Source organism: Pseudopipra pipra, chromosome 8 (genome assembly GCF_036250125.1).
Source record: "Pseudopipra pipra isolate bDixPip1 chromosome 8, bDixPip1.hap1, whole genome shotgun sequence".
Classification (NCBI taxonomy): Eukaryota; Metazoa; Chordata; class Aves; order Passeriformes; family Pipridae; genus Pseudopipra; species Pseudopipra pipra.
The window spans coordinates 18,740,472-19,028,829 of NC_087556.1; the positions used below are offsets into that span (position 1 = coordinate 18,740,472).

The 288,358-nt window shown below is 40.6% G+C and overlaps 3 protein-coding genes across 9 annotated transcripts in view; 1 reads left to right on the plus strand and 2 right to left on the minus strand.

Moving 5' to 3' along the window:
* Window positions 1–1,585: 1,585 nt before the first annotated feature.
* Window positions 1,586–152,406, minus strand: ARHGAP22 (Rho GTPase activating protein 22). 7 transcript variants are annotated; one of them, XR_010432296.1, is made up of 11 exons: window positions 151,869–152,406; window positions 132,521–132,720; window positions 123,804–123,891; window positions 44,196–44,372; window positions 25,213–25,420; window positions 21,314–21,446; window positions 16,568–16,641; window positions 15,476–15,597; window positions 11,850–12,753; window positions 7,200–8,352; window positions 1,586–6,336 (listed from the first exon to the last, which is right to left on the minus strand). XR_010432296.1 is itself a non-coding variant. In XM_064662812.1 (10 exons), the coding sequence occupies exons 1-10, from the start codon at window positions 151,900–151,902 to the stop codon at window positions 8,124–8,126; spliced, it is 2,121 nt and encodes a 706-aa protein (XP_064518882.1). In that variant the 5' UTR covers window positions 151,903–152,401; the 3' UTR covers window positions 7,456–8,123. The 7 variants fall into 7 exon arrangements, 6 of the variants coding, with proteins under 6 accessions (XP_064518882.1, XP_064518883.1, XP_064518884.1 ...); XM_064662812.1 differs by lacking the exon at window positions 1,586–6,336 and having other exon boundaries at window positions 7,456–8,352; window positions 44,244–44,372; window positions 151,869–152,401; XM_064662813.1 differs by lacking the exons at window positions 1,586–6,336; window positions 151,869–152,406 and adding an exon at window positions 99,942–100,053 and having other exon boundaries at window positions 7,456–8,352; window positions 132,521–132,631.
* Window positions 152,407–165,993: 13,587 nt separating this feature from the next.
* Window positions 165,994–288,358, plus strand: part of WDFY4 (WDFY family member 4) — a 130,382-nt gene continuing 8,017 nt past the window's right edge. Inside the window, exons 1-58 of the mRNA XM_064662793.1 lie at window positions 165,994–168,131; window positions 173,005–173,266; window positions 178,244–178,358; window positions 178,936–179,039; window positions 180,413–180,559; window positions 180,938–181,127; window positions 182,276–182,465; window positions 184,409–184,569; window positions 184,950–185,402; window positions 186,437–186,541; window positions 187,404–187,594; window positions 190,108–190,730; window positions 194,685–194,778; window positions 200,861–201,075; window positions 201,567–201,667; window positions 202,324–202,531; window positions 202,780–202,856; window positions 203,551–203,769; window positions 204,786–204,970; window positions 207,360–207,591; window positions 208,944–209,089; window positions 209,620–209,731; window positions 209,845–210,035; window positions 211,597–211,749; window positions 212,134–212,207; window positions 213,034–213,195; window positions 214,879–214,970; window positions 215,836–215,935; window positions 216,743–216,948; window positions 217,535–217,704; window positions 218,048–218,173; window positions 218,589–218,750; window positions 218,865–219,062; window positions 219,807–219,924; window positions 220,459–220,616; window positions 221,074–221,312; window positions 222,652–222,761; window positions 223,664–223,855; window positions 224,415–224,554; window positions 236,967–237,044; window positions 237,990–238,193; window positions 239,052–239,103; window positions 240,396–240,562; window positions 249,265–249,413; window positions 250,518–250,638; window positions 253,182–253,267; window positions 254,680–254,742; window positions 267,318–267,360; window positions 268,181–268,300; window positions 268,801–268,918; window positions 269,587–269,696; window positions 274,906–275,059; window positions 276,639–276,730; window positions 280,662–280,874; window positions 281,405–281,552; window positions 282,368–282,525; window positions 284,203–284,361; window positions 288,190–288,358. The exon at window positions 288,190–288,358 is cut by the window's right edge and continues 11 nt beyond it. Of these exons, the coding sequence (XP_064518863.1) occupies window positions 173,006–173,266; window positions 178,244–178,358; window positions 178,936–179,039; window positions 180,413–180,559; window positions 180,938–181,127; window positions 182,276–182,465; window positions 184,409–184,569; window positions 184,950–185,402; window positions 186,437–186,541; window positions 187,404–187,594; window positions 190,108–190,730; window positions 194,685–194,778; window positions 200,861–201,075; window positions 201,567–201,667; window positions 202,324–202,531; window positions 202,780–202,856; window positions 203,551–203,769; window positions 204,786–204,970; window positions 207,360–207,591; window positions 208,944–209,089; window positions 209,620–209,731; window positions 209,845–210,035; window positions 211,597–211,749; window positions 212,134–212,207; window positions 213,034–213,195; window positions 214,879–214,970; window positions 215,836–215,935; window positions 216,743–216,948; window positions 217,535–217,704; window positions 218,048–218,173; window positions 218,589–218,750; window positions 218,865–219,062; window positions 219,807–219,924; window positions 220,459–220,616; window positions 221,074–221,312; window positions 222,652–222,761; window positions 223,664–223,855; window positions 224,415–224,554; window positions 236,967–237,044; window positions 237,990–238,193; window positions 239,052–239,103; window positions 240,396–240,562; window positions 249,265–249,413; window positions 250,518–250,638; window positions 253,182–253,267; window positions 254,680–254,742; window positions 267,318–267,360; window positions 268,181–268,300; window positions 268,801–268,918; window positions 269,587–269,696; window positions 274,906–275,059; window positions 276,639–276,730; window positions 280,662–280,874; window positions 281,405–281,552; window positions 282,368–282,525; window positions 284,203–284,361; window positions 288,190–288,358 (9,124 nt within the window). The 5' untranslated portion in view covers window positions 165,994–168,131; window position 173,005. The remainder of the gene's footprint in view (window positions 168,132–173,004; window positions 173,267–178,243; window positions 178,359–178,935; window positions 179,040–180,412; window positions 180,560–180,937; window positions 181,128–182,275; window positions 182,466–184,408; window positions 184,570–184,949; window positions 185,403–186,436; window positions 186,542–187,403; window positions 187,595–190,107; window positions 190,731–194,684; window positions 194,779–200,860; window positions 201,076–201,566; window positions 201,668–202,323; window positions 202,532–202,779; window positions 202,857–203,550; window positions 203,770–204,785; window positions 204,971–207,359; window positions 207,592–208,943; window positions 209,090–209,619; window positions 209,732–209,844; window positions 210,036–211,596; window positions 211,750–212,133; window positions 212,208–213,033; window positions 213,196–214,878; window positions 214,971–215,835; window positions 215,936–216,742; window positions 216,949–217,534; window positions 217,705–218,047; window positions 218,174–218,588; window positions 218,751–218,864; window positions 219,063–219,806; window positions 219,925–220,458; window positions 220,617–221,073; window positions 221,313–222,651; window positions 222,762–223,663; window positions 223,856–224,414; window positions 224,555–236,966; window positions 237,045–237,989; window positions 238,194–239,051; window positions 239,104–240,395; window positions 240,563–249,264; window positions 249,414–250,517; window positions 250,639–253,181; window positions 253,268–254,679; window positions 254,743–267,317; window positions 267,361–268,180; window positions 268,301–268,800; window positions 268,919–269,586; window positions 269,697–274,905; window positions 275,060–276,638; window positions 276,731–280,661; window positions 280,875–281,404; window positions 281,553–282,367; window positions 282,526–284,202; window positions 284,362–288,189) is intronic.
* On the minus strand, window positions 257,479–262,395 carry LRRC18 (leucine rich repeat containing 18). The gene is made up of 2 exons (XM_064662829.1): window positions 261,941–262,395; window positions 257,479–258,390 (listed from the first exon to the last, which is right to left on the minus strand). Exon 2 carries the CDS (start codon window positions 258,354–258,356, stop codon window positions 257,565–257,567), a length of 792 nt encoding a protein of 263 aa, XP_064518899.1. The 5' UTR covers window positions 258,357–258,390; window positions 261,941–262,395; the 3' UTR covers window positions 257,479–257,564.

The window sequence follows — 288,358 nt, forward strand, 5'->3', positions numbered from 1 at the left end:
GTAGCTAATGCATTAATGAGCAATATATGCCATCCAAAGGAGGGAGAAGTAGTGCTGTATAAATTAATATTTATCTCTTTCATTTCACCATGAGATCAGTGTAGCAGAAATCTTAACAATGGTTCATTTTAAGTCATAAATATTCAGTAGTTTTCATCACCGAAGCTCCAGGCTTCAATACACTTTTTAAACAAAAGATATATTGAGATATATAGAACATTTACTAAATAGTCATGTAAGATGGTGCTGCTCATCACAGAAGTATTTTAACTGTTTACATTTTATATTTACAGAATGATTTATGTATAACTGACTTAAGTTTGAGTTAAACAATCATTCAGAATTTATTCCTTTGGAAAATGCAGATTTTTAGTGAAGCTAGGTTATATAATTGATTGCCTCGTGTAGATGCATATTTTGTGTAGTGAATTAGAATGCGAAGAGCAATTTAAATTAGTAATGCTCACAAAAATGGACATAAATACAGAAGTCTTGCCAGGCGCCGAGCATAAGCAATGTAACTGGCTACAGAGGTCATCCAGGAATGACTGATAGTCTTCAGTGTGGTTCCTTCTGCCTTTTGGGTTAAATAAGTATCTTTTTGAAGTTCTAACTGAAAGAGGAAAATATGTCTTTACAGTAAGTTTCAGAAAAATAGAAGTGATAGTAATGCTTTTGATATCTAACATGTCTTTTTAAAAAACATGCAGGGTTTACAAGAAATGGTAATGTCTCAAAGATGACTAAATTGATAAACTGCACAATTGTTTTCCTGGCCTGGCTAGACTGCTGGTAAGTGCTTTGTGCATGTAATTTTGCTTTCCTCGCTTGTATCTAATATTTCAATATTGCCTTCCTAAACCACATTTGTTAAGGCAATTATTTTTGCAGGATCTTGCCAAATTGTGTATTACCTCGGAATAGGCAGGACATGTTTGGATTCATCTAGCACTGGAATGTAGAAAATCTGCTCAAGTTGAACGGAGACCAACAGAACAGTCTATTTTGTAATTTTTTTATCAAAGTTTAAGCTGTGAATTAAGCCAAAATTTTTGGTCATATGACAGTTCTCTGTTGTTATATAGGGTCAAATGATAGTGTGGTCAACAGTGTAATGAAGTTAAGACTGACAAAAGCAACTTCTGATGCCTCTAAGTGCTGTTAAAAACAGAATTTGATAAATATCATTCGTATTCAAATTTATTTAAACCCCTCTGGATTACAGTGATGATTGAAATATTTTGAAACTTAAGAATACTTTTTGCTATCACTTTCCAGTGTCCTAAATAAAATAGCCACTGAAATGAGTTTATAAGCTCTAAGGAGAATTGAGCTTTTCTTCTTTCACGGTAGGTTTAATGAATAGACTGTCCCCTGCAGCCCATTGCAGTGTGAGTGAGCAGTTTTTAAAGGGATTGTTTTGGTTAGGTCAGAGCTGCCTGTGGAAACCTAGAGCTCACTTCTGGCACTATCTTCATAGTAGTGTTGCGTTTCCTTTTTTTTTTTTTTTTTAGGCAAATTAGTGGTGGCAAATTTCAAAGAAAAGAAAGTCAGATTCAGTCACCAAAGTATCACAACAACATCCTAGTCTTAACTTTCCTTTTTATTTGCTGAAATATAAAATTACTTAAGCGATAGTTGTACACCACCACAGATAGCAAACAAATAGGTAACTGGAGTTGAGCTGTCTTTGTCTATTGTTTGTTAGATTATATGTTGTCCAGTACACTGTACAGTTTTATTCCTAAAGTACAGTTAAGCTTTATTTTAGACTGTTTCAAAATCTTCTCATGACAATGGGCTTCACTAGAGTGCATGCAACTTCCTAGGGCTGTTCTAATCCGTTGGAGAATTGGTAGGGATTGAATTACAATGAGCTGTCTGATCTCTTATGTCAGGTGAGATTAAATGTTGGGCAATAATAGTGAGATTGATTTCCACCTCCTTTGGTCAGAGCTGTGGCATGCATCAAGGATAAAACAGCACTCTCCTTTTGTAGAACTAGGTTCTTCAAGAATTTGAAATAGAAGTGTGGGGGGGCAGGTGGGAATGAGTACCATGATGGTGTGCTGCAGTACTGCGTTGTAAGGCCTTTTCTGATGCAAGACAATGGGGTCAGAACTGATGTTTCACTGTGTGTTGGTGTGTGTGAGCAGCTGGGCTGGCAGATCAAAACTCTCAGCCCAGCCTGACTGTCCAGGGCAGCCCCGGTTCATTCTGCTCTGCTCAACAGACACAGCACTTGCCCTGCGTGAGCTGCACTGCTCGGGATTTTAGCTTTGAAGAACCTTGCTGTGCTGGGTGCAGTGGTATGTTTTTGGATAGGAATTCCAGCTAGATACAGAGTATCATAAATTGTTTGTTCGGGGGGTGTATGGGTATGTGTGGGGGGGAGTGTCTGTGTATGACTGCGTCTGTGTGTCTGTGTGTGTAGTCCCCACATCCCCACCACAGGGTGGGTGCTGAGGGGGTGCCAGGCCACAGCAGTAGCACCCCTTGCTGTCTGAGGGTCCCACGGGGACGGTCCGTGCAATCCTCTTGGAATGGTCAGTGGAGCCAACACTGAGCACCTGGCCAGGGGCCCTGCAGGGAGGGAGGGATGATGTGGCATTCAGCTCAACAGTGCATGAAGAAAAATGGTCAAAAAGCTCCTACAGGAGGATGGTTCTACCCAGCCAATAATCCAAAGTGTGTGATAAAGTTTCTCAATTAAGATTATGGGGGAAAGGGGGGAAGAAGGTTCAGCTTACACTCAGTCTTACTCTTTCAGGTCACTAAATGGCATGAATTATGGTTTCTAGAAATGGTTTTGTTTGCTGTTGGCAGCAGCTTCTCCATGCTGTTATATTTTATTTTCCTATCAGTGGTTTGGTTCTTACATATTTAGGTTGAGGACTGGAGTTGAAGGAGAGCCTGTCTGCATTTTTCAGTAGGATTAGAAAGAGTTCTAATGAAGAAATGTGATGAGACTGTACCGCCTACTCAAATTTTCAATTAATTTAATTTATTCCTAGTTTAGGGCACTGGATAAAAGTGGTATTTTAAGTGGTCTCTTTCACTCCTTCCTCCTCTTTAGATATGTCTGCATTATAGAAATGTGTTATGAATCAGGTCACATTGTGTTTCTAATTCTGCAGTTAAAAAATTTAAGCTAGGTTTTCTTGAACTACCTCACACAAACTTTCTACGTTTCTTAAGTAAGCAAAGCTAACCCTTGCTATTGGAACTACACTGAATGTGAATAGAAAAATACACCTCCTTTAGAAAAACAAACCTATTGGCCAATGTTGAGACAATATCAGTAAGTATGTTTCTTATATATTTCACGTAAGATGTTCATGTGTAATATATAGCTTGTGTACAGTAATGTACATCTAGAATATTGTGTTAGCTGTAAATTGGTGATTTTATTATTGTAGTCTGGTTTTGTAGGGTAAAAATAGCTTACTAGTAATGTCAACTCATCCTTTACATTTTACAAAAGGAATAATTCTTGGTAAGCTTTGCATACAGATGAATTACTTTTGTAGGCCCAATATCTAGTCTATTTTTGAGAGTTCTTTAACTTTTATTACTAAAGTTGAGAAAAAAAAATCCCACCCCAATTATTGTGATCATTCCTTCTGCCCCTTTTGAAGTATATTCTTAATTTTATTATGTCCCAAGAAATATGAAGATACACCATTAAAAATACTGGGGAAAACTGTAATTCTTTTTTCTTCCCCACATTTGATACTTTTTCCTGCTTTCCCTCTTCCTTTATTCCCTCCAAATAAGCTGTTGGTGGGGCATTACTGAGAACATTGTGGGTTTTTTTACTCATTCATGCCATAGGTCATTACATGTGCACCACTGGAATGTATACATTGTTATCTAGTATGTCAATTGGTTATAATGATATTTTAAATAAAAAAGAAAAAAAAAAAGTTTGACCACTATGCATTTAGTGTTTCTTCATTGCTAGGCTAGAACGGTTTCATATGGATTGCATAAAAAGGCTGCACTTGAAATCTTATTATTGTCAGTACTTCTTGAGAATTCATCTGGTTTTTAATGGTACTTCAAGTCCTGTCTTGTGTGTGAGCTCACTCATGGGCAAAGTGACATGTTTTTTCCGTCTCTCCATTCCCACTGACTTTGGATGTGCCACAGACTGTTAACAGCCACGTGTCTTTGCAGCCACTGGGAATGTGTTCTTGCCTCCTTGCTGCTAGCTCTAGCCACTTTATTTCCTGGAAATACATCTGCCAAGACCCTGTGCTGCAGAAAGAGGTAAGCCATGGGTTGTCTAGTGTATGGGACTAGAACTGAGTCTCAGAGAAGCCTGAAGGATCTGACTTCTGGAGAGCTGACTTGTGTGCCCAGACCACTTGCTGGCCCCTCTGCTGTGGGTAAATCCTAACACAAAATGCGTTTGATTGCCTTCACTTCCAGCAGGGTGTGGGTGTTTCCTTGAACAAAGACTGCAGATGCCCTTGAGCTGTGCTGTTGGCGTCCGTGTACAGTTTCAAGGGAGAGGGACTGTGACTCCTGCAGTACATTGTAGCCAGCTTTGTTTCTCTGGGCCAGCTGTTTGTGAGATGTTCTTCTAGGAATGTGGTGGGACTCACAAGTGCTTTTCTTTATTTGCATGTCAGCATAAAGGGCAGCCAATTTCAAATGATATGCCAATAACAGAGCAAGGCTGGAGAGACAATCTTAGCTCTGCCCAGGATTTGTGTGTGGGTGACTCAGGACTGAAACACTGCTTAGTGCTGCTGGCTTCAATGGAACTCGCTGGTGAATGTAGATGATTCAATGAGCTACCTTCGTTCATTTTCCTTTTTGTGTTAGAAATTACATGGAGACCTTCAGAAGGGTTTTTTTGTTATTCTGAAGCATTGCTGTTTTGATTTTTTTTTAAAGTATATGCTTGTGTTGTTTTTTTTTCACTGAAAAGTTTTTATGCTTTTTTGCCTGCAAAATACTGGAAGATTGCACAGGTGAAGCTATGGTAAAAACATTTCTACCTGATTCCAGGAACCTTTTGTCATGTTAAGTAATATTACCAACCTGTATTTTGTAAACACTTGCTAAGAAAGCTGACATTTAAATCAGGGGCTGTAATGAGCGAAAGGTCTGCAAAATAAGGATGCTTGATATGGGGAAATGAAGTGGTGGGAAAAGAGTATGGAAACAGCAGTTAAAACTAGGAAAGAGTGTATCATCTTCCTCAAATAAGGGCATAGTGTTCCATGAGGTGTGTACAACAGCACAGGTGGATTCCCATTTCTTGTATAATTGCCCATGTCTGGAAATGAACATTATACTCCTGTTGCCGCACTTAAGAGTTAACATCCTACCATCGTGAATTTTAGTGTGAACTGGGTAGTTTGCAGCTTCTTGCAGGCTTTGTTTACTGCAGCGTCTCATCTTCAAAAGGAGCTGGAATTTATTCCTCATGAACAAGAGGCATAGATGGTGCTGGAGCACAACAGTCAACCTACAACTGTTTAGTTTCACTAATCAGTTTGAGTGTATACTGTTTCATTTGTGACATTGAAAAGAAGAATTAATTTTATCCTGAATGCCAGAGTAATTTTACTCCTGCAGATCTGACAGATTGTCCTGTCCTGGAGCTGAAGGTTTGGGATAGGTAGGTTTGTTCCCCAGTTCTGCTGTATGTAGTAGTTACCTAAGGTTAAATACTTACAGAGTTGGCCAGCAGTCCTGTTCACTGCTTGTCTTGCATATTTGGTGTTTAGTCTCCCAGTCATCATGGCTCAGTTCCCAAGTTTGTAGTGTCCCCAAACTAAAGGGAGCAGTCTGCACTTGATAGATATAGGAGATAATGCAGTATAGTCTAAGGGATGTGTGAGCCATCAGGATGGCTACAGTGAAAGGTTTCCACTTTTGGGATAGCAGTAAGAGAGGGCATTGAAATACCCTGGTTGTTACTACTAGTTGTATTGAATGTTATCAGTAGAAACTTCCTTTTTATCAGTCCTGATTTTCTACTTACACCCTGAGTCAGGCCACCCTCCAATATTTAGGTTTATTTTGTGATAACTGGCCTGGTATTGCAGCTCCATGCCACACTGTGCTCTTCCAGCTCAGTCATTGTTACAACAACTGCTTCTCTCTCACATTATTATGGATCTTAATGCTGCTGTTTTAAATGGCCATCCTATTCCATGCAAGATCACTTGTGACCATCAGTAATAACCTAAGGCAGAGATGGAGAAGGAAGGTGGGGGTGATGCTTGTGCCTGCAGGTGGCAGGCGGGTGCTGCTGAACAGACGGGTACCTGCTGCCTCACTCCACGGGCAGGAAGGAATCCAGTGCTGCTGGAGAGCCTGGGAAGGAGGAAAAAAACTTTGAAGTAACAGAATTGACCTGTCCACAGCTTACTGTACCACCTTGCTTGACTTGTCTTATCCAGAAAAGATTAGGTTAAAATGCTGGGGTTGGCTCCCATTCAATGGCTTACATTTTTATAGGAAGAAGTGTTACAGTGCAGCAGAAACAAGTAAACATCCAGATGTTTAAATACTGAAATACCTGGATGTGAGTTGATGATGAGAAAGTTGCTACTGAAAGGTGTACTATCTGCTGCTATGTAAAAAAGCCCATTCTTATGGGCATTTTTTTAAAATACTTAAAATAAAGCAAGCTCTTCATTGCTCCTTCTGTACTTTCCCTTTAGCCAGTTCATGTTGTCATGACACTTTTCTGTTAAAAAACTTTCTTCTTAGAGACTCCCAAGCTGCCTCAGCTGTCAAAGATAAAGTGCCAAGAAAACATGAACAGTGCTGTGAGTGCTGGGCTGGCAGGTGAGAGTTCAAGCTGAATCTGGTGAAACAATTTTCTGTGTGCAGGCTCCACATGGCTCAGGGTGCTACAAATGCTATGCAGAGCTTCTCAAAATCCCTTGGGAGGGAAGTCAGCCCTGGCAGGTATTTACCAGAAATTACAGCTTCATTCTAATGGATTTTTTCTTAGTAGAAATAATGAACTTGGGCTGACAGGTTGTTTGCAATATTCCTCCTGTCCCCTCATCTCCCTGTGAGAACCACCAACAAAAAAATATAATTATGTAATGAGAAGTGATACAAGGCAGCCAAGTGTAAATTGTCCAGGGAAGGTTAAAGATAGATCCCCACCCTTCTCCCTTTACCACCCCAATGCCCGCCACCCTGACTGCACTAATTTCTCTTACCATAGGTTTTGCTATTAGAGTTTTATAGATTAAAAACCCTCAGCAGCTGGATCAGTTGGATGTCTTTTGATGATAAGAATCTTCCATATTCTACCTTGATGACTGATATTCCATATTCTATCTTTATGACATAAATCAACTCATGAAATGTTTTTTTCTTGCAGCTAATACTGGTCTATTTTTGGCTCAAAAATCCCCCAGATACCTAGGGCAAAATGTGCATATTTAAAGTTCCATGGAGTTTGTGTAGCCAATCTGATTATTAATCACATACAGTTTAATAAGTTGCATTTTTATGAAACACTGAAACTGTTTGGCAGGTAAGGGACCATTTTAGTGAACTGTCAAGATTTTGGTATCTTCAGCTTTTTTGTAGATTTTGTTTTCACAGTATCTTCATAAAATAATGCCACTTTAGGAATGAGAAATTTGAACAAACTTTATGTATGGAGTGAGGAGAAAACCACCTCATTAGAATCCATCTGGTATACAACCCCACTGGCTGTGGTGCCAGACTGGAACTGCCATCTCCCCAGGCACAAGTGCAGGAGGCCCTCATCTCCTGGCTCAGCCTGTCCATCGGTTCTGGCCATCCACCCCTGCTGCAGGACTTCCCACTGTTCTTGAGCCAGCGAAACGATGGTGCATTTGAATCCAAAGATGGCAGGACAACTCTGGAGAAGAGTGTCTTTTGTTCTGTGGATATTAAAGGGGGCCCCTTTCCTGGCCATCTGACATCTAAACTTTCAAGCATTATGGTCACACTTTCCCAGCTTGCCCAAATACTATAGCACATGTAAAGACAACAGAGCAAGTGTCACCAATAGCGCAATCACTGTAGAATTACTCATGATACATGAGTACACTGGAACAAAGTGTGCATTTTCACTCATTTTGCCAGAAGTAGAAATTTCTGTGCTTGTTCTACTTGGGGACTTTAGCACTTTGACTCCCAAGAGTTAAACATCCTAATGTTGAAAAAAACTCCTCCATTTCCTTCTGCAGGAGGTAATTTCTCTTCTCAGCATCTTCACGAGCACGTTCAGAATTCCTCAGCTTGATCTCCAGCATCGTGTATTTCTTTCGTTCTTGGTCCAGTTCTTCTTCTAACCTAACCACTTGTTTCCTCAGGTCTGCACTTGTTTCTTCAATTCTTAAAACCAATGGGGAGAGAGAAAAAAAAAAAGCTTTTTAAGTGGGTGGATAAATACAGCTGGTAACTATAATAAATTTAAGTTGTTTCACTTAGTTCTCTCCTTTAAAACTTTCTCTTAGTTTCTAACTGCCATTTCATTAATGTTGAATTTAAGGGCACTTAAATCACTAGGATATGATTTAAAAAATTAGGCTTTTCCTAGGAAAAGTGTACCCCCTTTAAAATAGAATAAATTTTTAAAAAATAATTAAAAAAACCCAAAACACCAAAAAAAAACCCCAAACATGAAACCACTCCCTGCTCTCACTGATACCCAGCTGTGAAGCTTACCTTTCTGTGAAACTGCGAACAGGTTATTTTTAGAAAGAGTAAATTACACTCAACAAGGGCATGCTACTGACTCCATACTAAAACAAACAAACAAAAAACAAATAGGGGCTTTGGCAGTGCCAGAAGGGTCTGAATTCCATTTTGTGACTGGCCAAGATGCAATTATGCAGGCAGTCCCCTTGAGCTGTTCCTTTACATTGTTTTACACGCAGGTAAAGATGGCTATGGGATCCTTGTTGCAGTTTCCACAATGAATCAGAAAGTCACACACAGGTGCACTGACCTGCACCAAGTTCTGCAAAAAAGGCCCATCTTGGTGAAGGCAGACCTTTATCACCAGCCAGCTGTGGCTTCTTGCCTAATAGGACTCTTCTGAAGCTGGGTTGCTTCCCCACACACACACTTTAAAACATTTTTGTTACATTCTACAGCTCTGAGCTGCCAATTACATTTTTCTACCACTAAATTTAGGGGTTAGCTACAGCAGCCTAGATTAGCTGTCTATGTTCTCAATTACAGAGGGTAACAATACCTACTGCATTTCTACATACACAATATAGCAGTCCTCTCCAACATACTTCCATTTTCTTAAAGAGTCCAGGTGGTAAACATGAATTACTAAAACTCAACAGAGAATGTCTGATAATTATATTAACCTTGAGGGAGAAATGCTCTGGAACAGGCTGGTTACAGGCAGGCCATAAAACTTGCCTCCCTCTGACTAAGAGAGAAAATAGGCAGTTGATGATGAGAAATAACAGCTTTTCCATCAGCAAGTGTTCCTTACATCTGCCAAAGGCAGGTAGTGACTCTGCTTTCCCTCCACTTATGTATGAGCCAACAAAAAGCTCATGTTCTTTCATTAAAACTTGTCCTGCTACACACACAGAGTTCTGCAAACCACACAAGCACATGTACAACTGTAAAGCAATAAATTATTATTTTTGGGGACTAAATTATCTTCAATAAAATAAAGACAGTGAGGCAGCCTAAATTTTTCCTGCTAAGCAGCCTCCCTTCTTTGCTAGTTAGCTCTTTCCACAGAAACAGACTTTCATGCAGTCTCAAAAGGAACATATTTTTTCACATGTAAATTGCTGCAGATGTAGTAAAAACATTGCAAAATTTTTGAGAGCTGAAAAACTTGGCTTGAAATTCTTAGACTTGACAGCACAATCCTTCAGGCTGTAATCCTGAACAGCTGGAGTCATCCTGTTTGATACATAAAGGCTGTGATTGCATCTTGCCTGGTTTTATGAAACTATTCGTTCATTACGCATTTTCCTCTCAGTTACTTTGCCCTGTGAGACCTGGGCAATTTATAGCCCTCCCTTCCAGCCACAGTGCTCTCTGCCCTGTCCAGCTGAAGGGGAAAGGCAGGTGTTAGAGCTGAAGCAGCTGGAACTGCTCAACAGCTGGAATGAAGAACAGGTCTTCCTGGATGCCCCTGATGTTCACAGCTTAAGGCCCTGTTGGAGCAATTTTAGTAATAAGAGGTGGAAAGCCATCTCTTCCCCCAGGCAGCAGGTAAGAATGTGCAGCCTGGTGTTTCTGTTTATTACTTTCTTTCCCTGCATCAAGGCTTGCCAGAGCAGCTCTGCAGAATTAAATGCAAGGCACATACCTTCATCTCCTCCCATTCTGCATCAGTAGGGCATCTAAAAAATCCAAATAAGCCATGAACTACCACACTCATTCAGAGACCTTTTCCAACACCCCATGCTAGCAACTGGTGATGTTCTCATCAGCTCCTGTACCTGGAACACAACAAGGTGAGGGTAGGCTTTTCTCCCACTCTGTGATGGAACTGAAACTGCTACACAGCCTCTTTTTCTTTTCAGCTTCACACGCCAAGGCAGGACAGTGCACGAGGCAGAAATGCTGCAGAGGCTGGCAGGTCACCACCATAGGAAATCATAAAATAAAGCAGGAAGGTAGCAAGTAGAATTCCTGCCTTAACAGCTGGCCCACAGGAAGACATCAAAGTTCAGATACATTTCTGAGAAATTAATTAATTAACAAGAAAAAAAGTGGCAACTAATGCAGCCTGAAGCTGTGCTATACTATGCCAACTGTCATATGTGCTTTTGGTACCAGATTTGGGAGACTGTAAACTGAGGTATGGAAATGCTACCAGAGTTTTAGTAATTGAAGGAGTATAACATCAACACCTGAACACAAAAAAAACCCAACAAACCCTGAGAACTAAACTATTAGTAAAAAAATGGGACTACAGCCCTTCTTCAGTGCTTTCATGTGAATATTTCCCTGAGTGCTTGCCTGAAAGTCATTCTATTAAGCACATACACTCATAAAACCTAATATACCAACTCCCACAAATGAATAAATATGACTTCCTAGTTCTTAATATTTTCTACTTCCTACAACAGCCCCTGTCCTCACACACAGCTCTCCTGAAAACTAGAGGAATTTTTCTGAGCTCAGCTCTTAAGTATAACACCAGCAGTTGTGCAAGGAAACACCAGTGGGCAAATAATGACACAGTTTGCTGTCTGCTGCACAAGCTGCAGCTCGCTGCTACTCCAAGCCAGTGGCTGCCATGGGAGCCAAAGACCACTTTTTACATAAAAAAACAAAAGCAAGGTTTCTAGAAGTTTAACACAAAAGGGCTGCAGAAAAAGTTGTAGCTGAGATGCAGTCCCAACACCACAAAAAAAATCCACTGCAGAATAGTCAAGAGCAGTTTCCTCAAGAATGTTCCAGTTGGGAAAAACAACAAGAAGCCCTCAATTTCAGACTGATTTGGTACAAATACTAGCACCTGCACAGACCAACAGAGTTCTTTGTTGAAGCCTGACCACGCTGGGTCCCAATTCCTGCCTCTAAGATTTGCTGTTTCTCTGAGGACAGTAAGAGGAGACTTTGGCATTACCTGTGCCGTTCTCATTTCCACTGAAAACACAGAATGTGAAATACTGGATTTCCCTGTATGGCAGAAATCCTCTTTTTTTTTTTTTTAATGACCTCTTAGATCAGAGAAAGAAAAGCTGGATTCAGAGAGCAGTGAGGAAAAAGCAGGACCAGATCTGCTGTCATCTAAACCCAAACTTCAGGTCTGAGATCCTGATACCCTTCAGAGCTCATGCTCGGACAGGGCTAATGTTGGCAGACAACTTCCTCGTCCCCCCAGCAGATGACATTACCTTTTGATACTAGTCTCATACTCAGTCCTCTGTTTGCTCAGTTCTGTCTTTAGCTCCACCACCAAGCTCTGTAAGGCCCTGGAGCATTGGACAGAGTCTCGGGAAGCTGCAGCTGGGTCGCTCTGTTCGCTGCTGCTGCTGCTGCATGCATCAAACCTGTCCATGCTGTTTTCCAGGTCTGCAGTCTTGCCCTCGCTCTGAGACAGCGAGCCCTGAGTTATCCACTCGGTTTTGAGAGAGCTTAAAGCAGAAGAGTCACTGGCCCGGCAGGCTGGGCAGCTGCTGACTGAGTCCATCACGGAAATCTCACATGACGACGTTGACCATGTAGTGCTGGCCATGCTGTGTGTGCTGAGGGACAGGCTGGACAAGGGGACGTTGTCATAAGTGGAGAGTCTCTGGGAGGAACATGAGTCTTTAACTCGCTCCCCAGATGCTGTCCGGCGGTGGCCTCGGAGTGAGTACAGTCCGTTCATCAACCAGTTCCCACTGGAGGAGAGATTGGGGATATCTAATGATGAGCTGCCGAGCTTTGGACTCACAGACCGTGCTCCCTGCTGGCGGAAGGAGTATTTCCATGGAGGCAGTGTCTGCACTCTTTTACTGGGGCTGGTGGCAGGCTGAGTTAATTTGCCACTATGCTCTGGAGGAGTGTTTTTCACTGCAGGTCCTGGGGTGGCCTCTAGTGCCACAGCATTGCTAGAAGGCAAATCAGCGGGGCTGGGAGCACTGTTCTCCGACCTGCTGTCCTCCCCGTCCTCCTCAGAGATCCACTCCACAGTACTGCGCTGCCGCACGGGCCTGATTTCCAGCTGGCTCCCTGGCACGTCTGCCTGAGGAACAGCAAAGATTCGCCCCTGTTCACTTATCAGCACTGTCATCAGGTGTTGAACTAGTGAGGTGCCTGTGGGTGGAAAACAAAGGCAAGCAGTTGAGGAGAGGTGAAAAGCCCTCCCAGACTCGTCCCCAGCCTGTGGGATGTCCCGTGAGCTCCTTTGAGGCCTGTGGCTGCCATGCCTTTCAATGGGTCTGCACAAGGAGCTACTCTGGGCCTTTCTATACAGGACTTCAAAGGAACAGGAGTCATTGCTTTTGCTGGAAAGTGGGACTGTGAAGGATGTTGGTCTCAGTTCAGTTCATGAATGTAGCTGACTAGCAGAGCACAAATTATCACTAGCAATGATTAAAAAACTGACCTGCTTAAGCAGGCTGGAAGCTTAACTGACCTTGGAGGATGACAGAGGTGGAGGACACCTGGAAAACAGGGCAGGTGTGTACCACACCAGGCATGGTCTTAAGAGCCAGCATCAATCTCAGTGTTTGCATCCACGCAGGATAGTGCAGCCCTGTGCAGGGATGCATGGCAAGATCCTGAACACACTAACCTATTTGCTGAGATGAAGCACCTCTCCATCCAGCTTCCAAAACCAGCAGGTTTACACAGCTAAGTTGCAGTCAGTTTTACAGGCCCAGAGCTACTGCTTATTGAAGAATCAGAAATTTCAGCTCAGGCCTTCTGCTGCACTCAGTGTGCAGAGAAACTTGCTGAAAGTATGACATTTGCATGATACTCACAGAAGGTGTACAGCAAGTGCAGAAAGTACTTGCAATTATTTAAATCCTCAGAAATGAGCTATCATTGTTTTCCAGTAGTGGAGCCAACTGTTATGAACTAATAGAGAACACCACACTTACCAAACCTAATACAAAGCACTTCCTACAAAAGAGAAAAACCCTTAAAAGAGTGAATATGCCATTCTATCTTTAAGTATTACGTAAAATAGAGAATAAGACCAACATACTCAGGCATTCAAGACAAAAGCCTGATTTTAATGATGACATTTTGGTCTGACAGCAAGAGGTACTGAACTCACCTACCACTTCTATTTTATGTGTATGAACGCAGGAAGAGAAATAAATGTCTTGAAGATAAGGGCATTCCTAACAATTTAGCTGTCAAACTTCAGATATTTCTATTTGAAATTCATGGTTTAAATTTGAAGAGAGACACAACTAGAGTGCTTTTGTTAAGATCTGGGTGCAGTATTTTACTTTATCAGTTTATTTAGCAGATTAAAATTACCCTGAAGCTAAAAAAAATTGAGTCTGTACACTTCTCTGTTATTTCTATCTAATCAACCTTCTATCCTCAACTAAAAATTAAACAAAACATTGCTATTGCTGTTGTTATTAGTATAATGATTAAGTAAAAAAATCCAGCCTACGTATCCCAATTTTTCTACAGTTCAGATCTACATCAATACAGAATTCCAGGTCAGATCACTGTAGTGTTTTTAGATGATGATTAGGAGAGACCAGGAGACCACAGCATCTGTGCCACCCGTGCACCTTCACACAATACAAGCACCTCTGCCATCAGATGAATGGCATAATGAAATGCCTGAGGTGAACTGAACCCAGACTTGTCACCTGTGCCAGCTGAACAAAGGGTATGCTGTTGGCCCAGGCTGTGAGAGCCGTACCAGCGCTGGCCCAGTGGCCACTAGGGGAAGTTACAGCATCACACACAGGCTGATTTCCGCTGTCCCCACATCTCTAATACTGAATAATCAGCATGTGCTCCCACACTCCCTTCTCCTCCCCGGACTTTTGTACCTTCCACACTTTGAGGAAGTCTCAAATCTACCCTTAATAATATGGTCCACATCTCTGTGGTAGGTTTTGAATCCCTGAGCAACTAGAATATGTCAGGTCATGCTCTGAAGTTGTCCTTACAGTGACTTGCCATTATGGGCAACATCTGCACATCACCTGTGCAGACCTAAAGGCACTGCTGCTACTACAGCATAACAATATTGGTGTTCTGTGAAGGATTTCCATCATGCAGAACACCACATCAGCTGTCCCCTACAGCTCAGGAGCAGCACCAGAGCCAAGTTCAAACATCCTGGGCACAGCATCTCTATCTGTGCCTGCTACTGCACATCTGTGCAGGCTTGCCAAGAGCCCACAGAACTCAATGCAAAGACCCTAGTAAAGCCTGCACCACAGTAGTTGTTTCCAGTGCCAGCTGGGAGAGGAGCTGCTTCCCAGCCCTAGTGTCAGCCTACTCGACCCATACAGAGGCAGATGATTTTAAAGTTTCAAATTTTTACATCCAAAATTAATGACTTTACATCCAAAATTAATGATTTTCAACTCATTTCTTGGATTCTGTGAAGTTCTGACCCATATACAGTCTGCTTAGAAAACTACACTTCTAAGACACCTAGTTATAGCTACTGTGGCACAGCAAAAATTACAGTCCTCTCATTGTGGCCTGGATGTTCTCTACAGGTTGCTGTATAACCACTGAAATGCACCATTGCTAAATGACAGCAGTTTGGTACTTAAGCATGGTCCTTCTGAAAAACATGTGAGCTTTCATTTTAGCAGTAGGTTCAAAAACAGTTTCCAGGTGGCAGAGGCATCTCCACATAGTGGAGAGACACTCCCAGACCAGCAGCAAATGGAGCAAGAGAGGCCAACCAATACACCCCCTTCATAGGCACTGATGGATGGCTTGACTTGTTCTGACTGTGCAGCTACTGATCAGCTACCAACAAATGCATGACCTACAGCTCCAAAGCACAGCTGTTGTGCTGTCTCTCAAGAGCAGTACCTACCTTCCATCATGGTCACTGGATCTTCCATTTTGGGACGTAATATATTTGGTCCAAATACTGTAGCCAGGTTCTGGACACTCATCTTGTTAATGCTGGAGTGAGCCTGAACTTCATCGAGGAACCTTGAAAAGCCCCCCCAGAAAAATCAAAGGAGGAGGGGAATAATAAGTCACTTCTTAAGACTATAGGCATTCTGGGGCAGGGACAGTTTAGTCTTACTTTCATACAACCCTGACACCTGAAATGATTCTGGGGACTAACGCAGCCTAAATACTCAGTAATTACCCCAGATCCCTTTTAGTGTATGAACTAGAGAAGACAGGATGGTTTCTGTCAGAAGTACCCATCTAGCAGGGATCCAGCCTTCTACTGAGTCTGAAAGGACAGCTTTTTGCATTTTTATAGGAATTCTCCAATTACACAGATTGACTTTACGTAGTTTTCACTTACAGACATAACAGAATTAAAAAGACATTTCACTCTTCTCCTTGTCCTAGAACTAGCAGCCTGTGAAAAAGGCTTGAATTTAACAAAATACAGATCACAGAATCATAGAATGGTTTGGGTTGGAAGGGACCTTTAAAGATTTCTCATTCCAACTTCTGGATAAAAAGGCAGCCCAAAAACTGGGAGAATCAGCACAGAGATGAGGGGAGACAAGGCTGTGGAGTCCCTGGAATCCAAGAGGAAGCTACTCCTAACCACACTTCCAAACCAGAGCAGATGCCAGAATGGCTGTTCTGACTGCATCTGCTACTCAGCTTGTGTCATAAATTTTCCAAGTGTGCAATATGTAGAAATACTGTCTTTCTTTAGTGGTCTGTAAGTACTTCTGCAATAAACAATATAATACATTGGTATCATTCATGCCTGCTGCCAAGGCTGTGGGTGACAGCAATTTGCTTGGCTGATGCTCTTGGATAAACCAAGAGCTTCCTTCAGGCAGGCTGTTCGTTCACCTCTGAATGTTTTATAGGAGCAGTAACTTACAGGTAAGTGATGTCTGAATATTCATACATTCAGAGTATATTATTTGCATGTAAGCCTCACAAAACTTAAAGACTTTTCCAAGTGTTAATTAATTTCACTTACTTGCATATGTATTTGAGGAGGTTGTAGTTGGCTTGGGGCAAATTCTTCACCTGTTTAACCAGTTCCTGGGTTCCCTGAGGGACAGGAAAAACAAGAAGGAGAGATATTAATGTAAATGCTGCAAAGCAGACGTGACTTTCCTTCAGTACTACAAAGTCCTCTTTCCATGGCCAAATGCTGCACAACAGATGACAACACAAGGACGCTTTGCTTTAAAAGAGGTGTCATCTAATGCACTGTGCATTACCAAAAGAAACCACAATGTCCGGAACTTGACTCCGTTCTCAGTGGAAATCCTCCAGTCAACTTTAATGGTTGATGTAGAAGCCTTCAATTAGTAAGGCCTGCCAGCCTTCAAAGCCTGCCCACTGGCATCAGTGGCAATGTACCAGCAGATGTGCCTTTGCAGGACGTGGCCTATTTGAAACTTTGAGGCACTGAGTGCAGTACAAACACATTGCAGTAATGCTCAACTGGAGCAGAGGAGAGTTTTTCTTGAAAAAGCTAAATGACACTCCAACTACCTCCCGTTTCATTACATACTTCTACTTGCAGTCATTCTGACCGGGAACATACTTCCTCACAAAATTTCTGTTTTCACATTAAAACGTAAGATGAGACATCAGCTGAATGAATGACTTAAAACCTGAAGCTATTTAAATCATATAGTGCAAACCTCTGACTCAGAAGGCTATTGTCCTGCTACAGTCCTAAGTATCATTTGCTTCTTCCTGTCAATGCTGCAGTTGCCCTGGATATTTGCTTATTTTTGGGGACAATTAAACCTTTTGTAGAAAAATAGATTCCGAAGCACAACTATGAAGAGTGATAGCTGCTAATGAATGACAGAGGGCTGCAAACTAATGATGGAGACATTCCAGAAGCAACTGGTTTGGGGCCAAAGAAGTGCAGTTGGACATTCATTTCAAACTCTCCTCAATTTATTAAGGACTGTTAGGGAGGGAATTCTGTTGGCCAGACTCTTGCAAGATCTTCCTGATTTCTCTGGTCCAGATAAGTCAGAAAGATCCAGAGAGCAGTCTCTATCCTACCTTTCTCCTTAATGTCCTAAATGTATAGGTACTTCTTTATTCTGTATGTCCCATCACAAAAAAAAAAAAAAAAAAAAAAAAACCAAAAAACTTCTCTAGTAAAAACCTAAAACATAAAACACAATTCTTAAAAGCAGCAGACCTTTTCTAATTCCTTGGCTTAAACACCATGCTGTTTTAACAGTGACAACAATGGAGACAGCAATAAAAGGCCAGTCGCTTTTGAAAATCACAATCTTCTTTTTTAACTTCTGAAAATTTTTGAATCAAGAACAGCTGCTACTGACATGAAGGTTAAGGTCAGTTGTTCAGGTCAACCAGCTTTCAAGTGACAAGTTTGAACTAGAAATGGGTGAGCTGACAGACCTAATTCCCTCTTGAATTTTGCTCTGTAACCCAATTTATTTCAAATAAGGAAATCAAGATGGTATTTGGCACTATATTTCAAGTACTCTGAATTAAAATACCATAGCTCCACTGGAAGCAAGAGGAGGCTTTAGAAAGAAAACTTCAGGCAGCTGTGAACAGCAGGGAACATGACCTAAAGATACAAGATGCTACCTGAAAGAAGAAAAGCTTCTAAAAATTTATCATTCATGCTCTGTCACAAGGAATCTCAAACATGGTATTATACAGAAAGTATCTTCATATTTATCAAGGTAGAAACACCTGCCAGGTTAAAAAAAGCTTTCTCTCCTACTGCAGCATTTATAAGCTGTGCCACAGATTTGTACCCACCAACCACTTGAACTGCAAGAGGGCAGAAGGCTGAGCCTGGTAACACCACAGAGAAAGTGTAAAGGAAAACACAAGCTCGAAACCGCTGAATTAACAAATAGCACTGACTATGCTATGGCTGCAGCCCAGCAAGCAACACAAGCACTGCACTGTTATTCATCGTGGGATTTTGCAGTGATAACTCTTACCTCCTTGAAAATGCTGCTTTCCAACGAATTATCCCAAACCCAAGGGTTTTGCACTGTGTGTAACAGATCAGCACCAATTTGGAGCTTCTAATTTGGCTGGAAAACTAGTAACACTTTAGATGCTCGTCCAAATTCAGATCCCTCTTTAAAAACTCAAAGCCATGTGTTCAATCCACTGAACTGCTGTGCAACTCTACAGTACAGGTAGCAGTGAAGGCTGAATATTACCATGTCAAGTCAGCTCAGACTCAAATGAGTTTTTGGAAATTTGAAGATCTCTCTTTCTCTAAAATTGTTTTTAATTTTTGATCCCTTCTCCAAATCAGTCAGGATCAGAATCAAATCTTTTTTAATGCTGCAGTCCTGCTGAGATACCTGGAGACCTCAGCACAATCTAAGGTCTCTGTTACGTTTCTGTTTGCATTTGAATACCAGAGATGAGTTGGATACAGAAAGAAGAGATGAAAAGCAATTTGAATGAAAAATGGAAAGCTTAGCGCAGTGCTGGAGTTAGGCCAAGCTAAAATCATAGCAATTTCTATCCACAATCACAATGTAGCAGCACAAGGTGCCAAAAGTTTTATTCGAATGGCTAATTTGCCTTGAGCAATTCTGGTTTTATTGGGTGAGGGGGGAGAGTGGGCGTGTAAAATAAAGAAACTGATATTTCAAGTTCCAAGTAAAAAATGAAAACAAAATAGTACTTCAAACTAAACACCATGCTGTTCTAACAGTGACAACAATGGAGATAATTGTTTTAAATAATGTTTTATTCTTTAATAAATATGTTTTGATTTTTAAATTCCCTGCTTATCATTATGTGTTACAAATTATGGTTTCAATGAAACCGCAGTTTCTAGGCAGGGGGATTTTCCATGTGGGAGGTGGCGAGTCAGGCCCCACAGGCTAGGTATGACTTTGTGCTACATTCTGCTCCACATGCTACTGTGCACGTACAGCATCTCCACCCTTGGTGTGGGCACTCCACCTTCCTTTCTGAAAAAGTAAACAGTCCTTGCTAAGGTTCCAGATTTTGTTGAAAAATAAAATTGCTTATGTTTACAACAGCAGCTTAACAAAACAACTCTGTGCTAGGACCAGTGCTGTATTTTGTAAGCTTTCATTTTGTCTATCTTGTGCTCCCCATCACCTTTCTCATCCAAAGAGAATTCTGCACTACAAGTCATTGAGTCTGACCTTGCTCCCACAGAAGCAACACAGATGTTGCTTCCCAATCTGCTGCAGCCTGTGCAGGCAAAATCAGGCAAACAACGTAGTTAATAAGCTGAGCAGTGATATACAATTATGTTTGCCCAATTTGGCAGTGTCTCTACTCTTGTGCAACAGTGCTTAATGGATCCAAAAATTCTCAGTCTGCACATCTTATGACCAAAATGAAACCAGCTCCACCGCCTCAGAAGTACTGCTGTTTCTTGTGAAATAACTGCTGTGTGGTCTGTAACACAGCACCCTGCAGAGATGCCTGAGTTCACTGAGGGTAAGGCAGAAAATGAGCAAGTTTTGGAGCTAGTAGACACATACCTCTACCTATGAAAAGACAACACTAGTGCACTGACACACTGATGTGGCTGTGTCCAGGATGCAAATGCATATTCACCTGTGGTAATATACTGTGACATGCACAGAAATTTGCTTTCTTGGAGCTGATTGGAGGTTACATCATTTGAGTGTTGAGAGCAGTAAACTTGCCTTTTAACCATAAAATCTTATATTACCACATATGCTACATTTGAGGCACGCAAACAAGCTTCTTCATATGGGCATCATGAAGGACAATCTCCCCAGATCCTTCTGCCACTTGAACTGAAGGTGAACTCCAGGCTCGCAGTGAAGAACAGAATCCCACCAAAGACAAAGATGAGCATGCTCTTGAGACCACACACAGAAAACAGAACTGTGGACTGCAGCTTACAAGCCCTCAGGCCTTTGCCTCTTCAGCAAAGACACCAGTAACAGCCCTTACAGCTTCTTTAAATTGCTGTTTTAGAAAGTGGCACAGTTCCACCGCATCAGACCAGATCCAACGTGCCTCTGCAGACAGCAAAGGACTAAGGTAAGAAGAACAATATGGATGAAACCAATCAATCAATCATATTGTAAATTATCCTGCTCCTCTCAAGCAGTGAATCAAAATTTCCATGATTGCCACAGACTTGATGATTTTTGTCAGCCCCTTCCCTTGCCTGGAAACCAAAGAGAAGAATATCATAAGAAGGTTCTGGCAAAGTATTCATAGTATTATTTCCCCCCCCCATTTGGGGATAATAGCACAGTCTGCTCTTTTGTAGTGCCTTTCCTCTAAGAAATACAAAGGCCATTGCACTGATCGCTGTCTCATCCACCAAAAACTTTGGGAAGCAGAATATGTTGTTCTGATATTTAAAATGGAAAACACAGGAAAAGGGAGTGACTTTATACAGACTGCTAATGAGTTAACAGCAAGGCTGGGAAAGGAACCCATACCTCCTTCCTACCTTGCATCTCTTGCTGATTATGCTACAGAACAGCTTTGTTTAGAAAAAAGAAGCACCAGGCTACAAGACTGACTTCAAAAAAAGCTCCTGCTTCAAGCAATAGCCTGTGACAATAGCACCTAATTCACGGCTTCAGGAAAATTCAGAGGAAGGTTCCCAGGGACTTCACTGATTTAAATCAAGATTGAAGAATGATGAGAAAAAAAATTATACTACACTGATCTGGGGAACAACCTCTGATGTAGAAGGAGACAGATTAGAAGGATCACTGACCTCTCCTTCATCTTTTGAGAGTAGCTGTCCACAAGAAAGAAAGTCTTCATATTTGGCAAAGGGGATGACAGGCTCTGGCAGCTCTCGAAGGTAAAGCTTCAGGAGGGACGCCACAGTGTGAACATCTGTGTTGCTGCAACAGAGAAGAGGGAAGGAAATTTAGAAACCCGCATTACTGTAAAGTTTGATGCCTTTCACTTGGGGTGCATCAAGGTCCCTCTTAGGGACAGGGACAAAGTAGGCACATGGAAGGAAGCTCTTCCACCACATGTGTGTACTAGACAGGAGGGTCTACCTGGAAACAAGGGAAATCTCCCATTTTGTCAAGATATAAATGCACCTGAGGCAACACAGGCAGTGGAAGGGATATGCCCATGATACTGCTTCGGGTAGGGTGGCACTGCGGTTCCTCAGCCAATGTGGATCGGGAATGCGAGCAATGCAGTCCAGGCAAGTGCACAGTGAGCACACAGCATTGATAATAGAGCTCAGCTCCTGATTCCATGAAACATAAGCTCTTAGCCTCCCACTGATCCTTCCTGATACTCTCCCCAGCCAGCACACACATACATGTGATGGGCCCAGGCTCCCAAGTGTCCTAGTCAATCGTTAGGAAAAAAATGGAGGAAGCTGTATTTCCTCCAGGTCCTCTACTGCCATTTGGCATGGCTGCCCGGCTTGTGGGTCACATCCCCTCCCCCAGACTGGGGGTATCTGGCATTTCCTAGCACATCTGTTATGATAGGATATCGGCTTTTATTTTCTCTCCCAACCCCAGAACTTCTTTTTCCTCTTTTCTCTCCTTTGCTTTAAGTTGGGTTTGAGGTGTTAGATAGCATGATGAAGATGCATCTGTTCTTCCTTTTCCAGCTATCCAGCTTTTGGTGTATGGCAATACCTCTCCCTCATTTCAAGTTTCCTGTTTTACAACTTTGTTAATCATTGCAGGTGACCTCCTCAAAGGTTTTTGAGTGTTGGAGGTCTAAACAGGTTTTGTCACCAGCTCCTCCCTACCCACCATTATTCTGGCGGTCTTTAAGGAAGAGAAAAACACATCATAAACATTGGGCAAGGGAACTTCAAATCTCTCTGCTATCCAAAATCTGAATATCTTCTACTTAGTACACTTTTAAGCATTTTTGGAACACACGGCTAAAACAAAACTGGAAAAATTACAACAGGAAGCTGTCAGCAGATACCACTTGCTTCTAATCCTGCTAAAGCTATTCCTATTAAACAGCTCCATCATATTTGAGAATACCACAGTTTCACATAGTGGTTTTCTTCAGTTGATTATAAACATTCTACAAATGAGATCAGTACCATTATTCATTATTCTTTTTTTTCTTCAGTGCAGACTTTCAGGCATGGATGGTGGATATGACTATCACTGAGCAGCAGAGCCCAGACTACAGCTTCAGGGCTGCTGGCTGCAGTAACTGTTTCATCCATGATGCCATGTGAAATCCAGCCAAACTTTCAGTGGCATGAAAGTGCAATAGGAGCAGACTGCTGTAGGTGCTTCCAAAACAGCAACACCTGGCCTTTCATAAGAACATGCATATGCATTAAAAACCCAAATTGGAAAAGCAAGCCTTTTAAAAATAAATATTTTAATTATCAGTCATCACAGAGATCTGATCCACCATGGGGCAGGCAGGCCCTGTCTGTCTGGAAGATCACTGTAGTTACAAAAGACACCTACAAGTGCTGACTGCAACTAGGAAATAAGAAAGGATATTCCTTTCACTACACCTGATTTGGAAAGAAGCATAAAGATTTCACACTTCTGTTGCCTAAGCATCCCAGGCCATACCTAGATAGTTTTAGTTACACACAGAGAAAATTACGTTAGCTAGGAGGAGGAACATTTCACTTAGCCAGAGTGTAACTGCCTCTCCCTTGTTGCTATCTGTGACTATACATATACATAAGATAGATTATATATATACAAGACCAGAGAGAGCTGGGCCTGCAAGTTGCAGTGGACATGGTGGAAAAAGCAAAAGGCAATAACTGGGAGACTCTCAACTATCACACCAGCCAGGTACTCCAGGCTTGCTTCCTTTAATTCTGTACTGAACATTCAGTTATCATATCACACATCGACTACCTGAAAGGCAGGCATTCCTTTGTGGAGATCTCTAGTTAAAGGGGAGACTTAGATGCTGATAGCACCTTTATTTTCATAGGCATTTGCACTGGCTAAGTAGATCAGTGCCGAGGGTGGTGAGGCACTGGAACAGGTTGCCCAGAGAAGCTGTGGATGTCATCCCTGGAAGAGTTCAAAGCCAGGCTGTATGGGCTCTGAGCAACTTGTTTTAGTGAAAGGTGTCCCTGCCAATGGGAGGGGGTTGAAACAAGATCATCTTTAGGGTTCTATTCTGCTTTAAAAATGCTGGGTGGAGGCTTGGCTTATCTTTGTAGCAATGAAATTAGTATAGATAACACTAAAGTAAAACATGAAATTGAAACTGTCATTCCTAATTAACTCCTTCCATAGATACTCCTGTTCCACAGGAGTATAATTGAATGTGTATAAGCATTCAATTAAGATAATTCTAATTCTGAACAAGAACACCCAGACATTCAATTAAAAATACAAAGATTTTTTTTAAGAAAAGATTGAGACAATTTAATGATTTCAAACTTATTTTTTCATGAAAATATTTCTCAATGTTTGACACATCCATTTAGGGAGCAAATACTGTCTGTGGTTAAGAATCAAAGAAATGAGGATGGGTGGTCTGGGAAGCTGAGGGAAGGGAAGAATTAGAAGAATGTTCCAAATAAACTCCAAAGATATTCTTCCCAAGATGAGACCAAATACTGTTTCTGCCCACGCAGGAGAGTTCTAGCTCTTCCTGGATAGCAGGCAGAGAAGTTATTGGCAATGTTGAAACCGGTTGCAGGTCCAAGGGAAGTGATCCCCTAAGGTTAATGTGCTGGTAATATATCAGATGCCACCTGCATCACCTGGAAAAATGGTGCTAGTGAGTTCCAGCAAGAAATGATGCCAGGTCTCCAAGACAAGATCCCAGATCTGATCTCACTTATGGATCTGCGAGACAGGGATCAGGCCAGATCTACAAAATGGCCTTGGATCCAAATATGCCTGAATGGTCTCTGCTAGGGTCCAGCCCTATTTCACAAAGCATTATTAAGGTTAGCACAATGCTGACCTTCACTCTGGGCAGCATGTACATGTGACAGAGTAGAGGAAATGTTAGTTACAGGGTATGGACAGGATTTGACTGGAAGGGCCCTGAGAGCATTCACCTTTCTGATCATTTGACTGCCTGAGCTCAGGGCCAACATAGAGATAGCAGAGCTGAGAGCTGCCCCTTCCCTGGCTGCCCTGGGATGGAGCGCTCAGAGACAGGTCTGACATTTCCCGTGGGAACAGATACTAAGCTGAGCATAACAGGGAAGATGTGTGAGATGGTGGTGACTATTCTGAAACCTGGTGACAAAGGAAGAGTCGAAGTATTGCCCCAGGCAGATCTGCTGTGTTTGTGACAAGGGAGAATGAAACATCTGAAAGCAATGAAATACCTAGTTCACTCCTGTCATACCCCTTTCTATGAGGGAATCCCACCAACTGCACAGTATGCTGCACCCAAATCTAGCAATGTTTTTCATTCAACACATGCTGAAGCTGAAACACTGGAGTAGCCCCATATAGATTAATGAGCCCATTTTTCCCTTTGCTCAAGCACTGAGCTGAGTAAAGGCCTCCACACCCAACACCATGCACGAGAAAGCTCCATCAGCATTTTAAATAAAGAGAATGGTGGTGTGGAAAGAACACGTAAGCCAGGATAGCCACTGCAAGGACATTCCTGGCAGATTTTACATGTCAGAAATACACTAGCCTGAATTTGGTGATGTCAACTCACCTGTCAAAAAGGGGTTTCTCTCCACAATCAAAAGAATCCTGCAGATCTTTGACAAGGTTGGCTTGTCCAGGCATCCGAAAGAGCCCCTCCTCTGTAAGACCTCGCTCCCGAATAAAATCCACACACTGTTCCACCAGCAGCGGGGCCAAGCGCTGGCCATACTTCCGCTCGTACTGTACGGTGTCCTCCAACCGCTGTCCAAAGATCCCTGACAGCAGAGAGCAAGAAAGACATCTGGGTGTCAGCTTAAACTCCTCTTGAGCTACCGCTCGGGGCTTACAAGGGGGGGAAACTTTCACGTGGAGGGGGTAGCCTCTGTGAAGGCCCAGTTTCTAACAGACTCTGAAGAATAAAATTATTTTTAAAAGCAAGAATTATATGATGAATGATTTTTTTTCCTCTTCTTAAGAGTGCTTCAAACTATCCTCTGCCCTAAGCTAGTTCATATCTCATACACAAGGAAGGTGGGTTTAAGATTATGCTTATGGTAATCCACATCTGTGCTGAGTTTGAATTAAGTAATTATACTTTTATTGCATCTTCTGTCCTAAGAAGACCAAAACAAAGGCTACACTGACTTTATGGGACTCATTTCCTTTCTGCATGCACTCTCCTCTTAGGCTCTTCTCACACAGCTGCCCGCCAGTAGTTTGCAGCTAGCCAGCCCTACAAGCAGCAACCCCACTAGGAAGGGATTGCTAACACTGCAGAGTACAGCTGTCAACATTAGAACTGGCTATTGTGAGAATCTCCCACCATCTTGGGAGACCCTTTCTATATCTTTTTTTAATTAAACTTGCTGAATGAAAATAAATAAAAAAAAAAAAGAGAAAAAAACCAAAAAAACAAATAACAGTAAAACGCATGCAAAATCCATTGCCCTTTCTACTAAAAAGTGTGTGCTATATTTCTTGCAGCTTGGAAATATCAAAAGCACCAGATACCCTAAAACGAGACCGGCCTAGGTTAATTCTTAAGTCAGATCTACTGTAGACACACATCATCAGGTATGAAGCATTGTCTCTTTCTTTGGGGAACATGAAGTTCCTGGCCAACACCAGCTGCTGAATGCCACTACTGGCACCAGATCTTTTGACAACAAGGGGCTCAGGCTGTAAGAGCCAGAGGCCTTAGTTCAATTCCTGCCACTAGGAAACTGCTCCATGTAAAAGGACAGCCACTGAGTTGTGTTCTGAAATTCTAATTCTAACACTCCACAGTGTGTGGTGGAGTCATGGAGGACAGCATCCAAGTTAATCACGTTTTGGTCATAAAAATTCAGTAAGTGAGGGAATCCCAGAATTTACTGAATTTCAGATGACAAGAGACCATAGCAGATAGGAAATTCTATTTAAAGATTTCTCAAAGCAAGAGGAAGCTTTCTACAGATATCAAGATCTTCAGATTGTTCATTCAGTAGTTAAACCTGCAGCTCTAAAAAAAAAAAAAAAGCAGCGTGCAATGTTGGACTTACACTGTTCCACAACCAATAGCCAGATGCAGTGTTTAATGGCTGCACTTATGTGCTTATACCAGGCCAGGGAATTTGGTCATTTCTTAAGGCTCTACTTACCTTCCCGCTAGTGACCACGTGTTCCATTTTTACTTTAGTGCTATATTCATGAGAGGCTGTTAACTTCTGGCAGGAAGCTTCCTAATGCCTGTTCACTGTTCTTCATAGGAGATACCATGTCAAACCATACCTGCTTTCTATTTTCAGTCCAACCCTGCTGAATCCTCAGTGAAACAAACCTTTTGTTATCAGTTTCAACTCCCAGAATGAAAGCTTCAAGAAGGATCCTGAATTCCAATTTCCTTTCCCTGCCTGTTTGTTATACATTAGAAGACAGAAACCTTCCTTACACCACAGCCTACACAACTGCATTACAGTATCAAAGCCGAAGGGCCATGAAAAGTCTCAAAGGAAATTCCCTCATCCTGGCAGGAGGGCATGCCCCGGAGCATGGGAGCGACTTATCTTTATCACTGTATATACTGGATTTATTGCAGAGTAAAGGTTTTACTAGTTCTCATTTCTAATCTGTTTGAATTTTCACTGAGTTGGGTGTCTCTGAAGTTACGTTCTAGGATAGGGAATGTCTTTCTGCTTTTGCACAGGTTGCTTGGTAATCTCATCACATAATCCCTGCTGTCATGATGGGGCATATCCATTTCCTTTAAATGATACATGTTGTTCACTCTTCTAGATGCAAGACATATAGGTTCAGGGAGGTCAGCCCGTGGTAGACAGCAGCAGGGCAATAGCAGCCCTACTTTCTCAGATCTCTACTTGTTGAATCACAGCCCTGTTTTCTAATGTGTCTGTTTAGAGAAGAGTGTGGGAAAGAAGTAAATGCTCTGCATTCCCCAGGCATAAAATATATATAATGTTTTTCTAAAAGCTCACGTTCTGGTGTTCTAGACTTAACTCAGATCAAGGACAAAGGCAGTGTCAGACACACACGTAAGCGAGCACACACAGAACAACTGCAGGCATAATCTCCACTGAGGCTTTGTCTACTTTTCCCGAGCCTTGGCTGGTCTGTGGTCAGCAACATGCTCTAATACATTTCAGGCAACATAAGTCCTTGCCTTCAACTTGGAGCACAACAGCTGTAGCTTTCTGTAGGTACAATCAACCTGTGAGTGACTTCCGAATAACAAGTGGACTACAGTCAAACAGAGACCACTGACACAGAGATTAAGGAACGTGATGCCAATGAAACAGAGATAGAAAGGGGACCTGCTTTGAGACTCAGATGGAGCAGCAGGTGGACGCTTCACAAGCACAGCATCACCATTACTGTCTGCTGCACATCCAGATGTTGGGGATCCCATCTTTCCCCCTTCTCGCACATTGAGGTCAGTAACACCTTTTTCTCCTGGATAAAAACAACGATCTTTGGAGGAAACAAAGGCACTGAAATACTCTTACACTGCAATACTGCTCCACCTCCCTCCAGACCATTTCAAATAGGTAACAAAAAAAAAACCAGGCATGAGACCAAAACTGACACGACTGAGGATGAAGTTGACCTATCTATCACATGATGAGTGAAAGGAATTGGCACAAGTGTGGGTTTCTTCTTGTGTGACAGTGGGGGCTGAAGGGCTGTGCAAGTGGGATCACACAATCCGCACAGGTCATTTTTTGTGGGAAGATGACTCTGAAGCCATTGCCAGGCTGAAAGACTTCTCCCAGCCCAGCTCTCTTAGGTGCCTCCCACCTCGGTTTGGCAGCCCCACTCCAGCTCAACCCCAATTGCAGATCCATGCATTTTCTTTACCTTGAATCCTAATTTTTCCAGGAAAGCACTAGAGAAGATCACCAAGCATTGCACAGACCAAATATTTCACCCAAGCTAAGTCGGTTGCTAACTGCAACTTTTCCTCTGTTACATTTTTCCAGTTACACTGCATCTCTGTTTTTTCTTTATCCTACTTTTTTTTGCTGAGCCACAGACAAGGACCACCACAGATACTGCTCAGAAGAAAGACTGTTCTCAGGCCAAGTCTTTTGGCAGTAAGAGCATTATGGTTGGTGTTTAGAGAGAAAAAGCACAGAGCTGCAGCAAGAGTGGGACTGGAAAGTTGGTCTTGGAGAAATTGTTCATCTGTGCAGTGGCTGCAGAACTTGTCCATGGCTTAGAAAGGGAAAGTGGTGCTAAGGTTCATAAAAGAGGAAGCTAAGAGCTATCTTTGGAGTGGGGCTGGAAAGGGACTGCCAAAGGCAAGCTGGAGATGCTGACAGTTCCAGGCTTGCAGAAATCTTTCATGTGGGCATCTGCTGGGGGACCTTGATGAAGCCTGCCCCTCAGGAGAATTATCACCAGGGCTCTCACAACCACACTGCTAACAGATGTAACAGATGTGCCTACTTCAGCCTCCCAGGGCTAAACAGGGCACACTGAGGAAGCGGTGTCCTGCTAGCCCTGTAGTGTTCGTCTCACCTCAGTCAGGTCTCAGAAGAGCTTGTCAAACTATGTACTAAAATGTCCGTGAAACTACCAGGTTATGACAGCATCTCCGGGTCGGACAGGGACTGCCCTGCCTTGCAAGGAAAAGCTAATGTGGAGCCAGTCACACACAGCCTCATCTGCTGGTTCCTCGAGGCACAGGCCTGTTTTTAATCACTGGGGCCTGCAGCTGAGACTGAACTTGGCAGCGCTTCACTCCATTTGATGATCCCGCTGGAAGACATTAAAGTCTTTTTCTTCATTCAGAAGAAGGGGAGCCAGTGCCATCCAGTCACACTCCAGACAGAATTAGGCTGGAAATAAAGCCAAAAGATTGCTAGCAACCTAAGGGTTAACTTTCCTTGTCATACCCTTATCTATAGTTAGGCCCTTTTGTTTGGTTTCAAAGCAGAAAAAAACTCCAGCATGCCTGGAACCACATCCTTAATCTCAGAAAGATTCAAGAGATACAAAAAAAAATGGGCTAGCAGAGCTACAGAATTTCTTTCCTCCACTCCAACAAGCTGCCTCTGTTCTTTAAAGATTTAGGTGACTCTTTGTGGAAAAAGCGAGCCAGGAATGATGTACTGACTAAGACACAGACAGGCTTTCTGTCCTGGCCTGAATAGCTCACCCACCAGCTCCAGGCATACAAAGCCTATACATTCAGCTATGCTGTCCAGACATGCAGTGGGCAGGAAAATATATGCTCTCTGCTACATTTTTCCTCTTCAGAGCTCTGATTTCAACCAAAATAAACTAAAGACAGAGATAAAGTCAGGTTTTGAGTAGATTTTTTTCATGGGGAGGACTGAGGACTCCGTATGTGCTTAAAGGGGGAAAAGTCCAGACACACCTACGTCAGCTGTATGTACAGCTTATTACACACACGTTAAAAGATGTGTGGGAAGATAATCAGGCTTACACCTGGATGCTGCTGTACAACAGAACATACACCCGCGCACGCATGTGGTGCCTCACAGACAGGCAGTTTACGGATATAAAGATTGTGTACGTGCTCACCTGCACAGGTAAGTGCCTGCTTTTACCTTCCCACTTTCATTCTTAGTTTCCCATTTATCTGTCCCTCTCACACATGAAAGCACTGAGAAAAAATCACGGGCAGATATTCAGAAATGCATTTGCTTCTACAGCACAAAACACACACAAACCTATAACTTGTTTCCCCTCCCCTAGCCCACCCAAGCACACACTATGTGAATTACTGCAGCAGCAACAGAAAAAAGAATTGCATGGAAGGAGCCATATGTACCTAAGAAAAAGATAGTCCTGAAAAACTAAGCATTCTAGTCAGCCAAAGAATTCAAGAATGAGGGAAAAGAAAGGAAGCAACAGATAATTAAGAATCAAGAAAAAATTATGAAATAACTTGCTCATGGTCACAAAAATGGGTCTGTGGTAGAACTGTGTGTCTTCTGACACTCCACACAAGGACTAGTTTCCATATACTAGGAGCTGATTGTTCTCAATCACATACATCCATTTAAATATTCTATCTAAAAGCAAAGAGAAACACTCCTCCCCAGAACTATCTTCAAATGCTAGCTTGGTCTCCACTAGTATTTTTGGCCATGGGACAATGACTCTGTCCTTCCCACTCTCTCCCCCTTTGTTAAGTCAGCTCCTATTTTAGATTCTTAGTTGCTGTCTAAGGCTAAACTCAAATATCTGCTTTTCCTCTAGAAGGAAAACCATAACAAATCTAAAGTCTGGAAAATCATCTCATACCTCTCGTTCTTGTGCAGCTCTCTGCTACATGACAGGCGCTGAGCTTCAAGCAGAAACCAGGCAGTGTCAGACAGCAGGAGCGGCAGAGAAAGAAAGTCCTGACTTCAGGCATCAGACACATTCTGGGTCCCAGCACTGGCAGCTTTCCATTCACCCAGCGCTTCAGAGCGGAGAGCAGCCGATCTGCCCTGGGAGATAATCTCGGCAGCACATCTGGTCTTAGCTCCACAACTCGGCATTAATTATGACTTGTGCAGAAAGCATTTGAAATATCCAATGAGATGCAGAGCTCCCCGGCTCGTTCCGCACAGAGAAGGAGAGAGGAGAAAGACAGGCAGGTAGGGTCTTGCCCACCCTCGAAGCGGCCGCCAATGTAAACAGCAGCTAAGTATGGGTCACAAGTTTTAACAAAGGCATCCCCCATCGGCTCTGTAATATATTCATGCTCTAATTGCTTGTCAGATCTATTCTAGATAGCTGGAAAAGCTGAGCAACAGTTGCCGTCTGCATGCCACACTCTGGATCCCTTCCTGATACAGGCAATATTAGCTGTGCTGCAGGCAACCTGGTGCCCTGGTCTGGCCCCTGATCTGCTCGCAAAGCACCAGAACCAGAAACCTCATTTTGGAGGGGAACATTTCCCCAGAGTAGCCTTAGCATGCTCCAAGAGTACCTCTACAGCTCCGGGACATGTTAGAAAGTTTTACAAAGCTTAGGAAAAGCTACAGTCCTTGACCTGTGCAGGTTTTTTGGTACTTATAGCCTCTGTTTTAGCTTTTTACAGAGAAATTGCCTGACAATTAATATCTCAGCTAAATAACTGGTATGGGAATGAACTAAAAGCTCCTTATATGTGAACCAGTACCCAGTCACTTTGCTTGCAGGAAAATATTCACCCCTCTCAGCTCCTCCTCTCAGAGAAAGAAGCCTGTAGTTAAGAAAAAGGCTTATCACACAATGCCCCGTGCAGTTATACAGAGGTCAGCTCCCCATCCCATTCACAAAATGCACTCATGTGACTACAAATCTGCAACAGCCACTACCCAAAACCTTTTTCACGAAGCTTCTGGGTAATTTTATCAAGTTTAGCTAACTACTTCTCCCTCTGCAGGGAAAAAACAAAAAAAACAACAAAGTTATCCCTGTCCACAGCTGCTCATCTGCTTCAACTATTAAAATATGTCTGTGGTCACTGTATAGAGCACATTCATCTGAACTTAGTGGTCCAGCACTTTCTTAGCTACACTGTGGCCCGGCTTGAACACACGTGTCAAAGAAGACACTGACCCAGTAGTCAACCCTTGAGATTCCAGTCAGTGAGACAGTGTTGTTCCACAACAAACTTCTCTACATTCTCTGTTCTGACCAAAAAGCTCCTGAAGAAAAGAGTACCCCTCACTACAGGTGAAGGCAGTACCAGGATCAAAAGCTCCAGTTCTTGAAAATGGTATGATTCTTGGGGCTGTCCTGCGCAGCGCCAGAACTTAGATTTGGATGATACTAGTGGATCCCTTCCAACTCAAAATATTCTATGATTGGCAAGGTAGTAAGGCATTCCTCAGCTATTCAAGGTATACCCTGAGTAGCATGGCATTGCACACCTAGACTCAGAAGCTCAGACAATACACTAGACACTATTTAAAGCACACTACAGAATATTTGGAAAGTGATGGAAATCCTTAAACAAAAGGTACAGATGAGATCCTGGGTATTCCTCACCCTTTAATTATCCTCTCTTCCCTTGTTGTGAACACAGAAAGCTGCAGGTTAGGGAGAGCCTGCCTACAGTGCTAACTCTTCTAAATGGCAGAGACACCACCAGGATTTTTGGCACTATTCCCTGGAATAATATCTCAAAATGTGTCCCATCTGTTAATAACATTATAGCGCCTAAGACTCAGTGTTTGGGATAGGAGCCCAGGAGATAGCAAATGCAGACTTTTATTCTTCCATTCACTGCTCCATTTCTGTTTCCCATCTCTCAAAACACAGAAACAAGGAGGTATCCAATGAAATAGAAAGTCGTGCTGTTTAACGTGGATGTTGTTATATCCAAAGTATAATTAACCTGTGAAATTCACAGCGTCTCTGTGGCCAAGGACACAGCATGACTCAAAGCATGATTAGACTTCTCCAGAGCCTATAATGCTATGAGTTGTAAGAAAGATGATGAAACTGATGCAAGCTCAGATTTCTGAGTTTTCCAAACAGCAAACACAGATCTCTGGTGAGAGAAAAAAGCTGGAGCACACGCTTGCTCACATAAGCATCATAACTAAAGCAGAAAATGGCAGCTGCCTCAATTTGTTCCCTGCACAAGGTAACTGTGCAGCTATAGGTGTCCTGTGACAGCAACATTGTGCTACACTCTCCAGTTACCACTTATCTTCTTACATGAAACAACCCTCAGTCCCTTTAAAAATGTGTTAAAAATTTGTGACTTAGTCTATAGAATATGATGAGACTGGAATAAACACAATATAGATATAGATATAAATATAAATTTTTTCTTCTTGTTGGATTTCCAGGTCATACTTGGATCCTGCTTTCTCTGTTAACCCCATTTTCAACAATGAAATCCAAGACTCACACATAATCACTGGATTGCAGGGGCTGAAGACTCCAAAAGTATACTTGACACTGCAAGAATTGCAATAAAATCCAAAGAGTTGTCCACATTGCATATAAACTACCATCTGGTAGTTTTCACCTGGAGATCTCCTCACACACATGTGCCAAGGAGAAAAGGGGTAATGGAGATTGAACTCCCTCTTTCCCCACTTGTATGAAGTTTTTTAACTGTAGAAAAGTTTACCACTTGGCAGATCTTATTTTCTAAAGAAGAACTTAGGTTTATTAGACAGTGAATCTCACATGAACTTGCTGCTGGGAAACTGGAGGCATTTTCTTTCCCAGTGTCATTGTAGGGACAGAATCCTAGCAATGCTCTCATGACCTAGCACCACTGCAGTTACTCTGTTGCAGGTACTGGAACATAGAGAAAGCATCCTGCCTATATATGTCACTACAAGCCTCAAGACTGGCTGGGAAGTTCACTACAGCTCACACAACCTCTGAAAATCCAAGCATGTTTTAGGCTTGGCATCTAACTCAGGTGAAATTCAGTCTTGAATCTGGTTGCAACAGACAGGATTGGTGAACCTGCATGAACTCATAAAATATTCCTCCTCGTCTCTGATTGTGAGCAAACTTGTTGGCTTCTACAGCTCTAGCAAGTGCCCATAGGGTGTGGGTATTTTTAGATACAGGCTTAGCGTATTAGCTAATATACTCAAGCGGATCTGAGGGAGTTCAGAGCTAGGAAATTGCTCTATTTGTACAGAAAGGGCCTAGTATCAAAGTTAGAACCAGAGCTGAAGTTCCCTTATTTTCAAGAAGGTTGAGCCTTATACAGGCTCATTTTTTAATCCAGGTAAGCACAGGCACTTGAACATCTTATATCTGCTGAAAGCTGGCAGTGAATTGGCTCCAGATCATCAGTCCCAAAGCTGAACTCAGCTGGAAAGACTTTAGCAGTATGTCCTCTGTACAGAAAATTTCCCTTCCACTTTCCTCCCTCCCCAGACTCTTTGGTCAGAACCTTCTCCAAAAAAAATTATGACCCCACCCCCCTCACCTGCTGGGGTCTCCACCTTTACTGGTGAAATTAAATCTTCTGAGAATAAACAGCCTTCTGCTTACTGACTGATAAAACAGTTCACTCTGGGTTAAAGATTAGCAAATAGCTATACTCACCCTTCCATGACAGCAGATTCTGCCTAACCTGTGTGAGGTGTCTTCCCAGCTCTCCAAAATATGTCAGAAAAGGAACTGTCTAAGGAGCACAGTAAATTACCCTGCCATGGACTCTGACCAGTTTATGCTCTAAAATTGAGATTTTAACTGTGTGCTCAATGAGAAAAGATGATAAACAAACCTAAACATCACTTAACCACGGATTCTGAATCCAGAGCCCTGTGTTTATTGCTCTGTTTCTCTCTAAACAAAGGCAAGAGTATTTAGAGAACAAAACATCAAGAGCAACAAAAAAATGCCTTTTAGCAAGCAGTGATCTGGACAAACGTGCCCTGGAAAACTTCTTTCTTCCCACAACCTAAGATCATATTTTACAAAACCTTTTTGTTTACTGACTCTTGCATATGTCTCTCTATGTTTAAAAAAGAGCATACCATTTTCATAAGCTATGTCTGTAGAAAGCACCTGACCAGCAGATCATCTCTTTGAAGTGTGCTGCATGTTGATGCCCCCAATGCACAGAAAACTTTACAAAAATTCTGGGTATAAGTAAGTTAAAAAATAGTTATGACATAGTATAATTTTTGCCACCAGTGTCTCATCACCAGAGATAGATGAGAATTCCAGCTGTGGGTTCAAATGCAAGGATCATGGAGTCTGAAATCTGTTGCTGATCCTCATCTCTAGTACAGAAAGAAATTATTTACCTGGATTTCTGGCCATCTAGAAACCTGGCAGGGCCTGTGATCTAGACTCACAACCAAAATTTAGCACACCAGGCACTTTTACCCATTCAGAAAACCAAACAGGTTTATGTCTGGCAGCTTTTGCACATCCCAAGACTTCCCATATCCCAAGGTTGAAAACGCAAGCACAGTCAGTCACTGAGATGCAGACAGGATCAACACTGAACACACCAGATGATTATCCAGCTCAAACTTCATCAGAAATACCTCTGTCAGTCTCTAACTTGCAATTGTAAAACTCACTGCCAGGTAAATTGTGTATGGTTTCACTTTTTTGTATCCTCAAACTCAACCAGTGGTGAAAATCTGTTACCTAATTCCCATATATTTTTCTTTATCCTCCACCGACCAACTTAAATCCTCAATCAATAAAAAGCACAACTTAACTTACAGCTTCACCACCCAAGCAATAACATCATCTCAGTTCCAGCAACAGCTGAACTTGACTGGCTCTGCTTGGGGAAGCGATGTCATTTAGTTTCAATTTGTAAAGTGGATAAATATTTCACTAAATTTGCTAGGCTATAAAGAACACTTCTAGACGAGGTAAACAGCTGAATGTTCCCTTCTCTCACCTGCAACTCAGAAGGCATGAAGGGGAAATTGCAAGTCCAATTACATGATGATGAAAGAGGAAAAAAAAAGGAGCAACTGTGGAGGGTAGAAGAATAACATTAGAAAGAAAATAGGAAAAGAGAGACAGGGTGGATTTATTTGTTCTTGTCTCCTAAATGGTTAAAATTGCAACTTGCAAGGAGCAGGTTACCATTCAGTAATCACATATCCTCATAACATTCATCAAAGGACTAATACACAGAAATTAAAATACTTGCCTGCAAGCTGAGAAACACCACAATAACATGTTTGTCCCATTAATACACAGTCAGGATGTGCAGTGAGAACCATCAGTGTTTTAAGGACTGTCAGCTTTCGGACATGAAGCACAAATCTAATGATTACAGGAGTGGTCTCACTGAGAAACCACCAGTGTAGGGGGTGGTGTTGGTCAGACCAAGTGCTACAGGCAGTAGGCACCAACAACGTGACAAATGCACTGTCACCTCTCCATGGCTGAAGAGAAGAGGAAAGCAATCCATTATTGAAGCAAACACAAGCCTCATCATATTTTATCTAAAGCTGAACTGCTCCTCACAACACAAGGCATATGAAGTTAATGACTGCCTCCAGAAATCTTTCTTCGATTGCCCAGGTAGACTTATCTTCTATGAACACAAATAATTTTATTTTTAATCCATATGTTATTTTTATTGTGACAATGAATTTCACATTTCAATTGTGCTCTACAGGAAATTCAATTTTTTTTGGTTCAGACCTCGTCACTGTGCACTGTTCAAATTCTCCTTAGATGTGTCATTTTATCCATCAGCCCTTCCTGCAATTTTCTCTTTTCCAAGAACATTTCCAAAGTAATTTTTTTGAGGAAATGGATTCAGATGGATACATTTTACATCTTAATTGCTTATACAACCTCTGGAATACAAGACCAATTCAGGGCAGAGCTTGTATTAAAAATTCTACCCTGAGCTCAAAAAACCTTTCCTAGCACAAGTTTCATTCAAATGAAAACATACCCATATGATGTTTCATTTTATCAAATCAGCATTTCCCAACCAAAAGAAGTTCCATCAAGCGAATCCCATGAAAAGCTTTACTCTGTTCACCTGCAAATGTTACAAAGTCATTTCTGTTTGTAGTTTTTCTCTACCTGCTACCTGGTTGAGCAGAGGCACCAAGAAGCTGCCTGCCATTCCCCAGCTCGGGGTGCCTGCTCTTTGGTGCCCCAGACTGCCCACAGTAACAGACAAAGCACTGCAAATTCATTCTCCTGATGCCAAACTGCATTATCCTTCAGAAGCCACTGGGACTAAGCTGGCTAATGACAGCTGGAGATGGTGCTGCAGTGCAGAACTCGTGCTGCTGCCTGGGGCTTTTGAAACCAGTAGCAGGTGACTTTCTCCCTGTCAAGCCCTGACACAGTACTCCAAGAAAATTAATTTTTGCTCTGTGTTGACCAGGCTACTGCATGGTCTCCACTCAGAAGCCAGACCAGCTTAGGCTCTAATACTGAATGGCACTGAAAGCTTTGACCCAGCAGCTTTAAAGGTGAAATACATGCAAGGAGCAGGGGAGCAGGATGTGACTTCTAAAGGTAAGATCTTCCAAAGTCAGTAAGGAACACCTTTTGCCCTTGACACGCTTCACTTTTGCTTTTAGTTTTAGACCCTTTCATCAAATATTTATACACACTGATAGGAACCATTCTGCACCTTCTCTTCTTCAGGTTAAACAATCCCAGCCTCCTCAGCTTCTCTTAGTATTTTACTTGCCACAATCCTTTAATCATTTGAGTGGTCTTTCACTTGACTCACTCCTACAAGCCCATGTTCTTGTCCAGGGACACCAGAACTGGACAAAGAACTCCAGATGTGGTCTTACCAGCGCTGAGGGGAAGGCTTACCTCCCTGAACCTGCGGGCAATGCTCTTCCTAATGCAGCCCAGGAACCTGTTGGCCACAAGGGTGCATTGCTGGCTCATGTTCAACTTGTCCAAGAGCATCTCAGGTGCTTCTCTGTAAAGATGCTTTCCAGTCAGTCAGCTCCCAACATACACTGTTGACTATGTTTATTCATCAACCTCAGGTGCAGGACTTTGCATTACTCTCTGTTGAACCTCATGGAGTTCCTGTTCACTAATTTCTTCAGCCTGCTGAGACCCCTCTAAATGATGACACAATCATCTGATACACCAATCATTCTTCCCAATATCATCTGCAAGCTTACTTGAGAGTGTACTCTGTCCCATTTTCCAGGTCATTAACAAAGCTGTTAAACAGTACTGGCCCCAGTGTTACCCTTCACATCCCTAACCAAATTTAACTACAGGCGTCCTTTTCCTAAGTCTGTTCCTGCATGCTCAGTTTCTCTGTATTTCCCCTCTTAGGTCACCGGTCCCTGCTTCCACTTCTGTGCTTCCTTTGTAGGTAATGAGCTCTGTCAGGAGCTCCTTATTCATCCATGCCACCTTTGCTTAGTTACCTGCACAAGGAGGAGTGCTGTTCGAGCTTGAAGGAAGTAATCCTTAAAAATCAACATGGTCTCCTGGCCCCCTCCTCTCTCCAGGACCACATCCCATGGGATTCTTCCAAACATATCTCTGAGAAGGTCAAGGTCCAGAGTTCCAGACAATTTTTCTATCTGCATTCAGAGTGGCTCTTTTACAGACAGTCATTGTCACCTCAGGCAAGTTAGCTGATTGCTCAATACTTCAGATTCTTCCTTTACAGAAAATGAGGACAATCGCCTTTCCCTGCCTCAAGGCAGTAGAATATGACAGTAAAATATTCTGGTCATAAAGCATTAATAGAAGACCCAGATGTATCTGACAGAGATAAATTTAAAAAAAGAACTTTATCAGATCTTAGATCTTAAAACTTTCTTTGTTGTAAACAGTTGCAGCAGCAAAATCCGCTCCCAACTCACTTTAGTTACATGCTGTATCTCAGTTTCTATATCCAAAAGTGTACCATCTGCTTGTGATACCTTTGCCTGGGGCAAGGCTAACCAGCACCTCCTTACAGATGATTCATGCATCCCCTAGTCCTGGGCAAATATCTGAACTCATAACCCCCATCATCTTTGTCTTCCTCTTCCCTTGGCTGGGCCCATCTCCCAGCATTAGACAACAGCAAAGAGCAAACAGTGATAAGCTGCATCAGGCGCCAGCTATCTCTGTGCAGAGATAACAGCACCTATCAGGCACAACAAACACCACACACCTGCGGGAGCCTGCACAAGGGAAGCCCACCCTCACACCTAGTGAAGGGGCACCTCTTGACCCAGTCAGGAATCCTACTTGAGACTGTCAGTCAGGGGTAGCCTGCTAGCAACAAAGGGAGCAGAAACCTCTTCTGTCTTCACAATGGGGAAATAACAGAAGCCACCTCCCTGCTCTTCATTACTGTGGTATCTTAGCATCTTAAATTCACTGATATGGCTTTATACTTTTGATGCTCTTACTGGAAAATTCCCATCTTGCAGGTGGAAAAATTAAACTCAAGACTCCGAAAACTTAATCCTAGCTTCTAAACAGTCTGGCATCCAGGGGGACATGCATCTAATACAAAACCTGACCCTTCACAACAGATCATGTTTGCTCTCATGCAGGTGTTATCTGAAAGACATTTACTCATCCAAAGCAGGATTCCTAATTAGGCCTATGTAGGTCTAGTCTTCCATTTACTCATAGGGACATTGACCCAGGAACTAAATTACACCTCAGAGACTTGTACCCTAGTTTGTAGCTCTCCCCTGGTTGCCAAAAAAAAAAACCCCAAAACATTTTCTGCGCTGTTTGCTGGCAGAAGAAGAAAGAATCCACACATCATGGTTTATCTATATGGGAAAGATGTCTGGAATTAACGATAGTAGAGTGGCTTCCTCAGTGGACAGTTCCTCAGACCCCACCAGTTAAAAGCTGACTATTCCTCCTGAGCAGAGAAACTTCCTGAAGTTCTTGCAACGCAATTCCTTTGTCACAGGGTAAAGCTCTCCATGCTTGCCTAAGGGAAACACATCCCTTCCAACTACTTCACCTCCCCTGCATCACAAGTAACTGATGAAAGCTTGGGATGAGGAGGAGGAGAAATTAGGATAAAGTAATGGAGAAAGAAAGCGGCTGAGACGTGTATTTCTGGCAGAGGAGCAAGGAACTGCTCACGGCAAGACAGAATATGTAAACAGAAGAAAACAAACACAAACACAAATCAAGATTAACAGAAAATTATTCTGTCCCCATGGATTTTGGCTGTGTGCTGAGCTGTGATAGAGTTATGCCACTTGGCTTTCAACTCAGGCACCAAAAAGCCCAGGCTTTGTATCTCATGGCCAAAAATTCAGTCCTAGACACATTCTGCTCTACAGCTGATGGAAACAAAAATAAGGAAGGCATGTCAACTGAGAGGTGCGTAGAAGAAAAGGGATTTCCTTTTAGTGGCTGTACCTCTTCAGACTATAAGTACAGTACCCTACATGTACAGAGCTAGGAATGACCTCCTCTCTCCCCCAACTACACCAAATGCATCCACCTTTGGAAGACACTAGCAAGGTCATTCTCACCCAAGCCTATGGCCACAAACCCTTTGCATTTAGCACTACAGCACTGCTACAAGCACTTCACATGAAAGAGCAGCTGCTGAACAGCATGACTGTAGGACACAGAGGGACTCTCCAGATAAGCTTTTAGTGGTGTAAACTTGGAACAAAATTTGTCACAGAAGTAAAAAGGACCATAGGAAACAGTTTTAATCACCCTCTGTCAGAATGTGCTCCAAAACTTACTTCTATCAAGTCACTGTGACAAACTTTTTTCTTTAAGACAATCAAAACATACAGAATACTCTCAAATCACAGTTTACAAAATCTTCTGGTCTGAATGAGATGGGCTAGACTCAAGAATTAAGGAGCCTGAAACTCAAGGAAACTTGTTAGAAATTATTTCCCTGTAAACAAGACAGCTCTTCTTCAAAAGACTCAGGAACTCTCGGATTTGTTTTTAAAGCCACATTTGAAGTGTATTTCAAAGAACACATTCCATATGGCTTTTAAATCTGAATGTGTCTCCTATTATTAATTTGGGATCCTCAGCAGCTTTGGGGAGTTTTCTGTTTTATTTTAAGAAGCCTTTGCTGTTGACCTTTAAGCACAGTTCATGTGCTTGCAGCAACATATAAGAAGGTACCCTCAACCCTTTTTATTTACCTTTCTTCAGTACATCAGCAAAGATTACAGTGCGGTTAAGCCCCCCCCCTTTTATCTTTGCATAATTCTTTTTACACCATATCAGCCTTCTCCAGGGCTGGATATTTGCATATTAATAATGAAGCCTGCTTTTTAATTCCTCCCTTTAGCTTAATATATTAAATAGTGTTGATAGATAAGACTTGGCTCTCAAATTAGTGGTGGTAGCAAAGCAGAGTTTAAATTATTCAATTAAAACAGAGACAGCTATGTTTATTGTCTTCCCACATTTGAATTAAGCTGCAATCTCACTCAGAGAAATTGCCCTGCTCTGATTCTGATGGAGAAGGTGCAAGCTTGATCATTTCCCCAGACTGCCTAAAAATCATTTGGAAAAATTGGTTTGAACATCTTCACTGTTTCATAGTTATTGACATTCCTATAAATTCTTTGCAAAGTGCAAAGAAACTGAGGATGCAGCTCCACAGTTCTTTAAGCCAATTTAAGTGTGGGTTGCAGTCAGAATGAACAAGCTCGCTCTCTTCTACCCCATCATCTCTCCCCCATGTCCTCATTGTGTTGGAACTACTAGTCCTGCAGCTGCATGGTTAGCAGGACCAAGGAATCAATCTACTTTCAAACTAATCCTCCACCCTTTTATTTTCCTGCCAGGTCATTTCCTACTGCACAGCTGTGTAACCACTAGTGTGAGCAGGATGAAACCTGGTGGGAAGCCATGGTTGCAGTGGGAGAAAAAACCCACCCCTGACAGTGTTTAGTACTTCTGTTAGCTCAGAGAAGTGACCACAGCATAAGAATCTGCCCATGCAGCTTGGACTACAAAGCAGGCATAGCCAAGCTAGCCTCAGTCTGCTGCATTTCAGTAGTAAGGCAGAGAGCTCAGGTCAGACTGATTGCCCAGGGTGTACCCATATTCTTGTGTAGTTTTAATCCACAGATAGGAAAAATCAATACATAATTGCACTTATTTCCAACTCTGCAAACTCTCTTCCACAGGGCTTAAGCCAGCTCTCACTGACATCTGAAACAGCCTTTACACTGACATTGATGGAACAAGATCAAATCTGCAGCATGTGAAAAGAGCAACAAACAGAAGCTGCTGTATTCCCCCTTGCACTGCTGTAGTGCCCCCGCCCACTTCCACATCCTCATGATTTCATTTTATGGTTCTATGGTATCTCATAAAGTCCCAGTTCCTGGAATCAATGTAAGAGTAACAGTATCTGCCTCAGTTAAAGGAAAACCAAAATGTCATCTGATAGTTTTGCAGAGAAGTTTAGAGGTACAGAAGAATAGCCTATTAATTAGGACAATACTACCCCTTAAACAGACAAATAAAAAAAAAAGGAAGTCCATCCCTACTTTTATGCCATTCTGATGTTTTTGTTTTTAAAATACTGGGATTTTTAATTATTTATTATTTTAATACTTAAAGATGTCTGCTCTGAAACTACTTCAAGAGACTGTTCAAAACATGAGCAAAAAAGGAAGCCAAATTTGCACTGATACCCACAGTGCTGACAAAACATGCCCTAAAGATGGCTGTTGCTAGAACATGTAGCGTTTGTCATGACTGCTTCCTTTTTCCTCACAGTATTTCTTGGATGCACATTGCAAAGCTGTAAAATACACACTATAAGGTACACTACAAATGGCCACAGAAATACCAGCTCAGATTCTGAGACTTCTGATGGAAGACTTGCACTGAGCTCAGAGACTAAAAGACCCTTCATTGTGGACTGGAATTCAGAGTGAAAGCGAAACAAGCACATATTCATGTTTGAGGAGAAATCATGGTAGACCCATTTCTACTAATGAAGAGGGCTTGTTCTGCCCACAGCACAACAGCATCACACACAAGCTCTCATATCAGATACAAGCTAACTTTTTTACATACGCCCTTTCTGCTAAGTGAAAGAAGGATCTAGGAAAAAAATTGCATCAGTAGAGATTTTATCTCCTCCAGACAAAGCAAATGCTGCTACACAGAAACTCCAAATTTCAAGAGTCACTTAAAAGAAAAAGGAAAAAAAACAAACCAAAAACCAACAAGATAAAAGTTACTAACAAACACAAGGTCTTCTTGGTGACCTTGTGGTATTTGAGCCTCCCTCAATTGCATCAAGGTCACTTTTCTCACCCCTACATCCAGGAAAACTAATAACTTCATTTCTGCAAAAGTAATTGTATTACCTAACCCTTATCTGGTGCTTTTTTATCTGTACCCCTCAAAAGATGTCGACAGCACTATCTGCATATGATAACACTATTTGCATGAACTCCATCAGTAGCATGGAAGTCACTTCAAAGCCCAGTGTCCAGTACCAAGCCAGCAGCTGCTGTCACCAACATGAACTCAGAAGAAAACAACTGTGAACCCTTGTTCTATGCTAAAACTACATAAACAACTCCTATCTAATCTACTGACTTGAGAATTCTAAGACTATGGTACAATATCAATAGCAAGAGTCTGGATTTTTTGTTCATTTTAACTACAGGAATTGTCAGCAGCTGTATTACCTTACAGGTGTTCACTCAGCCTGACCCTGGTCTTCTTCAGGCTACACCCCCCACTAAAGCCAGTGGAAGCTTTGCCTTCTCAACTGGGCCCTACATTAACTAGATTAAAAGTTTTGCTGCCTCTGGCTGGTATGGATGTTCAAGGTGGGCATCTGCCCTTATGGAAGAAAACTGAGATAACTGGATAGACTCCTTCATGTCCATAAGGATACAAAAGGTCCACAGAATAATTTGCTGTAAAGAACTGAGTAGTGACAACAGCAATATGTTTGTTATCACCACCCATTTCTGAGTCAGTTATACAGTCTGCATGTGCCCTTCCCTTCCATTCATGTCCATCCCCTGGCAGGAGGGGTGTGGGGGGAAATCAACCCAATCTCCTTGCTTCAAAACACTCCAGACAATCAAGAGCTTATCTAGACATCTCAGTGATTTTACAGTGTTACACATATCCTAGTATCACAAGAATATGTTTTACCTTGAGGCAAATGTTTTAATTTATGTGCATGTGAGCTATTTGCAATACCTCCACCAAATGGAGCCCATATAACCCGTCGGATGGCTTTTACCCAATCTTCCATTTCGTTCTGGGAATTAGCCATGAGCAGGAAAGCCTCATGATTGACAGGCATCTTTTCCCGGTCCCCTGCGCCACCTGAAAGACAGAATACAAATCTCTTTTAGTACCTAGTTCAGAGGAGAGCAACCAATGCTTAAAACCACTAAAAATCTGGGCCCAAATGATCAAATTATTATTTTAATTGAGCAGTTTTACACACAATTCCTACACATGTGCTGCAGCACCTACAAAGCACAGGTTAATAGAAGATCAAAGCAGAAGTGTAAAATGGGCATTTCCAGTGTGGGAACCTGGAGATGTTATATCTGCTGTCTCAGCAATAAGAAAGTGAAAGCACAGGCTGTAAGATCCCAGAGGAAAAGTATGTAATTAATTCCACATACCTGAGCTGAGATATTGAGAGATTATTACCCAGAAAGGGGATCAAGAGAACTGTAAGACATTTTAATGCTTCAGATGCAGAAGTCACAAGATTATCCACTTTACCCAAGTCCTAGGGAATTTCTAGTCTCAATATAAAGAAAGAGACCCATTCTGATTTTGAATCCTATTCAGAAGAAAGTTAAGACCGGGAATATGAATCTGACACTTCCACTTGACACAAGAACTTCAGGAGCTACTAACGTTGGCACACAACATCTCAGAAAAGTACTGGCCAGAATATCAAATCCACTCAAGCTGTCACATGCATGTGTCACCTGTGGATACTTCAAGACTTGAAACATTTTCACCCCTCTTTTCCTGTTTCCTTTTTAGGTCAGCACTCACTTCAGTCAATTTAAATCTTCCCCTCACCCCTCATTTTACGTTCCAGAGCTGGATACAACCTATGAGTGAGTACCACATAAATGCACAAAAGCTTTACAAGAGCAGCCTCTGTATGAAAAGGCTACTGATCCCATCCAACACAGCAGCTGCATCACTGGGGGCTCCAGGCTTCTCCATCACCATGGAAACTGCTTTGGCTTTGCTAAGGAGATAACATCTGAGCTGCTGTGTCACTATCATTTCTACACTTACATGGATTTCAGCACCTACTGGCAAGCTAAAGCTGCCAGCCCGTGCTGAGCAGCTGAGATTGCCTGTCCATGGAATTCAGAGATAAGAGCAGGATGACGGTATGCTGTGGTTTCTGCAGAGCTGGTTTAGCTTACACAGAATGTGTGCTTCTTAAATCCTCTCTAATCTGGGCAGAGGAGCAATCTGGGAGCTGCCTGCAAGCCAAGGAAGCACTTTTTCTTGCTATTAATTGTTTTCTGGCCTCAACACACTCAGCAGCATATGCTGATTTGCAAAGCAAAAGTGGTAAAATGAGATATGTTGGGAAGTATTTTGTGGCTCTCTAAGAAGCTATTCACTGAACTGGGAAATTGAGGCAATCTTTCAGTAAAGAGGAGAAACAATGGCCACCTGGGACTAGGCATTCAGCTTAAGAAACAAAAGCCACGATGTTTTATCCCCCGTGTATCCAGATTCTGCTTTTTTTCCTCATAGCATGCTCTTGGACAGTCTCCCATTTTGAATTTACTGAATTATTCATATTCTTTAAGATATATGAAGCAGAACAGCTCTCTAGCTCAAGGTTAGGATGCAGGCATCTGAACAGATCAATGTTCCACCTTACTCTGCTACAAGGATGACATACTTCATCCTTTGCATACAGAACAGTCAGAGCAGGAAATTACAGTCTGGGAAACTCTTGTCACCGCCTAAATCTTTTACCAACATACTCAGCCTCATGATGAAAGCAGAGCTACCTTACCCAGTAGACCCATTACTGTGCCCTTTTTCACAATCACATATTTTATAGGAGATACGATAGCAACAAAGAGGCTTTCCACAGCCCTCAATGCACATAAGAAACTGGGTTCAGGATGTGGCATCTGGCAGATAGGTGGCCTGAGCTCAAGCTAGCTCTTCAGTGGAATGAAACAGTCTCAAAAAAACAATTACTGTATGGGTCATACCATCAGCAAACAACTGAGCTTGGTCAAGGTAAAACAAACATCTTGTCCTTAAGTTCAAAGGGACCAGCTGAGATCTTGCCTACTCACACCACAAAGGGCAAAAAGAGACCAGAATTAAATCACAGATTGCAAATTTAGTTGGAACAGCTGAACTAACCCATAAAAAGATTGCCATAGGAAGTACAATAAGCAGACAGGGAAGACTTTTTACTGTACTTTTGCAGAAGTGGTGTCAGCATCTTCCCAAAGAATCACTGTACCAGAGGGACCTGACTACAGCTCCCCTTCCCCAAGATGTTATTTGGACAAGCCAGCTGCTTTCTAAACCTTCGTAGACATTTTTCATGAAAGCATTTAGGAAAAAAAACAACATTTATACTTCTATTTGAGTCTCTAAAAACTAAAAACTGGATGGGAAAAAAAAGATTCCTGTACACACAAGACCTGAGATTCTGCCAAAAACTACATACAGCTCCTCCATGTCTGGCTTTCCCCACTGAAACTTTAAATAGGAGCAAGGTCATGACCCTACAATTTGCCTGTGGGAGAGTCAGCAGTGACTAGACATGTAACTACAAGCAAATGAAGGCAACTCTACACACGGAGGCCAGCTTAGAAACAAGAATGCACTTCAGAACTACTTCTTCAAGAAAGCATCATGTGTTAGCATGATGTGAATATGCAGTGACAGAGCTTGTAGACCCACCCAGAAACGTTTTTCTTTTTTAGTAACATTTTACTCGTACTCCTTTGCATACATGGCTGGTTCCTTTCACTACATCGTTGAAGCAACAAGCAGAACTAGAGATGCCCAAAAGGCAGAGTTCAGACATATCTCTCTACATTGTGGTAATATTCAACATATTTTGAGTCTTAGAAGTCAAAAGAATAAGAAATTACTGAATTCAAACACCTAGATCTTCTTTAAAAAAAACATAAACCAAAACCAACAAAAAACCCCCAAGAAAACAATGAACAATGTCACATGCACCTTCTTCAGAAGTCCAGAATTGTACCTGAAATTCATAGATGCTTTCTTTTCTGGGCTCAGGAAAGGATCTCATTATGGATTTCAGGTTTGAGTTGGCGACACAACACTGTATCAGTTCAAACACCCTAGACTTCAGAAATTGTTTTAGGAAATCAATTTCAAAGCTTTCTGCCTAGAAACACTTGGGGATGGAATTTTAATTTTGCCCCCCACAGCAGGATGAAGTTCATATTCAGCTACTGCATTCACACATCCTCTCTGTCACTAACAGAGCTTCAGCTCTTATTATGGTTGCCGTTAAACTCTAACCCTGAAGCGCACGAGCACTGCTTCTACTCTGTGAACCAAAAACGGACTCTAGCTGCTCAGCACCATGACAGGGACAACAATTTTAAACACAGACAAGGGTTTTTCATACCCTTGAACTTCTTGCTCGTCTTTAATCAAGCTTCCATACAAACAAGACTGGGTCTCAGAGACCAGCCCTGCATAGCTCAGGGTTGCCATAGGTAGACATTCCAGTCCTTTTGCTCAAAGCTTCTTCCATCTCCAGACCAGAGTTTGCAAACACAGTGCAAGCATCTCGACAGATGTGGCAGAAACAGGGGGCTTAACTTTGGGGATGAATAGTCCATCTGCTTCAGCATTAGCCTATGACCAGGGCATCCTGCATTCAGTTGCCTGCTTTGCTGCAGACTTGCAGTGCATGTTGTGCAAGATGCACTAGATTCCATCCTTAAGCAAGCTGGCAGTGTGGTTTGCCTCCCATCTGGGTGTATAGAAACTGGGAAAGGTGATGGCAACCCTGTAAGCATATACAGTAAACGTAAGAGCCTAGAAAGATTAAGGGACTTGTTTTGTTACTGCTCACCATCAAAAGGGCTGCAGGTCCCAGCTGACTTCAATGCTTTGCCACCCCTGTCTTAAGGTATCTTTGTCAACGTGCTTTACATACCCTGGTAGGTATCTTTGCCTGGAGGGAACAGTATAGCTCTAGGCCCCCAGTTGCACTGCACAAGTTCTCTCTTCCAGGCTCAGACTACCTAAAGCTGGCAGAACTGCTCTCCTTTGCATCTGCTTATGTTGTTTCTGCAGTTGCATTTCATATGGCCTGAGAGCCATCTCCTGCTAATGTTAGCCATATAGCATTCACCTCAGAGTAATGTGCCACCTCCTAATCCTTAGAAACAGTCCTCCTTTCAGCTCTCCCTCGCGCCCCACAACAGGGAAGGTTAAATACTGAAAGACTGGGACTAAGCGACTTGCTGAAGGTCAGATGCAGAAGCAGGAATCACAATCTACACTTCAAAGCTCTGTTTACTGAAAATTCTTCTTTTTTTGACTATCCTTAGTCTGGTATGCATTCACTGGAAAGTGCAAAGCATAAGGCTGCCATTATGTTATATTTACGTGTCCTGCCTTGTATTCCTGTTCAAAGAACCTGCAACAAACATTCAGTTGCATCTCTCCCTTTATATAGCTGTTGCAATGAGGAAGAGTTGGAATTTTTTGTTTGCCTTGAACCTCATTTACTCAAGCTTAACCTTCTTAAGATCATTTGTGAGGCCAAGCCTTAGATCCCCTTTGTCTGAGGAAAAAGTTCAGGAGGAACAGGACTAGACTTCCATGTAGAAGATGTTCCTGCTCCATTGCATGTAAAAGGAGGAACTTTTATACTCTCAAGTAAAGATGCTCTTGCGTTCTGCTGAAGTTGGCAGCTTCTTTTTTTTTGCTTAGATAATTTCTCTTCCTTTTACCCCCCATCTGGTTTGCTTTTCACCCATTTCTTATGTCATTCTGCTTACTGATGTGTTTCTATATTGCCATTACATCAACACTGTTGAAAAGTTACACAATTACAATAACTTGTGTATGTATATATATATTTGCATGTTTGTATTATGTATTACGCGCTTGATTATATGTTTGTATTGCTTTGGCATGGATAGTAACTCTACTATTTTCAGTAAGGGTGACATTTAGTTGGCTGTGTGCTGCTGCAGCGCACAGGGAGGCAAATGGCAGTTCAAGGCTGAACTGTGAAAGGGGTGGCTGGTGGGTAACACAAGGCCCAGCTGACGTGTTTGCCCTCAGTACTAAAGCAGGTAGTGACAGGAAGCCTTTGATTGCAGACAAGCAGCAACAAAGATCTTGACAAATGGACAAAAACTAGCACCCATAGCTGAACAGAACAATTGCAGTGATTCATCTTCCCTGACTTGCTCTTTACAATTGACTTAAAGGTGAGTATCAGTATTCAGGGCTCAAAGATCTCCCCGATAATGAAAGAAGGTGAAAAATGAGATGAATTATGTCAAGATTAAGGGCAGCTCTATTAGGGGGAATCTTCCTGAGCACAGCAGGGAAAAAAAAAACAACCCCAAACCAGTCTTGATCTTTGGATTATGAGAAGAGACAAAAGAAATATCAGTGAGTAAGCAAAAGTTCATTAAGATTGCTTGGAATAGACACTTGAAGACTAATTCCATTTCTTCAGTCTTTTTGCCTTTGATTCCAGCTAATGCTGAACCACAACTGAATCTTGGGTAAACCTGCCATCAGCATCGGTTTAAACTTCACTACAACCAATAACAACTCTACTATTTTGTTGTTGTTTTTTTCTGGATGATTCTTTAATTGAATGAAAAACTTGCTGTGCATACAAAACTCATCTTGAAATGCTCCATTTAGGCTACTTGAGAACAGAAAAAAACAGCAAGAAAAATCTGAAGTAGCCAAGGAGGCAGAGATAAAAATAAGGAAAACTGGAGTTTTCTCAGTATGGGTAATATTTGTGAAGCATTAAGCTGTACAGTAAACAGTGCTGTGTGCTTGCCATGATTTTTTTATATCTATCTATGTAACCCCACCCACCCATATATCTATATATGGAATATATGCGTTGGAAGTTGATTTGGAGTTGAAAGAGTAAATGCATGATCATATTTTAAAAAGTGTACAAAACTAAGAAAATACAAGGCGTGGGGATTTAGTATCACGTGCAGTGCAAATAAACAAGCTTTGAATCAAAATAAATTCACTGTGTCACAGTTCCAATGGAAAACTTTTCCTAAAGTTGGTGGCAATTTTTCCTAAGGAGAAATGCACCTTTGTAGGTGAAAGGTGTTTTATTTCCACAGTATGGAAGGAGTTTGAGAGATTCTAACATTTAACATTCATTTGGTTGTGTCAATCAGGAAAGGGAAATCTTTAAAACCTTTTATTGTACTGAGGAAGTTCAGCTCATAAACTGACATGGTTCAGATTTTCTAAGGACAGGATTTACAAGCATACACTAACATCTCATTGACTTCTCAGTCAAATATAAATGCCTAATTTCCTTAAACATTTTTCAATTTAACAGGTTTAATGATCGCTACAAGTAGAAGATGATCAAATTTTCAACTAAAAATCATTGTAGAGGATTTTCATGAGTCCATAAATGATTTTTAGATCCCAGATCTTAGACCTCATCCCAGAGAATAAAGCAAAAGCAGGCAAAGGCACTGCCATCTATCATCTATAAACTAATCCAAAGGCCCTGTGATCTCCCCTCCCATGCCTTCTGTGGTTTCAGAAGCCATTAGGCTGCTTTAAAAAAGCACCAACAAAGAGATCAGACCTCAGAACTGTGGTTTCTTATGCAAAAGTTTGACAAGATTTAACATGAATAGAGTCACTAATAAAGTTTCTCTGTACAGGTACATGGACTACAGAAAATCCTTACAAACCTAAGGCTAGTGATCTGTTTCAGTTGTCAGGATCAAGTGTATGATTACTAAAACTACACTCAAGAAACGAGGATTTAGTTTAATCTCTGGCTTATTATTCATAAAACCGTACCTGCTAGCTTGACTCTCCTGCCTGGAGATGCCTTTCTTGATAATGTGTGTGGCCTTATTAGTCTAGACTTATCTATTTATTAAACTGAAGAACTGTTTAAGAGTACCAATCACTTCAAATAAACCAATGCCTTGAAAATAAACCAAGCGATGTTCCAGCTAGGCTAAACACTCGTAAGTGATGTCACACCCCAGGAACTATGGCAAGCAGAAAAAAAAAAAGATGCAATATAAGAGGAAGAGAGAAAAATAATTTCAAGTACTCTTAAAGAGAAAGTAAGTAGCACTGCACACAAACTTCACCTTGAACCCTTGCTTGTAAAACCTGCTTACATGAGTTCAGTGCTTTGTTTGAGTCTACTTGAGCTGAGTTTTTCTTAATGTGCTTTGTTTGGCCTCAGCTGAACTGTGAGAAGTTTCAGTAAAAAAGCTTCAGTTATTTTTAAGTTATACTTCTGGCATTAAAACATATTTATTGTAATAGTACACCAATGGTCTCAGATCTCCTTGTTTTCAGTGATTTGTAATGTCAGAGAAGAGACTACTATGTTGCCTGGAATGTGCTGCTCGCTGTGGCCCAAAAGTACAGTTTATCTTGGCTAAAGTGAATTCACAATGAGGGAAAGCCACCTCTACTGCAGCAGCCCAATATTTAGGGTTCAGATGAGCCCAGGCACAACACGCAACTGTTAAGTACATTTTTTTCCAAGGACAAAGCATTTCACTTGTACCAACACAGCTCAGGCAGTATTCCTCCCAGCTTCTGCCCACAACTACTTTGCTCCTTAAAAGAAACAGATACTAACAACGACCATGCTGCCTCCCTAACTAGAGAGGTTTCTGTGAAATGTGCTCCCAATTCCATGCAATAATCCTATAAGCAAGCTGTATTATTATTGCTTTGTTATCAGCTCCTACTAGCTAGCAGCAAGAGATGAAAACTCTCCAATATGGTCACAGATAGTTTAGGAGGACAGCAAGGAGGATGCCAAAGAGGAACTGATCAACCATAATTAACATGAGGAGCAAGTACTACACCAGCAGTTTCTAGGAGCTGCATGACACCATTTCACCTCTGTTGCTGCTTGTTTGTTTCATCCTGAGTGGGAATTCTAGAGTATCAATGTTCTAATTACATCCAACGACACCTCAGGGGTTAGACTGTCAAACAAGTGACAATTAAACTGTTCTGGCTCTTGACTCAAATAATTTTTCCTGATAGGTTACTGCGGAGACTGAGCATGTCCACTTCCAAACCTTGATCATAACAGAGACAGCAGCTTCTTAGGAGGAGCTCTCACTGTGCAATGGCCTCTTACAGCCATATCTACTGACAAAGCAGAATATTTAGGGTATAGTGTTGCCTATACTGCCTTTGCCCGATGAAGTTCCTACTGGAAAAGAATCTGAAAGCACTGAGAGCTTAAGCATAGGTGCAGTTCAGCTTCTTCCACTTGCTCGAACTTGAACTCTAGAAACTCATAAACCCTTCCCTCAGAATCTGTCTGACATGCCATCAGCTCTTAGGGAGCTGTTCGCCTGTGAAGGGTCTTAGAATGACAAAAGGACTTCTGTCCCTCTCTCCAGGTGTGCTAGGGGGGAAAAAAAACCCAAAACAAAAAAAAAAAAAAACAAACCACTATTTCTTCCTCTTGTGGAAAAAGACCTGGTGATGGCAAGTGGGGATGACAAGGGGGAACAAGAAAGGGTTGCACAGCTTTTTCACCACCATGTTCCATAGACAGCCTTGTACCAACTCCTTTCCCCTACCCTTCTTTCTTCCACTCCAGAAAACTAACCCTTGCAGTCTTTCCTCAATGTATTTGAGATCTAGAAGGTTACAATGAGCCCAGTGTGGAATTGCCTGCACTACGTGCCTACAGTCATTTCAGTGACCTTCAATTTGGATGGAAGGGAAATGAATTTTTCTCAGGCCAGCAGAAGCTACACACACAGGGAAGCAATTTAGGCCAGCCAGTTGTCAGAAGCTGTGTGTCTGTCCCTACAAGGCACATTGCAGAAGACATCTGAATTAAGGCAACTGTGAATTTGAGGGTTCAAAAAAAAGTTACAAATATATGTATGAAAGACTCAGAAAACAGTAGCACATCTAGGCATAACAGGCCACGTTGTTCCATGTGGTTCTCCAAAGCAGCAAGTGCTCAATGCTTCTGAAGAATGTATCAAATTATGTATTCCAACTGTGGTTATGTTTACACGTTATTATAAGGGAGGAAATTCCTTCCTGACCAAAGATGATGATACTTCATGCTTTGAAAAATCTGAATGAAAATTACTGGATAATTTTTATGCATTACCATGCAACCACAAGCAATTTGCTAATTCTCATAAATTTCTTTAAATCTTTAGCACTGAAGACAAAACTTGAGGAAAATTTTAAGTCCTGACAATTAATTACTTACTATATAACATCAGAATGGTGAAGCCGGATCTATTTTTCTTTAACAATTTCATATTGGAGAGATAATACGCAACTTCTGCATTCTTTTGGAACTGCTGAGCTCACATTTTCCAGGTCTGCTCAATGACAGGAATGAAGTGGTTCTCATGCCTTTTAAATAAGTCTCTCTACAACCACCTACTCCTCTTCCTCACCCCTCAAAAGCCTATCAAAGACATCCTCACTGTATCTTTAAAGGATTGCATGTCTCCCATCTTAGCCAATGCTCTGGATTTTGAACTAAGAAGAATGGAAAGGAAGCCATCAGCTGGTACAGCTTAGTTTGCAGATGCCAGAGCTTCTGGCTGAGCCTGTAAAGATGCTGATTCTCTGTAGAATGAATACAGAGTACTGCAGAAATTCAAGCCAACCAATTACAAACGTTATTATCTTCTTTAGTAAAGTGACTGAAGCTTTACAAGCATAGTTTTGGCAGCAGCAAATTAATGGACGATCATTAAGGACTCAACAGTTGCAGACTTTGTTTTTACAAAAAACAAAGCTATTTGTCACATTAATGCAGAAAAAGGATTGAAATGCAAAGGCATATATACTGTAGGCCTTTGGCAAAACATTGGCAAATTTGAAAAAACCCTGGCCAATACTAATGATGAGACAATGCAGATGAAGTACTACTGTTCTACATCCAAACTTTAAGAGCTCAGGGATATTCTGATCCAAGTCTGCAGTCTTGTTATAGTTTGCACAGACTAACAATTTTAGAGCAGTCTCCTCCTATATCTGGCTATGCATGGAGTAGCCAAGGAATCTTCTAAACATGACTGTCTAACACATAGAATTCTTCACTGTCACAACAGTGCTCATTGGAAGAAAGGAGAATTACATGCTCGCCACTTGGGCTCAGCACTGCAGCCACTCAGAACATCCACAAGTGTGGATGGCTAAAGGACTCCAGGACTTGCATTACTCCAGGTAATGCAAAAAGCAAGGGCCTATATTCTTTGTGCTTTAGGACAACTGTCAGTGAACTGTGAGCAGAACAATCCTTTGAAGAGTCAACTCTAATTCTGTACACTCGCTGGCAATGAACAGTCTCCTCCCAGTTAACAGCATTATCAAAATGTCCATAAAAGTTCCTTTGAAATAGTTAATCACTAGCCAATATAACCTCACTTTCCAGAAACGTGCTGTTTTAGATCAGACTTAAACAAGAGAAGAAAAGAGCCTGTTAGGTAAACAACTCATCCTAAGAGAGGTCTTCAGCTGGTGGACTTGCTCCCACTGAAATTCAAGGGAGTGTTGCACAGAATGCCTTCCTCTGTGAATCTGGATTTCCCAATGCAAGTCCTGTCTTGCAGCATTCACTGCCACTATTGTATACAGATGTACCCTTCCATTGCATCCCATCTTGATGCTTGTATGTCTCCTCCATCATAGGCCAAAGGTCTGCACACAAATGTCTCAGCTGACAAGCTAAGACAGTCACCTTTACATTTTAGAGGTGGAGAGTAAAGCCCGGGGCATAACATTAGAGACCATGTTTCAGGATGACTGCTTGAAGAAGACTATTTATGATTTGGGACTATTCAGAGTTTTCATCAAATACAGCAGAACTGCCTCAAGCATTACTGTGCAAGCTTCCATGCCCACAGTGCAGAAAGCTCATCAGCACCAAACCAATCAGCCACTGAGCTGTTGCTGTCCAGCTCCTCCAAACAACAGCTTCTGAGCTGGTACAGCCCAGTCCTGTCTGTACGTCTCACTACTCATGGACTGGGGAAAACTCCAGTAAAGTGACATCATTCCTGCAGAAATCCTTGAACTTCTGCTGTCTTCCTAGATCTGCAATGCACTGTAGTCTACATGTTCTGTCCAGACAGTCTTCCTCCAGAATGGTTAGCTGCCAGAAGGGAAATCCTTGTATTTGAAAACCTGGATCAGCAGCCTCTTCTCCACTCTAAGAGCATGCAGAGTTCCTTAGCAAAGCACAGTCACCTACTGAGGGCTCTGTTACACTGCCAGAAGGTCCTTCAAACCATCTTATGTTATTTGACAGTTTACAGGTCTGTTGTTCTTCAAGCAAAGGCTGCTGACCAAATCCAGGTCACAGTCCTAGCAAGGTAGAGTCTCTTTACTAACAAGGGAAACTAAGAATTTCCACAAAGGAGCACAGAAAGGAGACAAACGCTCAGCATTACAACTCACATGAACATACCCCAAAAGTCCTGAAGACTGACATTGGTATGTACAGCAACCAAGTGTGATGGTGCAACTTTCTCCTGGTGTGAGTGCATATTTGCAGCATGGATGTTAACACTGGCTAGCCAAACTCTGTAAATACACTTCAGTTACCTCTAGAGCAAGAAATGTTACCTTCAGGAAAACCTCCACTTTCCCTAAGCCTAGAATCAAGTAACAGGTAAGGGGACAGAAGAGGTTTACCACATGCAGTTTACACATGGTCCTTTGAAGACACACATACTCTGGGGGAACCTAGCCATCAACATATTTTATCATGTTCAAGTACAAAAGATCAAGTTCTTACTCCAAGAAATAAAAAAGCCTTGCACCATGCATCTTGTGATATATTACTTAAACAGAAATGTTAGCATTGCCAGTTGAGCTGCTTTTGCCAGAGTGGTATTAACTACATAAATCAAACGTAAATACACAGATTTAGGCCACAAAGAACTAGAACTTGGGTGAGACTAGAAGAATATCACCCTCACTGTTTGGAATGCTCTCTATTGGCAGTATATTTGAGTATTTTTATGCTTATAGAAGCAGAAAGCCCATTCTAACAGTGCTGGCATAAGTGGGGCTGCTGCACAGATATACTGAGCCCAGTTGGTCCACTAAGAAAAATGTGAGCAGGAAATAGGGCACATGTATCTGCCTTGTGAGCCTCCCCTCTCTCCTCACCCTGCTCCTTCCTTGAGAAGGCAGAAGTCTGTGCAGCCATTGCAGGCAGCATGTGTTATAAGGATTTTTGTCTTTGTAGTCAAATGCAGAGGAACAGCCAGCAACTAGGATCTGCTCAGCCAATGACAGGGTATATTAAAAAGCCTTCCAGCTTCTGTTTCAAAACAAAGAAATCTTGATAAGCCTGAAGGCAGCAGCTGCTGCCAGCAGCATGTTGCCTTCCTTACCTTGGGGACACCTGCTGAGCTGCTGGCTGTTTAATTTTACATTAAAACAGCAGCTTTCCAGATAATGAATTATGTATCTATGGTGAAGCTGTGGTACGCAGAGGGTGTGAGGACATGGTTTGGAAATCGAAGAACCATTTGGGTTAATGGTCTGCAAGGCTGGGGGGAAAAAAAAAACTGATGGCTTCATGATTTGTCAGAGCCCCAGTCATGTAACAGAGGGAATGAGGGAAGCATGGTGAGTGCCCCTCCTCTTCCCTTTCACTTTTTTTTTTGAGAGCAATCAGGTGAGTTTGAAAGTCCCTAAAAGGAGATACGAATCTAAAATGAGGGGGAAAATAACAGAGCTGTAAGCTTGTATAGCTTGTGACTGCAGCCAGTTTCACTGCTCTAGCATTAAAGACACAGTTACATTTTATCACTTGTTTTTTTATTTAAATGGTCCATAACGTGAAGGCAGAAATCGAAGACAGTAGTAAATTATTGTCTTCAAAATCTGGTCCCTGCCAGTTATCTGTCTTTAACAGAGAACTCTATCTATGGTCTCCGAAGCAAATCTGCAAGCACTTGTCAAACAGACACAGCTCCTCCAGCCTTCCAGAGAGAAGTTTTAATTCTCTTGCTTTTTTTAATTTAAGTTAGGTGATCTGGGTACCTAATTATGAAAACATTACATGTATGTAGTGATCATAACGAATGAGCACATATGTAAATGCATTATTAAACACCTGTAACCCTTAAGTGTTCCTGTTTGCAGATATTCTAGTCCTGTCCATGTTAGAGTCTAAATATGAGTAAGGCTGATTCTCATAATTTACTGTTGGCTCAGGAGGCTGACAGTAAAAAGTACTCTTTATATCATACACCTTATCCTAAATCAGCTTCATTCTGTCCAGTTCTATTACTTCTCTGTCCAATTAAAAATATCTAACACAGCCTGGACTGCCTTTTTCAGATAAGGAATAGCCACACAACAGTAACTGCAAGCCAATCTTATGACAAGGATATGAAGGCAGAAGTGATTTCAGTGTATGCTTTAGCTAGTAACAAATAAATCAAATGAAATAAAGAAATAAACCCCATTACTGGAGTATGCTTTTCAGACAGAATTAAATCTTAGTGTTTTGGGAGAACAGGCACAGAGAGGCTGAAATTACTTTCCAAGGTTATATTGTGCATTAGTGGGAAAATGCCTTCTCTGTATTAAAAAAAAAAAATAAAGAAAAAAGCCTTCGAATTCCACAGTGCAAAATTCCTACATACCAGTAGAGAACAGAGAGATACAGAGACACTAACTGATTTCCAGTATGATACTGGCTAGTGAATGAAAAACACAACTACCACATCCAGGTCCCCTGGATCATCATCAATCCTCATAAAGGAAGGAACACTCTTTAGGAGGTGGTTGTGTGCAACTGCAAAGGCAGTGCCAGCCCTAGAAAGCAGAAAGCAAAGAATAAGAGAAGACAAGCTGAACAGCAAAAAGATTGTTCCCCTAGCACTGGCTGGAACGCTGGCCACTTTCTCATCAAAGCACTGCTCTCAAAATGGGAAATCAGAGCAGAAATTAGGAGTGTACTGTGTCTCTAAAAGCCACTCCTTTGCTCGGCAGCTCCAGAGGTTGCCTGGCACCTCCTCTATTTGGAGAGCTTTAACTGGTGAGCTGAAGTCACCACTCTCTCAGCAGTGTGCACATGGGTCATTGAGAGGCACAGCAGTGTGTTGGCCAACTCTGCCTCTTGAGCACTATGATTCTTGGCAGCGCTGGCCTCTCTGGCTGCTGAATCCCAGAGCCCTGTGGAGAGAGTGGCCCAGATCCCACAAAAGCCTAGATACTGATTGGATAAAGCCCCAATTCCACTCAGATTTTAATACTGATGAGGGAGAATTGCACCAGAGCCACATGGCTCTGCAAGTCATTTACTGAACAACAGGCACGTCTCTGTGGTGCCCTGCCAGCTCCTTTCATATCCCCAGGCCCGTGGAGTCCAGCACACTGTTTCCCGAAGACTCCAACCGCCCGAAATGGTAAAGTGTGCAGCCAGGATCCAGATTGTCTGTGGACTCATCTTCTACCCAAGTGCCTTGCCGTGATCCCAAGTATCTCACCTCATGTTCGGACCTTGCTGCATTCCAAACCTGCAGAATGAATTTTTTTTTAGGGATTTTTAAGACTGATTTCTACTCAAGAAAACAGTCCTTGTAAATAACACCCTCACCAGTTCAAGAGGTAACAGTTATCCAGCCCATTTTCTGCCTCATCGTGAGGCTTTTGTTCTACTTTCTGAACCGGATAAGTAGATAAGGAGTTTAAGAAAACACAAAGGATTATGTCACATTGCCTGGGCTTCAGAGTTGAAAGCACAGCCACACACCACCACACTTCCCAGGTCCACCGAATGATGAAGCTATCTAGCTCCTCTTTCCTCCCCACTAGCCCTGCTATATTGAACTGGTGACACATGGTTGATTGGACAAAGTATTAATATAAGAGCAAAATCAGAATGGCCCCTTTTCAACATGACTGCCATAGATGAAGAGCATCCTCATCTCCAGTCCTGGATCTTACACCCCTCAAACCACAGTGCTGCATGGATCAAATGCTTCCTTTCACCAAGATAGCCTCTCTCAATTTCCCTAATCTGTATAAAACCACCCATGCTGTGAGTGCATCAGAGGAGGAAAACAATCAGGCACAGGAAGAATAAAGCAGGAGAGGCAATAGAGCTCAGCCCCAAATCCTGCCTTTAGCATGACCATCCCCAGAGGTCCACAGAGAGAGAAGCTCTAAGCATACTAAAAGCAAACACTGAAAGTCTTACAGGTCAACATCATGCAAAAATGACCTAATCATCAGCCATCAAATATCCTGAGGTTGCTGGGTGCGGGCTGCTCTTCTCAGGCAGCAGCTAACAGACTCCCTCCCAGGAGTGGCAGCCACATCACTTGTCTGCCGCACATGGCATTTTCCCCAGCAGCTCCGTTTGCTGAGCACAAAGAGCGAGCCCACAACATTAAAGAACACTCCCCTCCTTTGAAGTTGAGATTGTTTGGTTTGCCTGGATACAAACTAAAACTGCACCTTAATCATCCAGCTTTGAAGTCCTGTAAATCTACAGCTGCAGAAAAGTAAGGACCACTTGGCAATAAAACATTCATTATTAATTTCTTTTGAATTAAAGTGGAAAAGACTTGGCTGAAGCTGAAATATTCTTTTTCGCCCACTAGAAATGAAGAGATATGTGAAAAACCAACGGTGACTTGCCAGATCAGAGACAATTATGACTATATGACATTTTATAACCCAAATTTGAGCAGTATTGAGCCAGTGCTCAGGGCATGGCCAAAGAAAACAAAAAAATTTTATGGGAGAAAGTCATATGAGAAAACAATGGGGTTTAACAACAGGCTGCAGAGGTTAATAAATAGTTTAATTGTTTTGATGCCTTATTTAAAGTGTGTATGGGGATGTAACTGATAGGAGTTTGATAGTAATTAAAACTGGTAACAGGAAAAATAAAGGAACCCTTACTTGTATTTTTCCAGAATCTGTCACTGCTGTATGTTTACCAGAGGGTATGAGTAGGCTAAGGATACATCACCAAATGAGACCTGTGGGAAATCTCCATGGGCACAACTGTCTGCAAAGCAAAGGATGTATAGCAAGAGAGAACATTCTACTTTGGCTTCGCTTTTTCACTTCAGGCATATCTGGAAACTCAGCCCCCACAAAAACAAATAGAGAATTAATCCAAAACACAGAAGCTCTGGCCTGGAATGTTAGCGAGGAGATGACATGGTGCATCATGAGAATAAAGCTCACTTAGAGAGAAACAGGCTTCAGCTACAACCGGGTACAAAGGAGCTAAGACACAAAAGCATGAACTCCCAGGCTACAAAACTTTGGAGAATCAGGTTTCAGTTCCCATCTCTGCTGGCCACTTCCTGTAGTAATCTGGGCAAGTTCCCTTTCAAGGCTGAACAAGGAGTGTTTACCCGGGAGTTTTGTTTCCCATGCAATCAATATTTCTAGCTGTGAATTTGTCCACAGCCCAGTTCTTGTCCCCAGGTCATTTGAACCTGTGGGAAAGAGATCACAGATCATGCATAAACCTCACTGCTCTTGATGGCTTGCTCCTTCCCTGTTCAGAGACACAGAGAATAGCAAGGTCAGATCATTTGGAGCCTGTGGCTACTATAGTTTTTATGCAACCGCACTTTTGATGCCATGCCTTGAGTACCCTAATCATTGAATGCCTTTGAATGACCACACTTACTTATTGGAAGGATATCTTTACTCAGATGATAGTAAACCCCTCTGCAAATGAAGTGCTTTCTGAAAAAGTGCTAAAGGGGATTGCCTTAAGCAACTGGATGGAAAGTGGCTCAAAAGCTGTCAGGAGTTCAGCTTCTTCAAAGCAACATCAGCGATAGACTGATATTAAACAGCTCATGGAAAAGCTCAGCTATCTCAGCACTTCCCACTCAGACAGGGAACTCAGCTCAGAACACTCAGGTTCTCCCTTCATGCTTTGGCACTTCCCTTCCTAGACTGTCCTGGAAGCAAGAGGAAAAAAAGCCAGCACAGAGCAGAGTGGCAGCAGAAGGAATCAGGATCCTTACCCTGCCAGAGTGCCTGAACCAAGTGGTGTTCTGGACAGGTGGATTTCACAGATCAAGTAGATTTGGGCAGAAACAGGCTCAGATTGACAACACCCTCAGTTCAGTTAGCTGACAATTTTCACATTGGTAGTGGCTCAGAGTACAACTGGTTGCTGTTCCCTGAACTTACCTCAGTCACCTCCTCAAGTCCCAGCCTTACCTTTCCCGGCTGTACCATTAGCCCTGTCCTGCAATGCCTTCTGTATACACAGGTAAGGCAGCCACCTTCCCTCAGCCCCTGTCTAGAGTCACATTCCTACTATGGCACATGCTATATGGGAAAGAAGCACTTGTCAGCTGAGTGCCCCCAGCAGATGAGCAAAAAGAGGGAGCCAAAAATTGTCCTATGTCCCCATTGTAAAGTGGCATTTATATGTGCACACATTCAACAAAACTCTAAAAAAGAACTTAGAACAATCAAATTCAATTATAATATTTTTCCTTATTTCTAATAAAAACTTTTCTGACATGACTCTATCCTTAAGAATTTCTGAATTATTGTGTAAATTTGTGTACAAGTGCATACATTTCACTCAAAAAAATACCAAATAGTTGGTACCAGTGGCTACAGGTCAGCTTAACTCAATTCTCACACCTAAACTGCTAGTTCTGATTGTGCAATCCCCTTAAAATAGGAACCCATTAGTAAATACAAAGATAGGTTAAAGAAAGCAAATTCGCATTTCTTAAAAACATTTTCCTCAAGTTTACACATGTAATGAAAACCTATATAATTCCCACTTGTATGTATACCTTGGAAACAATTTATATTCAAACTAGGAATTAGGGAAATGCACATATTAAAAACATATATATAAATTCCAGGTTATAAAACTAGCCAGGTAAGCAAGTCAGATTCCTCAGATCCTCTGGAACTACTGCATGTCCCAGCTATAAGAAATCACAGATATTTGCCTTTATGCAACCCCCACATCTGGACTGCTGGCTAAACAACAAACATCACAATAAAGACACATGCAAAAGAACAATCAACGTGTTTTTCTGTTAGGAGTTTAGTACATTGTCAATTTTTAAAAATGCTAGAAGCAGACTGTTCTCATGAAGAGAGAAAAAACCAATTACATTGTATCTGGAGAAAAAAAACAATTTTATTTCCTGAAAAAGCCCACACAGCAATTCACAAAAAGAACCTCACAACAGCAAGCTGAAAATCTATGTGGAATCATGCACTCAGGTAGCCCGACATGGGAAAGATGCTAAGAGGAAATATGCTTTTCCTTCACTTAGGAATATTATTTATTATTTCAGTGTAGATTTTAAAAAAATGCTCCTTTTGGAGAAAAAGAAGAAATACTAGAGCATTACTCAGCTGCCTAACTAAACTTATCTGTAAAAACAAATACATATTCTCTTTTTCTGTTTTGTTCTACATTAGGGATTCCATCCCTATGCAAAACACATGCTCCATGTTTAAAGGGTTAAACATCCTCTCGCTTAGTCGGCTTTTCTGAATGTAAAATGCAAGATAATAACATACACTGTATCTTGAACCAAAAATGCACACAGCATAATAAAACCCCCAGTGCTAAACGACCAGCAGTATGAATAGATCCATTTCCACCGCTTGTTAATTCAAAATAAATCCTGTACTGTGATTTAAAGCAAAACAGACAACACTAAACACACCAAAACATCATGACTTACCCTTTCGGAGACACTTGCTTTTCTTAAGATATTTGGCAGTAAAAAACGGCATGGCTGCAACACTAAGGTTTCAGCCAAAGCTGACCTCTTATTACCAAGTGCTAAGACCAAAATGAACGGACCAAAGAGAGAAAGGAAATTATTATACCAGATCTTTAAAATGCTCAGAGATGAGCAAAGGGAATTCAGAGTGGGATAAAGTATGTCAAGTTGCACGGTGGGGATTGCAGATATCTTTCTGCTCATTAGCACTGCTGTTCGAGTTATTTAAAGTGTGCTCGGGGGAAATGAGGACAATTTCCATGACAATATGTACAGTATCATATAAGGAGGAAGCATTTTTTCAGGCAGAACTTCTGCATTACTCAGCTGTTAGAGCAACCAGCAATATAGTGAGAAGGAAAGAAAAAAAAACACAACAGGTTTGGATAATGAAAAAAAAAAAAAAAAAAGAAAAAAACCCCCATATCAAAACTGATTCTATTAACCAATTCTTGTCTAGAGTGGAAAATGCATCACTGTAAATCTCCTGTCATGTCACTGGGCTATCTCCTCATTTTCTTCTTAGGCACTACTGGAAAAAAAAAGGAGCCTTGCTTCAGGAGGTTTTGATTCCAGACAGTCATCCCACTACCCTATGCTTCAGTTTCCCTCTCTTTCAAATTGGGCCACAGTATGACACTGCTTATGTTTTAAAAAAAATCTTTGAGACTCTTGGGCAGTAGGTAATAAGAGAAGAACCAGAGCTTAATCCCATTTCTTTGCCCTAGATGATTACAGCTATTTATTTCCCCTTACTCCACCACACTGCTTTTAAGTTTCCTAAAAATCTTTTGGTTTTATTCAACCAAGATCACCCGATCATGAAATTCAGTCTTATATCTGTTGCATCTGCTGCCTCTCTGAAGAGTTTAAGGCAGTTTGGTACTGACTTCGTATCCTTTCTAATTCCATAAGGTTGGGACAGTACATTTAATGACAATGAACATTTATCTGTGTTTGCCTCCTCCTAGTCACTTACCTCTAAGTCACTCAACCACAGCCTACTGCTTGGGCAGGCAACACCTCATTCCCTGGCATATAAAGGACAATGCCAGAAATTTGACTACACAGTCTTGGGCACATTAGTGTTTCTATGCCTCAAGTCTTCCTATGTGTAACGATTAGAAGATGGGAAAATGCATAAAAGAAAAGATCCAAACTTCCACAGGTGCTTCAGCTCTTGGTTTTTACTGATTCCAGCCTTTGGGATACTGCCAAGTCATAACTGCACTGAGATACAAGTAAGCAGTTATTTGTAAGAGAAAACATTTATAATCTATAACCATCTACCGACTGGATTTAAAGCCAGCTTTCTATACTAGCAAAGCAACTGATCTGAATAAAAGCAGTGCTATTCTTATAAAGTAAAAGAATATACAGTGTTATAATGAAGACTGTAAAAACTAGGGGTGCACTCCAAAAGGTAGAAAGCCAATAGCAGTGGCTTTTCTTGAACTATTTGTTGTCGGCACAGAAATAAATACTATGCTTTTTTCAGGAAAGCCAAGTTTCATGCTTGAGGAAAAACTTCACCATAGTTTAGTATTCATAAATCCTGTGATATTCAATAGGATTCCATTGCTCTTGTATCTGTACCATCATACAGAAAAAGCTCAAACCAAACAAATCAACAACGGTCTGCTCTTTCTAACTATCAGATAGTTTGGAAATCAGCTGACAAGCTTTCAGACACATAAACAAATCTTCTGAATCACACTTCAAGCTACGGTCAGGTTAACATCATTATATTAAAAACTGTTTTGTATGTAACTGTGTATAGAGCAGAAAGGAGCAGCAGAAAGGAAAGAGGTGAGAAGAGGGTCCCTTTAAGTCAGTGACACGAGCAACTGCCACCTGTGAAACACTGCAGGCTGTGGGTTGGACTTGGGAAATCACATGACCTTGGAATGGGGGGCCAAGCTTGCTACTGCTCTCCCGTGGACATGGCCCAATACCATCTGCTTCAGAAGCTGGAAGGCTTGCACACATTAATGTGCATGTCCCACATCCATTCCCTCCATGATCTGATTGGCACACATCTCTCCCCCAAAGACTAGGGGGCACCAAAATGTGTGAGTACGGAAGGAACTGGTCTGGTTAAACCAATCTACAACATATTTAATCTGGAAACAATGCCTGAACCTAATCTTGTGCCAAAGAAACTCAGACTTTCTCCCAGATTAAACACAATTTACAATCTCACAAATCTTTCCATAGATATCTGGAAATGTTTGGGTGGGTGGGACCTTTCCATCACTCCTAATTCCTTACAGAAGACCTAAACAAAAATTTACACTAGAATCTGGTTATTTTGAAGGAGAAATTTGGCAGTCAGGATAAACTCAGCATTCATCCCTGAACCTCATGATACTTCCTCTTGCTATCATTGTGTGGTACATGGGAAAAGATGTAATGCCCAAACAGCCCTCAAAACACCAGCTTCCTGTTTGCCAGCAGACATGTCCCACACTCAGCAGCACACCAGGCTGGAGTTCCTGATGCAGTAAGTCTGCCTCTCTGCACTCAGTAAATTAAAGGGAAAAAAAAAGAATGAAAAAAATACGCAGTAAAACCACAGCACGACCACAAGGGAACTCCCTTCTCTGCCAGTTTAGCACAGGGTCAAATATAGACTAATGCAGTAATCCCTCCCAGATGCCTAAGAATGGCCCTTTAATGACCTTGCACAAAACCTTACTGCTTTTAACTCCAGTACCCCATATTCTGTCTCATTTCCAACTCACTCTGCCCTTGGAGCTGAAAGCAGAGGTTGTCTTCCTGTTAGACTTGTAATTTCTAGGGAGAACTTTGAACTTATATAAACAAACATTTGTAGCTCTCATTTGTATCCAGGGCAATGAAACCTAGGCTCTTTCTCTTCTACTCATCTCCTACCACCACAGCCTACTTTGAGGAACCATCTTTTTATCTTCATGATGGGAGAACTGTTTATTCTTTATTCTCTAGTAACTCTTCTGTTGCTGAGGCACAGCTTTCATTTTTCAGCTCTCCAAACAGATTGAAATCAGGTAAAAATTTCTACCCTGACAAAAATCTGCAGACATCAATAGACTGAATTGGATCCAAACCCTTAAATGTTATCATTCACCCACCTTTGTCTGCTTCCTTTAGCAATGCTTTTAGAAAGGACTAGATACAACTAGGACTGCAAGAAATCTAAATATTTTTCTGTTATGTATCATCTCACCAAAACCACATTAATATACATTCAGCAGGTTTCCCCTCTTTTATTTGTCCTCCTTTCCCAGCTTCAGATCTCAACTCCCAGCGACTGACTGTGGAGTGCACAGAGCACAACCTTTACTGTAAGCAGCAGGCTGTGGACAAAAGCACCCACAACTCTTCATACTGCATTTTCTGTTACAAATTTCAGCATCGTGCTTCAAAACACTTTACTAAGAAAGAGAACATCATCTTCCCCACCTTACAGATGGGAACTGGGGAAAGATATTATGACTTCTGTACAATCACCACGAGATTAAAAAAGGGAATAAGAAGGAGAGTTCTCTAATACATAAGTGAGCAGCACACAGATTTTTGGTTCCTCTTCTCTCTCCTGTGGCCCAAGAGGATTTCACCATCTCAGATGAACAACAGAATCACTGACAACAAACATGAAAACTCCTGCTTTCTCTTAAAGGTCATTAGTTGTGGACATATGGAATTTTCCACTGAATTACAGCCTTGGGTGATTTTCTGCTGTTATTTCCCACCTGGGCCCAGTTAGCATGAAACTCTGAGAGAAAGACTCTACCTTATTGTTAAAGCACCTGATCATAGACTATGTGATAAGACTATATCTCTCTCATAGCCCTTGAATGCCAGAATGTCAGTGACTGAAGGGAAAGGAGGAGGAGCAGAGGTGACCTCCATCACAACATGATGCTCTAGAACGGCAGGCAATAGCAAAGCAGGTGCTCCCTCCCTGACTCCACCACCATGTCTGGCCTGGAAAGGGACCAAGGCTCTGCAGCCCAACATGGTAAATGAGCAGGCAGGTGGCTGTCAGAGGATGGCATGGCCACGTGCCAGGTAAAAGCTGCTGTGCTATGCAAGCCCAGACACACGAAGGATACCAGATGACTGCAGTAATACTCACCTCAGCGTGCTTCCATACCCCCAACTCCTATTTTATCAGATGAAAAGAGCATGCACTCAGGGTACCAATTTAAAAGACTTCTCCTCCCTACAAAGTGACCAAGAGAGATTTCTATCTGTTGCTGATTGGGCTGATAAAGGCAGTCTTTTTTTCCTTTTAGCAATTTAGAACTCAGCCTGCCCTAGAACAAGTAGGGTCATTTTAGTCTGTGACCACATACATAAATTGTATCTACAGAACAAAGGAATCTCAGGTCAATTAAAAAGATCCTGTGGCTATAATATTCTTCTGGGAAGATGCCATCTACATATGCTTATTACAGTCACATAAATCCCACCCCCTCACTTGCCTCAAGCAAGTAATTGTCTTTAAAAGCAAGCAAAATAATTATTTTTCCAACATACTTGTCATCATTAATTATGGCCAGAATAGCCAAGTAGGAGCTCATGCCCAGGCTTTTAAATGCTTGTAGCTAGTTAGCATGGCTGCCTGTAACTTTACAGCTTTTTTTGCAGTGTTAACATTAACATACTATGGCTTCATTAAATCAAGGCACCCACTGATGAGCTAAGTATGATTCATCTGAGAACACTGAGACCCTTCATGCTTATCAGTCCCCTAGCAAGACTGGGGTTTAATTTATGCCTATGCTGTGAGTATATTCGAGCAGTGCTGGCTGTATTCCAAACATCGCATTCAAGTAAACATGTTCCAATGAAGAAAAGATTTTTTCAAAACACAAAGACTGGAGGTTGCAGGAATTAAATGCCAGAGGTCCACTGAGATAGAGACATTTCACTGGCCACTTTTGCAAAGCTCTGTGGCTTTAGTCTACAAACATCTGATACTAACTTCGTAAAAACCAGAATGCAAACTTTGGCCTGGCTCCTGTACTTCTCTCTGAGCCAAGTCTCCCACTGAAGTTGATGGGACTTTCCCTGCATAAAGGCTACAGAGTTTGCCCTACTTTTCTTTTTTTTTTTTTTCCCTAGTTTAACAGGGCAGGCAAGGGTAGGGGAAGAGATACTATTTCCTTAGTACACAGAGGGTAAATATGTGATGCGTAGATGTGATGTAGAGAGTGGGTGGTGTAATGAAAACCCACTTGATTCAGAAGATTACAATATAGTGGGAAGTCCACTGACAGCTTCTAGGAGGCATTTTTTTAAAAATTTATTTTTAAATGACATGTTTCTAAAGTAATAGTGATTTTATTGGTCAACCAGCCTGAACACAATCTGGCTTCTGAATTGTTGCCACTCCAGACATTCATAAATTTCAGATCAGCTCACCAAAATCAGGAGACTAGCTTCCAACCAATGGGAATTTTTCATTACTACCTATCTTCTGTTTTGAGACTACAGATCCTATTTGGTATCTTAATTTTAAATCCACAAGCAGTAAGAGACTTGTTCTTTATCAATGAAAGCTGCAAGTTTTATGATCATAGTATTCAGAATTAGGGTTTTCAAGGGAAAACACATACCTAATGAGACACAGCATATGAATTCAGGCCTATATACAGCCTTGCTACATTTTTTTTAATTCACTTTGAAAATTAAACAAATTAAATTAAATTATGCAGGTACCTAAATCAAATGAGGACAGAAATATATCTATAGCACTTACAAAGCAGAACAGGACAAAGTAGTAAGTCTATAGTGCTTAGTTAAGAGACACTGATACACCAGACTGATTCAGTAACACATTTTTACTGCTGAAATGGAGTCCAAAGTATGGCTTTTAGTAACACAGCAGGTAAAATAGAACAGAATAAATCACTAAACCAGTAAGTGTTGTGAGAGCGAGGAAGAAGCCTTTGCTTACAGCTTCAACACAGGGAACAGGTGCCATTTTGTTCCTAGTCCTACTAGCAAGAAGTTTAGCACAGATACATGTACTCTCCACTCTATACAGGATAATGAAATAAAGGACAGAGAGATGGGCGCTGAAAAGAAAGACTGTATGTGCAATATATGGTAGCAGCACATCTTCTGTGGGGTGTTCTCATCCTGCAGCTGCAGAGCCATTGGTTATAAGCCCCTGACAACCCCCCCCAGCATCACACAGTCCTTCACCAAATCCTCCAGTACAGCTAAGAGAGTCACAACCTTGCCCCATGTGCACAACCAAGAGGATAACCCCCCCCCACTCCAGGCACCAGTTAAGGGAAAAGTTTTTCTCTCCAAAAGCTCTGATTTTCATCCTCATTACACAATTGCCATTCCATAGTCCCTCGAGCATCCATAATGCAACACAGCAATGCCAGTCTCACCATGCAAACCTCCCCAGGCTTTTACAGGGGCAAGGGGAAAGAGGAATAAAATGGTAAAATGCAAATCAGTCACATACTGAATTTCAAAGCTGCCTTTAATTACAATTTCTTCCTGTTTCCCTGGGTGTTTGGAGCACTGCTCTAAGCAAGCCACACTGGTAAACAGAGTCCTGATCATCTCATTAAACTCATTCAAGCATAACATCTGCCTTGGCAAGTCACTGGCTTCGAACAGGATCTGAATTCTAGGCTACAGTCAGGCAGAAGAATCAAGGTACTATACTTCAATATTTCTATTTTCACATCCCTACTTTGGGCAGAGAATGAGACAGAACTTCTCTTTCATGCACAGATGTGAGGAAACAGGGACAGGACAGGTTCCTGTAAGACTCCTAAACAAGGATGCACCTTCTTTAAGGGTTATACCACTGCTAGCCTGGGATCTGCACACCCCTTTAATCCTGCACTCAGTCCACGATCCCTTATGTTTGGATGACTCCTCCTCAGGGAAGCAACTTGACAGTTAACTTTGTTTTCCCTTTTCCTATACCAGAGCTGACAGCAGGCAAAAAACCTTCTCTTGAGAACTGGTAATTACAACAGTAATTGCTAGAAAACAAGCCTATTCAATCAAGCAAAAGCTGGTTGTATTTCAAGGTGCAGCAGGGGAAATAAATACAGCCATAACACTGGGCCAAATTCTCAGTCAGCAATAATGATGTCAGCAAAGCCTGATTTATCCTCAGCTGAGGATCTGACACCACTTCTTTCCAGCAAAGCCACAGTTGGGACCTTTAGGCCTGTTCACTGAACTCCAGGGCTGGATTGGTACTCGGAGCTTTTCCAGTGATGCCAGAGGGGAGTCAGTATGCAGACTGAAGCATCATGCTTAGTACACCTTCTGTTTAGACTAAGGGAGCTGCAGATCTGCTACCATAATGCATCCTGTAGTCCACACTGAACAAAACCATCACGTGAAGAGAGGTAATGGATACTTAAGTGCATTGGCAGTGTCTGCTAAGGCAGCTGTGTTCAGCAGAGAAGACATCTATTTTCACCCTTGACCAGTAAAGAGTATAATGTACATTCAGCTTCAGACTGGTACAACTAGAGTAATTTAACTACACTGTTATCCACAGAAGTATCTTAACAACAGAACAGAGCCAGAAGAAATGAAAGATGTATTTCGAGGAGATTTAAACAGTTTTTTAATTCAATGCAAATTGCTTTGGCCTAAATTAAAACCTATCAAATACTGCATTTTGCATAATGTATTTCAATATCTTTACTGATAAATATGAGGGGTTTTATCTAAAAGCTGATCTGCAGCAGAAGAAAAACTAAGGCAAAAGCAATCAGTATAAAAATAATCTAAAAACATATGAAAGATAGCAAACTGTCTTGGGATGAACCAAAATGAATTTTTTGTTGTTACTTTGCTGAAAAGTAATTTCAACATCTCTGCCTGATTTTCCCCAGGAAGCCTAAACTGATATTTTCCCCCAGATTTCTTCCCCTTAGATCACTGCTTTCCTAGTAAAAAAATGTAGCCAAGTAATAAAAAAAAAAAAAAAAAAAGAAAAATAGAACCCCCACAAACAACAATAACAGAAAGATATTTTATTTTTCTCCAATGGTACCTAGATTAGGCCCTAAGAGCTTTGTTCAGAAAAGGCCCTGAAGCTGACAGTCTTACAGTGACTCAGACTCAGACAGCTCCTCTCCCAGTACCAGGTGGAGAGCAGGAGACATTTGCACATTCTGTGCTTGAACTGCTTTGATCCATCAACACGCACCAGCTAAACATTTCACACCACTGGCCTCATTGATAAGGACTGTCAGCATCTTCATCACTCTTCTACTGCACACGGGTCCACAGTCCATAGGTGTGACTTCTCAGAATGCATTACTTTGCTTTACTCATTTGTCCCTAGGAAGTAAAACAGTCTCTCCACCTTTCATGTTGAATATGGTGGATGTGAGGATGATGTACTATGCAAATTCATCACCGTTTTGCTTTAAATTGCAAACTGGCTCCTCCAACTTTCTTTCCCCTATTGCATGGCCAAAACCCAATTCGGTGCTAATAATGCCAAGGCAGTGGGTTCAATCCCCATATGAGTCATTCACTTAAGAGTTGGACTTGATTATCTTTGTGGGTCCCTTCCTACTCAGAATATTCTGTGAATATCTAATAGTGATGCAAATATTCTCATATAACAGGTTAATATGATTTGTTGCTAATTACTCAGACCCAGGTAACTTAGCCCCAGCTGCACAATGACAACCTCCATTTCAGAGGAGGGGACAACTGCTCCCTACAGATGACAAAAAAATCATGTTTTTCTATCATGATACTCCTTCAAAGACTGAGAATTAAATATTTAGACAAAGAAATCATTATTGATTAAATCTGGTATCAGTGCATCAATTACTTATGTCAAATACAACCCCTTGATGAGGAGGGAGAGGGATGAGATCTCAGGATGGAGGAAGGACCAGAGCAGGAGTATTCAAAACCTTCTCATATTTCAGGCTCAAACGGGTTGGATCCTATGAGTTTATCTAATGCTCTGGAAAATGAACCAGCCTGGAACACCTTGATGCACAAGTCCAACCCCCAGTATCAGCAATAAATAAATTGTTCAGTTCAGGGTATATGCTATATATATCATGTATTCCTCAATGCTGCAAGCTACAAGAAGTTTTAGAACATCACACAGACTCGAGACTTTAGTTAAAACAAAGAAACTAAAGTAAGCAGAAGAAAGCCATATTCAGTCAGATCAGAGTTAGATGTATAGGGAGGAGGCACAGTAAAAGTACAAGTAGAGAATGTGGGGGGTTTTGTTGTTGTTTAATACATATACATATGTATGTTACAGCTCTACGTAACAGCTACTAACAAACTTGTTATCCCATGAGGGTCTACTCCCATTCTGAAGCCATTTAAGTTTTAGGTCCCACAATGAACTGTGGAAGGAGAGCTGCAATCTCATTGTAAACAATCAAGTAAAAAAAATACTTTTTTGTTAATTTTTAAAAACATTTAAGTGATCATAGCTGCTGTGTTGTGAGTAGTCCTGAATATCTAATTATTTCCTTCTTGTTTTGCCCATCCTGTTCAGTTATATACAGTTCTATTGTACCCACCTCTCAATCATATCTTCTCATGACCTAGGCAGTTTCTTCCTGCATGGAAACCATACAATTGAAACTATTCCTGTTGCTTTTACATTTGGTATGTACCTTTTAGAAACTGTTATAAAAGAGTAGGGGATATCAGAATATGATCAAGGTCCTTAATCTATTTTACAGGACAGCATATATGTGTAGAGTAAAAATGGACAGATGACCCCCAGGAAGTGAGTGAAAGTGAAATCAAAACGATCCCAATGTGCACAATGAATGTAGGAAAAACTTCTGATATTCAATACCAACATGACAGTGATGATGACTAATGCACTCCTACCAGAGAAGCTACATTTGTACCACCTTATTCTTGCAATTCAGACTCTGGAACTGCCTATCAGAGTTAGATGGTCTTCCCCTGGATACCAGCATCTTGCTGGTGGTGTGGTGGTGAAGGGAAATACGATGTTTCCTCATAAATTTTTTTTGCTTTGCTGTTTCTTCCCCATTCATGCAATGTATGTGTACAATGTGGTTTCAGAATACAGCACTAGGATGTCTACATTTTAAGTCATAGGGCTCATGGCTTTGAACTATGGGTGGCTATATTTAGGACCTCAGGCTGCTGCAACCAGTGTGGGAACACTTTTGGGAGTCATCTTGTCTGTTTAGATCTTTTCTAACATGGTAATTAGGGCAACAGCAAGCAGTACCTTCGCTGAGAATGCTTCAGAATTTTCCTATTTTGATACACATTGAAGAGATGCCTCACTGTACAGCAGCTGCCAGCACACAGCTCGCTATGCATGGACAAGGAGCTTTTTTTGAAACTACTGCTCAGCTACAGCCACCTTTCCTGAAACTGCATCCACAGCACTGCCACAAAAAGAGCAGGCAACAATATTGCTCTGGGTCAGACCAGCTAGCCTAAGCAACCATGTCACAATAATCCACTGAGCAAGATAAGTGGGGTTAAAAACTCACACTGCCCAACTTCTCTGTGTTCAGCTCTTGCTCAAATGCAGCATTTTGCACTATTGCCCAGCATTATACATTGTAAGACTTCTTCAGTCGCCTACAACACAAATGTTTTCCACAGGGTTGCCCATGTCTCACAGGCTGGCCAGCTCACCCTGGGTAATAAGGGCTGCATTGTCTGGGATGGATCTGCCACCCCAACCTGGTGCTGACAGCTGTCTAAATCTTTCTGTTCTGGTGGAAAGGAGTCAAGCGAATTCTGCTAAGGGTCTGACTGGGTCACCTAGAGAGGGGAGCTGGGGAAGGAAGATCATCTCTGCAACACATCCCTCTGAGATGGTAATGTGATCAGGAGACAGAGCCTTCTCACCTGCCACTCCATATGAATTAGCTTTTAGGTCTTTCCTGCTGTCCTCTAAAGCACTACCTTTTTCCTCAGCACTTTCCTCTGCAGTTCTTCCCCCAGACTGATTTCCTGAAGGCCAGTGGGTAATTCCCAGTCTGGCAACTCTGGAAAACTATCTAGTACTTGGTCCACTTCATCCAGGACCTCGCAAAACAGAGCTAAGACTGCTGGTTGGACCTGCAGGGTCACACAATATTTCTATTAGGCATCCTCATTTTGCTCTAACGACCTTCTACACATGACAGTGTGTTTGTTGGGTAGACACTGAATTGTGTTCTATACCTGTCAAAATTCCACCATAAAGGAACCAGGGGTTCACAGTCTGTTTGAACACTAGGATCAAGTTTACATTTCTGTGAAGTACAAAATTTCCAGCTACCTATAAAACTTAATGTTATCGTGACCTATATTTTACAAGCAGACATAAAGAGTAATAATCCATGTAATTACTGGCCTGAGCCAGATCACTCCTCCAAGAAAGAATATAAGTACTAGGAAGATAACTAATCACTAATCAACTGGAAGATTGTAAATGATGGATTTCAGAGACAGTGTTGGTTTATAAAGGGCAAAATATTCCAGACAAAATGGGCTGGATTGCCACAAGGAGGTTGTAAAACAAGCACAGAAGTACAGGAGGGGCAACGTGTTTGGATTTTGATAAAGTACAAAATTCCTGAATTCCTTAGTACTGTAACTCAAGTTGTCTGGAATATGAACACTGTCAGAGGTACTCAAAACTCAGAAGGGCTTCTCAAAAAGGCATTGTCATAGCAATCAGTGGATTAAAATTGAGAAAAAATAAGCAATAGCCGGCAGCAGAGCACACAGCTCAGAGAGAAGAGGCCAGTTCTGCTCTGAACTGGAACGTGTTTTTGATCCCTTTGCCACAGTTCCTTGTATGCAAAATGGTGAAGAGGACAACATATTTCTGTCTCGTGCAACATGGCAGAGGCTCCACAACAATTAATGCTGGCTCTAAGCTACCAAATCACTTAAGGCATGACTGAGCTAGATCAGGCACAGACACAATCACATTTCTGTCATGTTAGGGAAAGCACACAATAGAGCATTTACATCACCTTTATGTCAACTGCAGAAGAAAAGATACCTAATCCAACACAAAAATGGAATGATATAAGCAGACCATATCTATATAAGCAGGCCATATCCGAGTCAAAATAAAGCCTGCTAGTTTACAGCCTGAGGGGAGGATGTCTTTTTCTTTTTTTTAAATTTGAAACATCAAAAAGAATTTATATCAGAGCAGTACTTTGGGTCACATGGCTACATCTTTGGTACTAACAGCTCCAAAATCTTGTTAAATTTTTGCACAGCCTTAGACTGTCAACTCTTCAGTACCCGTTAAACCTCTCATCAAATACACACAGTATGAGGCTCTAGTCCCAGCTGTTACTCAGGTCTTGTAACCAGATTTTTGTTTGCATCTCCATTTTGACGCTTCTAAGATTCTCTCTCCCTAGAGAACACATCTTTTAATGTTTTATTTAGTGTTCAAATAATATCTTCATAAAGATCTATAAGCAGAAGAGTGTGAGAGCATAGTAGATAGTAGAAGTGTTGCAAACTGCAGGGACAAAAGTAGAACAAAGAATCCTAGATAGGTTAGAAAGACAAAAATAACCACAGGAGATGAAAAACAATGTATTATGTGAAAACAATGCATATGTTATGGAAAAATGAATCCTAGCAACCATGAGAGTTGACAGGGAATGGTTAATTATAAAGGAATTTGTATGTGATAAAAGCAGCAAAGAAAGCACTGTCTGGGCTGCAAAGTAAGAGATCAATCCTCTTCCAACATGGCTCTATGAATTTAGATCTTGCTATACACTTACCTGCTGTATGCCCAGCTGAACACCTTTCCCAGCCTCACAGCCAGGATTCTTTCCCTGCTACTGTTGTCTGAATTAAGTGATTTTACTAAAACTGTAAAAAGCCTAACTTCTGTGAAAAAAAATCAGACTTTTGTGAAAGCTTTCATTTTTAACAAAATTATTAGGTGACCTATCCATGAAAAAGCAAGGTTAAATAGAATGGTTACTGTCTGTTCTGTTACTATACAGCCTATATGCAGCTAACATGAACAGTTTGGCAAGGCTATCACAACTACTTATGTGATTCAGAACTAATTCTACCCCTTCTCCCTGCACATGTACCATACATGTCTTTTTTAATGAACTACTGCTACGGAGTGTGCCGAGTTGCAACCAGGCAGGCAGTTCTGTAGGTGTCACCAGTAGGTATAAACCTTACTGTCCTGCACTGACACACACTTCGTAATCTGTTTCACATTTCTCTGAGATTTTCTGTAAAGCTATCTATTTATATTTTAAGACTGCATGTTCTGAAATGGGATCTGATAAGTGAACTTCAGCATTAACATCTACAATACCATCCAGAGATAAGCCAGAGAACATTATGCAAACCTCAAACCATGGAGAATATACACAAGGAATAATTCAAGCTGACCCTCATCTTGAACAGGCAATCATGGCTGCCTGAAGCATTTGCCCTCCTGTACTCCATGGCTTCAAGACATGAAAGTGAGCAGAAAAAAAAAGATGATGCAGAACTTATTACGAGGGATGTGAAAGCATCACTGGGCTATGCTACTAACAGTAAATCAGAAAAAAATTCCGAAGTGGTTGGAAAGACAACAACCTGGAGCAACAAAGGCCAAAGTGGTAGGGAGAGAGGGCTAGCTGGCTCTTTCACAAGCCTGCTAGGACCTTTACAGTTCCTGCAAGATTTCTCCCATCATAAGCAACTGGGGTGGCATTTTGGGCTTACACGGGAGAACAACTGAACAATAATGATACAATGTGGAATCCATCCTTCCCTGCTTTCCCTCACCTCCCACCTGCTCCCTGCCTGCAGGGAACCCTTGCTAGAAGCCACAGCAACAGTTCTCTATCCCCTCTAGCTGGATTGGTGTTAATAGCAGTGAGGCACACACATTTCCTGATTGACTTATTTAAAACTCTTCATTACAATATATACGCACCACTTGCCCATTTATGACAAATGTGAACTTCAAAGGCTCAATTCCTACAATATTAAAAAATCAATGTGGTGCAACAACCAAAACTGGTTTTCCTAGTAAAGGCAAGACTGTGTTTTGAGTCACAGTTAAAGAGACTGACTCACCTTCTCATTGCTGGTTTAAGATTAAATCTACTCTGATCTCATATTCTAGCAGTCTTATTTGATCTATTACACCTCATTGCTTGTGAGTGGATTCTGCTCTCCCAATATCCTTGTATGGTAGGGAACACAATGTAAATAAAATAATTGACTACTGATGTCTACAGAGTCATTGAATAAAGGTTTTTTAAATTCCCTGTCCCTCAAAATTTTCTGTGTTTACCCCCAAACTTATTTGGCTGCTATTATATCTAATTTCAGTCAAATACCCTTACAAGTCAATTCCTTTCATCCTTCTCACTTACATGTTTATATAAAAATATAGATGTGTATTTTTAACTCTATATAGAAATATATTTTGGTTTTAAGAACTGTGTTGAATGCTGTACTCCTGAGGCAGGAAGGAGTGGTCCTTCTAAGAGATGATAATTAATATGTTTATAGCTAAGTGGTACTACATGCTACCTATTGTCTGGATGGATTGTGGCCCACAGGCCAACACCTTCACAGAAGCTAAGAGGCAGTTAACATTTCTGCCCAAATCACACTAAAACCAAATCTGTCATCACGTTACAAATAGCAGGGAGTTTCTGGATCTTTTTAGAATCTATTTAAAATATAGGTGGATGAATGTTAGTATTTGTTGGGAAGTAAACAGATTCTTTTACCCTAATATCTCCTTATGCTCAGATACTTTTCAGAGGAGCTCACAGAACACCTTGCCCATTTTGTGATTCTGTGAAAAATCACCCATACGATTTCCACCCACTCAAAGAGATGAGAAAAATAACATTTTTAAATAAAGTTTAAACTGTCTCCCCCATTTTTTAACACAAAAAAAAAAAATCTCTAAACATGCAGCAGATACAACTTTATCACTTTATCTAACTCTGATGATAACGTTCTTTTTGATGACAAGCTAAACCTAGAAAGTATTTGGATGCACAGAGCGTAATCTTAGCAGTGAGATTTCACATGCCTTGGATATCCCCCTTCTCCCAGCTCCAACACCCAAAGGGATACCTGTACTGAAAAGAACAGCAGGTATATGGGCTGAGCATTTCAAACTGATACCTAAGGAAGGGCAGCTTGAGTCATCTCATTCACTAACCACAGCTATTGCGAGAAAGTCCCTAAAATCTCTCCAAAGAGGTGGGGGCAGGATTGTATTATAACCAAGCAAGTAAACATCTTTTAGAGACAGCAACCTCTCTATCCACTCCAGCTTTCTCACTTCCATCTCAGCTGTCTGAAGTTCCTCAAACACTGAAAGTGTAGTGGGAACAGCTGAAAGAGAATGAAAAATTAACTGATCTCTATTAATAACAGCTGAGTGGAATCAATCAGACAGACTGAGAGAGTGAGACTCCCAGGAGAGTGAGACAGGACAGACTGGACCTCAGCATGCCAATGAGGGCTTTATGTTCTGAGAAACTTGAAATTAAGTGCACTTTAAAAATAAACCCAAGTCATTTCTGAATCTCTCTCATGGCTAGAGTTGCAATTCTGAATTTGTGCTCACAATGTTTCTGGCTTTCAGCCAAAGATTTGAAAGTCACTGTGATCTTTTTTTCCCCTCCTCCCCAGCCGTCCATAATTTTTAAGCATTCCCACAGCTGTGAAAGAAATGATAGCTGGGAGGGGGCAGTGCTTGGGTACCCAGAGGCTGCTCTCTCACATTTGCTCACAGCTGGAATTCTTCATGGTCTTTGGCACAAACCCTTGCTACTGCCTTGGCTGCTGGGCTGCTTTTTGAATGGGTGCAGCTATCTGAACAGTTTCAGAACTACTTCTAATTCAAGAAATACTGGATTTTCCCATAAGCTCACAAAAAAATGGGCAGCCGTTACCACAATAAAAAAAAAGAAAAGAAAAAAGCAGTAAGTCTATTTGGAGTAGAGGTTAATAATTCAAACAGATGAATATTACAGACTTCAGCGTATGAAGCACAGGCTGCATCTCAAGCACCTCGAGGACACGACACCATTTTCCTTGTTCACATGCCCCTTACCTTGCAAAACTAACTTACCTGTGAAGTTCAGTTTGCAGCACTAGAGCTGCTGAGCACGTGAGTGAGCTCCTGGAGAGAGGGCAGCAGCCAGGAGTCAAAGGATCTCCTGTTGACCCAGCTCTTCAGCATAGGAGCTACTCAAGGTTCACAGTCTCCTCCATTAATGTCTGTCATTACTCAAGTGTAAACAGGAAATACATAGGGTATGGAATTAGGGTCAGGTCACTTGGAATGAATACAGAGATATTATCAGAGTAAGTAGAAATGAGACCAGGAAGGCTGAGGCCCATCTAGAATTAAATTTGGCCAAGGATGTCACAGACAGCAAGAAGGGCTTTTTCGAATACATCAACAGCAAAAGGGAAACAAAGGATAATGTTCATAAATGGAGGGGGGACCCTGGAACAGAGGATGCAGAGAAAGCAGAGTTACCGAATGCCTTCTTGCATTGGTCTCCACTGACAAGATCAGCCCTCGGGAACCTCTGACCCAATGGAGGAGAGTAAAGGAATGTTAGAAAGAAGACTTCCCCTTAGTCAAGGAGGATTGGGTTAGAGAACACCCGGGCAATCCTGACATCTATGAGTCCATGGGCCCTGACCGGATGCATCCATGAGTGCTCAGACACCAGAGCTAGGCTGCTCACAATCACCTTTGAAAGGCTGTGGCAATGAGGAGAGATACCTGAGGACTGGAAGAAAGCAAATGTCACTCCTATCTTCAAAAAAGGCCAGAAGGAAGGCGATGGGAACTACCAGCCAGTCAGCCTCACCTCAATCCCTGGAAAGGTGATGGAGTGTCTGGTTCTGGAGGCCACCTCTATCCACATGGATGACAAGAAGGTGATCAGGAGAAGTCAATTTGAATTCACTAAAGGTAAATCATGCTTTACCAACCTCAATGAAACAACCAGTTGAATGGACAAGGGAAGAGCAGTGGATATTGCCTACCTAGACTTCAGCAAGGCTTTCCACACTGTCACAACACCCTCACAGGCAAGCTCAGTAAGTGTGGACTGGATAGGTAGACAGTCAGGTGGATTGAGAACTGGCTGAACAGCAGATCCCAGTGGTACAAGGTCTAGTTGAAGGCCTGTCATTAGTGGTGTCCCCCAAGGTTCAGTAATGTCCCCAGATAATGGGGTAAATCACCCCTTCTAGAGGCCCTTAAGCATTGTACCCCACCCATCATGTCATTAGAAATCTATCACATGACAGGTGTCACGCAACAGGAACATGTGACATCTCATAATGGGATGTGCACATACAGAGTCAAATGCAGGTGTTCCCAGCACTTTCCAACACATCACCAGACGTGTCCTCATGGCATGCATAGGAGCTGTTAGAATTTCATTCACCTGAAAGATTTACCTTGTTCATAAGCTAGGAAAAATCTAAGGAGCCTCTGGGTAGGAGCATAGCAGGGACAGGACTAAAAGAATAATCCCTCCAGTCCTCGGCCCACTTCCTGCCCACATCTGAAGAACCACCAACAAACAGGATGGGAGGGGAATGTTCTGGCCTGTGCAGTGTATGCTTGGCATCCTTGGATTAATCTTTTTGAAACCTCAGGCTGTCCTGACAGTTTAAAAAAGCTGTAAATACAGGATGAAGTGTCCTAAATTAATATGCCTGCCTAAACTGTGAAGATTTTACTTTGGCTAAAGAAAGTTGATTTTTTTCCCCCCCTCAGTCTTCAGGAAATTGAATTTAACATGCTCATTTACATACCACTGCAACTATGCAATTTGTCCCCTCAGTTTACGTCTCAAAACTTCGCCTCTCTCAACTTAAGTTTATGAACTTGATGCCTGAAATGCACTGAAGTATGGCTGATGATACCACCACTGAAACAGCTGACAGAAATGCCACAGTTAAAATCTGGATGGTATCAGAACTCCATTGTGTCATAGCACTCTAAAATGCAGAATGGTGGAAGGTGAGTGACAGTAGGGACCAAAGATGCTCACCAAGCCTGGGCTGCCAAGTGCTAGGTGCTGTCTAAACATGCAGCTGGCAGTCTCTGCTGTCTGCAAGATAGAAGTAACAACTGGTTGAGACAAACAAGGACTAAAAATAGTCTAAGGAGGGAGCAGTATCTAATGAGGATTGGCATGGCTTTTTTAGACCACAACAAGCGTTGGTCCACGCCCTGCAGAGTTTATCATCATAACAGACTAGAGAACAGGCAGGCAGAGAATTGCAGACAAAGAGAGCAGTGTGCGTTCACAGCCTCACAACAGGCATCAGCAGAGACAGGAGAAGGAGCTCGTTGCTCCATTCTGTGTCATGCCTAATCCACTATCCACAACCTGAACCTGTCACACACAAATACACACATTCCCAGGACATCTGCTTTCTACTTTATATTCCACTCACCTCAGAGGAGCTGAGCAGTGTGTGCAATTAACTTTTGCAGATGCCTTTCACGGACTCTGAAAGTTAATCACAATATCATGAGATCAGAAAATCTCTGTTAAACTTACTATCAAAGGAGAAAGAAAAAAGAATGCCATGAGACAAAATAACTGGGATGTCTATTATTACAGCACATCTCCAGAAAGGAAATTAAAGCAAAACAAAAGTAAGATTTAGGCTATTCCTTGACTTGGAAGTGCTGATTCTTGGAGTGTTAATATTCAATCACTTGTGCTGGATTTTATAAAACAAAAGATAAACCTGGAAAATGTTATCACCAAAGACCAAATGAAAAACTGAAGATGGGGTAAAACCTGACCTGGTAAGAGAAGGAATTTACAATACAAAATCCCATTACAAAACACTTAGCGCTTGTCAATACTCACTTTTATACATATTTAACTAAACTGACACAAAATCCAACACAGTTAAACAGATGCAGCCCTTCAGCATAACTAAAGTCAGAGTACATTAAAAGTATATCAGCATGACTTGGTTGGATAGTGAATTAACTAAAAATCAATATCCATTTAGTTAAATGGGTTCAGTAATGGATTCAGAGTGCCAACCAGACACAAGCAATGATGAATTCTAACCATAGATGTTATTTCTTCCCTGGATTCCAAGCCCCAGCTCCAGCACTAGGGCTGACTTGCTGAATAAATTAGTCTGATTCATAAAATCTTAGTGATATGCATCTCAAGCTGAGACATAATCACAATTCATGCAAGAACCACTAGGCAATACTTCGCTAGATTTTGACCATCTCTAGCATCTTTGCTTTCCAGTAAGCATAGGCATAAGGATGAAGGAGTTCAGCTCCAAAACCTCCCTATCCCTTTGTGGGGCCTAAAATGAAGACATGAGCAGAAGTGTCACGTGTAGTTTCCTCTCTGGCGTTTCTCATGCTCTCCCTCTTGTGGCAAAAGAGACTCACTTTTTTTCCTTCAAAAAAGCAAAATCTTCAATACATTCAATGAACAACTTTACGCATGAGCCAGTACACGTTGCTGAGTCAACACAAGAAAAAAAAACAAAGGCTGTTATGAAACAAAACAGAGACTTCTCTCCTACCTCATCTTTTCATTTCTAATAGTGGCACTTGCACCAGGCAAAATGCTGATACCAGAAATCTCAAATCCTATCACACTGCCTCCTTTCTTTATAGCTGTGGTTTTAAACAACTCCTTTGATACTCATATTTGCCCCTCTGTGACTGTGTTGCAAACAATACTCACTACCCTCTGAAGCTCATTCCCTTGTAAGCTTTCATCTTTAGCAGGAGTGAGATTTACTTATGTGGAAAAACAAGCAGATGAGTAAAGAGTTAGGAAGGTGGGAAAGAGAAGGATCAAAGGCCCTTCTCTGTATGCAGATGTAGAGAACAGATTAAAGGACAACCATCAATCCTGCTCAATCTGTTGCCAAGTAATTGAAAATAAGGATCCATGAATTGAATCCAGGTTTAGTATCCATGAAATCTCAGAGAACGGGATATTAAAAATCATAGTATAGCAACACCTGTAGTAATGGTCTTTCATGACACACATTTCAAAAGAAAAATTAGTATGTCCTCTCAAAGGTTACACTATACCCACTCTGTTTCCAATCCTATTTTGTTTAGCTACATCCAATGTCCACTCCCCTCAATTAGATACATGTATTATTCAAGCTAATCCAACATGTCCTTGAGAACTGGGATAGAAAACAACAGTATCACTGCAGGGACAGACATATCTTTAAATGACTGCAGCTTTAAACAGTCTACAGATGGTGGAGTCAGGTCAAAAGACAGAAAATAAAATTTCTTCCCCAGATACAGAGTAATCTTAGTGTATCACATTTTTAGGCTCAAGAATACACTAACAACGTATTACTTCAAATTACAACAATTTTATTCTGCTGTCCACAGTTCACAAGCTTCATTCTATGTGTGACCTTTTTATTCTAAAAAGTTGTAGCAGTCAATTTCCTTAAAATGTTTTTCAAATGCATGTCAAAGTGAAAGCAAGCAAGCCAATGTAAGTCGCCAAGTGAAGACCATTACCTGAATACTGAATTTTGATTGTAAGAATTAAATAAAGCAGACAAAGTTAAATACCAGAGGTATAACTGCTTCATGCTCTCCTTCCCTTATTTAATGTTTAATAATTAAATATTAAAATTGTTAATCTAGAAGTCTTCCCATAAGACTGGAATGTCATTACAACCATAGACCTTATAATCTAACACAGAGCGTAGGAAAGCTTCAGTACAAGCAAGCAGCTTGAGAACCATACGAAAACTGAATACTTTGATGCTACTCTACTTTAAGGTCAGAAATTGCAAGCCCAGGCAGTCATGACAGATACCCAGAAAGATCTAGATCCGACATAAGGGTAAGAACTGTTCTTAAGGATGTGGAAAACAAGTCCAGCATAACACTAGGAAGAGCTGTTCTGCTGCAGCTGCTGCCTCCACATAGTGAGCAAGCAACACGTGAACGTTTGCATGTGTCCTGTCTAACATGCATATAAACTAAGAGGCAACTAGTCTGTTCGAAATAACAATTGAAGCCTAGGAAGATTTTAAACCAGTGCAGGAGGGAACCTCAGTGGAAACAGGAATTTAACACCACAGGAATCGTAATCAGGGCAAAGCCCTTCTTCCGTTATATAAAGACTTCCTGATTTGCCACTCTGGATTTAATAAGTCTAGCCTCTAGCATAATTTTTTTATTCTTTGATTAGCTTAAAAAGTTTGATCTAGAGCTTCTAGTCAGTTTGGATACTGAGGTGAAAGGTTCATTGCTATTTACAAAATATTTATTCTTTCCCATGTGTCTTTTATTCAACACTTTTTTCTTAACTTGAGCTAAAAGCTTTGACTCCTGAGCAGAGTTTATTAACTATTTTAGGGTCTGAAGAATCATTCCTCCATTTTTCTCCAACATTTGAAGATTTTTATTTATTTACACAGTCATGTTTCCTTGGCATCTTTGCTGAGCATACTGGGGCTGTAGGTAATGACTAGGGCCCTTAAGTACTGCTATATCTACCTTCTAGGAGAGTCCTTCTGATGAAGGTTCACTGGATTTGAAGCAAATCTGGAAAGTCATTCTTTTCAAGTGGTGCATGGTGTGCTGGTCTAATCCACCCACAAACCCACTATCAACTCCACAGCAGGAGAATGCATATGCATTGACATGTATTGCTAACACAGTTTGCCTGCTATAGTGGCTCCAGATAGAGCTTCAACTTGTGCTTCAACCATTAATACTTGCAATAAATTCCATTCGACCCAACTTGATCATAACACTGTGACAGACTTCAATTGATTGAACTTTTTCTAGACAATAACAAGAACTAGGGTTTCAACACCAAAGTTTCACCTCCTCAACATGGATACTAAAATAAAGAAAACAGAAGAATCACTACCAGAAATCAGTAGCCTCCTCCCTATGATTATGAAGCGCTAGCAGTCTTGTTCAATTAATCATGACAACTATTTGCATGTACACAATTCAGCTAGTCCATTAGGATAACATCACTAAAATGACTTAGCACTCACGTGGAACTTTAAATTACCCAGATGCAGTAACTGACTAAGGAATTGGAGAAACTATAAAGTGAGAGCAGTTCATACATTTTAGGTGGCCAGACAGTAGGAACTGAGAATTTGCTGGGTTTGGTTCTTCCCCTCCCAAAATCAACTATGAAGGCAAAGTGGATTAGCAGTGTGCAGCAGAAAGCAACACACCTCCTCCCTAATGGGACAGTGTGAAAACTACCTACTTTAGCACACTGTGAGCAGGCTGACACACAATGCCAAGCATCACCTCACAGCACCAGTCTGACTTTGCTCTCAAAGTCCTTTACAACACTGTCAGTATTGCCAAGGGCTGAAAATGCTTTACATGCAAAAGTAACTTGTCTTGCCCCTTCAACTATCCCCATCCTGAGGGGACACTTTGGATGACAGCATTTTTGTACCCTCCTGAAACAGTGCCTCACTTCAATAAGCTGCAGTTCTAGAGGAGCCATCATCATTGTTGACCCTGGCTTCCCTGGAAACAAGGCAGTAAAAGGATAAAAAACCTTAAACAAACAGGCTAACCCTAGTCAAAGCAATCCAAACAGGCTCCCTACTCGAAAATTAATTTTGAAAAAAACAGAATAACACAGATTAGCACTAAGGATAATAAATATATTCAAAAGCAGTGTCTGATTTTTGGAATACCTTCTGCATGTTTAGATTAGTCTGAAAAATGTATATCATTATTTTCATCTCTATTGGGGTAATCTCTCTGTTCCTTCATATCACTGAGCAATTACTATAAAACCAAAGCAAAGGTCTTTGCCTCAAAGGAACAGACAAGAACAGAGGCAGCTCTTGCAGTGCACACACAATGAGTAAGTGAAAATGCTGAAATCATGGTCAGACCATCTACTCAGCACATCTCCATGATTTACCAACCTTATATCTAGAAGTCTTCATTTTTAAGGGAGATGCATAAACACACCATTGCATATTCTTCAGTGAATGCATTTTACTTTGCAGTTCCACCAGACAGAGGTACACCCATAAGTTATCCTGCTTCTGAGGATGATGGAAGTATAAGATGCATTAACCTGCTAGCTTAATACTAAAGAGCAGCTAGCAATACTTGATAGCTTGATCCTAATACTAAGTGCAGAACAATAAGTTTACATGAAAAGAGAATAATAGATTTTGTGATGATTATAACAGAAGAGAACTGAGGAGGGTTTATAGTCAATCACCTCACTTTCTTCTTATTTTTAAGAGAGCTCATTATATCAAGATAAGGAAGCAGAGGTTCTGAAAGCTTTGACAAAAGAGCTTGAATTATGCATAAAGAATAAAGAAGCAGAAACTTGCATCTGATTCACTGAAGAAAGAAAGCAAAGTGGAGAACAGAAGTGACCAAGCAGTAAAAGACACGACCTTATAGGTCCAAGAGCAAGGACTCATGAGTAAGTTTTGGATTCCATCCTCCAACAAACACACCATCTTCCTCATTACATTGCCCTGCAGTAAAGACTCCTCCATAGGAGGATAACATCAGACTCCACAATGTGGTTTTATACACCCTCTGTTAGTGCTCAGGGAGGTTACATGAGGAAGGTTTTTCCCTTGTTTTGGACAAACCAATGGATAAAAACAGAGATGCTCTCTAATATTAAGCAAACACATCCACTTGTAGACACAGAATGGCTGCTTTGAAGCTGCCACCCATGTATTGCAGTAGGTAGAAAAACACCAGTAGTAGGAGGAGGAAAAGACATTTGCATGGCTTATTTAAGATACGAACTGGTTCTATGCCATTCTTTTGCTGCACAAAATGAACCAGAGTATTAAATATAAACCTGACACAGATGATGATGTGGTGTTAATGTCTGTCTGTAACACTCAGTGTAGATTAAATAGCTATGTCTCAGGGGAATTTCATAGGTATGGATATATTTCAGGACTGCAATGGGCCAAATTAATACACAAAATTACGCCTCCTCCCTGTAACATATTCTAAACTGGACCTTAAATACTGTGTGTATCAGGCTTTCTAGTTCATTTGCATGGCTTTGAATTCCTGATCAAACCTACATAACCTTTTCTAGACCCACAAGCAGAAGTTGCCTCCCCTGCATTTTCTGAGGCTCCTCTTGTTTCAGTGATGCAGAAATCACAGAGACGCACACAAGGAAAAAATTTATTTTAATGCGTTATTTAGCCATTTCTGACAATTCTCATGGCAGCTGAATTCTGTATGGCAACCAGGACTAGCTCTGCACACAACTCACAAAACAAGTCCACTCATATGGTAGTAATTATTAAACTCCCAGAGGAGCAGACCTTGATGGATGCTTCAGCTGAAAGCTATTAGCTTGTTCACATTGATTCTAATTGGCATTTAGATTTTAGAACACAACAACAAAACCACCACAAGAGAAAACTACTGGGACTATTACTCTTACAGATCAGACTAGACACAACATCCTGGCACTGGATGAGGATGTCAGAACTGACTGATTCCCCCCAAGGAGAAACCTATACAAGAAAATCATCCCTTTCCTCATCCCCCTGCACAAGCATACATTAAAGGAGGTTCTCCTTTCTATGATTATTTTTGACCCAGATTATCAGGCCCCATACCCCTGACTTTAGTGACCATGACATTTATTCACATGAAGACTATTCACTATAGAATCAGTCTTGGACACTAAAGGGCGTATCTTTTATGAAATTGCCACTAAAATATCAACTCTGGTTGCTGAGACTGGCATGCCTCCCCAACCCATCATCAAGCCACATTTGGACCCAAGCAGTAATAGCTGGCTACTGCTGCCCTAAAGATGGCTTTCACTTAAGACTGACAGAAGACAGATCTCACCTATTGTACTACTGAATGGCACAGGTTTGGACCATCAAACTTTTCCTCCTGGGATGATGAATATGGCATCCCAGCATTCTATGGCTTACCTGGACTGCTAACAGCAGCAGAGGTTTTGCCAAAAGGCCACATGCACAGATCATTTTGTGCCCTACACACAAGGTCCTCTCAGTTCCAGACCTGGACTGATGCAATTAAATTAAAAGAAGCTTCAGTTTTACTTAAATGTCTTATGGAGCTCACTCAGTGGCATTAGTTTCAGGGATTGCCACCTACCCTGATGGTATTAAACCATCATTCCTAAGAGCCGTGTTACGCCTTAACCCAGAAAGGGTTTTTGTGCACAATATGAAGGAAAAACAAAACAAAACCAAATTTTTTCAGGAGGTTTTCACTTCAATGCAAAACTTTCCCAGTGTCCAGGACAAAAGGACACCAAGACCCCTGAAGCACTGCTGCTATTTAAGGAGAATTGCCTCAGTATATTTCATTTAATAAAAATTATCCCACACATTCACCCCGTGAAAGAATGTGCACCTTGTGATTCTTGAAGACAGCGAAGGAACTTGTTTAGATTAGTCTACATAAGTATTCATTGATTCCTCTCTCCTCTGGGGGCTCTGCATTCCTTCCACAACTGAACAGACAGAAACAAACCTGCATTGTCATTCAGCAAAGCATAAGGTTAAGACATCTATCAACATTGCATTTAAGAATATATTTTTCTGGACAGACTACTGAATGTTAATCTATGCTGGGAGACAGGAATCCCAGGTTTTCTCCTGCAGTCTGCCAAGGGCATGACACACAACTTTGAGTGTGTCCATTGGGTCATGCTTTTCAGAGCTGCCATGTCCTCCTGTCTCCCACTGACTTCAGTGGGTGTTCTGAACTGCGTTTCTGAAGGTCAGTCCCTTAACTGCTCAGTGTCTCAGCAATCTCATCTGTAAAATAGGAATAGATTAGATCTGTACTCAGTTGAATTACTCCTGAACTCTAGTAATGTGCAGCATCATTTATTTTCTGCCTTCGTAGTGCTCTGAATCAATGGAGCACTCAACAACTGCAGATTTACAGCTGCTGCAGGAGGTCTCTTCAAGCAATACAGCTCTGAAAATTCAAGCTGTTGTTCTAGCTGCAGAATGCCACAAAATTTATGATGCAAAAATATTGTATATTCCTAGTGCTAGCAAGACTATCCAGAACGATCACTTCACTATAACAACAGGCAATTAGGAGAAATATTAAAACATCTTTTCCAGAGCTTAAGTTATCACTAGCTGTTAAAGACACGACAAAACCTAGTGTAGGGTAGATTAACTCCCACCTGCTATTCCAGAGCTCAATCACTTTAGAGACATCTGGTGCTAGCCACTGTCAGAGACAGAACACCAGACCTTGGGTTAGATCCAGTCTAGCAACTGCTGCATTCTCAGAAAAAGAAAACAACAGACTTGATAATTTGATAATGACAGCACAGTAAGGGTTCTGTCCAGGGAAACTGAGCTGTCAGTGAAAACAGACCTTGATCATGCTTTGTTTTAGCCATTAGCAGAGAAAGGATACTGCTGCAGAGACTTCTTCAAGTATGGTGTTACTCCTGTTTAATATAGTTCAGAAAGGAGTGTTGAGAACAGATGAGAGGTGCATAAAACAGCTTCAAAAATCATGAAATCGGAGTATACTTTACTTCTGTTCAGCAGAAACCACAAACTTCCAAAGATACTTGTGTTCTTTGACTCACATGTTTGTCACTCAGTAATACACTACCAACCACTCACCTACAACACCAGAGAAACAAAACAGGATGATTCTTCTGCCCTCCCTGGACTAGACAAATCTGCCAGTAACACCAGCTTGGGTCTCTAACAGGTTGCAAAACTCAGTATGGATAAATTATTGGGATGTTGTGAGTGAGAGGATGATCTGGTTAATTAAGACCACCACGAATTCATGAGGGGATGCTTAGTAGTGTATAGTCAAGAAAATACAGCATTGTGAGAGACTGGAGTGGGCGATGCCAACATGCTACTGTCCCGTGAGGCAGTAAAACAAGTTTTAGGGCAGTTTCCATTATATCAGAAAACACTCCAAGCTGCACAGTACAAAACGAGGGTGCAAAATCTGTCTGCCACGTTCAGATGTACTAAAATGTTGTCAAAGGATAAACTGCCTTATGTTGGATCAGACACAGTCTACTTCCAGAGGCATAAAGTGGCAGCATGTGCTCTACCTGTGTGTTTATATGGAATCCCATATAAACATGAATTGACTACATGGATCAGAATCAGATTTATACTGCCAGGTGATCTAGCAATACACATTGTGCATTAATAAGCATGGAACCAGGATGCTTAAAAGCAGTAATTCACAAAGCATCTCACCATCAGTGTGCTCAGGGACCCTTTCCAGCCCTCTAAACAGCTGCCTAAGAAGCCTCTCAACCAGTCTAGTCCCCTTTTCTTCAAAAGATTATTTAAGTCCCAAACTCCCTTGTGTGTTTCTCCAATACTAAAGTCTCTCTCTACCATATACATGTCAATACTGGATCTTCAGAATCAACACCAGAAGAAAATTACAATATAAAACAGAAACATACAGTAAGCCTCTAAGTCACTGGCACCATCAGCAGGTACAAAACTGCCCAAGTCTGTCTCTGGCTCAGATTGTTAAACCCCTGACAGTAAAGTCTAAGAGCCCCTTCACATTGCTGCTGCTCCCCTCATTTCCTTGGAATCTCTTTCTTCTCCCTATAGCGATGGCTGAACTATATTTTGCCTCCCAAGGGAGAGCTGGATGCCTGTCACTTGAATTGCTTACAGCCAAGCTAGTCAAAGCACATGAGAATATGCCGAGAGGAACAATACTGCATATGGTTTCTCAGCATTCCTGAGAGCTACAGACAGAAAGGGATTGATGGAGTCAAAGCCCTCCCTCCCACCGTCCTTCAGTCCGACTCTGCTCTGGAGGGGTGTCTGACCCACTGGGCTAATCAGCAGGGCACACACATTGGCACACACAGATTTTCCCACACAGAAAGCCAAAACACTGATTTTTCAAAGCATTACTTCAAGAGCTAGACACAAAAGGCCTACATGTTTTGGGCAATGGGAGTGAAGTCCCTGATTCCACCTTTTTAAAGGTGCTTAAGTGATTTAACTTCAGCAAGATGCTGCCCTCCATATGGAAAGGGAAGTAGTCCTCAGAGTATGAGGATACAGTGGTAAAGTGAATGGTTCATCCAAGGGTTTTCCTTAAAGGATTCCTTTCTTCTCTATTTCTGATCCTAGTACCTTCCTTTGCACCCAGAGCTGCTCTAAGCAAAAGCATCTTGGGCAACAGACTCAGGTGGGAAACAAACTGGACAATCCCTGCTCCCTCCTTAGTTCCTAATGGTGCCCTGGAGTACCTTGCTGAGTATCACTGGGGGCAGTCTGGTTTATGTGGGACAGCAGCTGCCACAGGACAAGGAAGGCTTCATTCCAAAAGCAAGTACAGTTAGTGCTGGCAGTACAGGTGACAAGTGTAAGGGTTCAAGATACAAAAAAAAGACTACTTTCCTTAAAGTTGGGGACAAACATCAGAGAATCCAATGGTTACATTTAAATAACCTCACCCAAAAAAAACGCAAGGACATAATATAAAGCTAAATAGGCAGACCTTAGTTTAGGAGTATGATATAAGGGTTTTCACCAAGTATACAGGTGGGGTGCTAGATGTTGGCTGCTGGCTGCATACACTGGAAGCTAAAGGAATGGGGTTTAAGAGCATGAGCTCAGAGACAGCTTCTTGGGCATGTAACATCCTAGTGCTAGACATGTAGAACACTCCAAGGCACACGAATGCGATTACTTAAACAACACATCCAATTTACATAACCAAAACCACCTTACTAAGTCTTGGCTTTTGGTAGATCACTCCAAAACAGGAGTAAAAGCCAAAAATTAGTAAAAACATCCTTATATTATTTCTTAAGTTTCATATCCTTTGCCTAAAACTTAGAAGCAGGTTTGTGGTTCCCCCCATTTCCAATTATGTACATTAAAACCATTGTGTCAAACACATCTGAAACCCCCCTAAGGAGTTTGTGTTGAGGCAGCTATAACCAACTCATCATGCCTCCAACAGTGTTTTCAAATGCTTAACATATCTAAGAATAAAATTCCATGAAATTTTATATGGGCAGATCTCTGAACCTGACTTTAAACTCATGTTCTCAGCTCTTGCTATATATAAGCACACATAGATGGTGCCTTCCCAAAAGTGACTGGACAGAATCATTTATTATGTTGCCACTCTGGAGAGGAGGGGTAGGAGGCAAGGAAGAACTGACTTTATGAACCATTTTCACGAGTCATTATTATCAAATCTTACCAATACCTAATCAGAGAAGTGAAAGAAACTTCTCTAGACTAAGGAATAATTTCCTGCCATTACCAGATATTCAAAAAATTCACAAAACTATTGGTAATGAGGAAAATAAAGCTTTCATTCTTATTTTGCTCTCCAGTGTTTAGTCTGATTTTTTTTCAAAACTTTCCATACTTAATACAAATTTCCCTTGGAAAAGTCAGGAGTGTAGAAAGGTTTCATCTCCACAGTGAACTTCACAGAGAATCATAAATGGTTAAAGATGGGGAACAAAATAGTGTGATAATATTTAAAACCACAACACTTTGCAGCAAAGAGAGAGTAAAAAAATAAATATACTAGATTACCCACCACTGCTAAAATGATCAGTTACTGGTTTGTTACTATATTTCTTCATGTGTTACTGGACTGTCATCCCAGGTCCTGGTTTCATCTGGGATGGAGTTCATTTTCTTCTCAGTAGCTTGTACAGTGCTCTGTTTATTTGATTTAGCGTGAGAATAATGTTGATAACAAACTGATGTTTTGGCTCTTCTAAGTAGTGTTTACCCTAAGTCAAGGACATTTCAGTGTCTTGTGCTCTGCAAGTGACGAGCTGCACAGAAAGCTGGGAGGGAGCATAGGCAGGACAGCGACCCAAACTGGCCAAAGGGATATTCCACACCATGAACATCATGCTCAAGTACACTGTGCAAGTTACCCAGAAGGGGCCAACTGCTGCTCTGGGATGGGGGGTACCAGTCAGTGGGTGGTGAGAATTGTATTGAGCATCACCTGTTTCTCTTGAGTTCAGGTACTCTCTCTCCCTTATTATTACAGTTAATACTAATATTATTATCATTTTTAGTATTATTATGATAGTATTTTGTTATGATTATTAAATTGTTCTTATCTCAACCCATGAAGTTTACCTTGTCTTTCCAATTCTCCCATAACACATTAATTCTGACAACATACAATCTCACAGACTTGTGACAATAATGTAGCTCTCGTTATGACAGTATCTGAGCATATCACAATCTTTAGTGTTCAGTCTTAAGCCCAGGTACCATTAAATGTCTTTCACAAATAAGAAGTGAGGCCTTACAGGACTAAGCAACTGTTTTGGGGTCACAGCAATGACTGAGGCAGAGCCAGGTACTACACTCAGGTCTCCCAAACTAGTGCTCTAATCACTGGGCTTCCTTAGATTCTCTTACCCCTCTACTAGCCTTCATCCACAGCATCTCAGTGGCAAGAACATAGGTGGAAACACCATGGTGACACATGGTCTCATTCTGATGGCAGTAGTTCACTGCATATCCCAGAAACCTCATGAAAACATGATGCTTAGTAGAAAAGATGTTACAGTGTATGAAGATAATGACTTCCCCCACCAACTGCACTTCTGATTTATATTTTTATAATCAAAAGGTCCTGGGAGACAAGGCTATCCCATCAAAGTAGTGGTGGGATACTGCTGTAACCATCAAACTGGAGAAGTGTCTGCTGCTCATCCAACATTAAACAAGATTGGGGGGGAGGAATCTTTCATATAGGATTTTTTTTCCCTCTCATAGTCATACCAGTAGCAGAGCCCAATTCACTTGGTTGGTAATGGCCAACTCACAGTAAGTGACTGAGCCATAGTTGGTGCTGCCATGACATGGCCAAGAGGAACCATATCTGAAATTACTGGAAGCAATGATTTTACCTCATACGCCCAGCTGCAGCAGAGGCCTGAATTACTAGCTCAGTGTCACAGGTTATTAATGAACTGGCACATACATTATACTTCTCTGCTGAAATGTAATGGCCTTTTTATGGATTTGTTAGAACTGAGTTAGTTTAAAAGGAGAATTTGAAACAGTTCATCTGATTAATTTTCCAACTCCCCACCAGCTTCACTTGCTCAGTTTGTTAAACCTGGCAACATAGCATAACTGAATATTCATTTCTAGTCAGAGATGTTACTGCACTTTGAAAATCCAGAGGTAATGTTTTTGCTGCAAAGGCTGTAGGAGGAGAGAGCCTCTCCTGCAACCCCAGCTGCTTCTAAAGCAATACTGAAATTCCTTGGTTTTGCTCTTTCAGGAACCAGTCTGCAAATCACTTACAGATATTGTCAAAGACTCTGCCAGAGAGAGTACGTTGTGAACTCTCTCTCCTTATTACCAGCTTTTTATGACAGGAATTCCTGTTAAGTGCAAAAGGACCATCCTGTCTATGAGGTTAAGCCATGGTAAATTCCATTCCATTTTTTCATGTAGCATCTACCAACTGTAGAATAGAAAATGCAGCCATGAGATCACCCACAGAGCACACACCTGCTCTAATGTTTTATATTACATGCCCTCATCTTGGTTAAAACCCTAGTTTTAATTACTTATTCCTTGCAAAAATGCACTAATTTCATCAGAGTGCAAAACTTACCTTTCAGGCAGCTGTTTCACTGCCTACACTGAGGAAACTGCTGAAATTACAGTCTCTAGTAAAATAGCAAAAGAGTTAACTGCTAAAGTAGTAAATGAAGAGCCTATCTGCTATGACAAAGTATCCTGAACAAAGATCAGAACAGTTCCTTTACTTTTTTCTGTGACACTTAAAAAAAGGCAAAATAATTATTAGACTTCTACTATAACACTGCCCATTGTTCTTCATTCTCCCCTTGTGCGCTCTTTAATTGTTTGCTTTATGCTTTAAAATGTAGATTTGCTGGAACACAGACTATCATCTTATTTGAAAGTGCCAATTCCCATATCACAGGCCCAAAATACTTCACATGTGATTTGTATTTGTCTTTGCACTTAGTCCAAATTTCTTTGACAACCTAAATATTAATGATGGAAAAAGGATTGACTTAAGTCCTGTTCTGTTCAAAGACACTAAAAGCCTATTTTATGGAAATTCTTTAGAGAGCAGTGAGAGGAGTATCCCATTGTAAAGCAACATGCCTTCTTACATGGAATGAATTGCCAGATTATACCATGAGGCTTTCTGGAAGTCAAAAAAAGGTGCTCAAAGCCTTAGACAACATCATTCCTTAAAAATGTCACTACCTGCTTTTGTTGCTAGATTTATACTTGCTAATAGTGTTAACATTATACTTCTTGAGAATAAACAAAAATAAACAAAATAGCACTATTATTCCAAAAACATTCAATAGAGGGTTTGTTTGGGTTTTTTTGTCAAATGAGTCACATCCCTAAACACAGTCAGAAACTCATCTGAAAAACTCCTTCATTTATAGCAGCTGCTCACAGCAATGTGATCACCTAAAACAGATGCAAGACACCCAGTGCTGACATTTGAACAAAGCATCAAATATTAATTACGGTAAAACCAATTGATGCACAGCTGTTTCCAGCATATGAAACGGAAGCATTAACTCCTTCAAGTCTGCGAGCATGTCCAAGATGTTTCAACAAGGTTGTAATTCACAGGCTGCATTGTACAATCCCCTCAGATAACTGATACCTGCAGCAGTCAGTGGACTACAGCAAGCCTGGAGGTTATATCCCGGGATGTCTTGAGAGAAGCAGCAGGGGAGACACCAGCAACACTCCTTCAGCAACATTTTGAGTTGCATAGGTGAGATTTATGCTGTTTCCAGAAATACTCAGGGTTTTCTTGTTTGACAAAGAGAGATTGGGTTTTTCAGGCTCCCCAGAAGGCAGCAGGGGATTGATCCAGTGGTGCTGAACCTTGCTCAGCACAGCCCACAACTGCTCCACAGGCACGCTGGGGTACTCAGACACAGGCTCCATTACTGTCATTTCAGTCTGAGTTCTGTGCCTAGAATACAGATTATAGTTTGTGGTATTATTATTTAGGAAAAATAAAGAAAGGAAAAAGAAAGACTGCCATGCCAGCTTCTAACTACCGTGCTTCTCCAAATACCACCTCTTTGCTCAGTTCTCACATACCTCAGTAGAGGGTTCTTCTCTACATCATCCACTGGTTAAAAACCCCAGAAGCCTCATTTGCTTCATTTATATGAACTGAACAAGTTCTGGATCATCCCAGTCAGCAATAGCTAATTATTTACCTGTATGTGCTTTCAAGAACACTACTACTCATCAACATAGCAACATAAATGCTCAGAGCAAACTGGATGTGTGGCTAGAAAAGAGAATGGATATCAAATATCTAACCTGCTTTTACCTCCAGTTACACAGTCATTTTTAAGAGAGTGTGCAGGGTAGTGAGCATTTATGCAGCAGGAAAAACGGCGGAACTGCTGTGCTCACCACACCTCCACCCTTTGTTTCCAATGACACTTTAGACCTCAAAAGTACTGTCTGGCACACTTTTCTTCCAATTAAAAAAAAAAAAAAAAAAAGAGACCCTGCATGACAAATGCTTTCTTTACTGTTTCAGACTTTTGCAAATTCAGGACAAAATTACAAGTGACAGAACTAAATAAAAAATTTCACCATGTTTTTAATTAAGTGCCTTGTGTTACAGAAGAGTAAGACAGGATACTCAAACACTGGTTTTTCAAATCCAAATGAAATAAATGAGGGTTTTTAATTAAAAAAAGTTTAGACTAGGTAATGCTTTTGAATTTTTCTTTAAAAAGTTAACTGTATCTAACATGAAGTAAAATATTGCCATGTATATTAAATATTTGATTCCATATCTCCAATGAAAATGTGTATTTTTCAGTCACTGAAAGTTTTACCGCGTCATATCAGGCTGACTCAAAACAGCTTTTAAAAAAATCAGGAATGCAACAGTAAACAAAAAATTATTCTGAACTTTCATCAGGAAACAAGAACTCATTTTTCCTTCTCCTGAGTATTTGCTAGGTAGCTTTTGTTGACTCACTTTCCTTCCCTGTACCATAAAATAAAGACAATAGAGAAAAAAAGTAAAGCTTGCCTTGTTACCTTTTCACTAAGGTGAAATACAAACAAAAAGAAATCAAATTTAACTGTTGAAGAAAAGCAAGTCATTCTGAAATTTATTACCAGAATCAGCATATTTTGTGCTGTCTTCTCTGCCCTAAGGAGGTCTCACCTAGAATGGCAAGCTAGGTTTGGAGACCAGACAGAGCCATGGGCAGACGTACCACAGAGAACCATAGAAGAACTGTAAGAATAAGAGATTTAGAATAAATCTCATAGAACAGCTGGAAAACAGTGTGTTCACTTCAGTCTCTTTTGACTACGTAAAGATTTCTGATAGTCTCTGTCACTGAGAAATAAACCTTAATATTTAAGATTCACATAAGCCTTGGGAGAGAGTTTCTGATTGTCTCATGCTGGGCACATTATTATTGTATGTCAGGCATGTGATTATCATTTGATAGGTGTGTAATTAGCACGATGGTCGCATCAGGTGTGTGCCAGGAGCAGGACTGGTGCGTCAGGCACACAATCAGCGCGTGCCCAGGTGCTTGACTGCACATGTTGGGTGCGTGAATGTCACAGGAATGACATGCTGCTGCCACCTGAACTTTTATGGATGTTTAGGTAGATGCCACAATCAGGACAAAAGTCAGCTTTCCATAAAACCTCAATTCCTGCCATAGTAAGTGTAAGTTCTGCAAAAGGCATAGCTCAGACTGTTACACAAAACACAAACAACCTAAAAGACTGATTCTACTGCACATGGAAACTAATCAATTGAGCTCTGTATGAAATATTCTAGATAAAAAGTAGATGAGGTCAGAGAAGATCACAAATCCTTGGACAGGGAGCAGAATAAACTCCCCATAATGCAGGTAGAAATATTTAAAAGATGCTGTGCCACTTAGACACAATTTATGGGACCTGATGGTATTTGCCCTAGGGTACTACTAAGAGAACTGTAGGAAGCTTTCCAGGTCACTCTCCCTCATTTATCAGCAGTCCTGGTAAACTGGGGAGGTCCCAGTTGACTGGACGTTGGCAAATGTGATGTCCATTTACAAGAAGGGTTGGAAGGAGGATCCTGGAAACTACAGGTCTGTCAGTCTGACCTCTATGCCAGGGAAGGTTATGGAATAGATTAATTTGAGTGAAATTACACAGCACATGCAGGACAACCAGAGGATCAGTAGCCAGCCAACAGGGGTTTAGGAAAAGCAGGTCCTACTTGACCAACCTCATCTCTTTTTATGACCAGAGGGTTGGTTTAATGCTTGAGGGAAGAGTCATGGATGTTGTCTACCCGGACATCAGTAAAGCCTTTGATACTGTCTCCCACACTGTTCTCCTGGAAAAGCTGCCAGCCCATGGTTTGGGCAGGTGCACTCTTTGCTGGGTTAAAAACTGGCTGGATGGGGCCCAGAGAGTGGTGGGGAATGGTGCTACATGCAGCTGGGGGGCAGTCGCTTGCTGGGTTCCCAGGGCTCAGTTTTGGGGGCCAGTCCTGTTTAATATCTTTATCAGTGATCTAGACAAGGGGATCAAGTGCACCCTCAGTATGTTTGCAGATGACAGGCACTAATTTGGGGGGCAGTGTTGATCAGTTGGAGGATAGGAAGGCTCTGCAGAAGACCTGGACAGACTGGATCGATGGGCCAAGGCCAACAAGATGAGATTCCACAAGGCTGAGTTCTAAGTCCTGCTCTTGGGTCACAACAATCCCATGCAGCACTAGAGGCTGTGGGAAGAGTGGCTGGAAAGGGGCCCAGCAGAAGAGGCCCTGGGGGTGCTGGTTATCAGCTGTTTGAACATGAGCCAGCAGTGTGCCCAGGTGGCTGAAAGGACAATGGCATCCTGGCTTGGATCAGCAATACTGTGGCCAGAGGGACCAGGGCAGTGATTGTCCCTCTGTACTCAGCACTGGTGAGGCCACAGTTCAAGTCCTGTGTTCAGTTCCGGGCCCCTCAACATAAGAATGACATTAAGGTGCTGGAGTGTGTCCAGAGAAGGGCAACAGAGCTGGTGAAGTGTCTGGAACTTAAGTCCTATGAGGAGCAGCTGAGGGAGCCGGGTATGTTCAGCCTGCAGAACTGGGGGCTCAAGGGAGACCATATTGCTCTATTGAAAAGAGTCTGTAGCAAGGCAGGGCTTGGCCTCTTCTCCCCAGCACCACAGGATAAGAAGAAGAGGCCTCGTCAGGTGAGGGTCATAGTGGATATTATGAAAAATTTCTTCACTAAAAGAGTAGTTAAGCTTTGGAACAGACTCCCCAGGGAAGCAGTAGAGTCACCATACCTGGGAGATGTCCCCAAGAACAATGAATGCAAGTTCTACCTGTGGTAGGACACCAGGTTGAAAGCCCTTATGTATAGTAGAACAGTGTATTTAGGAAAATAGGTACGACAGGCTATAAAAGAAGTTGGTGAAGAGATAGCACACAATCTCATTTCATGCAGTTTAGAAAACTTTCCTGTTATGAGTGAGTGATGGGGTAACAGAAAGCAGAAGCAGCGTCACTGCAGGGGTTCATGCAGCATTTATGAGCTGTCTCACTATGAACGCCTGAAATTAGATCAAGAAGTAACAAGACTGTTGACAGTAAATACAAGCCAGAGGTTGTATATACAGCAGATGTTATCAAATCTTCAGGTGTTAGTTCAGTTGTGTGCAGATTAAACACAGCAGGCAATTTAACCCACAAAAGACAGTTCATTGAAGGGGCACAGACACTGTTCCCTAAGGAAAGACTTGCTTAAGCATCTCAGCTTATGCAGTTGTTACACACTGAAAAACACTGTGCACCTACCTTCCACATAGCTGTATTCCATAGTTCTCCTGTTTTTACATACAGGCAGTGATCCACTGCTTTGCTGAATCTCAGCAGCACCATTTCTGGGTTTGAAACCACATTTCCTGTCCTGCAAGGTTATATCCCACTCAAATTAATATGCCATGTTGCTCATTTTTGAAGGACATGGTCCAGCACTGCACAAAATAACACTTAATTCCTTGGACAAAAATGACAACAGAAAATATCTAGCACTTCTGCTAAAGTATTAATTTTACAGGAAGAAATAAACTTCTCTTTTTTTAATTGAAACTGATGTTTCCAAGTTACAGTAATCAGAAACTGTAGAAATATGACTTTTGTTAGAAAGTCTTTTTAATGCAGTGTCTCAACAAAATGATTGCAACTAATTCTGCTTAGCAACCAGCCAATATCAAACAGAGATGGTGAATCGGACAAATGACAGAATATATCATCAAGCCTTTGAAATGCTATCAGTTAATTCCTTTTCTCTTCAGAGCATAAGTAGTAGACATCATAAAGGTGAACAGTACTTTTCCATCAACTAACACAGGAACAGCTCTGCTGTGTTAGGCCAAAGGTTACTCTTTGCTTTCATTGACAAAATCAGTCACAGAGAAATTTTCTAGATGAGTAATAATTAGCCATTGACCAGATAACTTCAGGATAATATTTTCCTAAAATGAATCTCTCAACTTTTCAAATTTCAAGTTAATTTTTTAATTTCAGCAAATATAAGTAAAGTGCCCCACATGCCTCAAGACACACCTTTGAAATTCCACCCATCATGGCTACAGGCACATGGAAAAAGGAAGAGTAAGCACATTTGGGTGCACACCAAGGAACATCATCTGGAGAACCATGCAGGTGACATACTCTGCTGTACTCACTGAGAGAATCCATTCACTTTTTCTTACATCTTGGAAGAGACTGTGAGTTCTTTCCTTATCTCCTTTGTTTATCTTGGGTTTTCAAAAAGGATACGGAATGTTCAGAAGACTCTGAAGTTCTTTTTGCTATAGTGGTTATAATGCAAACTGACCACCTTGTTGAAATGAGGAATGAGTTCACACACTAACTTAATATACATTCCCAGCCAACACAGGCTGTTCTCACAGTGCTTAGGTCACATCACAGAGAACTGTTTCTCACAGAAAGGAAAGCATGCAAAATAAGAGCACACAAGTCTATTCACACACATGCTTTCTCATTTGAAGACTGCATAACTCTAAAATACTGCAGCTGTGCCACTGTGTGCTTCAAATGACTGCACATCCAATCAAAACTATCTGCAGGAGAGCACAATGTATAAGATTGTGGTCAAAACCTACTCAATAGTTCTAGTGAGAATTCATTCTGGACTTCTGTTAGAAGGTATCTTTAGTAATGGTGGAAGCTCAAGAAGCATCCAGAAAAAACAAACAAACCACTAAACAAAAACCAAACAAAACCCCTCCCCCTCAAAAAAACAACCAACCAAAAAAAAAAACCAAACCAAAAAAAAACAACCCCCCCCAACAACCTGAATAAAACCCAAAAAAACCCAACAACAACAAAAAATAAACAAAACAAAACAAAAAGCAAACAACCAAACACCCCCCCCCCCCCCGAAAAAAAAAACAAACAGGAAAATTAGTTCCTTGACTTTGAGATAGTATCATGAACCCTAAGAACACATTCCCAAAGCACTTCAATATGACAGACTGGAAAATACCAAAAACATCTTATTTGCATTAAGAATTACAGACTTCTCAAGTATGGTATTCTCCTAAATCATTAAGGTTACCCAATAGATACAACTGTCTTTTTCAAGACTTCTTTTTCTATTCCTTTTACACAAAGCACAACCGTCATTAAAATCCTTTTGGTATCTTAGGTAAGCTCCATTATCCCAGTGTTCCCAGTCTTACAAGCCCTATACATATTGCACCTTCTTAAGCACAAAACTGTAACAGGACACACACCTTGGCAGCTGGCATCAGACAAGACAGAAAGGGCAAATCCTGTTTGGCTGAAAATGAGAGTTCTCCATCCTTGCACCAATTTGAAACTTTTTACCATAATGAACACCATGGGGGTCTCCCTAGGATAACTAAATTGAGCGGGCCCAATTGACGACCTGATTAAAGAAGGTAAAGGAAGAACTCACCATCTTGATTATATTGCATCACTGGAAAGTCACCAGAAATCTTTGTAACACTAGAGTGCAAGACTTGTTTGGATCATCTGATTGGGAACAACTGTCATTGTGAAAAACACCAAGAAATACAATCACATTGAAACAACCAAGCTCGGGAAATAGTAAAGTGTAAATAATCAACCACAGCACATGGAAAACACTCTCCCGCAAGCTTCGGGTTCCAGCTTGGTCCAGGTTAGTAGGAGCGAACAGTACTAGAGGGTGAGGTAGGAGGACTTTATTTCTAGTTACCTTCCAATTCCTACAAGCAATCATGTCATTCTCCCACATTGTGATTTCAGCTCATAGCACTTGACTGAATCTAAAGACAGGGTAAAAAGACAATTCAGTATTCCTGCCTAGGAATCTGTTACTTGCCAGTAGGGTAATTCTACTAAAAGGACAGATGGAGAGAAGTGAGAAAGGATAAAAACACTCCATATCCATTCTGGCCTTAAACAAATGCAAATATTCCTAAACTCCCACCCCTTTATTGAGCTTGTCTCTGCTATCTGCAGATAACCAGCTGCATTCAGGGAGACACTTCAGCTGGCAACTTCTAAGAAATCCAAATCTAGTCATCAGTTAGCCCTATCTGTGCCTGATGTGCTAAAAGGCAATCAAGAGAAAAAGACAATATGGCAAATGCAGTAACACAAAACATATTATTATCAGTACCATGGTCCCCAGCCACACCCCTTGTCCCACACTTGCCAAAAGTATTCTCACAGCAGAGAAGGACTAGTTGAAGCTCATGGTCAAAAGGCCAGTGCAGCAGTAGCCTAAACCATTCCTTAATGCCAGAAAAGCAAAGCAGCATGGGCAATCCAAATTATTGGCTTCTCTACAGATCTTATAAACTTAGAGGTATCTGAAAAGCCCTAGAAAATAAGCTTACTGCTTTAAAGGGGCCCATGCCAAGCACCAAGGAACAAATGAATTTCAGCAGCTTCATACAAAGCCAAATTTGGTCCCAATTAAGAATACAAATAACAGCTAAGCACTTCAGGTCTTTCCTCACAGTGACTGACCAGCAAGACAGGGCATAGACTTTTTACCTCACTGATCATATTAGTACCAACAGCAAAGTTGTATTAAACTTGAGCCTTATTGAGTTTCATGCAGACAGAGCCACACAACCTTCGTACAACAAGCTTCAGCCTTCTACACAGCTAAGAGAGTCAACCAGGAGATAGATTCTGTTACACAGGACTGACTTAGAGAATATATTTTCCAAATAAGACCAAAAAACCATGGCAGGACCTTTAACAGGCTACCCTTGAAAGAAATGCTCAAAAAGTTAATTAATATTACATACTCAGTAGGGCTTCACAGGCAAAGTACAGCTTAACACAAATATCCATCTCAACCATACCAAGTCTCAGAAAATGGTGTGGTTTCACCACCGTCTGCAGGTTTACCCAAATGTGCAAAGCTGACACAAACATACTGTGTTCTTTCATGCCTGAATGCAATATGCTAGCTGAAATACCCATTGTTTGTAGAAGCTCTCCCCGAAGAAGATAAATACAATTTCACTCAAGTGAATGAGGTGGCTGGATTTATGCCAGGAACTAGGACAAATGTGTTTTGATAATACCCAATCTAAGCTCCCCCTTCCTCAACAGATTAAAAACAGAAGCAGATGAAAAATCCCATTCTCAATCCAAAATTCAGGGGTATTTTGCCTAAAGTTTTTTTCCTGATCCTGTCTTTAGGAGGAAATTCAGATCCATTCACACAGAGAATCTGGACATAGTCAACTCAATAATAACTGAAATACTACATACACCTTTACCTGGCCTTCTCTACTCCTGACAGGGAAAATTTATTTCAGTGTTTATCCTTCTTTCTAATATAACTCTAATTGATATTACTTCAGATCAGCACACTTTTCCTTTAGCTTTATTTTTATACTGCATTCTTTAACTTTGTGAAGCTTATGTGTATTTATAAACTTTACCCTGAGACAGCTGTGATGCATCCACATACTCACCAAATTTCCACTAATGTATTTATTTTTCCCTTTGTCTCAAAACCAGTGTGTTAAATAGCTACCATTTTTTGAATCATATTTTCAGTGTAGTGACTATAAGGGTGCATCTCCCAAAGCTTAGTACTAGAAACAATTTTTTCTCTATTTTCTCAAGAATACAACTTCAGAGGATTCTGATTTCTAAAAGAGAATTATATTCAGTTGTCAAAAATTTAAAACCATTAAGAGTTCATTCTACTAACTCCAAGCATATTTTTGAACACTGTTCTTATAAGGAGACTGCTTTCTACTGAGTAAAGCATCACCTCTCTTTAGGCTCACACATTACCTATTCTTAGAGCTCCTGAATCCAAACTACAAACTTTCCCCAAAGCAGACAGGATGTCAGAGGCTGGTCCCAACATGTAAATCCATCCAGGAGCCACCTTGGAAGTAATCAAAAATTCTTAAAGATAGGAGAAATACAGTAGCTTTAAGTGGGTTGGAGTCAGTGTCTCTCAGCTTCCTAAAGCAGCTTCTTCTAGACTAAGGGGAGCTCGACCCTTCAGAAAGTATTCAAGTCCATCAGGACATAAGAATAGATGAGGAAAGACTGTTGCCACATTGACAGCCTTTCTGAAAAGGAAACAACCAACCAACCAGTCCCCCTCCCACCAGATTTCACTTGTTAGTGAAGAAAAAGAAGAAATGAGGAATTGTGTTTAAAGCATAAGATCACACCGAGATAGTTTCGTTTAGTTTGTTCACGGTTGTTTGTTATTCTTTTTTTTTTAATGAACCACAAAAGAAGTCAGCGCACCTCCCGAAGGACTAGAAACCGAGTGCTGCACAGAGGGGGCAAACAGCCTCGTTTCCCACTCCTCCCTGTCCCTTTCCCGCAGAAGGCAGCGGATCCCGGCGCCGCGCCCGGCGGTTCCCGAGCCGCGTTCTCTCCCCCGGGGCTGCCCGCACCCCCGCCGGGACACACGGGCAAAGAGTCTCCGTGTCACCTCTGAGGGGGCAGTTAGTTACCTCTGGGCTCCTCACGGCAGCCTTTGCAGGAACATAGCCCCATGGCAGGTGACAGCGTCCCTCGCAGCCCCAGCCAGCCCGCTCCCTGCCAGGCGGGGCCGCCTCCAGCATCCCTGGCAGCGGGGCGGGCAGCAGGGCCCGGGCTCCTAACAGGCTACGCAAGGGCAGGTTGGTGCCCTGGAACTCCCCGCCTTTGTCGCCCGTATTTCCAGCCGGCCTCGAGGCAGAATTCAGCGCTTCGTGGCTCCCTGCCCGTTAAACGGCACCAGCTTATTAATTACGGTCGCCCTTTTGAAGGGGTGAGAGCCACCGGAGCCTGCTTTATGCGAGTGACAGATGCTTGCTCTCAGATAGCCAGAGGGCAACAGACACCAAATGTAAACCTTCAGTGTGCATAAAGAGATACTAGAAAGACCATTTCACCTCTTGCAAAATTATGTCAGCACAGGACAGGGTCATATCACATCCCCCCACCACACTCCCCCTCAAGAGTAAATACTTCTCCATGTATCTCAGTCTCCACAGAGATACTGAGAGTTACAGGGACCTTGCATTCTTGCGAAGGTCAGCACTACTCTAGCAATATTCAGAAGGCTTGTTTAAACACTTACTTTTAATTGCATTAACCTAACTAAATCATCAGCCACAAAGACAAGATAAGAGTTTTGTTTTGGGATAAAGAAAGAACAACATCCCTAGAACAGATGTTCACTGATTCTCTAATCATTCAGTGCTTGTTTTCTAGACCCCACAGCACTTCACTTAACCCAGCAGGGACCCTGCTTATTGAAGACCCAGTGCCCAGGCACAGCAATGCCCTAAGCACTGCAGCATAGTTGCACAGTTTGTTTTATACATCAACTCACAGGCAAAGCAGGTGCCTTTGCAAAGCTTGGATCAAGTGTTAAGAGTTAGATGTCACAAGCAAGAGACTGACAAGCAAGTCTTCTCCAGGCTGAACACTGCAGAAGAGTACATTCTTTGATTGCAGTGTACAATGCACAAAAATTAGAGTGTGGGTGGGAGGGGAGAAAGCTACACAACTAAAAGTTTGGGGGCTGAGCAAAGTAACAAGGACCTACACCTTTGAATACAATTAAAATACCAGAAACAGCCTGAACCCAAGACCTGATGACAATCCGCAGCTCCTGCTCGCAATATATATCCCAGCCTCAAGACTGAACCAGTTCTTCAGAAGGGACTTCCATGAGAGAAACTGAATAACCTAAAGGACAGATGTCTATCGGGTCTCCCACCATCTAAAATAACAACAACAGCAAAAGACTATGATAATGTTCTACAGAGAGGTCCTCCTGCAGAGTATTCTGCTGTTAACTGCACACTTGAGCAATCCCAGATCATGAGCATTCATTAGTTAGCACAAAAAACCTAACCAAAACCCAATCCCACACAGGATGGAAGATGGACAGGGCAGGAAAACCTTCCCATCACCGCCAAACATTTTAGAGGAAATTCAAGATATTCTTGCAGAAGAGCTGAAAGAAATATATTACTCTGGCTTTGCTGGTACCAACTTGTTCCTCTTGGAAAGATGTGTGAAAACTCAGTTGTTTTGTTGAGCCTCTAAACTTGTCAGGTAATGCCAATAGCTGACAGCTGCTTGGAAATCTACCTCTTGTGCAAAGCACTACCTTCCCCTTGTAAAGCAGCAGATACTCTTTCTTCTTGGCTAGAGGGTGATCTGATCTCAGAGAAGAGGTATGTAAACCACCTGCTTGAGAGGCTGGACACTCTCCTGGCAACACTCCTGCATTTCATTTTAAAACAAACTCCAGGCAGCCCCCAGCAGGGGTAAGTTTTCCAAGTTCAGAATACCCGAAGTATTTACTAATGGCACTGCCAGATCAGCGGTAGATAAAACGTATGGAGATAGCACCCTGCTCTGCAGCTGTTCCAGCCTGGCAGTCAAGCCTGCTCCATGGGGAAAGTTACTAGATGTTATATCTCAGAGAAACCCCTGGAATACCTAGAAGTTACTGAAATTTGAGTATTTAAGAAGTTTTAGGACTACTATGTACATCACCTCACATAGACAGACAGAGGCTGATGTGGGGTTAAACACACATGCATGTTTTTAGACAAGGCTTCAATAAAGCATATCAAGAATTTTTGTGTTTTTATTACTGGAACATTATAATTCTAAACTCTCCTTATTTTCACAAAGTATTTGAAAAACTGACAAAAAATGTGTCTTCCATTAGATTATGTGACATTACTTGAAGGAATTAAAAGGTCCCAGATGAAAACAGATGAGATTTATTTACTGCAATAACCATCATCATGTATTTAAAACAACAATCTTCAGGTGCATTCATTGCAAGAGGAAGGCAGAACCTGTGATGTGACACTATGTCCACATGGTAAGGATATTACCCAAGAGCATCACTATATAAAATGGAGTTAAAGAACACTTAGTTCTTCCCTCAGTTTTGCTCTGGATGGCAATACTAATTACAGTAAGTTCGGCAATAAAACAAGCCAATACTGACAGCTTTCAGGAAACCATCCAAAGCTTGCATATATTTATATGCAACTATCTACACTTTCAATTTCACAGCAAAATACAAATTTCATCCAAAACAAGGCAGTTCTTCAACACTGGTTCATTCAAAAACAATTTTTAAAGAAGTATTCATTTAAGAAAAATCTTCATTGCACTGGTGACTTATTGATATGTTTGTGTCAGTCTTGAGTGTGAAAAAATACACTCAGGAACCACAAAACTCGGGGGGGGGGGGGGGGGGGGAGGGAGGGGAAATCAGAGCTAAAGAGTTGTTCATTGAAAATTCAACCAAAGAAGTGGAAGTGAAAATGTGATTAAGTCAGAGCTGTAGTCTCTAATAAAGTAAAATACTATAACCACTATCTCTTTTATAAAACCTCTTTTCTAATCTCAAAAATCCATATAAATAATATAAACTAGGACATTCATGCTCTGCTTACCTTCAGTGCACTTTGCAGATCATTTGTGCTCTCTAAAGCTAAAATGACAAAAGTTTCCTAAAACTTAACCCAGTATGTGTCTGTTGTCAAACTCACTGCCAGTCCAAATCTTGCCAGACAGAAGTAGCAGGGGATCAGGCTAGCAGAGTGTAGCCATACAAACCAGACACCTTTTTTTTTTTTTTTGGGGGGGGGAGGGAGAGGGCACAGTCAAGATTATAAAAAGGGGCATTTTGAGATAACTGGTTTGTGAGATGGAGGAGTCCTATCTCTAGATCTATCATCCCATGGGAAATTGAAGATTCTTCAATGGCTAAAGCACACTTAGTTTCTCTTTTGAATGCTGTCAGGTACAGGCAGATCATCTCAGCAGTCAGCTAATGAAGTGCAGAACTGACACCCAAATCTCTTGGATAAATATAAAGGCAACCCTAGAAACTCTCATCCTAGACCCTAACGTGTTGTTTGATAGAGGTACAAGGTCTGATATATAACCTGAAGGGTTTAAAGACTCAACACAAGATAATATCAGAGAGAGCCAAACCTGTATGGGTTAAACAGAATTGAGATTTATATAAAACTTTTAATATTATATAAAATGTATTTATATTTACATACAGAAAACTTCAAGTAGGTACCTGCAATAAGAAAGGTGGATATGCTTGCACTTTTCCAACAACAAACCCCCTTACTCTGCAGTAAGATTCTTGAGGCTCATTTCTGTTAATATACGTAACTCAGTCTATACAGCAGGAGCTATTCAGGGTGGGATATCCGTAGTTCTTAACAATTTGACCTTCTAGATGCATGGTTAACTATGACTGTTTTCTCCTTAAACTGCACACACCAACTTTAGACTAGGGTTTACAAAATCAGGAGCTCAGAATTCAATGTCTAAATCTAGATTTCAAGTACTAAATCATTAGACTGATCTTTCAAAAACACCAAGTACTTAACAAATCCCTGTAAAATGAACAATGAACTGGTGCAGACTGAGCGTTCTAAGATTTTCTGAATAACTGATACACTTTGCACGTTTTTTTCTCCAGCCATAGCTCTCAGCTTCACCATCTGAAATTCTTGATTTAAAGTTTACATCCTCTCCCATTTCTTAAGAAATAAAATAGTGTATTGGGTGCCACTGAAAAGGAAAGCTGACTGCTAAACACTGCTGTGTGAATATTGAACTTTCCTATTTCTGAACCAAGCTAAGGATCCGGAAACCAGAGGTAAAGACTTCAGTTTAGGTAAGTCAACCACTTATGTTGGGAGGGAAAAAAACCCAACCAATGAAATTTAAAAAAAATACAGGATGGCAGAGGAACATGTTATTCTAGGTCAACTCCAGATGTGACAGATCACTGGTGGCTGATGGTAATTAGCATTCCTTACGAGAAGATAAATGTTTTCTGTGATTCCCAAATGTGTCAGAGTTGCATCTCTAGAGCTGGGCAAACATTCATTTTCAAAGCTTTTTAGACACAAGGACAAGATTATAAAGTTTAGGGTTTTTTCTCACCATCCCCTCCTCCTCAAAAGGCACAAACTGGTCTGAAGAACACAAATGTTAACACCACCTTGAATAGTTACAATTAAACAGGTGAACTGGGCTACGTAGAGAATGGATCAGAGCCAGCCAGTATGAAACATGCATTTGTGAAAAGCTCACAATTTATACTAATACCCATGCTCAAAATTCAGAATAATGTGTTAAAATTTTCAAGTTTGGCCAATATAAGCTTGTTTTGTCTGATCTGCAAAACTTTTTATACTATAAGCTTCCCCATATCAATCAAAAAAAAAAAATCTACAAATCAAGGCAAACTTCCTGTTCACCAGTTAGAGCCTTCCTAAAATGAAAAATAAAAAGTTTACTTTTTATTAAAAGTCAGATTCAACATGGATTATTCCCATGATTTCCAAAATACATGGTGAAGCTCAAGTAGAATTGGCTGCGGGGCAACACTGGCAACACCCCGTGACTCTCCACTGAATTCCTAACAGCCATTGAACTCAGAAGGAAAAAGACTGTTTTGACACAGGTAGAAGAGTACATTACGAAACTCCCTTAAAGACCTACTACATCTCTTACAAGAGCCTAAAACTAGAAAGTGAGTTTTCTAGACTACTGTTTATTAATAAAGTGACATACTACCTCCCCAAAGGCTTGTTTTCCTGTGAGAGCAGAAAAATATAAGCCATTCTCCCCTTTCAAGCCCCAGTCTCCACCATTCCCTGCGTCCAAAATCTCAACCCTCCAAAAACACACTTCTAGTACGTTTATTATAAATGGCAAAGAAAATGTTTTTGAAAACTCCAGTTCTCTGGGCTGCTAAGACTGTGAAAAATAACCTGCTGAGAGAAGAATCATACCTTCATGGCTTAAAGGGAAAATTTATAGTTCATCTATTCTTCACAGAACACATTGGCACAGAAAACATGCGTTGGATGTAGATATATCACCAGACTGTAAGACAGGTGGGTACAGTATTAAAGTACACATTTTATACTCACACACCACCTTTTTCCAAGTGATATAACAATGCATTTCTGTTAGCCAGGCTAGGTTGGTTCGTAATAGGGCACAGTTCTGTTAAGAAAAGGCTTAAAGAAGAAAAAAAAACAAAAGGATCGAAAGTCACCTGGTTCTGTCAGGAATAATATATCAAAATATATGACTATGTCCTGTTGAAGAGTTTCTAATCCAGAAAGAGTAAAAAGATACTGAGTCTATAAAAAGTTCTTCTGAATTGACTAAGTCCATTAGCTCAGTTGGTTAGAGCATGGTGCTAATAATGCCAAGGCTGTATGGGCTGTTCACTTAAAGAGTTGGATTGAACTCCAAATATTCTGTCATTCTTCTCCCTCCAACCACTGTAATTCCAAGAGAAGTTCAGCCATACCCTCTGACACTCCTATGACAATAATTTGCACTGGCATGTTGACATTTTTTCCATACCACTGGCCATACTTTAAGAGATACCCAGGTGTCCACTTTCTTTGTTCCTTCCCTTCAAATAATGACTCTGCAGCCTAACACACTTGTGAACTGAAAAAGGAATCCCACGAATTCTGATGGACCATCTGTTGTATGCGAAAAGCTCACAGCTTCCCATACAAATTCAAACCAGAAGAATTTTAGGTGCAAGCATCAACAAAAAAACAAAGCTTGGTTGTAAATTCCAATAGAGCTTTAGCCACACTGTGCTAGAGACTATATCCTCAGGTTTTCGCTTTGCAGGTATTATCAGGCTCTTTAGGGTTCTGGAATTGAAGTACCAAGGAAGCATGAAAAAAATCTCTGAATAGTCAAGCCTTACACATGGACAAAGTCCCTTCATAATGAATCTTTTGCAACTGGTCCCAGCAAAGCTGACGTCCTTACTGTTCCATTTTTGTCAATAGAAAGGCAGTGTTGATTAGAGTGCTGGGGCAGTTCTTAGTGCTGTGCTTTCATTTCTTTCAGCAACAGGTAAACACACTGGCTGACATCAGCAACTCTTACCTGGCACTGCCATGGATCCATAGCTGCTCGTGCACAGTTCACACTGACTTAAAGCCCAAAGGGGAAGATCAGTGAAGAACACAGATTATAAGAAGCACACTCTTAGCACAAATACCTGAATGAATCTTGCTCCCCAAGAGCACTTTAAACTGCTGTAAAAAGAACCATTTCCTAACAGATCCCAGTGTACACAAAGAGCTGACAGCCTACCACTAACATATATGTAAGCTTTTGCACTTACTAACTGCAAAGAACCCTTGCCTCTAGAAAAAAAGGGAGGATCTGCTTTGGCTCACAAAGACATATAACTCTTGCAGAATTTTAAGCTAATGGTAAGAAAGTCTGACCTTGATACAAAGTATCTGGATTCCTAAAGCCTGGGATGCCTTGCTGGAGGTGTTTAAGAAATAACCACCTTATTTAATCATGTTTTTATCAAAAACCACAGCAGAATCCTGTGATGATGATGGCATTACAACTGAAAGCAAAAGAGGAAACAACTGTGACCTCAAAGCACTACTAAGGGAGGACACTGAATTCCTTCTCACCGGTCCTCCCCAATCCCTGTGTATTCCTGTTAGTAAGATAGTCACCCTACAAATCCACAGCCATAATTATGACATTTTCCACAGATTTCCACCAGCTTCAGAACAAAGGCTAAGGTGATTAAAATTTCTCTTACCGAGCATGATTATAAGCGTAAGATTTTAATTCGTGTTAACTTTCTCTATTCCTTGCTCTGATGTGTTTGGGTCACAGAGCTAACTAAAGATATATCTCCTTGCATGTTCTCCAGTATGAGCAACACATGGCACTTATGATCCGTGTCCAAGACCTATAAGGACACAGGGGCAGAAATAAGTCACTGAACCCGGGCCTATCTACTCAAAATGGACCACAGATGGACTACAGGAAACTTAGTCTGGAAAACATCTTCTGTTGACAAACCTCCCCCTCCACCCCCTTCGAAGGCATCATTTTGACTCTCTGATTAACATACAAACCACATGCTGTAAAAGCAGAGTCTTGAAGGCCTCTGTGGAGCAGAAGGATGCTCAGACCATACTGATCTTTGTAGACACTTTTATCTGTGTTATTAAAAGTAATCTTTCTCCTCATTACACTAATATGCCAGTACAGGCTTTCTTTTGATGTAATTATATTGGGACAGCATTCCTAATGTAGACGAGGCTCTTCATCTCTCAAGTGAGCAGCTGCCAGTGTGCTGATAAATCCCTGTATTAAAATCCATAACCCCAAATCCAGGGAAGCACCACATTTTGTACAGTTATCCTTCAATGCAAATAATATATGGTTAGGTATAACAGGCTTTCCTAATTGCCTTACAGACATTCCCTTTTAACACTACATTCTTTTGACTTCACAGCTCTTCTTTGTTATATTAAACTCCTCCTGCCCCTTCCCCCAGGTTTTCATGACTGTCTGACAGTTGGTGATTAAAAGCAAACCCCAGAACTAATAACAATGTTTCATAAATCAAAGATTACACAGACCATCTTTGATACCACATGGAAGCATGGATATCAGCATCTTTTTAAGTGGACTTCGCTCAGATGAGCAACGGTGTCTGGCTGAGATTCAAAGACAGACTTCGAAAGAATGTGTGTGCACTGCTCTGAGCACCTACTAGAACAGAGACAGAAGACACAAACTTGACCAAGTGAACACAGAGTCTGTTAAAAGAAAAAGCTCTATAATTATGGATGAACTGTGGCCTCCTAATGGAAGAAATAACTCATTTCAATTAGAGAGCTTGAAGAAAGTTGGGAAGATTAAGCTCATCAGAATGTGCTACACTAAATAAATCAGTCCTGATTCCAGCTGTCCCACTACCTTTAGACAACAGTACCTTGAGCAGAGCCCCTGTGATGGGTGCTGAAGAGATGCCGCGAAGCTTATAATGAACTTTACAGAATAAAGTTGTTGTAATGCCAATAAATCCAACACAGATTAGCCACACTGCCATAAGGTACTCAGCACGCATGCACTCCCTATAGTGAAACTATACCTGGATAACAAGCACAGAGAGTTAAAACTATTCCCGGTAGAAAACAAACACACAAAAAAAACCAAAACAAAAAAACAACCAAACAAAAAACCCCAAAGCCCGTCAACAACAGAAAAATAAAACACTGACATGCTGGTTAGTAACTACGTCTCTATCAAAACTGTCACGATACCTCTCTTTAAGCCCCAAAAGTTTAACCACATCAACAGGCTATGATCAAGTTACTCAAATTCAGTGGAAGTAACTTCTCTACAGAGCATAAAGCTATCAGGAAGGAGGAATTGCTCCCAGTGTCCTGAAATGCATGTAAATCCAGTATCCAAGCATCTACAGGATCCTACCTGTCAGAAGTGCTTGTATTACAAAAAAAATACTGTATCTAGACATGCCAAAGATTCCACCTCCATCCCTTAATTAACAATTTCTTTGAACAACAGTAATTGATGGAGAAAGACACTAATTTATAATTGATTAATTTTCAAACACAAAATTAATTCCTGTGAAGTAATATTCTGAAGACAAGCTGAAGTAATAACATTGCATATGGTTCATTCTTTAATGTGATTAGTGTCAGTATTTCTCTTGGCTATACCAGGGAAACTAAACTGTTCTGCTTGTTTCATGTTATACCATTTTTCGTGACACAGTAGTTCTTCAGAGCCTGAATTTTCAACAATTCAGGTGTCAGACCAATTTGTTTCCCCTGTGGTAACTTGCATCTTTTAAATTTTATTCAAAAATGTCAAGACCAAGAGGGACCTATGAGATGACCTGCGTAACACAGGAGAATCTTACGAGCAGCTTCAGAGTCAGGCAAATATTTTGTGAGCAACCAAGCAGATAGGACCCTAACCAGGGGTAAGGCTAAGTAGAGGCATGTGCACAGGATAATCTGAAAATCATTAAAAAGAAGTATAAAAGTTACTTCAACACCCCACTCTCACACCTAATCAGTACGTCAGATATACTCAAAGTAGCAGACTAAAGAAAGCTTTTACAGTAACATTAGGTTCTTGTTACTTTACAGCATGATGATTTATTTAACAAAGTCTAAGTCTTATGTTATGGCATAGGCAATACATCTCCGTCATATTTCCTCCTCCTCCTCCCTATGAAGTTCAGAAAGCCCAGTGCAAGCTGGTTCTCACTGATAGCACACTAGTTATCCCTAAAGCCATAAAAAACACAGAGGGGGATTTTGCCTGTGAACCCTCCCTCACAGGTGTTTGACAGTGGGCCAGCTGCCACTTCCAAGTGGCATTAGTGCACCAATTACAAACACTCCAGATAGTTTCCCAATTATATTTTCTTCTAGGTGCTGGATCAGCATATTATCAGCTTTGCAGCCACTCTTCCCACAGCCTCTAGTGCTGCATGGGATTGTTGTGACTCAAGAGCAGGACTTAGAACTCAGCCTTGTGGAATCTCATCCTGTTGGCCTCAGCCCATTGATCCAGTCTGTCCAGGTCTTCTGCAGAGCCTTCCTATCCTCCAGCTGATCAACACTGCCACCCAAATTAGTGCCTGTCATCTGCAAACATACTGAGGGTGCACTTGATCCCCTTGTCCAGAACATTGATAAAGATATTAAACAGGACTGGCCCCCAAAACTGAGCCCTGGGAACCCAGCAAGCGACTGCCCCCCAGCTGCATGTAGCACCATTCCCCATCACTCTCTGGGCCCCATCCAGCCAGTTTTTAACCCAGCAAAGAGTGCACCTGCCCAAGCCATGGGCTGGCAGCTTTTCCAGGAGAACAGTGTGGGAGACACTATCAAAGGTTTTACTGAAGCCCAGGTAGACAACCTCATCTACTAGGCAGGTCACTTGGTCTGTAGGTACTGTAGGGACACACAAGGTAAAGATTATGAAGTTCAAATAAAAGGCCCGATCCCACAAGACTTACAAGGTCAACTCACCTCAGTAAGATTATTAAGCTGGTAAAATATTTGTGGGGCAGGCACCTAAGCAGTAAACTTACTTTTAGCTTGATGTTTTGTTTTCTTTATGCTAAGGTTGACTTCTAATACTTATTTCATTACCACTAGAACTTGGTGTGTGCTGTGAACTAGCACATTGGCATATATCATGTGCCTTATTTTATTTTACTTTATCATGCTAGCCTACGAGACTACCTTATTAGCCTCAGGGACCCGAGACATTGCATAAATCTTGTGAAGAATTCATCCTAGGAACACAGCTGCTTCTGATGCTGAAAAAAGCTTAACCTATAACAGCAGCACCAGAGCACACAAGCTGCAAGGTGGCACTGAAAATCTGATTTTTGACAAACTAGCAAGAAATATAGAGATGGCATTACATAACTGATCGTGTTGACAGTTTTATAAGCATATCTTATGGAACAAAGCTGTTTCTTGCACCAAAATACTTAAAAAAACCATCTACTAACTACACATGCCTTAGGACTTAATATATTATCCTCAAGGCAGAATATTCAATAGCAGAGCTCACTCTGGAAGGTCTCAGCAGGAAGTATTCAAAATCTTACCTAATTTGCACTAAAAGGACAACCTGGGGGGATCAAATTGTGCCTTGTAGATTCCAGTAGCAACATGCCATCATGCTACAAAGCCACATTTCTATACCCAAAGGGCAGCCTACACAAAATGCTATGCTGTATTTGTCTTTCAGGAATACAAAGCGTTAAGGAAAACTGCTCAAGAATGGTCAGAGGTTATGTTTTAATGATCTGCACTAGCAGAAAGCCCTATTCATGAAACTTCTTAAGCCTCATGATCCTTTCCCAGCAGGACTTATGCTATTGCAATTGAAGTTGTGAAAACCATCATTCTTGTTGAAAGTCAGCACGTGCATTAAAGACAGCTAGATGCTACTGTTCAGGGATCAGATGCAGAACTTCTCCTGGAACGCAAATTCCAGGACAGCAGAACAAATGTATGCTGTCACAGCCCATTTCCAGTTCTGCTTTCAACTGCCCAGGGCCTGAGAGTACTGAGGGATCAAACACAATAAAACAAAAGCAGGATCTTGTTTATTTCACGAAGCAGGATCATTGTTTGCCAAATGCAAACATAAGCCTTGGGCACTGCATACACTAGGAAAAAAAAAAAAACAAAGCAAAAAGCAATTTACAGACTGCAGGTGCCTTCTGATGCCCTTCAAGATGTTTTAAGTTGATAAGGTAAGGTAAGCCAAAACATCCTTAACTATCAGAGAGTCTCACAACCCTCAGGGGAAAAGAGCTGTGAGGGAGCCTAATAACCTTTCTGTACAAAAGCCTGGATGAAGTCTGAAGACCTTCACCTGCAATGAGTCATCACCATAAGTAGGCAGAAGTGTATTGGTCAAGCTGCAGGGATACACCACTGGACTGAACACAACACTGTTGAAATCAGTAACGTTACATGAATTGAGAGCAGAGTTCAGCCTTTTTTTTTTCATGTTCTCAGAAGAATTCAGTGACATGGCAGAGAGAAAGTACAGATCAGGGAATCAGTAAGAGATGCCTTGCTTGCAGAAGACTTCAGTTGTTAGTGTATAGTATCTGCATGAGGGAAATGAGGGCCTCCACTAACTTATTCAAATAATAGTTGTTCAACTGGAATGCATTTGTAAAACAAGCCTAGAAATATTGACAGCTGATTGAGACTTCTTCTGATGCTAAATGAAGTTATCAAATTCTGGACAGGCCACAAAAGCTGTTTTTTTCAGCTGGATAAAATAGTTTCAGTATAATTAGGAAAGGAATAGCCCTAAGGAAAACAATTAGTGTCTTTTGGCAAACACCAATTCTTTAAAGTAGGAAAAGTCTCAAGATAACTTATTTTTCAAAATATGCATCAAGCTCAGAATGAGGGAAGGAGAGAACAGTCAGATAGATGCCACTAAATAGCCAGTAACCCCCAGATCAGTATGTTAATCTGAAACAATGGAAATCTAGGTTCAAGTGGCTTTCCCACATAGTCATTACTGAGCATAGTTTGGTTTGACAGGCTGGGCAAAAACAATTTGAGGGAACTCTTGCTTGCTGACTTCTTCTGAGGAGACATCAGTGAATGAAAAAGAGGAGCTAATTTCCTCTAGGAGAATCAACTCACACTCCAGTGATTCAAGACACGCCATAACCGGCAGCAAGTGTCCAAGCAGAAGCTGGAAAGAACCAGCACCATCTAGTGCTCAGGAGAGACAGAGCAAGCAGAACATATAGAAAGAGGAATGCACCAACAACTTTCAGGCAGAGAAGTGCAGGATACACTTTCAAAGAGACTCAAACTGCACTTGAACATAAAAAGAGACTCTGCAGCTGGCAAAAGACAAGGAGATGGACCTGGCACTATCTTAGTGCTAAGACTTTATTACCTTAAAGGTCTTTAACCCAAGCTATAAGGCAACAATGAACAACATTTTATAGACTGTAACTGCAAAGAAGGCATGCAATTTTGTCATTCTGGGCACTCCTTTGGAAAGACAGTTTAGAAAAGACATTCAATGTTTCTCCCTTCTTAATTAATGGAAAAATCTATCTCTTTTTAAATTGAAAAATTGAAAAAGTTATCTCTTTTGGTGACATAGAGATAATTGCATGCCCTCAGCTGCACTCCAGACATCTACACTACTAAACACAGATTAGACAGGGCCTTCCACTGCAAAACCAATACCACCAGTGTTCTTGTCCAGATCAATGCAATGCCATGGACATTGTGGTGTCCGCAGCTCTCACTTGCTAAGTGTTTCCATAGTGCACTGCTGCAACTACATTGTCTTAGTCTTTCTAGTAGGACCTAGAACTACTTTATTTGGCTCCCATTTCCCTAGTCAATATCCTGAGTGCCAAATCACAGAAATCTAAATATAACTCTCAAATATCAACATCATCACATATTCAGATATGCACAGTCAGTTTTCAGCTGTAGACTTCAGGAGAAAATTACCAGCAGCAAACTCAGTTTCCTGCTGTTAGTTAGAATTACAATTTACACTGAATAATAGAGAACATAGAATGATTTTTAATGTATGAATTTCTAATTTCCCCTCCAGGTATTTTAATTACACACCATCTCAACAGGAACAGAGATAAAAAGGCAACAAACATAACTTAGTTGGTGTCAATCACCTGAGACACAGAAGATTACCACAGAGCAGACAGCTTTGTAGGCATCATTCAACCTACTGGCACAAGACAAACAAGCTGCCACTCCAACTTCTCTGTAAGACACTGTCAACAACACTAACAGACCTCTACAGAACAAATAGAAAACAATTACTGTCCCTATAAGAGTTAGGACTCCCACCTTCTGATTCTGCCTTTCTTGATTTCCTTCTTGTTATTTAGCACAATGAAGGCAGTGAAGTAGCTTCTACATAAACCCTGCAGCAAGTTCCTGGATGAGGCATTTTACTTTGCTGCAGCCTAACTTCTGGCATAATGCAACCACTGGTCCATCTTTAAAAGAGTCAGTATTAAATGCAAATCCTTTTTGTAGGGCAAGTTGCCTATACTGAGCTCAGCCTTTATAACTAACTGAAGACCATGTCATAGAGATCTGACTTGTCAAGTTTTGAAAATAACCTTCTATATGTGAATCAAGTATAGGCAATCATTTGTGCTCTGGCTGAGTCTGCAAAAAGACCAAGATAATTATGAAGAGGACTGAACTGCCTCCCTAAAAAGAGAGTTTGTGGTATAACTCAACTGGAGCACAAAATGCAACCACTTTTTCTCAGGCTTAGTTGGATTGACCTGAAGTCCAGCTGGTCTGAAAACTCTTTACAGTCATAAGAGCTGAAGTGAGAGATATGATTAGACATTTGGAAGAACCCAAGAAGAAAGGAAGAAAGCAAGATCAAACCCTCCAGCAGCGGCTTCCAGTTTAAATAAAATTAAACTTATTACAGAACTGCACTCACAGAAAGTCTCAGATAAGAGCTGTGATTGTTCACCTTGGCATAAAGCACTATGGCAAGAAACAGGAACTAGCTATCATCAGTGACAAGGAGACACTAAGATGTATACCATGAGTTTTGGTCGGGAATTTCTCAGGCTGCTTTCAACCATAACATAGCAGTTTGTTAAAATAGAAAAGGATACATTTTCTTTGGACAACAGCATTACTCTAGAATGATTTCACAGTAAAAATGAACAAAAAAATATTCCCCAGAAAAGAACCCAAACAAACAACAAACAAAAACAAACCCCCCAACAAACCAGTAGTCACTGAGGGCACTTGGCCACTACACAGGTGACAAATTTAGTTTCCTGGTCTAAATCCAGTGAAACAAATTTGGGTTTCCTGCACTACAGGTGAGGATGTTAGCCAAAGAGGTATCAGGTAATCCATAGAAAATTTCTTGTTCGTGTTTCTATTTTCTTTCTCTTACTCTCCATCAAATCCATTCTGAAGTAGAATAGAATGTCCTCAAAAGTCATCAAATTTTCTATAAAGAAAAGATATTCTCCAAGCAGTTTGTAGCAACCCTTGCCATACCTATCAAAAGACAACACTTTTCACCTCCTAACTTCTGAACCTTTTTACCACTCCCTTCCTTGACTCTGAAAACCTTATGATAACAAGGAATTATCTCTGACTGCAGAGAAACTTGAGCACCTCATAGTGCTGCAAAAACTAGGGAATAAAACTAGGCAGACCATTTGCCATAAGACATTAATTAAAAACATCAGTTACCTAAAAGGTGAGACTTCAGGAGCATTTAAGTCATCAATATTCCTTCAGACATTTTCAGAGATTAATCCCTGTGGCTTCTTACACATTGCATTACACACCATTCCGAAGTGCACTGTAACCCCAGACTAACACTAGGTTGTTTTGTAGCCCCTAGTAATCAGTCAGCTGCTGTTTCTGTTGCCAGATTTAAGACCCCTCTCCCAGGCAACATACAGTTGGTTATTTCTATCCATAAATACCAGCTGCTGTGGGATAATTACTTTGCATCTGACCTCATACTACCCTGATAATTTTATCAAAATATCCCCCCACTTGCTAATTTGCACTGGAGTATGAGAGCAACTTGAGGCCACATTATTTTACTCTGCCATTCCACTTTGAACTTCTAGCTATGACAGAGGAAAGCATGCATGGGTTAAAAAGGGTCCAGAAATTTAGAGAGTTCCCCCCATCAAAAAAAAAAGGATAGAGAACATATTTCAGGAAGTCCTGTCACCAGATCTAACACTGGTTTGACTGTAGAACTGTTTTGCAGTCTCATGTCCCTAGTTAACCCTTCTCCCAGCTGCTCTATACAGCTTAAAAATGAACTTGATGAAACATGAATAATACACAATGCCCATCATTAGTTCTTGTTACTCAGCAGAAAATCAATACATGCTCTGTTACAGCACAGGACATGCTGTTACTCTAGTCCCTGCACTCTGAGGGAATAGCTCCCACAGTCCAGCTTTACACAGCTTGCAGCAGAGGAAAGGAGGGAAGATCCCACCAACAGTTCCACAACAAAGATGCTGAGAGCCTTAAATATCGATCACAAAATAAATTTTTGGAGGTAACTGGTACCACAGACTTGGCTGGTATCAGCTCTAGGAATGTTTTAGCAATGCTGCACTCCATTCTTAATTTTGTTAGTTAAAGCTCTGATGCTTACTAGCACAGTAAAATCCCATATCTATATTTACAGGTATCAAGTGTACCTGTATTCACAAAATCCCAAACTTAGTTAAGACAACTTAAAAATTCTCATCATCCCTATAGAAACCATAGAGTTCTAGCTTACAGTGAAAGAACTGAAGCACAGTTAGGCAGAGGTATGATCATGGCCATTCATCCAACACAGGGAGATGGGAAATGATGGAAAATAAACATTAGGGTCCAGCAAGATCATTTGTGGCCCCCTTCCTATCTGGCATCCATTTGAGAGCAGTTCACTATGTGGGTGTTCTGCAGGCTGGCAGCCACACAGAACACGGTCATTTCAGAACACGTGCAAAAAAGAAAGGGCATTTATGCCAAAACCAGCACAGAATAAATGTACTGTGAACAAAACGGGGAACTCTTCAGGCCACATTCTCCAGTGACGTCTGTGCCAATCACAATCTGTATTGACTGGCTATATATAGCATTTTTCAATACTTGCTATCCACTTAGCAACTAGGTTTGCTACAAACATGAATGGATTAACTCCACAAGTTAGGGAAAATATCATTTTGCAGACAAGTCAGTGGAACACTAAGACTGAATTATTTTTCCAGGGAACACATAAAAGGGCAATGTCAAAACCACAAGCTGAACACAAATGTCCTGGGATTCACAACTATGCTGACCAGTGTAACTTTTGCCACCCTTCTCTATAGCCTCTATGAAGTAGCCATGGGGCACTGCTTTACCAAGTCCACTGAAGCAACAGCTACCTGCAGTTTAGCACAATCTTTTGCAGCCTACAGTAATGCAGCCTAACAGGTTGAGCAAGACATGCAGAATGACTATATTCCCACCTAGAACCAGAGGAAATTCAAACCTGCAGGAAACTCAACCAAGCCAGTCTGTGGCTCAGTTAGTTATTTCAGATCACTGCCACAACACATGGGATCATTCACAATCACAACCACCCAAGTGCTTTCACATCATAGATCCACAGTCCTTCTACAGCAGTACAGTGCACAATCTTTGAAAACCAGTGCAAATGTGTCACATTCAGACAGAGAGAATGCCATATCATTGGAGATCCTCCAAGCAAGAAACACTGTGAGCCCAATGCCCTGCTGTTTGTGGAGCCCTGCCTATGAGGGCATGGTGCAGTGTAAGAAAAAAAAAGGGATTAACAAGAAAGTGTGCAGTGATTAAGAGGAGGAAAAAGAAAGTCTCTTCTCCCCAAATAGCTTCCTGTGTGTCAAACAGAATTCTGTGACTAAATCATTGCATAACTGTGTCTGCTAACGTAATTGAAAACCTTACAGCCCTACCTGTTCTTCTTGCTCTGCCTGATACTGTGTCAAGAGGGGTGTGCAATACAGGCATTTTAAACCAGCCTAATTGGGCACTAGGACAGCGACCCCAAAGACATGGGTAAAAAGACATGTGCCTCCACAGCAATAACATTCAAATATAGGGACAAGTGTTCCCTGTGTTCTCCCTTCCATTAAAAAAAGAGGCAGCCTAATGTAATTACTTTTATCTACCCTATTGACACCACCCCCACTGTGAGTGACCAGACAATGCTGAGCAGCATGGACAGGCAGCCCATGCAGGAGAAGCTGGCCATGGAGTAAAAGCATGACTGAGTCAGTGCACACACATAATTTTTTAACACAGTCACACTTGTCTCCCTCCTTGTTTCCTGGAACTCAGTCTTCAAGTATTGGGAGACAGGTGTGGAAGGAATAAGCTGGTTCATCTTTCTCACTCCTCTGCTCTAAAACTGCTAGTGGTGCAACAGGTTGTTAGTTTCAGGTGGTAGGATCTCCAGAGAAAACAATCTCCAAAAGTGTATTCAAATCTATGCACAGGGATGGCCCTCTCCCAAATACAATCAGAATTGAATAAAGTGAATACAATTGCTCCTATCTTACAACAGAGAACTTAACTTCAAATATACACTGGAGGTACCAACCCTGTCCCGAGGAAGCATTTACATGGGAGCTAAAACAACTGCAAAAGTTTTACATTAATACTACATTAAACTGATCATTATACTTTCTGTCAAATAAAATTTCTACCTCTCTTCCCTGGCAGTTCATCTGTTCTTTTTAACCTTTCATCCAAAAAGAAATGTCTTGAAGCTTTTTTCTCTCCCTGACCTCTGAAACTAGTATACATGAGGGCTAGTATACATGAAAGAAATTAAATCCAGATACTGCATGCCCCTTTTTCCATAAATTCTGTGGTGTGTTCTGTATCAGTTTCTCCCTAAACAACCAGAAAAATACATCAGCTTGAGAGACCACACAGCACTCCAAGCAAGAAGCCCGCTCCAAACAGAAAAATCAAGGAGCATTATGCCTCTCAACTACCATGAAATGAAAATGAGGTACCACAACAGCATTTTTATCCAAAACAAAGAACACCGTGTAATCTGTCAAGTCCCATTTCCCACCCTCACTAGATATCTGGTGAGTGTATCAGAACACTTAGGAGTGAAATGATCGGTACAATTCGATTATCATTAATGAGAATTGATGGGAATAAAGTGATGTTATGTTGAAAGCACTATGAAATGCTGGCATACCTGGGGTAATTTCAAAGAGATGTTTTCCTGGTTCATCAGGATTAGGTGGCAGCTCGTTCACCTGATTGCCTTGCAGTAATATCAAACCCTGTAAGGGACACAAGCATTAGTGAAAAGGGAAAAGCCACCAAAAGAGTAAAGAAAAGATGATATGATACATAGCAAATTCAGAGCCCAACTTCTTTCCACATTTCTGAGCAAGAAAAGATTAAGCTGATCATGCTTTACTTGTCCTTTCTCTGGACACTTCTGGTCAAACACTCTTTCCTCTGGGATAACAATACTCTAAGCATGTGGAGGTGATTCTCCTTGGTTTCCATAACTATTTATCCTTTGCAATAATTTTGTCTCACATTATATCTACTCTTCCTTCATCCTTTAATTTCAGGTTGCAGCATGAAACTTCAGTCACCAACAAGATGGCTTAAGTTCAATTGTTTATCTTTATTTCTGCAATTGAATAAAATGAACCATTTTCCAGAGATCCTCAGTACACAGAAGTTCCCAGGGAGATACTGGAGGAAAGCAGCTAATTCAGGTTTGCAAAGCAGTGGACTACCTTTTATCCCAGACTATAGTTTCCCTAAAGGAAACCTGAGCCCCTTTACTTCCCAAGTTCAAATGCTGCCAATATTCAGCTTCATTTCCACTTTGAGCCCAGGCATAATTAACACACTCTATTCCAGTTTGGGAATTCTGCATAGTTGGTGACATAGTATCTTCAAAGTGAATAAAGTCCTCTTCATCTGGGTAAAGCTGAAAAAGAGATCACAGGGAGTTCTTGTCCAGAAACATGAGTGGAACAAGCATTTAATCTTTGACATTTTAAAGGGTTTCCAGCTAACATTCTTCAGCATATACTCACAGTAAGGCAGACAAAAGGCAATAAGAACTGGAACTCTCAAAGTTAAGCCATGAATGGGGTAATCAGGAGTTCCTACTCATGCATTGAACTGACCTGGAATGGAAACTGGGTTTTAACTAATAAAAGACAACTCATCGTAGGACCTTTGAAATCTTCTCAATAAAATAAAGAAGCCAGATGTGTTAATTTTCATTCCAACTATTATGGTGTAATTTCTATGGCTTTGCTCCCTGGGAATACATTTTCCTCAAGATGCTTTGTTCAGAAAACTACTAAAATTGTCCAAGGAGCCAGCTTGTATTAAATGTAAAGGAATTAAGTTTTACTCTTTTCTTTGAACATAGAACATTCAAAAACTACTACAAAATAAAATACCACAACAGTAATGCCTGAGATGGAAAACACTTCAGCTAGGAAATAAGCTCCAAGTCATGCAGGTTTACAAGCTGACATTCCAGTTCTGACAAGCCATCCTATTAAAGTGACTTGCTGCTTTCATAGGAGTTGTTTGTTGCAAACTGAAAATGTTTCACAAGTACTCAAATTTTGTTCTTCACAAAACAAAACTCACTTCCCACGACACTGTACATTCAGCAACCTAATTCTATGTTTAGCCATCCCTCAGGGGTATCAGGCAAATTAAAGCCCTGTGTGTACTGCAACTCATGAGATCCACACAAAGTAGAGGTAGTGTCATGGAATACTATGTCAGCCAGGAACAAGGACCAAACAGTGACCCACTGACCACAGCATGAGTTTTGAAGGCAAGACTCTCAATCTGTCTTTTACCCAGTGCTTAGGATATTTTGCCAAGGAGCAGTCTCAAACTGTGGCTTGAGCAGAAGGACTGCTTTCTTAGTGTGGTTTCTATCAGGTAGTTCTTTGAAACGAAAATGATTTAATGGGATGTACACTGAGAGGTTCATGCTCCCTCCTCATCTCCTCTTCATACTGAATGCAAAAGTTATAAAGTAGCTACATAGCATTCTCCTAGAGACACCATATTGAAGAGGTAAAATGAACAAAACTGAAATAAAAGTATCTGCTTGCCTTTCCACAGAACAAAGTTCTATGAAGAGAGGGGAGCAAAAGAAGTAGCTCCTATGTTAATCTGAGGCTGAAGCACATGAGTAAGGGGACGTGGATAGGTGGTAGGGTCACAATTCTTTCTTTTGAAAAGCTCCTTTATGAAGAATAGGACAAAGTTTTAATGCTGCACACAGAAATTCAGACACCTCTCACTTTTAGGAGTATATGGAACATGCCTAGGGAACTGGTAGCACAAGTAGAAGAAAATTTAAAAATCTTAGTTACACAAATGAAACCACAAAGTATTTCAGAATAGCCTAAGACAAGAATGCTCAGAAAACACAAGAAAGAATCCTGGAAAAAAATCAGAAAGCTGACTGGGGAGGGAAAAGTCAAACAAGGAAACAATAAACCCATCAAATTCCAAGTAATTTTTTTGTTGATTTAACTTAAACTTGATGTTTATGCATTCTCAGTTGTAAATTTACACTTTCGGGTCACTATTTTATTAACAGAAGCTGCAAATATGGCAATAAAAACTAATATGGTATCAGTTGATCCCAGCTGATCAGACTTTCAGAGCTTCAGTTACCATTTGAAAGCTGGTAATAGTTTTCCATCACAAGATGTAATTCTCTTAAATGTTAACAGCTGCTTTCTTTGGAGAAAAAAAATACATTTTGTAGAAAGAAAATCTCTTCAAGACCCAGTAACTGAACTCTATCTCTTATTTTAAGGTACAGTCCTCTTTTAAGAAGCCCTCTAAGCAAAACTAACCCATCTCAAAACAGGTGCCTACAATTCAAAAAAAAAAAAAAAAAAGTTGGGCCTTCTTTATTGTACAGTATAAAGCAAGCATAAATTCCCATTTGAAATGGTTACCTAAACCTCACATTTATAACCAAGCAGAACTCAGGACTCTGAATCAAACCCTCTGTTACTTCAGAAAAAGGAACACTTTTGTGGAAGGTTCTTTCCCTTAGCAAAAAGCTAGGTTGTATATCACTGGGTTCTGCCTAAAGTATGTGTGACCCAGAAATACATGTTTTCCAGGTTTATTAATTTAGGCTGTTTTATAGTATGGAAGGGTGAAGATGCATAGCAGTATATACAGGAGGAGAGTATTTACAATGAAGAGCAGGAGCAGTTCATAGAAGAATGCTGTCAAATGAGAGTTTCAGAAAACCCATCTTCCTGCAGGAAACTGAAGTCAGTGATGAAGTCAAAGGGTTAAACCAAATTCTCACTCTGTAATGCTTTCCAAAGGTTGTACTTTGCTTGACTCAGTCACCATTCTCCTGCAACAAAAACTAAGCAAATGGACTTTTGCCATGCTTGATGCACCATATGGTGCAATGTCACCTGCCCCCTCTTCAGTGAGACACACCTTGGACACATGAGGGTGATGTTTACTTTAGAAGAGATTACAGAGGCATAAATTGCCTGAAATAACACCCTAAACCAAAGCATTTCCCACTCAAAATATACTTTCTTTTTGATCCTTTTTAGGAAATATTTGATTTCATATATTCTCTAAAAAGTTTTCATTAAAGTGACTTGTCTCTTACTCTCAGTTTAATCACCTTCAATTAAATGTGCATTGTACATCAGTAAAGCTACTTTTTCCTTACCAGTATGCAACTCATTCAGTTGTGCAATGAAGTTGCAGCAAACTGAGCTGGTAGCATAACAAACCAGAAAAGAGAAGGTCTTATGTGTATAAGACCTAGAATAATGATTTTTCAGAAATTAAAATTGAGAGATGCTCACTTCACCTATGAAAAACAAGAAAAGCCTGCAAAATAGGCCCATGTCTGGAGAGTATTCTTAGGTTTTAAGTGTATATATAGCAAAGATTTTCAGATCAGCTTCTTGCACTTTTCCCTCTGCACACCAACAAATTCTGCTGATTTTTCTCTATAAACAGTCCTTTCAGGGGACAAAAAAACTTGTCCAGAGGGTAACAGAGTGCCTAGCTCACAGCTGTCCAATCTGCCTGGCAAGCTATGGGGAACTCCAAACAAACAGAGATGAAAAGGTAGAAAAAAGTAATTTATCTTAACGGGGAGGGTGTATCAATTCTGACAGTTGCTGTCACTGGTAGAAAGATGTTACTAAATTCAAACAGATTCATGTGTCCTTGTCCAGGAGCCACTCAGACTGCATTAGCAATCTTGCTTGGGAAGTAAATTAATGATGGATTAAATCAGTTTAAATTCCCCAAAATCTAACTTGATATATGCCAAAGCATGCCCCAGAAATAAACATCAACTCACGACCGAGTTATTCCTCCCTCCCTCAGGCTTTGGGAGCCTGAGATGGTTGAACAGCTCAAGGGGCAGGCAAGAGGTTGCAGACCTTCCACTAAGCTGGAGGCTCAAAACCCTTTTTTGATTATAGCACCACCTTATACCCTTTGGGGGCCTTGGTGCTTTGAGAGAGAATCTTAAAGAGGACAAGTGTTCATATATTAATGGTATTACTGTAGTTCTCCCTAACAAGATCAACAGAGAAACCCTGCCTGTACCAGGCTCTTTAGAGCCAGTATTTGGTAAAGAAAGTCTGTGACACAGGAAACATGACTGAAAAGCTTCATTTACTTGTCTGAGTCCCTCAACAAATGCAGTTGGTGTCAAAACACTGATCATCCTAATTCTCATACCTTTACCTTTAAAACAGCACTTCAGTCACTGTTACAAATCCTTAAAAGACTGGAAGGGGGGAAATAGTGGGACTCAAATCTGCCCTCAGGTATGGGTTTCTGAATCCCAGGCTAAGGATGATGAACTGAATACAGGAATATCTTTATTTTAACTAAACACAGAACAAAATTTCTGCAGCAGCTTCATACCAATGAATAATCTCCAACCCTGAATTCTAAGGATCATATAGTCTAAGCTAATCCATGACCAGACTTAGCCATAGCCTCAGTAAAAGAGATGGAAGCCAAACTGCCTCAGATGTAAAGCAGGCTAAAGGATAGATCCCACATTTCAAGTGATAAGTCAATTGTTGTCTCAGATCCTTTTTTCTCAGACCAGGAAATGTAACAAGGGAAACTTTCCTAGGTGTTTGTGAAGAACGTTCCCAGATGTAGTCAGGCATGAACTTTTAAAAGACCTCTCTTACCTCTCTTGTTTATCACCTGGACACTCAATAATGGTTGTGTCAATAATAGACAAAGAAGGATGACTTGCTGGCTCAGGCTGCCAGCAGACATTGCTGCCTTAACATTACTAGAGCTAGGTTTTGTTTGAGGCAAACATTTTGTTAGTAACAGCCCTTAAAAACTTCTAGAGTCAGTACTGGGAAATGAACAGAAGATTTTCAAAGCTTAATGCATGTTCAAAACCTCTAAACCAAGGCTTTAACAGATTTATGTATTTTTTCAGTCAAGCTGTACCTACAAACCACACTGGACCTGAGGCTTACAGGAGCACCTACAGGTATGAGTAACAGCAACAGTCCAGCCTGCTGAGGGAGCAAACAGAACAATGAAATCTGGTTATTTCAAATATTTTCCAGGTGTTGGATGTCTGTTTCCACAAGAGGAAAAAAAACCAAACCAAACCAAACTTTTCTTCATTAGCAGATAATACTCTCCACAATGAGTTGAACGATGATGAAATTCCAGCCTGTTCCAAATGAAAGAAGAGCTTTGCTCCTTCACCTTGCAAAGTACACGCTAGATTAGAATGAAAAAACAGACAGCTACTAGGTGGATTTTACTGACAGGAAATGGTCAGGAAACTTGTGGATAGTCTGAGAGGACAGAGATGTGCAGGCTCATGCAGTCCCCTTGGAGAAGGAGAAATGTAAAGCTGTCCTGCTATTACTAGGTATATCTAACTAGTATATATCTAACTAGGTATATCTATATATCTGACTCCCATTACCATTCTCAATATGTATTCTCCAAGTATTCAGTATAATGAATAAAAATATTCACCAAGTTTGTGCTTTATGACTCCCCACTTCATATTACAGATGCAGCTGCCTTGCGACTCTCACTCTGCCTTTTGTGTGTCCCATTACAAAGTGTTATGTGGAGATCACATCATTGCCATCTCTGCTCACTGACTGGAACAGGATCAACACTAATCCCCAGTAGGCTCTCTAGGTAGTGCTGCAGAAGAGTGTCAAGGTTCAGTTCCTGCCCCCTACTTAGTGTAAGGACACATTGTAGGAGGACACTTAGCAAAGTCCATACTGAGAGGTTTATCTAGAATGGTTGCAAGTTTTAAAATTAAGGTAAAATAAGTCAACAGAATAGGATAAACTTTCAACACCCTCCCCTCCCTATCCTATTGCCCTACAATTTGACTTTGAAGTTCACTGAAATTTGAGGACATGCTGAAGGCATTCCAAAGATAACAGGAAAACACTGGAAAGGCAACATGACAAAAATGCAGATGCATGTCAAATTATTCCAAATGGAACAAAAAAGTATAACATACAACATTATCTTTAGGGTCCAGTGGCCAGAATACATTCTAGAAAATTCTGCTGTTTTCTAGAGGGCAAAATTCAATCCCACTGCAGATGCACTAAAGCCTTTTATCATGCCAAGTCAACACTGAAAGAAAGGTTAATGAATTAGTTGCACAGTGGCTTCTGTTCCCCTGGAAACTGGGGAGGAGTGCATGCTATCTCCTATCCTGGGAATAGAAATGAACCCAAAGCTACTTTAAAAACCGACCAATATATTGACAGAGTCAGTAGGAGCATCAAAAGCTCTTTGCAGGTCAGTCCTCCCTTTCCTCGTGGGGGCAACCTGAGAAAACACTCAAGAAAAGTAATGTCTGCAAGTCCACCCTCTAAACATTGGACTCTGAGTGGGCTGTGCAACTGCAACTATGTCATATGGCACACAAATGCACACACCTTCAACAATACTCAATCCATTAAGACCACAGAGTAATTCCTCTTCACTCCAGAAAGCCTGTGTGATTCTCCTACCATTAGATTACAGCTCCATCTTTTTAGCACTATTATCAAGGGAAGAACATCTGCAATTTCCTCTTAGAATCTGATTTTCGTAAAAACAGGCAATGCAACATCCATAAACAAAAAGCTGTTATTTCATGTTTGTCTTTTGAAACATTATGTCATAAATCTCACTTGACTTTATCAGCTAAACAATAAGAATACAACCTTCTTCCAGAGTATGTATAAATAATCAAGTAGGCAGAAGATCAATGGGAATTTTGGTGCAGCTACTGATTTAGTTTTTGCACACAAGCTTGCAGACCACACTTGATACATAAAACAAAACCACTTAAATTAAGCATGAGAACCTTTCAGGCTAAAGGAAATTAGGGATTAATATCAACTAATGAAAATATCTCCATGGCCTGTAACAAAGATCTCCTAAGGTCTCAACTGTGTTCCTTTGTAGGCATCCCTGTGCCATTGCCCCTCATTCCAGAAAATCCCAAGCAATAGCTATCTACAAGTTACAAAAGTACATCTCATCTGTGGGATGCATACAGTCCCAGCTCAAGTCAGATGCAAATCCTAGTTTGCAATTCCTAAAAGAATAGTCAGGACACAGTCCTTTATCATCCTAATATTCTGTGATTCTGTGAAAACTGCTTCCCATGGTGATAAATGTATGGCAATCCCATGCCCCAAAAGGGCCAGGGTTAAAGAAATGCTTTACAACATGACTACTGAGGCAGTTTCTTCCTCCTTATGTTCACTAACACAGTTCAGAAGTGCCCAGCTCTCCATAGCCATTGCACATGAATATAAGGTGCTTGGCTTAAAAGCACAAAATCCAGCTGTTGCTTGCAGCATCCTGAGTAACCAGGCTACATCATCAGGTCCAAGTGTCTGTAGCCTTTACACAGCAGGCTGTCCATAATGATGGACCAAATCCCTGATTAGGAGAGTGCAAGATATAAGATGCAGCCAACATCCTCATTCATCTACCATACTTATATCAGGCCCACAGGGGAATATTCATTTCCATTCTCACTCTACAATGAAATTTATGTGACAGTCAAGCACACAGCTGCATCAAGCAGTTCAATAATCATCTATAATGAGCGTGTGGATGGTGATGATATTACACAGGCTGACTGTCACTCTGTAATGCCTGTACTGACTCATCAGGAGGCAGCAGTACAGGGACATTGTCTGGCTTATTCAATTATGTTCCCTCTGTTCAATGACTCTGGCTAAAGGCCTGACAGTCAAAACAATAACTACATGAATTATGATACATAACCTACTACAGCAACTAGGGAAGACCTTAGCTCAAATGCTGCAAGAGTATTTTACAGGCATTTGAAGAAGACGAATAATAAATTCTTTATCTCCTTATAAGTTTTATCCCATAACACAACACACTCTCCTTCCCCCACAATGCTAAAACATATTACAGCCCATTCTCAAGCCCTTCATGGCAGGATGTAACAAAACCTACCCACTCTACACACACAAGCCAGCCCTACACAGCTGGTTCACCTCTCAGCGAACAATGGATTAGTTGGGAGATAATGAGTCCCAGCTGACTAAGCAAGGTTAATCACTCCTGCCTCAGGAATCTGGAACTCCATAGCTCTTCCTGTCAAACTCCAGTCTCACAGATGACCATACTAAGATTTGGAGGTCAGCATGCCCTAGTGGGTAAGTAAACACCTTCTAACCTTTTCCCAAGCCCTACAACTTGCCTGATAGAAGTCCCCTTACCATGTCTCTTGCCTTTGAACCTTCTTAAGCGTTTATGGTTCTGGTGAGGATAGAAAGCAACTGAAATGAGCTGTCAATCAAAGCAGTAACTGTGATCTACACAGAAGTCACAACCAATAAGTCATACCTGAGGTTTAGTTTCCTCTTCATCCTTGTAATAGAAGAGCTGATCCCCACGCAGCACAAACCATCGCTGCTGCCAGTTCTTCATAATGCTCCTTTGTTTCTTTAGCCAGCCACACTTCAGCACACGTTCTTGAGGGTTTGGAGAAGAAGGTCTGGAGGGAGGCCCAATCTGTTCACCCATCACCAAACTCCTTGACCGGGCTGAAAAGGCAATTACAGAGTAAATGAAAAAAAATAAATAAGGATAAGAACACTCAGAGAGGCTAAATAACTGTTCTACACCTTCTCAGATGTGGATAGAGCATTACATGTATGCTACCTCTTTGAGCAGGTACTTGTTTTTCAGGGTGTACATTCAAGTTCATGACAGTCAAACAAAAGACAAACTACCTTTTTGGTACTGCTCACTCCAGCAACCTTCTAAAGTGACACAATACCTCCACTAAGGCTCCACTGCTCATACTACCTTTCTTTGTGGCAAATCATTACTGAATTCCAGCTCTATAAAAATTATATTGCTCTCTCCTAAAGGTATATTTACCCAATGAGGATGTGCAAAAAGTGTGGTGAGGGGGGACAGAAAAGGAAAAAAAAAGGAGAGAATATAAGAAAATATTCTTACTCCACACACTACCACTGTGGGGTGATTAGCCAGTGAACCCAGCTGCCATAAGAAAAAAGATTAAAAACTGGGAAAGATTCAAAAAGAGAATTTGTCAATCAAAATGACAAAGACAAAAGACATATAGATAGCGTAGCTATCCAGAATGATTAAAGTCATCTCACTCTTCAGGGCTTTCTGACATCAAAGCAGAAAAACAAAATTAAAACAAAAGATGAAATAAAGGAAAAAAAATCAACATGTAAATCTGACTAAAGGTTTCAGAAATATAAAAGAAATGTATCGCCCTTTCTATTCTCTTCCCACATGCCTGCAGTAAGAGTACTAAAGTTTTGAGCATTTAGAGCTAGTCTGGCGTAGCAGATAATGATTATATACTGCAGGCAGCAAGCCAGTTCTCTAGAATGGATAGGTTAGGTGACCTTATAGGTCTTTTCACCTCTACTTCCTTTGGATTTATGAAGTATCTTATAATAATAGTTATTTAATATTTCATGCCATTTTCCTTCATTAGTGCTAACATGATCCTGCTCCTTCCCATTTTCTACAGTCAGCTAACTTAAAGCACAATTTATAATTGCTCACTTGGAACAAGGCATTAGTTTAGAGGCCAATACCAGTAAATCTACATCACTGATGTCTTACATTAACACTGTAAAAAACAAAACAAAAACAAAACCAGGCAGCTAAAAAACAGGCAAGCTTCTAATTCACATATCCCTGATATGCTACAGCTAATCCAGGTTCTTACAACAAAGGGCAACTCTGCCTCTCAGAGCACTGTCTAGCTTTGCCTCTTTTGGGTTCAGACAACTACAACATGGCCTTGATGTTACCACTCAATTCTGGTTTTTGCTCCAGGTGCCTTATCACATATTGATAAAACTGAAAACATATGCCAAAGAAAGAAAAATAATTTGGAGGTTGTGGTGTTTGGGAAATAAAAAACAATGATAAGAAAAAAAATAATTTAAAATAATCACAATTGCAACATCAAACTTGATCCTTTTTCTTCTCTTCCATCAAGCAAACTGCAAAATAAGGAGAGTCAGATAACGGACTTAGGTCAGATCTTTGGAGAGCCTCCTCAGTGTAATCCAGTGAGGGAAATTCCATTAGTATCTGTAATAAAATCTACTTTGACCTTCCTCGTGACCTGGCAGTCAGGCCATCATGTTTTGCTTTATAAAGAAATATAAACCAGCATGTCTACACACTAAACACTTCTGTCAGCAGAGGGCAGATCTGAACAGTACCATGTCCTCCCATTATAAAAAAGTCTCAGTGACACTATCTCCACTTGTACCATTTCATATACTTTCTCCTTTCACTCCGGCTTAAGGATCTGCTCACCTCTCCTGTAACCATCCTGTAGGCACTCAGTTTGACCCCTGACAATTTCCCAGTTTTATAGGCAGAAGTGACATCACTTTGTTAGTCTTAAATGTCAGACTCAGTGAAAGCCCTGTCTGATAGGCAGAATGGATTTTTTTTTTTCACTTCTCTGAACTGATAAGGTAAATTCTGGTACTCTCAACAGAACTGTGAATAACTGGTTTTGTCTTGTGCCAAGAGAAATTAGCTTTCAACTTATAACTATCCCCTGTTATAAGAAATCAAGTTTTTATTTTGTTATTAGCTTCACTTAAAAATGTAAATTAAAAGTTGAAATATTCTAAGAAGTGCTGCTGCAGCAGCATAGCTTTTTTTGAATTATACTTCCCTTATTTTTGGCTAAAATAGCTAGCTGAATTTAACCTGAGCTCATATACAGCATTAGTCCTATATCAGCAAAGTTTACCAGCAACCTCTGGATTTTCTTAAGTAACCCAACACTTCTCAATTCTGGTTATTTTTACATAGTCAAAAGAATTCGAAAAAAAAATCATAATAAATAATTCCCTTAAAATCAGGCTTTGATGTATCCAGGCTTATTCTCTAAGCTTGCACACTGCAGTCTGAGCTCTCACAGACAGGAATTATCATTCCAGTAAATATATCAACAACCGCTTTCCACCACGCAGCCAAGATCGTCAGGATTTGGTTCCAGCCCTTCTGGCAGCACAGCCCCTCTCACAGATGGATACAGAGTTACCAAAAAAACCCGTCCCCTTCCCACACCCCCATCACCACCAGGTCCTAGAGGACCCCATTTCATACACACACAGTAAGAAAACTCCCTGGTCACATTTGAGTCTCTATTGCAGAGACCTGCAGAAATTTAGTTGAACAAAACTCTGCTTCATCCCAGGCCACATTTTACAACTATGACCAAACTGTAATCTAGTTTAGACTGTGCAGAATCTGTTCCACATTCATGTTACAATTTACGTTATTACAAGAGCAAATATCCCAAAAATTTGCTTTTACCAATAGCACTATAATGTTTCTTAGGCAACATCTTGGCTACTAGTCTAACCATTTAGTCTAATAATACCAAAATCCATACTTCAGTAAGCACTTAAGTCATCTCCACACTGAAGTACCTTAGCACTCTCCAGCTTAAGAGAAAGTCCCACCAGTTTCCAGTTTTCCTCACTTGCATATAGTTACATGCACCCTTTGCTATTTTACCCCTCCACCTAAAAAGAAATCAGTTTCACGTACCTGGAAAACTCCCATGTATATTGACAGACCTCACAAAACACAAACGTCTTGCTTTGCAATAACCCTAAGTAAGTTACTTTGTACTTCCACACACCCTTCAGTGCTATTCGTACAGTTCACCTAGCAACTATTTATTTTAGTCAAGAGTAAAAGCTTTCATGATCATTTTTTATTTTATTTTATGCAGCACCCTGTCTCAGTCAATTGCTATGGTTGTCAATTCTTCATGCTGTCTTAGCTTTCCATTTCCTTAGTTTCTAATTGTGACTGTAATAGTTAATTTCATTAGGGAGATACTTAGCAACTTCATCTGCAAGTCAACAGCATGGATCAGATAGAAATTTTCAGAAAGAGGAATTATTTATGGCTATTAACAGCACTGATGTTTACACTACATGCTTCACAGAATACAATAATTGCATAGAGGTCAGAAGAAAAGTTTCACGGATGAGCACAGCCTTCCTCTAAAGCAGCAGGTATCTCATGCTACTGGGATCAAAATATCTGCTTTGATAGTCTGATGCAGTACATCAAGCCCCTGATTCTTAATGGTAGAAATACATTCTTTATGCTCATCTATTGAACAGAATTATGGAATCAGCAGAACATAAGGAAGAAAACAAATCAATAAATCCGACTCACAACAACTCAGCAAATACTTTACATGCCCTAGAGTTCTGATCCAGTAATGCCTTTTCAATAACACCACACAGTTTGGTTTCGCTCTTCACATCGTCATTAGTTGATTATTGATTCAGTCATACATATAAGTTCTAAACAGAAATCAGTGTAGGAAGGATTCAAAGTCTCCTTAGAAAAAGGTTTAGGATTCATTTGCACAGTGTGACAGTACTGAAATGCCAACCATATACCCACTCCATACCCACTCAGAAGCTGGGAAACAAGGCAATTCCAGCACAGCAAGGTAACAACAAACCAGGCAGACCCATATTCTTGCTGCCCCACAGATGGCACTAACGAGTCAAGCCATTTTGAAATGGTAAGTCATAAAAGGCAAGAATCAGAATTACAGACCTTGAAAATACTCCTCTGACTGGAAGTGACACTGACACATGGGATTTCTCATATCCAGGTGATTATGGGAGAAAGAATATGAGCAAAGGCAGTGAAGAGATGCTTCAACACTCAATATGCAAATACCTGGGGCTACACTAAATAAACTCCTCTCCAAAACCCCACAATTGGTTGTCATGTCTTTAATAGTAAATTCAAAGATTATTCCAAGGAGTGAATGGGTCAAACTGGATGGAGCCACACTGCTAATCCTTACAGAGGTAGCAATCCCTATCCCCATCCCAACTCAGCCCTGTCTAAAGCTAATCTTTCTTTATTCTCTTCACTTCCCTATTATCAGGGCACCTGCCTCCAAGCTACATACACATTCCTGTTCTCACATCTATTTTCTACCCTGAACATGCACATAACAGAGACATCATCTTCCCTTTCCATTCCTCCCTTCCCAGTTCAATCCTGCCTGGCAACATTATACAATCTCTTCTGCTCTCCTCCCACTCCCAGCTCTGAACACCACTAGGGATTTGAGCACTCAGTAAGTACCTACTTAAACCAGATGTGGAAATCAATCAAGTCAACACAATTCAATATCAATTAAAGTTGTAATCTTTTGAAATTTCATAGGCAGTTAGCTAAAAAATCAATATAGTCATTATAATTGATTTTGGCCAACAACTGTCCTACAGTAAAGGCACTTTGCTCTAGTGTGTCTTCAGTCTAACAACACAGGGACACATTATTATTTGTAATATAGTCTTTGTTTAAAGTACTACCCACAAAGGGAAGTGGTTTCACATCCTATAAACAATATTCTCAGTCATTTTATTTAATTCAAACTTGGCCTCAAAAAAGGATTCACTGGAAACACAAGTAATATGCTTTAGAAAGAGAAACTGAATTTCCTTTCACTGAATTGTAGGAAATAAAATATTTGGGTTAGATTTTTCTGTGTCCATCACACAATTGTATTTGTGTTTGAATTTGACAGTTGAGATACCAGAATCAGTAAGCACAAATGAAACAAAGACACTTCCTCAGCACCATCTGAGAATTAAGCATCTTGAAACACAATCAGCAAAGAAATTAGAGACAGAATGTTTGAAGTGGTTGGTGACAAGATGTGCTTAGGCAACTAGAAGGATATCAGTTATAAGGAAATGGCAAGGGCTTTTCATTCCCTTAAGGTAAACAGAGCAGCAATCTGTACAGAAACAAAAGGGTACTACACAGCCACACACCTGCTCACATTTTGTCATCTGGAGGACAATTACCACATTCAGAAACATTACCATAAGAGCAGGTTGTGCTCCATCACTTCTATTCAATAAAGCTCCACCTGTCTACTCAGAACATTTTATAGAGCAAGGTGATGTTCTATGTTCTACTTCCTTCCCTTAATTTGTTTTTTCTTTCAGCCAAAATAAAAATACGAAAGGATAAATTAATGGATCTGGAAACTCATAATTTTTTCCAAAAGAAAACATTCATACATTACACTATAAGCAGTGCAGTTCTGTAATCTTACTGTCCAACCAAAGGAAAATCAGGGAGACAATTAGCTTTACATATGTTAGTCTAGTAACCTTGTGTTTTCTGCAGTGGTTGGGAAACCAGACTTAAAGTACCAAAGCAGATTAAAAAAAAAAAAAAAAGAAGAACTGAAAGTCTGAAGGAAGGATCTGTTTGTACAGCTATTTATTTGCTATTAAGTGCCTGTTAGAAGAACTGCATTCCCAAAGACCAATTCATAAACCTAAAATCCAATATAAACTAATACAATTCACTATACTATAGTATGATTGCACTCTCAGATTAGGGATAACTGCTGCCAGAAACTGATTATACATACTGTCAAAAATACCTTTCAGCCCTTCACTGAAGGGCACAAACTTTTGTTACAGATTATTTACCTATAGATAAGCACATTCTGTTTAAAAACAAAAATCAAAACCAAACAAAAAACCCTACACACCAAACAGACACTCTTTTGAGCAGAAAGATACCCAAGAGAGGGATGAAGGAAGATCTGAACAGCAAGGAAGTAACCAAAAAGCATGTTTCAGCTATGGCCAAAGAATCTGAGCCAACCTGAAGGACTCTGACAAGAAATAAACTATATATTGTAGTAGAAGATGCATGCCCAAAAAGGAGTCCAAATTCTTCATGAAGCAGCACTCTGTTTCCAGAACACAATTTCATCCCCTCTCAGAACTTCTAAGTCCAAAACCTGAAGGTTCTGGACTTTCAAGATTTTATAAAGGTTGTTCTCTCATCTCTTTTGCACTGCCAGATCAGTCAGTCAGAGCTTTTTCACTGGAAAACTGCGGGTGCACCACGGACTTCTGAAGCATAACACCAGACTGCATATATCGTTTATATCAGCATGTTTTAAGGGTGCTAACCGTACCTGGCAGCAAAGGAGGCAAGATTTCCTGCCAGCTAGCAGGTTAGCACACCCAAACAACACTGTTAAAATACACATACTGCATCTGGTACTAAAAGCTGTGTAGCCCTACCATGCCATAAACTCAGACACAGCAGGACACATTTAAAGTTGCCTTTACCCTTTCTAGAGTCATGGAGCTGGCTCAGGTCTTTGCATCACTCTTCAACGATCTCACAGCACTCCCTTTGCAGAACACAAAAAATCTATTCCTCTGTTCCACCTACAGCACAGTATTTCTGGAACACAGTCAGAAACAAAAGGCAAAGACACACTATTTTGAGAGAAGTTGCTTCCTGACTGTCATGAAGAAATTAATCTTGGACTTCTTTGTGTTGTTCAACAGCTATGACTTTTCACTAGCTTACAAATGGCATTGTCAGCTCTGCAAAAGGCACAATCTAAATAAGAAAAATAATTTTATACTCCAGTGACCTGTATGATGTGACCATAAAAGCCACTTTAATGACCAGAGTTACTTGCAAAAGTATGCAGGTAGCACACCTAAACAAAGCAGCAGGGGGAAGACAAGAATCAACTTTAATCTTAGTTCTCTTTTTGAGTGACACAAAGGTTCAAGGCTTCTGTGAAATATGCTAACTGATGACCTGTTAATGTCTTCATTGCATCAGAGAACACACCTACAGTAGCACAAACTGATACACATTAATGCATGGCCTTTCCACAAGTCAAGGAAAACTCAAATCTGTTTAATAATCAATGCAACCCCCCCACACACAATGAAAAAAACAAAAAACAATCCATATAGTCAGAGGGATAATTTAGTCCTTTACTCCTTAAGAACAATCTAAAGTCATCTGCAAACTATTGTTACAAATTGATGGCATCTTGGACTTCAAGAACAGCTAAGGATTTTGGCAATCCATTGCTGCCATCATGTAAGTAAAGGGGCATTGATCTGTTGGTTGACATTTCACTCCACCTCTGAAGACCTTTGACCTATTGTACAAAGAAGTCCCAAATTGCTGCTATCACTAGCAGCAAGAAAGCCAGCAGGTCTCAACTCCACAGAATAGTAAAGAGTTTAACTTTGTATTTTCCAAAAAAAAAAAAAAAAAAATTGAATTACTGTCCCAGGTTGTGACATTATGTGGGGGTTTTTGCACTTGTCAACTTCTGCAGATAACCCACCAGCAACTGTTCCCAAAAGTACTCTGCAAATACACGAAGCCATGGCAATCTTCCCAAACCACTGGAATTAGATCAAGGATAAACACCAAGATGGAAGGGTGATGATTTGATTCTTTCTGCTACTGAACTACTGATCTAGTGAAGTGACTCTATTCCAAAAAAACACAGTGAACTGAGGGAAACCATTGAGAACTATCAGCATTCAGATGAGGTAGCCTACATCTCCTCTGCAGAACTAGGACATTTGGCTAGGGCTGTATTATAAAGTAGTACAGCACACTGGGTGTAGGGTAGAACAAGTAGGGAAGAACAGCTGGTACTGCTGACATTGGAGTACATTTTATTTAAAAGTAATCCAAGACTGGAGATAAGCTCAGCTGGTCAGAGTCTGGTGCTAACAACACTAAGGTTGAGGTTCATTCCCCGTATGGGCCACTCACTTAAGAACTGGACTCAAAGATCCTTGTGGGTCCCTTCCAAATCAGAATATTCTGTGATTATGAGACTACGCTAAAACACCATCCAAAGCATGAAGGGTAGGAGAGGTCAGGAGATCTGCTGCAAAGGCATTGATCCAAACCAAAATGGAGGTCTCCCCTGAGCCTCCTAACCTCCAGGCTAAACAATCCCAGCTCCCTTAGCCACTCCTCACAGGCACTTGGGCTCCAGACCCTTCACCAGCCTTGCTGCCCTTCTTTGGATACACTCCAGCACCTCAACATTCTTCCTAAACTGAGGGGCCCAGAACTGGACATAGTATTCGAGGTGCAAATTCTTCATTGAAGAGTTTAAGTCCTGGTTGCTGAACCCCGCCATTCCCATCTCTGCTTTTACTGCTCCCAGTGTATCTGTAGTAGCAGCATGGCTGCATCTGTACAATGTGAATAAAAATGCATACAGAACAGCTCAGAGAAACTATAGCAAACACATCTGTGATAGGACAAGGAATAAAGAAATCATTCATTTAGCACCCGAAGTATCGGCTCTTTACTTCTCAATAGAGGATATCACACTGAGTGGTGCAATTCTTATGCCTGCCTTTCAGTATTTCAGTACAGCAAAAAACCCAAACTCATGCAGCAGCATGAGTCAGCTTCTCCATAACAGAGTGTACAAAATACATCAGAACACAACCATTTATCATGCTCCCATCTTTTTCTTCTTTAACAATGGTCTCCTCTCCCTCCTAGCAATAGGAGGATGCTGCAGGTCATATTTTAAGCACTCTGTTTTGCATAGCTTTCTCAAAGTCGATGAATATAAACGCAGAAGACAAGGAACAACAACATAATACTCTGTACTCTTGAGGCAAAGTTAGAGAGCTACAAGTTCCATGACTTGAACACTCGTCACTCAAGTAATACTCACATGCTTCAATTATTTCTTATGTACTGAAAGGGACACACAGAACCTAGAGGACCACTCCATTACAGATTTATGATAATCTACACCAGTAGACAGCAGGTTCAAGTCTACTACTTTTTTATTCTTTTTTCATAGGGCTGGGGGCATAGTCAAGCATATTCTTACTTATTCTTCTTGTTGATCATGAGTAGACTGTAACCAGTGTAACCAAATTCAACACTGTGTCCTTTGTTATTGAAAAACCAGAGTTACAAACCATATTGATAGGCTGCCCAAGTACAGAACTGCTCCCAGCAAAAGACCATATTTTAAGGTCCCTTTATCTGCACCATCCTCTGAGTGCTCTCAACAGGATCCACTGCAGACTATTCAGAGGGCAGATCAGCATTTAGGTCACAGCTATTTGGTGTGTCACTCTAAAGTACATGCACTTGTCACATACTATGGCCTACAAAACTGTCCAGCAATCCTGAACACCAGCTCTCCACTCCAAGTGAACCCTAGCAGAATCTCTTGAATGCTGTAAATCTTCTCCATCTGGTTGGTTAGAACTGCCTTCCTGACAAGCACTGCTGAAGGCATCTCTGTTGCTGGCAAAGCTCTCATAGTTCTGTGGACATTTACACTGAACTACAACTCCAGAGGAGAGAAGTCTTATTCCCTTCTTTCTACATCCACTCTGTTCTTCCCTTCTGCTGATACACCCAGCCTTACATTCCTACATTATATTGACAAGCTGAGACCTTTCTATAAGAAAAGTTAACTTTCTACCATTCCAGTAAATATCTAAGATTTTTTTCTTCCTGCTATTTTAATGAGTCAAATCAGGTCACAGAAGGAAAACTGAATGAATACTTTGTACTCCCTCTGCAATCAGCAATAGCCCCTTGAAATCCTCCCTATGGGTATGACTATCAATTTTTAATAACCTTTCCAGCCATAGTGGCTTAAGGAGCAAACAAAATATGCTGACTATGATAACATTCAGATTGGAGCTGGGATTGTAACCTGAGCTCATACAGCATCAAATACTCTGGAGTTCTGATCAAGACCACAGCTCTACAGCACTACAGGTGCAGCACAAACATAGGTTCACTGCAGTGTTAACAACTCAAACTAGCCAGAGGCACCCCAGTCACCCATGTTTTTGATAAATACTAATGTCTGTGCCATGCCAAGCATGTGGTTCATGTTATTCCAACATGCAGTGCCTGCCAGCATCACTGATACCTAATACTGATGCTATAAACACCAAAGACCTTTGTCCACCATGCTCCATGAGATATCACTTCCCCAAATTATTCTGGACTGAACAAAAATAATCTAGAGTACAGAAAACTTTCTGAAGGCCTTTAGCCAGGAATGGGCAATAAGATGAAGTGATACAATGACCCAGCCACTTTGAACAGTAAACTTCCAAAATCCAGCCATAACAGTGTATTTCTCTTCCTTCCCTCATCCAAAGATGAGGGAGGTATTCATTCCTACCCTACTTTTCAGGACATAGCACTGAGCCAACAGCTAGGTGTGCCTGTTTCAACATCATTGTACCTGTTTTCAATCTGCAACCAAATTCTGCTTCCTTCTCCGTACAAGTTGCCACACTGTCAGCGTTGATTTGAGGGACAAAGGCAGAAGAAAATCAGGAATCCTTATTCTTACACTAATTCATACTCTGAATCTAAGTACTCAGATTATTTACTCGTAAGTATTTGTGACAAGATGTCACTGGTTAATAGGGTAAACTGGAGGTCTGCAAAGGAGTATTAGCCCTGTGCCTATAGTTCACCTAAAGAGATAGTAATCAGCCCAATTCTTCCTTCTAAAACAAAATTAGTTCTCACCTTAGAAACAACATACACATCTTTCTTGTCATTCATCCCCATACCACAGATTTTGGTTTTTTTGGTAACTTCAATACCAGTTCACAGGTATTGAACCAGGTATTATGATTCAGGTAACAATTTTACCTGAAGCATAACAATTCTTAACACCTGCATTTAAGAGGAAGGATATTACAAGAAACTAGGGTTTTGGTATGGTTGAAAAGTGTATCTCCTCTCTTTAGCTCTTCATAAAGAACAATTTACTGCTTTTTGGGCACAAGGGATGCACAAGAAAAGCCCTGTGGAAGGAACACATGTTTAGAAAGACTGTCAGCAGCAGCTTCCCTCCCCCACGTTAGTTTTAAATACCTTCAACATGTGCAGGCCTGGACAGAGTCTAGGCACAGATCCTTTCCTCTTCCAGATGAGCAGACAGCTCACACTATGGCCTCATCAAGGAGTTTCCCCTTCCCACCACAGTGTGCCCTTATCATTACCTCAAACTACTCCTGCTCATACTGAAGGGAGCTGGAGAAAACAAATTAGGCTGTTTATGCTGCTATGCTTCCTATCAACTACCATGAATATAAAAAGGGAAAGCTGGCAAGGAGAAGTCGTCATTCTGGTAGCAATCCTGCAATGAAGAGTAATACATTTATACAGGTACTAAAAGTAGCAGGTGACTGTCCTCTCAGGAGAGAGATGTTACCATTTGCAGTGCTTCCACTGCACTATTCACAATCCTGTCAGTTTTACCCTGTACACACTCAGTGGTATTCTGCAAGTAATTAGAGAGCCTATGGCTTTTTAATTTTTTAATATTTAATTCCCTCCCCACAAGTGCTCCCCTCCCACAGTCCAGCTATCCTTAGAGCTGAATTACTGCTCTTTCTCATGGCCCTTTTTCCTCCCCAGGAGGTAAGGCCATGGCTCATTATTTCAAATTCAGATTGCCTGTGCTTAATAAGCTGGTGCCTGCCTGCAAACTTTTCAGGGCTTTTTCTATGGAGAGTGATTGCCTGCCTGAGCCTTCAGGCAAGGACAGAAGCAGCTATTGCCAAGAGCAGCACTTACTCCAGCACAAACCATGAAACCAATTTGAGAGGGGCATCTCTACAGCAACGGGAAGACTACACCTTTGAACAAATCATGTGCTTCTTCATGGGACATACCACAAAATAAGAGTGAGATCCTGAATCTGTCTCTGGAGGAATCCCACAAACATCACTTTCTTGACTCCTTCTGTATCAAGACAACAGAGACAAAGAAATTACACCACAGAGCTCATAATGCAGTTCACTGCCATGCACCCCTGCACCAAAGCAGCACAATCCTAGGAGCCTAGCCTGGTACCAAGGAGCAGAAGTAACTCCCTGCTTCATTCACCTCCCTCGGGCAGCACATGGCGAGAAGGAACACCCTGATTCTCCTGGTTTACTTGCCCCCTACACTTTACCTTTAGTCTGGTCCTATTTCTTCACACTGCCTCCAGGGCAGTTAATTCACCAGTGCACCAGCTCCACACCCAATGCTTCCCTCCACAGCCCTTGTACTGTTGCCTTAGGATTTTAAACTCAATTCACCAGCTTCATCTGAGTTACTCCAAAGCAAAAATATAAAACCCAGACTCACATTGCCCCAGGGCTACTGCCACCTCCTCCTCCCCAGTGTCTCAGAGACTCCTTCCTCCACCAGCTCACAAACTGAGACATAAACCAAACCCCATTTACCACCACATCATCCTAGCCTTTTACCCACATACCTTTCCAGAGAACAGCTCCTGAAATTGCCTCTCCTACCTTAAAGAATCACTCATTTAAGGATGTGGGGTAGTGAACCTCCCCCTCACAGGTGCTCCTCCTTACCGGTGGCTCTGCCATGCCAGCTGCAGCTAGTCACACTGACTGCTCCCCACCCTGGAGCCTGGTGTGCTCCCAGCAATGTTGGTGGGCTCTGAGGGCTGAGGGAAGTGTTTGGAGGAGTTCACAGCTTTAGGGCTGTTTACTTTGGTTCCAGGAGTAAGAAACTGGGTGTTATTATTTGCCTGGTAAGCTGAAGGTGCCAAGGTGCTGGCCTCCCACGTGCTCTGGGATAGCTGTGTACAGCATCAGCTCCTCAGAGCAGAGCTGCAGCTTGGGGCTGTGGAGGCTCTGATGCTCCTCTGCATAGAGCTAAGAGGCTGCAGGTGCTAAGCTGTGATTTGGTGAGGGGGAATAGACCCATGAGAGAGTTGCCCTTCTCTGCCTTTCATTCACCACTGAAAGGAGGGCTCTTTCACTCAGCGTCATTTGGAAGGGAATACAGCCTGAGGAGCTGCCTGCACTGTACAGTCCCTGAGGGCCAGGACTTGCTCCAGCAGCACGGTGCTCGCCTCTGCAGGAGTCAAGGGGAAAGGTGCCACCAGTTTCCCCCCAATACCAGGAGAATATAGAAACAGGACAGCGAACTCCTGTTGGGCACAGGGCAGCAGGATTGCCTCCTCTCTGTGGAGGACTTGGAGAGCAGCCAGAAGCTCGAGGGCTGATGCCTTGGTAAACAGAGAAGACTGAGTACACTCACGACTGTTCGGTTAACTCCATGTCTCTATGAAATGCATTTATTTCACTGTTTCTAATTTCTTCAGTCTGCCATGTCCCTTTTAACAAACAGAGTTGTAAACTATTTCTTTTAGTCTCTCACTGAAATCGCCTTTAACCACTGTTTTTTGTTTCCTTGCTGAGCCTCATCTCAGCTGTGCATCTTGCACTGATTTTTCTGTTACCTGTGTCTGCTACTGTGGTTCTGGGGTTTCTTCTTACATGGGGCCCAACTCCTGGAACCTGAAGTGCATTGAAGATGATTTAGAATTATTAACTTGCCAGGCCAAATATAAATTTGAACAAGCAGAACCTTCTAATAGAGTGAGAGGTCACCTTCACTGGTCTAAAAATGCCTAATTCACATTCCCTTACATGTCATTAATCATAATTTTCAAAGCTTATTCCTGAGCCTGGAAAACTCAGGAGAGATGAGAACTCCCAAAAGCCATGACTGGTTGATAGCCTTCTGCTGTGATTGAGACTGTCTTGAAGAAGTGATTAATAATGTCATTTTCTTTATACAAGAAATCTCTAGAGGGATGACCCAATGTTTCTGGTACAGAAAAAAATGTTCCTTGAGGCATCCCCCACAATTTCATACTGGTATATTCATACTATTATGCTGACACCCTCCATTTACTCAAGAAATAAAGCTGAAGGTTGCATTTATATGTCTAGACTGTTCTTAACCGGTGAGTTTTTATGGAGCCGGACGTGTTGCAAGAACAAAACATGGCCAGTGAAAAGCTGTTTAATAATATGGAAGGATAATATTTTTTCACATATGCTACGCTTTGGGAAACAAGTTTCAAGTCCTGGTTCTGCCTTGGACTTCACGTGTGGCCTAGGGTTTTGCCCTAATCCACGAAAAATAAATGTTACCTGTGAAATGTGGCACATGCAAAGGTAAATATGCTTTGAATTATTAAGCTCTGAGATACTATGGTAGTAAATCGTTGGCCACCTAAGTAATGGATTAGCATAAAATTATCAGTTCTGAACACAAACTCTTGTGACTCTGACAACTTCAAAGATGTCTAAATTAGGAGTGGATCTGTTCATTAATGGCAGGGAACCAATGTCCACATATGCATTACAAGGGACTCTGTTTTGGACTAGTTCTATTCTGATCCTATGGACTGGAACACACACTAGGTGCTGGAGAGCATTACGTGCACTCCTGAAATTATCTTGCCACCTAGTTTAATCCAAAAGGAATACTACTTTGTTTGTTTATTCTGAGACTGCTTCATGACACAATCAGAGTGCAGTAAGTGACTAGAAATAGATTTGTTTCAAAAGCTCACTTCTAACCCTAAAGTGCTCATGTAGATTACAAAGTCTACTACTGTGACATGACTGTCACTTGGATTTGTATTAAATAATATGCTTTCAGTCTGCAGAATTAAGGTAGTCTGGATTTTCACTGATTACTGTCTGTAGTCTTCTACGACACTGTGCTGGTTCTGGCTGGGGTAGAGTTAACTTTCTTCTCAGTGGCTACATGGCTGCATTTTGGATTTGTTCTGAACACAGTTTTCCGGCTTTTACTCTTCCAGTTGTCTATCTGATTCTGCTGGTGGGGGAGTGAGCAAGGGGCCATGTGGCACCTGGTTGCTGACTGGGGTTAAACCACGACACACACCAACCCCAGTTCTTCTGCATGGTCCTTCCTCTTGCATAAGGCTGTCTCTTCATCTTGCTCAAATACCCAGTTCTTTCCACATCCCCAATAACCCCACACACTTCTATATCCCTTACCTGTTTGTCTGCCTTGAGTATATGTGTGCTCTCACAGGACAACCAATATGTGTCTTTAGGATAGTCAGTTGGGCATTATCTTTCAGAACATATATTCCTGTTGAGTACTAAGTGACAGTTCTCCCTAGGTGTACATATGGTTATATTCCCTTTGTCCTGCCACCAATTTTCTTTGAATTTATAGGAGCCAAATCTTGTTTTCAGACTCCTTTAGTTCTTTTAAATAAGATTCAGTTTAGCCCAGCAACATAAAAATTCTTAGGACACAAATTGATAGAGAAATCATGCAATCGTGTATCCTTACTGCCATAAGAAAGCAACCTAAATATAGGGTATTCATGCTTCTGTAATCAAAGACATGGAACTTTCATTAAAAATACAATGACACCATTGCAAAGGCACTGAATATTAAAACCTAGCTGTGTTCACTGCAAGCATGTGAAGCTTACATTGTAAATGTGCACACTCCCAGAGGGCTATACTAGTACTTTACCCCCTGAAGTCCCTCCTGGCAGCATTACTATACACCATCCTTAGAAACACATTAAGTATGCTAAAGCCCACTTTTCATTAAAATTGAATTATGAAAAGTTTCAGAGGAGGAAAAAAGAAAGAGGGAAATACCTCTGTTCTACTACAGGCATGTGAAGATTACCAGCTCATTTGCAGCAGGCTAACTAGCCAAAATGTCTCCTATCGCTTTTTCCAGGCTCTACGTTTTAATTAAAACAGTCAAACAAAAGTTTAATTCTTATGACTGTGAAGAAAACTTTCAACATACTGTAATATATGTATGAGCATACCACAAACAGAAATAATAGGTCACTGGTACCCAGTCATATAAAGTCCCAGTAAGGAGAGAAGGTTTATCCTTAGTACCTCTACAGCTGAGACAGACTGTCCTGAAGACAAGACTATTGTAAAGAATCTATCATGCCAGCAGACTTGCTTTCTATAGGAGGGCAATTCCATCACATCACTCATTAAAATACAAATGCGTAAACTTCTACTCAGTCCAGCTTCCATTTCCTAGCACATTTAAATACACCTGGGAAGGTATACCCTGTTTGAGACTTTTCAAACCAAGGAAAAAATGCTTTGTTTCATTTTTTTAATCTCTTAAAAACAATGAAACAAAAATGCGTTCCTTGAGACTGAAGGATGTAGTCTGAAAACTGCTCTCCCTCCTCTCCATACTGGAAGTTTTCTTGCTTCCACTCTGCAAGGCAGTATATCTATGCTCCATCACCGAATAAGAATGTGAAAATAGATATTTTCCATTGCAGTCACTTATTTCAGGCTCCTGTACTCCTCCAGTTGCTGTACATAAACCACTAGATGAAAAAATAATGCAAAATCCATTCAGGCCTACCCAGGATGAATGATTTTCCAGAGGACAATTTATACACATTAAGATTTTCAATCTGTGAGATTTTACACCTTCCTAGGTCTTATGAAAACAAAATGTACCTCTATACGCATATTTCTGAGTTACGGATGTGAGGTTGCTGATGGAACAGCAAGGACTGTGTTATACTTGACATTTACTTTTAGTAAGGCAAATTATCTTTGTTCTCTACCATACCTTTCACAGATATTAAGAACTACACACTGGATGTCAAGCTCAAGTCCAGACTCAGCCTTTTCAAAAGGCTGAATGTCTTTAAACCCAAGAGCTTTCTTAAGGACAATCCACAAGTCAAACAAAAATGACAGAATCAGATGTCACAACTGAAGGTTTAAAGGTACATTTGTAGCAGAGAATTGGAAATAAAAGAGACGTCAGTGAAGCATTCCTATTTGCAGCCTGAAGCGGAGTTATCTAGCCACACAGAGGGGTTTGAACCTCAAGGACTCTACAAATACATCCCTTCAGCTTAACTGCTGCTTCCTGTCATACTCAAGTGAATTCACAGGCTTGTACCCAGAGTATCCTTCCTTTCCCTTCTCTTCATTCTGTCTGCTCAGAGAACTCACAGTGCCTCCCTTACACAACTAAGTCCTCAATGGCAGAGCTGACAGTCACTACTCAGAAGTCAGCCAAGCTCATGCAGCAGCTTGCAGCAGATCTCCTGCCCTCACTATACACGGTATATTCTTGCAGTCTTCTGAATATTTTGCTTATCCACCGTTTATTACCTGAACCTTCATTAGCAATCCCAACTGAGACACCAGGGAGCATGAACTACCATTTCACATTCACCTTAGTCTTGCAGAGTGGGACTCTTACCTTCAAGAAGCATTCAGCATCTTCAGCACCACCTGATTACAGTTCCTGTGAACAAGAGCTATAGAAGAACCTTTCAGGATTAGGTCCTACTTGGTAACCTTTGCCAGAGATTACCAGTGCTTTGCCACAGCATTGCAAAAGTAGTTTCAAAAGTTTCAAAGTTTCAAAACCCATCATGTCAGCTCTTTTCACAAGTTCTAAATCACAGTTAATGAACCCAACAGAACAAACCCAGAGAGAATGACATATACCCCTATAAATTGAGTCACAAAGTTACACTACAGTTTGTCCCCCAAGCATCAGTAGCCCATACGTATCTACAATCCCATAACTAGATTTCAATATTTGTTAATGCTCAACTTAAGTCTCTTCCAGATGATTTGAAGAGTGGAAGAATGGCAAACATGCTGTTCTGAAAGCCTGTGTTCCTTGCTCTGATACAGAATTCCTTTACCACTCTACAAGCGACATCTAGCTTGTCTCATCAGAGCTATAATAGCAAACAGGAATGCTGGATAACACATGTATTAAAAGGAGATTAGACACCCCTTAGAAGGGGGATGGCAAAGAGGCAGCATCCACAAAAGACTTAATGAACTTCTGCAAAATTGTGTAACTAAGAAATAAGTACTTATGACTTTACTGAGGGTGTGGTAGTACATATCCGATCCTGACACCTGCACATGGCAAGAAGCTTCTTCCTTCCAAGATGCTAACAGCTGTTTAATGGGCTGTTGGTATTTTAAGAACTCTTCATCGTGTAATACTGCTTTCATATATATGAAGCCAAGTGACATTTGGCTGAAAGTACCCGTCTCAGAATCATAGTAGCTAGAAGCAGTGACGCTTTTCCTATTTTATAATGGTGGCATGGCTGAAGAATACCCTAATCTTTGCATACTGTTCTGACTGTGCTTGTTTTAGCTCCTAAATGACATTAGTCTAATCAGCTTCCAATGTGCAGGAAAATGTATCCCTCTGAGACTCTCATTAGTTTGAGAGTGGCAGCAATGATCAACAAACGCCATGTCAAACAAGCAACTGGTGAAGATCACACAATACATCCCCTGCCAGAGCATCTCTTGCAGGTGACCTGACTTGGAGACAATGGCTGTGCCCAGCCCCAGCTAATTGCTTTACAAACACTGCACACAACACTCAGAGGTCTGCTCAAAGCAGCTATTGCAAACCCAGGACATGTTTTCCTTCCTCTCTTTTGTCTTGCCCACAAGCTCACACAGAACGAGTATCTCCACCTCCTGCTTCCAGCCCTGGAAGGATAACGTGCTACAGCAAACTGCTTCTCCAAGATGCTGCAGGTAAACTTGTCATAACTGTCTCCAACTGTTATAATGAATTCAGCGTTAGAAACACAGCATTAGCAACCAGCACGGGGGTGAAAAGGCTCAGTCTAGTTCCAGGACAGAGTACTATTTTTTTAAATTGTCACTGCTGATCAGCCCTGAAATTGCAGACCATGCTGGTGAACACCAGCACAGGATCTCCTCCTGCGCTTCATTCTCCCCGAACATTCATTCCTGCTGCACTCCCCAGGGCTGGCTTCGGCCAGCGGGGTATCAGCCTTGCTCTGCCGGGCAGCCCCTGCAGCCCAGGTGGAGGACGCTCCGCGGGCAGCGCTGGGGTCTCTCCGCCACCGCCGCGAAGTTTCCCGGTGCCGGCAGATGGTCTCCCTCCCCACAACACGAGGAGCAGGGGTAGGCACACTCACCTCTCCTGGCCTGCCTGATCTTGGGGCTCAGCATGCTCCCGGCTGGGCGCTGCTCGCAGCATCAGCACCCGGCCCCGGCCGCCGCCCCGCGCATCGCCGCCACCGCCGCTCAGACGCCGCTTCTCGCCGCTTCCAGCTCTGGCTCGGGAGAGACGCTTCACATGGGGCTGAATAAACCCTAATGCATTATTTATCCGGCCTCCAATTAATTCCCATCCAAACTAGGCATTAAGTGCGTCGGTAATTATTGGCGATAGATCACCAGAGCGCAGACACGAGGGCTGGACCTGGCTCCTGCCGCTAATTGGCCACGCGGCCAATGATCAATGTGCCGCTTCCAGGGAGCGGCGCGGATCCCCGCTCCTGGTCTGCATCTTCCTCCAGTCGCGCTCAACAGATGCTTTGACTCGACAAGGATCAGATCAGGAGCTGAACCTGACTCGTCGTGATTTCTTCTGCATTATAAGAAATACCAAGTGCGCTGGTCCTGAGGGCAGAGGCGTGCTGGGCCGCCTGCTGCGCACTGCATCCCTCACGGGGAGGCATTCCGGTGAGCTGAGGGAGAAACGACCTACTGCTCTTTGCGAGAGGGAAAAATATCTCTTGCCTGCACCGACAGCCTGGCAGGATAGGATTACATTTTAGCACCCATCATTTTTATTGTACTGCTTGCTAAGCTCACTCTCAGCCCCCCGGAGGGGAGGCAAAGCCAGAAGTCAGTAATGGGGGGGGAGGAAAGGACAAACATTTGTTGAAATAGGTAGATACTATTCAACAGTATCTATAAAATATAGATAGATAATTGCACGATAATTGCATATGAGTAACGGGCCCATCCTGCCCCTGGGCTCCTCTTTGCTCAGCCTCCTTCTTCTCCATCCCCATCTGCTGAGCAGGTCCTTCTGCAAGTGTCAAAAAGGGAGTAAATATTCCCCTAGCAATGTACGTGCCCTGCAGTATCATCCTGCAGGTTTGTATTGCTGAGGTATACTGAAAAAAGGCATCTGAGATTGGCAGCTTTCTCCTCTACCATGATCTGTCATATCCTGGATACTGAATACTGGCCATGAAGTTGTATCTTCAATACTGGAAGAGGTTTTCTGGCTCTTGTTAGAGGTTGTACTTCTCAATGTGCAGACTACAGCAATGGCTAAGATATTTTGGACCTTTAGCTGCCAGTGGAACCAGCCGCTTATAAGTGTAAATCTTTGAGTTCATGGTGTCATGAACTCAGATTTACACACTTGTGAGGATAGAAGTGGGATCCGAACCACTGTTTCAAATACACAGGCTCTTGCAGTTATTTTCCCACTAATCATCTGTATTAGCTGGGTTTCAGCACAGTGAAGACTAGCTAACTGATAATCCCTTGGCCAACAAACTTAGAAAGCATCCTGATACTGTGGATAACCAGCAACAGCATCAGCAGCAGGAAGTTACATTTCTGCCTTTCTACCCAACCTCAAACCCTGGATAAAAAAGTCATTCCTACCAACTATTTAATAGAAGTCTTTCTCCGTATTTTTAGCATTTCTTATGTGCTTTGATGCTGTTTATATGCATCATTTTGCAATTTGAGCAGGAAGTCAAAAGGTGTGTACAGTAAACATGACAAGGAATAAAATTAAATGAACTTTTAACTTCATGGGAAGCATGGAACACTTCATCCTGCAAAGTCACTTCCCACGAAAACTTGATTTCCCTTCAGGGAAAAGACATTATATAACGTGACCTATATAAATAATTGGGTAAAATGAAAACATTCAAACAAATAACAGCCAAGTTCAACACTAAATTCTAACTTTTAAGGGTTTTTTTAAATAAAAAATTCTCAATGTAAACAAATATCCAGTTTGATCCTGTTAAAAATGTTTTGCTTTGACTTAAACATTTTCAGCCTTTTAAAAGCAATTTTCAAAGGATAAACATAATGTAAATGATTTTTTTAAGACTTGGAAATTTCTGAATTTTTCCCCCAATTTGAGCATTGGTTTGAAGTTCACGTCTGAATTTCTCAAATACACTATTTGGGGAAATTGTTTGTCAGAGAAGAAACCCAAACCAAACAAGCCATCTGAGAGATAAAAAAAAAGCAAGTGGTTCCATACTGGCTGCAATGCTTTGGTCTGACAATTTAAATAAATACTTCCTGGAAGAAACACTGAAAGTAGATCCAGTAGAAAGGTAGCCTAACAAATGTCTAGAAGGAGCCAGACTTATGGGAATGTTTAATTCCTGAAGCTTGTGTACTGAACTGCTTAAACTGAGCAGGATAATTGGGACAAGATATCTCAATAGTTTGTATTTACCTTAATTCTCCTGTGAGTTTCACAGCCCCTTTCCATCCCACAGGTAGTTTCGCAGGGGGCGAGTTCCTCAGCTGTATCAACACCATAGAATCACATCCCACAGGGGCCCTGCCCATGGAACAGGGCTGGGACTGCAACTTATTTGTAGCCCAAGTCAATTCTTTACATGCATCTGTCCCACACCACTGTCATCTGCCCCTTCAATACACATAAAATCATAGAATCATTGTTAAGGTTGAATACGACCTCCAAGATCATGAAGTCAAACCATCAACCTGCAAAGAGGTGTTTTGAATATATACCCTTCTATATAAAAAGCCCCCATGTAAAAGGTAACAGAGCTCTGAGTAGTCTGTGGTGACTACAGGAGTGGTAGAACTGAAAAAATAGTTACAGTTCTGTGACACCAGTTCTCTGCTCTCACCCAGCAAAGTTATCCTTGAGGAGAGTTTGAAATACCCTGATTAGAGAATTCAGTCAGGAATGCCAGAAGAGGCACCTGGGCACGTTCTGCAGCTTGAGAGTTCCTGAAGTTGTATACTGACCCTCACACTGAGTCCTTACACCAGCAATTCTTAATAATACCTACCTGCTGCTGCAGACCACAACTCATCTGTGTCCTTGCTATTGAAGCCTAGGGTTATGATACCAGAAATATTCTGGAGTAGAGGTGCAGAAAGAGTTACAGCAGAGTCACAACAAGCAGCAGTGATATTCTTGCCCCTAAGCACATTCTACAAAGACTACAGAAACTTATGTTGTGGCCCTGAAGTACACTAATAGCCTTAACAGCCCTGACACACCCCACATGGCCACCACCCACACCCTCTGCCCATAGGATCTCCATTTAAGCCCAGGCTTGGGCTTCACATCTAGTCTCAGCTGCCTTGTAGGAGTATTGTTTTTCAGTGCAACTGTAGTGATGCATGAGTTTGGATTGTGATCTATAGATCTAATTCTCAGCTTGACCTTACATTTTCCTTGTTGCTGTGGATCTAGCTAGTAATGGAAGTATTGGGCCTGATAGTAGTAATCTTTATCCTACCTAATTCTGACTCTCCGCTGTGGATTATTTTCCTGGCTTGACCCTAGACCTGCTTCTTCATCATCATGAATGTGTTTTATGATCTGGATTCCTGGTTGCATCTGGGTATTTCTAAGTCTTTTATCCTTACTTCATTCAAGTACTGTGGGGACTGTGCCCTACTGTGCTGTGCTGTCCCTCCCTTTCCCTTAGGTAGGGTATGGATGTTGCTGGTTATCTTATTCCAGAGCTAGGCTAAAGATGGCCCAATTTAGCAGGCTTCTGGGCAGTAGGCAATAAGGCTTTTATGAATGACTGATCTGAATCAAGAGGGGCATCCCTGATAGCTTGAGATACCAATGACCTTGATATACAAGGTCTGTACCAGGTGGTGGAAACCATTGCTCCCATGGTTATATCCTTCTGCTTGGTCAAATCCAGAATGGTAGTCTATTATAGAGTACTAACCTAGAAAATAGAAATCACTTGGCTAACCAAGTGCTAGAGAACTGCTACTATCTGACTCTTAACATAAATCTAAAAATAAATGTGCCTGTTAATTATCTGCTGCCTTTCTGGAATGTGGAAAAACTCTTCTGCCTATCACAAGTGCTTACCATTGACTGTTAAGCACGCCTAATGAAGGAAGGTGCTGTGACCTAGGGATCAGAAAACTTAAGGAGAGTGAGGAGGTATGGTCTCTAATCTTAATGCTGGTTGATTTCCCATGGCTACATGCAAGGTATTTAATCCCATCCACATTAATGCAGTGTTTTGAGATCTGGGATTGGCAAGTGCTATCTAACTGCAGAGGATGTAAGAAGTTACTGCAGCAGGGACACTCACAGGAGATATGATTCATCTGTTGGCGCCAAGGCTGATGACTGGAGGCTATGAAACATGTTGGGTGCTTGAGACGGAAGAGTGCGTGGGCCAGTGAAGTTACTGAGTCTGTTGTGAGGCGGATTGAATGGATCTCTGTTTCCCCAGGCTGCACACACAGCATGCTGTCACCTACCAATTAGCAAACGGTATATCCTTTTTTCCTCCTCCTCATCTTCTGCTTCCATATACAGGCCAAGGACTTGTTGTAACTAGCTGATTGATATATTCTCTTTACTTATCAGCAAGATGCATCTGGATCAAAGCCCAAGATCTAATCACCCTGGACTTTGGCACCATTGAACTCTATATTCAGTTTATTTAGATTGCAATTTTGGTTACAAACTCCTCTCATATGGTATAAAATGGAGTTGATGGAAAACAGTCCAAAGAAACAAGGAAAGACCATGATGTGCATTTTGAGATCAATAACTGCAGTAGCATTTCTTCTGCAAGGCAAGTTAGAATGGTTATGTATACAGGATCTGTGGGAATTCTGCTGAAGAAGACTGGACATAAATTGACAACTTTTCAAGTATCTAATGACCAGAAAGAATTTCAGTTTGATATGAGCCTTGCTTACAGGCTGAGTGATCACCAGTTGAAACCTCTTGATGGTTTTTCAGCTTGTTTTTGAGGTCAAAAAGGCCACTGGCCTTTCAGCTGTCAGTAACCAGTGATTTTACTGCAGTCTTAGGAGATACAGCAAGAAACATTCGAACCATGAAGGCAGAATTCCCTTGTTCTTCTTTTGAGATGGCCTTTCTAGTATCATGTAAGCTGATGGGGCAGGATGGAAAAAGCTGTACAGATGTCCTAGAGTGGCTATGGAAACAACTGGAAGTTCAAAGATATCTTTGAGAAAAAATAATAATTTACTTCAGGGATTATCTAGTGCTGAGAGATAAGGAATGGAGTAATTTCTTTAGGTTTGGCTGAAAAGTAAGGAAATGCATGAGTATTACATCTCATTTGCTTTTCACAGGGAACTAAATTAAATATAAAATGGATACTGGTTATATGGATAACCAGTGCCTATCTTAATTTTGAGCCTAGATGATAGCTTTATTAATGAGGCAGAGAGAAATCTTTCAGTCTTTACAATATCTACTGGAGACACCTCAGGGCAGATCAGAGACTTTGAATTATTTGTTTCTGCTCCATACAAGATCTAGTGGATGTTTTCCATTCTGAAATAGAATGGCAATGACACTGCAGCTTGTCTTACAGCCAGATAAAATACTGAGTTAACACAATTAAGGTAAATATAAATGAATTGTTCCCAAAATGTACTTGGCTTGAAATCTGTCTCACATCTGGATAAGGGCTCCTCAGACTGTTGAGGACTAGGGCACATCTATCAGGAAAGGGTTAAGGGAGACAGACTTGCTTAATCTGGCAAAGGGCCTAATGGGGGAATCTAATAGCAACCCACAATTAGTTAAAGGACATTTTCAGAGTGTAAAACCACACACTTGGTAGTACAGATACCAAAACAAAAAAGCAATGCGCCTAAGTTTGGAGCTTAGAAACTCAGATTGGAGCCCAGAAAAACTTTTTCACCAGAAGGATGGTGCAGCAGTGCGACAGAAACGTACAGAGCAGAGGTGATCTCAGTCTTCAGAGGTTTTCAAGATGACTAGGTTAGTCTGGGTTTTGTGCAACCTCTGCTCCAAACAGAAGACTGGCCTAAGTAACCTCCAGACGTCCCTTCTGTTAACATTTTTTGAGTCTGTCTGAAAGTCTGTTTTCTGCTGCTATCTCTTGGTCTACAAAATTCTACTTTTCTCTCTAACGCTTGCTATACAATCACCTTCAGATCAGCACTGTTCTAACTGCTGTCATATCAGGGAAGTCACAGCTGAAGGTCTTCCCTTCATCATTGCCATTTTCAATTGGGTGATTCTTCTGACAGAAATTCTCTGTGAAATGAATTCTGATTTTCCCTGAACTTAATTTCCTGGTTCCAGTACAGAAAAGCATTTAAAAGCTTAGTTTAAACCATGAGAGAATACACAAAATCTTCACAACAGTATACATGCTTAACTGACCTGCTGGATCAGAATTTGTTGGAGTAATTCACATTGTTTGGATTTTGCATTATATAAGCAAAGCATATCAAACTTCAAAGTGGAGTTTTTTACATGGCCAAGGCCCAGTTAACTGTGCTGTTGTGATCAGATCTGTGATTCTAATTGTATTACCTACACAGGTATGCCTCTAGTTGTGTCTTACATCAGTTTGCTCTGATCACCCAACTACATTTGTCACTTTGATTTTCTCTGCTATTCCTGGGACAAGTAGGATATGAAAGCCTGGAGAGATTACTGATATCTCCCTTGTTCATCTGTTCCTCTATACCCACAGACCTTCCCTGCCCCTTTGAGAGCAGTGACAGCAATATATGCTTTACTTGGGAGATGCAGGACCTCAGGAATCAGCTGCATAAAATGCAGTAACCTGGGCAATCACTTATCCCATCTGTCACCTATGGACCTGGAAGAAATGAGGTCCTTGGTTCAGAGAGGATATACAGAAATTAATTATTTAAAACTTGAATGCTATCTCTGCAGAATGAATGTTACTTTTTTTCTTTTAGTGGCAGGAATCAAAGAGCAGTGCATGCATATTTTAGACACTGGGGACTGAAACTGGCATCCTCAGGAATGTCTCTCCTCCTGTTGTCTCAGGGGAAAAATATAGTCATTTAGGCAGATCTGATTCAAAATGAAACTAGGGTGAAAACTGGAGGCTAGGTGAAAAATGGAGGGAGCTAAAAATTTCAAATGTGCTGTTATTTTAACACTGGCCCATTTTTCTCCTGTTTCAAATCATTTTAAGCAGAGAGGAAGAAAATAATGAGATTAAAATAGAGTTCTTAATGACTTCCAGACTTGGGGTTTTGAGGCTCAGGTAATATTTGTGCCTCTACCACTGTCTGGGAATGTGGCCATAGGTATATCAGTTCAGTTCTTAATGTCACTGTTTCCGGCCTGTGAAATGGAGACTGTAACATCTACCTCTCTGATAAGGTTTTCAAGATCTATAGAAGAAAAATTCCCAATAAAATGGGTTCAATATAAGCAATATTACTTATGAAGCAAAAGAATAATCTGAAAATCTCTTTCTGGGAATATTTTTGGACCAAAATGTTGCAGAAAAATGTGAAAAGCTTTAGGTTTTTTTAATTAATATCAGCTTTTCTATGGGAAAAATAATTTAGGGATTATGGTCTTTTAAAGCAGCATTCATTTTAGAGCAGATATAAACCTAATAAAGGTGGTCTTAATTTTGGTTACAATGTTTGTTTACAATGACACCAGTTTCCTGGAAGATGAAAAATACTTCTTCCCTTTCCCTGCCCCAATATTAATATGTGTAACAGATATTACTTGGACTACTCAACTGTTTATTTATACAAATTCTTCTCAGATATGACCTACTGTGGAGGTTGTTCACTCATAGGAGCTGTAATGTGATGAGTCTGCATAGAGATACATCTTTTAAAATGTCAGAAACTTTTAGCACCAAAAAATCCCATGGTTCTAAATCCTTAGCAAGATTCCTAAGCTTTTGTTTCTGCAGGGAATTTCAGCTTGGGAAAATTCCTTGTACTGAAAAGCTCTATATTACTAGATGTACAGAAAGAACTGAACTACTCACTAAAGTTGTATGAATAGGATTATTTTTTTGTTTAAAAACAACCAAATAACCCTCTAAGAATCATTAACTCCAAACAAATGACATTTGTTTCTGGATATTTTTTTAATGTTCTCCTTTTTTAGCCTTCCTAATATTGTCGTTCAAGGTTTAAATGAAAAAATGCCTTTCCAAAACAAAACATCAACTAGTTTAGTGTTGAAAGTATGGAAATATCCCTTATAGTTTTTTCCTTTGCCAATGCTGACACAATTTACAAATAATTTGCTTCCCCCCAGAGTTCCATTTTCCATTCACAATCTTTTATCTGTTCTGCTACATGCTGACATTTTTATAATCTGTGTCCCTAGAGTGGTCAAAGCAGACCACGGTTTTCTAAGTGGCTTGTCTGCTGGCTGCCCAGCTGAAACCTGTCCATTGCAGAGGCTGGTGGGAGTATGAAAATGTAATCCTATAAATGCTCAAATTGCTGAAAAGAAATAAACAGGAAAGTAAATGGTTCTATTTTGTGCTGTAACACTCTCCTGTCTCATTTTCTAAGATGGTCTGAGGAAAAGAAATGGAAGCTGCAAATAGAAGGTGGAAATGAACTGTGTACCTACGGCTATGTAAGATTTCGGCTGCCTGATGTCAGAGCACTCCTTGCAAGCCCTTCTGTCGTGCTGCCACCTCGTGACGCTCGGGGAGGAAGGTGCCAACACAAAAGATGCTCAGGATTAGGACTGCCCATGTTACTGTTGAGAACCACAAACCAAGTAGTGTTCTCTGGAGCTCGGGCAGAGGCTAAAAGGCTCTAAGGTACAGTTTCATATTTAAGATCTGTATGAACAGAAAAGGTCTGTGGGAAAGGGAGAGCTCGGGATATCTCTGGCAGAAATGTCTGTATTGGGCAGAGGGAGGGTGTTCAAACTTTTCATCTTTATTCTCATCTCATTTGAGAAAAAAAATATGAAATAAAAATAGAAAATAAAAGTTGAGTGGAAATGAAAAAGGATAAGAGATGTTAAATAGAAATAAAAATATCACTAGAGCCTGGCATGTCTACACAAAGTGTTTAGTCATACACTTGTCATCTGTGCATTTAAGATGTCTTGTAAGATGGATCCCATCTCTGAGCTACTCTTCCAGCTGTACACAATAAAATACAAGCTATGCACCTGCTTTTGACCATTTTTTCCCCCACTAATAACTCTGTCAATGGTCTCAGCACAGGTTCCTGGTACTAGTTTGTTGCTACATAGCTGGATGAAGGGAGGAAACCTTGCAGATTACGTTCTGAATGTATTTAGGTCTCAGACTTTTACAAGGTAGGTTTCTGCTTCCTTCAAGTAAGCAGCTTTATACCGTGTGGTGACTGATGCACTGAGATACAAAACAATTATTTAAGTTTCACCTTAGGACTGGTGTCTGGTTTTTAGACAGCTTAACAATTTCTATTTCTGAATAAGCCTTCCTAGACCTCCATGTGAATCCTTCACATTTCTCTGCTTACAGAGAGGCAATTCTTGAAGGCAGTGACAGCCCTGGAGACCCTGTGTCTGAACTGGCATCCTAACATTCAGCCTTGCAGCAGGAATTTGCTGGTTTGTCAGCTCTGAGCCACTGCTCTCCAGCCCTGGAATGGTACGGCAGCAATGTATGGGGTCTGGCTGGGCTGGAGTTCATTTCCCCATAGCAGCCCTCACAGTGCTGTGCTTTGCATTGGTAGCTACAAAAGTGCTAATAACACACCAGTCTTTTGGCTACTGCTGAGCACAGCATCAGCACTGTAGCATGTTTCCCCAGTCGAGGGCAAGATCCTGGGAGGTGACACAACAAGGCCAGCTGACCCAAACTAACCAAAGGGATATTTTGTACCATATGATGTCAGCTCAGATATAAAAGGTAAGGAAAGGAGCGGGAAGGGGGAGCATTCATTGTTTACAATGGTTGCCTGCTAAGAAACCATTATGTGTGCAGAAGCCCTGCTTCCTGGGAAGTGGACGGACATCCCTTACTAATGGGAAGTAGAGAATAAACCTTGTTATTTTCCTCTTTGTTTGTGCATGTGCAAACTTTCACTTCTGCTTTAGTAAACTGCCTTATCTCAACCTGCGAATGTTTTCCATCTTATTCCTTCTCCCCTGTCCAGCTGGGAAGGGGAGTGATAGAGAAGCTTGGTGGGCACTTGGTGTCCAGCCAAGGTCAACCCACTACATTCAAAAAGAACTCCAATCTGACCAAAAGCTGCTGCTGTTGCACTTCCCTCTTGTGGTGAGTCTCTCTGCAAGGTGAGGACTGCATTCTTGTACCAATTCCTCCTTTACTCCATGTGGTAGCAGCCTCTGCTGTGAATGTGAAAGCTGTGCTTTCAAGTTCTGCTGAATACACTGAGCTTGCAAATGATGGCACAGCCAACGACTCTCTTGCTCTAATTTGCCTCTTTAACAAAGTATTTCTACGTGCGTAGTGCCATAGTTTAATTTCAAGACTAAAATTACCTCTCTGCTGAGCAGCAGCAGCATTTTTGTGTATCCTTCTAGGTTCAGTTCCTAACACAAAAGAAAACACTAATGTAGGATCTGGCTATAAATTAAATCGAGAATAAGGAGATTTTTTTCTTATTATTTACCAGCCAAGAACAGCCATTTGAATACCTTAAAAGCAGTCCTTTCCTAGGAAAAAAAAAGAAAACCGTGGTCCCCAGGGAAACTACTCAGCTTCAAGAATTGTTTTTTAAACCAGACCATAACAGGTAGCAAAACTATTGCTTTTCTCCCCATCCTTCTGTTCATATTTTTGTATGACATGGCAAAGCCTAGCAACCAAATGCAATTGGAATATTAGTTCTGTTAATAAGGAATTAAGAAGAAGGGCATATACATGAGTCTAGTTCAGAGAGCTAGAAGAATATTTGTAGAAAAGCCAGGCTTATGCATGAATAGGGTGTGACAGCTCATTAAGCCTGGGTTATTAGGTATTTGAAGGTACCTGAGCAGTTATCACTGTGGGAAAGCAGCCTTACTGGATACACTCAGAGTCTCTCTGCTTATTGGAGAGCAAGGTCACAGGAGATGGAGTTTATAGATAGACTTGGGAACTGCAAAAGAAAAAATAATAGTAGTTAGCAGAGGACACAACAAAGATGGAAAAATGTCTGCTCTCACACTGAGTTGCAAGGATTTTGTTTAATTTGTTTAGCCTGAACTTCAGGCTCCCTATTTCCTCCAAGACAAAGATGACCATTGCTGTAGGCTATGCAAGCTACACAACATCCTTGCAAAAAGCAAAGGGGGTGTTAAAGAGGAACTAGGACCAATTTCTGAAACTTAAGAATATGGTGGTGTCTGCAGAGATTTTGGTAATTCTTCCTCAGAGAAAATGAGAAGAGCAAATTCTCCCAAGAAAATAGCTCTCGGTCAATATGTATTTGTTTAATTATACCTTGTGCTTTCGTCTGGAGCTGTCTGTGAGTACTATTTCCTGATAAACACTATGTGTTGAAGTCTAACTTTCTGTTTTGTAAATATTTGTGAAAAATTTTCTTGCAGAACTTCTATCATGATCCTTTAATTCAACAACTTTTGAGTTGATCGTGAAAACAATGAATTCCTGTGTATCCTGTAGTGGAGAGCTAATCTGGGCTACAGGAGGGGGCATGCCATTGGTATGCCAATTATATTTTGTGTTAGCCTTCCGACTTCCTCAATCTCATTAGACTAATATGCCTTCCAGTGTGGAGATCATGTGTTCAGTCAAGCTGCCTTAAAATTTTCCTGCACATTTTTCTAGTCAGTAGGTGACATTTAATCAAAATAGCAGTTTCCCAGAGGAACTGTTATATTTGATACTTCTTTCTTCTGGGGAAAAAATATTCTGTTCATTTGGTCAAGATGTTTGGGTCTGACAGTTTCAAACAAAAATGTTTTCACTTTTGTTACAAACCCATTTTTAAAAGAGGCTTCTTTTTTCTTGTGTTTTTAAAAGTGGATGTTTTAATAACTCTGGAATAATTTTGGTGGCATTAAGTCATGCATAGAATTTTTTTAAAATGTAGTTTAAAACTATTTCGGGTATTTCTGTGATTGTATCATCCAGTGATTCCCCCCGAATGCTTTTAACATAGCCAAAAAAGTTTAACAAAGGGGGAAGCTGTCAAGCAGCAGACTTACATGTGCTGTGTAGGGGTTTGTAGGAAACTACTTCGGAATTGCACATATTTCAAAAGGCTGAAAAGCACTGCTACAGCTTGACCTGTAGGATGCAGGCTGTTGAAAACTTCGATTTGTTCCTGTTTAAAAAACAAAAGCATTGGAAAAAATTCCATTTTGATTTACAGATTTGTGTTGATGAAGGGAATTTGTTCCAATTTCCAATGAAACTTTTTGAAATAGAAGTTTATGTCACAAATTATGCTTACCAAACAATGTTGCTACTGCTAATGAAACCTTACCAATGTCCAGGTGCAGGCTGGGTGCCAGGAGGCACAGAAGAAGGGCTGCAAAATGCCTGGCCTTGCTCAGGCGGAAATGCTGGGGAAGGTAATGGAACCCCTTCCTGAGTCAAGTTAGGAGCTTGACTCCAGGACCAAGGCTGCAAACTGCTCTGTCCTTTTACACCCCTCAGTCATGGTGCCAGTGTAGTGGGGGGTGACTGGGTCTCTCTGGTAAGAGCGCTCAGGTGCCAGGGGTAGCTGGCAGGCAGCAGGGCAGGAAACATTGCTTTGTGGATATGCTGTGTGTCTGTACTAGCTGCCAATCCCATGGCTTCATCAGTATGAGCTCCACTTAATTTAAAGCCAAAGTTTAGTTGTGCAGGTGCCCAAGTGTGCCCATCTGTGCGGTGTGGCTGTGCACGGGCACATGCTGCCTTCTTTTCCTCAAAGGTGGTGATGCTGCCTGAGGGCAGCAGCCATGGGCAGGAAGGGCCCTGGCTCAGTTCGGGGCTGTCTGGCAGCCCTGGCAGACGCTGGCTTTTCCTTCCCACCTCCCAAGGGCTTTGTCCTCCAGGGAAAACCTGGCCAAAGAGAATGATACCCCTGCTGCCCCAGCCTACCCTGTGCGTGTGCCAGAGGGAGAGGAGCCGAGCTGCTCAGGCTCCTGCTGCTTCTGCATAGCCCACTGCTTTTGCTTCTTTGGGAAGATGTGCCGAAGAAGCTGAATGCATCCTTTATTGCAGATTTCAAGGTTTGCTGAGAAAAAACACGAGTGAAAATGATGGTTAAGCAGATGGTTTAAATTTTTGCATTGACTTTTTCTGCGGTCTCTCTGTCAGCTTCTGTTCTGCCACTGAAAAGAGGGGAGGAAAATGAAACACAGCCGCTTCCCTAAAGAAATGAGAAATGACGCTATGAACATTTTTTAATCAACTTTCTTTTTACCAAGAAAAAAGATGGATTTTAGCAAGAAAGGCAATGAGTGGAAAAAAACCTGCAGCTAATTCAACTTTTGGACACTGAAATGTTGAAAGGGACATGTGTTTAACTGACTTTCCCCCCCGCCACCACATTGGAGGTTATGAATGTGCAGCAGAAAAATGTATTGTCTCAGCAAATTCAGCTAAATTTTATTTTTTATGTCTACAAGGAGAGAAACTTACCAGAGAGAGAAATACAGGCTTTTCAGCAAAGCTCCATCGCACTTGGGTTTGCAGTTGGGCTGGACTATGAGCCCCTTGGGCAATGGCAACTGCACAGCAGCAGCCAAAGGACATGTCTGTTCTTGCTGTAACCAGTAAGCCACTTGGTGAAACTAATGCAACTGAAATATACTGCAACTTGTGTTTTTAGAGAATCCTGCAATCACTGACCTGCAGCCTCAAGTCCTGTGATTCTAGTCGTTCTCAACCACTAAAATAATTAAGATACTTTGGTGTTAGTGGTATCATTAATGTAAAGCATGAATCAGGGTTTTTCCACTTGTGTGTGGAAGTTGGATTGGCAAAGGAGAGAGAGGTTTGGCAGGAGTCAACATAAGGGAAATTATTTGATGCTGTGAGACAGGTGGACCTTGTAGTTATCTCCAAATCCTTGCCTCAGGAAGCCCACTGTATGTCTGGCTCAGGCAGGACACCATCTCCACTGGGACATGCATGATCTACATCAGAGCGCTGCATTACCAGATACAGTTTCCATCCGGTGTTGGAAGAGCTAGCTCCTGGACCAGGAGGTTTAGTGCCCTTTCTAGGTACCTTAAACCAAGATGAGGTTTCCTTTGAACTAGGTGCCCTGCACGTAGATGCAAATGCAAGTATGTGGGAGACATATTTTTTAATCCTGTTAGACTATGGGGGAAAGGACGAAGAAAGGAAGGATTTTTATCTCTGTTTTTGTAGGTGGAGGCACAGTGCAAGGGGCTTTTAATATAAACAACCCAAACTGGCAAAGGGCGTTGTGACACTGTCTCCTACTACATTATCTATATGCTTGTCTTTACCCCTTGAGTTATTTTTACTGCAGATAATTTGGTTACATCTGTTTTGCTCCAGTGAAGCAGAGATTAAGTGGGTGTGCGTGTTGAAACTGGACTTTCAGGCCCAGCAGCAGTTAGTGCAGAGTGAAAAAGAGAAATGGTGCTTCCTCTGCTGTGTGGATTAGAAATCTACTAACGACTGTGTGCCTGCTTGACTCCTAACAGCATCTAGTGAGGAGGTACCACTGGATAGGGAAGGCTCCTGGGAAATAAACCTCTCTGATCAAACAGCATAGAGGAGCTGCTGCAAATGACCTTTGTTTTGTGCTTTTAAACTGACAGTAAAAGGGTGGAAATAGAACACTTTTAGGCTTGTTTCTGAGTTAGGAAGTTGAAGACAATGATGTTCTCTCTGGGTGGGTTGGTATTAATATTCCCTTCTGGTCTCTGTGCTTCTGCCATTCATCTCTCCACTGTGGCTAGATTGCCACTGGGAACATATCAGCTAATATGTGAGTGGCCTAAGGCAGAAAAATGGTGGATATGTTGGGAGGGCCTTTCACAGGCTGCATGAGCTTGCTTGGCCCGTGCTCAGAGCAGCCCAGAGGTCTCACAGCCATGCCAGTGCAGCACTGAGCTCAATGGTGCTCACTGAAGTGGCCAAATGCAACATTCACTGGAGCTTGCCCTGGGTGTGGGTAGCTCAGTGTGACCTTGTATCTTCTTGGAAAACACCCTGTAGATTATACTTATTTTAGCTAATGCTTTCCAAAATTTAGTAACAAAGCTACAGAGAGGTTTAATTCCTGGTGTAATCCATAAACGGATGAACTAAACCCGTGATTTTGCAGCTGCCTCTATTGTTTATCTTTCTATTAATACAATGCATTTCTACTGGAAGGGATGAGAACAGTCCTCTGGGATTGTTCTGTCCCAGGAACACCAGTGCATCAAGAGAGGTGCCTGTGGTGTATATGCAATTGCTGTCCTGTTTGTTACTTATCAGGAGTCTTCAGCCTGGATTAGCTGCATGTTATCCAGCTAAATTGGAGCCTAGCTTGAAGAGAAAGTTAAGTTTTCCTCCTGAACACTTTTTCAAGCATTTGAGTGAAATAGATGTTAAGAGAAACCGATGGCTTTAGCCACCTAGGATAAAATCCCCTCAGGTTTCAGTCACTGTAAGGCCATGATCTCACTGATTCTCAAGGTCACCATAAAATTGTTGGGGAGAAGCAGTTGGAAACACTTGAATTTCCCATGTAAAAATGTTTGAACTCCACCTCATGTTACAAAACAGTTATAAAGCCTTTCACATGTATGAAACAAAAAAAGCAACTAGAAAACTGAGAAATAATCTTCCCCCAAGCCCATAGCTATCTAGGTTCATTTATGTTGTCAATGAGCTTATAGTGCTTTTTTGCCTCTTGATCTGAGTAGCTGCCTTGACCATTTTACTAGAGAGATCAGAGACAAGCATTCACCTCAGCATTCAAATGGATTTATTTTAAGGGTGCTGCATTTGAGGAAGGACTCCAACAGTTGCCTGACCTTTGGGCCCAGATTGTTGCACAGAAAGCATGAGCTTTGTGGTGCTGTATTCCTCTAGTAGTTTTGCAAACATTAAATTTAAAAACAAAATTAAAGAAATCCAACTCCCCCTCACCCCCCTGCTTTGTGAATATGGTACAGAGGGCAAAATACCTGGTTACTCTTGACTCGGGCAGAAGCATGCTATGCGTGCCAGGTTTGTGTGTTAGCTGAGCTGTTCTAAGTTGCTTTGGGAGCTTGGTGGGTCCTGAGCTGTGGTTCATTTGCTTTTCACTTCTGCTTTCCTCAGGAAGTAAGTGCAGCAGCTAATCAGGTGATTCACAGTGGAAAGTTTAAAGAGCAGAGTGGGAGCTGCTGCATGCAGCAAGATGCCTAGTAGGACAGAAACAGTAACACTCTTTCTGGATGTGGTTATTGACTGCAACAGGAGCTGCCAAATCTAGGAGCCCAGGTATGTCAAGAGATGTGCTGTGAAAGCAAAAGGAACAGACTGTTTAATGTTGAAGGAAACTGCAGTATTATCTGCAACTGCTTTGTTACAGTAGGACCATTTTCAAATAGCAAAGATTTCAGTCAGTTCGCCCCAAACTGCAGTTCAAAGAGGAAAAAGAATCAGTGGTTTGCTTGTATCATTTAATCTAGAGATGATAATAGGATTGCAGATTTAAGGATTGTAGATCTGTTGCTGCTACTAGTGAAGACTTGTTAGATATGATTTAACTGAATGTCCTTATCTAATGAGCTGTTGTTTTGAGATGGTCAGAATTACTCTGGTCTTAGTCCTTGAGTTTGTTACTACTATATTGTCCATGACTGAACAGAAGCATTCTGTTTGCTCTTGAGATGGGGACATCACTTCCAGGAGGACCACATCTCAAAAGAGAGTATACCCAATATCTCTGCTTCTCTAAGTTGAAAAGTGTTTTAAAACCCTTCTGTTACTTGAATTTTGTCAGTGATTTGTATTTCAAGGCACCAGCCAGATTAGGATCCTATTGTACAAAGCACTGTGCCAGAACATAGGAAGAGAGAATACCTTGCCCTGTAAATTTTTGATTAGATGGAACTGGCAAGGTTGGGTAGGAAATTTAATTTTGCAACTTGATTTAAGTTATTGCAGTCCTCTTATTGGAGAACGTAAATAGTGACATTTAAGTGTAAATCTTTTCGGTGGTGTTTGTTCAGTTTGTCTCATGAACTATGAGAAATAGAACTGATAGATGTAGATGAGGAAGGCAGAAGGAGTTCAGGGAGGAAGAACCAGGGTGAATAGGAGGGACAAAGGTAAGAGGGTAGTAGGTGGACAGCATCTGGCACACTGTTCATTCTGAGGTGCTGTGATTCCTGTGAACACAGAGTGATGTGAGCCACAAGGAGGGAGTTCGTGACTGAATGGGAAGAGAACAAGAATTTGTGATATATCGTGTTTCATGGAAAAAATAAATGATGCCTGCTATTGCTTGGATCTGTTATGGCATCAGACAGCTTTCTTTGGGAGGTAGTGGCATCCCTGTTTTTAGCCTTTAAAATTATTAACTGTCATAACTGTGTTTATTAAACAGTCATCTTAGCTGCCAGAGAAAGGAAAGAGTTATAAAGGAGTATCACACAGTGGATTTTTGGGATGCTCTGAGATGTGTGTTTCTGACAGTCACCAGAATCCTAGGATTTAATAGTTAAGGAAAGGCTATTAGGAGAAGGAATATTTAAAGCAGGTAGTTGTAGAAGTCTGATATTTAGTCTAATATTTTTCTTGTCATTAGAACAGTTGGAGTAAATAAGGAGGCAATTTGTAGTCTTTATTTTGCTTTCATGTACTTCTGGAGATTAAAGATTTCCTTGTGCATTCAAATATCTAACATTTTTTGCAGATACTTACTGTAAAAAAGTGGATCAATCTCTGAAATATGGTGTAAGATTGATTGTTTTTTGGTCAACCATCTGGCTGTGATAACAAGTGATTTTAAATGTATAAGTAAACTTCTTGATCTTGGTGCAAATTGAGATTTTGTAGCTGAATGGGATCCTTCTTTGAACTGCTGGGGGAGGTAATCACAGATAAATAAACTGTCATTTAAAAAATCATGTTTGTTCAACTAGTAAGCTGTTAGTAACAGTGTTCAGCCAGTTCTTCTGCCAGATTAGGTCAGGCCTTTCTTCCCTTTTGTCTTTTCAGCCTAAAAAGACATAGCAACATTGCTGTGTGATTTCACATGAACTTCATTTAGAAAAAAAGGGAAAATACATGATTAAGTTGCATTTCCTCTCACTACTTTCTGAATGATTGCATCAGATTTATTTAAAACATTTTGACTTTCATGTCTTCTAAAACCTTTATTATTTAGACTTTACTTTTTGTATCATTGTGATATTTATCAAAAAGTATCAAACTTAAGAATCAAACTAAGAAACTTATCAAAGCTGAAATAAGCTCTTAACTTACATGAGGATCAAAACAAATGGTGGAGTGTAGAAGAGAGACAACATATAAGATGTTTTCAAAATATCTAATCTATCCTTAATACCAAAGATATTTGAATGCTGGACCCTGTGATTTTGTGGTTAGTCTAGAAGAATAATTATCCTCTAAGAAGAAGAGCAAATGTAAAGGACTTAGAAGTCTTAATCAAAATATAGACACAAGAAAAGGCTATTAGGAGAAGTAATATTTAAAGCAGATAGTGCAAGTGGAGTCAACAGACTAATACCAGAGGACTGATATTTAGTCTTAATATGTCTTTTGTAGTCCGGATAGTTTGGAACAAATAATAAGGAAAATAATAATCCTCATTTTGCTTTCATGTATTTCTGGAGATTAAATATTTCCACATACACTTAGAGGTCTTACATAGCCTGCTACAATTAGGTCTTCATTAATGAAGTTGTGTGTGCATATCTGGTTATGAGAGTTTCTGTGGAGATGGGAAGAACTCTTTCACTGCATGGATTCACAGAGCAAACATTTTTTGAGTGACCATCCCCGCTTGCTTTAGCTGTGACACTGACAAGAGAGGCCTGTTCAGTGAAGTGTGAATAGAAAGAGAGAAAAATGGTTAAAACATTTGCAGGGCCATACTTATGCAGTGCAATATAGGAAGTTGATTGGTCAGTCATGGACCTTCTGAGGCCAGCGTAGGCACTTCATTTCACCTCTCTCTGACTTAGTTTCACCATCTGTAGAATGCCTCTGTAAAGAACTTTGGGTTTCTCAATGCAAATGACAAAGGTTGAGTGTAGGCACTGGGAATGAGTTACTTGTTGCTTAGCATTGATTTAGGCTTAGCAGAGTAGCCTCCAAGGTGAGACATTTCCTTTAGGGAGAGAATGGTGCTGCTGTTTGGGATGTGAGAGCAGCATAAGTGAACTATGCTCACTGAAGCCCCTAGAACAGTACCCAGGCTTCCTCAATCAACACACTGTACAGCTTCATGATGACTCAAGCAGGCCAAAATCCCACACCAGATTTAAGTATAACATATGACAAATGTAACTCCCACACAGTCATGAGGAACAGAGTCTTCCTGTTTACTGTATGCAGACAGTCATCACAATTTTTCTGCTCACAAGGCTGTGTTGTCTTAACACAGATAATTAGAGAAAACAACAGCAGTGAAACACAAAATGTTGTTGAGGTAGGAAATTTTAGATTGACTGTTCCTTGGAGGCTGATCAAAATTTCATAGCCCTCCATCTCCCACAAAGGACAGAGTATGGGCTGTGGTAGAGTGAATTAGCCTCTGCCATACTGTGAAGGCTCGGCATTTACATCCAGGCAGAGGTGTCTGCTGGGACTGTCAGCTTGCTGCAGGTGGTGTGGTGCACAGTGTCAAGATAATGTCATGCTCTTCATCTGCACAGTGTGGAGCTGCTGCGTGAGTGTGGAAGGGAAACTGATTCATCTGGCCTGGAGTGGGCAGAATGCAAGCAGTAAGCTAACTAACTGCGTAACTTTTGGAAGGTGAAGGAAGAGAATCCCAAATGTAGCATTGGCTTATAATTCTAAACCAAGCTTGTAATACTCTTTTAAAATTTATTTTAATGGATATTTGTACTGGTAGTGCAGATCTGACTCAGTTTTTTAGTTATATTTGCTTTTTGGCATTTTTATTGACAAGCTAGAGTGGCAATCAAAGAGACACTGTAGAGAAAGAACCTATTTCCTAGAAATGAAGCTACATTGACGTTTTTATTTGAGGGGGGTGTAATTATGTGTTAAAGATTCTTCTAGGCTCTTTAAAGACAATATACTTGGTAAGTAAAGTGAGCTACATTAATTTTGATGACTTCCATCTGCCTACCCACACTGTGATAATTTGTCCTGTCATATTTTGAATAGTCAGACAATGACCTAGATACCAATAAGCGTATGGATGACTTTGGTGGAAACTGGAGAAGCTTGATTTCCATTGGTGTAAGTGTTGTCATTATGTAGGCTCAACATAGCAGGGTGAGCTCACAGAAGGCTATGGCAGAGGACTGGAGCTGCTATGGATTCAAGGCTGTGTCAATGACCTCCCAGAAGACTATGGATGAAAACAGAGCTGTAAAGTAGATGAGAAGACTTGGGGTTGAGATGAGTTGTACCAGAAGGATTCCCCTACCTATAGTGCAAGATGGACTAATTTTAAATTAAATTTGGTGGAAATGAGACTTCTAGAAGCACCATGCTCCTTCAATGAGGAATATCCACTTCAGTTTGCAGGATCAGCAAAACAAGTAATGTTGTAGTGAAAATACCTACTTATTGTACAGAGCTGTATGTCGGCCATATAGAAGAGCTGAATCTGGCTGTCTCTTTGGGCCAGCACACCCATGTGGAGAACCTTTGGCTTTTCCACACAGCTCCCAGACAGGGCTTCAGCCCCACCCTAGGTAGGGCGTGTATCAGTGATGTGCAGCTTAATTTAGCATCCATACTAAATGAAATGTGTAACCTGGCTCTTGGCTAGTGCTCTTCTGTTGAAGATCTGATGATGGTAATAATTATAACTTGTTTTACAGTTGGGGTGACTGAAGTATAAGGGAGAGGATCTGGCTCAGTGGCAAAGCTGGGGCTGGAATACAGATTTGCTGTCAAAGCCCAGATGAGTTATGTAGCACATGCACATGTCTCATGGCAGACAGCTTGCTCATATTCTTGTCCAGAAGCAGGGTGCTTTGCCATTAGAATTGTAAAAGAATCAATGACTGAGAGCATTTCCATATTTCTAAACTCTCTAACTCCAACAGTTAAAACTGTCAGTGTCTAGTTCCATGGGAGGGTTTAACAGTAAGAGATGATCTAACTGTAAATAACACAGTATCTTTATCTGGTCTCATCTCAGCATGGACAAAGCAGCTGAACTCACATGGCAGCTGGAGGATGCACCTTACAAAGCAGGACAGCAAGAGCAAAGCCCTGGTGATGGAGACACAGCAGAGGAGCTGGAGAAGCCTGCACACAGCAAGGACAAGCTGCCCCAGAGCCATACCCTCCAGTGGGAGACTCTAGGCAAACAATTTGTAGAGTATGAGCAGGTGGCTCCATTTCTTGTCCCAGAGGATCAACAGAGAAGGCTGCTGGACTTCCTTCCCCTCTTCTTAAAGGTTTGTTCAAGGATGTTAATTTGAGTTTCTGTTGCCCTATCCATTCTGTGGTCACCCGAACTGCCAGTTAATTGAAGCAGGATCCCTTTGTCTAGGTGATGCTTTTACTCCATTGGGAGTAAAAGTACTCCTCCTTCCATCTACCTAACCTGCTGAGTTAGTATGAGAAAAGTGTATGAGGGAACACTGTTTTACTTTCCTGAGTGGCTAAATTCTATTCTTGAAGGCAAGGAATATGTTGATGAGACAGGCATCTTTCGAAGTGAAGAGATCACTTCATGTCTGTCTCATGTATTTTATTACTTAATGGGAGGCTGAGCACACTTTCAGTCTAGGAAAATGTGATTGTGGCATGCAGCCAGTTAGGAGAAATGCAGGAATACAGTCTTAAGATGGAATTTGGGGGTTAATGACCATGCTGATGTCTAATTTTAGTGCTTGAGAGAGGATTTGTGTTAGGGACATGGAACGAGGAGAAGAAGATCATGCCATGGGTGAGGGACACAGCTGAGAACCAGAACATTTTAGTTAGCATTCCCCATTCCCTAGACCTTCCATCAGCCAACAGTTTCTGAGATGGCCATGTTAAAAGGAGAAATTAGAAGAGCTCTGTAGTGAACGGGAGCCTTATGGGTTGGTTTTCTTTGCTAGAGTCTGTGAAATATACAGGACACTGTTTGAGTGGACCATACAGTGATAGAATGGCAGAGCATATACTGACTAAAGCAGAAAGCTTGGACCATATTTAAATATACTGTGGTGATGTAGTAGTACAGAAGAATTGTTTTTCTATTTAATTACATTGGGTATTTATGAGTATTAAATCTGCATTTTTACACTCTCTCACTGTGTCTTTCAGAAAAAAACCAAAAGCATCTTTTTGGTGAAACCATATTTTAGTGATGGTATATTTCAATTGTCTGTACTTGTGATTTTTCAGTATTCTTGAGTGACCAAACTCAGATACATCTGTTCCCTACCTAGCTGAGCTGGTTTTCTAAAAAGTAGCCAGTGTGTAGGTGAAGAAAAAAAAGTTAATGCATGGTCACTCTTTATATGGAAGTACTGTGAGACATAAAAGGTGATACTCTGGACTGACATTTTGAACGGAGTGTGTAGGAAATTCACTGCGTTCAGGGTTGTGAAATCTTTGGTGTCCATGACAGTAAAGCAGGAATAACTTCCAGATAGTCATAAACGTTTCACTCAGCTGGATGGAGCATGAAACTTGTAAGTCCTGGTGCACAGTGAAATCCCTGTAGATGATGGTGTCAGTGAACAGCACTGAAACAGGGCACTCACTGGTGTCAGTCTGATTAAAACAATTGAGTTATGGGTAGGATCTGGCAGTGCCTATGGTGAAGAGTTTGCTGTGTTTGAGTACAAGCTTGCCCTGGTCCAAGGCAGTGCAGACAAAATGAGTGGAGGGATCTCAAAAGGCAATGAGTGTATAGCCTGGAGTCTCAGAAGTGACCTTCTTAATAAATCTAAATGATCCTACAGAGACTTTATGACTATTGAACAAATTTCACTTTTCACCACTTCCTCTCAACTTCTGGATTTGTTTGCATAGAGGAGTGCCCCTTCTGAACCAAAGGCTATATTTGAACAGAAGAGCTGTTCTGCATATGAGCCTGTCACTGGAAATTAATCTCTCTCTCTGCGTATAACACTACATGTGCCAGGGCAGGCTTTGCTATCTTGGGAGCTCACCACTGCTTTATCAGGTCACAAAATTTCTGTCTTTGCAAAGGGGCAGTGTTCCTTTCTCAGCCTTCAAAGAATGCTCTTCAAAGTCAGATCAGGACTGATAGTCTGACAGTTTTCTGTAGAGGAGCACCTTTCCTTTCCATAAGTCTGCTTTTAAAATGGCATGCTGAAAATTTCTCTGTTTTTTTTGAGGCAGCACACTAACAACCTTTGTGCTTGGAGCAGCAGTCATCTATTTTTTTTTTTTCTGTACTGTTCTCAGTCCTCCTGTCTTCCTTCTTCTTGAAGGTCCATGGAAAACACACATCCTTTATCTTTTGAGGGTATTAATTCATCCCAATGAAGACAGGCTTTGCTGTGGAAGATAGTCTCTCCAAACTGCTCCCTCCCCGTCTTGTAAGCAAAAGGCTTTTTGTGGAATTCTTCTGCTGAGCTTTTCCTGCCTCAAACTTAAAATGAAACTGAAATTCCAAGATCTCCATGTTTCTGAGTTGTCTTGCAGCTTTAGTTTTTGAATACCACATAATGAACATGAAGTAAGCAAGTCTTGGTGTGATAAGATTATATACAACATATTTACATTTGCTGATCATTAACTATGAATAACAAGGATGCCTTTCACGTGGCGGTAATTTTCAAAGGACTGAGAGAGTTGTTTCTGAACAAAGGTGATAAAAGTTATAAAATCTAGAAGTCTTAGGAATTTGAAATTGGACGGCAAAGAAGGAAATTGCTTATTTATCATGACACGTGAGAAATAAAATTTAGTACCAGTGTGTCAAAGGACAATTGTTCTCAGGAGGCAAGGTGAGTATTGCTGAGGGGCTGGCAATGTTGTACATATGCATACACATTGCATGTCTCCTTTCTGGAGGGCTGAACTTCACACACTTTAGGGTTATAGAAACGGATTTCCTGAACTGCAGTAAGGCTTGCAAAAAGAGGATTTAAAATTCTTGAAGGAAATTTTGGCTACAGAATATATTCAGAATGGAGATATGAATTTTTCATTAGCTTAACACTTGATTTTATGCCCCAGAGAGAGATTCTTCCCCCCACTTTTCTTAGATGTACTAGTGGAGCTTTGCAGGGCTTTGCAGGCATTTAAGTTTAGAAGTGTGACTAGAGCATTTTAGCCTTACATCATTGATTTAAGAGATCTTTAGCTCTTACTCAGTTGGCTGGAGAGAGGGGGCACTAACCAGGAGACACCTCGGATATGGGGGCTCATTACTCATTGATACTCCTTGACATAGAAAGAAAAGGTGTAGGAGGAAAATGTTAGCCATCTGCTTGTGATTCAGGCCCAGGGAGTCATTTTAATGTGCCTTCTGTGTCTTCCTTCTCAGTGCCTCAGAAAGTATCAGAATGTTCTATTGCATGGCTGGCTTTTGAACTAACATCTCTCCATGAACTATGGAGTAGGAAGGACAGATGGTAAAAGCAGACACGGGGAACTTGTGACAGAATCTTAAACATGTAGAAACAGACTTAAGAGGAAGAAAGAAAATCATATTACGTTGATACCATATTATTCGAGTTTCGCCTGAAGGCAGACATCCTGGAATGGAGTCAGGTTAATATGCTTTCAGATACAGATCTTCTATAGGCTCAAACATGAATATGGAAATAATTAGGTCTGTTCTTAAAGGGCAGTGTATTCTAAAGATTGATGTCTGACCCATGGAATGATCACCAATAAAATTAAATCAGAACATTAGTGGCCTGGTTTGTAGGGAGAAGGACTGGTAGCATTGCTATGAACATTTGATTACTGCTCTCTGCTGTGTATGGTCTCAAATCCTAAAATTTATCCTGCTCTTTCTGTTAGCAGAAGAGTAGGTATAACAAGGCCTTTCTGAAGGGCTGTGGATGTTCCTCTTTGAGGAAGAGGGGCAGGGATTTATCACTGCTTTTTTTCTGAGAAAGGGTGTAGCTTAATGACAAGCATTGTATATCGTGAAGTGGCTGTAGGTTTCTTGTCATTGTGTTTGCTCAGCTTGCTTCTGTTCTTTATATATCTTCCCTGCCTTCTGCATCAAAAGTGGAGGAATTGATGGATCTTACTCACAACTGAGTATCTCTGCAAATAACTTATGGTCAAAATCTGAAAAACTAGTTTGTTTTTAATATGATTGATGGATTGATTGATTGAAAATTATTGATAGGCACACTGTGCAATTGCATTTCACTCTTGTAGCACAGAAAGAAAAGTTGGGTGCGTTTTACTGTGTTGGCTGCAGTAAAATGAAATAAAAAGTAGGTGCTTGCCTGATTACTGACAGACAACTGGCACTACATGGGGAAAAAAATAGCTTGTCCACAAGCTGCCATCCATGATGAAATAACAAGGAGTTGAAAGCGTGGTAGGGAAGGAAATATTTGTAGATCTTCTTTTACAAAGAGTTGCACTTATTTGTTGGCAGACAATATTATATTTGCTCCAAACTATTTTAGGAAAATGTCATTATTTTTCTTACCTTCCTTTTATAATCTGAGCTTACAGTGTGATTTTTCAGAGCTTCTAGAAGGAGACTTTTGTAAAGAAATTTTCAAGGTTCCTGGGGACAGAGGTGTCTCAGGCTGGTTTTTAGAGGTGAATGCTGAACTGTTGCTAATACATTAATGTTTACAGCATTAGATGCTCTGTATAAAAGTAATGGTACCTGCTTGTTGGAGGCCAGTTGGATGTGATAGTAGTAGTCTGCTGCAATTTTTTTTTTATTGCTCTTGAATTTTTTTTCCCCAAAGGCAGAGTTACGTTTAAGAGGGGATCTGTTTGCCAAACTCTGAGAATTAACAAGTCTTGCTGTTATCTAGTAAGCTTTTCATTTAATTGCTTGTCCGTTCTTGAACAAGTAAATAATACATTTATTTATAAAATGTTTATAAATTTGTCTATAAATTTGTTTTTCTTCAGGGTGTTTATGTTGTATTTTGAAAGGGACTAGCATAAATTTTGATACAAAGGATTAGTGACAGAGAGTATGACAAATATTTACATTGTTTTGATTGTACTCAATGCAGAAAATACTGTAAAAGCTCTCTAGTAGGTGTGTTATGTGATTCAAAGGGTTGACTTCTGTATCTGTAGTGTTATACTCCTTCCTGTCTGGAAAAGGCTGCTTAATGGACTATACTGGATAGAAAGGGAATTTTGCAGGGGATTGTTAGCTTTATCGTTCTTTCTTTATATTTATTAGTATTTGTCAGTCTACCAAAGACATGATATGTCAGAAAGACTTAACAATTATGCTTGGATTTCAGGCCTGGGAACAGTCTGCTGGAGTTGTCGTATTCCCCAACATTCAGCTGTTAGCCAGTGAGGTTTCCAAGCTTCTGACTAAAGAAATTAGGAGGACCCTCAATGGCAAACCTGCAGGTAAGGATCCCATACCATATCCACTGGATTCACTTGTTCTGGAAATGTGCTGTCTTTCAGCTGTCCTCTGTGCTGGAAATAAAGAGGGAATAGGAAAATGCTGTGTATCAAGCCAGATATTTCAGTAGGTGTGAGCTTCAGTGCAATCACTTGTTTTAGGTGATTGCACTGGAGACCTGGCCTTGCTGATCTTGGGTTTGGAACTTCTGTAGCTGGAAATGTATAATGTATAATGCATTAAGAGTTAAAGAGTAGGTTACACACTATTCTGAGGAGCTTTCTTTAATGAGAAAAATACTGCCAGCCACACATGGCTTTCCTGATGGCTGTTGTACATTCTTTGGACTGTCAGCTGACCGGCTTCGTGAACTGAGCTGGTATTCCCAGTGAAATTTCTCAGTTTGAGACATAGTTTACATGAACTGACCTGAGCCTGATGCTGGATCAAAATAATTTTATGTCTTTCTGTTCATTCAGTGGACTCCTGCTACTGTAATTTTGTTAAATTTGTCAGATCTGTTAAGAATCTGCATCAACACAGCATTTTCATCTTTGATTTATGTTTTTGTGGTAACAGAAGAAGCTCGTCTGGCTTTGGAGCAATTCCTGCTACAGAAAGTGGAAGCAGAAGATGGCCATTTGCTCCTGAAATCAGTGTATCTACTCTCACAGACTGACTTGGTAAGAGAAATTACTACAGAGGACTTTTTTCTTTTTATTTCAGAGGAACTGTGTAGCCACCCCAACAGTGGGACACCTAAGTCTCAGTGTTTGCATTATCCCCAATACTTGGAGCTTCAGTATGCCCAGGGTGTACAGTCAGAGGATGCACCACCAGGTCTATAGGCCAGGCTTTTCTGAAAGAGAGAAGTAAACACTATGTGCTTTCAGATACCCTTTTCATTTTGATGATCAGACAGCTATTTTTTTCTAGTGTTCCTCTGCTTTTTCTTTTCCTCCCCCCCCCCCCCTTGTGTATTACTGCTCTTCAGCCTTTCTTTATCACTCCAATTTACATATCAAAAAGGTAACTAGTAGGGACCTGTATACCTGGTAATGCAGCGGTTGAATTTTCCATCCTGGTAGACTCTTGCTTTGAAGCATTTCACAAATTCTACATTTACAGCCATCTTGAATGCGGACTGGCATCAGCAGTACAGCCTGCTGATGGGCATCAGTGATGTGTTTATCCATGACATTTAGTTGAGTCTTATTCAAACACACAAAAATAAAATTTTTCTGTCAGATTCTAGGGAACATGTTCTGTGTCAAAAGGACCTCCATAAAATTATATATAGTTAGTTACAGCATGAAGTTTCTGATGAGCTTTGTGTTTTTCACAGATTTAAGACACTGCTATTTTTTGTAGCACACACACTCACAAAACTTCATATCACAAACCTCATTCTTCTGTTTAATTTGCTTCTGGTTTTTGCTCTGATTACTGTATGCCAAGCACACACACTGGGACTTCTCTGGAAGTTGTACACAGCCATGGTGAAAACAAGAATAAATGTTGAGAAACACTATGAAGAAACTGTCTCTTGCATTTATGAATCCTATAATTAGAAGTGTGTGTGCAGTTAAAAAAAACAAAGGCATTATAGCTAAATTGCTGTCATGCTGAGTCAAGGAGGGAATGAAGAATTCATGCTTTTGACATACCAGGCCTCTGTAGCTGCAGGGTGTCCTGGAAACTAATGATAAAGGGGGCACTGTCTGTCCCTGGCCTTGCTGCTGGTTCAGCTGATAGTTTTCAGGTTGTGTGCTTTATTGACTGTAGGTCTCTATATGCAGGACATAGAATCTCTGTCAAGGCTGTAGTGGGAAGTCCTGGGAACATCTATGGCAACACATGGTTAGTGTATTTACTTCTGCCAAATGGATTTGTACAGCCATGCTGTATGATAGCCAGTCTTGTGTACCCTGGAGTACTCATAAGAATAAAATGCTCAAGTAGCTCTTTCATCTGCCATGATTACTCTCAGTGTGTAGAAGCACAAGAAAACTGTGGTCAGCTTCTGGAGGGACTGATCTTTATTTTGCTTACTTAGAGAACCTTATGGAACATCATTGGATCTGGACTTCCAGCTGCTCTGATGCAGTGCCTGTACCTTTTCTTCACTTTTCCTCTGAAGAAAACCAGTGATGATGGAGAGACAAGTGAGGATGACACCCAAACTCAGGAAATGCTTGTTGAGGTGAGATGTGCCTCTGGGATTTCATTTGTCCTGGGCACTCAGATACACTTAGGCTCTTAGCTGGTGATTGATTCAAACTGCCACAAAAAGAAGCAATTTTGTACTGAAAACTGTTGAACAAGCATCAGGAGCAGTATAAAACAATCTGAGATGATGCCACTGTATCTCTTATTTTTTTATTTAACAAAACAATATGACTTTAAGTGGGAAAAAATCCATTAAGAATATCCTAGTGGTGGTTTTATTTGTTCATTTCACTGCTGCTACTTTCTCCTGACATTATTATCAAACTTATAATTCCTTCTGCCAATGGGTTTTTCTTCATCTCCTGGATATCTGCAGAGGTTTTATTGTAGCTGATGTTTGTTTGCTTTTCAGATAATGCTTAACATGTACAAAGAGGAACAAGGTGTAGAGGAACTTCTGGCAGCTGATAAGCTTCAATCATTAATTATAGCAACTGCTTCTCTCTGGGACCAGTGCAGTCAGTCGTGGAAAGTACCTACAGGCCGTGTTCTGAGAACAATTTCAAAGGCTCAGACCAAAAACAGCATCATGTACCTACAAGGTTTGGTTTAGTAATTTGGCTACTCCTTTCCTCATAGTTCCACTGAGAGTGAATTCTCAAAAGGATTCTCCCCAGGATGGATTTTTACCTCTACATCATCTGATAGTCAGTCAACTGCAAAGAATGGGCTCTTGACTTTGTAGACAGGAGCTTTATTAGCTCTGATAGTCATCTGGGAACTGAAGGGTTTTTTACACAAAAAATAAAATTACAGGCAAGAGACAATCCCACTTGATCACACTGATGTAGGCAAGAGCAAGATGTAATATGCTTTTCCTTAAGTTATGTGACTGAGTCTGTGAGCCTAAGACTCATGAACACTAAATACAGGGCTGGAGGCACTGCCAGAGAAATAGTATCTCTTGGGACAACATCATAATTGGATGAGTTACATCCTCATTTCTTCCTAGGCTTTATTAATATAAGGAATTTTTTGTTGTTGTTTGTTTGTTTATTTGTTTATTGTTATTGAGAAGTGCAAAGGCCACAAGTCTCAATTTCTTAGAAGGGAAAAAAATTAGTTTTATAACGCAAACCTTACTGTCAGTATTCCTTGTCATGGAATAACTGCATATAGGTATATTTATTTTTTAAACTAAAAATTTGGCTTCCTCGGTGACATTGAAAGACCTGTTTAGACATTTTGAAGCTGTCCTGGAAGGACTGGGTGTCAGATTAGGCAAGAAAACTAGGCATCGCTGCTCAGAGCAAAATGTGTGTACCCCATTACATATGCCTCATTGAGTAAAGAATTAATCTGTGAACTCTGCACAGAATGTGTGGTTGACTTAGTAAAAGAGAGTTAAATTTGTTAGTCTCTGCTTACCTTGTACTCAGACAGCTGGAATCACTGTAAATGAATTTTGGTGAGTGGATGGGATGGAAGTTTTGTACTCCTGAGACTAAATCAGCTTCTGTGGGTTAAGCAAAGAAATGCATGCATACTGTAAAGCCATCAGTGTTCTTCATGTAGCTTCTGAAATGAGTGTGATATTCATATCTCTTCTTATCTGTTCTGTCAGAAAAAGACTTAATTGACTACTGTTTTACTGAGAAATAACTTTTCAAACTTGTTTTATTTTTGTTAGTAACTTTGAACTTGTTTGACTGACAGTTCTTAAATACCTGCTATATGTTTTTTTCCACAGCTGTGGACTGCATTAAAATAGCTGTTCAGAATCTCTTTAAACTGGCTGATACTCTACCTGCTTCTGATGTGTGTGAAGCTGCTAGTATTGTCTTGTGCTTTGTGAAAGATTCTTATCCCGTATCATCAGCTTTATTAACAGAATTTGAAAGTAATGATGGCTACCAACTCCTGCTAAAACTTTTACTCAGGTAAGCAGAGAGGTTTTTAGTAGGCTTCTACAGGATGGTAAAACTTCATTTTCAGAATGCATGGAAGTCTCTTTGAAAATATGAATCAAAAAAGTAATCCTGTGTGAATGCAGAGCCAGTAATAGTGACCTTGACATTGAGTCTGTCATTGCTGTTTCAGGAAGGGAAGCAGTACATAACTTTTTCTACTGAAACCATAACAGAAGGAGAACAGTATAGGAGAAGTTAGTCTGCAGTGGGATAGGGACTTTCTGAACACAAGACAAAGGTTCTTCAACAATTAATATTACAGGGGATGCAGGTCAGAGACATTTGTCTCAGTTAAGGGGAATTCTTGATCCAGAAATGCAGTCAGCTAGGGAGGGAAACACCATCTCCTTGCTGTGCAGAAAACAAGCAAGCAAAGCCCACCCAAACTAAGATCTGAAAAGTTTATGTTCTTCAGAACCAAGATGAGAATGAACATATCATGAAAAATCCTTGCTAGTTATCCTAATCAAAAGTACAAAGCAGAATCTGTTGCTCTCCTTGTCAGCTTGTGTTGTCTAAGTAGGCTCTGAGTTTGCTATGTCAAAACAGTACATTATACACTTCCCCAGAGACACTGAGGGGCTTTGTTCTGCTTTTTGTAGTATCATTTGAAGAGAGTATTTGCAGATCTTTTTGTTTCCATTCTGGCTTTGCCTACTCTTGTACTACTTCTATCTTTGTGAGAGTTCTGGTCCCTGAACAAAGACTGGGGTGAGGAGGGTGGTTTTGAATTTGGATCTAGAGGATTATAATTTGAATCATGAACTCAAAGGTATTTGTGAGTGAGTATGATTTCTCAAGATTTTTGAATGACACAAAATTATGAACTTCTTTACAGACAACCAGAGATTGTCTAGCTTTCTCTTACAAATAAGCTGTGTTGAAATGCATATTTCTGGTTAAATTCTAACCACATAAGGGGAGAAACACAGGATCTTTTTCAATAAGGGCTATGAATCCCCTCCATCCTTTTTAACTGATGTAACTAGGCTGGGGAGACAGAAATAGCATTCAGGTGCTCAGGGCTTCAGATTAGTCTCCGTTCCCAGCATATACTGCCATAAAGGGATAGATGGAGAGCTTCTTTCCACAGTGTTTTGTGTGACCAGGTTTCCTATTCTCTGATGTTTAGAATTTTTTTAAGGTAAAAATAATCTTGCTAATAGCATTCTTTCAAAGAGAACATTTGCTTTCTTTTTCTTTTTTCTTGTTTAGATGAAACCAGAACATTTTGTTTTGTTTTCTTTTAAGATTTTTCTAGCTTCTAGTATCAGTGTGTTGCTCTGCCACTAGCCCATGCCCAAATGCTGCAGTTTTCCTTAAGAACTGACCCCTCTAAGCAGTACAGAAGAGGATGACACGATAAGCAGGTCTCTATCCTTTGATACTCACTTCAGTCTATGAACTATGGCAAATTTGGGGTTACAGTTCAAACTATTTCCTTACATAGGAGAGACATGCCATCTTTATGTTTGATTCACAAAGCTCAGGCAAAACACCACCTTTTTCTTCCTCAGGCCTGAGATTTTTCTGTTATTTATCTCAGTTAGCAAGTTTCTTATCTTGCCAACCATATACCCACCTCTTAATATGAAGTGTCTGTTTTAATTTTTTGAACCCTCACAAAATTTAAATTTTTACTCCCCCAGCCAGACATTTTTTTTGTAGAGAATTACTTTTTTTAAAGGACACATAACTGGACTAAATTCCAACACTTATCTTCCTTTTCTTCAGAAGACTCTTACAGTGTCACTTCAGTTTCTTTCAGTCTGTAAGTTTTGTTCTGCTTCAGAACTCTACCATGGTGTGGAGTTACTGTATGTAGCTCCTATGTTCTCAGTACCCAATGATATATCCAAAATGTTTGTATTATAAAGGTATCAACATATGACTGTCCCAAATTTTGTTCCTAGATGTGAGGGGTTGCATCAAAATGAAGGAGACCCTTATTTGGACGAGATCGTGGACATGCTGACTTGCCTTACAACTTGTGGAAAAACTGAACTGAAAGTTTCTGGCAATATTGTACACCCGCAATTACCACACTTTGATTTGGAATGGACACGGTCTTCTGGTACAGTATATATATGTATATATATATGTATGTATGTATGTATGTATGTATGTATACACACATGTGGCTATGCAGGCAGGTCATAGAAAGATGAAGCTCCATTCATTTTCTGTCTGGATACGGAGGAAGGAGTATGAGATGGCACCTTCTGATTTATGTGTTTAATGTTGCAGGAGTCTGAATGCTCCCTAACATCAAACTGAAATGACCATGCCATCTGTAGGGTCTGATCCAAGGTCAAGAATACACCTCCCAGTCACATCCCTTGTGTCTTTTATTCTTATTTCCACTTTCAGGCATGAGTTAATATTACAGTTATGGTGATTGCATACTTAACTAGCACTCCTGTAAAAATGATCTCACCTGGTTTTATCCCACAGGAATGACAGTGAAAAACCTCCAGGCTTTTCAGGTGTTGCAGTCCATTTTCCAGAAAAGTAATGATCAGCACCTGTGTGGAAGAATCTTGGCAGCAATTGGTACCATATGGGCTTGGGACAGAGTGAACTTCTTTCTTCTGGAATGGACACTGCAACCTATCAACCAATTTACTGACATAATCCATTTCAAACCATACCCAGTCCAAGTCCAGTTCTTCAGACTGGTGGAGTCCATAGTCCTAGACCTGTCCTATGTCCCGCATGAAATTTTGAAGAAGGTTCAGTATTTGATAAAGGAAAACATAGTACCATTCTGCACCTTAACAGCTCTCCAGTGTCTTCTCAGCATGACCCAGAAGGACCTGTTATTCAGCGATATATTCCGTGACTCTGGGCTCTTAGGCCTGCTGCTGGCACTTTTGAGGAAGCAAGCCAAGATCCTTAGGAAGTCAGGTACAATATAATGCCACTCACAATGTCTTGTATTACTAAGGCAGATCAATAGCAATGAATGATCTCTTTCTACAGTAAATTTATGTATTTTATACACTGAGTAGCTAGATGATGTCTGCAAGCCAACTGGCCTAAATTTTTGACACGTTAACCTGGGTCATCTCTGAAATCTTTGCTGTTTGTTGTTCTGTTCACTAGTCTAAACAGTTCTGGGTTATTCTTCACTAGTGTATGATGAATTATTCTGGACAGTGCCCTTCAGCCACATTTTTAAACAGGTCTTAATCTGGGGTTCTCTAGGATACCATCTTGAGACTGGGGCAAGAAAGAGTGTTCCACAAAGCTTAGTTCCTCTGAAAATAACATTTTAATCCTTAGGAGACAGACTCATGTATTTAAAAGTTTATAACTGCTATTTTAAAGAAAGAAAAATTCATTATAGTATTTTTTCTACTATATTAAGTGGGAAATGCCTTTAAACTTCAGTGCAAAAGTAATTTAGTAAAGGAGGAGGGACCCAAAGTACTAGGCATAACTTCTGATGCAGCAAGAATAATTGAATTATTTATACACATTTATTCCAAGCAACAGGAGGGTTATGAATATCAACAGAAGTTTTGGAGTGCAGACATCCATCACCTGCAAGGACACTTAGATTTGCATTCTTGATATCAGAGAACTAGGTACAAGAGTTTATAAGGTACATAAGGATTGCCAGGATTAATACCAAAGTTCTTGAAAACTTACCTTCTGGTTATGAGCTGGTGCATAGGGGCCTTCTTCTGTCTTGCATTACATTTCACCGCTTTAGATAGCTTGGTGATGTAAATGTTACAGAATGAATGATGGAATGGCTATGTAATTTGTAAATTTAAACACAGGGAAGAGGGACAGGTGAGCAGACATTATCACTACTCCCCTCTCTTTGTTTCCAGAAATTTAGCCTGGAATTTGCTGGAGAACTGGTTTAATGTGCTTTAGCTACAGTTATCCATGTCTTATATATTGTATTATGACTTTTAATATACTGACAGCTGGAACTGATCTGCCTGGTCTGGAAGAAGGCACTGAGAAGGAATTAAATGCTGTGATGCTGAAGATGGTGGCTGCCCTTACAGAGAGGTCCGTGAGGAACACAGGTAAGAGATACAGCTGACTGCATTACCATTATGATATTTAGTGGTAAGTGGCCATGCTCTGAAGGAGTGCCAATAAATTTTCTTACTTTTGTGCTTCAGTCAAAAGCAGAGGACAGAAGCTAGAAGCATAGGGATAACACGAAGAAATATGACAAAGGTATTCTTCTCATCCTGGATACTGAACTTTATCCCAGTAGTCAGCTTTTTTCTTCATCAGTGTGGATCCTCCTGAAGTGGTTAAATAGAATACACAAACTTAGCTTGTGGAAAACAAGAGTGTGTATGTGACTCTTGTGTATTGTTTGTTCATCCAGATTTTCTTCCATTGTATCTATTACTTGAAATCTTGATTGGATCATATGCATGCTGAGTGACACTCCTACATTAGTGTTGGCATACCTAAGAGGTCTGTGTATAGGGAATCTTGTAGAACATAGTAATACAGAAATGAACTCTACTGAATACAGGAATCCACTCAATTCATTCTGGAATCCAAGAATCATCAGGTTTGCAACATCTTACACAGGGTAAATATATTGTCAGAAACCATCACAAAGTTCCCTTCCTAAGTTAAAGAGATGATTAAGCTGAAAACTAATAAGGTGTCTTTTTTCTTTTCATTCAGTATTGTATTGGGAAGCTGTCATCTCTGACAATTGGAAACCGTGGTCATCCAGTCATTTTATCCCTAGTTGTTTTTGTGCCACTCAGTTGTGTCATCTTCAGCTTAACCGGCTGCTCCTCTTACCTGTCCTGCTGTATTTGTAGAAATGTGGCACTCACACCAACACTGAAAATCTGCCTGTAAAAACTACAAGCAAAGGATAATTTAAGTAACAAATGATACCGTATTTCCCCCTAGTTGTTCTGAAGGACTATGGAATGGTGCCATATATCAAGATATTTTTGGATGATGAGTGCTACAGGAGTGCTACTCTCAGTATCTTGGAGCAGCTATCAGTCATCAATTATGAAGAATATATGAGCATTATTATTGGGGCCCTCTGTTCTTCTACTCAAGGGGAACTGTCGCTGAAACTAGATCTGCTGAAGGTAATTAATGTGGCTCTCACTTGGGCATTGTTTTCTTGGAAACTTCTTGGCTTTGTGGCAAATTGTTTTTCATGTCACCACAGTCTTTTTATCAAGGTGGTAAATGCAGAATAAAAAAGAGCCGTGGGCCAGATCTTGACTGTAGTAAATCAGGCACTTTGATTTTTAGGAATGCATGTATGGTCAACACCTTCACTCAGTATCAGATTATGAAGTATTTTGAAGACTTAAATACGAATGCAGAAGGGAGAAATGGAAATGCCAAAGGCACAATTGTACGAGCAATTCTATGTAATGTGACAGAGAAAGGAGAAACAAATGTGAATGAAAGTGGAGATGTGGAGAGAAGATGTGAGATGTAAAGGAGTAAGATTGGAAGGGACAGGGTAGGCATGATATGAACAGCTTGATTCTGATAAGTTTCCAAGGCTGAAAGTTTGCTGTCCTTAATTTTGTCATCTCTTACATACACCAGTGTCGTGGGAAAAGAGATGAGGTGATGGAAAGGAGGAGTTTTATGAATATTTGGAGAAAGAAATTAGAACTATTCATAGCCTCCATTATGTTTACAGAGGGTCTGATCTGTAAGCAATGAAACGGGGGAAGGAATCACTGTGCTTTATTTTGTTTTAGGTCATAGGCATCAAATTGAAAAGCAGCAGTGTTAAAAGCACTGATTTTAAAGTTTCATTCTACCTTCTCTGCCAAGTGTGAATGGAATTCACCTTTCAGCACAATATAACAATTTCTTCTGTGATGAAAGAACAATGTTACTTTAAAAAAAAAAAAAGAAAAAGGTTATAGCTTTGACTTGAAACAGTAAACTTTAATGATATCTGTGGAAAAGTTGAGTATGGTGTCCAAACTAATATGAAAATAAATGCAGCTTCAGTGTCTAATTTTGACAAATGATAACTGTATTAAAGCATAATGTAAGCAAATGAATTTATTATCTTTATCCATTGGGACTGTGATTGTGTTACACACAAATTCAGATTGATTTGCTAATGTATATTTAGCTGTTAAAGCCTGAGCCCAAATGCAATTAGCACTGCCGTATTCCAGCGTGGCACGTGGACAATTATGAAGAATAACAAATAATGGAATGTGTGAAATAAATTCTGTTAACAGTAACTGAGTTAGGGGGTTTCCAGCAGACATCAGTTTTATAGATTCTAGACAGAGGAATACTAACTCATAGGTGATTAAATTCTAACTGAGTTAGAGCTGGAGGAAATGTGTTTACTGCTGACCTTCTCTGAAATGTGTTAAAGCCATCCTGATAACTTCAACTCTAAGTTATTAAATTTACTCCCTGTTCAAAAGTCTCTGCCTGGTTTGATACATTATCATACAAAATTGAATGACAGTAATGGAGTTCCCCCTCCCCCTTCAGTTCTGGTAGCCCTTTCCCACAGTCCTAGGTCATGTTACAGGCAAATATATTTCTTTTAGAAACTGTTCCTCTTCAGAAGGCTGTGAAGTGAAGCTCTTTCATCATATATCTCTTGGGAAAGAGTAAAGTTAACCCTTTCCAACGTGAAAAACTATGAATTCAAATGTGAAAAGACCCTGGTGCCTGTAGGAACATCATATTTACAAAACGAATTGTGCAACATTCCAAAAACTTGGGATGGATTACATTCAAATATACTAGTCTGTTTCTTTGCAAGCTCTTTTTTCTCACTAATTTTACTTCCACAGCTCTTAATAACTTGTCTAGATTTGTTTTAAAATGGCGAGCCCATAACATTCAAAATTGAGAGGTGGCATAAGCTGGTTTTTTATGCATGTGTAATATTGGCAAGTGACATTCATTTTTATGGCTTTTTTTTCCTCCAAAATGTTGTGCAACCTTTAAAAATACCTCAGCTGAGAAAGATATTATTATTGCCTTCCTTAATGAGGAGAGCCTGCTCCTTGCAGTATTCTTTGTGCCATCATGAGTCACTGCTTTTTTGGAAAGGGCCTCCCCAGTCATATGAGCAAAAGTTGTGTGGCTTCTCATGCATATTCAGGGCTGCAGGAAGACTCGCTTAAAGAGAGCTGCACCTTCTTGTTGGTTTCTATATGAAGGTATTTACAATTGAATCTCTACTTTCATTTATTTAAGGCAAAGACAGGTTTCTTGAGAGAGTCTGAGAAGACTGATAAAAGAATAGCCAAAGATATGAAACCACCTCTGACCAAACTGACTAGGATATGTAATGCAGAAAATTTGATTTCTTTGCTCTTTCTTGTGAGCACTATTCCCTACCAGTCAGGCTGACTCCACAGGTTGCTCCTCAGGGTGCATTCAAGTCTTGGTTGTATGACTCATTGGGTATACGGGGGAAGGGGGGAAGAGAAAAGTTGTGCAATGATGACCTTTATTTTGATCAACTTTTTTTTTTTTTGTATTTCAAAGAGTGAAATTTCGATGAAAGAATTCTGATACAAACTTGGAATTTTAAAATATTCTAAAGCTTCTTTGTTCCTTGATTTAAGTGCTCCTTTCTTCTCGATGTTTGTAGTCACTCTTGAGGATACTGGAGAGTCTCAAGAGCCATTCAGCTTTCAGAACCTGCAGTGGATTCAATGCGCTCCTGTCCCTCCTCTCAGATATGGAAGGTGCACTGCAGGACCCTCCATCTGGGCTGTGGACAGCATTTGGACAGAATTGCATATTGGAGCTTGTTTTCTACACACTTCAGGTGGTAACAGCTGCCCTGCACCTAGACCCTGTCAACAGCAATTTCTTCCAGAGGAGTGGTCTCTTTGAAAAGATGGCAGAGGATCTCGGATCACTTGGATGCTTCTGGACACAAGGGGAATGCCAAGGGGAATGGCAAATTCCTCTGAGCCTTGAGAAGAAAAGGACATTTGCAGAATTTTTGGATGCAGCTTTCTGTTCTTCAGAACCTTTCCCAATGTGGCTAAAGAACTGCATATGGATACTGAATTTTCTTGATCTCATGATAAAAGGAACCCTCCATCAGGAGAGCTACTTCAAGGAGAGAAAGCCAGAGATGGGAGAAACATCAGGAGGTGATCAGGAGGGACCCCAAACTCAAGAAGAGCATCCTGTTGCTTTCAAAATATCAGGCAACAAATTACCTGCCTCTGCCTATAGGCTATGGGGAAACCCTGAGGAGAAGTAAGTTTTTATTTGCTGCAGAAAATATAGTAGTAAGACTGGTATGTGCATTTTATGTGGTAGTAAACTGAGGTAAGGTGTGATATAACCTAAGAACAAACAAATCAGTGTCACAATCCCAACTCTCAGGCTTCCAGGCAGCAGAAAGGTACTTTTGGAAAGGTAACTGATGGTAAAAATTAGGGCATAACGATTTAGTGGAGCAATGGGACACAAAACCCAATAGTTGCAGAGTTTGTGCTGAAGGTTCTGACACCTGCAATATGGGAGCAGGAATGGACTCTAAGGACAGAATTGCTGGAACTTGCAACTTGTGCTTAGTCTCTGCTTGAGTCCAACCAATTTTGACTTTTTCAATTATGTGGAAAGCTGCTTCTAGTCACCCGTTACATTAAAAGTAGAAGTTATTTTAAGTTATTTTAAATGCTGCCCTTGCATATGTGTCCAAGCACATGTGTGCAGACACGCTATCATTCATTTATTCATGCTGAATTAGAGAAGATTGGAAAAGGAATAGTAATGCTGCCTCCCTCATTGAATGAAGGTTTGTATAAAAATATATATCCTTTGTAGGAAGGAAAGACTATAGCAGAAATCAGCACAGCTGTCAGCTGTGATTCAGTTCTGAATAACTTGGATTTCATAACTTGTGAGTTCTGTCCCTTCATTCGGCTGTAGCTTTATCTCGAATCTCTCAGTCCTTTTATCAAACACGTTTCTGGTTGGAGTTATGCTTAAAAAGATTAAGCTGATAAGTGTGGGATTCCTTCAGCCCTTATTGTAGTTTATTTCACAGTCATCTTCTAGGTTTAAAGACCAAGACATTAGCTCTGCCACTTGTAGCAGCAGTCAGTGAAGTCAGCAGAGCTTTGATTCCCCAAGTACTTGTCAGGCTGAGTAAGCATTTCTGGTTATATTTACACTTGTTTGAAGCAACAAGAAAAACGTACGGTAGCTTTCTTTGTTCCTTGTGCAGCGGATTTTGAAGTCGTCATGGAGATGTTTGCTCCCTATTACCACTCTTAATTACACTGTAAACTTCTGGTTAGATACTCAGTGCTGAGGAGAGGAGTTGGTAGTTCTGGAGGAATGAATGCTCTTTTCAAAGTAGATCTTAGTAGCCCAATTTGGGAGAACATGGGTTAATGTGTAGAGAGTATAGAGATGGTGGTAGTTGTGTTGCTTAAATGTGTATATAAGAGAGGATATGGGAGAAAGAGTAGGTCAGTGGCAATGCTGGGAAAGGTCTGGCTCTGTCTTCTAATTGTCTTTCTCAAGTCATTAGATCTGAAATGTAAAGCAAGGCTTCCTATGTCCTTGTGTTGTTTTGCCTGCTGAGCTGCAAGGCTGTGAAATAACTCAATAGCATTCATAGAGAAATTAATCCTGTAAATCGGGATCCAGTCCATTCACAGTGTCTTTTTCAGGACCTTTTGGCTTTGGTTCTGGGGTATGAAGACACAAGAGGGAGCCAAATTAGCCAGAGGTGCCTGGAGACTGTCCATGACAAATGTATGCAAATGCAGAAGAGGAACATGTACTGGAAAGCTGTCAATCATCAGGCCACATAGCCTGGATACTTTTCTAGCAGTAAATTTTATGAAAATAAAAATAAGAAATCAAGTTCCCATAGTTTCTGCAAGCCTGTAGTTCCCCTGATGCAGCTTCCTCTCAGCTATACTCCAAACTCACACTTCCCCCTGAAGAAGGCTTCAGGCTGCAACTATGCAGCTTGAAAGGAGGAACTTGAGTGCAGTCAGTGTAGGTGGCCTGTGATGTCCCATCCTACAACCTATATTTAACATCTCAAAGTTAGTATTTTAGTGCTGGATAATATTCTAGCCCCTTACACTGTCCTGTGGTCAGTGATGCTGCAAGCTGCTGGGCCACGGGGGAATTGACCCTGTCATTCCCATCTCAAAAACAGCCCTCTGTGTTCCTACTCCTGCAGTAATGTTTGAAACACCTTCTGTGACAGATTGGTTTCTGGTTTTCCTTTTGCTCCTGGTGATTTGACATAGCTTGCTGCAAGCTGTGTTAACTGAGGCTGATCTCTCTTTGGGAGGGAAGCCCTTCTTTGTGCCCACCTGAGCAGAATGGCTGCTGCAGCTGCTGTTACTACAGACTCACTGTGCTAATGGCTCTTCAGGTTCTTTGTGACGTCTCATTTTGTCCCCAAACCCTCTTATTTATCTTATTTTTAAGTAGCAGCCAGTGCAGAGCAGATTTGCAATTCATACCATGATACTGGTGACATAGATGGAGTGGAATCATGGGGCTGACTGGATAGCCCTGGGGCAGGAGTGTGAGATGGGATATTTGCAGGAGCAAGCTGATATGGCAAGACAGCTTTTGTACTAAGACAGGCCATAAAATGAGGACCTCCGAGGAAAACCACACAGAAGGCTTATATAATATTCTTAGAGACCATTCACCAGCTTCGCTGCCCTTTTCTGGACACACTTCAGCACCTCAATGTCTTTCTTGTAGTGAGGGGCCCAGAATTGCACACAGCACTCGATGTTTGGCCTCACCAGTACCATGTACAGGGGGACAATCACTGCCCCTGGTCCTGTTGGCCGTGCTGTTTTTGATACAGGCCAGGATGTCAATGGCCCTCTTGGCCACCTGGGCACACTGCTGGCCCATGTTTAGCAGGATGTTGACCAGCACCCCAAGGTTGTTTCCAGCCAGGAAGCTTTCCAACCACAATCTCAACCCTATTGATTTTAGTGAGCCTGGATTTTTCTCTTTAAAAATGATTAGGGGTTTTGGGTTGAGATGGGAGGAGAGCATATTTTCAGAGCATACTTTTTTATTGTTTGACATTTAAAAGCTCACCCACATTCATGTCAAGTACAGATGTATGTATCCACACTGGAGCCACTGCTGCAGCAACGTGTTATACCAGATCTGATTTTGATTCATTGTACAGAAAATATTGCAAATGAGCAATTTATTTGAAAATATCTTTCTTGAGGGTGCAGTAAGAATTATTTGTCACTGTGTGGCAGTGTGCTACACATTACTCGTTGCTCTGATGTGTCAGATAAGCCTTTTTTTGGAAGTACTAATAAACATGTTTAATTGCAGCCTTTTTACCCTTCTTTAGATCTCTTGTAAAACTTTTCTTTTTTTACATGCTCACTCTTTTACTTGTTTTATACAGTCCATAAAGCATATTGTGCATTATTTTATCGGTCTAAATACAGCAGTTAGATGTTGCCTTTGCTTTTCTTGTGAGTTCTATTTGGGAAGGATGTTTCTGACAGTGCACATCACAACTCCAGTTCAGAGGTGCACCCAGAAATGCTGATGATACTCTGAACAGGGTGAGCCTGCAGTGCCTGCACTGGAGCTTCTGCTATGCTGTGGGTTCATCTTTGAGATACATCTAACGCTTGCTTCATGGTATAAGGAGATCTTCTCTGTGGTGTCTCTGATGCCTCAGTTTCTTCCTGTGCCTGAACATACAAGGGTGATAAATGGCAAAAATGAAAACTTGTGGGGAAGCACAAATATTCAACTTTGTTTTACTAATTTGGGCAGATTCTGATGTTGAAAGGGGAGGCTGGCATACTGATTTCACCAAGACTGCCTCATCTTTGCTTGTTTCTGTTATGTTTTGAAGTACTGATATATCAGTGATTCCTATGGTCGTCTCTTTTTTTGTACTGGGAGTACCTTCAAAGGCATAGTTCGTATAAAGAGGCAGCTGCACATGCGCAGGAATGTGCAGGTCCCTCAGATTTGAGCTCATGAGCAGGTAATGTCCTGTCATTTTTACTCTAAGGAAACTTCCAGCTCATCCAGATCCTCTGTATTGTTTGCTTAGTTTCAAATGCTGAGCCTGGTTACTGCTAGGAGGATTTAACGCTGTACTCTGCTGGAACATTGTTGGACCCTCTTTGCTACTGTTAATGATCATTATGATGATGTGTCTTTTTACTGCAGCTTGGAAATGAGAGACTGCACCATTGTACATCCAGGTGCTGTCTGTGTCATGGTGAGGTTGCTGCCAAAGCTGTACAAAGAAGGACACGCTCAGGTGAGTCTGAACGTATCAAAGTGACATCTAAACAGTGTCTTCTACTTTTCTGTAGCTTTATTTCCAGGAATTGCTTACTCTTTGCAAATGTGGCGGTACTAACATTTACCTAGAACACTGTCAAGAGGAACAGCACAAATTTCACTGAGTCAACAGATTAAGAACGACAAAGGCTCTTGACTATCAGTTTGACTAAGTGTTTCTATACCTGTCTGAGGCAGTACATGGAATTTGGTCCCAGAATACTTATTGTAAAGGCACAGTGTAGAAATCCCTTGAAAATTGTTTAAAGTATTGCTAGTGGACCTAGCAACCAGAACAGTCTGGCTCCTCAAATTTACTGGTCCATAAACTTTCAATGCAGCTTAGAACCTGTTTTGCTTTGTCAAACCTTCCATGCACACAACCACTCTGCATAGGCATATTTGCTATATTGTATCTGCTATTTGGTCTAAAATATTTGGATACAGTTAAAGTACATATAAAGGGATTGAAATAAAACCAGATTGTTCATCCAGAGCTATGGAAGGTGGGAGGGCAAGTTACTGCTGGCTCATCCCAACTTTGTTTAGTGGAACCAAGCCATCAGCTAGTGAAATTTTGTTAATTACAGTAATTAATTTCTGAAAATCAAGTAGAACAGTTAATTGGATGAGAGTGTCATCAAGAAGTCAGAGTTGGCTCTAGGACTTGAGCTCTGTAGGAGAGAAAGCCTCTCAGACCCTCAGTAGATGGCAGTGTTCTTAAAAATATGAAGGACTAGAGCATAAATTCCAGCAACTTCAGTTATTTATTTATGTTAATCTTTTGTTTCTTTCTTGCTCCTTTTTTCTTAGTCAACAATAAATTATTGCCGGTAGTGTTTATTTAGTATTGCTGTTGTGAATAGGATTATCTTATGTAAAATGGGACCACTGTTATGCAAGGTCCTGATTCAGACTCCAGCTTGGAGTTAACAAATGTCTTGATGAGTTTTTCACCAAATAACCCACAAAAAGGATAGAGGAAAAATAGAATTTTTCCTGGCTATTTTTATTTAAAAGTGGGTGAGAGAATGAATAGAATATTTCAGAGCTTGGGAAGCTCACTGATGCTGCCAGGTACAGATATGAAAGGCTGGACTTCAATGCCTTTAGTCATAACATATACCACTGCATGAACCCTTATACAATGAGATGCTACTTGGAACACAGTATTTAGGTCAGATCTGATGCAAAAGGTGGAACTCCATGGCTAGTGAAGGGGAGCTACTTGGTAGAAGGAAAATAACTGAAGGAATTACTCTTTGGATGGATATATTCTGTCCCAAGCAGGGTACTATTCTGTTGGTTTTGGGGTTTTTTTAGTACAACAGTGTTTGGCAGTTATGTGAGAGATGAAATTACGTCTTTGTGAATGGAGCTTTTTACTGCAGACTTTCATGAAAAAATCTGAAGGGGCTTCTTGCTCTGAAATTAAGACTGAGTCAAATAGTAAATTTTTTAGGAGCAATTTTGGAAAAGAGACAGTAACTCATCCCTTTACTGCCGTGATGGATATTTTAGGCCCGGGTATCCAAGAGTAATCTGGAAAAATCTTCAGAATCAGTTCAGATCATGTGCAATTCCTTTGCTTTCACTGAATTGGCAATGAGAAAGCACTGCTTTTACAGAAGCATTAATGGAACTCAATAAAATTAATGTACTTTGATTCTGACTCTCAGAGATAATATCCATTTCCTGCCAATTTTGCAACTTCTCAGTGACCTTTGTCAGTCCCAAGCAGTGATAGGTTGAAGCACTCGAGGCTGTCAGTATAGAAAAAAACAATAGCAAACATTAAAACAGGTGATTGTGCACTTCATCCATTTCTTAATACTCTCTAGAATGAAACTTAAAAGCTGAGGAGAATAGATTTGTGGATGTATATTACTGTCATTCCTAGGTATGACCAAAAAACCCAAACATTTGAATGTCATATGGGTATGAAAATTTGCTTAAAACTTTAAAACTGCCCAAGAGACAGTCTTTGAGTCAGTAAACTCTATTTAAAGGACATTACTCGTGTTCATGCCTATGACTCGTACTAAACTATTTTCCATCAAACTGCATAATGTTTGCCCAAGTAAAAGGTAGACTTTCCTTTTATTAATATGCTGCCTGTTCAGTGATGAAAGATAGCATTACACATTTCAAAAACTAAGTAGAGACAGGTTAGCATACATTTTAGAGATGTGGCCCAGGATATTCACTGGGGTTTTATTACCTTAAAAAGAAAGATATTTCCTCTCAGACACATCTCATCCTTGCCTGGAATTGTGGAACTCTGGCTTTTAAGATTCCGGAGTGTCATGCCAGATCTTTCTCGTTTGCAGTGTCAGATACGGAGATCTCCTAGATCTGACAAGCCTGAGTAAGGGAAAGGAAACAACTTCTGAAAAGAGAATCAAAGCATGATTCAGTTCTGTGTTGTCATCCCAATAGATTTCTTTTGAGTACAGGAAAAAAAATCTTCACATGATTCATTATAGAAATTATCTATGCTTTTGTTAAATAATGTTATTGCTTCCACAGCTGAATTTGTCCTTTCTGTTTTCATCCATGTCCCTCCTATGATGAATTGCTGTCATATTCACTGTTGTGAAAGTAAAATATTGTCCATCAAAATGAGTTTCGCATTTTTTAAAAAGACCTTTATCCCTGTTTTAAATTTAGCCTAAACTACTTGTTCTCACTGCAGATATTAACAGAGTAATATTTTTCAGGTATTTGTATCTCTTAAAAATGAAAATTATTTTTAAATGGAAAAGGTCTCTGACATAGAAGACTGTGTGACATTGAGATTTGTCTGCCTTTAGACTTATATTACTGATTTTACTGCTAATGTAACTGTTATTGTCACAGTGAATTCCTAAATTACTGCACTGTGTTATCTGTGCAAGGAAAATCTTCAGGCATTTGGCCAGATCTTCATTCCCCTTTGGATTGTGCAGCTAAGGTTTTGGGATAAAGTAATGGAGAATGGATCAAAACTCTGGTAGGAGGCTTTTAGTTAGAAGTTTGCTTGTTCATTGATCAACCAGCTTCTGAAGCTTTCACTGTTTATACAAACTAAGCAATTTTTTTTCTGTGCTTCCAACCCCACAGCCTGCCCTTTTATTTGTCCTGTTTCTCTTGCTGTCACTTTCTCCTTAAAAAGCAGCCAGTGTCTCTAAAGTTGCATCAATTCTTGTTGGTAATGTACCCTGGATTGAAGAGATAGGACCTCTACCAAGAATCCCTGGCTTAACTATACTGAAGATAATTTTCCACTTTGTCTTCTATTTCATGCAATCGTATTTTTTATAAGGTGGCAGGACAGCTTTGTCTTCCCTTCAGATGTCTGATGAACATCATATTATAGCACTGCAGAGTAGCTTGGAAAAATGAGAAGGAAATGCTGCATTCAGCTAATACTGTGGGGGAAAAAGTACTGCAACTAAAAGTAAGTGGGTGAGCAAGAGGTGTGTCAGACCACTAGAATTAACAAAAGGATCCTTAACATTAAGAAGAGATTTTGTTGCCTAGCTTCAAATAGTCGAGGCTTGCTAATGTATTTCCTCTAGAAGGCAGTAGTAACCCTGGTATTTGTATGAGCAAAGATCTTTAGTTTCTCTTACATACTGTACTGAGGCGAAATGTGACAAGCCTGATGAAGATGTTGTGACTTATTTGGGGCATTTAACTATGCCCTCTCTTTTTCCATGTTTTTGAAAACGTAGAAACAGTTCAGGGAGTTCATAATACTTTTTTCCTTGCCTATTTGCAAAGAGCAAAAACCAGTTATACATACTGTCAGTAAAGTACGTTTTGCTTGTTAGTGGGTGAGAGTTAATCAGCAAAATATTATGAAAGAAAGGGAATGTGCTTGCAGTTGAGAACAGTGCATCAGGAATTTAAGCTGTGATAAATTGATGAATATTTTTATGACATATGATTTTTAGCAGTGACTCAAATTCTCTAGAGTCAGTGGGTTTTAAGCTGATGGATGTCTACCTTTTCTTTGGAAAGCACAATTTAAAGTCCTGGGTCCCTTGGAACTTTTTGAAAGCTCTTCTTTTGATGCCTTGATTTCTTCATTAGTAAAACTAAATCTGTGATTTGTTAGGAAGTTAATTCTAATTTTCTGTGAGGGGCTGCTAGCTTTTCAAGTGAGAGGTACTCTGAGACTGAGAAGTAACTTTGCTTTTTGCAAATGCACACAGAATTATTGCTGTATCATTCTTTAATCTCAGGAAACTGCATCCTGATGAAGTGAATGCAAACTACCGAAGGTTCATCATTTTTGCTCATCTTGAACATAGCATAAAAATCTTGAAGATGAATAACAGTGGATTAAATTCAGCTACCAAGTTTTGAAACTATGGGCTCTTAGGAGCAAGAATCTGGGAAATGCTTAAGCAGATTGGGCAAATTGCTACGTGGCATTTTACCCTTAAGACTCTAATTTGAGGCAGACCTGAACTACATTCTAACTGCACCTTCAATATCCTGATTCACGGTGCAAGTACTATGTGCTAGGAAAATCAATCCATGCATATAGAAACACACAGGGTGGTTTCCTGGACACCTTTAATATTTCTACTAAAATCTCATTTTACTGGAACAAAGATCCATGAAAACAACACATTTTATTCAAAACAAGGCAATATTGGTATTGACAAAGCTGCTAAGCTAATGAAAACAATCAATTTTTTTTGTATGCCATTATGCTTTTATTGGATTTATTTTGGGGTAAACCAGTTGTTTTACTTAGTCAAGACCTGTGTTGTTCTCTGTTTAGTTGTAGTTTTACATATCTTGATACTTTCCTGCATACAGTCAGAAATGGAGTAAGCTATTAATTAAAAGATCCAAAAAGTTATGAGTGAGACTTTGAAACACTGTAGCAGTAAGTGCCTCTCTGAAAAATAGTATAGTTCAGTCTGGTGGATGATTTCTACATGTAATGAGATGCACAATGAAAATTGCATCCCTGGGAATGAACAGTCCTTCAGAGAGAAGAAAATGTTATCCAAATAACTCATGCTTCAGATATGAAAAATAGTAGTTGAGTTTGCAAAAACAGTATGGATATTGTAAGGGATATGCCAGTATTATTATCTAAGTGTTGCAGCTGGAGACACTTTGAAAACAAATTGTTTGTTGGCTTGGAAATTGTCCTGTAGTAGTTTTGTTTAGTTGGATGCAAAAGAGCTGAATTCCTCTTTACACTTAATAAGCTAGGTTATCCTGAATCCAGTTGATTCTTATTCATGTTATAAAATCAAATCCCAGTGCCCCAATTTGCATGTCTGCCACCATTGTTGTCCTTTTCTTTAAAAGTTTGCATATCTGTTTCCTGGAAAAGTGTATGAGAAAGCAGGAGAGCTCCTGGGAGTGGGGAACAATTCATCTTTGTAAGATTTGTGTTTAAATATATGATCCAGTTACTTTTGTGTGAAATCTGGTTAGGTCAATGGGGTACAATCCTAACTGGGAACAAAATGCTCTAAAAATAATTTATGAGAAATGGGAGATTTTAAGATCATTAAGAAGCAATAATGAAGTAAAGCTTCAATTCAGCAAAACATGTAGAGAAGTGTTTAAAATTAAGTAAGTGTTTCATGACATTGCTAGACACAGTTTTGTTTTAAAACAGTACTTTTAGAATGAAGAGCAGATCATGCCAGTATGACTCTCCACAGGCTTAATGTTAAATATATTCTGAGTTCCTGGGTTGGTCTTGGAGCTTATGCCTAATAAGCTGCCCTTGGTGGTGGTCTCTTCTTTAGAATGACAGCCGAGAGCCCTGGTCCTTCACTACCATAGTGTTGAGACACAAAAGCTGAACTGTGGATGGCTGAGCAGCTCTCAGATGAATATATGGATACTGTGCAACTGCAGAACTTTACAGAAGAGCCATGCAGTTGCACTTGAGCCTCTGGCCTTAGGGGCTTCTTCTCTGGGCCAGATTTTTACATCCAGAGATTTGACAAATGAAAAAACCAATTAAATAAAATAAATCAGCTACCATGTCCAATTCTAGTTTCAGCCCTCTGACTTCAGTTCTGTGTCCATTTCAGCTTTCACAGGAAATCCAATATGCTGTGGTTGATCATATCCAGTCCCTGGTGAAGTCAGAAAAGAGCCGTCAGGTGATGTGTGAATCTGGATTGCTGAGCACCATCATAACTTCCTGTCAGGATGCCTTCCACAATGAGAATCATCCGCTGCATCTGCCGCTCACTAGAGTGTTTGAGAAGCTTGCATCACAGGCTATTGAACCAGATGTGTTAAGGTATCAGATTGTATCTAATGGAACAATTTGCTTTAGTGCAATTTTTTGTGAAGTTTGTATAATAATCAGATGCTTCACGTAGTGCTCTAATTCAGCAAGACTCAGCCTTTTGTTTCAAGTCTCAGTTAATACTACTTTCTCATTGATTGCAGGATATGTGCTTAAATGACTTACTGAAGATGGTGTGTCTGTAGTGTTCTGCTGCATCATCTCTGCAGGGGTTGTAAAGCCATTTATGAATGAACTAATTAAGTAATTGCAAAACAACTTCATATGGAGAAGCTGTGGATCTTACCTCAGATCCACATCAATAATAGATGCAGAAATAAAAAGTGTAGTCTTGTTTCTCAGTCTTTAAAATTTGGTGTTCAATAAGAAAGTTGTTCTCCAGAGGGCTGAGCTGTATTTGCCTGGTTGCTGTGACTCCAAAGTGTCTGACTTCATTGTTTTCCTTTTTTTAGTTGCTTTCTTAATTTTTTTTTTCACGTTAGGCAATTTCTTCGGCTGGGAGGTTCTCCAATACTACCTTCCAGGCACAGCACAAACAAGACCAATGTCCTTTCGTGTCAGGGGAGTGATTCAGCTAATGCAGGTAAGCACATAATGAATAGCCTGTTGCTGATACAGTGGCTGGGTTATAGATGTCTCCAAAATGACAGGCAACTTCCCTTGAGTAGGTTGCTCCAAGACAGGCACGGTGAAGGTGGAATATGGCTGAAGTTCTATACTGGCTATTGCCCAGGTTGGGTGGTACTTGACCAACACTGAGAGATCAAATTATGTAATATCTTAGCTCGAGCTAGATGCTGTTCTCATGCCCATGAGACACCTGATACAGCATAGTATGAATTTGGGTCTTATGTTCTTTGCAGTCATTCTTCAAATCCTCTCCCACATGTTGCTTGCAACTGTTCTGTTACAGCAGAATGGAATGGTCTGTGTATAAGAAAAATGGAACCAATGGGTTGGGGACCTTTTTAACCAGCAGTGAAGTCTGGATCTATTTGAAGATGTGTGGGGAGAAAATACAGCTATCATTTCTGTAGAGCTCATCTCTCCTGCCAGCCTCACATTTTGAAATTCCTTTAGTGCAATATTTTTTTGTATTTCTGCAGGCTGCTGAGGATGTGTTATTTCAAGAGCATGTAGGGCTGTTCTTAGCAGTGATGAATAGACTACGGGCAACATCTGTGACTGGGAAAAGTGTTGCAGACATTGACCTGGTTAGACACTCTATTGATCTTGTAGGTTCAGAAGAGGACACGATGGACAATAAAACTGATCCTCAGACAGTTGTGCCTGTCAGCAACTCTCCTTGGGTGTCTAAGGGATCTGCACTTGCACTCCAGACTGCAATGAGTCTCATCTCCATGACATCACCTCGAAACTTCCAGCTACACAGCACTGCTTTGGCTCCATCGTTTGTGGAGTTTGACATGTCCATGGAAGGCTATGGGTATCATTGCTGTTGCTTTTTTCTTGAGCTGCTCTGTAGTCTCCAAGCCCTTACTCTGGACACAGTAACTATTCACTTCTCTCTTTGTCTTAACCTATTTATGTGCCCTATTGCTGCATCCCTTGCAGCAATTTGGCCAAGCTGATAGCTTGCTCTCTGCCTTGCTACCATGATTCTGCAGTATTAAGTGACTGGTGAGTTTCAGGTATGATTTTACATTTTTGATGAATGGGTGCTTGCTTCTGTAGGTGTTTATACCTCCCTACCTTGGCCACTGTTATGGGACCCAGTGCAGACCAATCTGTCTCGGGAGGAATTGGCATGGGTAAGCTCTGTGACTCAGCTGTAGCTTCCTGTAAGCACTCACTTTTCATCCCCACTGAAAGCATTCAACAGCTGTAAGAAACGGCAGCAAATAAGCTGGGTATTTCAAAATATTTCTCTGTGTCCCAGACCAGCTCTGAACTGTATAATTCAAGCTGCTCAGCAAAATGCAGTATCAGATGTAGCTTAATAGTGTGATAAATTAAGATTAACATTAGCAGTAAAAATTTAAGGCAGGCTGCTAAGAAAAGTCTTAACAAATCAGAGCCACCAGATTTTTGGGTGATCTCCCATGGCAGCAATAGCACCTGTCACTTAATGGAGTTCTCCTAAACATCAAAATCCTCTGTTGGGTGAACAGTGAAATGGCTGTACCTTTTGCTTCCTGAATTTTGCAAAATTTAAGAACTTGTTTCTGGCTCAGTGGTTCCTAATTGATGAGCTCCATAGCATGGAGTTCTAGTAGTCATTTCTTATCAGTCAATTTTAGGTCATTTACACATATGCACAGACTCATATGTGCAGTCTCTGTGATATTGAATACAGGCAGTGAAATCTAATAGAACAGAAATTAAACCTCATAATCTAATGTCAGTTCTTGCATGGTTTGGACTACAAATGCAACAGAAAGCAGTTTGCTAGTGGCTGCACAAGGAATACAACTTCCTTGCTGCCTTTTTGTTTCCTGTCTACAGGCACCAGAATGTTCCCTCCCTCAAGTGGCCTGACACTCTCCTGCTGGTTTCTGATTAGCAAGTTTGGGTTGGTGCACAACAATCACCCAGTCCGTTTCCTTACGGTCGTGAGGCACGTGTCAAGAACAGAGCAAGAATTTGTTTGCCTTTCTGTAAGCTTCTTCCCACAGGACCTTTCTTTGGTCATTTCCACAGAAGAAGTGGAATTCCAGCCACTTGGTAAGGCTCTTTTCACTTATTCTGCAGTGCTGTGTCCTCTGATTATCTAGAGTTTTTCATTAACAAATTTCCTCTTCTTTGAGGTACTCAGGATATTAATGAGATTTACCTCTTCAGTTTTCCTCCTGCAGCCTGTTGTGTTTGTAATTCTTGGCCACGTTTCAGTTTTATGTTTGCTGTAGGTATTGTGAATTACTTTGTGGCCTGCAATATTCTATGGAAAACTTTTGAATGTTAGTTATATTGTTGTCTGCAGTTGTGGAGACTGGGCTTGAACCAGCTGGTCTTTGCCTGTTCTGTGTGATACTAGGCAGGTTTGGAGAGTAGGACTGAGGATTTGGGGTCTGATCTAGCTTCCTAATGAAACAACTCATTTCCTCTCCTCACTTTCAGAATGTTTTCTATCATATCAGCCTGTTAGTATTTTTCCATGTTGATATTTATTCCTTTTTCCTTATTGAGTAGAGTAGGTACATCAAATGTAAATGTGAATGAGTATTCCAGAGGGGGTTGAGAATGGAGTGGGAATAGTAGCTGGCATTTTTTTCATGCACAGCTGACTTTGCATGAGTGCTCTAATTGCCTTAGATGTTAGAAGTTCCAGCTTGCTTCTTTTCATAAAAACTACAAATTAATATACAGATTTTTATCATCTCATAAATTTACTTGGATTTTTCTTTCTGTGTCAGGTAACTCAGTGAATATCCTGAGGGATTCTCCTCTTAGAGAATATGTTGACTTTGTCCTAGTTCAGTCTAGTTTTGCAGCACTGAGACAACTAGCAGGTTGGGAGGATGGCACACTGTATGCTGGAGGGATCTTAGGTGTTGTGCAAGTCTTAGGTCCTGATAATAGACCTTCAGGGAGCATTTTAAAGATGTTGAACATAATAGAATGAAATCATACTCTACCCACAGAGAGTCATGTTCTTTCTGTCACATTTGATAGTTGTGTACCAGAGGCAGGGGAAGGTGGGAGACTTTTCTGTTCAATTATCCCTATTTTTGCTGTTACAGATATTATGGAACCTGAGGGTGAGGTCCTAAATCCCTCCCCATTTCCAGGGCAAGTCCAGTTTGGCTGTGGTAAACTGCTGGCCACTGGTCAGTGGCATCATCTCACAGTGACAGTTGCTAAGGAAGCAAAGAAGACCTGCATTGTGTCAGCTCATATAAATGGTCAGATGCTTGGCTGTGCAAAGGTAAAGGCTCTCTGCATAGATCTCATGCCTGACATTTGCCTTGCATTGCTTTTCATTCTCATCTCACAAAGCATCTGTAACTTTTCAGTATTAATCTGAGAAACTCAAAGCATGGTGATTTGCTTATATAACATGTACCACTGTGCTGAGCATCAGTGGGGTCAGAAATTCATACAAAACCGGGTATATTTGTGCTGCTTTTCAGAAATGTGTTTTCAGCTTATACTGCTGCTTTGAACTAGTACCCTCTTCCCCTCTCAGCGTGTAGATAACCAGGGCAATTTTGAGTGATGATGCTCCTCTGAGAGCTGGCATTACCTTCGTTGCAGGTAGCTCAGGGTTATGCTGAGCTACAACTGAAATTCTGTTGTACCCTTAGGCCAAAATTTTCTGAGTTCACTAGTGATTTTGAGGATCTATCAGTTTAAACTCAAGATTTGCAGAGGTTGGCAGCAATAAAATGTACATCACATTAAAGTGTGATCAAAGAACCCTAAACTGAAGACGCCTTGGATTTAGGCTAAAACCTGCAAAGGTGGTGAATTATGTACGGACTCTCCTATTTTTTATTTTGAAGAAAGGTCAGAGACAAATAAGCTTCTGTGACTGACCAGCTCTTTGCAAGAATCCAAAGATGGGAGGAATTTCCTCAAGCATTTTACATGGTCATGTTTCAAGCCATCCTCTTCCTGTTACACCCATTGAATAATCAACTGATGAGTCAATGGCCTTTTTCCTGCTAGCACACTAAGCATTCAGGAACAGACAGATGTTCCTCTGAGTTAGTTATTCAGTGTGTGAGATTATATCATCTCATCAGTTAATCGCAAATGTTGGTGTACTGGTATTTCCCCTAAGGTGCCATTTCTTGTGATCCTGTTGCATAGCAGTCAGTTCTCAGGTTGCGTGAAATATCACGAGAAAGCAATCCAAATGCACCTGAAGGGTTCATAATCTACAGGATAAATGAGAATAGCCCCTGGTTTATATTATCAATATCATCATGCTCCTCATTTTGAAGCTAATCTCAAATTATTTCATAGATCTGATTTTTGCATTTTGAATGCTGGAGGCTGGCAGTGTTGAAAATGCAGCCTATTTCTATTGCAGCTGTGGTGGGTGTGGTGGTTTTTTGGGTTTGTTTCTGAATAGAACCCTTTTATTAATTGAAACTTGTAACTTTGGTCTCTTCCTTCTTGTTCCCGTATTTCAATTGACTCTCAACGAATGCAAAGCTCACTTGTGTATATTACACTTCCCTTGTAAACGCAACCTGTTTAATTCCAAACATTCTTTTTCTCATATTTGAGAAAAATGGTATGTCTTCTAAGTGCCTTTTGGGACCTATATCCATTTCAAGAATGAAAATTTAATTTAATTTGCCTTCCTTCAAATGAGACTGAAAGTCATCAATAAAACTAGGCCTAAACATTGCAATTGATTAAAGAATTCATAGCAAATGCGTTTAACATACAGTGAAACAACTCATATAAATAAAAAAAGCTTTTGGTAAATAAAAAATTGTCCCAGTGCTGGGGTCTCTGACATGATGCAAGTCTTCATCTTTATATGTACAGTGAAGAAATGATTGTCTGAGAAATTAGAAATGCACAAAGGTTGTTAACAATACCAAAGGCTGGTTTTGGTTGGTAGAGCTGGGGGTGGTTGTTACTGTGTTGCATCCAGTCTAATATTTGTTCACTCAAGTGTTCACTCAAGTCCTAACTCTTAATATTGACCAGCTTTGTCCTCTGCATATCATTAGCCAGAAATCAGTAAATTCTAGGAGTCACTCATGCTAACAGCAAATTGTTAAAGGCAGTACAATATAGTTTCTCTCTACCAAAAATTTCCGACTACTTACTATTAGAGCTGTCTGCATTTAAATAAAATAATACACACCATTTAGGAGGCCAAATCCTTGTTTTGATACTGAGAATGAATGGCCCTATTTCCTAAACAATGTTAGCTTCACTGAAGCTAACTGGTGCACTTGGACAATCTATACTCTTCAAAAACTGTTTATTCTCTAGGTGCCAGTACAAGGTGCTATCTGTGACTTGTCTTTCCTTGTTGAAAGTCACAATCTGAGTTATGAAGTTTAGAACACGAAAAATAAATCTGGGTCAAGATAGGGATTTTCTTTGCCAATACTTGAAATTATTTTGACTGTGTTTTTTGAACAAAAATTAAGTTTAAACATTCCAAAATGCTTATGTTTGTGGTATTTCTCAAAGTCCAGTTTCTAAGCAGTAGTTGATAATTGTGTTGCACAGCTGACTGCGACTTCAATGAGCAAAGAGGCGACAGGCAGTACCTTACAGGGGCAGGATCCTAAGGCACCCTGAGTGTATTGGGGTCCTCTCAGTGAATTCTTTCCCTGTTGCAGATGCAGTATCTCCAGCCCTTACCAGGTAACTGCATTTCCATGGAACCCTCTTCCTTTATTGATGTCTATGGGTACATAGCTACTCCTCGAATTTGGAAACAGAAGTCCTCCTTGACCTGGCGCCTGGGCCCTACATACTTGTTTGAAGAAGCCATTTCTGTGGAAACCATGGAGGTGATTATTAAACTTGGCCCGCAGTATTGTAGCAATTTCCAAGCAGTACAGCTTCAAGGTATGTGATCATTCTCATGTCCACCACTATTTGTTTTTCAGGGGAATGCTTTTTTTATTCTTACAATCTGTTATTAGTGTTCCAACTGTGTCTAGAGTTCACTCTAAAAGCCTGGAAAACTGCATTACTGAGTGTTGTACAAGATTGTAGCAAGATGCATGAGGATCTTGTAACATACTGTGAATGGGGCAGAAAAAGAAGGGCAGGAATCCAGGAGCAGAAGGAGATGAAGAGTAAAGAGGGACATCCTGAGTTGCAAGATTGTGATTTCTATTGCACAAAAGTTAAAGCAGCAGCTTTAATTGAGACATTCTGCATTTACAGTGCTACAGAAAAAGACAAAAAAAGAAAAAAGAAAAAAAAACCCCACAGCAGAAAAAGAGGTGTCAAGTTTAATTGCAAATGCCTGCAGAATAGGAGAGAGCACAGGGGAGAGAGGGGTAGGGCAATAAGTTACATTCCACTTAATGAAGGGTCTTTTTAACTAAAGTATATTGTTAGCTTCAATTATTAAACAGGCAGACAAAACAATACAGTTATTGATTACTGTTTATTCAACAAGTAGTGCATTCACCTCTGTACTAGAGCTTGGGATGACATGGGATGGTCATTTCTCATGTGAAAAGAGCAGAATAATCTTACCTGGTGATGCTCCAGCCTAAAACAAAGGGAAGGCTGTCCAAAAGTAGTCCTTCAAAATGCTGTCTATCTACACACAAAAAATCTGCAAGTCAAACATGGAGAGGGGGTTGTTGAAAGATAAATCATATCGAAGTACAACTCTAAAATGAAAATATTACCAATAGAAGTCAGAGGGATTTGATTTTTGAAGCATTAAGGCTTTATGAAATCTGGGGTGCTTGTTCTCTGCACAGATGGACTTTTGTACTAATCATGGATTGTGGCAATCTGATTCCAGAGATACCCTGATGCAGGGAAATCAGAGAGCAACATACAAGATGTGACCTCATAATTGTGAAATGATCTCACTCTCTCTTCCCCCAGACTCCCTATTCCATCAAAAGACCTAAAGGAATTTGTCAAATGGAAATTTTGACTTTAAAAAAGCTTCAGCACAATGCCCCAAAATACTGTGTTTTATTCCTTAAAACGGATTTATGACCTTGTTGCGAACACCAGTGTGAATTGTTTCAGCAGTGTTGTGTCCTGTGTCACCACTTCATTGCTTCTCACTAATCAGCAGCAGTTCTGAAGAGGCTTAGCCATAAGACCATGTCCTGCTGGAAGGGAAATAGGTGACAATCTTGGGGCATTTGCTTATAGTTAATCTTTATGTGGAATATGAACTAATGCAAAGTTTCTTCAGACATTTATGGTCTGTCTTGTTTTAGGTGAGGACCAGTACAGTGATACTGCACCTCTGGTGGCAGAAGAGAAGATTTCTTTTGGAATCAATGCTGTGTGCTCAACCCTTACTACAGTTCAAGATATAAAGAGCTCCTACAATGAAGTGGATGGCCGGCTGATTGCCAAAGAGGTCACAAACATCCCTTGTCTTAAACAAGTTTTCTCTTGTTTCTGAGCAGTTACCTAAAGCAAAATTTGTGACTTTGTCTTAGTTGTGTACATTCAGTGATTTTTTTCGAGCTTCTTTTCCCATTCCTTAACTTCATTCTACTCATGGGTTACTTTTTACCTGTGGAGTGGAACAGATTGGACAGTCTGAACACAATGTTAAAAGCATTTCTTGAAACAGGAACAGAAGCCATAGTTTTTAGGTCTTATGATAATTTTTTTTCACTCTGTGTTTTCTTAATGCCTTCACAAGGACTTTTCACATGCTATTCTATCAGTCTTGCTAATGCCAGGTCTACTGACATGGGAGAGTAATGGGGTTCTGGGATATTGTAGGTGGGTGAATGTTTGTCCTAACAATCAACTTGTAACAAAAAAAGATGACTTTCATAGGCTAAAAGTATTAAAATAATCTAAAGTGTTAGAGCATGCATTTGTTGCTTTTTGTCTCTCTAGTACTACCAAGGTGAGAATGTCTTTTATCTGTTTTAGATTGGGATTAATTCTCGGGACAGTTCAACTCCAATATTCCTAGCAAAGAACATTGCTGGACACCTCTCGGGTTCCTTGCGGACTATTGGGTCAGTTGCTGTGGGCCAATATGGTAAATGCACTATATCTTAATGTTTAATACTTTTTAAGAGTGGAGCTTTTCTCTGTCGAATAACAGATTTAGTCCATGTAATTTCCTGACAGAATAACACTGCAATTTCCTAGGGGTAAGAATGTTCCAGTCCTCTCCAGCAGCTACCAGCCTGAACTTTATTGGAGGCCCTGCCATTCTCCTGGGTCTCATTGCTATGGTCCGTGATGACCACACCATGTATGCAGCTGTCAAAGTCCTGAACTCCATCCTGAACAGTAGCCCACTAAGTGAAAAACTGATGAGGCACATGCATGGATACCAGGTAAACACTCTTGTTCATTCACTCTGTTATAGTCCTTCCTGTGGAGAACTTTGTGCCGAAACCTGTCGATGGCAATGAACCAAACATACCCTGGCTATAGGCACTTGTGATTGGAACTTCATAAGATCTTTGAGAGGGGGATATAGGATAGTGCTCTGTATCCTGTGCTTACAATCTGTGGGATCCTCTATAACAAATATCTGCTGATGGGAAGGTGAGGACGGATGCCTCTTGGCCAGACATGATCTAATAAACTAAATAAGCCAGTGCAGCAGATTTGTGACTGACCTACCCTTCACCTTTTACCTACACACTTGATCCCTCCCACAAAAGACCATTTCTCAGACAGGTTTTCTTCTTCTCCTTGGCTCATACAGCCTAAGATTCTTCTTTACAGACTGCCCAGTGTAGGGATGACAATGAATTTCTTTGACTCAGTCTTCACTGTGTATTAGGAACTGGGCTGGTATAAATAACTGCCGTCTGAATTTCATTGATTAGATCTGTCCCAAATTAGTCTTTCAAACATGAAATCTGTGGAAACTGAAGATTTTGGTTGTATGTAAACTATCTATGCATATAATATTCCATGGATCGAGGCTCAAGTATGAAGCTTCAGTTTAGTATCATTTACTTCATGCTGTGCAGGCTAAGCAGAGAACTCTTAGGGAACAGGGAAGACTCTTTAACACAGAAGGTTTCAAACAAGACTTTTAACATTAGGGCATCAGGATTGATTTATTATAAACTTTTCATTTTCCCATTTTGCAAATTGTTCATAAATTGATCATGATTCATATGAATATATTTATCCTACTTAGATATTACTTGCCCAATCCTTTCTTGTAGGTGAATGCAGCCTTTACATTGGTGTATAAGCTGTTCCTTTTGACTTTGTGCTTCTCTCCATGTGGCAGATCATCATATTGCAATGGAGTGCTTTTGCTTTTGTTTGGAGGTCTGAAGTTTTTCTTTGAAGTTTTTTTTTTAACAGCAAACTAATAAACGTGTCTTGATATGTATTTTCTAATTAATGTCTATTGCTCCCAACCTGTTCAAAATGTAGTGGCTTTCTGAATGTTGTCCTCATAGTATTAGGAAATCATTAGATAATCAAAGGCAGGCTCACTTGAGAAATTGGTAATGTTTCACAAATGTCTTTCATTTGGAGAGGCGAACATTAATATTTTTTAAGTTAACACCATTTGCAAGCAACTAAGAACACATCCATGAAGAATAGCATAAAAACCCTACATTGGTTATTTACAGTTATATTTGTATGTTCCTTTTTGTAAATTCCATTCAACATAACATGGCATGTATTTTACTCCTGTTCAATGCCACAGAGTCCTTCAAAAACTTACCCTTTTACTTACTGCACGAAATTTCATGTGTGGACTGAAATCTTCACTTTCTTCATTATGCTTATGCAAAATGTATCCATGTATGAGTAATACAGCTGAGGAAACTGTGTGTTTGCCTTAAATTAAAAAATAATGTTATAGTAGTTTGTAAATACAGGTTTATACTCCCAGATACTTATTCAGCCTTCCTTTTTCAGTTGCTGACCTATCTGTTGAAAAGGAAGACAAAGCTGTTAAACAATAGGATTTTACAGTTAATGTTCTCCCTAGTGGGCACAGCTGAGCTTGGCTTCGAGTCTTCGGTCATCAAGAATTACAGTGCATTCCAGTATGTTCTCTGCAACTTTGAGGTAAAACTGTTGATGTTGCTTTGTGGGTTTGACTGTTTTAAAGATGGCTTTATAGTATGATGGTTTGGTTTGTTCATAGCACCTCCTGCATCCAATATTTGGGATGGGGTTGAGTGTTGGGGTTTTCCACACTGTGGCTCACCTGGGGAGATGGCAGCTTCCCAGGTCTGAAGGAACACTCCCAGAGGGCCTGCTTCTCAGGGCTATCTCTGGAGCAACAACTCCCCACACTAGGGAGTTCCCAGTGCCTACAGGTTGTGTTGCAGAAACACTGAGATTTATGATGTTATCCTCCCTGAACTACTTTTAATTGTTTCCCTGCCACAGGTACTGTCCTCACAGCTCAGCAGAGCAGTAAAACCTCTGCTTTCCTTTGTCTTTCAGCTTTGGATGAAAGCACCAGAAAATCTTGACCTTGTTCTTCTTTCCCATCTTGTGGAGATCTTGCAGTCTTCCAGGTATACAAACTAGTGTTTGAATCAGAAACCTGTGTGACAAACTCAATCTGTAACCTGAAGCTGGAACTGTGAGATGCCTATGAAGGGTCCAATCCTAGTTAGAATCAGTGGACTCTGGGAGTGAATAATATCTATATTTCTCTTTCAAGCCTGAAGTTAGTGATTTGACCAGCCCCTGATATGACTTTGGGGCCAGACTGGGCAAAGATACCTGGTGACCTGGTTCACGTGGAACTACTGCTGTACAATGAAAGTTTAAATTTCTCCTGGGGAGGGGAAAATTAATGTTTGAATTGAGTGTGAAATAATTTTTAAAAATATGTAATTAAAGTTGTGTTTAAAACCAAAACATAACCCAAGAAGACTTTTTGTAACAGTATGCTTTTTTAATCATCTGGACTAGAGTTAAATGTATCCAAAGAGATACAGCATGGCAGAGGGGCTGAGTAAAGCTAGATTCCTGCTTTTTGGCAGCAGAGAGCTCTATGCAGAGCTGTCTGGTGTCCCTTGCTGAGTTTTACAGGAATAGCATTTATTACCACCAACTCACTGCTTGCAAATTCAGTAACACTTTCTTTGAACTCATTGAAATGCAGCAGTTACTGGGGGAGAGGGCAGAGGAGAAGGTAGAACACACAAAGTAGTCTTCTGATCTCCATCACTGACACATGTTCAATTTATCTGGCAGTGTTTGAAATGTTGTCAAGGCAACATTAGAAGCCAAAGGTGCAAAATATCAATGCAACCTGAGAATCCTTTTAGCTGACACTCAGCAAATTTGGTTCTCACCAGTAAAAACTTTTACAGTCCCTGTGCTTTTTTACAGAGATGGACGTCAGAATGTTGCAGTTGCCTACCAGGTGCAAATGGTGCCCAAACTTGTTTTCCTTTTCAATGATCCTGAAATAAGTAATTCCAAGATCACTGTGGCCTGCACTATTCTCTCCCATCTGTTGCAAGGATACTTTAATACACGGGATGTTCTCAGGTAACCTTGAAGTCTATAGCTTTTCCTCAGATTGCAGATTAGTTATAGTCCTTCTGGTACTGGAGAGAGCTTGATAGTAGATCTTTCCTCACGTAGGAACTCCAGATTTCTATGGAGTTTGGTAGAACTCCAGATCTTTAGCAACTGTAGGATCTCCACTGATGAAAAACTTTTTCATGCCTTCATTCAGTCCAACCTTATATTTGTGTGAAAATGGGTTGGGTGATGACCCTTACAATGGTGGCACAAACAGTTCTGCAGGTTTGACTGGGACTATTCAAAGTCTGTACTTAATATTTGGTTTCATTAAAGCCTTGCCCCTAAAGTATCACTATAGTATTAGACTTGGCCCCAATGAACTACCTACCTAATCCTGTTGGTTTGGTTTATATCCCAGTAACAATCCTTTTTGTTCTTGAATTTCTATCAGTTCTGCTTATCAGGATTTCACAAAGCAATGAATTTAAATCCTAGTTTGTTCTTCACAGAATGTAAGTTCTTCACTGCTTCATTTTATATTCCCAGTCTAATTGTATCAGCCTGTAGCTGATGAATTGAGGAAGGTCCATACAGTGCTGTCTACAGCCACCTAACTCCAGGGAAATGCACTGCACAGATGGCAGCTCTGTTCCTAAAGCTCTGTTTTTAATAAAATGTAGAAACAGAGTTGCATGTCAAACCTGTGGTCTCTGCAACAAGCTTTTGGCTCTGTTGAAGCGTATGAGCATCTCAAATAATTAACTGTGGAGTAAGCTAGTATGTGAACTTACTGCTTGCCAGCCCTTTTGCGGATGTATGTTCCTGGATGTATGTTACCTGCATGTATGTTCCTACCCTGGGCTTGTATGAGTTAGCATATTCTTTTTTCATACAAGTGAAAGTCGTGGACTTAGTATACCAAATTTGCCACACTGTAAGGAGTGTGAATGAGCATTTTTCTTAAAATACCATAATTTGTTATTCTGTGGTAATTTGATTGGTTGTCAGGCCCATGAGTGCTGAGTGGACAGAGACAATCCCTACCCTCCTAGCTCCAGGACAGCAGAGACTATAACAGGTTCTCAGCAGCACTGAGCACTGAGAAGGATGCTGGAATTTCTGCTGGTCCCAGACTTTTGACAGATCTAATGGGAATTGCTGTGTGGACCATTCCTGTAGAAGAACTGGTGTTCTGACCTCTTAAGAAATGCCCTTCTTGTGGGCAGGAGGAGATCATGCACTTTCACTAATATCACATTAATTTTTTTATCCTTGGAATCAGGTAATGTGTTAAAGAAAACTACAGGTCAAAAGAGGTTGCCAGTACCCTGAGTACCTGCTAAGGTTTCTTTGCTCTCCTCTATTTGCTTGGAAACCAAGTGATGATAACAGTGACACCTGAATGCCACAGGCAGTTCAGAATCTTTTGTATGAACAGAGTGCTTAACTCAGTATTGCTTTCCTCATGATGAAAGACCTTTAAAATAGATACAGAAAATTTTTCCATTTTTGTTTCCATGTTGGATTTGTAGGTAGATGACCCTTTAATTCGCTTCCTAGTTTATGAACTTTTCTGCAACAACTAGAATTTCCAATGGTTGTTAACAGTCATCATTAATGAATATTGAGATTTGCATGTAATCTCCAAGTAATTAAATTAATGTCTTTTTGCTGACCAAAACTGCTTTCCTCTTTCTCTGCAAGGATTGGATTGTTCCTTGTTTACACCTTGAAACCTTCTTCTGTGGATGAAAATCAGCTTTTCCTGGATAGTGTGGCTGAGATGCCCAGTGAAGGTAGGGAGCTACCTTACCTAGCTTGTGTTGTCATAGATGCTACAGAACTTCCCTGCTTCCCCAGGGCCTAATGAACCATAAATGCAATACAGTGCTTCTGCCTCCTGTGGCAGGAAGAGCCACAATTCAAATGACTTCATATGGAAAAGAACAGGCTGCACTGAGGTGACCCTTTTGCCCTCATCTCTGCTAACAGGCCAGCAGTACTTTGGCAGCATTGTCCAGAGCCTACATAATGTTGGATTTCAGATATACACAGAGAGGAAGGACATTAAATTGAAACTAACCTGTGGGACTGTTATAAGAAATAAAATTTCTTGGATTTTCTGTGAACACTTTGCTACACTTACAGTTGTAGGAAATAATTGTAGCTCTGCACCTTTTAAAGTTTCTGTGTATTTATGTCAGGGTCATGTGGGAGAACATCCAGTCAGTTGGCTTTTCCATTGTGATATTTCAGTTGAGTCTATATTGGTTATTGCACCTCTAAATCAGAGATCATATTAAGAAGATGCTGATAACTGTAGGTTTTATATCTAGACATCACAGTAAGCAACACAAGTCAGATTGCCTGTTTACATTTCTCTCTCTAGTTAACCTGAGATTGCTTCCTATTGAACACGTAGTCTGAATGAGTTTTAAATAACTTTAAAGAGAGGACTTTGACAATGTAAGCACTGGTTGTTTCTGATGTTAGCAGGAACTCTTATGTCTAAGATTTGATGTCTGCATCTTTTTACTCTACAAAAAACCTGATATAAGTGTTTCTACTGGGTTAACTTGGTGCAAACAAAGTTGTTCATCACAGCAATGGAACATGTGTTTTGTCTCTTCATTACTCTTTATTACTTTCTGATATCTGTAGCCTTAAGCCAAACATCTGGAAAGACAATCTGGCTTCGAAATCAGTTACTGAAGATGCTGTTAGATGTAATGCACTCAGACAAACTTCATCTGTCCTCCGAGTAAGTAGAATGGGAAGGTATAGGCAAGTGTCTCTATCTTCTGAATTTTTCTTCTTGCTGGTGCTTGACCAGGACTAAATATAATGAAAATACTTGAATCTCAACAAAATAGTAAGTAGGAGCAGACTGGATTCAGAGCTACTTTTTGGTCAGTGATTTATCTGGCATTCACCTGTGTGGTCTGATCACATCTGATATCCATTTTGGAAAAAGTTTTACATTTTCAGAAAATATTGTGAAGGAGGAACTTAGATATTGGTGTTTCTTCTGCATTACAAGGGTTGAAGAAATCCCAGCTGTCTGTGAAAATCAACTCCATCTAATGTGGGATTACTTGCACCTCTCTATCATAACCATGAGCATGCACTTACTACAGTTCTACCTTTTATAACTGAAAGGAAGATTTTATAGTGCTGGGTGCTTTAACTCAGTGTGTTTTCACTAGAAAACACATCTTGGACTTCAAAATTTAAATGGTAATTTTGAATTTCATAGGTTAAAAAATCTAGTCTGTGACATAGTTTGCCTCAGTTATTGATACACATTCGCAGAAGGAGATTCATATTAGTGAACTTTTTTTGTCTGACAGTAATATAAGGTTGGATTTAGCAGGAATTAAGTGTCTTCACCTGTGTAGATGAGTCTGTTGTTAAATATTCATGATTCTGTGTTGTGGTACACCTTTAATCAGACTTTTTCTAGAGAAACTTGAGCTTCTAAATCACTTAGAGATAATTTTAAATAATATCTCCTCTCTGCCTTTTACCATGTCTCCTTCCATGTATTTCATTTATCTGTTTGTCCTAGGGAAAAAGAAAAGACATTTTTGGCACTGGGGCCAGACTGGTTTCTGCTATTCACACAGAGCTACCTGCACTCTAGCACAGTTGTGCTGGGAATCAGGCTACTTCTGTGCTTCCTCCACAATCGCTTGCTGCTGAACAAATTCAAGGAGGGGATAGTGGCTGGGCGATGGCTGGAAAACAGCTCTGCAGGATTGAGTATTCTAATGGGTATGTATTGGTTTAATGTTCCCCAAACACTGCCTTGATCCAGCTCGGTGATCGATCACTGAAGTACATGATGGGAGAATTCCCACTGATCTCAGCAGACCAAGAATTGAAATTACTTTTTAGGGCAATCTTGTCTTGTACTTCAGCATTTCTGTGCTGAAGATTGGAAAGCATTGCTTCTCCCTTGCACGATAATTAGCAGTTCTGATTAGCACTTTCAGGGAGATGGGCCTTTTTGTGTTGCACAAAATCAGACTAGCTGATAAGCCCGTGAGGTGTTGCAGTGTCAGCTTTGCTCTGAAACCTTTTGTTTCTTTAAGATTTGTTCAGCTTGCTTTCTGATAATTAGACCTGTGGTTCTGAGAAAGGGAGGAGAAAGGAAGAATAATTAAGGGAGAATCTCCTGTAACAAAAGTGATAGTAGGAAAAATGGTTATCTGTTCATCTGAGGGAGTTTTATAAACTGTTGATATTGCTGATGCTGAGTGGCCTGGGACAGAGACAGATGAGGATCAAGTTCTGTCAGTAATCCTTCCTCTGATATGACATTTAATTTTAGACACTTTCCTTTTCTTTTCCTTTAAAGATAATTTAAAAACTCATCCTCCAGTGCCTGACAATGGCAACTTCTTGATTTTTGGGTTTTCTGTGTTGCAAAGATGTCTGACTGATCATGTCCACATCGCTGAGATCTACCTGCTTGTGGCAGAGCTCTTTCTGGCATCTCCGCAATCTGAACCACCTGAAGCAGTCAAGGTATGAAAAAAGCACCTGAAATTGATATTGCTTTACTACTTGGTCATTTTATGCCCTTTTTCATGAGAGAATTTTCAGGCAAGTTAATCATACTTGGGTTTTCTGATAATAAAAATTAGTCATTCGTATTTTAAAAATTAAGTTAACTTTGATTTAAGAAAATTTGTGTTCAGAACAAAATTGTTCATGCAGGTATTAAATGCTACACATTTAATAGAAGAGGGAGGAGCTGCTGGAGGTGAAGATGTGTTGAGTTTTTTCTGATGTAGAGACAGCAGGCTTTGTTCTTGATGTATTGTGTATAATTCCCATCTCTTAATCAAATATCTCTCTTCCTGTGTAGAAAGATCTTGAGTCTATGTTGCAGTGGATCTTGCAGCACCACCTTACAGAGAATGTCCTCAAAATTGGGTTGTGTGCAGAGGCAGCTGTTTTACTGCTGGAAATGGTTAGAGTCACTGTGGACAAGGTAAATGTTTTGTTGCAAGGACAGTGCACTGTGAATGGCAGAATAAACTGCCCAAGCATGACAGATGTCAGTGGCAGCCTTTACCTGTAATCCTTAATCCTCCTCTGCCCTCACAGGGCAGTACTGAACATAACAGTGAGCGCAGACTTCAAAGGGTCAGAACTGCTGTTGCCCTGGTTATCTAGCAGATGATGTGATGGTCTCATGTTTAAGAACTTTTGAATACAGAGACTGATCTTACCCACAGCAGTACTAAACTTTTTTCATTCTTGATGATGAGGATATGTCATCTTCTGGTTGGGTTTATCTTCAGTCTGCAAGGTGGGAGTTGGTTGCCTGATTTCTCCATGGCCATGTCATGTTTGCTTCACAGAAGAATGCTGACTTGACCAGATGCACATTTGTTTGTATTCAGCCTATTGCAGATGCAGAAGCCTCCTGGGAGATTGCCTATCCAGGGAACGTTATCCAGTTTCTGTGCTTGATCTATCACAGTTATACTCAGGACCCTGTGTGGCACTGTCCTGACTTCCTGAAAACTTTGGCTATGGTTGCTTTTCACTCAGGACCACCCAAGGTATGTGTATGTGAGCCAGCACAAGCCCTTCAGATTGGAGATAGGTCATTAGGAGGAAAAAAAAATCAGTTTAAAGAAGACTGATTTAGAATGTATTGCTGTCTACTTTCACAGGGAGGGTCTGAAGGCCTTTTGACTCCTGAAGATCCAGCCATTGCTGAAGGGAAAGGCTGTGTTGATCCCTCCTCTCTCCCACTCCTACCACACCCTGCCAAGAAACAAGTGTGGGATTTTGTGCGAGTCCTCCTGATGGATAGTCTTCTCAACGTCCCAGCAAACAAACAAGGGCATCCACTGGAGCTGCTTCTTGAGGTTTCTCCTATCATCAGGCTTTGCTGCTCTATCTTGCCCTGGGGGTGGAAGGACAGGATGTATCCTGCTAGTGGCCTAGTAAAAAAAGTGCTAACTGACAAAAGGAAAAAATCCTGTCTCCGCTTTAGGTACAGATCAATACAGGCTGTAGTAGCTGAGTCCACATTATGGATTTCAATGACTCAAAGCACTCAAAAGAGTTGAAGTAGACTGAAGAAAGGGAAAAAGAAAAATTTAGGCTTCAGTTCTAAATTGTCAATAGTCCAGTTATCCCAGGTGTGAGTTCTGATGCAGACTTAGCTTAGTAATAGAAATAGTAATGAACTTAACTGCAATTGTCATGAGTTAAATCATCTTGTGGAGCAACAGTTCCCAAGAGGTTTACCCAGTATCCCAAGGTTTGGCACAGTTAAAACAGAGTATGGCTTTCCGACTGTCCGAATCCTGAGCCTGCTAATGGAACTGAAGGTCCCTGAGGACGAGACCTCTTGGGAATCACCTGTGAACCTACATTATGGCCCTTTGAGAAACCTTGTTTCTGTTCAGTGTGCAACTGAGTTGGCTATCAGCTAGATGGTGTAGTCCTATGTGAGATTTCCTGGTTTTCCAACCAGAGTATGAAGTTCTACCATCTCATCTGTTGCTCAGTAGCTGTCCACACATGCACTCTTGCTGAAAGTGAATTTGAGTCTGATTTCCTTTCTGTTTTCCTGCTGTACTAATACGTATACTGTGACTATATAGGCTTCTCCAGAAGATGCCACCAGTGAGCAGAAGAGACATTTTCAGACAAAAGTTTTGCTGTCTGCTATGGATGTCTTCCATGTTACCAGCCAAGGCGAGGGGAAAACAAGACCAAGAGGTAAGTGGTGAGAATCAGATCATTGACTAGCTTATATTTAGCATGTAGGTGTTATTGCTAGAAAAGTTTGGAAGCAATAGAAGGACAGTCCAACTCAGCAGGCTGGATGTTCTGTTCTCTCTTGCTGTAGGCCAGTTTGCATAAATTATTGTGGGTTTATAATTTTTTCTCCCTCTTTTTGAGAACAGATTCTGAATATTAAAAAGAGAGTACTTAGAAAGAAACCTAGGTTTATCCTTGAGTGCTTCTGGAAACAACCCAAATAATTTAGTTGTTGCTGGTCTCCTTTCTGAGTCATTAGTTGGATCAGTCCATTACAGTATTTTACTGAGATTGATTCCACCCTTAAGATGGAGCTGTCATATCCAGTCTGAGTAAGGTGTTTCTGTTAGACCTAGTGTTTTCTTAGACATGTCCCAGCTCTGAGACATTATGGCATAAGACTGTTCCTTCTCAGCTCTGGTAACCTTACATCTTAAATTTTTTTTCATTTCAGCTTGTTATGGAATAATCAACCCTTTGTATCCCCTCCAGGGAGCAGTGATCCTCATGGTACTTCAGAATCAACTGCACCTGTATCCATGATGAATATTGCTTATTTTGTTCAGAAGTTAGTTGAGAAGCTGAACAGCAGAATGTTTGCTGCTGACCCCAAGCAAATCCTGATCTTCACTGCCAAACAGATTATGTGGGTGAGTCACATGGTATTTTTTTTCCAACTGTTATCAACATATTGTAACATGATGTTTCACACTGAGGCTGTGACACTGCAATTCTAAAGAAGATGGCTGTAACCCATTTGGTGATTGTTATTATTCCTGGTTTCTTGCATGAGCACATAACAGCTCTAAATAATAATGATAATGGAGATACATGGTGCCCCATAAAGAAGGGATAGTATTGTGCCATTCTTTTGTGCCACTGTCCATTGGCTATGTACATGTTGCTGAACAAAAATAAATTAATCTCTTCCAAAATTCTGGGGACTTCAGCAGAAATACAGAAAGATTGAATTTGTATCTAACAGGTAGTTCAGGGGAGTTCTGCTGAAATAAGTTTGCAACAGCTTAAATTAAGTGGGAGGTGTGGATCCTTGGGGAGAGAGTTCTCTGAGCAAGCCAAGTACTGTGCTGTTTTGTGTTTTCACAGGTCTTAGAAAGCTCGGTTTCTCAAAAGGAAGTTTTCCTCAGTGCCCTGTACAGCTGTTTAAACAGAGCCATCCTATACTGCCTATCCAGACCTCAACAATCACTGCCTGAACAGTTTAATGTCCTGAACACTCTCAATGTCCTGCAGGAGCACTGGGACATTATTTTTGCAACTTACAACTCAAATAATAATTTTATCATTTGCCTAATGTACTGCCTTTGCCAACTGAACTCGGGCAGGTACAAACCTTCATCTCATTATAATGTTTGTTTACATCTCTGTGCTGTATCTATGGAAGTAGGTGCAGAGGGAGAGATTTCACAGAACTTGAGTAATATCCCTTTTGAGGAATCATTAGAAGCTGAGGTTGAGCTGGATCCAGCATTTCCAGCAGTCTACTTCAGAGTAGTAACTGGGGTTAAGAAGCTTGAACTGATTTCAGTGGAGCTGGCTCACGGACCCATCAGTAAAATGAGAATTTGGAAATCCTCCTGAGATGTAGACTAGAATCTGTCCACAAGCATGCAGGTGGCCATTATCTGAGACATCTGCATGGGCTAATGTAATGAAATGTTTTTTCTGATTCAGCAGCTATTCGTGTGCAGGTACATTTAAAACATATATAAAAGTGTGCATGGATCTTGTGAATCTCTCTGTTATTGTTACTTGGATCTCAGCTGCAAAGTCGGGGTTGTACTGAGGTTGGGAGTTTTGCCATTGACTTGTGTAGGGCTAGAGCATCCATACCTGCTCTGTTTGCTGTTCTTACACATGATATACCAGATGTACTTTTGTGTAAGCTGGGGAGTTATTTTGGAAACTTAGTTTTGTGGAAGGCCAGTAGTTTATTCACTATAATGATGTTTCTTGTTTCATTGAAAGCCTTCTGTACTGCTTAGGTGGTTTGGATTAAATCCATTAATAGAGTATCACATGGGAAATGAACTGTACTTTCTGATGTCTTCTCTTGATCGTTCTTATTCCAGTCAGATAATAATTTCCAGGCCAAAACTGTTGAGATGGGGTAAGGATTGCTTGTATGTAGTAAGAATAGAAGCATTTTCTTTAAAAATTAGTTACAGAAGTGTTTGTGTTATCCAAAAGCCAAACATAGCAGCGCCAGGGAATCAGAACTGTGGTAATTAAAAGAAAATCAGACATAAAAATGGCAGCTTTGCCATACAAGACATACAAGATGCCCAGTGGAGGTGCAAGAAAACTGGATGCAGATTGGCTACATCAGTACAGGCCTGTATTTTATCTGGTTGAGATGAATGGTAGATACAAGTGCAGAAAGAAGTGCAGGGATAGGGCACGTACAGCAGAGTGATCTATAGGATCTCGGTTGCTGCTCCTTGACTTTGAACACCAGACCAGCAGTGGTTTAGTTCCCACTTCCTGTAAATTCTGTGGTATTATGTGATTGGTGCAAGTCCTCAAGCCTGGAAATATTGATCTACCAAATGAATCAAGTATGAGTGGATGTACAGAAACACCTGTAGCTTTTTCACTATCCTCAGTTTGTTCTAAGTCTGGTTTCCTCACCTGCCCTCCTTTTTTTTCCCCTCTTCATCACAGCTGTTCAGAAGGTTTTGGGGTGGATGCAAAACCAAAGCTGGCTTCTTATCACCAAATTTTCCTTGCACCCAGTGAAGAGGAAAAGGGCAGCCTGCCTACTCCAGATGATGGTAACTTATGCCACAGGTTGCCTTTGGCTTACAGAGCAGGAAAGTGCCTGGCCTAAGCAGTTATCTGAGCAGCTTGTGCAAGTGCTACTTATTTCCTCTGCTGTGTATAGACATTGCAGGCACAGCACAGACAAAGGAAGTTGTGCTAAACAATTACTTGTGTTACATGCCTTTTTATTCAAAAGTCATGCCCAACATCCTCAGGAGTAATGGAGATCTCTCCCCTATGTTATGGCCAGTCAGTGGCCAGACACATACTATTTGTAGTTCTGTTTCTTTTTTTCAAGACCCATATAGAGCTTGTGTCTGTCTGTTATACACAGGAAGAAGCATTTTGCTCTTTTAAGAGAAACACAGGGAAAATTTTGGGTTGAATTCAGTGTGAGGGCTGTCAGCTGAAACCTATGGCAGAGCAGCGTCCTTTCTTTTATTTTTTATTTTTTAATATGTATTGGCTTGGTTATGATGCAACTTCCTTGTACAGTATCCTCCTGCTGTGTCAAATTGTTTCTTGTCTTGGTCACTTTTGCCCCTCCATATCTAATGATGTTTGGCAACATAATGTTCTTTATGTGCTTTTGCATTCTCTGTATGATAGTAAGATCATCAAAATTCTGATGAGATTGTTTTCCAAGGTAGAAACCAGTTAGACTCATCTGTCACTCCTACTTGTTTCTTTCAGGGAGTCGAATATTGTAAAAGAAATGTCCTGCTGTTTTCTGTCTGTCTAACTACTCTGGCTTAGAACCTGCCGAGGCAGTAGACAAAAAGGAACAACTCCACTGACTCCAGCAGTTACTCTGGACCAATGCTGTTCCAAATTAGATGGTTTTACTCTATCTGTTGCTTGATTCTTTACACAAAAAAATGATTTTCCATTTATAGTTTCTTTTGTTTCCTAGTCCATCAGGAGATTCTGAGAACAGTAGGAATCATCTGGAAGCAGCTCATTTCTCAGAGGCGGCAGGTTCTGGAGGACACTTACAAGATGGATCTTTCTGTAAAAGGAAATGACAAAGAAAGGGACATGAAGATAACAGAGATCACTCCTTTATGGGAAGAAATTATGACAAAAGCTTGGCAGCACTTGATAGGTCTCTGTTTTTTTATGGAATATTCATTGTAGTAAGCAAAGGCATTGCAGTAAACGGAGTGCCTGCTGGAAAGCTGACAGTTCCTTGGTTATACCTTTACCCTGCCCATCACCTGCTGGATAAAGCAGATTGTCAGTTTCTCTCATTCACGACTGGGATTGCTTTCTGTGTCATAACCAGCCCTTCTCTAATCACCTAATGATGTTGTAGGTGATTCTTGCTGTGCTGCAAGAGAGAGAAATCTCCTTAAATCATGTCTCATAGGAAAATTTAAAAGGGAGGATATTGGGTGAAGTCATTGAAATGTGTGTAGTGCTGCAGTGATTCAAAGTTCATGTTTGTGTAATGAAACTGATCTATGGCAGACCTCTGTGAGGCTTTTAAACAAAAACTTGAGAAGTATGTGTTAGTTCAATTGTCATACAAATAGAAGAACAGTCCATCTGGAGTGAGGCACTGCCATATTGTTTTGTCTTCTGTAATGGGGATACAACCCCTCTATATTCTGAAAGGCTCAGCTTTAAGTCTTACATGCTTTTTTGTCTGTTCTGGCCTACAGCATCTGAAAAGAAGCTTCTCCAAAATAAATCAGGGCCAGGCCTGTCACAGAGCAAGCACAATTCCTGGAGCGAAAGCCTGTCTTCAGCTATTAGGTCCATGCCTGGCCGAAACACAAAGGAAATAATATGCAAATCAGAGGTAAATTTTACACTTTGTCTTTTCTGGCTTGGTCACTGGTCTGCCTTTTTTATGTCTCTGGAGAGTTTGTCTGGATTTGGGAGGCTTCTGAGTGTGTCTGTTAATTGACTTGCTCCATTGTAAACTAGACACCTATTGCAATTGAGGTTCCTTTCTAGGCTGCTATAAATAATCACAAAGAAATAGTGAGCTGAAAAACTTCTCTTAACATATAATGTAATAATGCATACTTTTTGCATAAATCCCAATTATTGCACTTTAAAGGAAAAACCTAATCAGCCCATATATGCTTGTACTTAGAGGGCTCTGCTTGGGGCAGAGCAAGGTGAGGAGATGCCACCTTTGCTGCTGCTTCTCACTTGCATCACTTATGTAAACCTTGTCCTTCAGTCACTGAATTAGTAGAAAGTATCAGGTATTATCATAGCACTGTCCTTCCATTTTCTACTCTATATGAAGTATTAAAGGTCCAAATTTTGGTTTAGCTCCTAAAGAAACAAGTGGTATATAATCCAGGGATGGATTTGGAGGGTACGCAAAATACTGTCAACAATGCAGCTGAACTATCTTATCTGTTTGTGAGCTTCTCTTTTGCTGAAAGAAAGGGCCATTTCCATGTTTTTGCTGGGCATTTGTCAAAAATAGAAACAAAAAGCACCAAATAGATGTTACTTGTAAGTGTGTTAGGACTAGAGTGACTATAGGGTAGGGCAGCAGTGCATTGACAGAGTATTCAGAGTTTTAAACCAAGCTTGTGTTGTTGCAGTGCCTAACATGTTAAGGTCTTTTTTCTCCTGCTGAGGAGACAGTGTGTCTATTATAGCATCACTTTAGGGATACTTAACCCTCTAGCTCAAGCTATAGCAGATTGCAGCTTTAGGCCCAGTGATGCCTGGTTCACTTCCAGGTGTGCTGATCAGGAAGACTACAATACCCACCTAATGTGTCTGGTAGTACCTTACTGAGCTGCAAGCGTTTTCTCAGCATGCCACAGCATCCTTCTCATTCCTTAACATCACTTTGCTGCTTACAGAGGGAGCAAGTTCTTCCCAGGTACATATGTATACCATGATGTCATACTACAAGAGAGTCGACTATTTGCCCTGGGGTCTGTTTAATTATTTTTTAAAATTAATTTTGATTATTACAGCTGATTACACCTCAGTGAGCAATGTAATTGATATTTGTAAATGTATCCCAAGGAACATTTTGTACAACATGGTTTTTGCCGTTGAAGGTTAAAGACTCCGTTATTGGTTTTTCCCTAAATATGCCCACATCATTAGTTCCTCCAGTGAAAAGGTTGCCATCTGGAAAAGGCAGCATGGAGACATTATTCATGCACAAGTGCATGAAATTGGTGTTTCTACATCTTCTGTCTCTCTTCTGCAAGGAAGCGGCTTGTAATTAAAGGAGCTGGGTTTGGAGGAAACATTACTCACTTGGTGTTATTCCTTATCATGTCAAGTACTGACAGCTCTGTAGCTCTGATAAATTGTTCTTCTCCATAAGATAGGAAGATACAGCTCTGAATGTTCTCCATTCTCCCCTTCCCACTTTCTCCCTTCAGCCTCCCTTCAGAGTTTGATGCACTTTTTAGAGAGGTGAAATCTAAGAGGACGAAAATTTATTTGCTTCTGAACAGCCCTCTTCCTTCATACATTTACAGTGAAAAAGTTACATAAAAGGTTACATTAAAAATAAATGGTATTTGTGCTTCTAATTCATATTTTTGACCACTTTGGTAGTCACTTAAAAAAGTGCCATAATGCAATTTTGCATCATTTTCTGTGTCTCAGGTGGTTTCTATATTCACTTAGGAAAGTGATTTGTAGATACTGGCCTCTATCTTCACTACTGCTAGTAAGAACTTATGTCCTACAGCAATAGGTACCTGGTTGAAACATGAAGAAAAGTAACAGTATGAACTATGTAGTGAGAGACAAAGACTTTAAATCCCATAGTGAAATAAAAATATTTGCATTTACTGAGAGCTAAGCATGGTCTTTCCAAACTGAGTAAAACTTACTGAGAAAAGTGCAGAAATTAAGCCAGGATTTCAGACCTTTGCCCAATAGAAGGAAAACATGGGTTGGCTACTGAGTTTTGCTGTCAAAATCTAGGATTTAATTTTAAGGTTAGCAATGACTGCTTTTGATATTTTCAATAAGCTGCAAGAGCAACAACAAAGGACCACTGTAACAATTGTCTTTCAGTCAACTGTAAATCAGTCAACAGCTTCTACCATGCAGTGTCCTGAGGTTCTTTAGGAGTGCCTGAGCAAGGCTGCAAGCAGCCTGTTTCTAACTCTGTAAGACACACTGCCTCAAAGCTGTAGATATGGCTACTATTCTTTACAAGAAATGCAGAGCCTCCTCAGTTTTACAGGAGGCCTGATCATGTCTGTCCTCTTTTCTTTTGGTTCATTAATTACATTCCTCTATGCCAGAGGCCCATATAACTTGAAAGAATGAAATAGAAAAGTCTTGTTAATCTCAGTCTTCAGAATAAAGAGGTTAAGTGACCTCTTAACTTGTAATTGCAAAACCAGAAACTTTATATTAGGATTTTGGTCAGCAAGTATATGCTTGTGATGACAGCTATAGATACGTCTGACCTCCTTTGTGCTGATTTTGTCAGTCTTCAAGAGACTTCCTCCCAGTTTGAACTCTTAAGGATTTTTTTACTAGTTTGATGGACAGCTTGGTTTTGACTTGGTTTTTTTTTTTGTTGTTGTTTTTTCTTTTTAGTTTTCTTATGTGTTTATTCACCAGGCTTCTCTTAGGCCAGTAACCAAAAGTGTTGTTGTTACAGAAAAGTATTGGTTTGTTACACCAGGAACAACCATCTTTTCAAATTTCACAGCCAGCAAAAAATTTTTAAAAATCCTTTCATATGTAACACTCATCCTTATGATAAATATGGCTAGTATACCTAGTATAACTAGTGATTCACCTGTGGCAGTACTGCATTGTATTTTGAGAAGTATTTAAACATAACATTTCCACTGACCCAACTCCCAAGTGGGAGTTTGAACTATAGGCTTAAATTCCTTCTGCACTGGAAATGTAAATCTCTACATCAACACTTACAGGAGTTTTTTAATGTGTGTTGTACAGTGCTAGGCTTACTTACCTAAAACAAATAATAGCTGCATCACAGTTGTGGAATTAGCCCTATCTGAGGCAGGGCTCTCACTCCACATGATTCCATCAGGGAAGAACACTGGGGCTCTATTTGCTCCTGGCTGTCCACGCTTTTGCAGTCATGTTTACAGGTTTTGGGGAAGAAGTAGATGTCTATGCACAGACGTCTGTTCAAAAATCTGTATTTTAGAGCACAGTTTTAAAGAAGGCTTTTCAAGCAAAAGTGTCTGATGTTGAAGCAGAAAGGTGATGATTTATTCCAAGGCTGTTGTCCCCAGGACATAAAATCATTGTTAGCTTATTTTGACTTCTGTAAGAAAGAAGCTTTATCTCATGATTTTACAGAGCCTTTGCCATTATAACTGAAGATGTCAATGGCAACACTATACCAGCAGCTGAACTCAGAGCTAAGTAGTGGACCAGTGCCTTCAAATAGTAGCTACTTCTTTCCTCCATTTTTATAGCATCTTTCAATAACTGACTGTAAATTAAGTCTGATGCTTATAAGCCTTGGTTTTCAAACAACTGCATCAGAGAATGGTTGTTTAAGGAGGGAGAAGTATGCAATGTAGTGAAGAGAAGAACAGGGTTGAACAAAAACCCTAGGTTGCTAAATAAAATATTAGCTTGCTAATTTTGGAGGAAGGAGAGTCAAGACCAACTTAGCAGTTCATAGTAGGTGAAATGAAGAAGATAGAAATATTTGAAACATGATCACCATTATTATTTAAATCTTTTTCTTACCAGTCACTCAGTTGGTCTTTTATCAGTTTTTCAAGTTAACTGCATTAAAACAAGTAAACATTTAATGATATTTCTTTGAAAAGTGCATCATTTGTGTAACATGTTTATCTTCATAATAGAAGGATAATTAACATCACTAATTATCTAATTAAGTTCATTAACTATCCACCAACAGTGCACCGTGAAGTTGACATTATGTTCTTCTGTCAACAAATGCTTTGATTTCTTAGGAAGTAATTAAAATGTAAATTAGCATGTCATTAAATGCACAAGGGAACTTTGGAATCAAATATTCATTTCAAAACTGCTCATAGCACACATTTTTTTTTACTTCAATGAAAGCAGGCACTTTACTATTAATGATGTATATTAAACAATTTCCATTATAATATTATTGTCTTGTTTAATAACTGGCTCAAAGCTAAATTACAGCATGCTGCAGCAAGCTGGAAAAAAGTTTCTTTAACTTTGAACAAAGAAATTTTTATGTCCTCTTACATGGATATCTGACATACTGCTCATTTATAATTTTCAGATTGTTTACAATATCATAAAGAAATAATTCAACAGGTCTATGTAAGATGATATTTGCATGAAAACATAAAATACAGAGCTATTTCATGTTGTGTGATACAAATAACTGACCTTTCTGAAATGTATGGGAATAATTTCCACATTTATTGAAGATAACTGTTTAACAGAGAATTGGAATAGAAATGTTGTATGAAGATGAATACGAACTTTTAGGCTGACTCAGATTCATAGGCCCCTCACCCCAGAGTCTGTCCCCTAAAAATTCATTACAGGTTGCTGTCATTGTGTATGACAGCACAATGCACAGGAGAAAAATCAGTTATGTCTTTCTTGATTTACTTTTCATCATAAAACCTGCAATACGAGAGATATTATCACTTAATAATTAAAGATTTTTTGTGGGTAATTCTTCAGAGGGAGTTTTTCTGTGTTTTTAAACTCAGTGCTGTTCTGTGGCAGTGAAGTCCCTTCATTGAATTACACATTGTATAACAAGATGTCTGTTATTTCTCCTGCATATTTTTTTTTAAATATACTTCTGCCTTTCAAGCTAGAGATTGTGTCTGGGTCAGGTTTAAGCTTGGATATAAGATTTCAGTGAGTGGAATTTAGTGTTTAAAGCTCTTGGCATCAAAGTCTCATCTTTCAAGAGCTGTTGGTTGCAGAGTTTTATTTTCACATAACAAAGATGATGCCAAATGAGTAAACAGTGTTAACATGGATGAAAGAGGAGTTTTATTCGGTTTCAGAGAAACCCTAGAAACAAGTGCTAGCCACTGAAACTATTTTTTTCTTTGCTGAATACACAAAAAGACAAATAATTTTTCATATTTCTTGTTTCAAGTATGTCTGTTTTCTTCCAAAATTTCGATGCAACATTTTATTTATAATAATTTGAAACAAAATTGTTTGAATTAAGTTGCTTTATATGGATTGTTTGATTCAAAAGCCTAAAGTGGCAATTTAAACTGAAAATTAAAGAACAGAAAATTAGGGGAGGTCCTAGATATCTCTGCAAGATTGACATAAATATTTCTTCTAAGTGAGAGTATAGGTTGCTAACTGTGCTGAAGTCTGTGACCATTCATTTCTCATTGTTCTCACCTTTGCTAGCAAAATTAAAGTTTGGTTGTACCTATCTGTGTTCTATTCATGCTTTCTGCTGCAGAGAAGCTTTTACTAGAGGCACTAACAAAATCCAGAAGTAATCTTGTCACCTTCAAATGTAAGTAATTTTAGAAAAATGATTGTTTTGAGGGTCAGGAGAGAGATGTTTGTATTCTGTACTCTGAGCTCTAAGCATAAGCTAACGTCTACAGAATTCTTTCATCAGCTAAAGGATTAGAAGAGCACATTTTTCTTAAATAAAATCCATTACTCAAATGTGCATGAGGCTTTTGGACAAATGCATTGATATAGTATGTAATAAAGCCCTAAGATACATGCACCTGTAGAATGTCAGCATTTTAAATAGTAATAGGAAAATGGTAAGAACAAGTGAAGAGACTCCACTGCTATTCCCCATAATTCCAAAGTCTGACCTTCACCTTTCACTAGATATAGAAGCTAATGCCTCTGCTGTAACAGGATGGAAACTGAGTCCTCACGAGGTTGAGTGTATTATCCCAAAGTCACAGAAGTCATTCTCAGAGATAGGATTAAAGAACAAACATGCCTTAACTCTCATTGTGTGTTTTTGCTATTAGGAGACAAGTTATCTGTTCTCTCAGGCATTAATCTCTTCAGTAGTATCATCTGTTGAAGGACTGTGTGTGTATGCACACATGCATACATATATATAGTTGCTATAGAAGTAGACCTGCTTCTGTACTTCCTGAGTGTAGCTGATAAACAGTGTGGAAGTCTCATCACATATACACCATACTTCAGGGTTACCCTTTGAAACCTGCCCCTGTGTGTGGGTACATTTATGATGCACTGAAATATGGAGGATTTTCTCATTAAGTCTGCTATTCCCCAACCAACTGGCAATGCCAGGAATCCATCCATGATCCTTAGGAGCAGTTGGCACTCTGCATTAGCCTCCTAGCGGGTTGAGGCACAAAGCTTCCATGCAACACTTAACTGCTGGAACTCAGTCTGTTGAAAAGCTAAATGAATTTTGGCAAAGCAACAATAAAATCCACATAGCAATAACAATTTTGTGATTCAAAAGAGCCTGCGAACACCATCAGTGTGGAGAGTCTATGTGAAGGACTAGGATAAACCTCTCTTTAATCTGCTAAGGAAAACATTATCTGCCTTAGTTTAATGATTGTTACTTTGTAACTAGTGGAACAATTTTTCCTCTTATGAAATGAACCTACTTGTTTCCTAGTGCGTACTTGATTACCTGAAAAGTAGCCTGTTCACAAGATGGGTGACATTGTTTGCACAGGGTAGTAGTGCACCCAGTCTCTGATTCACTGTTAGATTAGTAGCAGTAGTAGACTTGGAGATGTTAGGCACTTTGTCCCTATCCAAGTAGAACAGGGCTGGTGAATTGGAGACTCCACCCAGCTTCAGTAATTTACTATAACACTCGGATGTTTCTTTGTAAAACTGCCATGGTAGCAGTAATCCTATCCTCCGCTTGTGAGCCAGATGAGGAAGGGGTTGATTGGTTTATTCTCTGTGATTTAGCAAGAAAGGACCAGAAGTACTGAGCTTTAATTGCACACGTCAGAAGGGGAAATTCTGATTAGATGTGTGGAAAAAGGAGGAGCATAAGAACTGCCATGAATACAAGATAGGTTTTACATGTCAAAAGAGTTTAGACTCAAAACTTTACTGACAATCTCACCCTGTGGCTGTGTAAGTCATAGTGGTTCAGGAATTTCTATGAAAAGATAATTGGGTCTAGATGGGGACTGCAAAAATCATTTGCTTTTTTGAGGAAGTGTCTCCTTCCTGACTAAGTCACATCCTCAGAGACAGGAGATCCACACTGGTTAGAGCAGTCCAGAGGTCAGAGATGGGATACGGGGTTGCTGAGAGGAGCAGTGCTGCACCACAGGTAGATGCAATTTAATACTGAGCTGCTGGGTAATATATAAGAAAAGCTTAACAATTTGCTCTTTATAAAATGGCATTTCCTTTGTGTTCTATTTAATCAGCTTTTCTGTTTGATTCAAGATGTGAAATATATCACATTAGTATAATGTAATTTTTCTCATTCTGATGAGAATTTCCTGTTTCCTTCTTTTGGAATTATCATCCACAGAGGTTTTAAGTGTTATTAATTGTCACTTTTGAAGTCCAAGTGCTGCACATATATTTTCTGTGTTTGTATCTTAAATACTTGGATTAAAGGCAAATCTGCCCCCCTTCACTAGCAGAAAACCTGTACATAAAAGTTGTGAAATACATGCCTAAACACAGCCCTAAACACAGTGATTTCTTGAATCAGGGTCATCAGATCTGTTTCTGCCATGCACAAACTCTTTCCCACTGTCACATATGCTACTTAAATGCAATTTGTGGCATGCCCCTAACATTACCTCCTGTTCTGTTTTCCTACACCCACGGAATACTTTCTAAAAGCCTAGTGATTGCTTGAATAACTGTAATTAGATCAAAAAGCCTTCCTTGTAGAATTGTGAAGGCCCAGGTTAGAGGAATAAGGTACGTGGACTCTTCCTGGAATATGAGATCTAATATCTGGTAGATCAGCTATATTAGAGTACTTACTATCTGCCACTGGGAACATAAGAGTAGAAGGGATTTCCAAATTTGTTCATCAAATTGTTCCCCCTTCCCACTATTGCATGCTGTCACCGTGTGCATCCTCTTTGTAGGCTTACCAGGCTGTTTCAAATTAATTCAGGTTGGGTTTGCTGCATCACCATTCCCTCTTCCCCTGCAACCAGGTCATAGTGACAGGAGGTTGTGGACTCTTCATCCTTGGAGGTGTTCAGGACCAGGCTGGATGCAGCTCTGAGTAATCTGGTCTAGTGGAAGGTGTCCCTGCCCATGGCAGCGGGGTTGGAAGTAGGTGATCTTTAAGGTCCTGTCCAACTCAGACCATTCTATGGTTCTATGATGTTCCAGAAACTTACTTGTCTTAGTTTCCCCAATTATAAGCTAAAGACTTTGACCTCTTTCATAAAGACCTCTAAGAGGTACTGGTGAAAAGTACTATACAAGAGTATATTACTTTTTTTTGTTATAGCTGTGATGCTACATAAGTGCCCTCTCTATGCTTATATGTTTATAATATTTATTTTGCTCAGAAGAGCTAAAATAGTGTACCATTATCATTAGTTCTGGCCCTTACCAACAGGTGATTTAAAACACATGCTTCAAAACAGGTATGTGGGTATTGTCACTATCATCCGTGGGATTATTCGCTTGGCACAGTGAGGGATTGAATATTTGGGCTTTCCTTTTGTCTTTTAGAAGTCCAAAATTATTTTGTCTTGAAGTTTATTTTCATTTATTAAGAGTTTTGGCACATAGTTTTGTGTGCATGTGTGTTCTGTAATATATTCTGTAAAATATAGCCTTTAATTCTCCAAAGAAAGCTTCAAAGTGCAGAGCCCCAGGGACAGAATGTTTCTTAAGGAAAGAGCTGTGGTACATGCGGTGTCTGTATCATGCAACATGCGTTTATTATGGCAAGCCTGAATATTTATGAGGTGTGGGAATGTTAAGTGATCTAAACAGACATAAAGCATTCCAGATCTCAGTAGAGATTTGTTAACTTAGAAGTCACACCTCAATCTTTTTTTTTTCTCTTTTTGACAGTTTTCTTTTGGGGGGGGGGGGTGTTTTGGTTTGGTTTGGTTTGGGGTTTTTTTACTGTTTCTCATTACAAGCAGTCTTTCAATTCCTTTAGTTGAAAGAAATTATAGAAAACTCACTCTCTGGATTTCCTCAGTGCTAATCATTTTCTCTCCTATTTGCATGAGAACTTCACACAACAAGAGGAGACATGGTTTTTGGATCTATAGGGCTTTTTTGTTTTTTAATAGGAAAATAACTTGTAAATTCCATCACGTTTTCAAACTCTAAATACTGGCAGCAAAATTATCTGGTTCTACTTAGAATGTGATTGTCTAAGGCTGCAAAGTAGAGAAATCTGTATAAAAAAAGACTTAAAGCACGGTTTCATACTCAGATTTTTAGGAAAGGATTGATCAATATGGCCTTTTAGTATGCCCTTCCCTAAAATGCACATTATATTTCTTATATTTACACCTGTTTTTCTGCATATGGAACTCAAACTTTATATTATGTAACACTGCATTAACAATTACCAAAGCTGGCATATTGTTCTTGTTTAAAATACTACACTTTGACACTGTTGTATTTAATCTACTGCATAAAGAGTTGCCATTTTAAAGGATAAACACCTACATTTTTTAATGGAATCTGTTTAATTGTTAGAAACTTGTTTGCACTAGTTGTTCATTAAGAATTATAGTGTAATTGTTTTAACTGAACACTTAATAAATAATAGTCTGGTCTATATTCTCCATGTTTATTGAGTATCTTTTTCAGGTTTTGGTTTTGTTGGTTGGTTTGGCTTATGTAGGTTTTTTTTCCCAGTCATCTCCAATTTTTTTTAACTGTTCATTTCATTTTACAGCCAAATGGTTTTCCTGTGGGGATGATCAATAGGGACATTTTCATCTGGTTGAAGATGGCTAGCTGTAGGTCATTTGGAAACCAAACTGGATAGTCTTCAGTTGACCAGATGTGGCTAGCAGAATTTTTCCTTCTTAGGAGCCTTCATATGTTTCAAAGGCTAGGAGTTGGGTCAGTGAGAATCTTTGCAATGTGGGCTTTGACCTTAGGGGTCTGAACGGTGACCATGACTGAAATATAGATTATGAGCACCTTTGAAACAGCTTCCAGTAGAGCACTGACTTGGCTTGAGTGGCCTGTGAGTATCTAAAATGGTTATTAATACTTGGAGGCATTGGCTGTCTACTCTGAATGGCTTTTGCCCTATGTCCACATACAACTGATCTCAGCTCTTCTCCTGTACTGAGCCTGTCTTAACAGCAGAGATGCTGTTGCTTTCTAGGTCAGGCTTTATGGGAGTTTTATATGAATTATGGAATAGTTTTGTGAGGCCACAACTGTGATTACAGGTTTAATGATGCTTTAAACAAACAAAAATATAATGACTTTCATCAGTGTAAAACAGGAGCTTCCTGCAGGGAAACACCAATAAATGTGACTTCGCGGCAGGGGTACAGACCTGGCTGGCAGCCAGCAGTGATCAGCACACCACACAGACCTTGTATGTTAACTTAATTATAGCACAGTGCAAGCAGCAGCTAGACAGTTTGCTGTGAGGAATCACCGCCAGTGGGGCACAGAGTCCATGCATTTAAAAGTTACCCACCTGATCCGTGGCTTTAGGTAGTGAGAGGCCAGGACTTTGACAGCCAGTTTAGCCTCATGCTGTGACTCACAGAAATCTCACCTTTGTCAGGGAAGATCAGGTGGTCATGAGAATCTTCAGATGGAGCTGGGGGCACTCTCATCTCTCCTATACAATCTCTGAACAGCTTCTGCCTTCTCTGCCACCTCTAATCCTTAGGAATTTATCAAAGGACAGATCAATTTATCAATTTATCAAAGGACACTTTTGCTACTTTCTGTAATGCAGTTAATGGTCAACCACTCCGAATCCTGTTTTTTAATTTCATGGCTTTGGTGTACCTTGTGAAAGTTTCTGGGAAGGCTGAAGAATCTTATATTGACTTCAGAATCATGTTCAAGTAAGCCTGCATCTTTCCAACATATTTGGCTGGCACATGGAACAGATATTTCTAGTTTATTTGGATACTGTGGGAATTTTGGGGATTCTGCTTCTTTCAGTAGTGATTAGGAGCATTATCCTGAGTGAGGTCCTGATGTGTTGTACCATTGACTTAAGGGGAAAAAGAAGTTGCTCTTTCAGAGAGCTTTTATTTGAAAAAATTTTAAAGCAAGTTTGCCCAGATCAGACGCAGCAGAATGTAGTTGTAATAGGATAGCTAGAATCTTTTTCTGGGAAATACAGTCAAACAGGAGAATTTTTACCTGTGATTGTTATTAAGAAGGTTGTGATGCTGAACTCTTCCCAGGTGGCCACTTGTCAGCAGTTACACCAAGAGATAATGAGCAAGGAGAGGAACAGCTGGAGCAGCTATTCTTGTGTTTGCTTAGAAAAGTTAGAGTTACAAGACTCAAACAGTCCCATGAGTGTTGGACAGCCTTTTAAAGCAGAGTTCTATATTGGTTCTTCAGTTATTTTCATGCAATAAGATGAAACAAGCCAGTAGCTTACTTGGCAGTTGTTTAATGCTTCAGCTATACACACAGCCATTCCATATGCTTTGCCTTTCTGATCAGGAAACAAAAATGTCTGTAGTAGCATAGAGCAGCAGAGGCAGTTATTACGGGTGTCGTCTTGCACTAGCACAACTCTCAAAGTTTCCAGTTCTAGAGCTAGCTCAGATATCTTTGCATCACAATCCCATTAAATAGTGTATTTATACACCAAGTCATGTGTTGCCAGAGGACTTAGGCTCCTAAATCTCAAAAATGTGTTTTGAAGCAGTTCATCTTCTGTTTTAGAAAAGGAGATCTAGACCATACCTTTGTTAGCATTTTCTGTTTGTGCAGAAAGGATCAGGTGGATCACTACAGATCCTTACTTCAGTCAAGGTCTCTACAACAGATAAATGTCTTTTATGCTACTTGCAGTACTAAGTCAGCTTCAAAAGAAGAAGCCTTAAATTTTATTTGCTGTTTTCTTAGTAGTTCTACTAATGACCCTTGTTAAGATCATGACTACAGTGTAAGTGTGTAACTTGCTCTCAGATGATTGTCTCATCATTGTACTGTCTGGAGAGCCACCAAAGTTGCAGACACAGGCCATATTCCCTACTTGTTCTTGTAAAAGACAGAGCAACTAATGCCTGCTTCTGTCACTCACAGAATTTATACCTGCAGCAACTTGGTGCCATGTGTTCTGGTGTTTCTTTTAGGGATTTGTGTCATGTATGGAACGGTACCGAAGAATTGGACAGGAGCTGTATGCCTCTTTGTACAAGAACCACATACAGGTAAAGAACAGGAATATTGTGCAACAGCTTTCTGTTGTTGAAAGGTTGCTCTTGGACTACCCTGTGAAATCAGGCATTTTAGAAGTGATAGGAGTAGTATATATAAAGAATTACTGAGAGTTGATGAGATGATACTCCATCCCTGACATTACCACTGAAAAGTGATACAGACAGCATCACTCAGCAATTGGATTACCCACTTTATTTTCAGGAGCCTTTTTTCTTTCTTTTTTTTTTAATGAATTATTCCACTCTCACAGTGGCAGCAATAAAAGTGAGAACTATGACTTTTTTTTTTTTTATCTTAGCAGCCAGTAAAACTTTTCAAAGAGATCTCAAGCTTACAGACAGTAAAATGTCACAGGTGTGTTTCTGTTTCAGGATTGGCCATCAGAGACCAACAAGTTTTTCCTTCTTTGAAAATCTCACTTCTTCTCTCCTTTAAATTGATATTTTAGTGCCCCCCAACTCCCTGAACACACCTACTAAGTAGAAATAATTAATTTTATGCCTAGCTGGGAGGGAGCACAGTTACTTCTGACTGAGACATTCAGACTGTGTTTTCAGCAAGCATGGTTGTTGCCATTTGACAGACACATTTGCCAGAACGAAAATGAAGTGAATAAAACCTCTGTGATGCAGTTCTTCTGACTCACTGGTTTTGAGTTGGAAATGTAATGAAAACAGCCATTTGCAAGTTTGCAACATGCTTGTATTTGTCACCATATCTTCTAGTCCAACTATCACTGGTTTGACTAGCAAAATCTCCTGCAGCACACTTCCAGTGGTCAGTTGGGCTTGTGTTTGCCAGACCTGCAGTGTTCCCTCTGCATTTATCCCATCTGGTAGGTTGGACACATCCCTCTGAATCACTGGGGTGGTGCCACTGCTGGTTGAGGGGAGGGAAGTGTTCAAAACATGGCACAAAGTGGTTCTGTCCCGCAGATGCAGCAGTGTGGTTACAGCAAAGCAGCCAAGGACTGGATGATACTTGAGGAGCAACTTTTCTACAGAAGGGGCCCGTGGAGAGATGCATCACGATCCTCGGAGCCACGATGGATTCTGGATCGTTATGAGGGGCCTTCACGAATGAGGAGGAGGATTCAAGATGTGAACACTCGAGCAGCAATGATGAGAATGAAGAGTGAGGTAGAAAGCTTTTGCAAGAGGTGCACAATTTCTGGGCTGGTGACTTTATAGAATCACAAAATCATTAAGGTTGGAAAAGACCTCCAAGATCATGGAGTCCAACCTTTGACAAATATGTGCATCTCTTTCCTCTGGTTCTTATCACCTGACTCACCAATATGCTGTGCCATGCATAGTGAACCCACTGAAGGGATCTGGTTTTAAGAAGATAAGAGAGGCAAGAGAGGCTGCAATGTGTTTAACAGAATGATTTTCCCTCTTTTCTTGTATACAATCTCCCCAGACTGAGGACAGTATAACCTGTCCATGCTTTTCTGCTTGTAGTATCTCAAGGATGTAGTGCTTCCCAGTGTATACAACAAAGTCCAGTTAGAAGGCTGCACTGTCCTGTTAGTCTTGTGCTTATCAGGGCTGCTAGAACTGGTGAATGATCAAAAGGGGAATTAGAGTAGTTTAAACTAAACATTGAACTGTATATGTGGGGTATGTACTATTGTCTGTCTTTCTAATCTCCAAGTGCCAATACTATCAACCAGAAGCTGAAGCATTTCAGAATGAGGTTCCCATATCTAGGACATTTGCAGCTTTTATGTAAAGCTTGGATTCTCGCAGTTTCCTGTAGAGTGGTATGATTTTTATCCTATAACTGGCCTCATGCAGGGTCTTCTTTGAAGAGACAATAGTCTTTTTGCTTAATTGTTGACATTTGTTCCTTTGGGTTCCTTTCCGAGTTTATTTGAATTTTGAAGGCATTTATTTACAATGTACTTCTAATCTGTGTTTTTCTCTGCAAAACAGTTTTGAGTTATGTTCACCTGTCTGCATGTTCTACTCTGGTCATACCTAGTCTCTTTCCAGGTTCTCCTAGCAAACAGAAATGAAACAACCTCCCCTGCTGAAGTGAATCCAGGTAATCTTTTAGGGCTAAATTACATCATTAAGAGGGTGAACCCAAACAGTCAAAGATAATTGGAATTAGTGTATGGAGTTCTAGTCAGAATTTAATACAGTGAAAAAAACTTAGTGTCGGTGCTCTGAGCTAAAAAGTCTCTGTAACTTCTGGGAAAAAGCTGGTGCAATTGTTATATATACAAACTGTCTTCAGAATTTGCTGCTCTCATTTTGCCATCTGAAAGATCTAAAGCAAAAAAGCTATATTGAAATGAAAGCTTTGGGCACTCTTGGGCACCTTGAAAGCTCCCAGTTGCTTTAAAATCAGAAGGAAAAGTGCAGCCTTTCCCCCTGCTTTTAGTAGACACTACGGTTCTACCTTTGAAACAGTATTTTAAACCAGGTTATAGATGGCACAGAGAAGTGGTATTAGGAACTGTAGCTTTCCAAAAATGTGTACAAAATAATGAAGAGTGGAAGGAAATCAACAAGAATGTTAACATGCCAAACTGTTCAAAATAGAACCAGATTTTTCAAAATCTTATCATTTTCTCAACATTTTTAATTTTCCAAGGCCAGATTTTCTGATACATAGACATAAAAAGCAGAGGGGCGGTGAGGGGACTGAAATATGGTACAGAAGTCAAAAGTTTTTCAGAAAGGGCAAAAAATGGTAATTGAGAAAGAACTGTAGTTTGGAAATGTCAGTCTGTGGCTGTGGATTTCAGCCACCTGTACAGCTGCTCCAAGTCAAGATTCTAATGTACACTGTTGGAAACACACAGTATTGCTGTACACTTTTCAGTGTGATAGGGCCTAGAAAACAAGTGAGAGTGGAGGTCATAGTTACAGACTCCAACCAAGGAGTTTCTGCATGAAGGGGGTTACAGTCTGCCTCAATAAGAAGGCTCATCATGCCTTTCCTAACTGTATGGACTCCATGAATATGCAAAACTTGGGACACAGCTTGGGCAAGATGTAAGTGGACTGTCTCTCCTTGGGTTTTCTTAAGAGCTTGCTCAGTGTGTGTTCCCAGAAGACTACCATTTCAAATTTTTCCTAATTCCCTAATCTTCTGTGATTATAGGAATTTAGTCTGAATTATGACTGACTGCATGTATCTGTCTTTAGTTCCCTGAACTAAGCATCCTTCTTCAGCAGTCACAGATTTTGCTTCTCTCCTCGCTGTTTTTTGCAGATAAATAGTGGTATTTCCTAAAGTAGAATAGACTGGGTAAAAGTCTAAATTGCAAATGCTTCTGGTGTCATCCAGCTGCCACTAAAACTGCAATCTCTTTTATGCTGATGTAGGAGACCTGATGTTAAATGGAGAAGAAAGAGAGATGGATAAGAAGGGATTGGATTGTAACCAGCTAACATTCTTCCCTGCTCTACATGAAAGTTTCCATTCAGAAGACTTCTTGGAACTGTGTGTGGAGAGACAAATTATATTGCAGGAGTTTGCAGAGAGTGAAAAGGTATGAAAGATGAACTAGAAAATTTTCTCTGGGGAGATGGCATTTTAGAGGCTGAATTGCATGTGAAGGCCTATCTCTTCCTTTCAGTTTGGGGTTCAGGTGGCTCCTGGCTGCAGTAGATATCGTCACTATCTGTTTCCTTACAGCAATTACAGTTTTCCAGCCTCTGTATGAACTCCTATGTAGACTTTTCTTGAAGAGCAATAAACATTAACTTTTTGAAGTAACACAAAAAAATTTGGGCAGAGCAGCCAAGATACTCTCTTGTGGGATGGTATTGTCTGAATTTGCCTAAGACATGGCAAATTATGAGACCCTGAGAATTCCTGTCCTGCTCCCCCACCTTTACTCATGCTCAGAGCAGTGCCTTGATCAAATGTATTTATTATCTCTGGAAGAGTGTGCCAATTTTGTATAGGTTGATAGTTCATTCACATCTCTTCCTGATGAATACCAGAAAACGTTTTCTTCCTCCCTGTACCTATCCTACTTTTTTTCCTGTCTCCCCATGAGAACTGGGCAGATTCTTTTCTATAAGATTTTCCCTGCTTCCTCTTTGGTACTTCCATCATGTGTCATCTTGTCAAAACATTGCTGTTCCCTCTTTGTTCCTGCACTGGACTGGATGCCTTTTTATTAGGTGTCTTCCCAACATAAGGAAGAGACAGGTTCAGGAACACTGGGGGAAGACATGAGTTGTGGAGTAAATAGGGGTGACTCTTAGGAAGGTGGTAACTTTGATGTTGTCAATTTAACCTCTTTGCTCAAAAGCCAGCATCCTGCCCTTTGCTTTCAGCATAGTCCCCACCATGGTGACTCCAGATCAAATCTTTGATGTTGGATATGCAGCACAGAGCCATTTGCCACAAGACTGGGGAGATTTTGTCATGAGGAGTAGACATGACCTCATTCCCTCATCTTTTGCAGTGTACCTGTTTTTTTCAGTGATATCATTCCTCCACTGGCCCAAGAGTTAGCATCCCATGGTGGAAGCCAAGGGTCAGACTTTCAGTATTTAAACCCAGTCATCACACTGCTGTGATAGTTGTACATAGATATAGAAATAGCTATTTTATTTCTCAATACCATCACCAAATTTTCTTGATGCTTTGCCAGTGGCCAGCATTCATGCTCTCTAACATGATGACTTCCTCATGCTATCAGAACTGTTGGTGCAGTCTGTTTATGTAACATAATCCATTTACCTTCCCCTCCTCCTTTTGTCCCTTCCCCCCCATGCCTCTCCCCAGCAGAAGGAGACAGGCATGAAAATGCGAGGCATGTTTTCCATGCACTGATCTCATTTTGAGCCTTCAGGCTGTCTGTCTCTTCTCCATGTAACTCCGCAGGAAGCCATCAGAAATGCCAGGCATGTTTTTTTCCAGCAGCAGTCGCAGCGTTGCTGAGCTGACAGAAGTATTAACAAAAGCAGCGGGGGGTGACATTAGCTGTCCTGTGCTCACTTAGTGCACCGCTGTCCTGCCTTGTCAATGGCTGCCTCCTGAGCTGTTTGCACTTAAAGCAGGCAACTGGAGCCATCTTACCTCCTGCACTGCACAGAAAAGTCACTGTGATGCTTTGGCAGATATGGGATGGATTTCTGGAACACAGGGATAGCTCTTGTCTGGAAAGTGGTCATTGTTTTATAATGTCACCCAGTGCTATTTTTTTGCATTACCATTAAACAGATACTTTTGTATATATTCAGATATGTGAGATTTCTTTTTGCAGAAGCAGCAGATCAAATGATATTGATGTTGTCTTTTAGTTCAGATTCTGTTCTTCAGCAAGTTAAATCAGGAGAATATGAGTGCAGGTGGGGTATTGCTATGCTAATATCACTAGTCTTTTATCTTACTTGAAAAATGGAATAGAAAACATTTATAGGCATTCCTGTGAAAATAATCTTAAGTATTTAAACAAGATAAGTTTGCCACTTGGCATGCAAGAGAGCGTGAGTATAAAGAAAAAAGCAAATGGATATAGTTTAAGTACAGGCTAAAGGAAGCTGCTGAGTGGTTAGTCCCTGAGAGTGGAGATGTGAGGGAGCAGTCAAATTCTGTATGTTTGAACAGCACCCAGACTATGCAAAGTTAAGCCTTTAGAAATGTCTCTTTTTTGTTGGCTTTTTTTTATGCAATAAACTACCCACAGAGAAATGCAGACAGGATGGAGGGTCAGGACAGTTTTGCAGATTAAAGGAGGATGGTGGGCTGGTAGTTGAGATGCTTTATTGCTTCATCACCCTTACAGATGGCCTCAGCAGGGACCACCTATGAAAGGTGGGCAAAAGAACTGCTCTTGGTGTGCTTGGGACAAATGTGACTTTGAACTCAAATCTGGGAATTGAGTCACTTCACTGATGAATGTTTGGAACTGGTGCTGTAGTTACAATATCTATGTATATATGCCCAAAGCACAAGGTGGAGGTTTTTTCCTGCACTCAAGTTAATGTGTGTAATTCACTAGGTGAATATATCAGACTGTAGGTGCAGATTTAAGGGTGTTGCTGTCAGGGTTGTTCTCTCAGAAGTTACTGAACTGTCACACTCTGGTTGCTTGATTATACATTTTGCTGAGGCTCCACTGAGGTTTTAGTGTGTACAGGTATACTGAGACTATGTGTGGCATAGTCGTGGGAGGAGATGTGGATGATGTTACACAACATGTACTGCAGCAGAATTTTGCAAGAGAAATGCAAATAGGAACCTGTTCTGACCTAATCTATCAACTTGCCTACTGAAAGGCAGAGCAAGTTGACCCTACCTTACCAGCAGAGACAAGGAGATTGGATTCCTGTATCTGCAATCTGAGCACCCACTGTAAGATTGCCTCCCTTATCTTTGCGATCCTAAGGTAGTCCTGCCAAATTGGTAATGTGTGTTTACTGTGTAATAAGTGAAGGAAGTGTTGGAAAGCTCAGGGAATGGTTTTGGTGTAGAAATTCTGAATTTTGGAGAAAGGTAAACGTTTGTGTGCATGGAAGTCATTTGAGACCGTAAGAAATCCAAGCAGCTGAGGAAATGAATCTGAAGTTAACAAGCGGGCACAGCCTGGCAGAAATCTGGGCAGAATGCCTTTGCTTTGAGGAGGGGCTGGAGAGAGCACAGGGGATAACAAGAACAGTGACAGAAGGGACTAGCCTAAATCAGAGGGATTGGGATCCATGGTGTGGAGAGAGGTGTTGACTAAAGAACAGGCTCAATGGAAAGAGGAAACAGCTGTAAAGTGCAGCATCTAGGACTGGCAGAATGGTGCAGCAGCTCTGCATCCACTTGGTGGAGCCAGTGTTTTTAGGGGGATTTTACATACCTCACAGCTGTGAATAGAATATTTCAGTTGAAAGGGGCCTACAATGATCATCAAGTCCATCTGCTTGACCACTGCAGGGCTGACCAAAAGCTAAAGCATGTTATAGGGGTGTCATCGAAACACCAAAACATTGGTGGGGTTGGGGCAGAAACCACCTCTCAAGGAATCCTGTTCCAGTGTTTGACCACCCTCTTCATAAAGAAATGCTTCCTCATGTGCAGCCTAAACCTACCCTGGTGCAGCTTTGAGCCATTCCCATGCATCCCATCACTGGGTACAAAAGAGAAGAGAGCAGCACCTCCCTCTCCAGTTCACCTCCTCAGGAAACTGTAGAAAGTGAAACAAAACATTAAGAAAGGCCTGTTTTCATGGGAACACTGTTACACTTCATCCCACTGTGCGGATGCAGCAGTAAGGAACCTTATGTGCGCTGATGTGCAGTGTGAACAGGGAGCAGCTATTGTGGTCAAAGGAGAGGATTGGGTGGCCAAGTTCTTGGCATTTCCCTTTTCTGTGCCTCAGCTTCTTCTCTTCCTTTGCTGCTGCAGGCCCAGAGATAGTAATGGCTACCCCACTGCAGGAAGGGGTGCTAAGCAGTAATAAGCATTTTCAGTGTGAAGCTCTGTGTTCAGATGCGAGTGTCTGAAGAAGGACTAAGTGTTGCTGATCATTACTTGTCTGACTTGCTCTACCTGGGTTTCTGCAGCAGTGGAGAGGCTGCTGGGAGCTCCTTCCCCAGCCCATGCTCCTCCAGCCCTACCTCAACTCAGTGAACAACTTTACAGCTACATGCAAAAGACAGGGTGTGACTCTGCTGTGAATGTCACAAAACCCCCTATCAGAATATCTTTAACCAGATCTCTGATCTTCTGGATGTGCCCCTTCACAATACTACTTGGTGTTCCATGGATACCTCCTAGCATTCTACCTTTATATCTGCTTCTGGGTTTGGTTTTTTTTTTAATGTTCACCTTGATGAAAAACATCTTTCAATTTTAAGGCTGTAGCTGCTCTCTGGATCTCTGCAGAGCACCTGACAAGCACCAGGGCCCTCCAGCAGACACAGCTGATTCCCTAACAGTTTTTTTCCATAGAATGATGCATCAAGTCAAGGAGCAGGCAGACTTTGCTGTGATTATTCTTGAAGCACTGGGAAGGGCATGAACTTGAATGAACCGACCCTATGGGGAAATTTAAGGGCTCATGTTAGTTTTTGGCAGCATTTTCTGTTTGAGAGGAGCCTGGAGTGAGACAGAGATGTCTGGGTGTACAAGAGGTATGAGCACAATCCTATCAGAACTGTCTTCCAGATGCTATCATCAGCTAAGAGATGCCAGCTTTTTAGACTGGTGATGGGTTGGGACAGATGGCAGCTTTCATCACAGAAAGCAAGGACAAAGAGCAGTCCCAGTGCCCACAACCATGTACAAGAACAGAACTTTCTTCTGCCACCCTCCCTTTTCCCCAAATGTGTGATATTCTTTCCTTGCAGCATTTGGGAAGTTGTTAAAACCTGAGAAGTGCATACAAAAGAAGTGATTTTTGCTGCAGTGGAGTGAGGGAGGGAGGGTGAGTGGTGATTACACCAAAAAAGGAACGTGCCCTGGGTCTTCTAAAGCAAAGGTGTGACCACAAGGCTTGCTTTCTAGAGATAGCAGTGGTTTCACTGAAGTCTGAGCAGAAGAAGTTGGATCCACTGTTTGTAACAGTTCTGATGTGACCAAACACAAGCCTACAGCCCCTACCACTAAAGACTAGGCCAAGCTGATTTAGTTTCTTTTGGAAACTGCTCCACTGAGCAGCTGGAGGGAATGAAGCAACCTGTCATGTATTCTTAAGCTGTGATTAATGAGGCGCGTGTGTGACGGTTTCAAAGTAAGATGAGACTTCAGCAACAAGCAACCTAACAATCATTGCAGGAAAGGTCTTGTCAGTGGTACAGAGAGGTGGACCTGTATTGCTCTCTCTTACCATGGCAACACATATCTGTTTCCCTAGCAAAAATTGTGAAAGCAACGTATTTGATTTCATGTACTCTTAGTAATTTTAAACTCTGTGGCCCTAAATAACACTTACCCTACTTTACTGATAGGACCTTTGTAGCTGATGCACCCTGTGATTCCTCTTTATAAAAAACAGAAAGGGCAGAAAGAGTACATAAGCACAGGTTTCATCTCTGTGATTCCTGATACAGTGCTACCTGAATGCATTGTTTTTATGTGTATCATGCAAAGTTTTTGTAGCTTTTGCTGAGCAAGTGATTAGAGTAAGCTGTGAGTGTTTATAGGTAAACATGAGATATGGCAATGAGCAGGAGGAAGGGGATTCAGTAAGCCCCTAAGCCACTGATTGCTTAGAAGGCATATGAAGATCAAGAATCAGCCCATGCCAAGCACATTTCTTATACTCTTTTTATAAGGCTCTGTTAGAAGATACAGGAGAATTGTTTAGGTGGACCTCTGAACTGACTTGGAGTAGCCATTCTTTTGTACTTATTCAATAAAAATGCTATACTCAAGAGATTGCATGGGTGTGTTCCAGAGACATGGTTTTGTGACTTTAATTTCCTTGCATTCCTGTATTTTTCCTGGGAGGGACCATGCTAACGCTGGTAGAGCCTGTAGGAATAGATGCTTAACCCCTATTGTGTTTTTGGAAACTGTATCAAGACTGTTTGCGTCTTCAAGCATGTAATTCTTTTAGAAATCTGGCTCTTGAACTCCAGAGTAGAATATGCTTTTATGGCTGTTGGCTTAAATGCAACTAGAACACTTAGAAACAGGTCTTCTAAAAAATAAGAGAAAAACCTATGCCTTTAGCTTTAATTCTCCTGTACATCTGAATGAACACAGCAATCAAGAGATGCAGGGCTTTGGGCAATACCTTAGAAGGTAATTATTCAATTATTTTATGTCATGTTTGCTTCGTTGATTAATGATTCTAGTAGCTTGTGAACGGGATTGTGATCCATTTTGACAGAAAATGGAAGTTTTTATCTAATTTATGATAATTTCAAGCTGCTTGGTGTTTCAATGCAAGACTGAAGGTAGAAGACTTGTAGGTACAGGACTGTTCTGATGGAGATTCCCTAGTAGAACTCTTTGTCAGATCTTTCTTATTCACCTGCAATAAAATGAGTCATGTTCCCCAAAATGAAAAAAATTTACTCAGCCCAAGTATTTCTAATAGTACAGATGTATTTAATAATAATATAAATTTGAAGAAATAATGTCAAATTGAAGAAATGGAATTGATACAAATGACTGTTACTGGTTGGATAGTACAGGAGACAGAATGTACTGGGGCTTAGAGTTTAAGGTTTGAGAAAGAGAGGTTCATGCTCTCAAGGACCTCTCTCAAGGTCTGCTAATGTACCCTGGTCCTGCCTTTGGTGGAATAACAAAGTGATTATTTTTGCCAGACCATATTAGTGATCATGAGCAGGCCTCCTTCACAATCCATGTCCCTCCTAAAACCACACACATGATCTCTGGGTCTGATGAAGGGGATTTCTTAGAAGCCTTTCAAAGATTTCAACTTTGTGTCCATGTAGCTATTTTATACAACTGCCTGATGTTTCAATATTCGGTTACCTTCCTTTTGGGAAGAAGTGATCTTTCTGCTATTTAATTACTTCAGAAAACCCTGTGGTTTGCTAATGTGAGCAGAATTCCCCAGTATTCTCAGTGCAAGCATATGTCTCTAAACACATAATGGCAGGCACTCCAGCTCAGAGAGTTCTGTGGTTGGCATATCCCCACAGAGACAGGCATTCCTGTGGGATCTGCATGAGAGGTGATGGAAAAATTCTACCTTCCTCTTGGAAATTATTCATAGGAGGGAAAAAAATTGAAGGGATTTTCACCAAAAATTATCCACAGAAATCTTCCGGGCCGTTTTTTTTAAACCCAGAATGAAGAAAACAATTTTCTGTGCCCACTAAGTGATTTCACAATGAACCACTCCATTTTGTTGGTAAAATAATTGCTTTGCAGTAAAAATATTTAAACGTAGAAACAAGATTTTATTTCATTTATTTATATATTTACTATTTATGTTATGCTGGCATCAAAGACTGAAAGTTTATGTATCAGTGCAGGCCCGTTTCAGCTGACCTGAGCTAGCTTATGTGTATTTTGGGATGGAGGCAAGGAAGGCTGTAGATTTGTTTGCAGAAATAGTGAGGTTAGGAACAAAGGCAGAGAGCAAAGGAGAACCATACTTAGTCTACATATCATTGTGTAGACTTCACATGATCTAGTAAAACCAATGCCATTTCTGGGCATGCACAAAAAATAATGCAGCACCCTTTTTCTTACAAAGTTTGGTAGAGATAAGATCATTGAGATCTTAAGAGAAAAACTGACTTCGTCATATTTCTCATACTCGTTAATCTGTTCTCTTAAGAACCTTGCACTAGATTTCTGAACCAAGAAACTTCTTCCTCTCTAACTCCTCCATATGCAGCCCTCTGGTCCTTGCATTTTCAGATGGACTCAGCTTGCAAAATGTTATACTCATTTCTGGATTGTATGCAGTTCAGGATTGTGTTAATTTACAGGGAGAGCTCAGCAGTGAGTAGTTTTCTTAGTATGGAAGGTACTATTAGTGTTTCAAGATTTTGGAAGCATTAGTGTTTTGTTGTAGAATGAATGTTTTAAGGGGTTTTTGCAAATAGAAGGTGCTTCAGACTGGGCTAACAGACTGATGATTAGCTCCTGCCTCCTGCCCTGGGAATGTAGGAGACACTGGTTGACAGTTCTGGTTGAAACTGGCCACAACAGTGAGTTGACCTTGATCCTCACAGTTGACTGTGATAACCAGTGGACTGTGCTTTTGGAGCTGAGTATATGTAGAATATTGTATCAAGAGACAAGAAAAATAAGGAACTTCATGCCTCTAAATGTAAGGGAAATTCTTTGGAATGAATTACTGCTTGATTTAAAGTCACAATTTTTAAATTTCCTACAGCCCACACAATTTTCCGGATGGTTGGATTTTTCTGGTCCCTGTATTGTTCTGTTTATTTTTTGCACCATCTCTCAGCCATAGAAACTGTTCCAGAAAAAAGGCTTTCTTTTCTTTATCAAAATCAGTCAATTCCATGAACTGGCATACATGACAGAAGAACTACTTGGTTGAAAAATTCCCAATGCTTCTAAATTGTGTTTTAGAACTGTGGAAAAGTGTATCAGACCTTCCCACTACTAGTACCACAGAAGCAGGCACTGTCAGTCGTATGGTGATTTTGTGGCCTCATCCCTGCCAATCAATATGGCAGCTGTTTTGGTACAAACATATGTTCTTCTGCATCATTGAGTCTAGCTCCCTGCTGTCTCTGTCTCCTGTGTTACCAACTCCTGGCTTCATTCTGCTTGCATCCATACTAGGTCACATTCAAGTGCTCTGTGGCAGTTGTGCAGGGCCATACAGCATTGGAAGGAGTGTTGCTCTTTGGCAAAGAGCACTTCTACATCTGCGAGTGCTTTGTGTTGTCCCCTCTAGAAGAAGTCTACTGTACTCGTCACTGCTTGTCCAGGTGAGTCATCCTTTCCTTCCAGAGATCTGCTTGGTTAACTTCAGTATTGGCACATGGATACCTTGAATTTGCACAGACTTTGAGGGGATTTCAACGAGCATAGTAGCACAGCAAGAAATTTGCCATCCTTTCTATTTGTTCAAAGAATTGTTTAACATAACTAATGTAGATGCTTGTGCACAGGCTTTGAGAATGAGAACTCCCATCTTCAACAGATGGAGATGGCGGACAGTCTCACCCATACATTGCTGGTTTTCAGTTATTATAAGTGTTGTTAATGTTTCTTTCTGAGTGGCTCACATCTTTTATTCATATGGAACAGTCAGTACAACGGCCTTTAACTTCACTGTCTCATAAGTTTTTTGTTTGTTTCTCCAAGAGAGAATCGTAATTAATATTTGGCACACTCTTTGGCTCATGATTTATTGAAAGCAATCAATACTGAAAATGAGTCTGTTAGACTAAGCTCTTTGTGCATACTTTGTGCTCATGTGCAAAGCCCAGTGGGACAGAGGGTAACACAGTGATTTTACTCCTTGACTGTCTGCTCTGCATCCAAATCTTAGTAAGTCCAATATCAGTCAATCTGATCAAGTGACTTAAGGATTGATTAGACTGGGTCTGATAAAAGCTTAGGTTGCTTTCCTATGGGATTTTCTGTGAGCTAGGCTGTAGATAGCAATTCGAATACATATACACAACTAAAATAATAATGAATTAATTGCTTGATTATTAGTTCCAAGTAATTGCTGTTTACAGTAGCTGTGTGTCCATATAACACTTGCCCTCGACCCAGGCTTTCAAGTTCTCCCATCGAGCTCCTTCCCTCCCTGATTCTTATAGTTCAGTGTGTGCAAAACATTGCCTATTTGCATGTACTAAAATAACTCCAAACCTGCCCTTAGCCTCCACAGGCTCTTTAACTGGAGAACCTTTAGTATTTAGCTTTGTTTTCAGTTCATGTATGGCCCAGTTGATCTTGCTATCTCTTTATATTTGTATTTTCCTTTAGGGAGGACCTGGATGTTCGTGAGGGCTCATCAGGTGTGTTTTGTTTCAAATTAATTTTTTTGATTTTTTATATATATATTTTTTCTCTTCCAGCATCAGTGATCCATTTATTTTCAACTTATGTCATAAAGATCATGCTGTGGGAGACCAGATGTGTTCCCGTTATTCGTATCATGATATAAAAGAGATTCATCTGATGCGGTTTCTTCTGCAGGTAGGAACTGACATGCTTAGTCATTTGAGGGAAGGCTGCAACAGCACTAATGACACATGACTGGAAACTGCTAGCTCAATTTTCACTGACTGTGGAGATTTCTTTGCTTGAGTCCCAAAATCCTTTTGCTCCCATCATTGTTTCCATCAGCCTTTGGTAATACAAACTCCTTTTTATATTCACCAGAGTGTTTAAGCACCCTCACTGGAGTGGTTGGCTTATTAGTTGTTAGACTAACAGTGTTGTTCACACTTTATCTCAATATTTTTGAAAATTAGACTTGAAGTCAATTTCCTGTGTTTTGATGGAAGCTCCCAGTAAGTGGATGACTTTCAGTAATACTCATCTCCCACACACTTCAGTAGTTATGACATCAGTGGATTATGGGTATGTGTAACACACTCACCCTGGGCCTCTTGGAATAACTTCCAAGTTGTGCATGTGGTTCAATAAAAAAAACATAAGCCAGAACAGAGAATTCAAATCCTTTGTGCTGTTAGTGCAATACCCAGGAACTACTCATCACCAGTGGCCTGGTACCCTTTTAGTTTTGTCTGGTTTAGGTGAGCCTGTGATGAGAACCACAGAAGAATTGTAGCTAGAGCTTCTTGCAGCACCAGAGCCTGTACTTGTTTAGAGGGTTTTGGTATAGTCTAAAGAGTAATTCACAGATTTGTCAAAAATATGGAGTTTTGAAGCAGCCATAACTAGTTGCTTGTTATTTTTAATTCATTTTTGGAAGGTTGAGATTCAGCAGAGAATTAAGAAATCATCTGGAAAATTCAGAAGCTAGAGAAAATGGAGCTGATAATTGTCTTATTCATGTAGTATGGCACTCATCCATGAGTCAGCCGTGTTTTATTTCATTTAATTATGTATGTAAAATGGACAATTTTAGTAGGTGAGACTTGCTTTAGGATATAGCATATTTCAGTGGTTAGGTCACTTGCCAAGGATGTATAGGAATGTTAAGTCATGTTCTGAGTAACTGTGAGAAGCTTATTTTCTTACATCACTGGTGACCAGCCTGAGCAACAGAACCATCACCTCTTCTGTTTCGTGAATAGCATAAAGTTGCCAGTGGAAACTTGCTGACTACTCACATATTCACATCTGTGTATGCATGAATTTATTAAAACATGCAAAATAGAAATGTTTGGTTTGACCCAAAATGAAAAGTGGAGATGAGTAGAAGCAGTCTCTGAATGGGCCTGTGGCAAAGGCTGGGTTTGTTGGTTCAAGGGGGTTTGTGGTAGGTTTTTTGTTTTTGTTTTGTTTTGTTTGTGGTTTTTTGTTTTGTTGGTTTGGTTTGGTTTTGGGTTTTAGTTTTTTGTTTGTTTGGTGGTGGTTTTTTGTTTGTTTTTAGGGTTTTTTTTGGTTTGGTTGTTTTTTGGCTTTGGTTTGGTTTGGTTTTTTTTGTACCAGGGCCTTTGTTTTTTATATGTTTCAATAAACTGAAAACTCAAGTATCTGTATCAGGCTTGTACTAGGACTCTGTCACAAACTTCTTTGAAAAAATATTGTGGAAAAAGAGGAAACCTGAATCCTTATACTTTCCCTGCAGGACAGGTGATCAGCTGTTTAGGCAGCTACTGTCCCTCAGAGCTGATCTCCTGCTTTTCATGCACACAGCCCAGCCCAGAGCAAAGCACTGTGAAACCACATGGCCTAATTCTGTAATGGCAACACTTGAGCAGACTTGGTTTGGAAAGCTGAGCTTCAGAGCAAATGCTCTGTTTATTGTCATAGCTGCTCTCGTATTACCTTTCTACTTTATACTTTATTTGTGAATCATGTATGAGGCAGTTGCCACTATGGTGTTTCTCTAGGTTTGTGTTGCACCTGCCACATTTGGATTGAAACTCATGTCTGGGTTCGCAGACACTGCATGTTATTTATAGTTTTACTTGAATGATATGGGGGGGAAAGGACCACTCACTGAGTAAATAATAGGATTATATTCAAATGTCCAACATAGCAATGTGTGGAGACATTGCGGGGGGGAAAGAGAGTGAAGTTTTCTTTCAACTTTAATTCTTCAAAGCTTCAGTGAGAAATGCCATAAATTCCCCTTCCTTCTTTGCTGCTTCTTCTTTTCAGGAGAAATTTGGGTAGTTCTCTTTAGCTCTCAATTTAGAAAGTAGTGTGGTTGCTTTCTATAATAAACTCTTACTTAGAATCCCCTCTTTGTGTTATCTTTAACACCTAATTGGAAATTAATGCAACTGTTGTCTTATTAATCACACCAAGATTTCAAAATAAAAATATTTCAGAAGCAGCAGGAAAAGGTGAGTGATGGCACCAATATCTGGAGTTTGGTTTTGTTTCAAAGAAGCATTTGAACTCCAAGTCACCCAGTAGGACTGTTCCTACAGTTAGAGAAATATAGAATAGTAGACATATTTTGCTTTACTTCTTCACACTTCGTACAAAGTCAAGGTCCCCTTTTTTAAAGCCCTGAAGAATTGGACAGGCCTTAATGGACCTTTTTACAGCACTAGGCTTTGCTCTGCAGCTCTTCACACTGTAAATCTCCTTTCCAGGAGATTGCCTTGGAAATATTCTTCAAAAATGGTTACTCCAGATTTCTTGTCTTCCACGACAGCGACCGAAATAAGATATTTAAAAGGTAATGACTATCTCATAATAACATGGGAATACCCAAGTGATGCTCCTGGTCTACCACCCCTATTTATCCTGGCCTAAAGTGTCTGTGTTGTGTTGCCGCAGCAGCTTTATTTTCAATTTCAGCTCCTTGGGCTTTAATGGGTTACACTTAAGCTATGAAATTTTCCTTTTGCTGACCTGTGAATTCGTTGGAGCATTAAACAGCCACTGATTTATCAAGGGATCTAATGCGTGTGTAGGACTTTTCTAGCACCCAGTGGTGTGTTGTGTGACCCTGCATCCCAGGAAACTGCAATTGTAGCTGTACTCCTTCCTCCCACTGAGATGAGAGCCACCTCCACCTCACCTCAAAGTACTGGGCGAAAGAAGATTTCTTCCTGCTTTTTCCAACACACAAAGTGTCATTAGATTCTTCAGGAATAAAATATTTTTGCCTCTCTAACACTGACTTTATGTTTGGTGTGGCGTTAACTTTTATCAATGGCATTTTTATTTAAAAAAGATTTCTCCCTATATGCTTGTCTTGTTAAATGGAACTTGAATGTAAGACTATGAAGTGATTAATTTGCACTTTATTTTCTTGCATTTTTTTTTCTACTGTAGTTCTAACCATTATATCAGGATTACATTCACTGGCCTTTACACAGGAGAAACACTTCAATACCAGTATTTCTCCTGTGGTAAATGCTTCAGCCTGAACTGAGGATTGGTACCATTAATTTCTAAACAATCACAGCAATTCCTTTCGCTCCTGAAACCTCTGAACAGTTCCTATAGGAGTATTGCATAAAAAAGTCAATGCAAATTTATTTAATCTTCCTTTCCAAATTGGCTGCATAGTGTGACTACTTAGAATCACAGGGCCAGCTGCTTTGTTTAGTCTTTGCTGTCTTTGAGCTCTGACAAGTATCTCTTGGGGGAATCTTTCAAAGGCAGTTCAACATGAGGTTTTGATCTTCAGCCGAAGGTCACAAAACCTATGTATTCCAAGGGTACAGTTTGTCTGACATCATAAAACCCACAGCAAATATAAAGAGGAATGGTTGAGATGTCGGTTGGTATTCCTTTCTGCCATTTTTCCTAAATAAATGTCTGAGTGGGTTCTTATTCTCTGGCTGTAATAGCCCCTTAAATCACCTGATCATAAGTCCATAGCCCTATATATAAATTCAAAGTCCTGTTTGGGAAAGAAACTGCTTTTATCCAGCCCACAGGTAACTCCTTAATACTAGATGTATACTTTTGCTGTGTTGTCTTACAGCTTTATTCTAGATTAGAGTCTCAGTGAAATGCTGTGGCATCCTTCAGGAAGAAAGTTGTTGTTGAGGACATGATATTAGTTATATACATATGTAATGTATCCTAATAAACATTTACATAAATGTAATGTGACCTTTCATATATCTCCTATAGATTTTGCTCTTTCCAGCCTGCTTTGAAGTCAAAGGGGATAACAGAAGAGTCCCTGAATATAAGGTAAATCATAGGAAACACTGTATATCTGTAGATAAGTACAATTGTTTCAATAAGTTGCATTTTAAAGCAAAGCATACAGAAACTTATCTATTTGTGTCCCCTATTTTAAAGATCCAAAGATGTTGCTAGAGCTCCAAAAAGCATTCTAGCATATATCATCCACACTATGGAGACATGAAGATAGTGTTGAGTAGGTGATCATGCACAGTTGATTGATAATTATTATCTCCTTAATATTACTTTATTGGTAAACTCTACACAGATGGTTACTGTGGGAACAGACAGTCAGTGAGATAAGGTTAGAGCTAATCCGTAATGCTTCTGCATAATGACCTCTTCACTGCGTGCTTAGGGCAGACAGTGATAGATGTACACATGGATCTTTTGGTATGTTATATTAGCTGTACAGTGGAGATTGAGACTTGTCCCTCAGATTTACCACTGCAGGAAAAAAAAGGTTTTCTCCTAGTGGCAGGTGATTGAGAGCACATTTCATGCTGACCACGAGTTACGTGCATACCTGTAATTTTTCTCAATTTGGGTATCTGAGGAACACAACCCTAAGTACCTAATTGGTGTCCTCTGAAATGATCACCTGAGGCTGAAATACTGTTGCGACCTAAGGGGCAGATTGCTCCTGTGAGCTGTTGTGGCCTGTGTCATCTGTGTTCTTTAATTCAGTCTACCTGTTGTAGATCATTACCTATCTTATAAGTGAGCATTTTCATCCAGTCATCAATGGGCAAAAAGTATCAATGCGGTCTGCAGCCAGCTCTGGCTAGAGCCTAACCTATGCCAGAGGGAATGGTTGACTGTGTGGAGCATGGTGTCTGTTCTGTGTGGAGTACATAGTAACTCACCCCAGGGCTTCCTTTCCCTGTGCTTCCTGGGTGCTCAACTGGTGTGAATATCTTAAGATGCACTACAGCATTAGGAACTTTGGGCATTAACTGGGCTTGTGGTTGTTGTGGGAAGCACTTGATTCATGTTTAATCTCAGAGATTGAGGCAAGCTGCATATCTAGGTCTAAAGTAGCCTGTCCTGAATCCCATAAGGCTCTGTCTTCAGTTTTACTCCATTAGCTGAGAGAAGACCCTGTTACTCGCTCCAAGAACGTAGGAGAGCTTTGGCAGAGCTTTGGCTGGACCATGTTAGAGAATGAACTGAAACAAACATAAGATAGTACCACTGCGTAAGTAATGATCCCAGAAAAGTTGTGCTTAAGTGGAAAGCTAGTGAAAATAACTTTAGGAGGTGTGCTTCACTTTACCAAGCTCCAGGCAGAACTGAAGGACTGAGGACCTGATGAGTTTACTTTTCCCTTGTTTGAATTTTGGAGCTGCTTCTGAATTAGAAAATTTCAAAAGCAGCATATAGGGCTCTGTCCCCATCTAGGAGTGCAATGGCCATCTTCCACAGCATCCAAGTTTTATCTGCCCTACCTGAGACAGGGAGGAAGGCCTGATTTGGCTCTTGGTCCAGACACACTATTAATAATTGCACAGTGGAAGCATGGAAAGAAGAAATTACTAGTTTGATGCATTACATGGCATTGAGGTAATAGCATTTCTGGGAAACCCCATATAGTTTTCTCCACCTAGTCCATAGGAAATACACAAGAGTTCCAACTCTCAGGCTCTACTGTAGTAATTTAAAAAATAAAGTGCTCCTGGCACTTTATCGTTCATTTCAATATACTTAAATGTTTGCCGTCACCACAGGTTATTACGGTCACTGCCAGCACTTCTTCTCGTGTCATGCTTGACTGCCTTTATAATCTGCTCATTGCTTGTACCTGTATATTGCTGTTTGCAGGCTCTCAGCAATCTCTGCCCTAGGGATGTGATGTGAGCAAGTGAATGTGTGTGCTCAGGTGCACACAAGCATATGAGCGTGTGAATGGAAAGCTAAAAGTAGTGTGGGAACACCAGACCTGACTTCATCAATTCACAAACTGACTCTTGCATCATGGAAGATGATGACTCTTCTTAATCACTTTAGTCACGGCCTAAGTGATAAGCCTGGGATCCCAGAAAGAAACCTTTTCCCTACCCCTTCTCCCTTCTGCAGCTTCCTTGGAGGGATACTCAGAGGCAGACAAAACACAATGAGTATGGGCAGTGGTGCTGACTGTATTGTGCAACTTGGAGATTGCTGCACCTAGGTATAGCACCCAAAATCCCAAAGAACTTGCTTATGCAAAGTTTGGCCCCTTGATGGCAAAATAGGATCATGGGTTGTCTATCTTTAAGCATTGTGTTTGCACTGCTTAGTTATTCCTGAGCATAACATTTGTAGCTGCTGCCTCTGAATTGGAACAGCCTCACAGTTCTGACACTGACAGTGCCTATCTGGGACTCTCTGAGAGCTTGGTGGCAGCCACCAGCCTCAGAAGTTTCCCAGGTCTGTGGGTTTTCCTCCAAACTGTATTTACTGAGACTAGAGTAACTGTTTCTCACCGTACGAAAATGAACACAACTAATGTCTGGGGCTTAGTGGTGCGAATAGATTTGCTAGAAAAACCTTTTAAAAGATCCCTTCACTGGACACATGCACAAACAAAAGACCCCAAAACCACCCAAACATGGAGAACATGTTGTAGGAACAGGCCCAGATCAAAATAGCCCTTCCCAAATATACATCTGTTTTAGTTGTTTTGGTTTTCAGTTTAGAGATCACAGAGGTCAGTTTCTAAAACAGAGCAGAGCTTTAAAGAAGAAGAGCAGGAAAACAGAGGAAGAGGGAGGTCAGCTTTATTTTTTTTTCTTTCTTTTTTGGACTGGACTTCATAGCACATGATATGTGGAGTGCCTGGGTATATTTCAAGGATCTGTGCTTCTTACTCTCCATTCTTCTTGATTATCCTTTGCAGAGGAATTGGGTGTAAGGAGTAAAGGGAAACTTAGCTCCTTGGAGGAGCTAGGTGTCATGTCCTCCAGCCTGTGCAGCTCATCCTTCTCACCCTTACACTTCTTCAGGCAGGAAGAGCATAGGTCTTTCTCTTCTATTAAGTGAAGTGTTTCTATGCGTTTAATGGTGTCAATCTCCTCCTCTGGCTTTTCTAACTCTCGTAAAGGGTTTCTTTTTACATTCATTCTCTCAATCTTGGGGAGATTTTTCACACTCTTTGGTATGGTGGTCAAGACGTTGTCAAAGAGACCTAGATCAACGAGTTCCCTCAGGGCCCCAAGAGTGGTGGGAACAGTCTCAAGACAGTTCAAGCCAAGGTTAAGAGTCTTGAGGTTCTTGAGAAGGTTCAACTCCTCTGGCAGACTTTCTGTGGTCAACTTGTTGTTGCATATGTTCAGGAAAGTAAGGTTCTGAAGTGAGCCTATTTCCTTGGGCAGCTCATCAAGCTGATTACTATGCAGGTCCAACCAGAGCAGGTTCTGGAACTTCTCAATGGTGTTTGGAATCTTTCTCAACATGTTTCTGCTCAAATCAAGTTCGTCCACATCACCAGCCAGTTCCAGAATGCATTTGGGGAAGGTGGCGATGCCCATTTTGCTTAAGTCAAGACGGCGCCTTCCACTAAAACTTACCCGGATTGAATTTTTGGCCATCTTCAAGGTGATCCTTTTCCCTTGTGGACCTTTTGCTTTCCCCTTGGCCATGTCTCCACCAAGAGATAGACAGACACACGAGACTCTGTGGATAAAATGTGGAAACTCCAATAAAGCCTTTGAAAGCCATGGCTGTTAATCACACAGTTATAAATTAATGTTAACATTAGATTCTTCAGAAGTCTTTTTTTTTTTTTTGAGATCAAGACTTTTCAACCCTGAAGCTGCAACTCTGAAAGTTCTTCCTAAAGTATTTTGAGTAGGTGAAACTCTGATAATATACAATATGATTTTATTGCAATGTAACACCTATATTGAATTACAGGGTGAAATTACAAGTGGGAGACATTTGCTGTCTTTCATCCCTAAATACTGATTTAAGCCGAGGATGTTGTGAAACAAAATGAAATGTGTTATTATCCATCGGCCATTTGAGGACTGAAGCAAAATGTAATGTAGGTCTCAATCCAGTCCTTAGAGACTGCATTAAAAGAAGCTGTCCAAAATTGTCTCGTTCTACCAGATAAACAGTTGCCTTCTTTACAGGCCTGGCATCTGCTAACAGGTTGGTTAAATGTCCTGTTTAATGGACCTAAGATTTGGACCCTGGATGCTATTGAAAGATTAAGTGTTAAAAGGAAATTATTATGAGTCTTTTTTTAACCTAGTGTGCTCCCAGATTTGCCAGCACTGTTGGCAATTGATACATCACCTGCAGGGCAGACTGCAAGAGGGATTGGTGTCAAGTGCTGCTTAATGACATGTTAAACCAGGCCTTGCTAAGTGTCTCCTCTGGGTACTCCAACCTTGTCTTTTCATCTGTGCTGTAGGATAGGTGGTCTCCCACTGCGAAGGTGCCCTGCCCTCAGAAAAATGCATGTAGGTATTCTACTCAGACTTTTGACTCATACTGATGCTCAGCATGTGTTACGTGCTTTGTTGAATTGAGGCCTGTAAGAACAGTCCATTTAGTCTCAGGTTTGGTGAACTCTCTCTAATTGAAGATCATCAAATACAGCTACTAATTATAGTTAGTGACAAAGGAAATATGCTGATTCCCTGGAAATGGATGACAATGTCCCTCTCAGCCAGAGTTCAGAGATGAGCGTGGGTTACAGCTGGCTAACCTCAGGATGGTTTGGGTGCTCTGGCATTTAATTGTGGAGAGTCAAATTGAAGCTTTGATGAATGATTGTTTGGGACAAAATATGGATTTGTCTACAATACATTTCCCTATTAGAAAGGCTTCATTACAAACCCTTCAGGCTTTTTGGCTACTCATTAATCATGTGCGAATACGTGAAGGGGAAGCTCAGGCTACAGCTAAGGCGTTTCAGCTCCTTTTCAATTACATGCCACAGCCCAAAATAATACAAAAGCAGGGGGAATCTCTCCCAGCTACTACCCACACTCCCAAGAGCTCAGTAATGAGGCAGATGCTTCAGAAAGTACTGGAAGCAGCACACTGGATTCAGTCTTGCCCTGAGGGTATGCTCCAAAATAGAATCTTTGTTATTTTATATAAAAATATTTAAACACAGTTAAATCTTTCTGTGTGTCACTCCCATGTTTCTGTCTCTCACCAGTACTTACTTACCATTATATCTGAAGGCCTCTTACTCTTCGCTGTATTTAATCCTGCAGTGCCCAAAGGGCAATATCAGTGCTATTTTTTCCACAGTGTGGACTGGTAACTGAAGCAAAGTACTCTACAGTGTAAGTAAAGTACTCTTTCCACCTTTGTTGATGTTAGCTTAACTAATTTGCCCAGGACTGAGTAGGAAGTTCTGGAGATTAAAATAGCAGGGTTTTCTAATCACAGCTCACTCATTTTAAGGATTTTATGCAATGTTCTTGTTGTCAATTCTGTGAAGATAAAACTCAGCTGTGTAGGAGATGCCAGAGCCTGGTGCTGGTACAGGACACCCTGAGTCCTTTCTGGTGCACAGAGGGTGACTACCATGCTTCAGAAAAAGATCTGTAGGGTAGCTTCCTTATGTGTTGGCTCGATGGAAGGAGACTTTCTGCTTCCTGTTAATCGGTGTGAACCAGGTGACTTTTAGGTCCAACTTTTTCTTTTTTAGAATTTTGTGTTGGATGAGTTGATCAGAACATTCAGTGCATTTGTATGCTTTTAATACATTGAATGGGAGTTTCAAGGAAAGATATGTATTTTTACTAATTTCAAAATTATAATTTCTTTTAAATGCTTTTTAAAACATCTTTAAAACTCTTGGAAATAAAACATTTCCTTTAGTTCCTAGTAATTTTTTATATTATTTTTCATTTAAAATCCAAGAGGGGAACATTGAGCCAAAACAATTTCCTTTCTTATTTTTAAAAAAAAAAAAACAGCGAGGTAAAAAATCAGCCAGTTCTGCCGCTGTTCTGGTAATGCTGGTTCCCAGCGCTGGTGTCCCTCTGCGCTGTGCTTGCCTGGCAGCACTAGAGGGAGCCTGGCGTACAAGATTGAGTGCGGGAGGCTTGGCAGTAGTAACCCTGCAGTTTAACCTCTTGGGTTTGGGTATTTCTCTGTCAATAACCCCTTCCAACCTGTTACAAAGTTTGAACCTGGAACTTTCAGATTTTTAAGAGGTTTCTCTTCACCCTGCCTCCTATAGTTGGATTTATTAAAATCCTACTGTGAACCTCTAAGATGCACTGATTAGGATGACCTAAGTCCTTAGGAACTGTTATAAGGTCTCACTAAAGAGGATCTTGACAAGAAAACCCTTTCCCCTTCTATCCACACTTGGCAAAATCTTTGGTCTGGATTGGGGTTTTGAAAGCTGAGAGCTAACCCCAGAGCTTTAGGAGCATTTCATAGGCCCAGAGCTATGAGGCTGACCTAATACAGAAATTAATAGAAAATGTATGTCAAGGGCATCATGCTGTCTGTGGTAGTGTCACTGGGAGCTGCAGGGATGGAACAGACCTTGAGCATCAGGACCAAGACTGTCAGTGTCTCTCTGAGGCAAGGAAGGATAGAGGATTACTCCTTATCTGCATTTAAGCACTTGCACAGGGGTCAGTCATAACCCACTGTATCTTAGGTCTGTCCTAAGAAGGAGATCTAATCCTAGAAGAATGCATATTTCCTCTGACTTTCCCCTTGGAAGTCTGCACAGTGCAGAGCAGGCCTGCCAAGCCCAGCAGAGCTAGACATGCCCTGCACCTCTCTGGGGGTAGGCAGGCAGTGTGGTAACATGCTGATTCACCCATGGAATACTTCTATGGAAATACTTTTATGTAAAGCTTAAAACCAGCATTTGTACAGCAAATGATTTTGCATGAAGCCAAGCAGTTACACTTTGGGTGGGTTGTTATTTCCCTGCTTACAAATCTGTTATCGTTTCTTGTTGTTGGATACGATCTGTTGGGAAAGAGAGATTAATTCACTGACTATCTTAAACACAGTCTTTTGCTAACAGGCAGGTTTAGACTAAATCCTGCCATGAGCAAATACTTCAAGAGAGGTTTCCTTCCTTAGTTTTCCTACTTTTATAGACTACTTCAGAGCCACCATACTATCACACACTGCAAGCTCACTTGCAAAACCAAAGCCCACCAAGGATAAACAAAAACAGTTTCATCTTAAGAATTCTGCCAGACTGCCCCCCTGCGTAAGATCTTACCAGCTAGTCGCTAGAAAGGCCTAGAAGGCAAGGTACAGATGTCACAAGCTGCTTGTTTTTTCTCAGTTGTGTGGGCTGAGCCTTCATAGTCTGTTACTGTATAGTTGTCCTCTGTCTGCTCTTCTTTGAGTTATGAATTAGTCTTTAAGTCTGTAAATAAACCTGTGAGCAGGAAACACAGGACAGTTTCCTTTCCACAGTCCTGCGAATTCTGAATTGCACTTTCTTGACAGAAAATGGCAGCTCTTCAAGAAACTTGTGTGTGTGGAGGGAATAGTAGTGGCAAAAGGACTTCCCTCACTGCAGGGTCTTGCTATTCAGTGCTCCTTCCGCAACCCGTGAAACTTTTGTTACTAAGCAACAGGAGTGTACGCCCTTGGAGATCATCAGCATAATGGTTGGTTCCAGAATGGAAGTTCGAGCTGGAGGGGGAAGAACTGAATGGCATGCAGTGCCTGGAAATGTTAGATTTTAAAATTATGCAGGAAGAAAAAGCATCTGGAGCTCATTAGAAGCTGTTAGTCAGCTTCTAACGTTCCTTAACTGTCAGTTTTAGTCTTTTGGCTATTTCATTTTACTTGGCTGTAACACGGTGATAGATACTTGTATGTGTGTGTTAAAACTCACAGCGCTTGTGATACCATCCTTAGCACATGCCAAATTGGATAGATGTGGACAAAGGACAGAAGGCTCATTCAGTGGTACGGCAGAGAGGATATCAGCTGCAATTTATATTCATTTATCTGCGACCCTTCAATGGTGCAGTTGGTACAATTTCCCTCTGAAGCATGTGAATTTATTAAAATTTGTGTATATGACTGAGGTTACCGAGCTGAAGTTTTTATCAACTAGTTGCAGTAATTTCAAAATAGTATCTGGAAAAAAAGAAGTAGCTGAGTGGTTTATTTATATATTATTTGCAGGACATGCAATATTGAGGCCTCTCTCTTGCTGATAATTGGTCCGGGATATTATTGGTATAAAGAAGCTTATAATGTTGACGTGCTTGTCTGATTCCAGGGTTGGAGATTGCATTCTGCTTACCTCACAAATAAACAGAATGTACTGGATGTGTTTCTTCACGACCCGAAGTGTGATTGACCACATCATTTCCACACTGGAAATGTTCTCCCCTTGGTTTAGGCACTGTGAACACACGTGGTGCAGAGTTCTGTAAATGAGGGAGATTCCTTTCTCCTTTCATAGCCCCTTCAAGGAGCCCTACTTGAATATGACGTTTATTTATAAGTTTTGTGTTATATCTCAATTCTTTGAGCACAGGTTAAGAATACCCAGAAGGTGGACTGCTACAGTCAAAGAAGAAGGACACTGTACCTTTATTCTAAAGTGATCTAACCTAACACTTAGGTCGGAGTTTGAGAGAGACTTAATTGTTTCACAGGGAAGACTGATATTCCTTTTGAAGTCTTCTATTCTTTTTTTAATAGTAGGACTTGGCCCTTAGTTGTGGCTTAACAGGAAGGGAATTTTCCTTACAATGTTTTTGGTAATTGCAAAGACTCCTTAAGAAAAGTGGTTTTAGGAGAGCCTTTGCACTGTTTTCCAGACTGTAAGAAGTCTGGGGGATAGAAGAAAAAAAGAAAATGGAAGCAGCTTTGTGAAGTCTAAGAACCTATTAAGTTTATTGGAATTTTAGTATTAATTTCAGTGGGGGCAAAATCTTATCCTTTGAGATTATCTCATCTGCAATGAATCTCCAAATGGGTTGAGGTCCACCTGTCTCTAGCAAATGGAGAGCACTGGCTATCACAAGAGTGAGATCATAGTCTGAAGTTAATGGAAGAGGGATTAATAAATCACTCATGTATAGTATAGCCAAAGGTGGATCATCATTAGTACTCATCATGCTTAGATTCTACCATGTCTGGTGACCTACAAATGCCTTATAAATTAAGATATAGATAGATATCTAGGTACTTCTCTTGACTTCATATAATTACACCCCCCTCTGGAAGTTTAGTTATTTAAACTTACAAAGCAATTCTCTTGTTTCTTTTACAAACCAACCTTTGAATATTTATTTATTTATTTACTTTTAAATGCACTTACTGAGGTTGGATAGTTGACGTTGATCTACACTGAGCTTTTGCTGTGCTGTCTAGAGAGGTGTTGGCTGAAGAAATGCTAATTGATTATCAAGGAGAAGGCAGAAATAGGCTTGAGCTGCCTGTAATGCAGTTCATGTTCTGAGCTCCTGAGTCAACAAAGCAGAATGCAGAATTCCAAATCTCTGGGGACTTGGAGGGAGCATCCTGCCGGGTCCTCTGAGACTCAGAAGGATGGCTTTTACAGGGGAGTGACTACATTTAGCCTTGCTTATTTTCATGATGTGATGAACTTGTCAACCTCTTTGAGTTATGTAGTGGCTTCCAAAGTCAGCACAGAGGATTATTTTGACCCTTGTAGAGTCCTTATTAGCTCTTTAGGGCTTGTGACAAGCAGAGCAAGTGTTTCACTAGAGGGTCATGGCACCCATAAGTCAACATATGTATATTTGCATAACATACACACAGACTGGCACAGTTCAGTCCTGTGTATAACATTTCATAATGTTCTCCCCTGATTTCTAACTCAGCCAAAAATCTAAAATAAACATGGGCAGTTTTAGTGAGTCTACCCCCGTGGAAAGGGAAGAACTTGATCTTTCTGTAACAAACACCCTAATCCAACCACATTCCAAATAATCCCAGGAATCCTGATCCTGTTCCATCCCTTTGAGATACTCTCTATGAGTTCCAAATGTCTCTTGGAGGCCTTACAAAGGCCACTGGGACAAAGCTCTGTGAAATCCACATATAGTGTGAGAGGGCTGAATTTTAAAGGATAAGTGCTCGATAACTGTTTTGTGTTTTGGAATTCCCCCATTCTTGAGCCATGTGTTGCTCAAACTAGGGGTGCAAAACCACCATAACTCTACCCTAATCAATGGAATTTCTTCTGATTTACATTGTGTAAATTAGACCATTATATAATCTATTAATTTTATTTGGACAAAGAGTGAAGATCTTTTTTTTCTGTATTGGACCTCTACACCTTTCTGTGTTGCCTGTTTTCCATAAAACTATAGCCTGTCATTGTTAGTTTCATCTGCTTAGGAGAACTAAACAGAGCTTAGGAATTATAAACCATGTGCTAGAATTTGTCCTGGGTTTCATGTTTGTTCATGCAAAATCCTTCTCTCAGATACATACTTTTCTCTGAAGAGAGTGCCTAAGCAAGGAATAAAGTAATGTGTTGAGAAAACCGTAGTGTTTTTTCTTTATGTACACTATTAACTGGTCCAGGATTGAATAGGCAGTAAAATAATGATTCATAAGCATGAGAGGTGGTTTACAAGAATTTACTACTGCAAATCCAATAAAAGTGTAATGATCATAGACTTTTCCAATGTTTTATTTAGATCTTTGAAGGTACTTTAAGCCTTCCTTTGTGGATTTCTAATGTGTCCAATACAGAGCACAAGAGTGTGAAATAGCAGCTAGTTGTTCCTGTAGCAGTTTTAAAATCTATGACTGAACTTATTTCCTTACAATTCATGAATTTAATAGTCCTGACTCTGAGCTGGCACCTTAGAATTTGTTTAAACTATTACACTCAAAGGAAAAAGCCTCTCTTGCCACCAGTATCATGTCATGTCAGTAATCCTGTTTACTTTGGAACATTAAAAGTGTCTTTAATCCGTGTACTGGTTTGAGCTGGAGTAGAGGAAGAAAATTGCATTTGAATTTGTGCTGGAAACAGTGTTGCTAATTCAGGGATGTTTTAGTTATTGCTGAGCAGCACTTAACACAGAGTCAAGGCCTGTTCTATTCCTCGTGCTGTCCCACCAGTGAGGAGGTTTGGGACACACAAGAAGTTGGGAGAGAACACAGCCAGGACAGCTGATCCCAAATGGCCAAAGGGATGTTCCATACCATGCTACGACATACTCAGCATATAAAGCTGAGGGAAGAAGAAGGAGGCAGAGACATTCCAAGCAATTTGGAGTGATGGCATTTGTCTTTGTAAAGCATTGTTATATGTGATGGGGCCCTGCTTCTGTGGAGATGGCTCAATGCCTGCTCATGGGAAGTACTGAATTAATTCCTCATTTTGCTTTGCTTGCATGCACAGCTTTTGCTTTATCTGTTAAACTGCCTTAACCTATAAGTTTTCTCACTTTTATGATTTCCCCTGTTCCTGTGTGGGGAGAGTAAGTGGCTGTGTGGGACTTATTTGCCAGCTGGGGTTAAACCACGATAATCGAAAAGCTGTCACTTGTCTTGGTTTGGTCTCTGGGAACTGACAAGAGCAAATCCACGGCCTTCAGATACTGACACACCTTCTGATTCAGTGCAGTTGGAATGTGACTTTTGTTTCCTCAGAACCTTTGACTCTTCCTTAATTTCAAGTGAATTCCCTGTTTAGAATCTGCCTTCAGTTGATCTGGGGTTTTTTATTTGGAGTTTTCATAAAAAGTTGCATTTTGAGAACAAAAAGGTGGAAAATACATATTTAGTCTTATTACTGTAAAAAATATTAAAATGACAATCCAATTTTTAAGAACTACATTAGTTTCAAAGTGCTTTGTGAAACAGGAATGTCTTTGATATGGAGACTGAGGGACTTCTATTTTCAAGCCTGTATTTTCTGAACACTTCAGAAAAGCATGAACTTTTGAAACTAACGCTTCAGAATAGAAACAGACAGCCTTAATGGTACCTGTCATTAGCACTCTAGCTCTACAATGGCATGAGACTGGCAAGACAGACTGATTAGCCCTGTGGCTTAACTCAGAACAGCTGAGGAGGTTGCTGTTCAGAGCTGTCCATCTACCTCTGCTGCAGGAGCATCTTCTCTGCCTGTGACTCATCTTCTGAATTCTTGTAACTTACCATGTGGCATCACTACTGCACTTCACAGCAATATCGTAAGGCAAACAGAATTCATCCTTAGCCCCACAATCCTAATTTCTTCTTTTTTTTTTTTTTAATTAAATATCATACTGTAAGTGGCACTTCATTCAGAGGCCAACTGGCAAGTAGCTTAGGTACAGTCAGCATGTCAAAGGTAGAGTGACGTGTCAAAGGTACAGTGATAAGTTCATCAGCCACCTAAAGCTGATCCCTGCTCGTCAGGCAGAGCCTTCCTTCCAAATGAAAGCAGTAATGGAAATTTGTATTGTGCTAACCTAATCAATGACACTGATTTTGGAATCATTTGGTCAATGATGAAACCTCAACATTCTTCTAGTGTTGGTGTTCTCCTGTTTTTGTAGGATGAGAGCAGGGGGCACAGGGAGCACAGATGTTAATGTGTTCACTTTCTCTTACTGTTCTGAAGCAGGCTGTTTCAGTCAAATGTTTGTTCCATACAGGAAACACTCAGGAGGAGAAAAGACAATGCTCCAGAAGTGGCAGGTAAGCTAAATCTTGGCTGCACATGATTAAGCAAAGAATTTCAGCACCTCTCTGTGTGTCTGCACACAAATATATGTGTGTGCGCGTGTGTGTGTGTGTATGTATGTACCTCAAGGCCTAAGCTGTTCACTCACTGCTGGAGGTGAGGTTGTTGGCAAGAGGAGCACAGTATTTACATCTGGTTATTGCAGAGATTTTGATCCTCCTGCTGTGAAACATACGGTGCTACTCTCTGGCAGATTAAGTGTGATTTTATGCACATTTTGAAACTGAGACCAAAGAGAGCCACCTAGTTGAATGTCTGTTCACAGACCATCTGTACATCTAAATCAATGCACCTCTCATTTTCCCATATGTTTGCTGAGCTGGGAGATGTGTTTACTTTCCTGTAGCCCTGATCTTGGTGACTCAAGACACGTGAAGAAATCCATACCTTCTTGTTTATATGTAAGACTTTACGCAGCCTTTTCTGTACAGGCAGTTGTCCAGGGTTTTCCAATATCCAGACTGCATGCATTTGGCTCACTTTTAAATTGGGGGAAAAGTGCTCTGTTATGCAAATAGAGCATAAAAGCACTGTGTGATTATAGACAAATGCAAATGGCCTGTCTGAAGAAGACACAATGAGATAGGTTCTCTTGAATGGATTGCTGTGTAAGAGATATTGTGCTGATCTGAATGGCAAAGCATGATTGATTACACTATTTATGACTCTTGTCCTGGTGGACCTGGGAACCACAGGGCTCTGAGGGTGATTTTGATGCATGGTTTTCACAGGTAGAGTCTGAAGATTTTAATGCTTGTTTCCTTTCCCCGGCAGAAAAGGGAGATTAGCAACTTTGATTATCTCATGTACCTGAACACATTGGCTGGCCGCAGCTACAATGATTACATGCAGTATCCTGTGTTTCCATGGGTCCTCGCTGACTATCACTCTGAGGTCAGTGCTTGCCACAGCATTCTGTACTTTCTATGATAGCAACTGCACAAAGGTTTGTTTAAAGATTCCATTGAAGAAGAGGGGTCTAGACCAAGGGATTAAAATTTGAGACAGTTAATTTGAACTGTACTGATTGAACTATATAGATTAGCCTTATCTTCAAGTCAGCATGCTGAGTTTGACATTCTGTCTCACAAAGGTGGATGAACATTTGTTAAATACATACCTAGTTACGAGCAGGCTGCATCAGCTCAGCAGATAGGTGTGGACATCTTTGTGTGACCCCCAAGAAGGAGGTTCAGACAGAAAAGCCTTGTGAGTAGTTTGGAACCTGCCAGGTCCTTTTTTTGTGAAGTTCTGGAGGTGGATAAACCTGTGACCTTCTTGTATGGGTGAAACTTCCAACACAGTGTGGCGGCTATCCAGCATCGTTGAGACAGTCATGATTTCTAAGACTCAGGGATCTAAAAATCTACATATCTTCTGGGTTTGCTTTTCAGACTCTAAACCTTACTAATCCTCATACATTTCGAGACCTATCAAAGCCCATGGGAGCTCAGACTGTGGAGAGGAAACGCAAGTTCATCCAGCGCTTCAATGAAGTGGAAAAGAGTGAGGGTGAGTGTTTTAGGAGACTAACAGACACCAGAGGCTTGAGTTCCCCTCAGGACACCCAAAAATTTTGAAACTGTGGCTCAGAGAAACATCATGCCAAGGAGAGCCTCTCACACTTCTGTGTACAAACTGGTTGAGAATACAAAGAGAAATGACTCCTGCAAGTACTGCCTTATGTGCCTTGTACTGCTGCATTCTGTTCTCTTCCCTTGGGCAGGAAGAGATGCTACAGCAAAAAGCCATGTTCCCTGGAAAAGACTGTGTTGTTAGCTAAGCTGCACACATTAGTCTTGTTTGTTATCTAAGCTGCACGTTAGAAGACTGCTGCATGCAGCTTAACTAAGAGCTACTTTAAGAAAAGGAAACAGAATGGTGAGGCTATTGACCTCTGGAGATCAAGAACTTTTGTGGTACTATGGGGGAAAGGAATGATGTTGAATGTTAAAGGCCTTGTTTTCCAGAAAATGAAATGTGGGAGGCAAAAAATGAACATACCTCAGTAGTTACTGTGCACATTCATTGCAAATGCAAGGTGTGCTTTTGCTGATAGACCTTTGAATGCACCTGCTTAAAAGACCTCTTCCCTATTTAGTCGTGCTGTGATAATTGGATGCTATGGGCTAGAAATGGTGGTATTTTGCACTAGAATCTGATTTTTGTGCAATTTTCAGGAGACCTATCAGTCCAGTGCCATTACTGTACTCACTATTCATCAGCAATTATAGTGGCATCTTACCTGGTCCGAATGGAGCCATTTACCCAGACCTTCTGTTCTCTGCAGGTAAGGGGGCAAGATAACTTCCCTCCCACAGCTTGTTATGAAGCATGTAACATATTACAGTGAAGTGGGATTAATTCTTTTGCCATTTTCTGCACTCTCTATGTGGACTCTGAGCTTACTGAAGGCTCTATGCCATGTGTGTTGAATTCAGTGAAAACACCTTAATGGAAGCATGACTTTTGTGAGAGAGAGGGATTATTTAGTCTTGTGAGAGCTGAGGCATGTAAACACCTAGACAATGTTTTATTACCTGTCTGAACATAAGCTTCTGACTTTAGGGCAGATCAGACTCTGATGGTAGGTAGTCTAAGCCCAAGTGCCCATAAAGTAATGTGGCAACAGGCAAGTACTTGGAGCACTGTGGTGGCATAAAATGCATTTCTGGGCCTGATGAGGACACACAGGTTCTGGTAAGTGAGAAATTATAGGGATCAAGGGATCAACTTACTGAGGAAGAACTGGGGTTAGACTACATCCAGTGCACCAGAAGGAATATTTTGTTTAATCTTGTTCTGAACTTGGCACTGTTTTGCAGTGCCAAGCTGGTTCTCACAGTGGAATTGAATTGCATGGAAATTGAACATTGTGCTTACCTTTCCCATCTGCTCAGCATACAGGGGTACCAAATTTCCTGATTGCCCCTTTCAGCAGGCAGTTGGTGATACACAAGCAAATTCACCTGGGCCGTAGCAGAGAGTTGTTACCCTCATTTCTGTAGTATGTGTTGTGTTATAGCAGGGTCTACCAGGAGGACAGATCCTCAAAAGTTTATTTTTTAAGGAGTGCCTTACTGAAACCTACCTATCCTTGTGGAGCAATATGAGGGAGATAGCTAAGCCATAACAATTCACACTCAGAGACTGCTGTATCAATGGTGAGGGATGGCTGTGTCTCCTGCAGCTTTCCAAGTGCTTTGCTATTATGCTGGTCTTTTTTTTTCCTTGTCTTTTTTTATCTTGTCTTTTTTTTTTTTAATGAACTAATACAAATAAAGTGCTGTGCTAATTAAGTAATAAGCCCTATGATATCGGCTGTTACCAGCAGTAGCTGATGGGTTAGTGAACCACCTGAGGCAATGGTTACCATCACACTCTGTGAGCCATATGTTAGCCGCAGTCATGAATGACTGTGGAGCAGTTATTTCTTGTTGTAAACAACAAAGGCTGCTGTATCTCACTGGCACACTTTTCATGCATAACGAGTTCGCAGTCTGAGGAAATGCTTTGTGGCTGTGTTTATGTGTGATTAGCAGGTAACCAACAATTTTGTGAGGATAGTTATCTTCAAAGGCTGCTGAGATCTGAAGTATTCAAAATTTTGTCTGGATGTGGATCCACTAAAACTGTTAAACTTTTTCAATTCTTATTCCTTTCCTTTTATGTTGCCACGTGTTCAGCTGAACTCATTGCTGTTGTTTCCCCCAGGTGACTGGTCCTATAGGGGCTTAGGAATTTCTAACTGTGAGATGCAGTAAGGCAAACAGCAGACCCAAGAACTGTATGAGCAAGTCAGTTGCAAGAAGAGCACACCCAAACTTAAGACCTTGGAAGGGTGCTGTATTTGGGAGCTGTGAAAACTTCTCAGCATCTTAGAAATCTATGTTTATAACTGCAAACGGACAGTCTGAATACATGACAAGGAAATGCAATAATTTGGGTGCATCCCTTGTGAAAAATCGGTGTTGGCATAACATCTTGTTTCTCAAGTCAAACAGTTGATTTGCACCTGACCACAGAAGAAGGCAGTGAGGAAGCATTGCCTTTAGTAAGGGGATTGTACAGGAGAAACTTTATTACTTCGCTTTTTAAGTGTATTGAGATCTGACTCTGGAGAAAAATTTGTAGGTGTTTTGCATATTGTATTGGAATGGATGAAAAACTGGCTCATCAAACAGGTATTGGATGGTACCTTCCACTTCACCTTGGTCAAGTACCTCCTGGAATTTCTTTCAGGAACTGGTCTTAGCACTACAGAAGAGCAATTAAGGGTTTCTGTGTTTAGTCTCTTTGTTAGAAAAGCATTCCAGGACCCCATGCCCTCAATTGTGAGACTTGCTTTTGATCAGCTCAGCTTTTTATCCCCTTTTATTCTTATCCCATTGTTGCATTTCAGGTATCAGATTGACCTTTCCTGAGGTTTACCTCCCAAAAGTACTTACAGAAAATAGGGTTCTTACTCTTCATTTTGTCACTGACTCTTGAACAGTCATTTAAGCACTATCTGCAGGTAATAACTTCTCAGCATCTCTGGGCATGTGGAAAAGTCTTTGCATCTTCATAAGCACTTCTTAGAAACAGTTTGAGGTCTTAGGGTTTAAAGCACCATCAAGGTGATGTTTAGTTTTATGAATGTGTGAAGTTCTACCATCTCTCTAGGGATAACTGTGCCTAGTTGCTTTGTATATACCATGCTGGACTCTAGTTTTAAAAAGCATATTTTTCCAGTATTTCTTATGGCAGTAAGGCCTCTACTGAAAGGAAATAAAGCAGAGACATACTGTGTCTAGCTGTAGAAAAGTCATAAGAGTTTGTTGTCTTGCAATCTAAAAGCATAAAGCAATTCTTGATTCTCTTTTTCCCTTTCAGTGCAGTTTTTGCATTCATAGAGAGAGAAAACTCATTAATTCTGATATAAATATATGCAAATAAATTTATTAATATAGGAAATGGGAAAATCAGTTATTGCTTCCTTTATAAATAATACAGGCTTAAGTTTTAAAGATATTACTTTTCCCTAAAATGAATTAGACAGGCAGGGAAAAAATCACATTTTTTCGTGGTGGTAATATCTTTAACCAGATTTGTCGCGCTAACAGCATTTCCTATGTATATATTATTTTTATTTAATACAGGTAATCTTTTTATTACAAATCATATTGTTTCTCAGGAGATTACGACCAGCTCTCATAAAAGCTGCAAAAAAAGATGAAAAAGCATCAATCACCACCAGACACAGCACACTGTGTGCAGATTAAATATACAAAGCCCTTTAATATGCTTCAATGAGATACTTGTTAGCTGTTGATTTATTTATAGTCCTCTTTCTACTCTGTTTTAATTTCAATTTGAATTTGACTCCAAGGGTCCCTGCCTAATAATGATCAAGAACAAGATGACCTTGTGCATCAGATTAACTCCAGATAGGCTTGCTCATGTGATTAGTCACTTCTTCACTTCGTCCCTTGAGTGGATGTGGGAAGGCTTCACAATTGTCAGGGGTATAAGGAAGAAGGACAAGAAGCTAAAACAGAGCTATGCTGTCATTTAGAGATGAGGCTGGGCCAGAAGGCTGGTCAAAATTCACCTCAGGGAAATAGGGATAGGGTCTTTCCATCTGGACTATGTGCTGGGTTTTGGTGAGAGTCTATCTCAAAAGACAAGCAAGGAATGTGGCTTCACTGCTTGGGGTTTATTGACTTCTGTGTTTTGATAGCTTACTATGAGGGTATTGTCTCCCTAACAAAAGGTATGGCAAAAGTCACTTCTTGATTTGCAGTTCCCAGACTAAGCAGAGTTTGTAGATCCAAAGGAGTTGCAACCTAAGTGTGCAGGTACTCAGGGGAACCAGAAGGGCAGTGGTTCTTACCGTCAGAACTGCTGCTCAAGGTTCATCTGGTCCATGGGAGTGGGATGCCATCCTCACAGCATGAGGGTGCTTAATTGTTGTTTTCCTATTTAATGGATTGTAAGTCAAAACTTCAGCTGATTGTTATTGTGCAGAAGTACAACATCCTTCTCAACTGGCACATGCAACAGTCTACAGGCAAAGGGAAAACTAAACAAAAGTTTTCCCAAGAGGTCAGCCATAGACAGAACCTGTCTGCATCTCATATTCATTAACAGATTGACTCTTGCACCATGTCTATGTTTTAGTGTCTTCGTTATGCAATCCTACTGGCTTATTCTTTTTGCCTAGTGAAGCAGCTTTGAGGATTGAATGGCTGAGGATAAGCAATTATTCAAAAATTTTCACTGTACTGCAGAACTGTTTAAAAATACTTGTTCTATCTCTGACAATCTCTCTTGAGCCCCAGCAGTGGGATGTAGTGTTATGTCCTATGACATATAATCCAAATTAGTTGACCCCAGTGAGAAGTATCTGTATTGTCCTGGGAGCACTGCTGCCAGCACCTGAGCTAGATACTGAGAAGCAATTTTGTTCTGTTACTTTAATACAGCTAAAAGTCAGCTTTTCTTGTAAAACAGTTTGGTGTTTCTGACAAACTCAGATGATTCCAAAAACTGATTTCTATTTTTTTTTTCCATTACTGTAGAAATTTTATGTTCAAATAAATCTTTTCATGCTGAATGTAGAGACCCATATGTGAAAGTGAACCTGGATTTTCACAAATGTATACAGTATCTGAAATCCTATTAGGAAATCCTGTAGGAAATATGGTTCCATTGTAAGGCATGTTCCCTTCCTTCACTAAGTGAAGGATTATTTTTTAATCTTTTCCTCTTGAGGCCTTAGTTCAGAATGATGTCCTGGGCTACCAAGGCTGCTTTTATCTGATGTTTGACCCTCGTTAATCTAAACATGTTCAAATGCTCTCAAGATGTGAGGTGGTTTGTTTCTCCGTCCTTACATACCAATTCAGTGTGGTTCCCTGGCATTCCTCTTTTCTTCCCCTCTTTATGCTGTCTGTCCTTCTCCTAATGTATGACCCGTCCCTGCAGGCTCCTGCCCACTGGACCTTTCCTGTTTGGCTAGATCTAATGAATGTTACTTCAGTGGTAACCTTCCCCCTTCTCCAAGGTTTTTTTCATAGGAGAATTGCACATAAGATTTTTCGTAACTGTTTGGGTCACAACTGAAGTGAAAACACTGAAGTTGTGTCCACTGCTTGCAAATCACTTTGGGATGGAAGGAAGTAACTGCTTTCAGAAGCATTAATAATGGGTATGCTGATATTCTCAAGCTGCCTATGATTGTTTCTTCTTGCCTCTGTGTTATTGCAGGCTGTGCTAAGACTCCAAGCTTATGGTTTTCTCAACATACATACCTACAAATCAGGACTAATATAAGTCCTGATAATAGGGCTATATATAATCCCTAATATAAGATCATAGTATACATGTCTGGGACAGATCTTGAGACATTCTGTTATCAAACATGTGATAAAGTGATAATTGCAGAATTAGCTAAGATGCTTTTTATTTAACAGAATATTCACATGGAAGTCTTTTTGTCTGTCTATATTTCACAGGGTGGGAGTTTTGATGTTGCAGACAGGATGTTTCACAGTGTCAAGAGCACGTGGGAATCAGCATCAAGGGACAACATGAGTGATGTCAGGGAACTCATCCCTGAATTCTTTTACTTGCCAGAGTTCCTAACCAATGCAAATCACTTTGAACTTGGTAAGTTCTAAAAAAGACTTAAGTGTTCCTCCCAGCATCCCGCCAAAAGAAAAGATCCAAATCATGTGTTGAGAGTTGGTCTCTGGACTATGCAGACTTTTGAGACTTTCTAGTGATAAGAGATCAATTTTTCTTAAAATAAGGCTACAAGAACACAAGCTGCTGGTATCTGAATGATGTTAGAAGAGTCAAGTTTCCAGCTCAGAAAGGAACTAGTACTTCCTATTAGTTACTGTGCAAGGGAATTACACATTTTGTCAGACAAAAGTGGATTTTAATATAACCAATCTAGTTGTCTTCTTTTGAAAATTTGGCCTTATCATCACATCTCTGTGGCTATGAAAAATATATTAATTTGACTTTTAGAGGTGGGTCAATTATTAAAGGATGTTGGTGAAAGGTGGGGTTTTTTTTAATCTGATGTGAGACTACAAGGTGATTAAAGTTTCCAAATGTCTTCACTGTCATCTTGAAAGGTTCTGCACAAATCACATGAACTTGATATATTTTCCTTGTCCTCAAGCAGCATCACAATCCCCTCTGAATGTACATTTTCTCTAGACCTTTCTGCATCAGTGATGAAGGGCCAGAGAGAATCCAGAAAAAACAGTATTCAGAAATAGGCATGGCAGTTCTGATTCACTTCACTTTACAGGACATTCACACTATTTGCAATGCAAAGCTGCTTTTTTTTAGTAGGCACAGGTTGGTTAACAATTTAGGCAGAGGAAAAATACTTTAAGAATCATCCTAAATTGGTAACAGCAAAGGCAACGTAACCTATGGTATTGAGATCTAGCTGTATTTGTATTTAAGATATCAGTGAAATGAGATACACTTTAAAAAAAGAGCAGAATAGGGAAAAAAATATGTTAGAAAACTGTTAAAAGATAAGAAAGAATTGGGGTGGTTTCATCCTGAGAGGAGGCCAAGAAACAAAGCCATCAAGACCCAGAGACTGACCTGAGTGGAATTTAATGGAGGGTCATGAAGGACACCAGAATCTTGCCAGTAGAGGGAAAATATACAGAAGATTTTACAATAGACAAAGCTAAGAGCCAGAATCTGTTCACTGCTACACTGAAGGAAACTTGCAGTCCCAGACCTGAACCTCAATTTCGATTTGAATTCATCTACTTGTGCAACACCATGCTCTGATTTAAGAACATATGCTTACTTTCTGAAAGGAATCAGGTTGCAAAGGACTTGAGAACAAAATCCCTCTTAGTGGCTGATTTAGTAGGAATATTTGATTGTTAGACTCACAGGATTATGTATAAAAAGAAAGTTGTGCAAACAGGTTTGTCTTGTCTGCGTTTGCATTCTGTGCTAAAATGGTTTGTGCTGATGACATGCATATTTTTACTGTATTAGTGACAATTATTAGAACATCTTCTCAGGGCTTTATTACTGGATGAGAATTCCCAGAACACTGGGTCGTCAGTATTCTATGGCACTAAATTTGATGAACCTGAAACTACATGTGGGAAAATCATCTCAATTTCCTTTGACTTCAGTGTATTAGAAAAGCTGTTCCTATTTGCAATGTGTCTTATTCTTGTTTTTGATTCTCCCGCAGGCTGCATGCAGGATGGAACAGTGCTTGGAGATGTGCAGCTTCCTCCTTGGGCAGGTGGGGACCCCCATAAATTTATTCTACTGCACAGACAGGTGAGTGAATATAAAGATTTTTGACAAAACATTGGGTTCCACTGAAAATGAAACTCTGAAGCCCAGAGTCACAAACAAAAATGTTGGATCCAAATGCATCCTGGTTTTGTGGAGTTTGTGTCAGTTCTGCACTTTGCTTGTCTACTTGTCTCCCTAACACTTCACCTTGAATCAAGGCCAACTTTCCAGACCAGATGAGGGTTATATCTAGGTTTGTGGTATGAACATATCTCAGCCCATAAGTGTAAGAGAACATAATATAATGTGCAGGCATTTATGTGCATATAGTTCCATGTTGTTGCTAACAAACTGTGTGTTTATTTAAACTACTTATCTCTATCTCTGAGTCATGCCAGAACTAAAATTATAATTTTTCGGGGGGGGGAGGAGGGGGGAAGGGGAAGAGGGGTAGAAACTTAATGTAATTTTCTGCCTTTAATGGAGTCAGCCTTGGCTATTTGAAAGCAAATAGCTTTAAGGTCCTGAGACTTACTGCAATTAGTTCTATCTGTTAATAGTTAGAAAGTCTTAACTTCTGTGTGATGTCATCTGCTACAAAGAAGTGAATGCAAATGCAAATCTGCATGAAGATTTTTGTATTGAACTCAGACTGCAGCATAATATCTTGGTGTTGGTCTCTATAGTGCCCCTGCATTATCCCATCAGATTTCCTCTGGCAATCTACATGTGTGAGTGCATACAGATTGTTGCTGTGTACCACAAATATGATGAGTATATGTGTTAGCATTGGTGGAACTAGACAAACAGCCCATGATTTTCAAGGCATTGCATCATCCTGGTTTGTCATATGTAGCTTCAATTTTTGCCTCAGTGGGTTCCTCTCACCAGTGCTATGCGGGTCCTGCCCTTGGGATTTTGAATTTCTCAATAATCACTTTGTAGGTGACTGTATCCAAACCAGTAGATACAAATGTCTTCTCTGTTTTGGTGTCTCAAGCCTTTACTCAGTTGACCTCTTGAGTGCTGGTTTAAATCCTGTCTCTGACATCCTTACTACCTTAACTTTTTGTTCCTCCTTTGAACAAAATCAGGGTCATACTCTTATTTTGTAAATATTCTTTTCTCCACTCTTCCCTTAACCATTAACAGCAACCACAATGCTTTCATATAATCATAAATTGGTTTGGGTTGGAAGGAACATTAAAAACCATTTAGTTTCAACCCCTCTGCCGTGGGCAGGGACACCTTTCACTCTCTGTCTGGTTCCTTTCACTGCTCTATCTCATTCTGTCTCTGTGACCTTCCAAGGTGCTCAATCTCTGTTCTCCAGACCTACCAGACATGCTGCAGACAAAAATCCATGAAAGCCTGAAAGATGCTGCAATTTTACACTACTATTTTTTAAAACATAGGGAGAAATGCTATTTCTTCTATTGTGACTTGTTTGAAGAATAAAGTACCGAGCTGTGCTCCTTACTGCTTGTGTGATGGTGAGCACTGCAAAGGCACTTGGATACGATGGAGAAATCTGCTTTTGCCTTGTACTTTGGAGTAACGATGCAGTTTGGAAATGAATCTATAGTCATCCCTCCATAGCATGTCACTGTCGAGTGATCTCAGATTGTGCGAACTAGATTTGTTTTGGACGAAACGAAACAAAAGCTGCACTCCAGTTGTGCACTCCAGATGCTGATGGCATTCAGCCTGCGGGAGCAGACTAGGTTTAGTTGGAAGTAAAGCCCCCACAGTGCATGTAATGTGGATACTGGGCCCTCTCTACCATTTGTCTACAGAACTGCTTCCACTGAGCTGCGCTATTTAATAACATTGGCACAGCTGATAAACAGATTAATTCAAATCTCAGATAGGAGCAGCTTAGCAAATGAATGATTTGTGTTAACACATTTGTGTTCTTAATAATTTGCCAGACCTGATCAAACTTCACACATACTCAGTGCAGTATCCTCTCTTCGACCACAGCTGGTATTAGGTATTACACAGGAGAATGCAAAAAACTCTTGCTGTGGGAAATTGATTAGTCTGCCTGGGAAAGTTTGTCTAACCCTTAGTGAAGAGTCAGAGATCTTGAATTCTGAAACATGAGGGTTTCTGTCTCCTCTGAAATCAGCCACAAGGCTGAAAGTAGTACTTACTGATACCATGCCATTTTTAGGAGGCTTCACAATGAGTTTGGTGCATTAAAGGGATCCAGGTTCACACTGTTCTAAGGTTTGGCTATTGCTTTAAAGAATATGAGAGCAAAGAATTGTTCTTGACATAAAACTCTGAGTAGCTTCCTGTTTCATGTTTAATAAGTTAGGAATCTAGTCTACTAAATAAATATATTTACTTCCTCCCTAGACTACAAGTTCTCCCTCCCTGGTGGGGCTTGTCATAGTGCTCAGTGAAATACTGAGAGGCTGCACAGTTGCAGCTCTGTTGGTTGCTTTGTTTTGCTTTGGCAGTGATGCCAGAAAAAATTTACAGTTTGTAATTCATGGACTAACTGCTTTTATTAATAAGGATGAGTTCCGAGTCTGTTCATGAGTGTTTTCCCGTTGTTTGCAGGGGACAGATTGTACACTGTGCTTGTTCTCTGAGCTGCCCTGTGATCATTATAGCTGTGGACACGGTCATTTACACCAGCTGCACTGGGCTAACTGTCTGCTCTGTGAAATGAGCCATTGTTCTGGATCCCATTAGCTTGTTTATTTCTGCTGTGCTTTGGGTGGGATGGTCTGCTTGGGAGACTTTTCACTGAGCATCAGGGAGTATTACACAGTCAAATGATTTGGAGATAGGAAAGTACTTTTAATAATGCTTAACACTGCTACTTGAGTCATTGGCCAAGACTATTTGGGAATGCACAAAAATTTGGTGAGGCAGGTGATGGCAGGAGCAGTAGCTTTTAGTGAAGCCTCATGGGTAAGACTCTCTAACCTGGTGGTGGGCAAAAGTTCAAGTTGAACTTGTGTCCACTGCTTGTGAACTTACTGTCTGGGTCTTCCAAGCTCAGGTTTTCCTCCATGATTACATTGAGCTTTCTAGGGAGCCCACATTTGGGTGGTCCCATTAATCCATGTGCCAGTCAGTATGGTGGCAAACCTAATCAAAGTCAAACATTTTTTGGGGGGGAAAAACGTTTAGACCCTGAATTTTTCGAGGATGAGGAAGTATGGTGCTGTGATTCTCTGCTTAAGCCCTGGAAGGGTAGCAAAATGTTTGCTGGTCAAACCCAGGCAGTCTTGAAACTTCTGTCATACAGCTGCCTTGATGGGCCCCAACTCTGCTACTGCAGCTATCGCATAACCCCTTCTCTGTCTTGGCTTGCAGCACCCTTTGCCATTTCACTACAAGCTCTACATTCTCTTTGCTGGTTCATGGTATGCAGCCTTTCCTGTTGTATCCTTTGGACTGAAAGCCCCTCTTCTAGTCATCTCCCTTTCTAATCTATTTTTATATGTATTTTCTCAAATAAAAATCTCTGCTACTCAGTGTGACTCACAGCTGAGGTGTATGTCTACAAATAGAAATTCACCTGTGGTTTGTCTGTAAGGTGGTGGTACAAAAAGCTAACAAATGCTTTGCTTGTTTAAACCATCTCATGTCAGTAACACTATTGGTGAAGACATGATAGCACAGACTTCAATGTGTGCTGAAAGCTGGAGGATGTGCCAAGATCTGTGGAATGCTTTCACTTTGCTATGTGAGCCTACCTGTGTTGTCTCTGAGGATATTGCTCCTGGTGCCTGTTAAATCAAACATGCTGCACTCTGTCCCTTCATTTCTCGTGAGGATCCACTTTGGTCTCTTTTGGTCTTTTGTGAGGATGTGCTGAGAATGGTGGTTCCAGAGGAATTGAAAGTGTGAAGATTCTGTTGCAGAGAAGTTTCCAGCAAGGACTGGAAAACAGTAATGCATTTGTAATGGATACAGTCTAGTGAATTAAGTAATTTTCTTTTGGTTTCAGGCACTGGAAAGTGACTATGTCAGTGCACACCTTCATCACTGGATAGATCTTATTTTTGGCCACAAGCAGCATGGCTCAGCTGCAGTGGAGGCAGTTAACACCTATCATCCTTACTTCTATGGAGACAAGATGGACCTCAACAACATTAAAGATCCTCTGATTAAAAGCACTATCCTGGGATTTATCAGCAACTTTGGACAGATACCAAAGCAGGTACCACTTTACCATAAGACTAAAGAGCATAATTTATTTTGATCTTACAGTATTTGACAAGAAAGCAATGATAGTAACTGAAATCAGAAACATATTCTGATTTAAATGTGCTGAAAGATGGGCTATAGACTTTTCCAGGTTGTATACTACACCAGTATGCACCCACACTTTCTAACCATGCTGTTCCTGTTGTATGCCATAGAGATGCAGCATCAGCCCTGGGTTCTGCTCCTTCATACAGTCACATGAGAGACCACTAGTCTGGGAATGGGTATAGTCAAATAAAACCCAGCTCAAAGTTTCACCCATAGTTTTCTTTCTCGTCTGGAATTGCTGGGATTAGCTTTCTACCTCTGTGAGGAAGGGATGTAGTTTGATTAAAATGTAATGAGGATAAGATTTTATTTTAATTAAGAGATTTATGTATGGTAGTTCTGGAGTCCATGATTAAGGATTTAAATTACTGTTTCTCCTGTGTGATCTTGCAAATAGAGATTTTTTTTTCTTTCAATGCCATTCCTTTGTTCTAGCTCTTCACAAAACCGCATCCATCCAGGAATGCCCAAGGGAAAAGCTCATCAGGAAGAGAGACTGTGCTGTTCCATCACTCAGGTGGAATTCTTCCTCCTTTTATGAGCAGCCTGCAAAATCTGAAGCTCTCTCCAGTTACTCTAAAAGGTGCTGCAGGGGCTGTGTTCCATTTTCTGACCTAATAAGTACATAATTCTTGGATAGGATGAATCTGGACTTTCAAGAGCACAGAAGTAGTCACACAGCTTTGTATGAGTTGGTTCAATCAAGATGCCTTCTGCCAATTGTTTTTTGTGTTTGTGTGTATTAGCAATAGACACTGAAAACACTCAAACATCTGTTGTAGAGTTCAGCATAGATATTTTTATAAGACACAAGAATAATTTCTGCCTTCTACAGTCTGAATATTTTAAATTGAAACCTAAAGTTCATTGTCTTCCATTTGCACTCTCTCTTTTTATATTCAACAGCAAAGTAAGTACTGTCTGTCTTTCCGCACCTCTCAACCTTAAAATCTTTTTCTTAGTCTGCTACTTTTCTTACTATGAAGAAGCCTGGAACATTTCAGTGTGTCTATTTTTTCATCTCACAGCAGTGTTTTTTGTATCACACATCTTTGTGGGGACATTAGGCTCCCATAGCTGTATTACAGAGGCTGTTGGTGACAATGCCTGTCATCCTCTAGTGCATGGCATAAGGCAGTCTGCCAGTGAAAAAGAACTTTATGACACTGCTGCTAAAGCAGTGAAACATGTCACTCCCTCTGCATGGATTTATGTGGTCCATTGGAGAGGAGTGTTTCCACTATTCTGTCTGGAATCTCCGTTTTAGAGTGGATTTTTGTCTGTGGGCCTGACCCAGATGTGGGACTTGCCAACCTCACCACACAAGCTGTGCAAGGAGGAAAGTTAGCATAAGTACCTCAAAACCAACAGAATTAAATGTTTTCTCTGTCTTGTCAGACTATCCCAGGGGAGCTATTGGGCATATTGTTCATACAGAGAAAGGCATTCTGGCTGTTGAAAAAAATAAAATTTTGATTCCTCCTCTTTGGAGCAAAACATTCTGCTGGGGATTTGAGGACTTCACCTGCTGCTTTGGCAACTATGGATCTGAGAAGGTAAATAAGAAAAAGTCTAAGAATTCCAAAAATGAATGATATGTTGTGGTCTTTGACTGATTTGGGCACCCTTTTCCCAGAGGTGGCTGGGAAGCTGATTTCAGAGGATGTTTACAGGACTTTCTCATAGTTGAGTTTCTTGAGGAATCCCAAGCTGGATGTCCCAAGATAATACAAAGTCATTCTACACTGCTCAAAAATGTGGCATTTTCCTCTAAATTATCTCAAGTTTTCCATCCAGTGATTGTGTTGTCCATCAAAATGAAGGAGAAACCCCATTTCATAGGTTGTAAGGACAACAGAAGGTCTCCTGGTCTCTGATTAGAAATTTGGTTGTGCAGAAATTTCTTCTGGAATTAAGACAACCATCTGTAAATTCCTGTCTGGCTCCCAAGCATAGTCCAGTGCATTCATTCAAAACAGTAATGTCTTTTGTTGTAGAAAGTTAATACTCTTACTTCTTTGCTGGTAAAAATAAATGGTCTGTATCATCGCACTGCTTGTTAGCACACTTGACAGATCCAGTTTCTTCCTTTACCAGAAACACACTGATTTTTGGATGTGTTTGGGACAATATTATGATATGCAAAGACTTCTGAGTTAGCTTGGGTACCAGAATAGCATAACATGTAATTCAGCAAGATACTGACTTGAGTATTATTTGTGCAAATGGCAAGGTTATGTTTTTACAGACCTACTCATAGTCAAAGGAAGTGAAAAAGCTATGAAATGTATTTTACTTTCTACTCCCTGTATACAATTATTGAGAGTTCTCACCACTGATTTCAATTAAAATCAGTGCTTAGCAATTCATAGTGTTGCTGCAGGCACAAATGATTTGGTTTGCCTCTTCAAAAGTCAGTGACACTGAGCGTAATCACACTGAGTGTGATTACACAGACACTGTGAGTAGTGGTTGGGAGTCCAGCTTGAGTTTTCTGTGAGTCAACAGTGCCTCTGGACACGAGTCTGTAAGAGATATTTGTCCTCATTGTAAGTAGGTAAAGGTCTGTTCTGTCTGTGGTAGGGTTTTTGTAGCTGTGCCATCCAGCTCCACCAGAATCATTAGCACCATAGTATTGTCCCAGTTGTGTGGAAGAGAGCTAATGCAGAATGTGAGTAGGAGAATGTTTGTGATGTAATTGTAGCAATATGTAATAGACCAGACGTTGCTTTAGTCTGGTTTGGGTGCTGCTGATGGAGCTGTTGGCATAGAATGAAATTTAGTGCTTTGTCTTTTAGCTTTTCAATCCAAGTAAGAGGAGGGTTGCAGAGCCTGGCACTAACTGTTAGCAGTGGCTGTCACAACCTGAGCTTACTTTTAAATTTACACTGAATGTTTGCATTCTGTTACTATGTGGTGGCAGAATGAGCTTTCCCGAAGTTATGTAGGAAGTGTGGCCCAAGAAGAATTGGGACTCAGGTCTTCTAAGACATAAGATAGTGACCTTTGTTCAGCCTTCCTGTTTGGCCCCTGCACAGCCACATGCAGCCACAGCCTGTGCATGTCCATATGTTCACAGCTGTGTTTACACAGAGACTGGTTAAGATGATCTTTTTTTTCCTAGATTTGAAGAAATGGAGACTCAGTTTTGAAAATCGAATCTGCAATTTGCTATTAATAAATGTATGGTATCACTAGATAAGCATTTGACTTAAAGATGCTTTCTTGTACAGAATGTGACTACATTTGAGTGCATGGCAGACTGGGGAAAGTGCCTCTGTGCTGTGTGTCCTTCAGCGACTACCATAATCACATCTGGAACAAGCTCGGTTGTGTGTGTCTGGGAACTTTCCTTGGTCAAAGACAAAGTGAAGTGTCTAAACCTGAGACAGGTACGTGCTGTGGCTTTTCTGCTGTGGAAACTTAATGAAATCCAGAAGATTAGGTTTTATGTCTCAGATGACTGGCAGAAGAAACGCCTTTGGGTGAATCAAGAAAGCAGAAAAAACTCAATAATCAGCAGTATCATGTGACAGCCTGTTATCAGGTCAAGAGCTGATAATACGCCTTATACCAACAGCTTATAGTTATGAATGGCACTTGGTAGTTTTTTTCACTTTTGGCAGCATTGCCAAAGTTTACAATGATAAAAGAAACAATGAAAATAAGGCACATGTTCTCCTCTCTTGAAGTGCAGCCAGCCCTTGGGTTATTTTCAAAAACAAGTATCACCTGGAGGTGCTTAGAATTTGTTTTGGGCTGCTACAGCAATGGACAGGATCTCCAAAACATCATGCGGACTTAGCTGATGGAGATGAAGGCTTAGCCAGGCAAAGTTCTTGATTCTTTTTTTCTCAACCCGAATTCAGAATACAGAAGATTTATCTGTCACTCCATAAAGTAGGGGTGCAACCTATAAGATCGATATGGTTTTTGTGTTCTCATTATCGAAAGCCCTTTAGTTGTTGATTGGAGATCATCTATAGTCATCAACCAGCTGTATATATGCTATTTCATTTTAAAAAAGTGGATTCTTATGCAAAATTCAGCTATGGTGAGTTCTCAGCCTTACAAGTAAAGCTAGAGTACACCACTGTCATATCTGAAAAGCAGCAGATTTCTTTCCCTGAAGAAATCAAGAGACCTAAATAACTCTGGTATTTAGGCAAACTATCAAAGGGTTCATTGATCAACAAGGTCTCCAAGTGTTAAAAGCTTCTCTATTCATTTGTTCTGGAGGGATATTCAGATGATATTTCAGTGCTTTCCATACCCTAAGCCAAAACATATTTTGTTTGTAATTAATTGATGTGAAAACTTCACTGTCTGATGGGATGCCAGAGAAGTATTTAGATTTTCATTTATCTCAAATTCTTGTGTGTTGAAACACACAAGAAACTGTGTGGGGAGCAGGGAAACTGTGTTTAGAGCAGTTTCCTGCTGTAGAAGACAGAAATATGAGATAAGACCTTCAGTGATGACCATTTAATGCAGCTAGTTATCACTCCAAATCAGGACATGGACATAGAAATGGAAGAAATAGCAGCAGAGAAAAGCATAAGCGGTAATTTTCATCAATATCCGAACAATACTAGTCAGGGAGTCAGTTTGAGTTTCAGGCAACTGAAGAGGCTGTTTTTTATCTCCAATATAATGCCTTTCTCTTTAGCAATGTAAAATCATCTATGCTGATGTGTTCTACTATGATTAATTTGGTATTACCCAAAATCCACAAAGTGGTATGAGATCATGCAATGACAAATTCTGTATTTTTTCCTTCACTTTGCTAGCAGAGGCTTTTTTTTTTTTATGACTGTCTGGCATGGATGTAAACTTGAACTATGCTTCTAAATGTCTTCCAGTGAATTACTTGCTGCTTTCATGTAGTTCACTGTTTCATGGTGGCTGCTTTTTCTGCTGAACAAAAAAATTTCCTGAGAGAGTGAGCTTTGCTTAAGAAAAACTGATGTGCTATAAAGTGGATGCTGTTCACTTATCAGCTGTCTCATGGGACCTACACATTCTGGTTTGGAATGTAGTAAAGTACAGAAACTATATTTCAGCAGAAAAAGTAGCTTTTTCCTTCTCTAGTGGGATCTGCTTCCACAGTTTTGTGGAACACTAAAGATTGAGCATAATAGCCTCAGTATTGATCCATGCAATTTACTAGTTCCCTCAGTATTCATGAGCAGAGTGGATCCAGTCCCCAGAATTTCTGGACCAAGCGAAACACTAGACTGGGATAAGCGTCTGGGCAAGATGTGCTGTCTGCCTCACAGACCTCTCAGGAAGGTGTCGAGCATAGCTGTGAAGTTTGCGTTCCTGTCGGCCACTTAATTTGAATGGTCAAACTTGGTTTATGTTTTCATGGGCTAAACATTCCTGCAGTGAAGCTAGTCTTCTTTTTTGTGTTTTGATATTTGTTAAAATACTTTGGAGATAGGCCTCACAGTTCCTTCTGCAAATATGTTGCAGGATATTTCCTATAAGGGAAAACCTGTCAGTCTTTGCAGAGAGATGAGAAGATGGTAGAGAGCCAAAAGCATGTGACTTTTTTCAATGAATATACATTGAGACACTGGTGGATTGAAGTTGATATTATAATTGGGTTCAGGTCTATTCCTCTCTTCCACACTTAGCTTGTATTTCAAGTGCTTCACTGCTGGGTAGGATCTTTATGGGTTAAAAAAAAGAGAAAAGGGTTTTAATAAAACTTGTGCAGGAGCTTAGCTTGGCTTGACTTGGCAATTTGGATGCTTTCACAGTGGGTATGTTTTCTTTCATGCTATGGAAGAAGGAAAGAAAGTTTTGAGCCCTTGAACCTGTCTTGTCACAGCCTTTTTTGTAGCACTCTTGTGCAGTTCCCAAGTACAGGCACTTGGTAATGCCCAGTCCTTTGTAAAAAGCCTGTTCTACAACCAGTCCAAAGTTACTGCTGAGCCTCCTTTTCCGTGCTTAGGTGGGAGTGTTTTTGACCTCTGAAAACCACTGTTAGAGACCTAATTTTGTGCCAGTATTTTTAGTTGGCAGTTCTTGGGAATGGAATAAATCACAAGCTGAAATTCATCCCTCGCAGTTGCAGGTCATAGTACATAGCCTGCTGCATCTCAGCTTCTTCACATTGGATTAATGTTTGAATACTGTTGTCCTGATGACCTTGGCAAATGGCAGCACGTTAGCCAGCAAAAGTTCAGTCTCATGCTGGAAGAGACGATGTGTCTACAAACATCATGTAGGGAAATGTAGCTCCCCTGCATCATGCTAACTGAGATAGACCCTAATATCACAGAAAGCAAGCCAGCAGGGAATACGCATTTACTGTTAAAACTAATATTAAAACTGGTGGGTCTGATTTTTTCCAAGTAAGGCAGCTAAAAAGTCAGCCCTTAAAGGCTTTGCAGGAAAGCTGTGAAGGACTTTTTCTCTGTTTCCATGCCAGCTTTACTGTCGTTGATGGTTATGCAGCAGGTGGTTATGCACTGCTGTCACTTGAGAATGCTGCATTAAACGATTGTCAGCAGCATACTTCAATCCATGCCTTCTATCTATGCTATTAATATGCTAATTATGCTATAGCATTTTTTTAAGAAACTGTATAAGTAAGGCAAAATTAAACTGGGCACTCCTTAAGTCTCTGGAACTATAAAACAACAACAACAAAAAGAATGTTGTGTAATGATGAAAGAGAAAGGAATTCCTATATGGCTTTAAAGCCAAAAATCTCCACAAATGCTGTTTCTCTTCTTAACCAATATTAGAAATATTTTAGTATTTGTTCAGATAAACAGAAAAATAAGACTGAGAAGGTCACTGTAATACATCCTGATAAGTTTCATTTCAAAAAGTTTTTTAAATATTGAGAAATTTCCAAGCATATATTTTAGTTAAAACTACATGGACTGAATGAAAAATTATTTTTTGTTGCTGAGCATAAAGCACTGTTTTAGAGTCTGAAATGTAGGCCAAGGACCCTGAATCACTGTGCAACTTGTGCAAGTCATAAGATCTCTTGAACCCTCAACTTTGTTCAACAATGAGTTGAGGACAAGGGTGCTTCTCTCTAAGATCTTTTGGGATTTTTCCCTCATACCTACCCTTTTCAGTTCTCCAAAGAATGACTGGGTTGCTTGTTCTTGCTAAGCACATGACAGTAAGACTGTAGTTCCCTAGTAAATCAGCCTTCCTCTGCTGTGGTTTATTAGTTGGTTTTTCCCCACCAGGCTTTGTATGGACACACTCAGGCAGTGACCTGCCTTGCTGCATCTGTAACCTACAGCATCTTTGTGAGTGGATCTGATGACAGAACCTGCATCATTTGGGACCTGAACCAGCTGACGTACATAAACCAACTTCCTGCCCACGAGGCAAGCCTCTGTTCTGTTGCCATCA

Bases quoted from the DNA above. Each gene is read 5' to 3' on its own strand.
- ARHGAP22 (XM_064662812.1), bottom strand. From the start codon at position 151,902: ATGCTGAGCCCCAAGATCAGGCAGGCCAGGAGAG. The intron at 123,892-132,520 runs GTATGACTTATT...TGTCCCTTACAG, and splicing joins AAGAGGAAACTAAACCTCAG to GGTTTGATATTACTGCAAGG. The intron at 25,421-44,243 runs GTATTGCAAATA...CTCTGCTGTCAG, and splicing joins ATGGGCTCCATTTGGTGGAG to GGATCTTTGGACAGCGGTTG.
- LRRC18 (XM_064662829.1), bottom strand. From the start codon at position 258,356: ATGGCCAAGGGGAAAGCAAAAGGTCCACAAGGGAAAAGGATCACCTTG.